The sequence below is a fragment of the Nyctibius grandis genome, chromosome 21 (genome assembly GCF_013368605.1).
Source record: "Nyctibius grandis isolate bNycGra1 chromosome 21, bNycGra1.pri, whole genome shotgun sequence".
NCBI classification, from domain to species: domain Eukaryota; kingdom Metazoa; phylum Chordata; class Aves; order Nyctibiiformes; family Nyctibiidae; genus Nyctibius; species Nyctibius grandis.
Genome location: NC_090678.1, coordinates 743,951 through 1,032,308, shown reverse-complemented (window position 1 = coordinate 1,032,308; position 288,358 = coordinate 743,951). Strand labels below are relative to the sequence as shown.

Genomic DNA, 288,358 nt, shown 5'->3' with positions numbered 1-288,358 from the left:
GGTTGCACTCTGTTCCCCTATGACCGGCATCCAGGGAGGACTCTGGCCTTTCTTCTGCCTTCGTTCTTGAATCCAGTTCCCGTCTGCTGCTGAGTCCAGTTTGGGGCTTCCCAGTGCATGCCCTGCAGCGTCAGTGGTGACATGATCATCATCGGGGGGAAGCTCAATATTGGTTTTGTGTGTAGTTCATTGTTTATTATACTGTTTTTCATTGTTATTGTTTATTAAAACTGTTTTAACTTTCCAACCCGTAAGTCTCCCTTTTCCTTTTCCTCTTTGGGAAAGGGAAGGGTTAACAGAGAACATCTGTCATCTGCTTAACAGCCCGCCCAGCCTTAAATGGTGACAATTCCCTATTTGGAAACAGTAAGCAAATGCTTAATTTGCAGCTATTCCCACTGTCTAGCTGGACAACAGCCTCTAAGTCCATCTGTGCACTCCTTAGAGCAGCTGTGAGCATGCAACACACAATCCCTTCGAAGGTTACAGATTCCAGTCTCCGCACCTAATAAAAGTATGTTCAGTGGGTTTGATATCAAAGGCCACTACTGTTTTATGCAGCCAGGTTTTCCTCTGTGTTGCTCCGCTCTCTCTCTTTCCAAATGTCGTAGTGGTTTGTTATGTATTTTTGAAGCAGAGTTACGACCTTGCAAGTACTTACGCACTGATGACACGACTATAATACACTTTTTTTGGTTCTTGCACACTAACTTCAATATGCATCTCAGCAGTATTTAACTCAGAAATATCTCAGCATATCTACTGCTACTTGTCAGTGAGTGCCATTAAAATGTGTACACCTCTAACTGCTCACTGGGACAATTGGTTTGCACACATATACACAGGGAACGTCTGTTCAAGATATGAAAATAGATTCTTTTAGGTATGTATTTACAGAAACAGTGGGGGAATGAAAGGTCACTTTAACTGTCATGTAAAATGCTATCTGCAGCTTGCGTCAGCTAGTTAAAAAAAAGGTTTTCATCAAGAATTCCATTAAATATTTATATTAACTGTAAACCTTCTAGTTTAGCATAATCCTTTGCATTTCTAATTTACATTGAATGAAATAAGAAAAGCTTATGTAGCTATTTCTAAATTACTTTTCCAAGAATGGACATGTCAAAAATTAGTTTTGCTATATAATGTAAAGTATTATATATTATTAAATATTGTAGAAGGACAAAAATTTAGAGAAAAAATGTATTTAAACATTCTGTCCATAATGGAGAAAACTTCTGAAGGACTCCCTGTAGAGGAGTTCCTCTGGGTTTCTTTCTTCCACACATTTCCATGAATCTGATACATGGCAAAATGGAGTAAAAAGGATCAAACTTCATTTTAAGAGCCTAAAGAGATAATCAGCTGAAAATTTGTGTTCTAGTGTTAGAATTCACAGTCCACAGAAAAACATGGGAGCATGGTAGTTTCAGTAATCTTAATGTGCTATTTTTTACATTTCCAGGTTCCTAGTTTATTGGTTTGTCTACGCATAAGCATCACACAGGATTCATTTCCCTAGAAGACAACTCATTCCTTCCAAATTTAGTATGTTACTTGCTTTTTCAATTGTAGTGTGTTTGCTTTTTTTGATTTAAAACATGTAACAGCAAAAACAAATGTCCTATTATGCACCACATTCAGAAGTGAGACATTAACAGCCCGTTAAAACAAGTGAGTTATATTGACATGACTTTTTTAATCCATAATATGCTTACAAGTAGTGCCAAGTCACACAAAAAATAATTCTTGTTTTTATGAGGTCTGTGCTTTCTGCTTTATCCTCTCTTTTCAAATACAGAATCATTTCAAGAAATATCAGAGAACTTTTTTTAAGACACTTGCCCTGCTTCTTTATGATACCCTTCACTGACTGCTCTAATGACTTCATAATGAACTTCTTAGACACGGAGGGCAACATGGTAAAATAGAATCATTTATTATTTTTATGAACTATTATTTCTGAGATAAGAAAAAAAATAGAATTATCAGAATAGTGTTAAAAACTTTTAATTTATGAGGAAATAAAAACAAAAACAAAACCAAAACCACAGAACTTACAAGGCAGGCAAGAGTTAAAATACCAAAGCTCCCAATACTTCACTTTTCCTCGATAAACTAAAAAGAGCAAGAGAATGATTACTACAGCAATATTGGCACCTCCTTGTTCTGTCTGTATTCTTATCACAGAAGCAAGTACAGGAGCAAAGACACTGATAATGGCAATGCTCATGTGAGAAGTGAACATATGGCAGGGGTAATATGTGCCATATATCAGTTTTTCTTTGCCTCCTTTTGTATTTAAAACAAGAGAATGAGGTAACCAGTTTTTCTCAGTTATATTACACCAACATATTGCTATCCTCCCACTCCCCAAAATTATCAGCAGTCTACAGTTTTTCAATGGTTACTGTACACAAATATACTGCAAAAAGGAGAGGATAAAGTGATCAAATCTGCTAAGCTATTCCAATTTTTGTAGTCTTTTGCGTAGTTTGTGAGACTAACACTCCACAAGAAAAGGAGTTGTATTGATGATGGGTAGGAAGGCACCAGCAAAAAAGCAAATGCCTAAGTTCTTCTGTTACCCTTTTCTACTTTTTTTCATATGTGATGATGTTACAGGATTCCTCAACTCTATGGGCTTGAGGAACTGACACGATACAGTTCCCATGACACAGAATTTATCATCTTGTAGTTTCTTTGGTCAGCATAATTAAGTCTTGGGTCACCCTTAAGTGCTTATATGACTAAAACCTATAGACAGTTGCATTCTCTTGCCCAGAATACCTGATTTAGAAAGGTCTAAAAACAGACACTGCCACCAGTGGTGCTAGTAGTTAAACTTAGGCTTAGTTAGGCTTAACTTGCTTAAAGTTAGGCAAGTCTGATTGTTTTCCTGAGTTGAGCCTGAAGATGTAGTGTTAGGAAGAGAAATCCTAGTCAGGTGTCTTATGACTCCTAGGATCCTTCTGTGAACATCACATCTCAAAATATCCTCTTCAAATCAATTTTGTGGAATTATTCTAGTTCACAGGAATAACTTCATCAATGGATTTTTTTGAGTAAGACCATATATGTATACACACATATATAAAAGCTTCTTTTAAATTATATGTCTTTTCCACTAAAGATCATGACTGTATCTGTTGGAAAATGGCTAGGACATTCAGTTTCTCAGCTGTATATACCAGCTGAATTGAAATATAACAAAACATAAACTCACTACAGTAGTAGTTGCAGGAGCTTTTGCTATACTGCAAATGAGGATGCTTGGAAGTGTTGGTTGTGATACTGTTTCTAAAGTTTTAGCTTTTATCTCCCTAGTTTATATCAAGGGATGTTTCAATGAACCGAGAATTTCTTTTTGGAAAAGTTGATGTGAGTGAATCCAGTTAGACTACTGGTCATCATCAAGTCAAATGAGACTTCACATACAATCTCAAGGGCAGCTTGAGTTCTAATGAAGGAAGAAATAAACAAAATTAATTTAATTAATTTAATAGAATTTTTCATATAGGGTATACATATTTAAAATATCTGGAACTGTTTGGCTATATGGGTAAATATTTGAAAAATAGCCTATGCTAGTAGATTAGACATATTCAGGGCAAATTTCTGGCTTTGTTTGCATTCTTGGTAGTAGAACTCTATGCTGTAAAACATGTTGAATTTGTCCTAACTGAGTAGTGATCCTTTATCTATGCTAACTCACAGTCAGTGTTCAGGACTTCTTTTGGGCTACTGCTGTGAGGCCCGTACCACATTGATAACAAGCCATTCTACCAGTGTTAACAGCATCAAGGATTGAGTTCTTATGCCCAGTCTTCTGGAACTGTTTATAATTTTTTTGGTATAAATGTAACTTATATGTCTCTATGTGATTAGCATGTCCCTACATCAAAAGTGAACGACGATGTGTTTACATGTGGCTCTGCTATCTTAAGAACTAAAGCAGAATGTCAAAGTTCTGGAAAGCACTTACAAACATAGAATCACAGAATCATAGAATCATTTAGGTTGGAAAAGACCTTTAAGATCATCAAGTCCAACTGTTAACCTAACACTGCCAAGTCCATCACTAGACCATGTCCCTAAGCACCACAGCTACATGTCTTTTAAATACCTCCAGGGATGGTGACTCCACCACTCACCACTCCCCTGGGCAGCCTGTTCCAATGCTTGACAACGCTTTCGGTGAAGAAATTTTTCCAAATATCCAATCTAAACCTCCTCTGTTGCAACTTGAGGATGTTTCCTCTCGTCCTATTGCTCATTACTTTGGAAAAGAGACCAACGCCCACCTTGCTACAACCACCTTTCAGATAGTTGTAGAGAATGATAAGGTCTCCTCTCAGTCTACTTTTCTCCAGACTAAACAACCCCAGTTCCCTCAGCTGCTCCTCGCAAGACTTGTGCTCTAAATCTTTCACCAACTTCGTTGCTCTTCTTAGGACTCTCTCCAGCACCTCAATGTCTTTCTTGTAGTGAGGGGCCCAAAACTGAACACAATATTGGAGATGTGGCCTCACCAGTGCCAAGTATAGAGGGACAATCACTTGCCTAGTCTTGCTGGCCATACTATTCCTGATACAAGCCAGGATGCTCTTGGCCTTCTTTGTCACCCGGGCACACTGCTGGCTCATATTCAGCTGGCTGTCGATCAAAACATATATAATAGCATTTAGGCAAGATCTTAAAGTAACACAATTATGAACCAGTAAATATCTCTGGTACTAGTTCCTGAAGTACAATAAGCATTAGTGTGCCAATTCTGGTAATTTTTGATTTCTAGCCTTGATCAGACAACTCATTTCAAGGACAGATCTCGACAAAATACATTTTTAGAGAAAGCATGCTTGAAAATGTTTTCTAGTTACTGCAGTTTCTGGTTAAATTTTTATTTGCAGTGACTTTCTCTTTGATATGTCTTTTTCCTACTTGTAAATTTTTTTCAGTACTTCATTGATGTGATCTTTGCTTTACTGCTGCTGTCAAGGACCATTATTTTCTCATGCATGGGTACTGATCCTTCTTTTCTTTTACATATTCTTTCTTCAGAAGGAAAAAGCTTAACAGGATTTTAGAGCTGTCTACATTTAGCCCATGTCTGGGGGCTAAACTATAGCCAGCTGTTCTATTACCCAATGAACACTTCCCAGCCAAGAAAGGGAATCGGGAAAAGGAAAGGAGACCCGGGGATTGAAATGTAAACATTTAATAAAATAACAAAACTAATATTAATACTAATGCTAATAATAAGTACACTGGGTTATACTCGGCCGAATGAATGCTGGACGTCAATCACTGCATGATGGTCACAACAAATGGGAGAGTAGGTCTCGGTAGCAGAATGACAGGCAAGACCCTCCAGGGATGTCAACTACTGGGGAGGAGGCAAGCTTAGATCAGCTGCCCTGGCTTTTTCTCCTCCTAGCTTAAGCACCTGGCTAACTCGAAACTGTTAATGGCCTTGATCACCATGGAAATCCGCATACCATGGCTTTCCACAAACTAAAACAAAGTGTCTTATCACTTTTGTTCCTGCCATATTGGGTGCTGCAGTCTTCACAAAAATGCAGCTTTTCTGAACAGAAAATTGATTCTATGATTCTATCCCAGTGAAACCAGGACAAGAGCCCTCAGGAAAACCAACACTCAGCAGCTACCAGGATGATGACTTTTTTCCCTACCCATTTCTGAACGATATTTCTGCATTTTCCTGGCTCATACAAATCACCAGCAAGGTTTAAGCAATGTATTTTATTTTTTCACTTCTTTTGAGAAAGGGATAGAATTATATCTGTCCAAGTTTTAAAAAAATTTTTTAAAAAAAAATCTTTATAAAGGGCCCTACGAGTTCACAGTGGAAATAGTTTGTTTTGCTATTGTTACCATTTGTGTAGTATTTTTGATCTTATGATTTTGTTTTTTTCATGGGTAAAAGAAAAAACACCATCCACATGGACATCTATTCCTTGTAGAGTCTAACAACTTGAAAAATTCCGGTATTTGAATACATGGGAAAAAAATAATTAGTACTTTTCTACCCTACTAGGAAAAATACATGTTTTTTATTCCATAATTTCATTATAAGCTGGTCAGTTTTACATACAGTTATAACTTCTGTATTAAGAAACCAAAATTATTTTCCTATGCATTTTCCAATCTCACCTAGAAGCTATGGAAGACAGAAATTTTGTTAAGAGTGTAATGTCCCCATCCCCAGCTTCCAGCAGAAACCCCACCCCGTCCCGTCAGCCTCAGAGGCCAATTACCCCAGAAGTCACTCCTCTCTTCCAGTCATGTGGTCAGTTGTGATTGGCTGGCAGGATCTGCCACTCCCTACCAGTTTACCCAGAAGTACATTAGGCCCTTCTCCTAGATATGCTGGGGATAGCATTTTGTTTTATCCATCATTTTATGGCAGGGAGCTGCCATTTTTTGAACATGATACAGCTGTGTGATTGGCTGATGGCCATTTCTTGACATTGTCATATCCACGTGTTCTCAGGCAGCCCTGTGATTGGCTGCCCATTTCCTTTGGACCAGGAAAGGGTAAGATATAAAAATATATACATGTATATACAATCTGTACATAGATTTTTATACATAGATAGATTTATTTATACACACAGATAGATTTATATACAATATGTGCATCTATAGAAATATATATAAAGGAGTGTACTAATAAGTATAAATATATAATATTTAACATTTAATATTAAATAGTAAACATTAAATATTGAATATATAATATACACTATTCTGTGTATGCATAGAAATGCTATTTTATAAAATATGTAAATATTTATGTGTATATAAGTGTATATTTTTATATTTATAGAGCTGTAGAAATGAAATATATATAACCATAAGAGCATAAGTATAAAATGGATAAAGCATTCTTTAATAAGAGCTAATGGAATAATTAAAGTTTAAATGTGAACAAAAAGTGATTAAACAAAGGTAAAAGACTGCATCAGGATCTCCCACTTTAGCAGATTGCAGAACCAAAAAAAGTGATGCTCCCCCTGGATTACAAGGAGAGATGAAAAGTAATTACTAGGGAAGAAATCAGATAATGGGTGTGATGATGAAGGCAAAGAATACGTGAAGATGAAGATATAAAGAATTGTATACTTTTAGACTTGCAATCCGTAATAGGCTCGGTCAAAGTAGTAGTCATAGGGCAAAACCTAGAAGGCAGATGAGGAGTTAATTGGTGAGATGAGAAAAGACCAGGACTACAGCCAGCCCTCAGTCTGTGAGAGGCAGATCTTTATCTTCCACTTGATTATGGTAATGGCAGTATGTCTCAATATTGCAGACCTGCTGATGGAGAGAAGCACATACTCTCTGGTTTTAAGTATCTTGCAAATTCTTCCCAGCTTCCCCTTGTCTCATGTGTGATATTAGAGCAGTCAGAGGGAATGAGTGAGTTTCCTGTGTCACTGCAGAGGAAGAAGAGGGTTAGTAAAGAAGACCAAAATCCTTAAAGCTTCCTTCCTCCCTACAGTAAATACACAGTTGGGACAGAGGAAATTCCATTATTCCTGTTTCATACATAGAGAACTCAAGAATGAAGGGGTTAAGTGATTTGATTCAGATAGATTATGAATATCATTATGGGGAGAGATGGTAAGTGAAATCTAGGAGTATTCCCGGTTTTGTTAGTTTTTTGATTTTTTTTCCTATCAAAGGAAAACCCTATCCAATTTTTTATTTGTTCCCTTACTGCTTCTTATTTTTTCTTCATAGCGTAAAGATCGTAGGATACAGATGATTTAAAACTTCCACACTGCTTTGCACAGCATGGCTCTGCTCTAGCAGCATCTTCTAGAAGCACGTTTCTAGATGGTGTAGAATATATCATAAATAACTAAAACAGAATAAAAATGCAATAGAGACCCTAAGTAAAGTAACAAATTGCTGTCCAACCAGCTTCTGTAAAGCTGCAAAACTTCCCACTGGGACGAATCTTCGGGTTCTAAAAAAAAGTGTTATTGCTTACAGAGTAGTGGAATCCTTCCACTGATGATGTGTGTTCAGCATTCATTTAAAAAGTAAGCCAAACTACACCATAAATTTTTCAAGGAGACAATGGAAACATGGAATTTATGATCATTGACTCTTGCTGAAGTCTGATCCTGTAGATCTGTATTTGTCATTTCAATTGCACAAAGTCATTTTTCAGTTTTTCATGCCTGGCTGAAGGGTTAGAGTGCCAATGGAAACATCACAGTGAAATAGCATATGTCAGAAATATTGCACAAGGAACTGGGAGCTGCTTTAACAGACCTTGTAAAATATTGCTCTTTCTTACACCGAACACAGGGGTGAGAGAATTTCTTATTTGCTTTTAAGACAATTGGCACTTTGTCTGAACTGGAACCATAGGGTTAGGCTGTGAGGGAATTTCAGTTTCTGTCAGCTCATGTGAATATTTTCTTTAAAGGCACTGAGTACTTGTGTTGGCTTTTGCTAAACAATAAAAAAATTATCTATTTTAAAGGTCCTTGAATAGTATAAAAGCATTGAATCACTCCTTTACCTGTTCCACTGAAAAATATTTAATTCTTGTCCTCTGTTGAATTTATCTAAAGAACGGTTATTAATTTTCTTTTCAGTTATGCTTTGCTCAGGGAATATTCTCCAATTCTTTTCTGGCTTGAGCTATGCTTCATGGTTTTGCCAGTGTTAAGTATGCCAAACAGGAGTGTAAAAAATAATTTCTTTGTCAAGTGCATCTTTGCTAGAAAATAACAGTGTGAGCAAAGAATGTGACTGAAAAAAAAAAAGTGAATTTTGATGGTTAACCAATTTTATGCAGGGAACTGGTATGAGCTATGCTAACACATAAACCCCTTTGATGATCAGGTTTGTTGGTATGGCAGTTAACAATCACGCTAATAAAACTAAGGTATCATTAACTTACAGTCCTGTTTAACATCTTTGTCGGCGACATGGACAGTGGGATTGAGTGCGCCCTCAGCAAGTTTGCCGACGATACCGAGCTGTGCGGTGTGGTCGACACGCTGGAGGGAAGGGATGCCATCCAGAGGGACCTTGACAGGCTTGAGAGCTGGGTCTGTGCAAACCACGTGAAGTTCAACAAGGCCAAGTGCAAGGTCCTGCATGTGGGTTGGGGCAATCCCAAGCACAGAGGCTGGGCAGAGAATGGATTGAGCGCAGCCCTGAGGAGAAGGACTTGGGGGTGATGGCTGATGAGAAGCTCAACATGAGCCATCAGTGTGCGCTTGCAGCCCAGAAGCCCAACCGTATCCTGGCTGCATCAAAAGAAGCGTGGCCAGCAGGTCAAGGGAGGTGACTCTGCCCTTTTACTCCACTCTTGTGAGACCTCACCTGCAGTGCTGCATCCAGCTCTGGGGCCCCCAAAAGAAGAAGGACATGGAGCTGTTGGAGCGAGTCCAGAGGAGGGCCATGGAGATGATCAGAGGGCTGGAGCATGTCTCCTATGGAGAGGCTGAGAGAGTTGGGGATGTTCAGCCTGGAAAAGAGAAGGCTCTGGGGAGACCTTATAGCAGCCTTCCAGCACCTGAAGGGGCTACAGGAAAGCTGGAGAGGGACTTTTTACAAGGGCATGTAGTGATAGGACAAGAGGTAATGGTTTTAAACTGAAAGAGGATAGATTTAGATTAGATATTAGGAAGAAATTCTTTACTGTGAGGGTGGTGAAACATTGGAACAGGTTGCCCAGAGAAGCTGTGGATGCCCCCTCCCTGGCAGTGTTCAAGGCCAGATTGGGTGGGACTTGGAGCAACCTGGTCTAGTGGAAAGGTGTCCCTGCCTGTGGCAGGGGGCTTGGAACTAGATGATCTTTAAGGTCCCTTCCAACCCAAACCATTCTATGATTCTATGATTTCTACACTTCTTAGGTCTCCTAACCACTTGCTTGCATGTTATTTTGGGGGATTTTGGCTTTGTTTGTTTTAATAAATTCAACTCGGTATTTTTTTTCATTTCAATGTGAAGCAAGAGGATTGTGTTTACAAGAGAAAGTAAGCATTTGTGATGCTCTTGGATTTCCTGGCCAGTTCCCTACATCTTCTTTGGTATTAGCTGTAGATTTGGTTTATTACTTTCCAACTGCCTGTAAAAATGAGGTATGGATTTCTGTCTGTCTCCCCTGGGCCCGAAGCACCTTGCCAAACGCCTGTTGAATCAGTTAAGATGCAGACGATACTCAGACAAAAGTAAGCAGTATGATACAGGAGGCTATATCCAAGTTCAAATACAAGCACTGGAGCTAATAGGAAGCGTGTGCATACTCCACGAGACTAGGATGACTTTCTGACTCAGGGATTGAGATACCTGAAATGGTAAAAAAAATGTTCCTTCACAGAAGTGATATGAAGCCAAAGTACAAGTGTGTTGGTGTTGAGATAGGGTAGATGGGTTGGGATGCGGTAAGACGTTGAGATACTGTGGTAGAGTCCACATGTATTTTCAAAGTCCTGAATGAAGGAGAGACTATATTAAGGCTGCAGGTTGAGACATCTGTGATGTTGATGTTAGTGATTAAAGTACATATATGCAACATCCAAAAGGAGAAAAGTTCTCTGCTGATGGAACATGGAAATGGTTCTTATTGCAGCCATCTTGGATTATTGGATCTCTTTTTTTCTTAAAAAGAGTCTAATGAAGTCAAAGACTTTCTACAGTGCTAGTATCTTAGTTATGTGTTCTGTTCAATGAAAATTTCATTGAATTTTGTTTACAGTGAGAGATCAATATTTGCCTGCTACTGCATTAGAAAAAGCAGTTGTCCATACATATTAAGTACAGTGTTACCACAGTTGAACAGTGCTCCAGGCAAGTAAATATTCCATATTTTTTTCCTGTAAGAGAAATTTGATATAGAGTTTGTTCAGTATGGATTTGGTAAAGATCCTGATTTTGAGAAAAAGCAGGCTGGTGCTACAATGAGAGAAACTGAGAAACAGAAATTACAGTACTATAAACCCAGGTAACTACAGAAGAAGTATGAAATCAGGAATGGAACTCAAATGCTTAATTTCAAAAACTTCCTGGCATTTTAAACATCTTTGTGGACCATTTTGAATAAAGTCTGTATAATCTTTTTATACAAATACTAATTTTTGTAACAGCAACCAAAACCATTATTCCTATAAAAAATAGCCATTATTCAGCTAAAAAGGGCATTAAATAGAAGCTCTGTGTTAAATGCAAAATAAGGAGAAAAGTCTAAATCAAGAAAAAAGCTTAGTTCCCTAACAGAAATAGAGCACTACTCTGAACCTGTAAGTGTCCGGACCCTCAAGGAGAATTTAGAACCTCTTAAAACTTTTCTAGTACTTGGATAGTGTTAGGACAAGTGATGTCCACTAATTTTTAATGTAGCTAACAAGACTCAAGTGGTAGCCTTGAGCATAGGAATAGCTAATTTCTGGATTTGAATTTGTCTTTAACATCGACTGTTTCCTCCTTGCCAGGAAGCAGGAAACTTTGGTCTGTAGTCTTCCCACTTTCCTTGCTGTAACCCAGTCACAGAGTGACTTGGGTTAAAATGAGACAGCACCTACTCAGTTTGCAAGGCAATCAATCCTAATGAATGTCATGGTGGTTCTACACTGCTATAGCACAAACCTTTCACAGGAGGCATAGCTGAATGAGAAAAACGTAAGAATTTGCACAGTTATAATTAGTTACTGCATCTATTATTAACTACTACTCATTACCTAAGATAACTAAAGAATATATGAAATTAAAAGGCAGTACACATGTACATGCTAAAGGCATACCTTTAGCACCTCTGAGTGCTAGGAAGCCTCAGCATGTTCATACATATTTTTGCAAAGACCTTGTAGATTCCTAGATGTCACCGTAATGCTATTGTATAAGCATTAGTGTAGGAATATTTTTTTTATTTTTTCATTTAGAATTTTATTTAAACACATTAATAGTGATTCTGTCAAATAAAGATGAATAAGACAGAATAGAACAAAATTTTAAAAGCCCTGCTTCTACTTATTAGAGGGAAAAATGATAGGTTGTGTTTTGGTTTGTTTTTTTTAATGAGAGACAGGTAAAAGAAAGCTTCGGGTTTTGTTCTTTTTTTTTCTTACTCATTTAAATGTTTATTATGCTTTCCAGTAGGGATCAAGAGGTGTAGATGGAGAAACATTTTTAAATCTTAAAATTAGTGCTGTTGCTTCTTCTCTCAGGAAATGTATTTATTCACTACACTGTCCCTTTGCATGTAGGTATTTATGACTTCTCTTGTCCATAAAATATTGTAATCAATATTTAAGGCCAACCTTAACCAGATTTTGGCAGAAAGAGTGGAGTATTAAATTCTAGCTAAAACAGAGGGCAAGACAGAAGACAGAAAATGGAAGTACTGTGTAGTACGGGGAAAACCGGGGGAGGCGCGCTCGCGGGTGCTGGGGGACGGTCCGGAATAAGCTTCACGATCTCAATGTGAGTATGGAAGCTTCTCCTTTATTAACAAAGAAAGCAGTAGTTATATAGGCTATGCATATGTTAATCGCGCGCCCCGATCGCACTTGTGATTGGTCCATAGGTTTACATATTCAGAGCCGTGACCGCCCCCTCCCCTCCCGGATGTAGTTTTGCTTCCCGCAAAGCAGGCACCATGAGGTTCTTTGTTCTGCTCCGTGCAAGGGGAGTGCAAGGTCGCTAGCTCTGGGCTTAACCCTTGCTCAAAGCCTGGGTTGCTCAGACTGCTCAGTGACTGACACAGGATCGTGCCCCTTCTCACTCAACCAAACCTCTACAATTCCCCCTTCTTGTTTGTGAGCAAGCCAGGCCTGATTCACAAGTTTCATTAACGCTTTCTGCAAACAAGAAAATAAACATGGTAACATTAACAATATAACTGCAATCACAAGAACTCCTGTAAGAACCATTTTTACCAGTTCCATCACCCATCCGATTTCTCGGGGAGGTGTGGTTTTACTGATCGGCTCAGCACCCAAAGTGGTCCCTGGTCAGTGGCCACGCACATATATCCCCGGCCACTAAGGATCACTGGCACCGGTCCTTTCCACTCCCCTGTAGCAGGTTCCCGATAAATCACCTGTAACTGAGGTATAATGGTGTTGTTATTAAATTTCAACTGCTGGTGATGTACAACAACCGGTGGTTCTTCTCGGTCCCCTGTCAAACACAGAAAATTCAAAGTAAACAACACTTTATGCAACCGCGATGTTGGATCAGTATCTACCTCCTTCTGTCTCCTTAAATATTCCTTTATGGTTCTATGGGTGCGTTCGATGATCCCTTGACCTGTCGGGGAGTGTGGTATACCAGTAACATGTTTCACTCCCCAGCGTGTTAAAAATACACGAAACTTTTGGCTGGTGTATGCTGGCCCATTATCTGTTTTGATCTGTTCTGGCACCCCCATAACGGCAAAACACGCCAACAAATGTTTACAAACCTGTTGCGCCTTTTCTCCAGACATTGCAGATGCCCAGATTAACCTCGAGAAGGTATCTACTGTGACATGTACATATTTTTGTCTCCCAAACTCTGGAATATGTGTTACATCCATCTGCCATAGCTCAAGTGCTGCCAAGCCCTTCGGGTTTACACCAATACCAATGCCTGGTCCCTGAGCCCCACACCTTGGACATGCCTGAACAACAGATTTTACCTCATTTTCTGCTATTCCAACACCCAAAAAGCTTCATCTTTATCGTGGCATTTGTAGTGGCATTGGTTGTAGCCCTGGGGGAGTTCCCCCTTTTTGTTTTGCCACTGACAAATGACACCACAAACCATATTTTCACTGTTAATTACAAGCAGAGACACAGGTAGTTCACGAATGCGTCGTGATGACCATGCAGTTTGTAATTTGGCGATGATTGACCGCAACGCGCTTTGTTGAGTCTCAGACAGCTGTATGGTGTCAGCAGGGTGTGATCGTCGCAGCAGTTCGGTGAGGGGGGCAATCTCGGTTTTCGAGATACCGACACAGTTACGGACCCACTGAATATCTCCGAGAAGTGTTTGTACATCCTTCAGGTTCTTCAAATCTGTATGTAGCTCCACCTTTTGAGGCCGGATTTGAGCATCCGAAATTGTCCATCCTAAGTATTTCCAGGGATCAGTTCGTTGAATCTTTTCTGGTGCAATCACGAGACCTTTCTCCGCCAACGTTGTTGTTAGTTTGTGGAGACTTTCTTCTGAAAAAGGATCGGCCTGACATAACAAAATATCATCCATATAATGATAGATGATAGTCTGTGGCCATAGCTGGCGCAATGGTTTCAGTGCCCATGCCACATAAAGCTGACATAACGTAGGTGAATTTTTCATGCCCTGCGGTAGAACTACCCATTCATACCTTTGAGCTGGTTCCGCTTTGTTGATAACAGGAACAGAAAAGGCAAACCTCATGGTGTCCTGAGGATGTAAAGGTATGGTGAAAAAACAGTCCTTCAAGTCTACAATCAATATATGCCATCCTGCTGGTAACATGTTAGGTGATGGAATACATGGTTGCAATGCTCCCATTGCTTGCATTTGCTCATTAATTTTCCGTAAATCATGTAATAATCTCCACTTTCCACTTTTCTTAGGGATGACAAAAATGGGTGTATTCCAAGGACTAACTGAGGGTTTGATATGTCCTGCTTTTAACTGTTCCTCTACCAGTCCCTTAGTAATCTGCAGTCGCTCTTCAGTCATAGGCCACCTCAAAGCAGTTGTAACATTAGGTTGGTAAATTTAAATACTGTGGCTCCCTGTTGGATATACACACAATCTTTACACCCAAACATTAATGCATACAAAGCAACAAGGCATTGTTGAATAAATCAGCAACAAGTTAATTACTGCAACTTAGGCCCTATAACCAATTACACATGACTAAAATTACTTCCCACATTCACATCCACTGTACTCCTCCACCATTTAACATCTCAACCAAAACCTTACACATGTAAAACATTCACTAACAGGCAAAAAAAGTACTAAACCTGTATATTTGGTATTGCTACAGCGTCTGATTTTACTCCATACTGTGTAGCTGCAGCTTTTGTTTGTTAAAGAATTTTCCAATCACGTGATTCCCATGCCGGGAATCGAACCCGGGCCGCCGGGGTGAAAACCGAGACACCTAGCGGTTAGACCACTTTCGCAACGGCGCCTGGCGATCTTGATTGACAGGGTGAAGGCGGGAGGGGCGGGTACTCCGGCGGCGCGGAGGGGAGGGGCCGGCCCCCCCTCTCCGGACGCAGGCTGAGCAGGGTGAGCGGCTAACCACCCCTCCCCCTCCTGTTTCCGCTCCCTTTGCCATGCGGTCCTAGGAGCGCCACGTGGTTCTTTGTTCGCAACCTCCTCCTCTAAATTCTTGCTGCGCCATTTCTCCCGGGAGTTCGCCGCTTCTACCGCCGTACGAACCTCAGCCACGGATGGCTTTATGTTTGCCGACATGCCCTTAACCGCCGGTAACCCGAAGAAACGAGCCAGAACCCCAGGTTTCTCTGTTTTAGCGGGGGGGTTGGGCTCCGGTGGTGCCGGCCGCATCTCAGCAGCCGCGCGGGCGACCTCTCCTTCTGCCCTCATATTTTTTAAAGTCTCTATCACGTTTTGCCAGAGTTCACGCACCTCCTTAATTTCTTCTTCCTCGGGGTCCCTCTCAACAGTCTTTTCCCACATAATGTCTCCCACTTCTTTCCATTCCTCCACAGAAAATACAAGCGCTGTGTCTTTAAAATGTCCCCAGCGCTGGCCCAACTTTATCAGCTTAATTAGCTGTTTCTCCGCTGTCTTGGTCCTTCTCTTAGAGAAGATATATGCAATCAGCACCACTGCAGCCTCTATTTCCATGGCTGCCCTTTTTCCAGGGTCTGCTCTGCCCTTTCTTGAACCTGAACATCACCTGAACTCTGGGAGCTGGGTGGCCAACCCTTCCAGTGTCTGTTCTGCCCTATTTGACCCGAACATCACCGCTCCCAGCCGTCTTTTTCCCAACACCTCCTTTTCGCCGCTTACCGCAGTCTCGGAGAGAGCACGCCGAAGGGAACCATCCTCTGCTACCAGTTGTAGTACGGGGAAAACCGGGGGAGGCGCGCTCGCGGGTGCTGGGGGACGGTCCGGAATAAGCTTCACGATCTCAATGTGAGTATGGAAGCTTCTCCTTTATTAACAAAGAAAGCAGTAGTTATATAGGCTATGCATATGTTAATCGCGCGCCCCGATCGCACTTGTGATTGGTCCATAGGTTTACATATTCAGAGCCGTGACCGCCCCCTCCCCTCCCGGATGTAGTTTTGCTTCCCGCGAAGCAGGCACCATGAGGTTCTTTGTTCTGCTCCGTGCAAAGGGAGTGCAAGGTCGCTAGCTCTGGGCTTAACCCTTGCTCAAAGCCTGGGTTGCTCAGACTGCTCAGTGACTGACACAGGATCGTGCCCCTTCTCACTCAACCAAACCTCTACAGTACTGCCTTGTTGAAGAAGACCACTGCATTAGACACCAAAGAATCCATATAAAAGAATTATATTGGGAATATTCGTCCTAATGAAGAAGCTTTACTCAAAGGTTACACCTACTGTGGATACTGAGAAACCTAATCATAAAACACAAAACCAGAGGAAACTAGAACTTTGTGCACTGTAATACGAAAGAACCAATTGTATTATAGCTGAAATTAGAATATTTGTTTTACTTAAAAAAATATATATTATTTTTAACAAAAAATCTGAAATGAAAACCACTCTTCTATATAAATGTGTCAAAAAGAATACCTACTAAACAAACATATGTGAAAATTAGAACTTTACCATTATGAATTAATAAGAACCTTAACCAAATTACACACTTTTCTTACGTTTACTTTTCCAGACTATTTTCTTTGTTCAGTTTGAATAATATATATTTTTTAATAACCTATGTTCTGTATTCTCTGTATTGATTGCTTAAAGAATTCATGTGTTAAGGAATACATATTGTCAAAATAAAATTACTAGAAAATACCTCCACAAAGATTAGTGTGACTGATCCTAAGAGTGGAGACTAGAACTGTTTCATAGAGGTTTCCACACTGGTTGAAATGAATACTAAACCTCTCAGTAACTACAGCTTTGAGTTTTGATCCCGAGTTGTGCTCCTGAAATCCCATACACACATAAAACTCCAGAAAAAATTGCTTTTCACTGTTTATTCATGTTGCTTTGTTCTCATTTCTCTGGTTTTACATGAATTTCTACACCATACTAAAATATCATTAAATGGATTTGATATATTTTGAAAAAACACTGATGTATTCATGAACTTAACCTGCATTCACGTCAAGTGTATTTCACATTGCAAATTTGATGCTCAGGGAAAAACCCAAGTATATGTTATGTAACTGATCATTTGCGTCTTTAAATTCTGAGCCTTTACAGTGAGCTGTGGTTATTACATGTGCATTTCATATTACTTTGAAAAATGACTACCCCAAGTGAGCCATTTACACCAGTGAATGGAATTCGAATTTCTTTGTTTTTCTAAAGAGACTATTGTGGTTTCTTTAGAAAGTGAAGAATGAGACAAAATATTTGAAGCATTAATTAACTGAGGCAGAAAAGTTAACTGGGAGGCAGGAGACTGTCTCAGGTGAAAGGAGAGTACTTTGAATTATTTTTTACTTTTTTCTCGGGAGAGATCTTTAAGCTACAAGAAGGAGAAAACATTTCGTCTTCTTTTCTTTACTGTTAATTTCACCATTTCTGAATGTAATGAGAGTCTCTGTATACATTGTTGGGTAATTTTTATGGTACCCCCTGAGACAAATTAAACACAAGTTTGTGTTTAACTATAAAAAACCTCAAAAAACAGGAAAAAAAAAAAGAACAATGCATTGAACAGAGTTCTACTGCCATAAGTGGTTCAAGGAGACTGCAAAGATGCATCATGAGCCGACAGCTTATATACACCTGCACCAGCACCGATACTGTCAGTGTGGTGCACCTCAGCCTGGCCTTGGGTCCATCCCCCACCCAGCTCTGCTGCCCAAAGGTGGCTCCTGAGTGGACATATTCCAGGATGGCTACAAGACAAGGCTGAAGCTATTTGTTATCTCATCACCAAGGGAGTCCTTCTGTCTCTGGCATTCCTGCTTCCAGACAGTTTAACCCCTTCTGCACTTGGGTCTTCTTACCCTCCAAGCCAGATAATTCCTTGCTCACAAATTACCACTGCTGAGCAGTTGCAATTTGAGTGTCTCCTTCAACAAAAAGGTCCAAAGAAAAGTAAAAAGAATAAAAAAAAACCCTACCTCATATTTCATACTAAAAGAACTTACATTTTCTTCTGCAATTAAACATTTTTCCGTTTGTTTCTTTTCTCAACAAAATAAATTTACACTGAGTCAGGCAAAAAATAACTATATATTATAGATAGTCTAACTTAGTGATATTAATTTTGTAAGCACATGTACTTTTTTCAATTCACAACAAACTTGTTACCTATTATGCAGCATCCATCATTCTTTCTATATCCTTATTAGCATTCTAAAACATGAAAGCCAGAGTGTGAAGTTTCCATGAAATGCTGTCTTCTTTATTTTTATACTTGCCCTTGAGTTACTCATAAGTCATAGGACATTAATTATAAAGGGAAATAGAACTTTTTCAAACTATTCACAACCTTTCCATCATAAAATCCTATGACTGAAAAACAAAAAACAAAACAAATGAAAAAAACATGAAACATGCCAGTCACGCATCAGTACAAATCCCCATGAAACCTTGAAGAATGCAAGCCCAACAGAAGAGTTAGGATACAGTCATGGAACACAGGGAAATGAACAAAAAAATACTGTGACTTTGTCTTTTCCGCACACATAACCTGAAATATAGTAAGTTAAAATTATCTAAAGTTCTAAAAAGAAACTATAAGAAAAAATGACCATATTAAATTCAAGGTCCATTGATTTTGCTCAGTGTGTGATCAAATCCCACCTAAAGTCAATGAAATTACTCCTATTGACTTCAAAGTGTTTTTAATCAGGCCTAAAGTATAATGTTTGTAAGTCTTGCTAATATAGAAGTGCGTGATTTAATGAAGTTGAAAGGTTCTCTCTTTATCAAGAAACCTAAAAATTATGAATGCATTTTTATATACTTCAGGATATGTCTAAACCAAAACATATAGTGTCAGGTCTGCAAGGCAATGATCTAAGGTATATTGAAAGCTACCATACAAAACTCACCAGCTACTGTAAGTCACTTGTGCATAGGAATGACAGAAACTTCTCAGAATGGCATTTCACTCAAATTCTGGCTGGAAACTTAATTGTTTTGGATTGGATGAAAGATTTTGCTAAAATAGCTTTTTGAAAAATTAAACTATCATGGTTAGGTAGCTATGAGTAAGTTGTGGTTTAAAATAGGGTATTTTTTTTTAGTATTCTGTAATTTAATGATTTCTTTACATTATGTGATAAAATAGTAATGGTGCATGCTACGGCTTAATGGCATAGTGTGATATAATGAGTCAAAATATATATTTTTTTAAATAGCAAAAAGCTGTTGTTGCACTGACAGGAACATATTTTGTATCAAGGTTTATCTGAAATACGCAACAGATTCAATATATCACAGTCTAATTTATTCACTCCAATACTGTTATTACATTATTCTGATATGTCATTTTTGATATCTTGTTACTTGCTGAACAATCATGAAAGAATATAAAATGTATATACGAGTTCACAATATTTTTCTAAACATTTTTCTAAACCCATTGCTTAAACCAGTTGAAAATGAAATATCAATGGTTAAAACAATATTTTCCTCCAATGACAATTTTCAGAAATTCAATGGCACATAAAAAAACCTACACCTTCCTTTCAGTTCTGCGGCAAAGTCTTATAATAGCTCTCATATATCTTTTCATCCTAGTCATCTTGGGACAGGAGAGAGATTTTTAGAAAATGTACATTCTCTTTCAAGGGCATTTTTAAAAATTTTTTTTTTAAACACAGGAAAACTTGAACAGAAATATTTTTTCAATAGACAGCCTCTCCCTCCAAAAGACAATAATTTCTTATTTCTGTTCACTAGTAACCAGGGAAGCTCCTGAATAGAACTGGTAGCCAGTCACTTTTAGGGAAGTCACAACCTGTTTTAATTTAACATTTAGTTTGACCAAATCTGATAGTGTGTTTTAGAAGGAAATAATTCAGTAAGAATTTGAACCATCAAACAGAGGTTTACATAACTGTGTAGTTACTACTTGTGGTTCTTTTACTAACCCTACTCCAACAGCTGAATTGCTTTTAGTAGTGTAGCATTGGAGACTAAGAACTTGTACTCTTTTTTTTTATATGAGCTGTTAATAGACACAATATACATGTACAGATAGAATTTGCAGGAAAAAAAAACATTATTACTGACGCTATTTTGTTGAATGCAAATGATACTGTTGGATAGCAGGAAGAACTTACCTTTGTGCTGATAACGCTCGTGCAATCCCGTGTTGATTCACAAAGGTTTTCTCTAGTTGATACAGGTAATAAGCCTAAATTGTGATTTATTCAGTCAGGACAATGCTCATGAGTATCTAAATTGTAACTGTACCTCATGTCTTTAGAAGACTTGGCAAACATGTTCACAGCTACAGCTTCTCCCCAAGGGAGACTAGAGGGTTTATAACATAAAAGATGGGATTTCTGATGTGAATAGTTTCAATCTTTTTCTCTTGAAGATATGGATAATAAACCAAAAGAATGATTTATACAATACAGTGAAGCCATTGCTGCCTAAGGTTTCCATTCATTGCGTATATAGAGAGACTAGAGTACAACTGTGAAAGGATTGCTGCTGAGACAGTGCTAGCTATGTTGCTCAGGAATAAAATCAATGCAGACTTTTAGAGCCCTCCTTGAGGAGAAATTACATTTTAAGGTAGTATCAGAGAAACTCAACTTAGAAAATAGACATGAATATTCTGGTGCATGCTATTCTTTTTTTTGCATTTATTTTTGACTACTTTACTCGCTTCTTACATCAAATGATATATATCTGTCGCAAATGAGATTTTGTTACATGGCTTTGGTTTAGCAGCAATTTAGGATTTATTAATATTTTTGAGATAGATCACAAGATTAGGTCGTATAATTTTTAACAGCACGATAGATCACAAGATTAGGTTGTATAATTTTTTACAGCACTTAATCATCAGCCAATTGAACAGCGCGATTCAAGGGAATTTCTTAGAATCAAAATATCAACTTAGTTAAAGATTCAAAAATGGCAAGGGTCACCCGAAACTTACAGCAGGGTTGCACACACAGATGGGTGTTAAATCAAATCACACATATTGACAGACAAACAGTTCTGAACCAAATTGCGCACACACACACAGGTGATACAAAAATCGGAAATCTCCAAACCCCCTTGCTTTCTAACTTTTCTCACCAAAGTGGGAAGCTAGGTGTGGCTGGGTAAAGAGTCCAAAAGAAAACTCAATAACACTGGAGTATTATTAAGCAGGCATTCTTTATTGCAGCGCTGGACAGCACTGGGGATTATCCACAATGAGTGCTCCATCGGTTTGGCAAATTTTCAGAGAATATATACCATAGAGTTATACATATTCGTAGGATTCCGGAGAACTCATTTACATAACCATAAGATTTCCTGGAACTCATTAATATATGCAAATGTCTGCTCCACATGCGCAGTCGTCTTTCCTGGTGGTCGTCAGGGGTCTTCAGATGAAGGTTTGTAGTTTTCCTCAGTGTGTCCGCTGACTGGCCTTTGCTTCTGCGCAAACTCAGTCCTGGGACCACCTAGGCCATGTCCTTCGAGGCTGTTGTTGCAACTCCCTTATCTTTATGTTTCCGTGCATCTGTTTTCCCAAGGCCCAGTTGTCTGAAGTGAAATTGTCCCGGAGCCTCCCTATCCCACAGCCATTACAGCTTTCTGAATTGCAAAGGCTTTCCTTTGTTTAGTTGAGCACTCAGGATAGTTGAGTAATTAAGGTATTTGCAACGCCCTCCTTGTTCTTGGGGCCCCAACCCTTTCACAGGCAGACAGGCAAATAGTTTTGAACCAAATTACACACATACACACAGATGTTAACCTATGATTAAAATTTTCCTTTTCATGAGTTTCATGAATCACTTTTCTGTGCCAGCATTCATCAATGGATGGTTGGTGAACCTCTCAAAATCAGGCCTTTGAGTCCTCGTCAAATGTACCCTGGGAGGCATCCCAGCTCAGGGGGAGATACTGGGCCACACAGCTTGCTGTGGTCCCAGAGAGCTCAGGTCTCACCTTGCATCACTCTTTCTAGGATCTCGAGATGATTGGCTTTGGTCAGTATTTTCCATTCTGGCCACAATTCATGTTGAGTCATTCTGGTATACAATTCAGGCAGCAGAAGGCCCAGGTGTGGCCAGGGGGTGCCTGGACACCCCAGCCCCAGGCTACTACACTTGCAACCAAGTTAACAGCACACTGGGAGGTTTTCCCAAAACATGCATGGCTTATCCTGAGATCTCAAACAATCCTGATCTACCATTCAGGCAGCAGATGGCCCACGTGTGGCCAGAGAGTGCCTGATGCCCCAGTCACTTCACTTATAACCAAGGCAACAGCACAATGGGGCTTATCCTGAGATCTCAGAGTGGCTGGGGGAGGCTATACCACCACAATATCCCATCACTAGTATTAGCCTAAAAGATGTGTCTTAGACATCCAGAAAAATTGTAATTCTTCTGAAATTGAACAAAAAATGCAATTCTTTAACATAATGCCTTTTTTTCTCTTCTATTAGACACATTTTGTAGTGTATTAGAGAAATAATTGCATAGCTAAAACAACAAAATGAGTTTTTGTTAATTTGTTGTCAGTTATACAGCACTTATAAACCAAGTAGCCAAAGTGACTGTGAGCATAGGATAACTAAAAGTGTTATGTAAATTGTTCCTACAGTCAAATGTACGCATCAGTCCTCCCTAAATAAGAATTTTGAACCACCTTTCTACTCTTTAAATGTACAGGTAGTGGCATTCTTTTAAACATTTCAAAGCTCTGACTTGCAATTTATACCCAATCACAGTCTTTCAGCTGAATCCTTCTCTTGATTTCCCAGTGTGTCACTGTACTATAGCATTCGTCTAGTTAAAAAAAAAAAGTGTCCAAATCTCAGTCTTTCCTATGAATTCCTCTATTGCTGAGGATAGGAACTCCACATTATGTCATTCTCTATGTTGCTTAACAGTAAAATCAGTTACCAAAAATTTAAAACTCCAAAATTTCTTCCTTCTTCAAATCTGTGCAAGCAGTATGGTTCAGGCTATACTTATACCAGTAATGACGAGAAATAGTTTTACTGCTCGCACCATGGTAGTGCCTAAGGAAAGTGTTGGTTCCATTTTGAGTGCCATAGTACTCTATCTTTGTTTAAGGTTGAACAATAATTTTGAGAGTGGATTCCTGGTTTTGGTGGGAGCTGAGCCTTCATGCTGCCCATAATTTGGAGAATTCAGCAGCACTAGCAGTAGTTACAAATCCATAGAGTTGCACCACACCACCTCTTTCACAACTTGAGCTAAAGAAAAGATTAAGCCTCACCTTTCCCCCACCCTTCCCTGCTATGTGACACAGCTGATGCTGACCACATGCGAAATCAAGAATTCCTAGAGAAACTGTGCTAGGAACAGTAAAATCTGAAATGCAGCTGAGAGAAAGCAAAGGTGTTAGCCTGTAGAGGGTGCAAATCCTTTGCAGGACTAGCAGAGGGGAGAAAGAGCACATTTTTAACCACTAGATAAGGAAATCTGTCTTGGGATCACTAAATATAACAAAGCACTGTATTATATCTGCACGGAAACTTTGTTTTGGCTTTTGAGAGGCCTTTTAAATGTTCATCTAACTTTACTTTGGTAATCAAACACTGGAGGTGCAAGCACAGTTTTTCACCAGGCATGTCAAGCTTCCCTTGTGTTGTTCGGAAGAATTTCTTATGAACAATTTTTAATTAGAGAAAGTTCAATAATTAATTTAGTGAGAGCTACCTAGGTTATTTCAAAGTCCTTAGAGGGACTATGAGATCATTAATTCTCTGTAACTTTCTTCTGCATATTTACCGTGGAATGAAAACAATGGTCTTTATAACAAACTTCAAAGGGAAGGGAAATTATTCACTTTTCCTGTCCATTGTGAAGAAAGCAGAAACATATGGTTTAAACCATAATCTTTTCTTGCTCAATTTGGTACTAAAAACATGTTCTGTTAGCTAATGTAAGAGTTGCAAAGCACTGGAATAAATTGTATGGGAGGGTTGTGGAGGTTCAGTTACTGAAGTTCTGTGAGAACAAAGTAGACCACCATCTGTCAGGAACCGCATTTGAATAGTTAGTGCTGCATTGCTGTAAGAAAATGGACTAAATGGTGTTCCAGGCAGCCCCATTTTCTGTGATTCTGTACGTGCTAGTCTTTTTTTGTGATATTGTACAATGCAAAAAAATGTACAAGCAAGGAGATAAATCTTTATAGACAAGATACAAGGAGCCAAAAAATAATTGTTTATCCCTTGATGCATTTCATCTGGATAGCGATATGCCCTGTTTGCAATTGCAGACTCAATGGAGGAGTTAATGCATGTTCTCTTTCTGATTTTGGATAAGCCTTACTCCTCACAAAAGATAAGTCTCAATATTTTTTTCTGGGGTGATGGAGCACATTACACTGGTTTTGATTTAATGTAGTATGAGGAACAGGGTATATTCAGAGCTTTTGAATGACTGAATGGTATTAAAGCTTTCGAACCACAAAATCTTTCTTTCTGACAGTATGATTTTGTATCCTTGGTACTTAACTGCCAATATTTTTGTTCCATCATGCGTTTGTATGTGTATGATGAGATCTGATGGGAGTTTCTGTTCCCATAAAGGGGAGACAACTTGGAAGCTTATTGGTTCTTGGAGGGTTGAAGTAACCCAAATGTTAAAGTACTGCACTGTACTGTGTTTGTGCTTCTTAATGTTTCCTTAGTTTTCATCCAGCTCTATTGAAACAGTTCATTCACTTGGATTTTAGGGCATTATTTTTGCTTTGGTTATTGTTAAAATTTATTAGTCTTCCCTCATCGAACAGTGATAATGTTGTTATTTGTGAGAGTTAGAATTTATAAGCTGTTCTGGAGGAGTCATTTATTGCCTTATGGGCTGCAGACTATAGTGGAGTTATATCATATCTGAGTTTTCTATGAGTGCTTATGGCCAGATTCTGGTATCAATGGCAACATCATGAATGTGAAGAAATGCTACTGGCCTTATGCTAATTCTGAGTGTGAAGCTGTTTTAGGGCTGAGCTGAATTCCAGCCTAGGTTGTACATACAGTTGTCACTGGGTGAGGAACAGACAGACCATTTTCTCCCTCATCTTTGGATGTTGAAACTTAATAATATGAGTTCCAGGTGCCAATTGGTTGATTTAATTTCCAAATCTTCCATGTGCTGCAGATGCTTTTCAATAAATTATTCATTAAATACTTCTATCAGTGGTATATACAAAGAGAGATAGAAAATCTCTGTCTTGTGAAGACACAGAGGGATGGTTGCTGAGTGACTATTTAACATACTGATAAATTCTAAATATATTTTTGAACACACTGTAATAAAGCTGATGTCTGCCTTCCATTGTATTTTTTTTCCTATGGATCATTTGTAGGTTTAAGATTGTGTCCCACCCTGATTAATGGCACTAGCAAAAGGAACCTATCTTCTAGACGTAGTAAAGTTGCCACTCCTAAAATTATTTTCCTATTTACATATAATTTGCCAAATTTTATTAAGAAAAATATATAAGACAATCTTAGAATTACACATACTGCTCAATCTGGGCCATAAGTAATGAGTGGTTTTTTTCTATATTTTAAATACTATTCTTTATCAATAAGCAAATATCTGAGCTTATTCCTAACCCTGCTCAGGTTTCTGTTAGAGTGAACCTGAGATAGAGCACCTAATTTACAGTGTTCATAAATGTCAGTGCCTTGAACAGAAGTTGTTAGTAATTGCACAGAGCCTTAGAAAAACATCCACTAAATTTCTACAGATTTTTTTTAAAAAAAACCAAACAAACAACCCCCCCAAAAAAGCTTTCATGAACTGTTATTTCTACAAGACTCCTGCTACTCTACAAGATCATCACCACTTAAAATACAATTACTTACTTCTGACAGAGACCCTGAGATTATCAGGTAGAAAATACGATGGCCCAGATTTTTTCCTCTAGAACTACATGGCCTTGAAAGGAAACCTTGGTATAGATTTAGTCCATAATAAAGATTTCAGACTCCATGGAAATGCTTCACACAAAATAATCCTCTTAACAAATGTCTGTGGGCATTCTGCAAGCTCCACCCATCAGTCATTAGCTTGTGGGACTTTGTGTTCTTTTCCATACAGCTTTATAAAGGAAACTAATTTTAAGTAAGAATATTCTGCCTATGTAAGTATTCTTACAGCTTCAAATGGTAAAGATTCTAGTACCTTCTTAATGCAGTTTTCATATTATATCAAATAATTTCCCCACTTTTTTCCTTTTTTTTTTAAAAAAAAACTGAGAAGGGAATAATTTTGCACTGTTTGTACTGTTTATAGGCCCCAAGTGAAGAGATACTGATAGACTCTAAGGGATGCCTGTAGCACTTAAATTCTTTGTGACTTCTCCAGAAGTACACAGGACCTCAAAGAATGAAGCTCTAAATATTTTAAGAAATGCACACTTTTCTAATGTTAACGGATAGTTTTCATTATGAATCAATAAGAAATTGCCAAGAAGTTCTTACATTTCAGATCCATTGGCCTCTCCTTTGTGACAACTTTACAATGAGTTGTATTGAATTACTGAGCTCTGACAGCCAACACAACTAAATTACACAGTGGTAATCTTAGCATGCTGCTTACAGGCAGCATACATGTATATTTTGCTATGACAAGGTGCAAAAGGTGCTGTTCTGGAACAACATGGCAGTGTTTCTGTCACTCAGCCATTCATTTGAACTCCTGCAGCTGTTTTGTTACCAAACAATGAATGAAGTAATGAGGAGCCCTCCTGCTAGTTGGCCTAGCAGGAGAGCAGAGAGACTGAAATAAGTTTAATAGTACAGAAAAAAAAGTTAATCAGATACTTTCTTGGTTGTTGGCAAGTGAGAGTTCCATATTGACAAAATCACAATCAAGCATTAGGCAAACAATCATTGCATTACTGTGTTCACAATGGAAGCAAGGGCAGAAATTACCAAGTAATAACAGCATTATCAGTAGTGCTGTTAGAAAGCTTCATCACCATTAGATACAGCCAGATTATAATAGCTTGACTATTGTAAAAGAGACCGTAGGCTGCAGACGCTGCTGTAAAAGAGAGAAAGGCAGCAGGCGCCTGTGCCCTGTGTTTGGAGAAGAGAGCACAAGTCGCTCATTCTCCCTGAAGCTAGCATAGAGCTCATGGGAACCAGACTCTTGCAATCACCATCATGAACTTGCACGTGTCCAGCAGTTTTGAGCAACATTCATTCTCTCCAATTGCTTTTGATTCTAGACGGCAACTTGAAATATTCCAGGACCACAAGAGGAGCTCAGTTGGAGAGGTCTCTCTGCAATGCCACAAATCCACTAGTCACCGGGGCCAGTGATTTCTTTTAGGCTGAATTGGCAGCAAATTTGTGTGCTCCTAGTGGTAGTACAGTGGGAACAATATTCCTCTTTGCTTTTGCTTGTTGCAAAAGAGAATAAAAAGGGACTGCACTTTTCTCTGTTTTTCCCCAGAATCAAACTGGTTCATGGTGGTGTTCCTCCTACCTAATTCCTCCTGCAGGTCTATAATCCAAATTAGAGAAGCAACATTTTTCTCATGGTATTTTAATAGTGCAAAACGGGTCTATTACGTATGCCTCTGGACTTCCTGGAAATGAAGCAGACATTAATTCAGAAAGATTAATTGAACCATTACCTCTGGCACCATTACAGGTACTTCAGCTATTTATTGATTTGAGTTTGGCATTGACACCTAGCTTTCCTTGCAGCTGATGATGTAGAGCCTGGTGAGAGAATAAGAAAGATCTTGTTACTACAAGAACAAGGAGTTACTGAGGTGAATGTACATACGACACATACACTCTCTTAAATCTTCCAATGTAAAAGAGATCTGTCAGAGTTGTTATCATTCACCGAGGCTGGTCAGGAAGATTTTCAGTAGAAAATTCCATTTAATTGAAAGCTAAATATCTCATGGAGTTGTGTTTATTTTGACAGCCTTTCTCACTGAAAGTTTTATGAGGTCCTGGTAAATCCACTGGTTGAGAAGATTAAATGAAAACCAAACCTCCCTAAGCAAAAAATAGATATTTGCAAAATTATGGTTTTTTGAAAACCTTTAAAGATTCAACATTTTCTGCAAAGTTGAATGAAAAAAGAATTTAAAACATCACAAAATCGTGTTTCTGGTCTCTGTTAACCATCTCTGTTATTCACATAGCTGCTGAATAGGATCTTCCTGCAGTACTTTGTTAACTGTTAGTTTTCAGATGTGAAAGTAAAGATTAGTACGCACTATTTCATCTCAAGCATTCAAGAAAGAAAAAAATGTCAGGAAGAAGAGAGGAGGAGAAATATGGCATTTATCTAAAGGAAGAGAAGTGAAACAGCTGCATAAGACTGAGGCAGATGCTGCACCTGAACTAAAGGCTAATGCAGTCTAATTCAAGATTTAACAATGAAGCCAGGGAAATGGAAAAGCTCTAGAGGTGTTTGGAAGTTAATGATGCAGCATTGTAGTAAAGCCCAAATTACATTCTCAGTTCTCATTGCAAAAACACATTAAAACTAAAGTACTGCAGCATAAGGCTGTCTCATACTGCGTGGTGCATTACTCCTTCTGAGTGTGGTGGGGTTTTTTTTTGTTTGCTGCCAAAGAATGACAAGATGTTGGATTTTTTCCTCCTCATACTGCTAACTGAAATTTTTCTTAGGACAAAGACAAAGGATAGAGTTCTGAGTGACTGAAAATATGAAGTAAGTGTAGAAACTCTGATGAAAACAGTGAGGAAACTTGAATATAGAAGAATGTGTAAATTATTTGCTATAACTCCCTGAAATAATGGACAGAAAAAAAACCCCAAACAAACAAAAAAACCCACAAAACAAAACCACACCATCAAAAAACTAAACAACCCACAGATTCTCAAGCTCCTGTTTTTTTCAACATTCTCTTTAACTTTCAAGATTGTGATTCTTAGAGAGTCCATTTAAGTGCTGTAGTTCTGGGCAGAAATACTTTCTTTCATTTGACCTATCTAATTTAGAGTTCCACTTAGAGTAGTTAGAAAACTCAAAGATTCATGACTATTCATTTCTGAAAGCAGTTAATTTCATAGTTTTCCCCACGAAATCCTGATCAGAAAGTACCTGAAGGATAGGATTTGTGATCTACTCATGAGAAGAGATGCTTACAGTCAACAACACTAATACTTTTCTATTGAATGTTACAAAAGTTAAATAAAGTTCTTTCTCCCTTCATGCAAGAAGTATGCATTGAAAAATGGAAATTTCCAAAAAGGATTAAAATAAAGCCTTATTACACTTCAACTGATTTGAGTAACAACAATGTATTTATAGCACCTATCACTCAAGATATCCTAAAATACAGCAAGTTTACTGCTCTCTCTCAAGTATTTTATTACATGTTCTTTAGTAAAGTAGTGTCTCAAGACAATAGTACTGACTCAAACAAATCAGAAGACAATAATAAAACTGTCTCGTACCTTCTAGGGAACCAAAAAAATGTGAAAATTAGAAATAAATGTTCTAAGTACAAAATATACTTGAGAAAACTTGAGGAAAAAACCTTACAATCGTTAATAAGATTCTTTGCATAAATAAAGTACATAATTCTTTATAATGAAACACTCATTAAAAGTTATTACATAATTACATTTGATATAATAAACTCTTACTCATTCTGTAGATACCTCGTACTTTATTTTTTGTAGAATAAAGTAAGGATGAACGTATCATAGAGAAGATACAATTTGTTTAGTGCCATACTCATTGCTGCTGTGAAAAATCTCAGCTGAAATAGTTGTGCTTATACCTTGGTTGAGTTTGTGTTATGTATTAACATTGATATAAGAATTATTCAAGTTATTTAAGTGAGTGGGCTGCAGCCACACAGATATATAAACTCAGTATTTCTCTCTTCCTTCCCCCTTTCAACAAAAAGTTAATTATGGCTAAACTTCTACCACAAAAGATTTCATATATCATATGTTTACAGGGATCCAGATCTCCCTGCATGTTGACAGTGGTCTGTGCCCAGGCTGCTCCCTGGTTATTGCAACAGCTTAATAGAATTTGCTGTCTACAGCCTCATCCTATACTGATTGCCACTGAAAGAAAAACCTTTAAAAGTCTTATAGCAGCCGTAACACTACATAGAAAATATTCTTTTCACAAACATTAAAATAATACTAGTTGTCAACCACTAGCTACTTAGTAATTTCAGGGCTTGGAAGTCCTGTTGACTAACACCCTGTATTGAGTATTAAAAAGAGCTAGCAGTGATTACCTTATTTTTTCATCTTGATTATTTATGTTATGAAGTCTTTGTTTAATTCATAATACAAGTTTTATTTTCAGCTTAACAAATATTAACCTTCAACGGGTTAATTCAATTTTATGTTCTTGAAGGCCTTTTCACTTACAGTTGAAATACGTTTTAACTTGTGGGTTTCCTTTCCTTTTTAGATGCAATCTATATTATAAATTTGATGTACTGATGTGAGAAGGTAATTAGTCTCATATAAGTATCCTTCTTTGTCCAGATTGCTTCTGACACTATGGTTGGCCTATAACTCTGATACTCTGCATCATTATTTAGTAACCTAAATATAATGACCAAAGCAGTTTGAGTCAATGGAAGTTCTGCCAGGTTTACCTTAACTGTGCAGTGTTTATGATGATCTGTAGACTGCTATAAGCTCTCCTATAACTGTGGTTGGCAGTAACGTGTTATAAATCTGATGGTATTAAATGAGTAACTTGTGATTCAAATGTTAAGAAGAAATAGAGGCCATTCCCTGAGCTTCTGTTTAGATTTCTGCTTACCTACTAAAATTAGATTAATATTGGTTTCCCATGTGGGGATGCTGTTTTACTGTGACATATACATAGCAATCAGTTTTTACCAAGCCTTGTTTAGGTTTGCTAAAAATACTGTGTTTAATTGCCGATGTTGTTGCCACTCCAACTGCCTGGACAGCCCATAAGAGTAGGTAGATACTCTGTTGTAGGCATGGAGATACCTACAGATAAGACAGGATACTGAGAGAAAGTAAATTGATCCTGGGAAGACACGATACAAGAGATCAAAGCAATGGAGAATCAAGCTCTTTTCATTAAGCAAGGCTTAAAACATACAGATTTTTTTAAAAGACAGTTAAAATCTTTCTGTTCTAGCAAACACTGAATATATCTAACAGGACTAACTGTAAATAAAACACACTACTGATCTGGAAGGCCTAGCTGAGTTTAGCTTCTGTCTTATGTATCGTCAAGGAGTTTTGATTTCAGCAGAATTACTCTTAGTTTTATGTCAGCTGAGAAGCAGTATATATCTCCTCTGAGCAGCCTAAAATTGTATATATAACTCCAGACTGGCCCCTGTTTATAGGGACAGAATTTCATTGGGAAGGAAATAAGGATGATGAATTCAGAATTGGAAAGGGGAGGGACAGGAGATTTGTTTCCATTAATTGGTCACAGAGAAAGATTGTTTTCTTGGGATTGCAAAAAAAAATCTCCATTTGACAGCAGAGCTGAAAAGGTGCTCACAAAATAAACAGTGCTGCTAACAGGTGCTGTCACCATATTTAAGGCTGATGAGTAGTAATTGATGTGGATTCTTTCAAGCAAGACTTGCAGGCTCAAATGGTGCTTAGTGATTCATAAAGGAAGAGGAAAGTGAGAGAGAGAGACTCTCACTTTGAATTTGAATTTACTCCCTGTGAAAGTCTGAAGGTGATGGTGTACAGATCTCACAGACTTCAGCAGCAATGAAGAAATGACTGTGTTTGCTCAAATTGCAGGACGCTTTAAATACAAGAGCATTCACAATTAGAGGCGAACCTGATACATTCTTACTCTCTTACACACCTTCAGAACTGAGGGTAATTTAGAATCTGATGGAAACTTTCAGTTCTCTGGCTCATTCCCCGGTATTCATAGTCCTCATATTAAGATCACTGCAGGGTTTTATGAGTTAAAAATATGTTCATCTAAGAATGAATGACTGAGAAAAAGTTGACATGGATGACAATGATAGAAAAATACTAATTTAATACCTTCTATTTACCTCAAGTGCCAGCTACCTGGAGAAATATATCTTAATAATAATAAGATATAAGGTGTAAGATGTAAGATACAGGATATGATAGATATAGATATCTTATGTATGAGGACCATATTTCTTCTGTCTCATGTAATTTGCAAATTACTTAATTCTCAAATTTTAAATGGAGGTACACTGTGCTCACTGTGTTCAAACAATCTGTCATTCTGTAGAAATGTTTATAAGCTTTGTAAGCACAATGCAAAAGACGACAAACTTCTTTATTACTGGTTATAGTGTTGCTCCTTTCAACATATGGATGCTGTAATTTATAACAACCTAGAAACCAAAAGGAAAATATGTTTTACATTACAGATGGGCTTTACAGTCTTGATACACAAATGTATGTATCATATAAGTGGTTAAAACATTGTACCACTAATGTCAAGGGAGGTAACAGCTGAGCTCTGCCCAGATTCTTATTTAGCTCTTGTCAAGCTACTGCTATTCCAAGTATAACTTCTTACCCATCCTCACAATAATTAAAACTAAAACCAATGCAAATGCACTGCTTCACCACACAGTTGAACTAGATGAAAAGTGCTCAGGCATGCCCTGCCTCTTAGCTTCTTTGAACTTTTATCAATCTGGAAAATGAAAAAACGTGTCTTATGAGGAACTTCTGAATGGGCATTATTTTACATTATTTTACATGATTCACCCTTCACTTTGCTCAGATACACGTCTCCCATCGCCAAATGCTTTCACATTGAACTGTAATGCATTACAGTAAGTAGTAGCCCTGTCTGTGCTATCTGAAGGCTGTGTATGATTTGACAGTAAAATTTAAGGAAAGGGTCTTTTCCATCCTAAATGATTCTATGATTTTACAATTCTATGACTATGATTAAGTTTTCTGGCACATGACCTACTGGTGAATTATACCTCGATTTAGTAAACACAGGTATTCCAGATCTTTGTTCTCTGTATTGAAGTCAGATCGTATATTTCCTGATCGCATATTTCCTGATTTTAAAACTCTTTGGGGAAAAGTAATTATTTATTGCCAATTAAAACCAGAGTTCTATAGTACAAAACAAAAAACAAATTAAAACAACTTCCACCCATGCCCCCCCATCCCATCTTCTTCCCAGGCTCAATTTCCCTCCTTCATTGCCAGCTTCTATACCTCCTCCCTACCGAAGTGGTGAAGGGGAAATGGGGAATGGGGGCATGGCAGTCAGTCCATAACAGCTCCCCTCTGCAGCTTTTTCCTTCTCCCACGTTTCCCCTGCTTCAGCATGAGTCCTCTCCACGGCCTGCAGTCCTTCAGGGTAAACCTGTTCTGGTGTGGGGTCCTCTGCACTGGCTGCAGGGTAGATATCTGTCCCACTGTGGTCTTTCCATTGGCTGCAGGGGAATTTCTGCTCCAGTGCCTGGAGCACCTCCTCTCCCTCCTTCTCTCACCTGGGTGTCGCAGGGCTGTTTCTCACATTTTTTTCCTCGCTCTCAGTTTATTTTCAAAACAGTAATATGGTAGAGTTGCATTAACAAATGAAATAGTTGTTCTGTGTGGTGCAGATTAGATGTTCCATTGATATAATAATTAATTCTATTTAAGGTTCTGTCCTAATTAGCACAAAGTATATATGAACTAAGACAAAAATATTGGGTATGTTGAATAAAGAGTTTACTCTTCTCCAAAAACAGTATCTTCTTCTCAAGGAGCCAAAAGCATCGTAGCATGTAAAAAATTAAAAGTTAAAGTTCAGCCAAGGATAGAAAAAGTTTTTTTATTAGTTGTGAGCTTCCAAGTAAAATTAAAACAAAACAGTAATCAGAGAGCTATATTAGCATAAATTACATATACTTAGCATAATAACAAAACCAACAAGCATTTGAACCTCAGAATCAGGCTTAAAAAGCGTGAGACTGCATTGTAAATTTGAGGACTTAGACTTGCTTAGTGTTTTGGTTTTGATTTTTCCCACCAGGGAGTTTTGGCCACAGATATCAATTGTACTCAGACCAAGTACAGTGAGAACATTTTTATCTGCCACAGAAACAGGAGACATTACATATCAGAAACTTCAATGGCTTTGGCAGCTTGGAAAACTTCAGATTTTTCTTTTAGCTTGAGCCTGGTATGGAACATGCCGTATGGAAGGCTGATCCCCAGTATATTCCAATTATATTACCAATTATTTCCAGCCAAGCTTGAGGACTAGAAACTTTTTGTGTGTGCATAGTGAAGACTGACTTAATGATATCTTTCCAAGACCTGGACTTTAAAACATAAATCAGATATCATCAGACTTACGGTAAAATCCCGAGTTGGCAAAACATCAGTACTTCCTAGATGAGTCAGTTCAGCCTAATTGCTAACAGGAAGAAAATACATTTGCTACAGGGAAATTAAAAAGAAAAAGAATAAAAAAGAAAATAGCTAATCAAAATGGTGATTTATTTTGTTTGTATTATCTGTTTGGAAAAATGTTAATTCATTCCCTTAAATAAACAGCAAGTAAAAATCAGTCTCCCTCAAGCCACAAATTAGCCAAAGCATTCATAGATCACTCTTGATCACTCTTGATAATAGGCTTTTTCAGTGGAGTCCATTTCACGCAGTGTGCAAAGTGCAGCTCCTTACTCTCAGCTTAATGCATTTAATAAAACTTAATGAAACATTTGTAAACTTAATGAAGCACTCTGGAAATGAAAACAAAGGCAACTCAATCTCCTTCTAAATGGAAACTAGGCCATAATACTAGTACCACTGGAATATCTGGTGTTGTGCTAAGCTTTTAATGTGTCCTTTGTGGTTAATAGGGTAGACCAGAGTATCATACAAAATTCTGTTACGGTAAATTTTTTTTTAACATCTCTGAAAGCTTCAGTCAGATATAGGTATTTCCATTGCACTGCGTATTTCTAGTGATTTTCTAGACAAGTAGGAAGTGTAACTCTGCAATAACCGCCTGGGTGTGTTCCTGTGTGATATGGTCTAGGTAATCCTGCTCCGGCAGGGGGATTGGACTAGATGATCTTTCGAGGTCCCTTCCAATCCCGAACATTCTGTGATTCTGTGATTCTGTGATACTGTCATTATACTGGGTCACAAACTTTTTATTGAGTTGCAAAGCCTTAGCACTGAGTCTTATCATGCTTTCTCTGAACTTTTCTTGACTTGATGGCAGTAGCTTTGATTTTACTCAGTTTAGCTGTAACAATTACTTTTTATTCCTAGCAACTAGGTGGCTATGGCTAATTTGTTTTTCTTTTGCTTATCTTTCTATGGTACAACCAGAGTTTTTACACAAATAGTATTAAGAAGTAGTTTTTTTTGTGTAGCAGAACACGACTTGAATATAATGATGTAGCATGGAGGACTACAGACTCAGTATGATAGCAGAAGCCTAATGATGTGGTGACACAGGCTGCAGTATAAAGGAGCACAGCACAGGATGATAAGAGATGGGGCACAGGCTTGGCACTGGACAATTCACCTATAGTCAATTAAAAACTGAAGACCTGGAGTTTCCAAAATTAGTGTAGAGGTAACAAAGAGAACAAAACTCAAATATCTAACCTTGCAAAATGTACCATATGTAGAGAATTCACATATAGTATGAATTTTCACACCAGTGAAGGAAGAACAAGGTATATAAGCTTGTTTGTTGGAAAACATGTGAAAATACCAAGCATGTCCCTGGGGGGTGTGGGGGGGTGGTGGAAAATCACATCCTATTCCTCCTAGCAAAGGAACTGGGATGCTGATAACTTGCTGTGCCTCCCTCCACGTACATTTGCTTGAAGCCAAATAATAACTTTAGCTATTATTGTTGCTGTTATTATTTTTTTTCTATGTAGTAGCATTCTACTCTTTACTTTGTTTTTATTCCAATAATTTGATCTGAACTATTATTAATTCTTTGATTATTCTGTTAAGGTTTTAAATACGCTGATAACAAATTCTTGGGTTTACACATAATGTGTGTTTTATTGTTGCTTATAGCAAGATTTTGAATGTTAACAGAAGTAACTAATAATTGTTATAGGCTGTTTTTCTCTTGCCGTTTCCTGTGGAGATGTCTGAGCAACTAAGTATTTCTTTGTCTGGAGAAGTCATATTTTTAGCAAGAAGTTTTTCTGGTGGGATGAGGAAGAAGACAAATTTCTGTCTTTGTGTGCATGTTTTTGTTGTCCCTTTATAATATCAGGACCTTCTAGATATATGCATAAAGATGGAGTGCTGGTTCTTCGGAAGACAGATTCAAATTGATGTGGTTTAGAGCATAAAATAGTACGGGTTTCTACCGTCTTGGATTCCTTGGGAAGGCTCCACTGACCCAAATAAGCCTATATAGAAGTTCTCTAATGTACTTCACTGGGCCAAAGGAACAGTTTTTATGGAGTTCCAGGCTTTTCATCATAAGATTTTGAAAGTCAATGCAATAGGGTTTCTGTAAAAGCAGAAAAAGTTCAAAAGTTCCTTCCAATTATGAGGCTGAATGTCTGCTGTCTTTCTAGGGGTAGGTGGGAGGGAGATCACCTATCGGTATTATAAGGAGATTTTAGCTCCATATCCTCATCCAAGCTGTAGATTGGGCAGATCTTAAAATACCAGATACAGTCAAATGAATTTGTAGCTGTTTTGATCCACTGTTGCATACATTTCTGTTGACTTCTCTGCAGTTCAGGATTGAAACTAATACTTTATATTAACAAATCGTGGATTGTGACCCTTTCCACTGGGCCCTAAATTCCTGATAAATTAATGTCTATAGCTCCTGGACTGCAGATTCATTGTTTAGTAAACAGATAGGCAGAACAGATTGATATTGTTTGAGAAAGCCATCTGATTCTTTTTTTTTTTCAATCCAAATAAGTTATGGATTTCATTGGGATACTTGCATTTCGATTTTGGTTTGGGTTTCTGGGGTCTTTGGTATTTAGGATTGTTGAAGAAGGTTTGCACATTAAGTGTCTACTTCAAAAAGGATTCAGCTTTATCTTTGTGTCCTTATGTTAAGATTTTGTGGGGGTCAGTCTTTGATTGTCCACACTTAAGCTTTCAATTAATTCTCTTCAACCAGCATATTTTGACCAAGATTTAAGGAAAGCTGTCAGTTAAATAGAGAGCAAAAGCATCATCTGAGGACTCAAATGTTGCTTGTCATGTGTGCAGTAATAATTTAACATTTTTTCAATTATTTTCTCAAGTAACAGACCACTGTACTTTTTCCCTCAGTTCTGAAATTTTCTTAGAATATGCGTATTTCCATGATGTTCATGCTTGCTCTTTCTTCTTGTCCAGAAGCAGAAAGGTCTTTACACATGGCCCTAATGAAACTGCAGACCAGGGACTGATGCCTACCTACAACAAAGGCTGAGTCCTGATTTTAGCAGCTGCCCCTGATCATGCAGGGGAAGGAGAAGAGAATTTCGTTTGTAGAATTTTGTGATTTGCCAGGAAAACATGCTTGTACACTAGGAAAAATGTATCACTGACCTATCCTTTTTCTTCACAACAAGGGCATTCTGGGGGACCGGGTCAAAGTTCCTACAGAAGTCCAGATAGATGACATCCGTAGCTCTTCCCTTGTCCACTGATGTAGTCACTCCATCATAGAAAGCCACTAAGTTGGTCAGGCAGGACTTGCCCTTGGTGAAGCCTTTCTGGCTGCTTTGAATCACCTCCCTGTCCTCCATGTGCGTAGCTTCTAGAAGGTTCCTTGATCTTCCCAGGCACAGAGGTGAGGCTGACAAGTCGGTAGTTCCCAGGGTCCTCCTTTCTATCCTTTTTAAAAATGGGTGCACTGTTTCCCTTTTTCTGATCACCAGGGACTTCACCTGACTGCCATGACTTTTCAATTATCATGGAGAGTGGCTCTGCAACTACATCAGCCAATTCCCTCTGGATTCTGTGATGCATCTCATCAGTTCCCATAAACTTATGTATGTTCAGGTTCCTCAGATGGTCACGAACCTAATCTCCTCTTACAGTGGAAGGGACTTTGCTCCCCCACTCCCTGTCTTGTGGTCCATCCACTCAACAGTTGTGGGAAGAGAGGTTGCCAGTGAAGACTGAAGCAAAAAAGTTGTTGAGTACCTCTGTCTTCTCCTCGTCCGTTGTTACCAGTTTGCCAGTTGTGTTCATCAGAGGGGGTACACTTTCTTTGACTTTCCTTTTCTGGCTGAGATACCTATAGAAGCCCTTATTATTCTTTGTGTCCCTTGGTAAGTTCAGCTCCAGCCACACATTGGCCTTCCTGACCCCATCCCTATACAACTGGGCAGAGTCCAGGACTCTTCCCAGGATACCTGTCACTGCTTCCACTGTCTGTCCATTTCCCTCTTGCACTTCAGTTTGACCAGCAGGTCTCGACTTGTCCATGCTGGTCTCTTGCCTTCCTTCCCTGATTTCTTACACTTGGGGATCGAGAGCTCTTGCATTCTATGGAAAGTGTCCTTAAAAAACTGCCAGCTCTGTTCTGCTCCTTTGTCTCTGAGGGCAGTTTCCCAGGGGGTCCTATTGACTAATTCCTTGAACAGCTGGAAGTTTGCTTTCCTAAAATTCAGGGTCTTGGCTTTAGTCTTCGCCTGTCCCATATCCCTTAGGACTGCAAGCTCCACCAGTGCATGATCACTGCAGCCCAGGCTGCCTCCAATCTCAACATCATTGATTATCATGGAATCATAGAAGGGTTTGGGTTGGAAGGGACCTTAAAGATCATCTAGTTCCAACCCCCCTGCCGCAGGCAGGGACACCTTTCCACTAGACCATGTTGCTCAAAGCCTCATCCATTCTGGCCTTGAACACTTCCAGGGAGGGGGCATCCACAGCTTCTCTAGGCAACCTGTTCCAGTGTCTCACCACCCTCACAGGAAAGAATTTCTTCCTAATATCTAATCTAAATCTACCCTCTTTCAGTTTAAAACCGTTCCCCCTCGTCCTATCCCCTCATGCCCTTGTAAAAAGTCCCTCTCCAGCTTTCTTGTAGGCCCTCCTTCAGGTACTAGAAGGCTGCTATAAGGTCTTCCCAGAGCCTTCTCTTCTCCAGGCTGAACAACCCCAACTCTCTCAGCCTCTCTTCATGGGAGATGTGCTCTAGCCCTCTGATCAACTTTGTGACCCTCTTCTGGACTTGCTCCAACAGCTCCATGTCCTTCTTATGTTGGGGGCCCCAGAGCTGAACGTAGTACTCCAGATGCGGTCTAGTTAGCTCATTTGCATTGGTGATCAGGTCCAATATCACATCCCCTCTGGCAGGGCTGTCTATTACCTGACTTAAGAAGTAATCCTCAGTGCACTTCAGGAGTCTCCTGAATTGCCTACAGCTCACCGTGCTACTTTTCCAGCAGATGTGGGGACAGCTGAAGTCCCCGAGCAGGATGAGAGCCTGCAAGCATGGTGTGTCTTGTAGCTGGAGTAAGAAGGCTTCATCAATAAGGTACAGCCTGTAGCAAACACTAGCCACAAGGTTCCCTTTGTTGCTTCAGTCTCTGATTCTTACCCATAAGATTTGAACCTGCTCCTGGCTATTCTTCAGAGACAGCTCTTCAAAATCTATCCATTTCTTGATGTAGAGGGCAACCCCTCTGCCCCTCCTTCCTCACCTGTCCCTTCTGAACAGCTTGTAGCCGTAGAAAGCCACAGTCCAGTCATGGGACTCATCCCACCAAATTTCAGTAATGGCAACTAGAAAAGGAACTAATTAATTTCTCTCCACTTTCCATTGCTAGGACCCCATGTCTCTTCTCCATCTGTTTTTTTTTTTTTCTAAATGAGGGGAGAGCAGCTATCTTGGTGCTGTGGATGCCAACCTTTGAAGGTGTCTTGTCCTAAGAATCATTGCCCTCCCCCTGCCTGAGCCTTGCTTTTGGCCATCCTGTTCTGCACCTGGAGGCCTCAGCTCTTGTTCTTTCAGCATCACTGCTAGCACCCTATTGACTTCCTGCTTATGTTCCCGTATGGAGCATAATCTACTGACCTCTTCCTGCAGTCCCTTCACCTGACAGCTCTGTGATTGAAGGCACACCTCCCACAGACAAGGTTCCTCCGCCCATCTCAGATCCTGGGAGAGCACCAGGCACTTTTTGCAGCCCGTCACCTGGATGACTAATCACATCTCCCCTCAGCAGCTCTGTCTGGGTTGATGCCTCTGATATACTAAGAACAGCCCAGGGTGTTGTTATAGGAGCAGTATCCTGTGTTGTGTCACCACCATCTGACATGATCACCAGTTTTCCTACCAGAACACCAGCACAGACCTCACTATCTCAAAGCATCTCAAGCAGCATTCTGGGACATTCCATCCCTTCACACTAAACTGGCATGCAAACTTCTATGTCTCTGTTGGCAGACCCTATTTGCAGCACTCCGGGTCACTGTGCTCCCTAAGTGCCAGTTTAATACTAATTAGGAGCCAAGCACAGGTGCGTTCCCCCACTAGCAGGTCCTTTCTTGCAAGACTATGAACCCCCCAAACGCCTCCCAGGTGAGGTTCAGTTACCTGGTGAGTGCAATTGCTGCTTTCCTAGCAAGAGGAACCTGGGCATAGATACCTTTCACTGTATCTAATTGATTGTACATGAAGTCTTGCAGAGTCATATAGTGTAGCTTTACATTGTGAATTTGTGATAATTTTTTAAGGAAAAAGAAGATCTCATTCTTACCCCAGCAATAAACTTCTTAAGCTGAAGGGGGTTCATTCATAACATTTTGCCTGTTCTCTAGTTGCCTCCTGCCTGCGCAGAGACATTGGAGAAGCTCACTTATTTAAGCATTTTCAGATTCAAATTTTGGAGTAACCTCCAAAATTATTTGAGTATAAAAGTTTTTCATTACTGTGAATATGCAATAAGCTCTTGAATAAGATCAAGTGGGGCTGTAGCAATATAGCTTGTACATGTGGACACTTCATCCCATATTTTACAAAAACAAACTTCATTTGTCAAGGCAAGGTATAAACAGTGACTATTTGCAGTTTTATCCAGGTCAAACAGGCTCATTACATGTCATCAAATTTATCCTCATGCTTCCTGGCTTGGATGCGCATCACTTGACGCAAGCCTAGTTCAGACTAGTGATTTATGAGGCAGACTAAGCTCCCTGTGTTTAATTTGATTTAGGGAAATTTCCCAGAAATTACCAGGGGAAACTCAGTTATAAATCCAAACATCATATTTCATAAGAAGATTATACATTTTCTCTTAATGTTTTAAAAATATTTCCTTAAGGTCTGATTCTGCAGTGCTCTTCACATTAAGCTACATCACACCTTACTGAATTTCAGTGCATTGACTAAGGAAGCTTCATGCATGCCAATGCAGTGGCTAAAGGTGGCTCTTAATGACTTCTTACTCCTTTTTTTTTAACATAACGGCTTTTTTTTTGTTTGATGACTGCTCTCCTCCCCCCTCCTTGGTTTCTTACTTATATTACAGATTTTCCTAGGGAACGTCCCTAGGCTCAATAGAGTTGGCATAATTAACAGCCTTGGGACATCTGCCCATTTTTGTGCATGGCTTGATTATTCACACTGTCCTACACTATACATCTAGCCTAGGTTAGGAGCCTGGGATCTTTGCATAGTTGATGGACAGGTGCAGGCTATTGAGAAGTCTGAATTTCCCTTCAGAGCTCTATTGCAAATAGAAGCAGCCTATGCTTCTATCTTAAAACCCTAATTTTAACAACTTAAAACAACTTAAGTTTTACCAGATTAATGCCTCCATGTTAGTATGGATGGCTTCAGTGATCTAACTTATATCACTGTGACGAAGAGCTTGCTTACAAAACAACTTCAGCTTCTCATGAGTTGCTCATTTCTAGAGTGCTTAGGTGGAAATGACATCTATTAACCTTAAAGTCAAATATCTGGACTTGCAGGGGAATTACTGCTCAGTGTATCTGAGCTCTTTACATAATAGCTTTTCCCAACTTTATCAAAGACACTAAAAATTACCTCTTAAAGAAAAAAATAACTAGGCAAGTTCAATGGACAAATATGTGTGTGTGTAACCCAGCTACTTTAATAAATAATCACATAAAAAACTTAAAATATATCTGGGATGAACTGAAATGACAGAATTACTCCAATTTATTCTAATAAGAGAATATGACAAGGATAACATTGCTTTTTCTGATGAAGGAAAAAATTTGACATCAATATATTCCATTTAACCTAAGACTTTTTAGAAATAACACTGATATTTTCAATCTAATTCAGTTGCATTTGTTCATTTTGTTCTCTTAAACTATTAAAGCTGAGAAATAATACATGAAAATAAATGCTTGGTAGTTTTCCATATTTATAACTAAATTCTGGTTGTCTAGAGACTTTAATGTGGCCCAGACAAAACTTTTAACTAAGATTTTCCGTTTTCTATTTTGTGTTGACAAGTCAGAATTTTAAAATGCTTAGCAGCTCAGTCCTCTTCTTAACTTTATAGGTCCAAATATAAAAAGATAGCTGTGATGCTATCATCTGATGTCCTGCTGTTAAACAAGGACTTTCACATCTAATATTATCAAACTAGCCCCCTCAAGAAATACTGATTTTGGTAGTAAAATATTAAGCATTGGACAGCAATAGAGGAACTAAATTGATAGATCGTCAGTGAAAAAAAAAGAATTAAAAAAAAAAAATTCAGATCACTGATACACTGTAGAATTACTGCCTAATCTATGGCATGTCTTTTAAAAGCACACTTATATGCATCAAAGCAATTTACATTGTTAATAAATGATGTGATAAATTTGTTACACTGTTAGAATAGAATATGAACTGCTTTCAACTTCTGCAAACAGAACTGAATGAATTAATTTTATTCATTGAGCAAATGTATAAATCATATATCACCTGTAATCTCCTGGAAATTATCTTAACTACTTTTTATTTTGGGTTTTTTTTTTTGTTTAGTGGTGAGGAAGGACTTGGAAAATCTATACTTATATGCAAGACATATAGTTATTAAAAATTATTTGGAAATCTAACTCGACAATAGTTTTCTCTTAGGTTGTGATGCCTTAATTTTGTAGGCAAAGGAGTTATGTCCTAATACATAACTGATATACTGAATAACTGAAGTGGAGGTGGGGGGGGACTCAATAAAAAGGACACATGAGAGAAGATCTATACATTTATAATATTAATTATCTTTTGTTTTTCTCTTATGCATGTTTAATGCTTAAAGTCTCTTCCTGCTGAGAGTGCGGGAAAGATGTCAGACAACACTTTGTGTGTTCAAAACTAATTATGGTCATTTTTCTTGTATCACATTCCTGCTAAGTGATTGTACCTAATCTTTGTATTTCTGGTCTTCTGTTGCATTTATCCCTATTGTATCTAAATGTTCTTAGAGTGAGTTACACACCTGTGATGAGATCCCAAAGGGACTTCAAAGATTATTTGTTCTCCCCCCTTTCCCCACAGAAGAATCATAGCTTGATACACACACACTTGGCTTTGTTTTAATCCTTTTCTTGTCTTTACCCTTTCAAGTCAGCTGAGAAATGACAAAAAGCCTTTTTTTAAAAAGAGAAAGCTCTTGTAATGTGTTCAAAAGGTGGTCACACTCTGGATTAGGCCCTCTGGGGGGAGCGTTGTTTTCAGAGCAAAATCATCTCTGCCTCCCAGGTGGTTTTACCCTCTTTTCTCTTTGCTGTATGTTGAAGAGGAGATCATAGACAGACATTCAGTAACTAGTGCGTCTGTGTCCAGAGAGCAGACAACCTTGCATCAGCTATTGTTACTAGCATCGTCATTTAGCTGTATTTCTCTTTCATATACACATATGATAGGTTAAAATGTACCATAAAATAAAGAAGAATGTGTGTGTTGACAAGAGACACTGATAATTTTAGATGCACGTTACCGTCCAAGAAATAATCTGTAGGCAAGGAAAAATATGCACAATTTCTGTGAGGTAAAATTATTGCCTTGTTTGTAATTTGCACCTTAATGTTGTTGGTTTGGGGAGGAGAGAAAGAAATTATACTTCTGCTTCTCCACGTGCACTCGCTCCCAAAGCAGCGTAGTCTGTGGTGTGGTCACTCTGCCAAATTTGTGAACCTAGAATGTCTCAGAAAGCCATACACTCTTCTGTCATGTGGATAAATTGACATTATATACACTGTGCCCCAGGGTTATAGGTTGCTTTATAAATGATATCTGTATGCAGAAGAATATTAGATTACTGTGCTACATCTAGAATAGATTTCTTGCTTAGAATATGAAGCTGAGTGAATAGACCCAAAGTCAGTCATGCAGACCCATAAACTGCCTGTGCTGTAAGCCTCAATCAACTGTGTATGGCAGTAATAATACTGTACTAGCTGTGGTGTCAAGGTCTCTCATGTCACTGACTCTCATGAAAAAGGAGCCAGGACATTTCTTGTTACCAAACTCCTACATCACCCAAGGTGATCTTGGTCTCTTGTTTTAACTACAATGGGATGCAGGGACTTTCTTTCACTTGTTTAAAGCCTAGTAAAATGAGATGCTCATTCCTTCCCACTCTCCACTTTTTCCTGGCTTCCCGCTTGCTCTCTAGCTATCTTGGCAGGAGCCTCTGTCGCACCATCTAGACCATGCTCCTGTTCATAAGGGTGACTGTGCTAGCACGAGCTATAGTTCAGATTCTGTCATCTACCTGCCAAAGAAACAATAGCTGCTGGATTGTAAAGGACTGATCCTTTCCCATATCACATTTACCTGTTTGCTGTCGCAGCTCTATTGCCATGCAGGACTCAAAGTTTAGATGGAGCTCAGTAGAGTAGTGATGTGGGTGTTGATCACTCTTCTTCCTTCGTGCTCTGCTATGGTTTGCTTTGTACCTGGAACATGTGCTGTATTTTCAAGCAAATGACCTTTTGACAACTGTAGCACCCTCCTTCATGTCGCTGTCCTCTCTCCTGTTCAAGCTGCTTGGCTGCTTACTCAGCCTGGGTAAAACTGACTTCTCTTGGCTTTTGCCTCTATTACTGTGTTGAAGTATCTGCTGAATAAGCACTTTCATAATAAATGCAGTCAGCATATGCATACTTTCAGAAACAAAGGCTGTTCCTCCAAATAGAAATTAGGGAAATGAAAGTTTATTCATCTTTATGATATTTTTAATATGATTTAATTCAGACTGTGTGTTCTGAGTTGTATCACCCAGAGGTTTAGATCACTATGGCAAACATAATTCTGGTTTCCAGGCAGAGATAATGTAGCCCATCCTTGTTCCTGCAACAGAACTTCTAGACATTAGTTTGGCTCCCAGCCTTCAGACACAATCTGAATTGTATTTGCTTGGAAAATAGTGTTATAAGGGTTTTTTATCAGATAACAGTTGCCTTCACTTGAGCAGGAAAGTTACTACGTTATAATTAATATCTACCTGGTTATTATAACTATTGTCACTAAAGTTTGTTCTGAATACTGTTTTAGGTTGTCATGGTACAGTTCCATATATTACTATAATTTCCTTGGGTTTTTTCAGTTTATAACAGCAGGTAATAACAGTATTGGTCAATGCAAGAGTCAGGATCTGACGTACAATATACACTAAGTAGGAGAAATATCTGCAATGTCCAGATGGAAATGAGTGTACTTAGATGTAGCCACAGTTCTTTCTTCTCCACAAGTGTGTTCATATCTTATTACAAAATTTTCTTATGGATGAAGTCCTTGACTGTTTTGACTTATCCAGACTCATTTTTTTTTTACAGACCCTGAAGTTCTTTTTGAGAACATAGAAAGATTTCAATTGGAAAAGTATCGAAAAGGAAATATTGTTGGATCCTGTTTGTAACTTGAGAACCAGATAAATCCTGTGACTTTTTTATCCCACTATTCATATTTTTTTCCTTTTATATCTATCTTTATGGAATCCAGTTTTGGTAAACTAGAAACCCTCACCATTCCAAGGTCCTGCAGGTTCCAAAGTCCAAAACTAGTCCATGATTAGTAGGCTAAGGAAGTTATATAATAATTTTAATTTGGCACAAAGATACAGTAATTACAGGGGTTTTCCACCAGTCCAGTCAAATACACTTAATGGGTTGTATAATAATTAAATGATGTCTGACTGAAGCCTCTTTTGGCTTCTTCTTATTTGTACATTCTATTGTGTACATATTTGGGCACAGCAAAGAACTTTGCATCTCAGCAGAGAGATATTTAAAAACAAAACAAAACAAAACAACCTCAGAAGGTTTTTTAGAAAGAAGAAATAGTCATTGAGGAACTCTTTTAGGGAGGAGCATTAAAGTGGGGGGAAAAAAATCTCAGATCATTTACCGTGACAGATTAGTATTTTTCCCTAGTGAAGGGATAACATAAGTGTTTAATTTATCATTGCCCCACATTTCTATTGGAACTTTTATTTTCTATGAACAGAAGATTATATTTTACTTTTTGTTCATTTTATAACATCATAGTCTTTTGCTTATTTGAAAAGACTACACAAGGTACTGACTAGTAAAATCAAACTATCTAATTCTACAATTTATTATAGTTGCCAAAGGCAGACCAAAGGAAAGACTTGGAGATGAAAACAGGAACAGTAAGAATCTTAACTGAGAAGGTCTTACCAATGTAAGAGCAAGTCAAAGTTTTGACACACAGAACAGGGGCTGAGATGCATATTCAACGGCAAAAGAAAGCTGTAAGTAGAAAACAAACAGGAATTTATCTAGAGGTTGATTACAAGAAAAAAACGGCTATTTTTACTTCTGTGGGGCTTCCTAGTATAGAAGGTCTGAGGAATTATCTGAACAGGTGGTGGTGAAATAGTATTCCTTATAAATATTCGGTGAAATCAGGAGAGAGAGAAATCACTAAAAAAAAAAGAAGATTCTCCTTGGCATTAGGTTTTCTGAAGTGTTTCTGGCCTTGCATTTTATTTTACTTACATATAATTATGAAGCATTACATTTCTTGTGCTGCTGTGGTCTAGCTAGAAATTAAGTGAGGAGTGTAGCTTAAATTCAGATTAGGCTACAATTCAGAACTAAATTGTACTATAACTAAATTAAAATTAATAAAATTGAATTTAATTGAAATTAATTAAGATCTAGTTGAATTAAAATTGTATATTAGTTAAATATAGGGGTTTTTCTTTCTGTGCTTGCACATAACATGGTAGTTTTATATGTAATTCTTTCCCGTATAAAAAACAAGTGGACTTTTACATCAATGTCACAGATTAAGACTGAGCATAAAGAGACTAAAAGACTTTGCATCAATTTCCTTTACTTCGCCCTATATTTACTAACAAGGACTTTTTACAGCCCAGCCGTTTGTACTATTTTCTTGCAAGAGGCAGCAAAACCTTCTTGAGAGTCCCGAGTTCTACCGTCTTAGATATCTTTTTTTCTGCTGGAATGTGTAAAATACTAAAGAACCTAATTCTGATCTGTACCAATGAAAAAAATATTCACATATGAAACTGTTGTGTTGTCAGGGAAATTTTTTAAATTCATTTGAATCTGATCAGCATGGTGGTATTTAGGTAAATAGTTCAAAAGAGGTAATTTTAGATAAATATTATAGTGTGTGTATTTGAGAGGAGGTAATGTATGCATGTGCTTGATTTTTTCTATAAATATGCAAAGCCAAGGATTAGGGAGACTTTCAGAAGGCGCTCTGGCTGGAAAAGGTTGTTTCTTTTATAGTGTGAGTAATACCAGTTGCAAAAACAGCCTCTCACCTGTCTGCTATTGAGCTAATGAAACCTTTCATTACTGCGCATCTCACCATACTAACCTCCTGTCTATCCTAAAACACTCAATATTACCACTCTGGGAGTCTGTATGTCATGTTAAACATCTTGAAAAGGGCATGTCTTAGGAAACTCTCAGGTGTAGCAAGTAAAGCATCACTACAGTTGTCACTTCAACTCATCATGAACATTTAAATCCACGTCCTAAGAATAAAATGTTCTATGGCTTTGTCTTTTCTACAGTTTCTGTTAAAATCTTGAGTCACTGTCTTCTCTTTGCCTACACCTCCTGGGTTCAACACACACAAAAGTGTATCAAGGTTACCACTTTTGTGTAAGAAAAAAGAATTCCACAGCATTTCTTTTTAATAACTGTTCAGCTACAAAATTTTATTGGTATCCTTCTATGTTCCCTCTAGAGGATGTAATGCACAAAAGCATTGCCACGGAACATATAAAATTACAAATGAAATTTATTGTAAAAAGTAGAATGTCTTCTAGACTGGTGTCAGTATTTATTTCATTCATAAACCAAAACTGCAGGTATAATATATTCATTGTCAGCAAGTTCATGTGTGTAAATTGCCATTCAACAGTATTGACTGATATAAGACAGATATTGAAAAGACAATTTAAATTTACTCTTCCAAACATAAACTGTTCCACAAAAGCACTGTAAAAACTCCTTCAAGGTTTTGTGTTGTGCTTCACATTTATGGTTAACTACATAATTTTGTTGTGTCATAATCCACTGTGTTTGGCAATTTGGCATTAAAGGCCTGCAAAGCAGATTGAATCCTCACCACTTCACTGGTAGACAGTTTGAGTCTATGACGGAGCAAGCAAGAGAAGAGGTCTAGACGACGTTGACCAGGTGGAGAGAGTTTATTTACACGATCCCGTATCTCTAACAACTGCAAAAGTGCTGAGTCCTGTGATCCCTGAGTATAGGGGTAGTCCAGCTGCAAAATCAAGTCTCGAATTGCTTCTGGGTCGAAGTGCATGCTGTAGCCAAACACTTGGATGTTATTAATTTTCATGTAGCCCAGATTTCTTGAGGGATCAATAAATTCCAGGGGTTCATAGTAGATGCTCTCGTTGCCATTTGGACCGTTTGACTTTATTCGACTCCTCAAATAGATGTGTACAGTTTCAAAAAATGTCTTCCACTTGTTGCCCAGAGTCAGCGTCCAGTTATAACACTGAAGGGGTAAGTCCAGTTTAGTCCGCTCCCAGTCTGGGAAATTATTTTCATTCACAGGCATAAACCAACTCTCAGAGTGGCTGCCCCCAAACGGGTTGACATAAACAGCAAGAACAGGCTCTAAGGTGCTGTTTTTAGTTAGGCAAATTTGGAGAGAGAGGCCCAGTATCATATGGACCAGGCTAGACTTGTACTTGTTACTCTTAAGAGTAAGGAGCATCCGCTTGCGCCAAGAAGGATCAAACCAGCTGTTGAGGCGCATGTCATTGCTGATGAAAATGGCATGGACCTCAATTCTCCGGTCTGTCTTCTGCAATAAATATTTCATTTCCAGATCCTGAAGGTCAGTCTCAAACCCAATGTAGTGCTCTGTCGATTCTGCTACTTCAGGCTTGCAAAGCCCTTGGCTCAGCATGTAGCCAGCATTGCAGCTCCCACAGCGGGTGCGATTGTCAGGAGCGCAGCTCAAGCACGCAGAGCCATCTCCAACTGTACAGGGAAGGAACCCATGGCAGGCAACCTGGTCATTAGGGCAGGTGCATGTGTGAGTCTCTTCAGAAAAGCTTCCCAGGAGGCCATTTTCGTTGCAGTAGAGAAAGGACTGGATGCGGTTGAGCCAGTAGTTGGAAGATCTGCAATGCCAAAATAACTTATTTTAACACAAAGAGACACTTAGACAGAATAAATACAACTTTGTAATTTTTTTATCAGAAGGAGAGAAATAAAGCTGGTTTTAGTAGCAGATTAAGGCATTAAAATCAGATGACATCATCTACTGTCAGATAAACACATATATAAATTGCCTTTTAACAATGCAAAATCACAAAAGAAAAGTTTCCTTGTAAACTCACAGGCACAACAGGAACATTTGGTTCATGTACTTGCTCTCTCTGTATCTCTGTCAAGGAAGCCTGACAGAGCCATTTTTTCTGTAATTGTCTTCAGATTAACATCTTGAAATCCTACTCAGTTGAGATTATTTTTCCTCATACTATTTGACCAGGGAGGTGCTTTATATGTATCTAAGTGTGTATAACCCTGTACCATCTCTCTATTTCATTATGAAGATTTTTCTAAGCTTGCAAGCTTTCTTGTTACTGGCTGGAACTGCTTTGATATATAGACAGTGAGCCAAAATGCCTTCCTGGAATAGCAAATAGGACTCTGCACCCCACTAAAATAGATTCAGTCTTAATTCTTCAGATAACTTCCAGCACAACAATATCCCTACAGGAAGCCATGCATGAGCATGCTGTGTTTACTTTTCATCTTTGGAGATGAAATTAAAAGATCACTTTAATGTTCTTCCTGTCATCTCATTTTGGTTTCACTAGAAGCAACAGTTAATGTCCTACATCACACTGGGAAAACAGATACTGAAACCAGCAGTTTAGGCTGATGAGGCACAGTCGCTAGAGGAAAGACAATGGGAACAGCAGAGTTACATGGAAACAGTCAAGAGAAAAATTATCTTCTTTCTTTGTCTGTATTTTTCAGTTGTTATTAATCCTAGCAATCCACAGTTTAAAGAACTTATTTTGGCTGCTGCAGAGTCAGATCTATTGTTGCCACATGAATGATGATGGTTATATGGTTTCTTCCCTTTTCATTGCATTGTTTCAAAGAGAAATGCAAGAGCCTCATTCACTGCTGACATTTTTTAAGTCACATCTGAATTTGTCTCAAGCACTGAATAGTTAAGAAATCTTAAATTTTTGTTGGGTTTTTTTTTTTTCTGACTATAAAATAAAATCTAAAACTAAAAATCTATGGCATCTCAAAGTCTGATTTCTTAGAAACATGAAAATAAAAATCGGTAAAATTACATCATTGTATTCTCTGATGACTGTGTTTAGACTTTTTTTTCCTTTATCTTTTTTTGGTTGACAGCGGGAGTCTTGGTTGTTTTCGGTTGTTTTTTTTAGTATACATACAGTACATTAGTATTTTCTAGAAGTATAAATAAATATAATAACATCCATGACATGAATGCCTAAACACCATTCTTTGTGTTTATTGGAAAGTCAGCATTAAGCAAAATACTTTGGCAAGTTAATTAATTTCCTGATTAAAAATCATAATGTCCATTCTATAAGCAAGGTCAAAGTCACAATACAAAAGATACTCCAAAACTGAGTAGAACATTAAAGCTATTGCTCTCCCAGGTGGAATGGGAAGTTCTTGTGTACTTTGTCCGGGTTGTTTTCACAGTAATCTGTACCTACTGAGCTTGCCCTGGCAGCTCACGGGAATTGCAGTTCAGGTGTGTTATGATCCTGTTTCCCATTATGGGATGAACTTTGCAAGCCAGGCTGTGTCTCACATGGTCTGTCTTATTGCTACCAGCCCTATGATGCATCACAGCAATCAAAACAGAGAAGATTCTTGTCCAAAGGAGTGAAACTAACCTTTCAAAGGTCTCTCGTTACAGCTTTTTCCTAAGTCTTTATGGCTCTCTGTGCTTACTTAACTGATACTGAGTTCCAAAAGCTCCTGGATATAAGATATAGAAGTCCGGTTTTTTAGCTTTCCTTTAGATCTATGGGTTATGCCATCTGCTTCATAATATCCGTCATAAAGTTGTTACCATATTTTGATTTGTTACCTTGGACAGATAGCTGGGCAGATTTCAAGAACATGTTACTTGCTTTTTAATCTCCAAGTTTTTTGGTTGTACTGTTACTACTAGTTGGTACCACATGACTACTGTATCAAGTTTAAGCGTGTTCAACAGCTGATATTGATTAGGTTTGTTCCAGAAAACCTTTGAGCATAGACCAACTCTGAGTTTACAGCTGTGGTTTTGAATTCATCTCAGTAGGGGATAAACATTTGAAGATTATCTGTGTATCACAGAGTGTCAACCATAGAGACTAAACCTGCTTGGCTCGCTCACACAAAAAGTCAACTGTGCTACATAGTTTGTAGCACCTAAGGATATGTTTGCATAATAATTCGAATCAGAAGGAAGCTAACTGTGCCTGAGCTCCAAGGCCAAAGATAGCCACGTGACTATGCTAGATTTTCAGTAGAGAGCAGTAGCCTGGATTTGGCATTGTGTTAGTATGGACAAGAAATTTCTGTATGGGTTGGAGGTTCAGCATTTATCCTGGCTTGGAGCTCAGGCACGGTTAGCTTTAAGCTACACACCAGCTATGAATTTTTGGAACCTAATTTTGCATACTTTCTGATAGATTTTGATGAGTGAATTTTTGAATATTGCTTTATTGAGTTGTACTGGATATCACTGGCAAGGCTTTGACAGTGGGGTGTGGGCACAGGAGTGCCCTCTGTGACAAGAGGCGAGGGGCTGCCCCATACCGAACACAGCTGGTTCCAGACACTTTCAGATGGTTCCAGCCAGCTGTTCTTATTTTGACCCACAAGCTTTTTTATCTAATTTCCTCCTCCTCTCTTGTTGAAGAGGGTGAGTGAGAGAGCAGCTGGGTGGGTGGGCATCTGTCAGCCAGCCTAGGTTAACCCACCACATAAAATAAGGGAGATAATTTGCAGCTTTAAGTTAATCCCTGTTATGTTTCATCTTCCCTTTCTTCCTCTTAAATCTAGTGGATAGGATTACAGGGGGTTAATAAGTCAAAGAATGTTCTGCACATTAATTTTTTCCTATAGAAGAGTTTTTGGGAAAAGAAGGGGATTACTCCTCCTGTGGATACACCTGACCAAGGTTAGATGGGACAAGTATCTGGAACGCATGCTGCTCCAGGCAAAGAAAGAAAGGAGGACTGTGGCCTTACTGCAGATTGATGAAAAGAAAGGTGTTGGGAAAGCAGAGAAGGAATTCTCTCAGTCCACCAAGATGATAAAAAGAGGGAGACCTGGTGAGGAAGATGGCACTGTTGGAAGAGGAGAATTTTCTGTTGTCGGAATAAGCCTATATAAACCAGCAAAATTAATTTACTGGCAAGGCCTGATTTGGTTTGGGTTACTCACATCTGCAGCCACACAGTCTTTAAAACATTTTTTTTCCTTATTAATGATCTGTTTCCACTATTATGAGAAGCAAAATCTTGAATGTCACTTTTTTGTCCTTTTTATTTTTAATGAGCCTACCTTCCTTCTTTTCTTTTGTTAAGGGATAGAAGAAGTGGTTTAAAATCTGCATGAAATTATGCAGCTGAACAATTAAGTAAGTTTCCTTTCTAAAACTTAGTTATCAGTTTATAATTTAGGATTTAGCTTATTAAGACAACCATATCTTTGATCATTAGCGGTTGCAAGGAGACCAAGAACTTTAGAGGGAAGGAGGTTTTCTCCTTATCTCAAATAAAGTTCAAAACAAAGACCTTCTAATACTTTTCATCTTATTTTGATTTTTTTACCTGACTTTAACCAGTGACATTTCAAGAAGTTCTACTTATACTTGTTTGTCTTTGATCAGTTTACAAACATAGATTCTTTTTTAAAAAATAAAATCAACTGCCTTACTCTACTGCTTTTTTTTAAAGTTTTCATTAAGGAATACTGTTACTCTCTGTAAATTTATTGCTTCCACTCAAGTAAATTAAGTAAATTAAGTGAAAGTACATAGAATGTCAGCAGTACCTAGTTTATTTAAACCACTCATCCTTAATTAGATAAATTCACACTGGAATGTCATTCTGAAAGCTTTCTTTTCCTCCTAGAAATAAAAGATCATTTAAAATCCTGGACTCTGCAGTCAAGGGGAAAGGCTTGGTTAGAAGCAGATGCCTCCTGCAGGTCAACACCTGACTGAACAGCTGCTGCAGTCAGATAGGCAGGGCTTAGGCTTTTGCAGCCACTGGATCTACTTTGAGGATGGATGGCAGCTGGGGAGAGAGAGAATTTAACAGAAAATAACAGGTGACATCTTAGGCAACAGACCTGCTGACCCTGTGAGGAGGGCTTCAAGCAATGTTAGCTTGGGGCTGGAGTCAAAATGGTGACTAGGGAAAAAAGCATCTGGGAAAACCACTCCCACCAGTAAGTGGTACAATTAGGGACCCATCTCAAGTGCCTAGACACAGACACAAACAGTGTAGGAAACAGGCAGAAGACATGGACACAGTTGAATGCTATGACTTCATTGGGATCACAGAGATGTGGTGGGAATAGCCTGGGGTGCTTGTGAAGGATGAATAGATTCTCTTTAGTGAGAACAGGTGGGCAGGGGGGATAGCTGCACTCCACACAAAGGAGTACTTTAAACTAAAATTTTGCTATTGAATGAGCAATGAACTGGCCAGGATCTTGAAGTCTGGAATCAGAGGAGAGTCCAGTAATAGGGAGACCGTGGTCAGAATCTGCTATAGACCAGCAGATCAAGAAAAGGAAGTGGGTGAAGCCTTCCTTAACCTACCAGAGGAAGCAAGATGACCACAGGTTCTGACCTTCATGGGGCACTTCACCAGCCAAGCAGTGGTGTTGGTGGTGAGGTAACATGACAGGACACAAACGATCTAGAAGAGTAATGAAATGCATTGAGGATGATTTTTTTAATGCAAGTGTTGAAGGAGCTGAATAGGGAAGATGCTCTGCTGGAGCTGCTACTCATAAATAGTGAAGAACTAGTTGAGGATGTGAAAACTGATGGCAGCCTTGACTGCGCTGACTGCAGGATAGTCAGATAAAAAAATCCCAAAGGAAGTGAGTGAGGCAAGTAACAGAATAGTTATTCTGGTCTTCAGGACAGCAGCCTTTATCTTGTCCAGGGACTTAGTAGGTTGGATACCAGGTGAAGATTCCCTAAAAGGTAAAACAGCCCAAGTGATGCGATTGGTCTTTAAGAATGACGTCCTTATATTACATTAGTCGATATGGATGTGCAGAAAATTGAGCAGGCACAGCAGGAGGCTGACTTGGATGCATGGGGAACTTCTGTCTGAGCTCAAATACCAAGAAGTCTACCTAAGTTGAAAGTTGGGAAAGGCTACTTGGGAGGACTACAGAAACATGGCCTGGACATACAGTGATTATATTACATGACATTTCAAAACTCAGCCTGTTTTGAAATGAGTGAGCAATGTGAGTGGTAACAAGAAGGACTTCTAAATGTACGTTTTCAGCAAGAGTCAGACCGAGGAAAATAGAGGCCTGCTGCTGAAGGAGAAAGGAGACCCGGCAACAGAAATGATTAACATATTTAGTGTCTTCTTTGCCTTGCTTTTATCTAACAAGATATGTTCTAAGATAAAGAAATGAAAAGCCTTGCACCTGGAACTAGAAAAACCTTATGCAACAGTTCAGGCTGGGTACACCCCCAAGAAAACAGCTTTATGGGAAAGCACCTTAGATCTAGCAGATATGAAGCTGAATAGCTGATCATGAGCTAGGACTACTGTCTTGTGGCAAAGAAGACCAAGTACATTAGTAAAGCCAACAGGTCAAGGGCAGCAAATATTCCCCTATGTTTGGTACTTGCAAAATGGCATCTGGGACATTGTGTCTGGATTTAAATCATCTGTAAAAGAGAGTTATCAACAGACTGGAGCAAGTCCAGTGAAAGGCCACCAAGATGTTCAGAGGATGGGAACACATAACATATGAAGAGAGCCTGAAGGAACTGGGTTTGTTCAGGATGAAGAACATAAGATTAAAGGAGGATCTAATGAGTCTGATGCCAGAAAGAAAAATGTTTATTAACTCTGTCATAGGACTTCATTGTATTTTCCCACTGTTTCGTTTTTTTTAAAAAGTTGAGTTGATATGTGAGGTCTACAGAAGTCACTGGGAAAAACTCCTGTTTACTTTGATAGGAACAGAGTTTGAATCTCTGACTTTAAGCTCCTCAAGTCTAGATTAAAGTTAATAAGAGACTTTGCTCAAAATTAAGCATACTTTTATTCTTCTCTTCAGGTCTAATAAATTCTTAGTACTTCCCTCCATTCCTTACCATGTTGTTCTGTACACATTCCCAGTATTCTTTTACCTTTAATGAGTTTTATTTAATCATTTATATTCTCATTGTGTTACTGAGGCACTAGTGACAAAGGCTGCTTATCTTGAGCAGTTGCTTCTTGTTTATAGAAGTAAATACATAAATTAAGACAATTAGCTTCTGAGGCAGGGTTGAAAGAGCTCCTCAATTATTCTTTTAATGACACTGCAAACATTATTATTTGATTTGGAAAATTATATTTGCTGGCCTGATATTTTAGTTTTCCAAACATTGAGAGATAGAACTTCTGACTTCTAAACCTAGTGAAACCCGCAAGAATCTTCATATTTACTTCAATGAGCTTCAAATCAAAATGGGATGCCTGAAATATCTGTGCTTTCAACATCATGCAAAATTATGTGATAAGCTATAATCAAAAGCTATTTTTGGTGAATCATACACTTGAAATCACAACTTTACCTTAGAAATAAAGAAATATTTAATTTAGTGAAATAAAATACTTGATAAGTATAAGATACTTCTTATCAAATTATGTAATGATTAGAGCTCCCTCGAAATTATTTAGAATTTTTTAAAGACTTCTTTTGTTTTTTTAATATTGAGTCATTGAAAACAAACTTTCAAAAGCAGCACAAATTTACAAAAGACATGCTAAGTCCAGGACAGAATTTCTACAAAAACATAAATATTATTGATTATCCTGTTAGTTGAATATCTGCTGTCTTTATAGGAAATAGATCATCAAGCCTCTGCTCTGACTTATGCAGAGCAGAACACTGAGGCAGATAACCCATACACATCACATACTCCCACTGTTTAGTTAAGACCCCTAAACTGTCTCTCCCCTATTCTGAGATTTCATTCCCATCTTTGACTGCAAAGAGTTTCTAGTCACATGACACACATCTCTTGTGTGGATGAAGATGTCTGTCCATCCCTATTTAATTAGTTTGATACATCAATATGAATATACTTAGTTCTGTGTGACAATATTCCACAAATTTTCTCAATTCTTAAAATTTACTAGGAAACAGTTTGTTAACTAATTATGCTTTAATAACATCTCCAGATCCACCTTCTTACATTCGACTCTTTTCCTACTAAACTACAAGGACATCAGGCTGCTGTTTCTGGATGATGAGACTTTTGTAGGTGAAACTCCTGTTGCATAGGATGCACTAAGCAGTTGGTTCCCATGCTTCCAGATAGATTACTTACAGGTTAAAGGAAGCCTGTCATATAAACTCACATTTACACAAGCATGATAAAAAAAAAAAAAAAAAAGGATACTCCTGTGGAAGTTAATGTATCGGTTAACATCAGCCAAGTTTCTGATGAGAATCATCTTAATGAGAAATACAAATCTTAAGTGTTTTGGTAGGTGAAATAATTCTATGTGAAGTTGCACTGCATTACCTCCTTATAAAATGCTCTCTAATTCTTAATTCTAAAGTGTATTTAAAATATTTTGCAATATTTTTTTTCTATGAAATAACTTTACTTTAAAAAAAATAATGTATTTGAACAATAGCAGTTGCAAGTTTAATCCAAACCATGTGCTTACTCTTGTTCAATACACTGTAACGTTAAATGTAAGAACGAAGCAGTATGGTCACCCTATATAATAGCTGTAGCAAGTATTTAATCATGATATGACACTTTTACCTCCTTCTCTGCCTCACTAAGTGCTTAACATCTGTTGTACATCAGATGGCTCAGTAGCAGATGATGAGTACTCAGCGAGGCAGATGCTAAGTGAAAAATTGAAGACAATTTAACAAGAAGTGTTTAGGCAGTAAAATACCTATTACCTATTTTTCCCTCCTTTGGAGGCTGAGTCTAGTATAAATCTGTAAGACAGCAACATCAACACCAAATGCACTTACAGGTATCTCTAAAATGTCCTATTCTTGATCTTGTGGGATCACCTCTTGGGAAGGACAAATAAGACTCCAACTATTTTGTTTCCGTGCTGTGATTCATAACAAGAACATTAATTGCTACTAAATTTGATGATGGTCTTTATGTGCATGCACTTTTCTTCTGGGAATCAGGGTAAAACCACCGACTGTACAGTCACCAGAAAGCCAGCGAATGATTAGAAGAATGAATGGTTTTAGTTTATTCAGCCTCACAAAATTAAAGCAGTGCTATAAAAATCACTTAAATAAACTTGCCTGAAATTATTTTGCTATGGCTCATGTTACAGGTATGTCAGTGAGACTTTCAATGACAGCTGCAAATCCTACTCAAAAAGATGATAAAGAGCAGCAGTGCAGCTGTTCTGAGTTCACTTATTACAATTTCACAGCTGGCTCCACCTGAACCAGATACTTTAAAGCTGATCTAAAGGTCTGAGCTAGCTATGTGGCCCATGGTGAAAACAAGGTAAGCATACTGTGAAATAGAAAAGGAATATGATACTTTTGTAACTCTATATTAAGGAAAGAAAAGCCTCTGCCTAGAGGGATGTCTTTGCTAATAATCCCCTGTTAGCATACACAGAAAAGATATTAATTAGCTATGAAATTTATGTGGAAATGTTGTTTCCATATACTAAAATTGCTTCCAGCGTAGAAGTGGATGGGGGAACTAAGGAAATCCAGCTTGGTGTGAGACTCTTCTATGGTGGCTATACTAGAGGAAAAGGACTGGGTGACCCAGGAGGTTGATTCTGGGATTATGTTACTGGGATTAATAACAATCTAAACTGAATCTACATTGATTTATGGAAGTAAAATACCTTGTTCTCCCCTGTTAATATTATTTAAGGAGAATCTTTGCAGATCCTCTGGCCCTTGTGCTGCCATTCTGCAGCTGTTTCCAACCCCCACTACCCTTCTTAAGGTTGGTACTCTATATTTTAAAACCAATATTGCATGTCACTTTTAAATTCCAGATAGTCTTTGTATTATGAGAAATAGAAGAATTAAGCCTCTAAATTAAATGATATAAACCTATTGCACCTCATAGAGCAAAACTGCTGTGAGTTACATGATATTGCAGACTAAACAATATTTTGACATTACGTATGAAATATTTCAGAGGTTATTTCTAGTTAGCCTGTTATGAATTTATTTACGAAGATTTGCAACTTTAACTGCGCTAATGTTGCACCCTTTTAATTCTCATAGCAAAGTCTTTCTAGTGTGAAACATTTCCAGCACACGCCCCAAAGAATGGTTATAGAAAAAAACATTTTAAGGTAACATATCCACAATTTTCTGAAACAGCTATAATCATAATGACTGTTGTGCTATATTGAAGTAGGAATCAAATTGCTTTGTAGTAACAGTGATTTAGTTAAAGAGGTTTTACTAAATAATGATGCATAGCACAGCAGGGACAAAGGAACTGTCAGTCAAATCGTGTCAAAAACAGAATGAAAGGAATGGGAGATGTTAGGAAAAATGAGTTTTCAGGTACAGGAAGAAGAAAGATGCTACACATGCACACGCACACACAAACCAACAACAAACAAAAAACTCCCCAACAAAACACAACCAAACAAAAAACCCCGAACAAACCAAGCCATGTCTACTTCTTGAAAACACTCACATATTAGGTGTCTATGTATGTGTGTGCTTGTGTTTGTAGTGTTAGATGAGTACAAAACTCATCTTGGGCCATAGATTACCTATTAACTCATTAGAACTTCAGGTGGACTTTTCCAGATGTATATTAAAGTGTCATTATAAAAAAAATTATGAAGTTATAAAAAGCTTATCTAGATGCTTCAGTGATAGATTAATATACCTCTTTAAGACATGAGAAAAATAACAACCAAGCTTACTGTAACATAATCAGCTTTCTTTGTGTGAAGGAAAACCAAGGAAGTGTCATAAAATTGGACAAACTGAATGTGTACACCCCTCCCTCTACTTCTATACAGATAGGTAAAATAAAAGCCTGATAATGCCACATACACAATTGTATGCAATCATGGAATCATAGAATGGTTGAGGTTGGAAGGGACCTTTAAATCTAGTCCAATCTCCCTGCAATAGGCAGGGACATCTTCAACTAGATCAGGTTGTTCAAAGCCCTGTCCAACCTGACCTTGAACACTTCCAGTGATGGAGCATCCCCAACTTCTCTGCGCAACCTGTTCCAGAGTCTCACCACCTTCATGATAAAAAAAATTATTCCTTATCTCCAGTCTAAATCAACCCTCTTTCAGTTTAAAACCATTGCCCTTTGTTCTGTTACTGCAGGCCTTGGTAAAAAGTCTCTCTCATTCTTTCTTATAAGCCCTCTTTATATATTGAAAGGACACAACAAGATCTCCCCAGAATGTTCCCTTCTCCAGGCTGAACAACCCCATCTCTCTCAGTCTTTCTCCATAGGAGAGGTAGTCCAGTCCTCTGACCATTTTTGTGGCCCTCCTCTAAATCTGCTCTAACAGGTCCATGTCTGTCTTACGCTGAGGACCCCAGAGCTGGATGCAGTGCTCCAGGTGGGGTCTCACAAGAGTAGAGGGGGAGAATCACCTCTCTCGACCTGCTGGCTATGCTTCTTTAGATGCAGCCCAGGATACAATCGACTTTCTGGGCTGCAAGCGCACATTGCTGGCCATGTCCAGTTTTTCATGCACCTGTACTCTCAAGTCCTTCTCCTCAGGGCTGCTCTCAAGCCATTCATCCTCCAGCCTGTACTGATATTCGGTATTGCCCTGATTGTTTCCCTGCACTATTGCTAGCCTTTCCCTCCCAGCAGTATTGATTAGTTTTGAAAGAGGTTCACATTAAAGGATTGCTTCTTCCGAGCTCAAGATCAGAGAATCCCAACAGTTAGGAAGTCAAGAAAGTGTACCAGGAGGAAGTGTGGTCTGGATGATCGGGTAGTGAGGTGGATTGTGCACTGGCTGAAGGAAAGAAACCAGAGAGTGGTGGTGAATGGGACAGAGTCCAGTTGGAGGCCTGTATCTAGTGGAGTCCCTCAACAGTCTGTACTGGGACCAGTATACTATTACAACTTCACAGCTGGCTCCACCATTTGATTTAGAAAACATTGTTGGGGCAATCTCTTTTGTCCATTTTTTAATTTTCTGCATTAGCATGTTAGCTGTTAAAGTAAATCACAGATGCTGGAGTGTAGCAGTGGGACTGTGTGCAAATGCCCTCTCCCTGAGAAGAGTGTATGAAGGGTAATCAGCTATAAATCATACCCTGAAGAAGTGACAACTCTTGTTGCAAAAAAAGAATATATTACTCCTGATACGCTATTTACCTAGATATTCAATCTCATTCTGGTGAGTTTGTATCCCCCTCGTTATTACATGTTTTTATATACTGTAATACTAAAGGGTAGAAAAAAAATCTCCCCATGCAGAACAGCTTCCTTAATACCTTGCAATTTTTATTTAAGGGAGTATAGTTTTTAAAAAAAAACAACAAAAAAAAACCCCAGAAAACACTAACCCACAGACATTTTAGTCCCTTTTAAATTCCTCCTTATTGAAACTAACATGCTGCTACTGGAAGAAATTAATTTAAGGAGCTTGTCTTTCACAAATAATTTCTAAAAGTTAACATTAATAATCAAAATATTGGAGCAGACAAGATTTCCTTGTAGAAAACAAAAAAAAAAATCTGTTAAAGATTATATTCTTCTGACGAGTGACATATAACATTTCAGAGCCTACAACAGCATATGTTTAAAGACATATTTAGCATTCTTAACGTAGTTATTTTAAATATCTTTGATTATAAGCACCGTGGGATACTAAAGACTCTGGAAGAACTCTATCCTTAACAAGGTCTCTAGTATGCTTTCTATATATATTTATGTGTGTATAGATATATAAGCACACACTTCTCCTTAATACACTAGGCACTCTCTGAAAGATTTATTTGACCCTACAGAAAGGCCAAATGCTCTCACCTGAAAAAAAAAAATCCCCTGAAAAAAAAACCTCCAAAACCCTCAGGGGCTGCAACTGAACCAAGGGAACAAGGGTCATGATGGCATTAGAGGAATGATGATGACTCTAATTAATGAAATTGAATGGTAAAGTGAAATAAATTTGAATTTTTTACTGGGGACAGAGACATGATAATAGGTTTCTCACATACAAGAAGCAGTGCAAGCCTGACTTTTAAAAAAAAAAAAAGCTATGCTGAATCATTGCAGTATAACTTGCTGGTCACAATCCAAAACTTCAGAGAAACCATGTGTACTGTATCTTATGTCTAGCTGTTAAAATGTACTTCTGTTAAATGGGATTTCTGATATAAAATTTGTATTGAAATGCAAGCAGCTTGCTTATTTCTGGAGAGTTACATGAAGGGAGACTGATGCACAAGCTGCAGAAATGTTCAGTGCTGTCCTCAGTTATTACAGAATTAAATGCCATGTACAGCAACTTGCTGTCTTTTGCTTGATGTATTTGGATGTCATATATATTCATCCTGGAGCCTATGAGTAAATAACTCATTTTTTTTACCTTGTACTTAATTGTACAACTCCTGTAGTCCAATATCTTTGCACTTTTAACTAGTTTGATCAGAAAGGATGGTTAAACTCTAAGATTATGAATCAGGTCATGAAACATGAAGAAATTCATAGTGATAGTTTTTAAATAGTTAATTACTAGGGTAACAGCACTACCAAGATGTCCCAAAAAGGATTTCAACTATTCTTCTCAATACTCTACAAATGCTATTATACTTTCTATTGTATTTATAATAGAAGTGACAACAGAAAAAGGCTGAAGACAGCATCCATATGGAAAATGCCAATCTGCCTCAAGAGTCTTTGCCTTGAAGAGTTTCCAATCTAAGTGCAAAACAGACAAAAGGAATAGAAATAAGATGTAGGATGTGCTCACAAAGGTTTTAGAGACGTAGTGAGGGGATGATGAGAACTGGAGGCAGGTAACTGAAAAGACACTAGCTAAAGTACAAGCCTGGATCCTTAATATTCAATCTGTCCTGCAGAGGATTTCCTACTGTGCACAGTGAATACCACTGAATAACAAGAAATAGCCACAAAAATGGCCTTAATGTCCTCAGGCAAATGTATCTTCCATTATTTCTCCTGTTTACCCAACACATTATCCGTCTACACGGGTTTTGGAGGTATCTTTTACATACATTTTAGTGGATAAGGTGACTTAGCGTTTATAATAAAGGAGCATTTACAGGGGCAGAGAGATTTTGGTGGGATCTTTTTCAGCCTGCTTGCTATGGCACTTTCATTCAATGCATTAATGCCTTTTCCCTCGTCTCTAGCTGCTACCATTTTGTGGTGCTTTTGATTGACAGTAAAGGCAAGTGGGCCTGTCAGTGGGAAAGTAAGCAGGGCTCCAACACAAACCCTCTCACCTTGATGAGTAATTACATTGCCTTTGCAACACAATCAGTCTCTGCTGGCAAATGGACTGAGAAGCCCAAATCCACACATAATCCAGTGTTTTTCACAAGGCTGCTTACAGCTAGAATTGACATTACCAGAAAGTTAAAGAAAAATTGACCCTGATCAAATGTTGCTTGTTTGATTTTGAAGTTAACTCTTAACAGCCACTCATTCGCAGAAAGCCAAACTGTATGTGACATAAGGAGTGCAAATTAATGTTAGCTTTATATCTGGCAGTTTTACAATCAGTGCTGCTTTATTGAAATATAGTTCTGTCAAACACTACTATTATCTGAATTCTTATTACTCTCTCAATCTATTTAATTTACCTCTATTTAGTTAATTGTTGCATAGACTACATGTCCACATATGGATACTTGAACTCTTAAATGAAATATCTATACCCTTAGCTCCAGAAATAAAGGATTTGTTGGGTACTACAAGACCATTTAATTTCCCAGGATCAAATAATTGAGGTGGGTGAGAAAACTTGAAACTTGAAGTGCCATGGCATAATCTCTAATGCATTCTGCTATATCCTGCACGTTGAGGATCATGAAAATTCCCAACTGCTATAATAGGGTAAAAGCAATCATGATGAAGAGAGGAGGAAAGGGTTATTCATCTCAGTTGCTGTGGGAGAAAGCCTTGTTTGCTTGCCAAGGGGGTTATTGCTTTTGGTACATACTGATCTGCAGTTTGATTGATTCCTTCTACTGACATTACTTAAAATTTCCTACTGAAGTTGAGCGTGGTTGTCAAGGAGGTTGTTTTATAGACCCTTTACATTTTGAACTGTTTAATATAGTTTATATTTTGGTCTTTTACAATGTGCACCATGAAAAAATGACTATGTTTTTTAGCCAACTTATATTCAGCTAATGCTGTTAAGCATGTAAGATATAAATCCACTAGAACGAGTTTAAAAGCAACTTCTTTAATGCCAAGACACAATCTCCCACCCCCAAGTCAAGGTACTTATCTTTCAGGTAATCCTAAAGTCAAGTATAGTTCTCAAGTACATGAATAGAAGGCAGAAAGCAGTAAGACTGACTGAATTCTGACAGGATGCCTTGGGTAGCTAATTCCCATGACCTTTGCTAAAGCACGAATCACGACTTAGAGTCAGGGAACTTTGGTTTAGGAACAGAGTCACCGGACTTCAGACAAAATGGAATCAAGGTGAAGAACAGATGAACAAAAAAGTAAAAGTCCTCTGCAGAAGCCTAGCTTTTGCAGTGTTGCATCAAGAAGAAAAGTCATCTTTTCTCAACTCTCATACTGTTCTGCAGAAAATTACCATATTTGTAATGTCGGAAGACATTTTTTTATTTTCATCTTGACTACTTTTAAATTTCTGTTTGCTTTTCATTTATGTGTGATTCCCTTGGAATACAGAGTTATGATATATAAACATAGTGTTAATTATGAACACCTTACACATAATAGGGATGAGGTTTTCCTCTATATCTATCTAGTATCACTAGGACATTTATTACTAATAAACAGAAGATGGTCCACAAACTTTTTTCTGGGGAAACCTGGCAAATATTGAGGAAAATATAACACTTACATTGTGCTGAGAAATACCTTATTCTAGTTCTAGACCCAGAGCAACTGGGGAATATCTTTCTTATTTAGGGGAAGGGTGGAAGCAGCGTGTTGTCCTCACATCAGATAGATGTGGATGGATAAGAGATTATTTTTTCTTATTTTGCCAATGACTAATTCAGACATTGGTCATATAGCTGCAATTCTTTTTCTCCTTGAGCAGACATCTTTCTCAGAAATGATTGATAGATAAGACTTTCTGCCCCCAAAGTATACTCTGCCAAGGACAAAGAGACCCAAAGCTACTTCTAATGGTCAAATGAGGTCACATTACATTGAACTCAGAACTATCACTGCATTACATCTTTCATCCCCTTTCCTTTCCTCATCAAATAACAGCCTTAAAACAGAACAGCAATAACCAAAAACCAAACAAGAAAATATATCATCCGAAGTTTAGAAGTGCAAACATTTGGGGTGGCTCCTAAACCCAGGATTTCCCTGCATTGTATTCATCCACTAGGAGTCATCTTTTATTTATTTGTCTTTTCCTGCAACCAGTTTTTCATTCATTTTCACTGAAAATGGCTCATGAATTTTCCATGTCTCACTCTGTTTCACAGAGAATTTCAGACCATTCTAGTCTGTGTTGAGCCATGTTGACTATATTAATCATCTGTATAATAAGTTTTTAGAACCTTTGATACAACAGTGATTGAGCTCAGCTGTAGAAATATGCAGCGTCTCTACTCAGGATCCACTACAATGTAAGTGATTTGTGATAATGTTGTTTCAGACACTGCTCATGATTCTCTTGTTTTGCTACTAGAGTCATGTAGGCTCTGAGCAGTGAATCTAATTTAGTGCATAAGCAGTATCTGTTGTGTTCAGCATGACAATAACTTGGAAATACTTTTTTAGATGAGCACGCATACTACATTTACAGGCCCAGGAAGCCCTTTCCAATTAAAAACAGATTGTCTTTAATAGAATCTAGAAATGTGAACTAGATTATCTGTTCTATTTTCTTTAGCAAGTTTTTTTTCCTTTGTAACAAGTTTACTCCAACTGTTTTCTGCTTTATTGTCCTGATAAGACAGCAAATTCCATTTCCTGCCATCTGTTGCTAAATTTGCAATTTTCCACAAGATCACTATGTATATATAGTATATTTTTTTTCTGTCTGTTACTTTAGAGGACTTATAATGATAGGCAAAATGATTGTTTGGTTTTTGACTTAGCAAACCCTATGGTGATGGTTTGATTTAAAAAAAAAAAAGACAGACTAAGATTCTGCTCCTACATTATCTACATTGTGAGGGGATTTGTTGGTCAGAAACAAAAATATTCCCAATTTCATCTGTGTCTTCAAACTTACAGTCTATTTCTTTTGATATGTTATCTAAAGCTTTTTTTTTATTCAACTTGAAAATGCTCTATTGCATTCCCGATTAACTGCTTATGTGTCTGTTTTCAATGGGCCATTCCTTTAAATATCCAAGAATCTGTAGAGACAAAAGTAATTTTGCTGCATCACTGTTATAGTTACTGTGTACCCATGTGAGGTATGTTTGCTGTTTCTGTTTTCTGTTGTTCCTAGATCTTCACATAAATATTTGTTGAACTTAAACCTCCTTGATGCTCTTTGAATGCTGAAAAAGATCATATGAAAATCTGTCCATGAGGATGATACTGATAATTAACACAGATCTCAAAGGAAAAGGAAAATGCAGTGAATAGATATTCTGCTTCATAAATAATTTAAAATCAAGGAAAGTTCAGGAAAAAAATGTGGTCATGTATGAACATAGAGAAGTTCTCAAATATCCATGCGCAAATCTAATTAGGAGATGAGATACTCATTAAGGATAAATCCTCATAATTTTGTTTCTGGTACTGGGACTTCCGATAACCTCATTGCCATTCAAGTTTTCTCATTTGAGACTCTAAAGGACCCACTCTTGTTTGTTTTGTTTTCATGTTGCATGCTTTCCCACTTGGATTCTGATGAAAACAAAGCCTATTTAGACAGTCCTATCTACCATTCCTTCATTATTTCTGCCAACAAGTTTTGGAAGTGTTCAGCTAATATCAACAAAATTTGGCAGAGGCAGAAATATCAAAAACATTGAGTTCCTCGATGTTTTATGAAAACAAAAATGTAGTCCATAAGATAGAGATCCTATTAAGTTGCAGTGTGAGCCCAAATATTCCATAAATACACATGGGAATTCAACGAGAGGATAATTTATAGGGAAAGACGACTTACTAGTTTCAGCACTTACAGATCTATTTTCTTTTTGAATCATCTTTTTTTTTAAGGCAACAACTGCTTAAAAACTACAAAGATTCCTGGAAAAAAAAAAAAAGAAAAAAGAAAAAAGGAAATGGTCTGGTAGATGCCTGATGTATTTTTAATGGCCTTATTTTAAAAGTCACAACTTTAACAGATCTTCTATGAACAATGAAGTCTGTCAAAAGACAAAACCAGTCTCTCTGAAGTCATTAAGATGTATAACCTTTCTCCTGGGTTAACATGTTTATGACAAATGAAAAATGACCCCAGGAAAACAGTACTCATTGCTAACGTCGATAGCTTGCTTGTTCTTCAATATAGCGTCACCCACATTTGGTATGTTCAGAAACCCACCAGTACTGTGCACATCTATTTATCATAGGGTGCCAAAGAAGACTGACAGTCATACTCACAACTACAGTCAATAAGCAAAGCTGAACTATTTCAAGGTGGCATACTCTTTAAGAATATTCTTGTTTTCACAGTCAAAGATGGTTCTTTAAAGCAGTGTGTCAGGGTTTGAGCAATTGGAGTGAAAACTCTTATTTAGACATATTTTTTAAAGCGTAAAGAGCAAGAGTATTTTTTAACATAGAATACAATGTGTTAATACGTGTTTACTTTATTTATCATGAAGACGGGTTTGCTAGGGTTAGTATATTTGCATTATTCCTACTTGTTGTCAGGTAAAGCGATACGTCACCTATTATTAATTTCCTTCTGACTTGCTAAAGTATTTCTTATGAAATTTAAGTTTCTCCTAGCAGGATCTATCCTTGTAAGAACTTGAGGAACATAAAAGTGACACTGCAGTAATATATCAAAAATACTAACAGCCTTCAGTGTTTAGTTGACGTACACAGTCATTACCTCACAAAGATATACAATACCAATTGCTTACAAATAAATAGCTGAATAAAGTTAATTTTCTATAGAAAATATACAGGTTTTAAATACATTTAAATTTACTCTTATTTGTTCACTGAAAGCTTAACGTAACCATGGCAAATTAAAAATGATTACAGGGAAATAGTATCTGAGCCCATGTCAATAGCTTGTTTGGTCCTTAGCATACATACTAAAGAACATAGAGTTCAGAAATGTGCATTTAATTAGTATTATTCTTCTATAAAAAAAGGAAAAAATAGAGCTAAAATCCTTCTCAGGAAAATTGTGTAAGGGAACTTCAGAAAATTTTCACTTTTTTATTGTTTATTTTTCTTTGTATTTGTATGTGTTTGATGCAAGATTGAGAACAAGTTGTTCTGTAGGTCAATACAATTGCTGCTACAGAAATCATACTGAATCCTTTTCACTATAGATACAATTAAAATTACTGGAAATAAAGTGTTAATATTTCATTAATGGTAAACATACTGTCTTACAAATAACCAAATAAAGGAATAGAAGAGAACCTAAGCAATAAGAAATTTCTCTTCTTGTGACTCAAATGGTCATAAATCACAAAATCTTTAAAAAAAGACTGATTTAAAAAAAATCAAGGAAAATTTCACTTGTTATAAAAAGTATCGTAATTTGGATAGTCATTATAAAGTATAACTCTTATTCTTATGTAGTGAGATCAGTGGGTATCTTCCAGCTGACACCAGCAGGCCATTAAATGAACTTCCTTTGTGAGTGAGATTTCACATGGCGCATAGCAGCAACTCTAATTGCATCTGAGTTGCAGCAGAATTTAGATGGCTGCAAATTTTTGTCTTGTAATTAGTGGGCAACAAGAAGCATAAGTCAAATACCTTTTTTAGTCAGAGTTGTTAATACACTATCACCTCTCTATTGCTGTTCAGGTTATTCAGGTACTTGGGTACAGGTCCCACCATGGATGCTGCTGCCAGTACCACAGACACTGGGGCATTTCTTCAGGCTCAGACATGACACTGAAAGAGTATGAGCTCCATCATTAAAAATACATAGGCACTTTCTTCACACTATAGTCTCTGGGCTTGTGGCTAATCCCTTCACCATGAAGTACAGTAACAACTATGATGCTAGGACTCAGAGCACCAGTGCCCAGCAGCCAGCTGCCCCCAGACCCAGGCATGCCCTTAACCTCTCCTCAGTCCACCTGGGCCACAGAAGTTAAGCAAATATTCTGTTCAGGTATTCCCATGCTCAGCCAAATATTTACATCTCTTCCAATATATGTATAATGACCCCAATGTCCCCTAAACACCCTTGCAGTGTTTTATATTCCTCATCCTCCTTGAAGGGTGAATTCCTCAGAGGAAGACTGAATTTCTGTGCAGTATATTTCCTGTTGTAAGAACATGGGAGCTGTTAAGACTCCAATCATCATGTAACTATTCAGAAGTGCTATGCTACAATAATCTACTTTTATGGGAGTTTGGAAGATGAATATAAAATAACATAATCCCCAGCTGTGCTGTTATGTGTAAAGCCATTCCATTAATCATGCTCAGTTTTACTTTACAGCTTAAAAGTATGCAAAGTGTTACTGCCATTCAGGTGCCTTAATACTGGCAGTTGCACACCTTAACTGCATTTTAAAAGCTATCTTCTCAAGAAATTAAGCACTCTATCTTTTCCTTTCCTCCAGTGGAAATGTTAATTCAACACCTTCTGATGTCAACAACATACACAGAACAGCCTAGAAATCTAGGCACTCAAATGAAACCTCACAAGTATACCAGCTTCCATATTTGAATACAAAGTGTTAACCACGTAAAAAAAAAAGAAAAGGTTCAATGATTCTGTTTATTTACAGATTATCTGCACTGATTTAACATCTGTATTTTTCCATGAGGGTAGTGGGCACAAATAACAGTAATTGGTTAGCGTACATCATTGCGGGGTGAGGGGATTAGATTATTTGGGATTGAAAAGACTAAATCCATGCTAGACTGATGTTGCCAATAAAGAAATGAAAATCTTAGTAAGGTCTGGGGGAGCTTACAGACATGAGTCCAAACAAGTAAATACTCGTTACTGCTCACTTCTTTCCTGGAGCTAGTAGCATTGATGTGATGTTGGATTTGAATTGTGATCAAGCAACTGAGTTCAGATCTAAAAATGAATACATAATAAGGTCAGGAAGAGAGGAAACTATTGTAACTAGTTACTACTCTTTATCTGATAGTCGGAAACTCCAGTTTTCTACTTAATCATCAAGGCAATACCTCAGATCAGAACCAAGGAAATGTTGTGAAATAGAGCCTTTTCTTCCAAAGTGTAGAAAATGCTATGACTCACGGGGATTACTCTGTGATGTACCCTCCTAAAACAAAGCTTCTCAGAGTGCAAAAGCAGAATCCACAACTCAGGACAGTTTTATAAAATTCCTGGTGGTGGATTTAAGAAACCAATTTTTTTAAGGAGACAAAGTTTTGTGAATTTTAAGTTGTGTGCACAAGAAATTTCTATTTGACAATTTTAAAGGAAAGATGTGCAGTTTTGTTGAAGAGAGAGTTCTGCAAATGTTCTCCTTAATTTTATTCATTACATTTCTGTAAATGTGTGAATAAGATTTTGTGTGCACAGTTGTATATTTTCTATCAATGATTAGGGACTATGATCGTCAAACATTGCAAGGTATTTCTATCAAAGCTAGACATTTAGACTAGGAATTGCATAAAAATTACATTAATTTCACACACACACGGAATATCGGTTCCTTTCACTATTGCCTTCATAAAAAGGGTGGAAAGGATATAGTGAATGCTCTTGAAAACTTCAAAGATGAAATAGATTAAAAGAGGTTTTTTTGTAAAATATATTTGCAAGTTTGAGTGAGATGTGCGATCCCACGTGAGACTTGCAATGTCATCGATTTCACAACTGCATGGCACCATTCATCTGAATTTGTCTATAGACCTCTATAACCAGATGACTGACTGCTATTCAGCAAAAAGAAGAAACAGGCTCTGGAATCATTATTTGCCAAGATTCACAGGTGCCTCCTGTAGAAAACTTCTTTATAAATCTTCACTCCTCTCTGTCAGAACACTAATCTCTATTCAGTACAGAGAAATTTTGCCTTTCATAGACAGAGGGTCTATTTTTATCTTTGAAGTTAATCCAACCCCAAGTTGCAGCAACACTTAGAAGCACAGATGCAGATATTCTGTATAGACTTCCTTTTAAATATTCATGGTTGGAAACCTGTTTCTCTACTTCTGTCACTCAAAGCTGAGGATTCTGGTTGTTATGAACTTTTGCTCATCTCTTAATCCGCAAGTAAAATGTTTCCTCTCCAACACAGTTGACATTATATCCAAATGTGGATATACATAGATAAGTAGTCTACATATGCAGCAGATGGTCAGCAAAAGAAATAAAAAATCACTTAATGTTGAACAACCTCATACCAGTGGCATGATTCATTAAACTGTGGACTGGACTCAGCAAGACAGAAAATGCTACTCAAGTGTTTTGCAATATATTGAGGGCTAAATTGATGAAACAGAAAGTCTGCATGCTGTCTTGGGATTTGCTACATTGGTCTCTACTCAGAGCTTATATAACTGAAGTTTTGTAGAGCAACATTAGGGACAACACAGTCAGCAGCTTAGCTATCCATTTCACAGTACCTTGCTCACATCTTGGACATATTTGCCGACTATCTCATTTATATTTATACTGTATCTTAGCCATCACTCCAGGAATTATCTAAACCAGTAGTGCTTTCTGCAGATAATACACTGATGAAGCAATCTACACAGATGGTAAGCTTTCAACTTACATTAAAAAAATCATCAGTTATTGTTCCCATTTTTTTCCAAAATTAAGGCAACTTTATCCAAAAATATGTGTAATAATATATGCACAATTTCAAGGGCACGATGCCTTTGGGGGCTTCTAAGGTCAATTGAAGAATTTTTTTAGGATTTCTTCTTAACTGTCAATGAGAAGTTTCTTAAATTTGGAAGACTGAAAAAACCACTGATGAAATTTTAAGATAATGATCCTGATTTCAGATTCTATTAAAAATTTCACTGTTTAAAATAAGGAAGGAGAGTCTTAGGAAATATAATGAACACAGTCCAAGCAATGTTGAGAGAGATGTCTAATTGTTTTTATGAAGGGTATGCATTTTGAAAAGTTAATGTCTTTTAAAATTTCTTTTTTAATATAAAGATTTATACATTAATTTTAATTGATGCCACAAATCCTGACATTTACTGCACTTTTATGTAATGAGGCCTGAATGCATATTGAAGTCATTCCTGTCACATGAATAGAACAGAAACTATTTATCTAAGAATTTTAATGATCAAAAAGCCAGATAATAAAAAGAAAATAAAAAACTTTGTTTTTCTTTTTTAACTAAAACCTGGAGAAAATAAATATGGTGGTAGATATGACAGCAGCTTCACAATGGAGAAAAAAGCTTGAATCTCTGTAGAGATGGCATTTATTTTTAACATTTCTTGAGTTTTGAACAAATTCATTTATCATTTTATCATTCAAAAGTAAGCAAAGAAAAGGTGATTCTGGGTAGAATTCAGAGAAGGTTTTAGTTGGATTTGCTTTGGTCTGGGTCATCTTCATACTTTAATATCTTGACAATTGAAATAAGTCATTAAAGATAATAAAATAAAACTATGTTAGAAAATTAGCTACTGTCACCTTCTGTCTGGAGTGCCAACAATTTTTATAACTTCTGCTACTTGCAATCCATAAATCCTTTATTTTGCACTTATCATCTGTGGTTCCATGTATGGGTTTCTAGAAATCTGATAATACTATGACTGGGATAATTTCCTGACAAATTAATCAGAATTAATGCCTTCTGCAGCTGTGCTGTATCATCTGCTACTTGAGGGATTTTTTTTAATGATCTATGGTCATCAATTTGAAACTGTTACTGATTGTGTCTCTTTAATATGCCTTAGAGTCCAAAAAAGCATGCTCTGGATGGGTAAACAGATTACATGTTCTGAATCAGCACTTGCTTCCAGCCAACTGGGATAGACCACTTAGAATCCCAGGATGTAATTTCTATGTTATTTCCTCTTATGAATTCTGACATCTTCCTGCGGAAAAAACCCTTCCTGCTGTTGCCTTCAGTGAGGTGTGGGTTGAAGCCATGGGACACAGATGTCATAGACATTGGACTTCCTCTTTCTCATTGGTTGTTATGCAGTTGTAGGATATGGAAACAACTCCAAAATACTGGTTGAACTGTGAATGTGGAGGAAGGAACTTAACAGAAAGGGGATCTTGTTTTCATTTCAGATGTTACAGAGGCCCTGATCTCCTTCACTTGTTGATGAAATAAAACACTTCTCTCAGCCTGGAGCTTTTCTGTTTCCTGCCTAACAAAAAGACTTTAAAATTGATTTTTTAAAAGAATGTTACAGATAGCACTGTGCTTTGTATTAATTCTCTGTGGTATATTTATGGCACTTTTACAAAAGAATATAAATATCTGGAAATATCTGGAAAAAAATTGCACAGATGTAGGTATACCTTTTGTACACTAACATCTTACAGAAAGTCTCAATAATAAAGAATTATTTTTTTTTTGTTTCCAGAATCATACATAACATATGACCTAAGTTTACCTGTCAATAAAGTAATGAGTTCTTCACAGACTATATAAATCCATGGCAGTTAATGATTGCATTGAAAATTAACATTTCCAATGGGCAACTTCTGTCACTTTTATATTTTCTACTCTCTTGTTTGGCAAGTAGTCTGAAAGCAAATGATCCTGTTCCAGGTACAAGCAGCTTGTTCAACCTGAGTAAGGATAGAAGAACCCACTCTTGACATTTTTCTAACTCTAATATTACCCAGAATAAGAGATTATAATCACCTGTTTATTAAATACTTGGAATATCTTTTGAGATACAAAAAAAATAACCAAGTTGTATATAGTCAGATTGGAAACAAGATTATACCTCGCTAGATATTGCCACATACCAGACATGAGCTGAACTGAAAACTCTGGAGTTAGTTTGTGTTAGTTGGGGTCTCCGAGTGCAGCCCTTGAGCTACATTTAGTTTATAAGAAATCTGTCAGGAATGTAAATGTTCTGACCACACAAAATATGAGGTGAATACCTCAACAATGAAGCTTTTCCCTGGGTGACATCTGTCCACACAGCACACGTCACCAGCACAACTGGCACCCTTGCCAATGCTCTCAGATGAGAAGCCAAGGAATAAAACACTATAGAGTTTATTATTTATCATGGACTTGCTTTCACACCCCCCAGCTATGTTCCCTCCCCAGTGAAAGCTGAGACATGTTGGCAAGAGACAGTGCAAGCCTGGGCCTGCTACCAGTCCTGTCTCTCTGGGAGAGCGTCAGAGGGTTGGATGCTCTGAGCTGTCTGCCTGGCACCTCTCTGGAGTGCTAAATTCATTCAGAAACTGGGGGAGGCAGGAAGGGAGAAAGACAAGGGGAGGGGGCAAAGACAGTTTCTAGTTCATGTCATACCATTGCTGTCGGTAGAGATGTTGAGTTTGCTACTTGGTATTCTTTGGGATAAATGAACTGTACATTGTCTTTACCAGTCTGTATATAGCTTAAGATTTCAATATTGAATTCATAATTTGAAATTTTTGATTTTTCAGAGCTTTTTTTTATGTTTCCAAAAATTATCTACTGTTGTATATATTTTTTTTGCTACTGCTTCTGTCCATCAATTACTCTATCCTTGACGGTATCCATAGCAATTATGCACAAACTGAATTCTTATCTAACAGTTCAATTTCAGAAAAATTAAATGTCTCCCTACCCTTTACTCTTCAGTATGCACCTTATTCTTTCTATTCATTTATCTTGCTCTTATCAATAGCACATAAGAAAATACAGAGAATATACTACACCAAAAATTAATGCATTTTTAGTTTATAAAAGACATAATAGACTGTAAATAAGAATGACTAACTTTGTGTGACCTGGAAGCTGATGCATTAGAGTTATTTCTTGCTTTGTGTTGCAAATGGAAGAATGACATAATATGAAACAGCCATATCAAACTTTGAATAAGTCTTTTCATGATCCTCTCTGTACATATTGGCCAGATAGGAAACTTGTTCACACAACTATGTCATTTGGAAGCACTTAAGACACAATGGGATTGGTGCATTCTGCATGTTGGAATCAAAGGATTTATTTTTTTTAAAAAAGGAACAAAAAAATAGACATGAGACAATATGTACAATTCAGATGCAGGCTTACAGTACCTTTCAAAGCATTTTTAAAAATCAAAAGCTTGAAAATCCATCATCTGCAGGACTGAAACTATCAAATCTTCAAATTTATCTAAAGGCAAAGCTATTATATATCTTTAGCTAAGATGACCTGAGGCACAACCCTGAAGGTTAAAGTCTGGCATTTGATACCTCCTTCGAGAGCTAGTATCTCGCCTTCTGAGTGAGCTAACAGAGTAAACTGCATATGACTTAATACAGGTGAAAAATATAAAAGACACTTCCTTGTATGTGTCCATTTCTATGTCAATGCATATCTCATGGTTCATTGACTTGTTTAATTGAGAAGTTTTTCTGATTCAGAGCCTGAAAACCTTGTTTTCAGAGTGCTGACAGAAACGACCTGACAAGCAGAGACCTCTTTGTCAAAGTGAGGCACCAGAGCAATGAAAGATTTTGCCTGAAATATGGATGTGCATGGCAACATCCCTCCACCCCCTGCAAGTCCAACCTTCATCTTCCCTTTTATTCTGCACTCATGTCAAATCTTTCTTGTGCTTTGCACTAATATCACCTTCCCACAGAGGAGATATATTTTTACTTTAAATGGCACAGACCAGAAAAGCATTTATATCACAGCAATTCATCCCAGCCTGAGCTGAGATTGGGGCCCCACTGTGATATGTACTGTACAAATACACAGCAAGAGACAGTCTGTATATCACTCTAAAGAAACACAATAGACAAAAGAGAGCAAGGGACGTGTGATATTGTCAGCCTATTGTCAACCTTGTTTTACTATGGTGGGCACAGACAGAGGGCCTTTGGTAACTCTGCAGAGGAAACCTGATGCTGCAGACTGAATATCAAAGATCATTCTTTCTTATTTTTTTCCTGTCTTACTTATTAACTCATAGATGATAAAAGCCATACCCTTATGGTACATTTTATACTCTTCTGGATCAGATAAAGCAATGTTCAAATACGCTCTTATTATACAAGTGAAATCTGGAAGGTACTGCAACTTTCTGGATTGGGGATAGCCTGAAGCCCAGGTGCTCCAAGATCAGATATCTCACGCTTGTGTCCTTGCCTGACCTCCAGCTGCATTTGTGGTGTACATTATCATGATCCTTGAAAGTGGGGGGTGCTATAAAGAGAGGATCATGGCCATCACGTCACATATCATGACTACAAAGACAGATGGTCATCAGGCTAGGAGCAAACAGAAGGTGCCAAGCCCAGAAATGTGTGCCAGGATCTATCCACATGTCAAGTAATTATTTTAAAGTGTAGGCTTGCAAGCCTTGTGAGTCACCACAGTGTTGGCTCTGATGTTGTTTCTACAAGTGATTCATGTGGATAGGTGATTAAGATATCTTTAAATTTGGCCTGAGGGAAGGTCCTTGACAACAGTTTGGTCATAGTAAAAACCAAAAGGCCAAAAGCAAGCCCCTCAGTATTCCAGATCTACAATGGGGATTAGATGTGCTGAATATTGTATCTTTATAGACAAAATTCTGTAGCAGCTTTTTCTTAATCTGCACTTTTTTTTTAATATCACATGTCTATAAAATCAAATGTTATTTTAAGATGCTTGTGTTTTATTGTCTTCAAATTTTCAGGCTCCAGCACTGATAGCACCAATTGCATTACAAAATCTGCCTGGGGAAAAAAAAAGAAGTTTGGACATTTGGGTTGGAAACAACAAGGGGTTTTGGTAGGTGGAAGCACAGAGGTAACTTGTAGTGGAATGAGTGTTAGCAGATCTGAAAAAAAATGTATAGTCTAGATACTGCTTCATGAGGGAGAAGGGGAAATTGAGCCCAATTTTCCATGTCTCAGAACTGGACTGTATAGAGGAAACTGGTCTTCCAAAAGAATATGGGATTTCTGTTCGTATCACCCTGTTACTCTTAGAAGAGACACACAAGAAAGTGACGGATGCTAAAGTAGTCATTCTTCTTGAATGAAATTGTTTCCTTGAGTCATCTTCTGCTGTTGCACTTCTGAATATTTTCTCCTTTGAGGTGTCGTCTGAATATTCAGCAGTATTATGTAATATATGGGCAATAAATGGAATGAAGTCACATCTCATGCCAATGTTTTGTCCTTTTAAAGTATAAACTGTTTGCCAGTGCAGCAGTACTCTAATAGTAGTTAGCGATTCAGTAATCATATTTTAGTATTGCAAGTCTCACAACAACTCTGTAATACAACTTCCTGCAATATTATATTAGTAACATATAATACTATATTGGTATAGCTCCTTTCACGTCAGATGGTTCCTGCTAAGACGATTTTCTTTTTTTACCATTTTGCATCATGTGACAAAATGTAATATGATTGCTAAAGCACTACTATTAGGGTACAGTTGCACTGGTAGGTAGTCCATACTTTAAAAGAACAAAAATTAGCATGAGAGATGTGACTTCATTCCACATATTGCATATATGGTATTTCCAGAGCACGGAAGCAGGCATACTCCTGCTCTGTGACATTAGTATAACCTGTCTACTACTTTCGCAGCACTTTCTGATATGGTAAAATTACTTCATTCTAATGTTGCTATTCATCAAAAAATCAAAAGTGGAATTGCAGAGGGGCTGGAAAAAATTTCATGTATAGCTTGTGATCAAGAACAGCCTCTATGACTATGTAATGAAGTGCTGCAACATTAGAAAACCAAATCTCCTTGAGAGAAAACGTATTACAAGGACAGATGTTTAGAGTAGTCTACCCCTATGTATACACAGCTATTAAAATATGTGTGAAAACACACATATACACAAGACTTTATCTTAGCTTGTCATTGTTATCAGACCTATTATTTGCAGGGCAGGATATCATATTTTCATGTATGTCACGTTAGTTTTAAATAACTCTAATCCCCAATCCAATTAAAGGTATCATCTCAAAGCAGATCATTTTATTTCCTTTGAGAAAAGATACAGACTTATTATTCGGTTTAGTAAAGCAACCACTGCCAAACTGACCTTCATTTTATCTCAGATACTTTCATCTTATCACCTTCCTTTTCTAGGGCATGCAGCTTTCAGATGTGCACCTGGTGTGTTAGATCAAATCAAAGTTTCCACTGCAGAGACATTCTTTTACATTGAAATATGAAAATCCATTTTTAACTCCCACATGCAATATCTTAATTGAAGAAAATAAACAAATTTTCTGATATTTTTATAATACAAAGTGATGTACAATCTAAGTACATTTTTCTTTGTTTTTTCTTGGAATGATTTTTGTTTAGAAACATCTCTATGATACATTGCACTCTATTAAAAGGAGATATTCTAAAACCAGACAGAACATTGCTTGTTTAACACCTCTTGTTTGGAAGTATCATATACATTAGACCCAGTCCAGTCAGCTGAGCTTTTGCTGTCTTACACTGTCTTTCTGTAACACAATTTTCACCTAGACATGCTGTTTACCTTCATTCTAGCAATCTGCTAAGTGATGTATAATTAGATTTTTTTTTTCCCTTACATCCAATGCCACAAATGTGCTTTGAAAAGAGAAATCTTTGTGTGATGTACTGTGAAACTTCCATGTATTGAACTCTGTGGCTTCCTTGGTGGAAGATTTTATTCCTTAGTAATTTTGTGCCCATGAATCAATTATACTTACAGCAAGCAATCTAAAGTAGCTGATAACCAACTTTGGGACGTAAGGAACTAATCCTGTGTAAGATCCTGAGGGCAAGGGATTAATCTACACTATCTTGGTTTTTTGTGTATTTCATTCTGAAGTATTCTGAAGAAAATGAGTTTCAAGGCCTCAGTATTCTGATGGACTCTCTTACAGATACTATAAAAAAGTCAGATATTTTAAATCATTTTTCTACATATGAACTCAAGAGAAGTCTAAGATACAAGTCTTTTCTCTGAAGTGTTTTTATAGTGTTCAGGCCCTGTTATGCTCTTAGGGCATGTGAGATTTTTTCTCTGTGAAATTCAAAAAGAAGAGAAAAATGAGAAAATGCAAATTCCTGGCTCTTCCTCCTTTTATAGCGGCCTGTGGTGCATTCTGAGGGAAATTCCAGAATAAATTCTGGTTTTGAAAACCAGAGTTCTTTCTGCAGCTCTTCTGTTCGATGCAGCCATTCACTGCCTCTAGCGATGAACTCCTTCTAAGTCTACATTAGCTTCAGAATAAGTTTCTTAAAAAAATCCTTTATGAATATAAGGACATGCTTCAAACATAAGGCTGCTGAAAATGGCTTTCCTTTCAGAAATAAGGATTTTTAGATGTTAATTAAAATATTTTTTAAAATTTATTAAGTAATTTTGTCTATATTTGCCTTCAGCTTCCATTATTAGAATAAGATCCTTTAAAAAACTGGCTAGACTGTTGGCATAACCAACATCTTCACTGTAAATTATATGGTAATATTAAGCATCTAGTCTTTAAAAAATTTCAAATACTGACATTTTATTCAAGATTACATGCTTTTGTATGCAGATGTTTTACCTTGGTCTTTTAAAATTAAAACTCTTATTTACTTGAGTTGCTCATAATCTTCAGTGACAGTTTGTTGCACTAGATTTTCATTTTGTTATTACGCCATAGAAGATGTAATTTTTTCCATTGGCTTATTGTTGTATTTACATTACATTTCTCCTTTTAATATTTTTGTTTATGTCTTTATTAATCACAAATTGTTCTAGTTAAATTTGGCCTCAAGTAATGCTTTTTCATTACAAAGTGATTTAAACTGCATACAAATGAGGTTCGTACATATAGCAATATACTGTACTGAGTGCATTCACTCAAATGGATAACATTAACCAAGAAACCAATTTCAATGACACAGAAAAGAACAAAATCAAGTGCTAAACCGGCACTTCTGAAGGAAGAAATGAAAGCTTTTCCTTGTCTTCAATGTCTTTAAGTAGTGTTTGGATAGTAAATCCAATAATGGGAAATCATTGCCATTCTTATTGAAAAATATTTGGGAAAGTGAAGATTCTCCTTCTCCTCCAACACAGTTTATATTTCTTTTATGCTTTTAAGCATAGATATTCCAGTTTTCTCATTTTGATTCCATAATTTGGATGGATGTAACTGCCCGCTTACTCTCAGCTCTGGTTCATGTCAGGTGTTTCACTGATCAGGTCTTCAGTTCCTGTGATTTTCAGCTTCTCAGAGTATAGTCATTGTGTTTGAAAAGACATCTTACTGTTGTGTTAATGTGTAAAACAGAAACAAAACCAGCTTTCCCCATAACACGGTGACAAATGTATAACCACAACTTTGCTTGCTGCTTTACCTCTTCCCATTGCCATATGTGAGCTACAATGTCCTATATGGAGATCCCTATTGAGTAAAATTGATATTTCTTTATTCCCTCCACTTATTTAGTCTTTGAAAAATGAGAAGATTCAATCCAAAGGCAATGTTAACATGTGATTATGTACGCACAGATCTAATCTTTCAGCGCAGGTGTGAGTCACAACACTCAGCCTAAGCTGTGAGGAAGTCTGCCCTTTGCTGCCTGTAACAGGGAAGCACTTTCTCACCTCATTTGAGAAAGATGCTGCTGCAATCAAGGGCTTGGACTAACTTAATGACTATGTCAGTCTTTTTCTCAGTCCTTTGCATATGTATCTGGTACACCACAGATACCATACGCAAACTGCTTCCAAAGATTAACAATTGTCCCTTACACCTCATGGTCTTAATACAGAAATATGCATGATGAGCTTAGGGCAGACACACGGTTTTACACCTCGTCTTGATTCCTACAAAGCAAAATGTACTGTGCTTCTAGCACTGTCTCAAGAACCTTCCTATATACGTTTTGCAACACCTACTGATTCCTGCAAAGCAAAACATATTGTGCCACTAGCGGTGTTTCAACAACCTTCCTGTATAAAAATTGCAGCAAGAGCTGGCCATCTAGTGGAATAACAATTGCTGCATGCAGTGGACTCTGGCCAAGCAAACAATGAATGAGCATATGATACTGCAAGTTTCTAAGACTGATGTGTCAGTGCAGTGAGAACATATTAGTAATAATCACTTGAGCCTTTTGAAGCAGCACAGCCTCAAATTCATGGCAGCAGTAGCTCATCTGGTAGCATTATTCCACAGAAAATCAAGTTTCCTTTTCAGAGTACATTCATTTTAATCTTGTTTTTCATTTTAGGTCTTGAAATTGAATGTTTTGTCATTCCATCCTTACATACAACACGGGAACAGATTATCCACATAGCAATTTCTGTGCTACTTGTTGGTTTTGAATTGGTATTATTCTTTGAACTCAGACAACCGGTAAATACTTCACTGATTACAGAAAGTGTATTGATTAATTCAGGTGAATTTTAAAAGTTACACTCAGCAGTACCATGATGGTTTATAATGGAAATCTACTGACTTTTGATGTATCTTGGCATGATTTGACTTTCAGGAAAAGGAACAATGGTCTGTTTCATGTTAGTGAAAGAAAGCTTAAAATCTGGGAAGAACATCTGGAACTTGAAAAGATTTGCAACGGACAGAATAAAATAAAAAAGAGTAATCTTGTTCCCATAACCAGTGTATACTGAAGTGCTGCAGTAAATAAGACATTGTTCTGATTGTTAGTGCAGCCTGAAAGAAAACTATTTATACATTATTCTAGCTGAAGAATATAAACTGTGTTTAAAAAGGAGACATGGGAATGTAGTTTCTTTAACTTGCAAGTTAATTGAGTTTTCTACTATGAATGATGACGTTAGGAGAGGATTCAACTCTATCTTGATTCAAGAATTAGAAAATTAAAATAGAATATTGTAATATAGTCTTCTGAATATTAAGTGGCTTGATTCTTCAGGAAATATGGAAAAACTTACAAGCAATTCTGTCTAACTGATTAATTAAATCTCATTTAAAAACAATAAAGCAACATTTTTTTTCATGTTCAGTAACAAAATTTTGAGGCCAGAGAAAAGAGACAGGTATTTTCAGTAATGAATTGTAACCTTGACCGTATGTAGGAACTCCTTCAGGCATGACGAAACGATTTCTGGCAGACTACGTAGATAAATGCCCATAAAACTCAGTCTCACAGAAAGTTTTTGTGAATTATATTAAACTTCTAGGACATACCTCACAGCTTCATGAAAGAGAAAACCAGCTCTCACTTTCAACATATTCCTTTAAAAAACCTTTGTATATATCTCCAATTGACTTGTGCAATACAGTGTAAAATTAAACATTAGCACAGTTGCTTTGTTTTTACTCACTGCCAGCATTATGACCTTTATTAAAAACTGAAGCATTGGCTCCTTAATCTGTATCTGAAAAGACAAGTGCCCATAAAATACAATTTAAATAGTATTTTTATCTCCATTAACTGTCCAATTTCTCTTTCCATAATAAAATTCACCCTTAACTACCAATAGCACAGCTGAAATACTAATCTGAAGGAGTTGTTTGGAAAGTCTTTGAAAAGGATTACATTTTGTTCCAATGACCCCTTCTTGTTTCTTTTGAGCCTAGAATATTATTGGCACATGAAGCTGTGATTTTTGCTTTTATTCCTGTCTTCCCTTAAACACAAAAAATTTTAGTACTTAGTTTTGGTTCTGTTATTCCACTCACTTTCTCCTGAAATGTCTCTTTTTACAGACTGAGCAGTATTTCATGTTTCTCCATTACATTACTCAGGTATTCATTCTCCACTGCATTACCCACTACTCATTTGTGTGTTTATGTGTTAGCAGTTCTGTGTGGAAAAATTCAGTACCTTATTTGGATTATGTATACTCTCATTACAAGAAGTACCTGTATACTCTTCTATCAATACCTGTGATTTCTTTCTCCTTGCTATTCATCTTTTCAGCATTGATATTCCTTTATCCATTCCTGTATCTTAGACTATCAGATTTTTTTAACCACGTTTGGAAATTAAACCAGTTTCTTCCGACCTTTCTCCCTCACTTCTCAGTTTAAAGCTCTTCTTATCAGCCATAAAAGCCTTGATGTCAGAAGGTAATTTTCCCAGATAGTCAGATGGAATCCAACCTTTGAAAATTCTTTCTTTTAGCAAATGCATCCCACTGGCTAAGTATCCCCAAACCTGCCTTTAGCACTCGTCTTTGAGCCATTTATTGATCATCATTATGTCATCGTATGTCCAATCTCCTTCTGTATTGACTGGAAAAAATTTTAGGGCAGTCACTAAAATGGGACATAGTTATCTTATAAGTTAGTTATGATATTCCTAAATTAGGGATGCATTGCAAAATCAGACTGTTATGAAAGTTTAGTACAGCTCCCTGTAAAACAGGCAAACTCATTGCTAGTAACAAATAAATCATGAACTCACAAGTTCTGTATTTGAAAAAAAATATGCTTCATATAACAAGAGAGGTGTGTTTTGATCAATATCATTTCAACTTTTATAACTCAGTTAATTTGTACTCTATCATTGCCATTACCGACAGCAACCAGAGATTGCCCCAAAACCCTGTGGTGGTTGATCTGAAAGACCTGATTATTTTAAATTTTGTTTGGGACAAAAAAAAAAAAAAAAGAAAGGTTGAATTCTGTTTCTTGTATTTTAAAAAGCTGTTGGTTTCTGCTGGAGTCTTTCGTGTTGAATCACCTCTTTGGCAGAATGCTCATTCAGGTCATGCCCAAGAAACACAGGAGATGATGTCAAAGCGCTGCAGTGAGTATATAACATTTCTTAGTGGAATGTTTTCTAATTATGAAATGACCCCATAAGTGAAAAATACATATTTTGTTTCAACTAGCAGATCACAAAGCAAAGCACAATATGTAGAAAAAGGGGAGCACGAGAGCCGTAACATCTGCATCCCTCTGAAAGTAAAAGTGGGAGGGTTAGTTACGTGCCACCGAAAGGCAAACAGGAATTGATGGACCTTAGCTTGCAATAGGAAACCTGAAAGCAGAGGAGAGTAAAGTACCCCTGGCAGTTCTGGAACACTGAACCTAAACTAGATTTCTTTAAAATTGGCAGAGATACGTGCTAAATGCAGGAGTCACTGGACCAGGCCCACGATGCTTGTGCTTAGAAGAATAAAGTCTTTAAAACCTCATTCATTTCAGATTTACTCTAGTGTCATTCCACTAATTTCAATAAAGCAATTTTCGATCAACAGTCAACTATAACCACTTTATGTTAATATAGATTTGACCAGCTGGCTTTCAGGTTCTCTCTGTTTCTAGGAAGGACTAAAACACTTCTATTTTCTTTCCTTAGGCATCCTTTCAAATCTAATTCATATCTGACAAATGAGACAAGAAATCAATAGTATGTAATATATACTGTATAATGATCTGGAAAGTTCTTAAAATAGCTGTGCTTGCTTCAGAATAGGTATTCAGTATTCAGTATACAATTATTTGACACTGTTACACTTGGCTAAGTTCCACTGAAAATATGGTTCTGTAAAACAGAGGCAAACCAAATGGGAAGAATCTGTATGCTCGTGTTATTTTTAAGTTGCCTCACATAGTACACAGTCACATACAAATCAGGTTTTATTTTGATCTTTCCCATCATATTTAGGAAAACATGAATGGAGCAATGTTGAAAGCTGGGAGTGTTCAACTTCTACAAATATAAAGATCGTATATTGCACGTATACCATATGCTGTACACATTCACACATCTATGCCCTTGAGGAGATTTTAGTGTCAAGACAGCAGTTTGAGTTCCTCAGGTTTTCATAGGCTTCCTTACCTCTGCCTTGGCATGCGGATGAGTGGCTGTTTATGGCATCTCTTACTAAGGCCAAAGAGCTTGTGAACAGTTTTCTGTGCCTTGAGGAAGAGTTGCTTCATGCTGTTTTCTAGTTGCTCATAGCGACGTTGAAAATTAGAATCCATTGTCCACAAATGCATTACAGTAGATGTGTTCAGGAAATAATTCATGGGCAGCCTTTTCATAAAGAATTTGAATTCATCTGAAAAAAAATTAATAGGCTTTAATTATGTAGTTATGGCTATTGTTGCAGCAAAAATTAACTTCTAATTTGGTTTCCTTGAACTTTTAATTTTTTGAAAGTCAACAATTGCAATTTTAGAATTGAACATTTTAACTCTTTCATAGTAGAAAAGTAACCACATTTTTTAGTGGTAATATTAGAATAAAACCAGCAAAAGTAAATACTTATATATTTATTAAACTGTTGTTAAAAGGAAGTACAGGCACTGTCATTATTTCTCAACCTAGAGAAAATAAGGATTAAACAAGAATTGTAGTTTCTTACCTTCAGATCTAGGATCTGGAAGTAAATACACATTTAAAGATCAATATATATTGACTCATTTGGAGAAGATAGGAATCCGTCTTAAAAGGAGTATATTCCAATATTTAGGAAATGCAAGTAAATGTGATTTTACAGGCCAGCTCTCTTTTAGACATTATTTCACCTGAGACAAAACATTAAAGCTCAGACTTTCAAAAGTGTTTAGAATTGAAATGGAGCCTTTTAAAGCATTTTATGGTACTTTGACACTTCAAAAATGTCTTCCATAACTTCTTTTTGACTCAAGTCCCCATCTCTAAGGTGGTAAAAAAGAGTTCTTAAATTACAGGATCACTGTTATTGTGAACACCCCATGCTTTAGTTCTGGTGACTCTGTCCACATAAGATACATAGACTGAATCTTATTAATAGAATTTTATTAATCAGTGAATCTATTTTCACAAGTAGGATAATTTACAAGTTTATTTATAAGTTCTGAACCTAAATAAACTTCCATTTAAAAGGGCTCTAATTACTGGGGAAAAAATGAGTAGCACACTTGAATGCACATGTTTATCCTTTCTCTTTCTTGTTTCCGTATATCAGTAAGTTTTCCTGTTTGCCCTCCTGCCTGCTGCTATCCTCCCACCCTTCACAATCCATTTTTTTCTTTCAACTTGCTCCTGCAGTGAAGTCACTTATCCCGCAGTTTGGCTTTCACCCTGCCAGATGCTCCTTTTGGGTAGTCTACACTTCAGCAGTCTATGTGAATGCAAGGATCCAACTGACTGAAGTAACCTTCCCCTTAAAACTAGAGTTAATCATAATGTTTAACACTGCTATAATTTTAGGTTGTTTGTGGGAGAGGTTTGGTTGGGGAAAATGTCTGTTCACGCGAAAGAATACTCCATTACCATCATTGTTTTAAGTCTTTTGGTTTTAGCTTTACCTTGGTTTAGCTTTTTTACAGCATTTTTATACAAAAAACGGAAAAGTTTTTTTCCTTTATATGAGTGGAGAAGAAAGATTTTTTTCTAAATGAGCTACAGTGACCCTCATCCACATCCTGAGGGACACAAGGCCATGATGAAATAGAACAGCCATATTTCAGCATAGTACTTGCTGTGATGAATTAAGATTCATCAGAAGACAAAAGACATTGAAAGGTCTTCTGGAAGGTAAAAAATGAAAAGCAAGGGGCAAAGATGATGATTTTATATTTAATAAAGTGGCTTTAATAGTTGGTCTGGGAGCTCCTTGGCAATGTGTTATTAATTTTCTTTTTATGCCTTCCTCTTTGGGTATTAGTTGTCCACTATTCTCCCCTTGAGGACAGCACTGCTGCCCATCTGCTGCCTCTGGGTACAAATTAAGGGACTGAGGAAAGGAACTGTTTCTTTATTTTATCAAGTATTCAGAGCCTCTTATCTTTTGCTTTTTCCCTTCCCTAATTTTGTCTAAGTTCGTTCTCATCCTCTGTCTAAAAACAATAGTTATCTGTTCCTGGGTTTGTAGCTTAATAATTGGAATTAATAAGAGTGTTTGATAAATTCTACGTTACCAGGTGAGCATCTCTGTGAGTCTTAGTGTAGTTTTGGGAAAATCAGTTCCCTGTTTTCCCTTTCCCAAGTAACAATTAGGCCTTAGTCTCCTCACACTACATTTCCCAGTCCTCGCTTCCCTTCAAGGCTTGCACAGATGCTGTGGGAGAGGGTTACATCTGACTTGTCTAAAGGAGGCGTATTCCTGCTGGTTTGGTAAAGCCTTCCAAGTCTAAAGAGTGCGTTTTCAAATGTAACAAACTGGTAGTAAACAAAAAAAACACACCCAAACCCAAATTAATAGGAAATAATGTTAACTGCACTGTTACAAAGTATGTCCTTTGGTAAAGCACAGATCTGCACTTCGTATAAATTGGCCAAGCTCTCCTGACTTCAGAGGAGTCTGCTAATACACCTAGGGAGGATCAGATCCAAGAGCAACATTTCTGACTGCCTGTTTTAATCGCTAACTTTTCATTTCCCTTCTGTTCTTCTGAGACGCTGGTATATTTACCTGAACTCAGTTTCATGAAGCCAAAAATAAACCCAAATCCCTGAGGAGAGAATATAATCAGAATATGCCTTTTCAGTTTTCATATTGCTGTAATAACTTATTTAAGAAATGTTGTCAATTTGTTGTCCTTTGCATGATGGCAATAAGCTCTACAGCTAACAACTAATCGGATGCAGTGTTTAGAAGCGATAAGGAGGGTTTACACTCCTTAACTTACAATGCAAAAGCATTTCCAATAAGAAAATGCTTCTTTTTCTCCCCGTAATGAACATCATCTTTGACTATCCCTGTGCCCTGTATGGTCATGCTAATGAGCACCACAATGCAGGTAAAAGAGAGACAGTGATAAAATGAGCATGGTTACAGTGTGTCTTCTGCAAAAAAGAGAAGAAAAGATAATGTGCTCGTATCTTAAACAGACACATTTCACGATCTATGAAACTACAACACAAACTCCTATCACTGAGAGATGATTAAACTATTACACTCTAATCAACACATTGCACCAGCCGTTCCTGAGGATTAACAGCCAATGTTACAGTGCTGGGGGCCATAGAAATTGATACTTTTAAAACATGATTCTTGATAGTACATATGATAGGATTTCAGCACTTTCCTCATTTATTTTCACATGGGTAGCATGTGCAATACTATTTTTTCATGTTGTTAACTAATTGCAAATAATGGGGAAAAACATAAAACATTATATGCAGTGGCTGATGAAACAAGTTTATTTAACTCTCATTTTATAGCTGGTCATGTCTGGTTTTCACTTCCCCCTTTCTCCAAGGTAAATTTTCCTTGTATTAGCAGTGTCTAGAGATTGAAATGGCATACCATATTTCAGTGGCAAAGAATAAATGAAAAATATCACAATGGGAGCAAACATTATTTCTGAAATGAGATGAATATCACACATGTTTGGCTGTAGGAAATACCTAGAGCTACTTAGCTTGTAACTTGGATTCTCAGCATTATTCAGTATCAGAGCAAGGCTCAATGCTGAATACAATGCTTAGCATTCTGCATATAGAGTTAGTAAAGACCAGAAAAACTCGGTTAGCCTTATCAAAGGAGTTGACGATGCTCTGCTGCAAGGAAAAAAAGGTACCTGCTCTGTGTTGGAGGAGAACAGGGCCCCTGATTGCTCTGCTATGGATATTTTGCATATCCCTGATATTTTGAATTACAAGATCTGTACAAGACTATCACACCTGCAAGACCACAGCACACTTATATTTTCATTTCAGCTGAGGCTGAGCATTTTTTGGAACTTTTCCAGGTTACCAAATGTCTTGTGTTTGATTGTTTTCTAAGGTCCCTTTTGGAGGATCTTTGGAAGCATCTTGGAAATCAATAGATTTATACAGGTTGAGAATTCAGAACACCAGGTTAATAACAGTACCACAGGCTAACATCTGACAGTAAAATGTAATATTGGCAATATTAACATGCCACATAATATCATGGCACTTCTTTCTCCTATTTTCTTTAGACTAAATGGAGCAAGTCCATGACTGAGCTTTCAAACTGTCGTTCCTAAAATTTTCTTTTAAATGATACAGCCACTGTTTCCCCGATCAATGCAACAGAGATTATTTCTAGTCTATGGGTGTTAGAATCAGAGCGATTTCCTCCTCACAGCCCAAGTCGCATTCTGTGCAAAGACAGAGAACAATCTCAGCTTCTGCAGTCAGGATAGCATGAGCAGGAGGAGAAAACAACAGCTCCTCTAAATCTACAGTTTATGTCTAGGGAGGTTTCAGTAATGTACTTTATGTAAGATCAAAGTTCCTGACTCCCCTGGTAAACAGGAAAATTCAAATTTGACATGGATTTCTAACAAAGAAAAAATACACAATGCTTTTTTTTCTTTTTTTTAGTGTTGGCTCTATGTTACGACTGAAATGAATGACAGCATACATGTACGCATGAAGAAGTTAAGTGAGGGGACAATCTACATGTGGTTTAGGAGAACGTAAAGCAAAACACAGTTTGAAAATAACCTGCATTTGGTGGTATGTTAAGAAAGAAATTATTTCACAACAAAGTAAACTAAAAAGATATTTCATCTATCTTCTCTCAGCCTCTAGAAATGACTGTTTCTGAGGAGCTGACCTTCCATCAAGTTTTATTCTGTCATTTAATTTAATGTCATATTCTGATGAGCACTTTTACCTAAAATGAAATAGTTTAATCTTATGGCATCAAAACCTTTAGTACTGGAAATTACAATATAATGTTTCAGTAAATATATAACCATGTCTAATTGGGAATTACATAGTCTAACCTAAACTTAATTTTAATTTTTTTACTAATATTCAAATGTGGAAAAAGCAATGATATTTTATGAGCAAAAGCAGCCTGACAATAACTGAAAAAGTATTTTGCCTGGCCAGTTTAACAATTCTTTATTGACTGAAACATACTATTGGCAGTAGGCTTATATGTTATGTGTTTTATCAAATGAATAAGAATTTGGACTGTAGCAGTTTTTCCATTTAATGAAGCTCAGAAAAACTATGTCTGCAGGAGAAAACCACTTTTTGCATGATATTATCATGTCAAAAACTATCATTAGACAGCAATTGAAATGGGCTGTTTAGTATTTTCCTAAATGATGCTTTGATGAATCATTTTTCTCCCTTATTTATCTAAAATAACAATAAAAAATCTTTGACAAACTTTGTAGTGAATAAAATGATGTATGTTCATTAGTTTGATTGACAGCATTGGTGACACCAGCATTGTCTGTAAAATCTATGCATCTGTAATTTGTACATCCAGCCTCTTTTTTCTATCAAGCTCCTTAACTTGCTCTAAAGGTATTAAAATTCTACCATCACAGTCTAGCAGTGTGTAATACCTCATGTAAAAATTGTTCTGCTTTGGCTCAAAGTGTTACAGTGGGCTTAAGGCAAATTGACAAAAATTGACTAGTCTTTAATACATAACGATGTGGTAGTACATGTCTGAACAATAAACGACGTAGTCTGACATGCCGGTCCAAATGAGAGCAATTCATGCAATTTTAAAATTAGCTGAAGTGAATTCATGTTCTACATTGTACTCTTTGGGAAGCCATCTCCCTTCTTAAACCATAGTGATAGGATCAGAGGTTAAATGATACTTGATGTGACCTTAGGCTCTAAGCAGGTCGTCCCTGACATCAGACCAGGCTGTTCAGGGTTTGGTCCAGTTGGGTCTTGGAAACTTCTGTGGATGGAGACAGCACAACCTCTCTGGGTAACCAAGACTCAACAGCCCTCATGAAGAAAAAGTTTCTCCTTACTTCCGGTCTAAAATTCTCTTGTTTCAGTTTATGTCTGTTGGCTCTCACCATACAGAGCCTGGCTCTGTCTCCTCAATCCCTTCCCTGTGGACAGGGTGGCTGCTTTGAATCCCCTCAATGCTTCTTTGCTTGAGGCTTACCAAGCCCTCCTCCTGTGGCCTCTCCTCCCAGGGTGGGTGCTCCAGCCTCAACGACTCTGGGGACATCACTGACCATGCTCCAGTTTGCCAATGCCTTTCCTGTGCTGTGGAGCCCAAAACTGGATGCAGTATCTGAATGTGGTCTAACAAGTACTGAGGCTAATCCTCTCCTTGATCTTCTGGTCATGCCCCTGTTCGTACTACCCAGGATGCTGCTGCCCTTGGTGCTGTCAGGCCACTATGTGCTCCCCTCCACTCACTGCCAACAGGCCCCAAGACTTTCCTGTAGAGCTGCTTCTGGCCAGGCAGGTCCAACCAGGATCACTGCTGGGGCTCTGCCTGCCCAGGGCAGGGTTTTGCACTTATCCTTGTTGAACTTTATTAGGTTCCCATTGTCCCATTCCTCCAGCCTGTCCAGGTCCCTCTGGATGACAGCCCTGTTCTTGAGCCTATCACCTTGTTCCTGTCCCCCTTCCTCAAATTGGTGTCATCTGCAAACTTGATGAGAGTGCACTTCATTGCCACCTCCGGGTCATTGCTAAAGAAGATAAACAGATCAAGTCCTGGAATAGACCCTTGATGTATTCCATTTGCCACTGATCTTCAGGTAGGATATGTGGCCCACTAACCCTACACTCTGTCTCCCACAATAGTCTGGTATCCAAGGTAAGATACAGTGGTCTGGATGGAAGGACAAATAGATGGGTGAAAATCCAGTTACATGGCCAGATTCCATGTCTAGAGTCTTGCTAAAACTGAGGTAAATGACATCCATTGGTCTCCCTTCATTCATAAATCAACATTTTTTCATAGAGAGGATGAGGTGAGTCAGACATGATTTAACCAGTCACCATCTTCTCCCTCATGTCCCTTGTGTTAGCTTAACATTAGCTGACTGCCAGATGCCCACCCAGATGCTCTCTCACTCCCCCTCCTCAACAGGACAGAGTGAGAAAATAAGATGAAAAAGCTCATGGGTTGAGATAAGGACAGGGAGATCACATACCAATTACCGACACGGGCAAAGGTGGCTCAACTCGGGGAAGATTAATTTATTGCCAAGTAAAAATAGAGTCAGATAGTGAAAAAAAAAAAAGACAAAACTAAAACCACCTTCCCCCCAGCCCTTTCTTCTTCCAAGGCTCACCTTCACTCCTTACATTCCCAACTCTTCTACATCCTCTCCTGCATGAACAGTGCAGGGGATGGGGAATGGGGGCTGAAGTTAGTTCATAACAGTTCATCTCTGCCACACCTTCCTCCTCACGCTGTTCCTTGACTCCAGTGTGGTGTCCCTTCCACAGGATACACTTTCACTAACTGCTCCAGCATGGATCCTTTCCACAGGGTACAGTCCTTCAAGAACACACTGCTCCAGCATTTGTCCCCCACAGGTCACAAGTCCTGACAGAAAACCGGCTCCTGCATGGACTCCTCTCCATGGGCTGCAGCTTCCTTCAGGGCATCTCCACTTGCTGCGGAGTGGGGTCCTCCATGGGCTTCAGTGTGGATACCTGGTCCTGTGACCCTCAAGGTCTGCAGGGGGACAATCTGCTTCACCATGGTCTTCTTCACAAGCTGAAGGTTAAACTCTGCTCCACTGCCTGAAGCACCTCCTTCCTCTCCTTCTTCACCAATCTTGGTGTCTGCAGAGATATTTCTCTCATATTTTCTCACTCCTCTCTCTCATAGCTGCTGCACAGTGGTTTTTACCCTTTCTTAAATACACTATCACAGAGGCACCATCAGTGTCATTGCTGGGCTCAGCTTTGGACAGCAGTTGGTCTGCTTTGGAGCCAGCTGGCACTGTCTCTGTCCGACATGGTGGCAGTGCCTAGTGTGTTCTCAAAAGAGGCCACCTCTGCAGCCTCCCCACTACCAAAACCTTGCCATGTAAACCCATCTCCAGAAATGTGTTCTAAGAGGACTTAATCCATGAATTTTCCAGGGACCAAAGTGAAGCTGATCCATCAGTAGTTCCCTGAATCATCCTTTCAGACTTTTTTGATGATCAGCATAATATTTGCCTTTCTCCAGTCATCAGAGATCTTGCCCAGTCTCCACCACCTTTTAAAACTAACAGACAGAGAGACCTTACAAGGATATCATCCAGTTCTCTCAAAATCCACAGATACAGCCTGTTGAATCCATGAACTCTCATGGGTCATGTTCTCTCAAATAACCCTTGATTCAACCATTACTCACTGCTGGTATCTCTTCTCCCCCTTGAAATCCCTTACTAGGCTCAGGGACCTGGGATATTTGCTGGTGAAGACCTCTGCCTTATCTGTTTATTCTGAAACAAATAAATCACTAAATTACTCAACTCAGCAGCAGGCCCACACTTTCTTTTTTAGTCTTTTAGCACTAAGGCAACTATAGAAGCTTTTCTTGTTGCTCTTGGCATCCCTTGCAAGCAGTGGTTCTAGGTTTTCCTATCACCATCCTTAAATGTATGGGCAACATTTCTGATTTTTTCCTTGGTAGCCTGTCCCTGTATGCACCTCTTGTATGCTACCTTTTTGCTTTGGAACTCTGTCATAAGTTCCCCTTTTAGCAAAGCTAGTTCCCCAGTACATCTACTTATTTTCCTGAGTGTCAGGTTGGACAGTTCTTATGTTTGGAGGATGCTGTCCTTAAAACCTGGCTAGCTTTCCAGAGCTCCTTTGTCTTCAGAGCTGCCTCAGAGGGAATCCAAGCTACTAGTTCCCAGAATTAGGTGAAGACTGCTTTTGTGAAGCCTATGTCTGCATTCTTCTGCTCTCCTTACCCACTCCTTTTCAGATCCTGAATACCGCTACTTCATGTCCTCTACAGCCAATGTTGCCACTGATGATCTCATCCCCAAACAGCATTTTCTTGTTAGGGAATAGCCACTCCAGCTCTGCACCACTCCTGGTAATCCATCCAGAACCTGTATCAAGATGTTATTCCTGTCACCCTCCAAAATCCTCCTTGACTGCTTATGTCCCACAGCGTTGTCTTTTCAGAAGATGTCAGGAAGGTTAAAGTTCCCCACAAGAATCAGGATCTGTGATCCAGACATATCTTTGAGTTGCTTAAGGAAGGCTTCATCCACTTCCTCATGTTGACCAGGTAGTCTGTAGCACTTTCTCACCACAATGTCACCCTTGCTGGTCTCTCCTGTGACCCTGAGCTACAAGCTCTCATCCCGGCAGAGCTCCATGCATCCAAGTTACTCCTTAACACAGAAGGCAACTACCCTCGTTATCGTCCCTGCCTGTCTTTCCTCATGAACTTGTACCCATCCTTCAGAGTATCGCAGTCAGGCGAGCAGTCTCACCTTGTCTCTGCTATCCTAACAATGTTGTACCTCTGTGACCTCAGGCAGCATTCTGGTTCGTTCTACCCATTTCACAGGTCACGTGCATTTGAGTAGACATATTTGAGGTGGATTTCCATTTGCCCTGTTTTTTATCATTACTCTTGTTACTGTCACCCTGAGCTATGTTTTCCTAAGAAAGAGTTTCCCTTTACTTAGTAAGACCAAGAAGACACCACATGGGCCTGAGCCATGTAGTCACTCCTGATACACTCCAGCTCTCCTCTGGCAGTATTGTTGGTGCTCACATGGATGAGCAGCAAGGGATAATAGTCTAAGATGAGCCAAATGAGCCTCAGCAGTCTCTCCTCAACATCCCAGATCAAAGCCCCCAGAAAACCTCCCAAGAGAGTAGGTCAGGTTGGCAGAGGAGGACCTCCATCTTCAAATGCCATTGCTTTTTAGCACCTGCATGTGGGTCAGGCTCGACCGGCTCTGATGGCTCCCCAGATCCATCTTTCTCCCCTTTGTCTGCTACCAGGACACTGAGCCTATTCTGCAGTCACAGATCTACAGGTGGAAAAGGAGCCACCTTCTTGTTGCCAGAAGTCACAAACGTCCTGTTCCCCTGTCTTGATGATCTGCATTTGCCGCTTGATGGAGTACAGACTCTGGCTGCCCATCATGTGTAGCTGAGGGTTCAGATGCTTGGCTCTGCAGGGTCTCTGTGAAGATCCTGTCTCACTTTTTCGTCTTCCCCAGTGCTTTGCAGAGGGAATACTATTCCCTCTCTGACGAGTGATTCATGAGATGCTATTCCAAAGGCAGGTGTCTGTAATAATGCCTTCCAGACTCCTGCCTGTCAGAGGAAAATCTACTTAAGGAACTCGAAACGTTACATTAAGTGAGAAATTTCAGCTGCAATTTTAGTTCAGTTGGGATGTGATTTTTTTCAAAATAACCTGTCTCCTTGTCTATACTAACAATTTGTCTACACCTGGCTTTAATATGACTCTGGCCTTCCTTTGGCACAACTCATTCTAATAGCAAGCCAAAATAAACAGATAGTATTGCATAAGGAAAATAAGCAACAGTCAGAGCCAACAAGAAATATTCAGACCAAAAGCTTTCACTGAAAAACTCTAAGGAAATACATCTAGTAAATCCAGCAATCTATTTACCCACAGAAAAGATGACACAGAGTAGCAAAGCAAGCCATCCAACCCTGTTCTGCCAATTTGCTTAACCTCTGTGCCCATTTCAGTGCTGACCTTATCTGCTGATGCCGTAAATAAGCCTAGTATTTAATATGAACACTAGTTTATTTTTGTTATAGGTTAGAGGCTGGAAAGAAGACTACCAATTAATTTCTCACAAAAGCTAAGGAAAGCTGCTAAAGCTATTCATTTCACAACAAAGGTGGCTCTTAAGTAGAACTGTGCAAAGCATAGAAAATCCATTTTGTGAAAAGACTTTTAGCATTCCAAAATTAGAATGCAATCTAAATCTTTTGAAATTCCCTAAAATTCTCCAAATGCTTCTGATTTTTCTGAAATCCTCTAAAAGGAACTTTGCATGGTTTTCTTGTTTTACTTTGCTTTGAACAATTCAAAATACTTCACCTTGACATTTTTTGTCAACCTTTAACTTTGCATTATAACATAAAAGTTATGAAGTAAAAATGACAAAACGAATAATCATTTCAATGAAGGTCAAAGTGCTCTACTGTATTCTGTTAAAAAAGCATCATTTTGCACTTATTGAAAGATTATTCCTTTTTTTTTTCCAAATAGCTACCTCAATATTTTATAATATTTTGTTGATAAATATTTATCTCTGCTACACTTCAACAGTCTTTTCTGTTTAGACTGCAAGTTCTGCCCTATATCTTTATAGGGCAGTTAGCACAATAGACCCCAAATTTCGTTGTTGTGATGTACTACAATTAACAATAATAAATTTACTTATGGTTCCAGGCAGCTGCATCCTCCTTGGAGTTCTCCATGGTAACTGCAATTAGTGTGAGGAGCAAGAATTCTGGTAGAAAAGATCTCATAATTCCCAAGAGTTTATCACGCTTTTTACATAACAGTGCTGTGTGTGAAAAACCTTCCTCTTTAATAATGTGACCATGGTATTATCCTTCCTTTCCCATAACAATGTTTTTAATTGTAATTAGAGCAATAAATATGACAGTAAGTCAAATAGCAGTGTCAGCTGTAAATTGAAACCTCAAACCACAAAGCTGGTAGTCTGAGAGAATAAAAAGCAATAGGACCTACATTTCAAATGGCTGGATACAGTTGCTGTTCAATAAAGTGCTGTCTCAATATTGTGTAGATATTATTAAAGAGATTTATAAAAGATACACGTTTTTTAAAATATCCCACCATGATTCAAAAGCCTGGAGAAAACAAAGTACTAAAGTGAACATATACTTGTTTTTATGTTGCAATGATTTTTAGTTGTTCATGATGCATTACTTAATTTGTCAAAAAAATAGCAGCTGTGTTCCAAGAAATATATGTTTGAAAATAATCCAATTCAAGGAAGTATAAGAGTGTAGCTTGAGATAACTTCATTTCTTCACAGAAAAGATAGTAAAGCTGAATTCCACACCCCCTGCCCCCCACATCTAGACTAAATCATTCAGCTCTCCCTATAATTAAAACATTTGCTTCTCCAAAGCAAATGAACTTTCCTTTAAACTTTCTGAAGGACAAAGAGAAGGAAGAAAATGTACATGCTCTGGAAGGTATGGACTCCATATGAAGGAAGAGAGAAGCTCAACACTTAATATTGGACAGGCTATTTGAACTCGTTCAATCTAGCTTCTTTGTAAGCCTCAGGGGAAAAGATTTTTATGATTCTTGCAGTGGAGTAGGTTTTTTGTCATTTTTCTGTTGGCTTTCTTTTTTTGAAGTGAGGAATGCTGCAGGAATATCTCTTCTAAACCCTTGGCTTTGCAAGGAGTAAAGAACAGGGTTAAGTGTTAACGCAGGTGAAGGTGGAATTGATGGGGAACAGAGATCCTCTGATCCCTCATTAATATATAGTTTCTGAGAAATATCATGCAAACTTTGCAATACAACTGATTTTACATGTATGTTACATATGTTTACATATATAGGCATGTATATATATTTATATTTTATATATATAGTTAATGCAAGTAATGTCAACCTGTTACAGGAACAGGAAACCACAGATATCCCCTCACGAGCCTTGGGACTCTCTTGGTGCTCAGATTAAGAGGAAAAATTACAGAGTGAAATTTGGTAGTAAAGATAGAATATCCTCCTGCAAATTGTGGATTAATTTTGAAGTTTTAGTAGTCAGGGGCTAATAACCTTCCCTAGACTTTGGTGCAAACTGAAAGGACTCACTTTTCCTATAATCAAGCAATGACTTATTTCTTATTCTGAATCTAAATATGACCTTGACAGCCAGTTCAGTTTTCAGAAATCAAAAAAATGCACTCCAACAGCTATCTCTGTAAATCCCAACATTTGAAGGACATTCCCTTCATCCTGTCAGTTTTTCTTTAGGGTGTGATTTTGGTTCATTACTCTTTTAAAAATGTTCATATCACTGCCCTTCAAATGGATGTCCCTTGGAATTCATTGTAAAATTTCAAGAAAAGCTTCTCAGAAATTTATCTATGGGCTATTTTGGATATTTTTGTAAACATTTTGATCATTTCAACATGTTTTACAAGTATTCCTGCAGCATGGATGTTCCAATTTCTATCTAGTGCTAGCTATTATCTTTCTATAGCACTATAAATGCACATAATGCATAGGACATAATTCTTATGCTTAGATTTAGACATAGCCTCTGTCACCCCAAAAGTTACCTTACTTGTTCTTGGTCGTGCTGGTAACTTTTGCAGTTTGAAATCTGGGTAAGGTAAATAAACATGTAATGCATCACAGAAGGATAGTTCAGGGAAGAGAATGAGTGAAACTGAAAAGTGCTTTTGGAAAACACATTGAAGTAAATAACTAGTGTTAAGCTGTTACAAGAGAAGATTTAAGCAGCTATGAATCAGAATAGACAACACTGCCCTAGAAGAAAAGAGAGGCCACAGAGTGACATCCCTCTTAATAAAGAAAGTCCAAAGCTGCCAAGGCAGATTGGAATTCCACCAAGAACGAGTTTTTTTGTCACTAGCTTCGAAAGGAATTACATTATGTCCCGTACATGGTGGACATAAGTAGAATTATTAGATCAAGCCTTCTGCTCCTCCTCATCTCACAATGTCATCATAATGTTTAAAGTGTCTGAGAATGCAATGCTATGTAAAACTTTAATAAGTCGATTTGCCAGGTGCTGCTCTAGCAGGAGTCTTATAATGCTTTTAGTTTTGGAACAGGGGCAATTATATTGACAGGACCTGATTCACTGGACCTTCATTTTTGGACGAGAAGATGAACAATTTAGACATTGACTCTCTGAAGAAATTATGCACATCCCACCTGTTCATTTTATTAGAACAGTGACACCTCCACAGGGGTGGGAGAGGTGGGAGGGGAGTATTGGTCACAGAAGGAATGACAGCTTGGTGTATCTCTTCCTGCTATTGATTAAACTTCCTGACAACCACATAGGGAAGTTAATTACTGGGAGGCAAATTAACACCCTTGCAAGATAATAGAGAAAACAATAATTATATTAAGAACTCAGGGGGCTAAGTTTTCTTGGCCTTGAGCCTGAAGTTGTGAGCACCGTTTTAAAGAAAACCACCGCTCTACTTCTCAGGGGCAAATAGTTTGAACCATATTGATTGAAGTCTTTATTCTCAGTGATTAAAAAGCACCTTCAACTGCCAGTGAGTCTGTTCAGACTTTTCACAAGGAGTCTTTCAATTAAGATTTCAAATGAGACTCACTTTGCATAGCAATCGGTCTGTTCTGGTCAACAGAGAGACAGACTGTGCTACCTGAATGACCTGTGCAATCACACCTTGTGTGTACCGTGTACACGAGCTTGCGAGGCCCCTTTGACCAGTACGTTCTCTCATTCTTCTGAATCAATGAAAACAAAGCTTACTAGAGAGCAAGGTTAAATTTGTTGATTTTATAAATTGAAGAAATCCTTCAGTATTCAGTTTCAATTCCAGATTTCATTTTTAAGCTTATGCTACATTCATTTGTATTGAAACACGGTAACTGGAAAATCACAGAATCACAGAATGTTAGGGATTGGAAGGGACCTCGAAAGATCATCTAGTCCAATCCCCCTGCCGGAGCAGGATTGCCTAGACCATATCACACAGGAACGCATCCAGGTGGGTTTTGAATGTCTCCAGAGAAGGAGACTCCACAACAGTAGTAGACTCCACAACAAAGCAGTAACATGTCACTGGACTGTGGTAAGAGAACTTCTAGTGGAAACTGTCTTCACTGCAAATAGTGTGGGATTCCAAATTTACAGTCTGTCTGTGATGCCAAGTCAAATCCGGTGATCTTGCAATGTTATTTAAGACTTGGAATCTCAACATAGAGTCTGAAAGTCAGTCTGGGCACTTTTCTTCCATTATAATTGCAAGAAGCTTCTTCCGATCAGAGTGTACGTACAGCAACATCTATGTTTAAACTGACATTTCCAAATTAAACCTGCAGTTACTTTCTGCTCTTTTACTTGCTTTTAGTAATTTGGAACAGGTGCAAATGAGACATTTTGTACATTAACTCTGTTTTAAAATGTCTATCTTAGAATGCAGATTCTCTTTTTTTCTTTTTTTTCTCCCTTATGAAGAGGATCATAGCAAATCCTACAAACACCAAGATAATTTTTAGCTAGCGATTAAAAGGCAGTCTGAAAATTTTTAAAACATCACTGTAGTTTACACAAGAGTTATTGAGGGCATTGTTTAGATCTTAGGGTTGTCATTACTGCTGGTAACGAGGGAGAAGGTCAGAACACAGGTTGATATATACACGGTGTAGTCAATCTGCAGGCTCGGCAGCTGGAAAAAATTACCTTTTTACTTGTCAGCTAGGTGACTTTGATTTGAAGATAGTCAGAGGCAATAAAAAGGAATCCCACGGTGCTCACTTTTGCTAAAGGAGTTTTTAGAAAGAATTCGTGCCAGAGGAATAGCAAAAATCTGTGACTCATTGGGATTGCAAAGTTATATTAGATTTTTCTGACTAAATAGAGGGATTGTTAAGGTTAAACATCACACACTAAATTCAGACTTGCTGTAGTTTTGCTGGAGTCATCCATCAGAAAGAACGTGACACACTATAATCACAACAATATTTTAAAATGCTTGTCTGCTGGAGAGGAGGAGAAAGAACGAACCACATGAGGGACACTGGTTGTATTCCTTAATGAACTGCTGAGAGATATTAATATAATTCATAATAAGATGATTCCAGAACTTCAGCTGACAATAGTCTTTGAAATGATGAAAAAGCTGGTATTTATCTGATGATACAAAATTGTATCCCATGTCTTTATGCTGTGATTTACATTTGATCTTGAAGGTTTGGATTTGTCATTGGCTCTCATCATAACACATTCTATCAACCAGACATCTAAGGTTTCTGTCTTCGGCACTGGACAATCTATTTAAATTTATTTACATTATTTATTTTATTATTATTTTTTATTTTAACTTTAAAATTTATCTATTTAAATCTAAGTTAAAGATTTAACTTTATATTTTGTTTAACTGACTGGTTTTGTGTCTATTTAAACATAAATTTTTTTTTAGCAACTTAAATATGTCTGATAACTCTGGCTACGTCTGCTATTTTTTATTACTCAAACTGACTGAAAGAAAAAATTCAGCAGGTGTATTACTATGTGCTCAGAGTCTCTATATGCAAGAATAATGACTGTAAAATTCTCTCAGGAATAGTAAGAGATCCATGTAGATTTTGAGATGAAGTATGATCACTTGCTATGGATACACATATTGACTGACTATATGACTGTCATACTCAGTCTCTGACTTCAGAACAATCTTAGAATTCCTCCTTTACAGCCTCAATTATCATAAAGGCAACTCTGCCCATCTGTAGCAAATTCATAAGGCTAGCAGAATTCTCCCCTGAGCATCTGCACTTCCATGTCAGTGCCAATTGTATTTTCCGGTCTTGATTTTACTGTATTTTACCATGGTTTGCAGCCTGGATGTTGGAAACCACCTTCCCTGTGAGAATAAGGATCTTCATCCTTCACAAGAAACAGTAGAACAGTTTTGAAGCCTGGAGTCAGCACACAGTGCTGTTTTATAAAGACATGTCATGTGACCACAAATGGTTGGTCAATCTTTTGAGAAGTTTGTGACTCAACTCAGATGTCTATACAGCAAGATCACCACCAATCCCAAAATGCAAAGTGTGAATTGAAACATAAACTGTCTTTTAGTAGGATTCAATAGTAAAAATATTGGCCAAGTTTGCATATAAGTTTCAATGCCTTAAGGTCTAGATTAACTTCAATGATGAGAGAACACTAATTCTTCACTTTTTCCAAGACCAGTTTTGGGCTTCTGTTGTGCTTGGTTTTAATAAAACAGATTTGCAGATCTGGAAAGTAGATATGCTTAGTGGAAAGAGCCTTTCTTGTTTCAAGGCTGACATTTTAGAGTATGCTCATATTTCTTAATGGAAAATACGAACTGAAGGAGAAGGGAGACAGTTCCGAATGTGTATCATCAAAATGTGGTGATTTTCCACTACTATAACATTTTGCAATTTTGAAGATGGAGGTATAAATTCATGACACTATTAAATGGATAATTCTCTAAATCTCACTAAAGATTATGGAATGGTGGAGATGATCTCTCCTATTACGTTCTGTAAATTTTACATAAAAGTAATTATATAAGATGCAAATGCTACCCCCCAAAAAAAGAACAGGATGTCTGAACTTCCTCATCTTCAGTATTACTGGTATTTAATTCAGTAATAAGTTTATCATCTCTTCTATTAGAACCTGCTATCTTCAACCCTTTAAATCTAATTCTTTTATACAAGAGATTTTGGGAACATCATTAACTCAATTGTTATAAAGAAATGGAAAAATATAATTGAACTGAGGAAGAAGTGCTCTAAAGTCTCAAAAGTAATCTGTGCTATGATGCAAACAAGAAAACTTTGGTAACTTTCTATGTAGTGCTATATCTTAACTGGAGATTCAGATCTAATTTTTAGGTGAACCTTTCAAAACTGTGGAATTTTTCAGATGATTTTAAGTCAGTACACGTAAAGGCTAACCAATGCTCAATAGCAAGACATGCTGGAGTTATTAAGGAATTATGAAACACATTAGACATAAAGTCCAAATCCAGTGAACCCAGGGATTTAAGAAGAAACAGCTTGCAACAACAATTCACTTTACCTGGTACTTTGCAATCAAAGCAATGATGGAAGATGGACGCACAATAAAAAATAGTTTCAATAAATATTAATGTGAAAGTTAATATCAATTTACTTTGGCTGTATTTATACCACTTTCACTTTCTGTGATACTCAAATTATCTTTTGAAATATCTCTATAAGGCAGATACAGAATCGACTAAAAAAATCAAACTCCACATTTGGAGAACAGAAGTTTGTCTTTTAAAGCTGTAGAAATATACATTTCAAAATATTTACTGGATGAATTTTGATGTTAATTACATTTGTGAAGCCAAATGTCTGGTAGCACAAACAGTTTTTGTGTTCAGTGGGCCAAGTTCTTCAAGGTCCTAGATGGCTCTGTCTCTGGTCTATTTAAGCTGATGCTGAACGTTTAAGCACACAAGTCAAATCTGTGAAGTTAATGGACTACAAATGATTAAAATAAGCACATATTTCAGTGCTTCACTGAATCATCTTTAAGCCCAACTGTGACAGTACAATTTCTGTACAGTTTGTGGTAGGCAGGCTTCCTTCCATAGTATTTTGTATTTAAACTAAATGTTTGAAAGAATAAGTTCAATTTCAAAGTTATTTTGAAAATATACCTCATAACATTCGTGTACATTTCCTTATCCCACACCTTTCAAGGAAATATTCAAAAACAGATTTTGTTGCCTTCAAGGGAAAAAAAAAATCAACTGCTCAGCACTTGGGAAATATGCAAAGACAAGGCAGCAAGCTGCCATTGCATGTAAGCTAAGTGAAAATAAATGTTTAGATGGAAGATTTTACTTTCATGTTTCCAGAAGGTCTCATAAATGTTAGTGATTAAAAAAAGAAATTATGAAAATACACTTTTGTCATCTTCTATTGTTTGAGCAACCCTATCATCCATGCCCTTATTTATTTTAATAGACTTTTTAATTTAGAAAAATGAAATTAATTTGCAACATGGAGTGCTATAAATTTCTTTTAGATGTCACTGAGCAGATCACCTTAAAAGAAAATTGCTGTCATTTAAATTGTTTAAATGAAATGGCCAGATTTCCAAAGGCACTCAGCAGCCAGACACACCAGGATTATGGTACAGATAATGTATAATCATATTATTATCCTTGCTGTCAGAATCCAGAGCCTGTGGATGTTTTAACAGGTCTTCATTACTTTCATGTGTTTTAAAGCAGTGGGTCATAATCTCTGTAAAATACTAAATTGCCAGTTAGTTGTTGACAGAGTTGCATGTTAGAATTCGCTTCTTTGTATATTAAGTCTTGCCAAGAGAGCACCAAAAACTTCCGAAATCAGTGATGTGTAACAAGACAACATATTCACAAACACCATCTTCAACACTGCTGTAACCATAAGCTGTGAAAGTCCTATATAATTCAAAAATTTGGGAATTTTTTCAAGGAATCTTTCAACGCTCTTTACTGCGTGAAACTAATTAGCACTTGAGTGCTTAAGTCAAAGATTTCCCTGAAATGGAAAGATAAATTTTACTGAGAGGACGAGGTAGGAGGAGGATCTGGACACGTACATGCTCCTATTATTAGGGACAGAAGGGGTACAGGAAAATTTGCAATATTAAAAGAACAACACATTGAAAAGTTGGGGCAGGCTACAGGCATACTAATGAAGGTTGCAGTGCCTTAGCCTAATTAATGTAGGTGGACTCCATATTCTGGATCTCAGTGAAACTTGATGGCTTGTAATAACAGCAGGTCAACTAGATTATCTAGTTATCCTTTTAGGCTACAAATTCCTATGAAAGGCTAGTTTCATGCACATAAAGAAACAGTAAATGAAACACTGCTTGATTCCATTAGAGGTGATATTTTTAGGCCACGAGTCAGATGGTAAGAACACAGCTTCTAGGAATGATGTTCTCAGAGAGAACATTACTTACACATTAATTCAGCCAAAAGCCTCAATAAACTAATGAAATTTGTTAACAAAAGTTGAACAGCTTTTGTATGGATTTTTTATAAGGAAACAGCTGCTCATTTGCCAGGGTAGTAGCTGAGTTTGAAGGCCACAAGACATGATAAAGAATAAGCAGATGGTTCAAAGTAAACAATTTAAAGTAGCTCTTGTAATTTATTCAAGAACTTAGTACATACCCTGATATTAAGAGGTTATATGAAGCTCATTGAGCTAATAATGATCAAGTATGTATTTCTGGAGGGTGGCTAGAGAGGTGAAAACCCCAGCCAAATTTACTGTGAGATAAAGAACATACTGCTCCATGTCCTCCAAAATGAGAGTCAAGTAGTTAAAAGGTGCCGGAAGAGCCTGAGTGAAATGAAATCTGCATGTAACAATGAAAGACACATTCTGAACTGAAATATGTTTGGTCATCTAATCTATAATAACCATAGTTGCTCAAAAGAGAACTGGCACTACCAGCAAACACAAATTGCAGACCAGAGTCCATCTATGTGAAAAAACAGGAAAATCCTTTGATCACAGAATAACAGAATAGTTGAGGTAGGAAAGGACGTCTCGTCCAAACCCCTGCTCGAGCATGGCCACCTAGACCCGGTTACCCAGGATGATGGCCAGTCAGCTTTTGAATAACTCCAAGGAGGGAGACTCTACTACATCTCTGGGCAACCTGTGCCAGTGCTCTCAGTGAAAATGTGTTTCCTGATGTTCAGAGGGAACCTCCTGTGTCCCAGTTTGTGCCCATTGCCTCTTGTCTCGTCACTGGGCGCCACTGAAAAGAGTCTCGCTACATTTTCTTAGCACCCTCCCTTCAGGTATTTATCTACATTGGTAAGATCCCCTTGAGCCTTCCCTTCTCCAGGCTTAACAGTCCCATCTCTCTCAGCCTTTCTACATAAGAGAGACGCTCCAGATCCTTCATCATCTTTGTGGCCCTTCATTGGGCTCTCTCCTGTCCATGTCTCTCTTGTACTGAGGAGTCCAGACCTGGATCCAGTGCTCCAGGTGTGGTCTCACCAGTGCTGAGGATAGGGGAAGGATCCCCTCCCTCGACTTGCTGGCAACATTCCTAATGTAGCCCAGGATACCGTTAGCCTTCTTTGCTGAAAGGGCACATTGCTGGCTCACGTTCAACCTGGTGTCCCCCAGGATGCACAGGTCCTTTTCTGCCAAGCTCTTTCCAGCTGCGGGGCTCCCAGCATGTCCTGGTGCCTGAGGATGTTTCTCCCTAGGTGCAGGACTTTGGCCTTCCCCTTCTTGAACTTCATGAGGTTTCTGGTGTGGTACATTGTTTTCATTTCACCCAACATTACACTCTTCTAACATGATTACTCGTTGCAGTTGGACATGTATGCATAGAGTGGTTATACTAAATTATTACATTTTTGCAGTTGTAATTGTACTGTACAGGACCTTTGACTTTTGACTTCGTACACACATTTTTTCTTTTGCATCTCATGATTTAAAAGGTAATACAATAATGTAAACTGCCTAATTTGGAAGAGAGCAGCAGGCTGTAGAGAAAGCAGTCCTATTGCTTTTTTTTCACTTTTCTTAATTTCTGGAAATTCAGATGAAGGGTTTCAAAAACACAAACTAAACTTAGATAACCGTTGATTTCAAATAGGATTTAGACACTGAAGAACTGCCACTTTTTTCTTTTTAAAAAATCTGTTCCTCAGTTGTTTTAACTTGAACAGACAGAAGGAGAGATAACACCAACAGTCAACAAACCATCTTAAACAGAATATTTACTTCTTCCTCTTTAGGCTAAATTCTGTCCACAGATAATGTGCATGACCTCAAGTGAACCTAGCAAGTTCTACAGGTCTGTTTCTAGGGACAAAATTTGTTGCTGGATTCAGAGGGCTATTTTATTACATGTAAGGCATGGAAGCGATTGAAAGGCAGAAAATTCAGAAAATTAATACAGTTGTATTTAACTTTACTTGAATCTGGAGTTCATAATGTCAAAGAATGGAATTCACTCATTCACTCCTCTGCAGTTAGTAGCAGACTATGGGCCAGTAGTTAGTGCTCTGGATTATCCTGTCCCTCATCTACTCAGACTCTAAATTACAAAATTATTTGGCCTTCTTTCACCCTACTTATCTAGCTAATTTATTTTTATTATAAATTGATTTAAAAAACCCAACATACCCTTATCTCAAACGCTGACTTCCACTGATTTAGGCAAAGCCTCAAGGATACATATCCCACATCAGTTACACAATATCTATTTAAAACGTTAGTTTTGTTTCATGAAGGGCACTTTTGTTCTCAGAACATTCTATTAAAATGTATCAGGTCATGCTGATATTTGTTAATAGTATTTTTCATAGTTTAAATATCTCACAAGCTCTAAATTTTTCAGAATATACCTCAGTAATCACTGTGGCTAGAAATGCTTCCAGACCATGTGTGATAGTACTGGAAGAGCTTTCCAGACGGTAATATATGATTTATGTAGGGAGGTTGAATGGGCAGTGACTAAGCTATCTATCAAAAGTTCACATGCTGATTTTTTTCAACAAAGTACAGACCCATACACATACAAGGTTACCTATCTCATCTTTTCATGAACATCTTTAAGCAAAACAATTTATAAGTAAAAAATAGAGATATTCTAAGCTACCTATGAGATGTGGAAATCATGCTTTGTATATTTATTAGATTAAAAATAATTTAAATAATTCAAGGGCTAAAGAGTGGGTGTGACATATGTCTTAATAATATTAATAACCTATGTTTCACACTTTTTAGTAATTACACCTACTAGCAATTACCTAATTGACAGATGTATGTAAAGTTGCCATTTTAGTGATTCACACAGCATAGCTGAAGAGTCTTTTTTAAAAGCACAGAACTTAATTCTTACCCATTTTTCCTCTGACATTCATGTCTCAGTCCTGAACATGAGACTATTCATGAACATGACAACTATTCAAACTCATAAGTGATTTGATGTCCTTATACAGCTTGCTGTAAGAATCCTCCACAGATTCAGATATGTGTGCTCTTTCAGCTTAACTAAAATTGCTGTTAAGTATGTGCCATCAAATTACATTCGTCAGTCACTGAACAGTATCACATTCCATTCAAACAGGAAAAAATATGGTAAACAAAACTGTGTTCTTCTGTAGGGTTAGGATTAATACACTTGTCTGAGTTTGGAAGGTAGTAAATGATAGCATGACTCCAGAAATGCTTAAAGGTATCAAAACAATCATTGGGAAAATGAATTTTTATGTACACAAAAGTGAAACATAAAGTCATGCTTTTATAATCAAAGAGGTTCGTGATTCTCCAAGGAGAAATATTGTAAGTTCTGGTATCCTCATGCTAAGAGTGAGAACAGGCCTAGGAAAAGGGCCTGAGATCTTCAAAACAGATTCAGATTTAGGCAAAGTTACAACAACTGAAATTTTAACTGATCTAGGGTCTTTTGAAATTCTCAACCTTGAATTGAGAAATCAGTCTTTAACAATAAAACACAAACATAAAAAATGATTATACACAATGTACTGTTCACAGTTGTGTTGTACTGATATTTCTTCTCTCCCACACTCTTCCCATGACCACTGAATAGTCTTCTTCCCCCTCTCTTCTACTAACTCGTTCTCTTTCTCCAACATGACTCATTAAAAATTGTGATTTTTGCTTTTTTCTGCTTCTTCTTTATCCCCCTCAATTCTTTTTTTTTTTTTCATCTGATTTTCCTAGGTCTGCTGAGCTCTCCTTACTTTTCACACCATCTGGCTTGACAGCTGTTACTGGTATCACTGAGTGAGTGAGTTGTGAAAACAGTTGTTCAGAAACTGACTTTACCTGCGGCTCCATTCTCTAAGGGACTGGAAGTTCTGATGATCAGGACAAGAGAAATGATGTATGAAACAAGCCTTGATGCTTTAGAGATGGATAGGTCCAGTTTAAACAGAAATCATACGAAGCAGCAAGTTGCCAACTATAATGGGATGAACTATTAACTGCTTGGTAAATCAAGGGCAGGCTGTGCTCATCATGTCAGCTTCATGGTATCTCTGGAGGGACAGGATAAAAGGGAAGTACTGGAGAAACTTTGACCCAACATTGAAAAACAGATGTGAAATGAAGCAGCTGTTTCAGCTGCATTACAGAATAAAAATGCAGAATACCCATATAAAGTGTATAACCTGACTTTGTTCCTCATTTGTTCTGCTTTCTGCCTCCTCCAGTACAATTCTTGCTCTAATAGAGACCAGGTCCTCACAGCCCTGGACTCCACAATGTATAACAGATGAATACTCAGACACAGCCTGCCTAAGTCCTAATGTACTCACACAGGCAGCTGATCATCACAAGGTGAGAACAACACTGCCTACCAGAATGTTATGATAATTAAGACTTAGATCCAGGATGCATTTAAGTATGTTTAGCTTTAGATGTACGAACCATTCTGGAGATTTCAGATGGAGTCTGTTGTATAAACACTGTGTGAGATATAGCCAAATAGACAAAAATTTATAAAACATCTCACCAGATTCTTCAAATTCACTGTTGTATGCATTCCAAGTCTCACTTATGCGGAGCAGATTTTCTTCCATGGCTTGAATGTCCATGTAGGGACAGTTGCACTCTGGGAATTTCGGACCACACTGACACCAGCAGTCATTGTCCTTGCAGATGAACTCCCCCTCTGAATTGCAAGCAATATAGCTCAGAGCCGCCTGGACAAAGGGTTCTTGCAGATACTCAGGCAGGATGACCTGAAGACCTGAAGGAAACAGAGTAAGTATTATGTTATTAAGCACAAACAAATAGTCCAGCTAAGCATCTTCCCCAACCTATGTAACAAATAAAACCAAACAAAAAAAACCAAACCATAACAAAAAAATATGAAAAAGGAAACTACATGGCTTTTTTTTTAGGACAATTTACACATCTGTCTAGCATTTGAACTGTCATATATTTCCTTTCCTAAGAATTAAATTCAGATATATTCCTTACATTTCCCTCTCAGTATGGAATACTCATTCCACTAACTAGTAACCTGTGTTCCTCAGATAGAGCATTTACTGATGTAATTTCTTTCTAGGGGGATTGTCAAAAGAAAGAAAGGATTACATCAACTTCTCTTTGCAAAGAATTACTGAATGAACAGCCCCATCAGTAAGAGCTTTGCAGAAGGGAAGCATGTAGCTGAATTATAATCTTGGTACCAGCAGCTAATGCAAATTTTGAGAGTGCTGATGAAGGGAAACCAGCCCTGAAAGACAGAGTAAAGAGACAGTGTAAGTAGAAAAAGAGGTGTGAAGGTAAACATTTCCATTCTGTATTGAACTTGTTTTATGTGTTGCCTTTGACACAACAAGGTATAACATATCTGAATAACTCTAGATATCTCTTCATGATTCTGTAGAGACAAACTAAGAAGAATGGGAAAAATTGAGCAGGAGGAAACTTTAGAAAAATAAAATTTGACTGATATTTCATTTCTTATAACATTGGTATTTAATTACTAAGGGACAGTTAATTGGATGTGGTTGGGTAGGGCTATAAAACCTTGAGAAAGAAATTTCATTCTTAAATCTACTAAGGGTTTAGCATGGAGAAAGGGTGAAAAGTCTTGCTCCCATGGTGTTTCAAAAAACTCCTGCTAAGTCAGAAATCTCTTTGCAATGTGTTTTCACACTTTACCATGACACGCAGAGGCCTTGCAAAAGCATGTCACATTGGTGTTCTGATAAGAACCACAAAACAGGTGAATCAAAAATTCAAAATATTTGTGACCAGAAATTTAGCCTTACTCATCTGAAAATTTTGACCATTGTTTACATGATCCCAATGATGGGAATAAGTATTTTATACGGAAGCATTTTAACTAACTAGCTACCAGTCACCCTAGCTACAATAATGATCAACCAATCAAAAAGCCACTGCAAGGTACATTATACATTTTTTATTTATTATTTCTTGTTATTTCTGTAGCAAAGATAATCTCTCTGACACCAGTGGAGATTATTTGTGGGCCAAGTCATTTCTCAGCATATGCATTGGTCCTTTGTGATGTAGGTTTCTTCTACACAAGCACTTGGACAATTTCATAGAGATTTATCCCTTGTTTTTAGGTACATAAAAATGATAACTGTAACAGTAATTTCATAACCCTTCCAAGTCGAAAGTCATATCACAACTGCTAAAAACAGGTCTATCTGTGCTTGCTTCTACCTCATGTCAAAATTTGTAAAAGAGTTGTTAGCTGAGCAAACATTTCAATGTACTTGTATATTTGCATAAAGCCTTGAAATTGTGAAAGAAAATCCAGATAGGCAACCTTGAGTCTTGTTGAACTCTTCCATGACAGATATGAAATAATTTACGCAGTTCTGATTGATAATATATTTCTCATAATGACAATCTAATGACATGCGTCAAACCTCTGTCTGAGGGATGCAAAGATTATTTTCCAAATTTTAACTGACAAACATCCTGCATATGCTGGAGACCATTAAAAATGGTAGATTTTTCCTAGACACATTTCATTGCATCCCAGTGAAAATGATAAGTTCGTTTTTTTAAAAAAAATACTGTCTCTGAAATAATTTTATGATTTTATGGCTTTTAACTTATTCTGGGGGGAGAGAAAGGAGAGGGAAAAAAAAGCACATAGATGTTTTAAAGAGGAAGATAATCTTTCCCTGAAACCCGTTCTTAATAATCAGCAACAACTTCACAGTATATGTCCAACTGATTTATGAACCAATATGGAAAACTTTTAAAACTGAGAATGATTGGATTGCTACCTGTAACTGCAAATTAAGAACCTCGCTTTTCGCTCCTTGTATATACACAGAGCTATACACAAGTACATAAATTAAAGAGAATTTAGTCTATTTTCATAGTAATAAGTTGTTCGTGCTAAATTTGTGTAACTGAAAAGAGCAATTATTAAGGTCCTTATACTCTAGAGGGTGACTTTTCAAAAATGTTTATGCACCTAATATGAAGGTTGGGAAATGCATCTACTGGAATTAACAAAAAATTAATTAGAAATGATGCCTCTTTTCTTCCTTTTCTTTTTCCTTTTCCTTTTCCTTTTCCTTTTCCTTTTCCTTTTCCTTTTCCTTTTCCTTTTCCTTTTCCTTTTCCTTTTCCTTTTCCTTTTCCTTTTCCTTTTCCTTTCCCTTTCCCTTTCCCTTTCCCTTTCCCTTTCCCTTTCCCTTTCCCTTTCCCTTTCCCTTTTTTTTCCTTTTCCTTTTAATTTTTTCCTTTTCCTTTTTTCCTTTTTCTTTTCATTTTCCTTTTCCTTCTTTCTCCTTCTCCTTTTCCTTCCCCTTCTCTTTTCCCTTTCCCTTTTTCTTTTTCCTTTTCCTTTCTTTCTCTCTTTCTCTTTTTTTTTTCTTTTTTAATATATGATTACTGTTATTTTTCTAATGAGTGACATGCCTAACCTTACAGGTTTTTGTAAAATTCCAAAGAGAAGCCTTTGTGGAGTCTTCGTTATTTAGAGTCTTTGAAAATCTATATCCTGCTCCTCCGGTGACTCCATTCGTTTCACTGGGACAACTGCATGAGGTATAAGCTACTACTCAGTATGTGCAAAGCAGGCTGAGCACACTAAATGTCATTCCCTGCTTGGTGGAATCTGTGGGCATTCGGGCTGTTTAAAAGGTGTGTAAGCGGTTGCTAAACAGGGCTGTAAAATGTTAACAGTATTATTCAAATAATTTTCTGATGTGTACAGAAATTGTTTCCATTTCAAAGGCAACATGAGCTACTGACATTTCCTTCATTTTGTCTAGAATGTACTGACTGCACACAAACAAAAACATTAGGAAAATGACCTTTTATGAGGTGGAAGAAGGAAAAAAAGTTGTGTGATAAATGTCATCCTGTTCCAAAACAAATTAATGAAATTGCACCTACATACCTTGCAACTGAATCTTATTTTCAGGACTCTGAACCAGAACAGAGCTGACAGAATCTAGGTTGTCATAGTTACTGCAGCCAAGAGGACCAGTCCGCGTTTCTGTTACCTGGTGGTAAGGGAATGGAAAAGCATTTGCTGTATTATTCAAAACAGACTGAGGAGTTCAGAAGCTTGTTTCATAAAGGTTCCCTTTACTCCGGCCAGCGGTACATTTCAGACCTAATTATGGTGAAATAGCTCAATATAATTACGAAAAGTATAACTGAAAATGTTTTACCAGTACCACAAACTTCAGGGAGTGCTATTTCTATTGCAGAGAATCCTTACAAATAATTCAGCTGACCAACAATCAAAAGGTGATTTATTTCTTCATAGCTATGAGAATTAGAATGAGTTTAATAAATGTGGTTCATAAAAATGAGGACTGTGGTTTTCACTGATAAAACTTGTGCACATGGCAACTCCTTGTTGTAATCATGGAAAAAACTTTTAACTTTTCCTGTGTAGCACAGCAGGATTCAGAAGTAAAAATCTTTTATGAATGAGGTGCATTTATAATGGTGGTAGCGGTGGGATATTTTTCATCAGGTAAGGACCTAAGATAAGTTTAGACATAAAACTCTAGACATCCTGTCTATTGTAATCACTGAATTCATGACCACAGAATCCAAATACAGATAAATTTATCAAAACAGATTGGTCACAAGTAGAGCTCTGACTTAACAGTTAAGAACTGTGCTTGGCAATGGGCAGTTAGTTAAATGAGCAAATACATTGAATAAAAAAAAAAAAGATGAGAAGTGATTTATATTCTTCATGGAATTTTATCGATAATTCTTAAGTGTCAACAAAATAATTATAAAGGCTAATTTATTTTTTAAATGTTTTCCTAAGCAAAAAAAATGGGTTTTAATGTAGTTTCTCAGCAATGAAGCAGTGCAGATTTTGAAGAACTGCTGTGGTGCCCAGAGGACAAGCAGGCAGCTTCACAGGAGATCAGGTAGCATTTCAGCTTTTTTTTTTTTCCTGTATAGGGAGTCAAGGAAAAAAAACAAGCCCTTAGGATAGATGGATATATCATAATCTCACATTTTTTAAACTGGACTGGATGCTGTAGAAAATTCATGGTTTTGTAGTTCCTTCTCTTTTATATCAAGACCAGGCAGAAATAAGAAAGCAAAAGTGGAATAAAAGTAATACAGAGCCACAGCAGGAAATGCTGGCCATTAGATATAGTCCCAGTCTCCTTTACTGCCAAAGTACAACCAATTCTCTATCATACCCCCTCCCAAACTGCTCGCAGTCACTATCCTGGAACTTCTTAGCTCTCTTCCTTTTACAATCTCAGAGGTCGTGGCCGTATTTACCCTTATTTGTTGATCTGACTCAGTTTTGAATACTACTACTTCTATTTTCTGTTACTTCAGGTATTGTATTCTGTTCTGTATCTCCTGGAGAATAAGCCTACATTATGGGGTCAAGGAGCTCATTTCCAAAATACAGACCCTCACTGAACAGCCAACTGACATGCAAACAGACATCTAACATTAGTTCTTACAAACAGAAGGAAGCTTGCTATTTTAACAGTCTGTATGGGAAGGAATATGAAGGTTAGCTGAAATAATCTATGAATGTTCATGTTGCTTAGGATTGCCTGGCTCTCTTACAGTCTGTGTGACCACCAGCATGTCTGGGTGGCTGCAACTGAATCATGCTATTCTTGAAACCACCGAGATTTCACATTTTCCAAGAGCTCTTGCACTTTTGCAAAGTAAATACAAAATCTTAGGCTATTCCAAGCTCTTGGCACTCTTCCGTCACTTTGAACTAGTGTTCCTGAGAGTAGAGAAGGAGACACTTTGCAATGCCAGCAGCCCATGGAGAGGACACAGAAAACTGGCTTCAGCCAAATCTGTTAGCAGATTGCCAGCTGCACAAGGAAATGAGACAGAGTCAGGATGTCTCCTCCCTGCACACATTTGGCGATCCAATATTTATGCCAGGACCAGATTTACAGTGTTTTTTGCTTAATCATCCTGAACCAGCACAAGGAGACTTGCACAGGCATCAGATTTGGCTTGTGTATGTCTGGAATGACAACTTTGATTTACTTGTGAACCTTCAGTCTCCTCCCTCTCCCAATAAGTGGTCTAAAATTCTATTCTAAAATCTCATTTTTGTGTAGTATCTCCCAGCCCATATACAGAATCCTAATCAGTTTGTACAATAACAAGGACAGTCACCTACATTAAATAAGACAAATAAACATAAGACAGTAAAAGAGGGGTGAATGTTGTTATGAGTTTTATCCTAGTTCTGAAAGATTATGCTCAGCATTTATCCGTGTAATTATTTATTTAAAGATCCATTTATTTTAGTGTTGTTTGGTTTGGTATAATATTCTTCTTCTTTTCAACCATTTCGGTATAAGGCAATGCAGCTTCATAAAGTTATATGAAACGTAGAAACTATAAAGCCAATTTTACAATCCTATCCATTCTTATTATTCTTACGCCTCCTGAAATCATAAAATAAGGAAGGTTAGGAAGTAGTTTTATAATTGTTTTGTCCCTTTTTGTTCATGCATCTTCGTTCTTCATTTGGATTATGCAAGACATAGGTAGAGACTACCACTGTTTTGATTATGGGAGTGATAGCACTTGATGTGTTTTTGTGTGCCAAGAGGCAGAATGGGGAAAAATCACCATTAAGTGGCTATTTTCACTTCTTTTTTTAGAGACTGGTTATATAAATCCACTGATTCAAAAGAAAACCATGTATATGAAAGAAACTGAGTGTAGTTTGATTTTGAGATGACTTACAGACACTCATGATTGTTATAGGTAAGCAATAAAATATTGTTCTAATAATAACAATAACAAGTAATACTCTGTAAACAGAGCAATGAATAAGGACCTTTTCCAAACATTATCTTTTCCCTCAAATCTATATATTTGTATTATTCGTTCTTTTACTTTTCCTTCCTCTGTCAACTCCTTTGCTCTGGTACTCTTAGCTTCTGCACACAAAATACATTGCATGAAGAAAACAAGAATGTTTAGTCCCAATATACAACAAAGAAAGACTAAAGCAGATAAAAATCATCCAAACACCAGCTTTCCTTGGATGACAATTCTAGTCAGAGGTCAAAGAGATGTAGCTACATATGCTTTTTTATAGTCTGTATAAATCCTACTCAACAAAGATTGTAAATCAGAATAAAATTTTGAGTAGTTGATAACTGAAAGCCTCAAATTTTTGTCAAATTTTCTGTTCAAATGCAAGGATTTAATTTTTGGGTAACTCATTTTGCCAACCAAGCAGACTACAGAGGGAAAATAAAAAAAAATCCAAATGTATTAATTCTGTTTTGATCCAAGTATTACTGAAATCACCAATGATTTTACATTTTCTGTTTCAGGAACAACAGAAACAAAACTGGAAAGGTAACAGCACTTCTTTAATTATCTTCCAAGCAGAGAAGTGTAACTATATTCAGTCCCAAGTTCACAACTGAGAAGTGTTTTGTCTGAAAGTGTACTATAAAAGATAAACCAAAAAAAGGAGAGGGAAAGGTAAAATGTAAATGCAAAGATTATGCTAAGATGCTAGCATAGCCCAGAAATGATTGCATATGAGCAAAGAGCATCATAACCACGCGCTTGTTTTGTAAGAGCTAGGCCTGCAGTCCATAAAGAACGCTAATACACAAAGGAAAATACCACAGAACAAAGTTATTTAATAACCAAAACCCCCGAAGAACGACTAACAAAATATGTGTGAAACCACCTGACATGAAGCAGGCAGGCTATTCTCAAGTGCCTTGTTTTCAAAGATTATCACAGAACAGGTTTCCCTGGGCAGCAGGGTTTTCAGTTTGCAGAAATAAACTATAACATTTGGCATTAATGAGACAAATGCCTACAGTTTTCAGTCAGTTAAATCTCATAACCATGGTGATAACGATCCGATTATAAGTACACTGAGAACATACCTCCTAGCACTTAAGCAGGGCTGAGTTCTTGTGATATCAGTGGGTAGTATTTCCCTGGGAAACAGTGTGCTTTTTTTGTCCACAATAATTAAGCCTATAGAAGGCTTTCCTAATAAAAGGGAAATATATTTCTGCAGAGATTTTGTTCCTGGTGTGTCCTTTTAAATGCACATAGCTAATATTCCTAACTACATGCCCATGCAGAGGCAGTGTGCTGTCTTGCATAAAGGACTATCCTCTTCAGAAAGACTCTTTAAAAATGTATTTGGCTTCTAAGCAAGATAAGCCAACACAAAGGAGAATGAGACAATGCTAGTCAGTTCAAAATAGGCAGCTGCATTCATATTTGTATAAACCTCTTTAATATTTTAAACATTAAAATAATGATTTAGGGCAAACTCATCATATATACATGACTACTCATGGAAGAAAGTCTCTTCTGAACAACTGGTGCAGACAGAAGAAGGAGCAAAAGTACGGAGGGAGGGGAATGTTGAAGTCTTAAGGATTCTCCTGTATGACTCTCCTATCAACCTCACCTTCAGGACTTGTCTTCCAGCCCATGTTCTCACACATTTTCATCCCTGCACATTCTGCAGTCATTGCTCATTTCACCTAAAAAAAAGGTTGATCAAATGAATAGGAACTAAATGTACTTTCTATTTAGAAGTGACTCTTCTGCCAACTTTTTTTCCCCCAGGCTCGACAGTTTTTCACAAAAGCACCTTTCTTTCAGCACTTTCCTTTACCACACAGTAGTTACTGCTCTGCTGTCCTACTTCTGTCATTGAGTGTATTAAAAGGCTCCCACTAATTAGTGTGTAATTAAAATAAATCAAATCTTCTGAATGTTCGAAACACTGACACTTGTCATGCTACCAGCTAGATGAACATTTTTGAAGGAGGTATAGACAAACCAACAGCATCCACAATGTCAGGGGCTGGATTCATTTTTTTTAGTTCTTTTTTTTTAATTGCCAGCATTCTAAAGCAATACCTTATAGGCATGTACCATCTTCAATGCATGTTCTAGCAGCAGTATTGATAGTATAGGACTGACATTTTAATTTAAAGAGCCCACTAACTCAGGAGACCTGGCATCGCTCCCATCATGTTTTTCTATCTTCTGCTGTTGTAAGATGGAAAAGAAACAGTAAACCTGACCTTTCTGCAAATGAAATAAATTGCAAAATTTCCATTAACTTCATTAGAAGTGGAATAAGGTCTTCTTTCAAGTTTTTGGGCAGGGAGGTGACTTTCAGTTTCACTGAATGCAGCAATAAATCTTCCCAAGAGATCAGTGTAATCCCTCCATTTCCTCCTCTTTGTTTCTACACTCTTAGGAATTTACTGTGAACCAGACTACTACATTACAACAACAGTGAACTTGAAATGTATTATCCCCACAGCATAAACTACCTTGGAAATAGGAGTATTCTAGGAATTGGAAATTAACTCAGACTATTTGAATTCTGCTCTGTTGTTACGTTCTTTTAAAATACTATGATTTTTTAGGGCTGTTTAGGTTCGTCTGAGAGGGAGCAATCACCTGTCTGTTCAAGTCTGTTCCCCACTGTCTCAGAGAGCAATTTATTATCTGTAAATTCCAGGAGAATCCACAAGAACATCTAAACAAGTCTTTGAATCTATGCTGTGCCACAGGAAAATTAGACAAGAGACCAAGACTGTCAGGAATGCCTCAGCTCTCAGGTAGCAGGAAACATATATAGGTTGAACTAACTTCTAAAGATACTTGAGATAGGGGTCAGGAAAGGAGAAGAAAATGATTAATCCTTATGCTGTTCTGTAACACTGACTGCAGACTGTGCAACACTCCTGAGGTTATGCAAATCGAAAGCAAGGATTTACCCCAGCTGAAATCACTGGCAGCGTTGACAGTTCTGGCATCGGAGCCACAATTTTCCCTTTTCAAGGACATTTTAAACCCACTGCATGTCAGATGCCATGTTCCCATGCCTCCTTATGTAAAGCAACAGGGAAGTTTGCAGGAAATGAGGCTGTTGGCAAACCAGTCAGGGCAGCGGTACCAGAGCCTTTATTTCCTGCACTTTCAGAAATCAAGGCTACATCAGCCTCATACAGAGAATAAGGACAGGCATTCTTTCAGAAAAAAAGAACGTTATCTCTTTTAATTAATCTTAAAGAAAAGATGAAAGTGAAGTTCTCTGATGGAGAAGTAATAGACTTAACAAAAAAGTAATAAAAGCTGAGCATTTTGTCTCAGCTTATATTTTGATACTTCTACTTGCCCACGTCTTACTTAAATGAATACTAATATTATTTTTTCACAACTTTTATTGCCTAAAGAGACAGCTGAGCAACAGACAATAAATGAAATCTGTATATTTTGTTTAAAAGATAAAATTAGAAACCAAAAGGACAGCACAGATACAAATTAAAATAACATTTCGTGTTCATAAAAATCTCAAGGTATCTGCAGAAAGCAAAAGCAAAGCAGCCTACTGAAGGAAAGCACGAGTCCTAACATTGCCCAATTCCTAACTTTCCATCCTTTGCCAAACATAATACCATTACTATAGAAAGGACAAAAAGCTCCAAAGAAATCTTGGGGCACATACTGTAAAGGGAGACCATCTACCTGCATTTAGCCCAGCTGCAAAATCCCATGCAAGGACTTCCCAAGAGTATTAGGAATAAGATTTATATCTTCATGGTTCAGTTCCAATATGCAATGCTGAGGCAACTGGGATTTTTCACCATGTCCGCATTAGTTTCAAGAAGACAGCATGATTTGGCTATTTATAAGACAGGCATATATTATTAGTCATAATAATACTGCAGTTGAATTGAAAATCATTTTTGTAGTTTGGGAAAGCGTGAATAAAAAAATATAGTCCTTCCTGAATCAGAATAAAAAGTTAAAATGTTCTTTCTCTTTGTGAAGAAACAGGAAAAAAGAAAGTCTAGGTGAATATAAAAATTATATTTGGATAACTTGGAAACATTTTACCTTTAATGTGGTCAGTTTTAAATATTATATATCTTGTATTTTAAGAGAAAAAAAAAGAATAATTTGTGCTAAAGAAAAAATAAGTGTTAAAGGTTAACATTAGGACTGAAAAATAACATAAAAAGGATTTAAAATATTTAAGTGCAAAAATCAAAGTGATAAGGGCAGGTTAATTAAGAACCAGATTTTCCATGTAGATCCTATATTTCTGTGCAATTCTAAAATTTACTTGCAATATTCTCTTTGGTAACATCTGTAAAAGTTTACTAGTTTAAGCTATTTCCAGATCTTATATTTCCTCCACTGGAATGCACGTAAACTCCTGATTTATTTTTGCTGTCCATAGAGCTACATTTCCTAACACTCTGCACCTCAATTACTATGACTTCTGCAGGAGGACATTTTGCATGTCCACTTTATTTTACCATGCTCCAGTCAAACTACCCCTTATGGGGTTGTCATTCTAACCTCTCAAAAGAAATCACATTACTGTCTATAATGTGCATGTCTGATGGATTAGTCTCTGCCTGGGTCACATATATGTTTTTAGGGATTTATTTTTAGGTTGTATCCTCATTACTTCCTGCCCATTTATTCCCTCTGGTACATGATTGTAACACATTTGCCCTTTCCATCTCATTGGTAGTGCCAACTCTCAGTTTATAGTTTTGCAAAACTCTAATTTTTATGCTAATGGTTTTTACACGTTTTCCTGCATATTTGAAGGCCTACCTACAGAGTTAACAATTACAATTAATCTATAATTTAATCATTAAATCCCTATCAGATGTTCAAACTAAAGGGAAATGCTTGGCTAAATTTGTTATAGAAAAGAAAAGAAACTTTATACTGAAACTCTAAACTCCATTTATACGGATGCTTCCTCAGTCTTACATGACTAGTTTAGGTATGTTGCTCTACAACTTTGATCAATTATGCTGTTCCTTTACTATTGTGTAGTTTCATCTGCGGTGAAAGTAAATCTTCAGCCTTTAAATCCTATAGACTTATGAAAAGACATGGAAAGAACATCTGAGACCGGAATTTGATTCCAAATTTTGCTGCAGTAAATATGTATATCATGCATAGTGCATGGCTACAGATTATATGATTCTTACTCAAATTAAGCCAATAGGATTGGCAAACTTGTACACTGTATAAATTATAACAGACTTAGGATTCAGAAATCAAACCTCTGGCACTCACCTTTTAAACTAAATGTGTATGTTGCTTGTTAAATATTACTTGGTAGGAAAAAGCATCTTCAAATATTTATCTGCAATTGCACTTGAAACTCCAATCAAGGACCAATGACAAATTAGGTAAAGAATAGTAAACACAAAGGACTTAGTGTTGAATCTATTCTGAAGCATAGATGTTTGCTGATGTTTTCTAAATCATTTAAGTGAGATAAAAGAGCAATGCTCGTAATCAAAGCTAATGTAAGCACTCAGGAACTCATTGCAAGACTCAAGAGTGCTGGGTGCTTACTTTGATAAATGAGCCTTGGCTTTTATGTCATCCAAACAATTTTGAGGACTTGACTTGCAAGATTCTGACAAGATGTAGGAAATCATAGTAGCATTTTGGCTCGCTGTCATCCAGACTACTTCTGAATTCACTGTAGTGCTGAATGTTAAGGAGACATTTCAGGGCTTGTCTACAAGTTTAAACCCCACTGGTCAGAAAAGAATAAAATTGGTCCTCATTTACCATGTTTAATCATCATATGGAAATTACTCATAGCAAAAAAAGTGTCTCAGAGTCTCCCTATATCTATTCCAGCTGCCAGTCTGAAATGCAGAACCATCAACGTTTACAGGCTGGTTTCAGACAGAAGGAGCTGAGAAAGCACCAGGGAAGAGTGACTGGGAAAGGAAGCAGTTTATTTGGGATATTGGCTTTCTATGTTAGGTTAACGTGCTGCAAGCCTGAGGTGAGGGTGAATGCACCAAACCTGAGTGTGTATTTGATTAAGATACAAGTATTCACACAGTTCTACCTAGAACTCCCTACTATGAACCAAACAATTATTTTAATAATTAATTATATGTATATAATTAAAAATTACTTTTCAGGTAGCAGTTTTTACAGAAAACTTGCTACTGTTGTAATGAGCACTATTCTGTATCTAAAAAAACTTACTGAGAAAGACAAAGCAAGAGGAAAGAAACAAATTTGCAAGTGAAGAACCATATGAAAGAAAAGTTTTTGTTTAAAAAAAACCCCATAAGCTCGGTACACTTTTCCAAAACAGAACAAATTCATCTTTTTATTACCTCTGAGACCAGTTGTATTCCAGATAATTCTATTGCCTTTCTGCTGTAGATCGGAAAGGAGGACTGAATCCAGGTTTCTCATTTCAGTCAAAATTTATTGGAAATGAGAGCTGGTAGTTGTGTTCTTGTCCTGGTTTTGGCTGGGATAGAGTTAATTTTCTCCCTAACAGCTGGTATAGTGCTGTGTTTTGAATTCAGTATGAGAAGAATGTTGATAACACACTGATATTTTAGTTGTTGCAAAGTAGTGCTTATACTAAGTCAAGGACTTTTCAGTTTCCCATGTTCTGCCAGGCGAGGAGGTGTACAAGAAACTGGGAGGGAGCATAGCCAGGACAGCTGACCCAGACTGGTCAAAGGGATATTCCATACCATTTGATGTCATGCTCAGTATATAAACTGGGGGGAGTAGGCCAGGGGCGATCGTGGCTCAGGAACTAGCTGGGCATCGCTCAGCAAGTGGTGAGCAATTGTGCTGTGCATCGCTTGTTTTTTATATTCTATTATTATTATTATCATTATCATTATCATAATCATCTTCCTTTTTGTTCTGTTAAACAGAATCTCAACCCGTGAGTTTTACTTTTGCTTTTCTGAGTCTCCTTCCCATCCCACCAGGCAGGGGGTGAGCAGCTGCATGGTGCTTAGTTGTTGGCTGGGGTTAAACCACAATAGTTCTGTATACAGTTTGATCTTTCAGACTTGTTCTATCAACGTAAATGGAAAAAAGACCATTTATTTTACACTTAAATCTCGTCAAATATGCACAAGTCGAGTAAAAAACCATGTGACATAAGGACTGAGATGGTTTTGGTTATACCCGTCCTTAAATATAGAAACTTTTAATGTCAAACTCTCAAAAGTCTGAAAATTGTAGAAACTGCCTTTAGTGAATGAGAACTGGGAAGGTGTAAGTACCAAACTGTATTTTCATTATATCTCTTAAAGTTTTAATGAACACACAAAAAGTGATAGAGAAGTAAAGAAAGAGCATCTCTCTGTCCACAATTGCACATCACATCAGGAGGTGGAAATTTCAAATCAGAGTTTAATGTTTTACTTGGAAGAACAAAAGTAAAACTGGATTCATAAGTTTGCTGAGTTTGATTAAATAAATAATCAAAATACTCATAACTGCAAATGTATCAAATGGTACTCAAGTATTTCTGGAAATTTACAGTAATAAAGACCATTACAAAACTGAAACACAAAGAATTCAAACAAAAAAACTGTTTTGAGAGGTAGGAATTACAGCTGGATGAAAATTTTCTATACAACATACCAAGATCCTGTATTTTCATCAAGAAAGACCAGATCCCTCCTCTGTGTAAATCAACACTGAATTTAGTGGAACATTGTGGATTTGCACCATGGGGGTTTCAATGTCTTTGACCTCTGACACATGGCATTAGGTATGTTTCATCAAACTCTGCTGTTAGACCTTAACTCATTCACCATCTGTAAAGACTCATGAATGAACAAATGGACTGGTCTTTGGAAAGTTTCGGCTGATAACTGAGTGATTCTTAATATTCTTATTTCATGAACTAAACAAAAAGAGAATTTTTAATGTACAGAAGACTGCTCTTAGAATTAGACTCCAGGGGAAATGTTATCCAGATAGGCTGCTGTGCCTAGCTAGAAAATCATTGAAATCATCCTGATTCATGGGAATATCAAATATCAAGGCCTGTTCATTAGGCTGTACATGAATGTGTCCTATTATGGATCTTGTATTGATACAATTTTTGCAAAAAATGTTTAGAATATAGAATCTTGTCCAAGGGCTTGTTTTATTAATTTCTTTCTGGACCTGACACAGGTGAGACAACACCTAGGGCAAAGAATGATGTATCATAAAGGCAAGTGCATTTCTTCAATGGAAAAAAAATAGAAAAAAGAGCTAGAGTTCCTGTGAGCATGAGAATCAAGGGAAAGAGGGAAGTTCAGAAGAAAAATAAGGAAACAAATTAAGAGAGAGTAGTGCTTATTATCAATACTGTGTAGTCCCACGGAAGTGGAAAGACTTTGTTCTGCTCATAATTGAAAGGAACTCTACTACCTGCAGGTTTTGATATGTTTCCATGTAGACTACCACGTAATTTAGACAATTTCTAGAGATATCTAAGTATCCAGCTCCTTTCATGATGTGGTAGGTAAAAAACCCTTTGACCTGAGTTGCTTTTTGAGTTACAGGTCTTACAAATGTAAATGTTTGCATGAAATTAACGTATGTCACTGTATATTTTTTCATGCCTTTTTACGTATTAGAACGTTTAGCTTGTGTGTAGCGCACAATTCTTTCTAAGCTATTACACTGTGATAGTAGTATATAACTCTTTATATCATACACTATAGACTTGCCAGCTTTCTATATTTTCATCAAGAAAGGATAAATCCTACCCAGTGCAAAACCAACACTAGAGTTATTGATAAACTTGATTCAATTATCTTAAGTAACTTTCCTTGTTGTCTTTTTAGCATTGTAACCTCTTGATGCTGTGGAGTTTAACAGGTGAAATGCCTTTGTCTTTTACCTCAAGAAAAAAACAGTATGATACCTCACTCTTCTGTTTGTGCAATAGGCCAACTCCTTTCTAAACAATTATTTTTAATAGATTGGTCTTTATGACCAAATGACAATTGTCAGACATAGATTAAAATCATAATGCTTCGATCCTTTTGCATATCCTAAAAAAAAAAAAAAAAGAAAAGCAGACCCACGCTTTTTATCATTATACTTTAACCAAGTATATATATTGCTATGCTTGAAGGAACATAGAGTGTTTATTTCTTACAATGATATGCATGGCTCAGTATTGCTGTGAATGTCATATTTCAAGCAAAGAAATGGAGTAAAAATAAAGTCTACTTAAATAGACTAAAATATGACAGAAAAAATATTGTAATGGTCCTCTTCAAACCATTTTCTCTATTATCTTCAATGTTTTATCATCACTTATTTTTACACAGTAAGGATTTAATGAAAAAAGGAAAAACATGGAATGATTTTTCATTTTCAAGGTTCTAGGTACTCCTGGAGAAGATACAATTATATTTCCTTATAAATCTACATACTAGGTAGGAGACTGTATACCAGTATCCTCTATTTAGTGGAATTATTGTAATTGTTGGAATGTTATGAACTGTGACACTGTAGTTCTTTTATGGTTTTTTTTTATTTTACTTTTAACAAAAATCAGAGGAAGAATACTGCAGTTACCCCAAAGACTGTGAAATGTATTAACTATTCCCTGAAAATAAGAGGGTTAATTTGGGTAATCTAGAGAGAGATAACGAATAACAGTTTGATAAATTAGGAAGATAATGGTTGAAGTTGAATGGAGAAAACCCTGATCTCAGATATCAACATGTATGCAAAGAAACTTCTTTGACTTCAGTGGAGTTTATTCGTTGTATAGGGTCAGAATCTCACCATGAATAACTAGAAACACTTTTTTTTTTGGATACATGATTCAGCAATAAAGTCTGTAGAACAACAATGAAACTACCAACCTTTCAGACACTGAAGATCTGAAAACACTATAGTTATCACCCAGTACTGGAGAAAGTCTCCTAGATGAACGACGAAACCTTTCTTAAACCCAACTTCTGCCACAGCATATAGAGGCATTATAAGTATTATCTGGTTAGAGATTACATTATAGTTTTGCTGTCAGAGATGTAAATCCTGCTGAAGTACTGCGTGAAGCCCGACAGGTAGAAATAATTGTGAGCTGCAGAAGACATCAATGATGTAACTCTCAGAACCAGTTACCTATAAAGGATTCACACACGAAGGATATTTTCAGGGGTGTTTTGTACCATTACATTAATAGATTGAAGAGGTTGATTGCAGTTTGAATCATAGTCTATAAAGGCAAAATATGTGAAAATATATTATTGGTATAAATTCTATGGGAAAAATAGCTTTCAACAGCCTTTTATTATTCTCTAAGATTATTTCTTCTGACTCTGAGTCTCTGTTACTCTGAGATATTCTTAATCTGACTTTTGTGTTCATACATGTTGTCGATACATGCTATCTCATATTTCTCAGGGTTCAGAGGTGGGGAAATGTTCTGTGAATTTTATAGTCCTTGCTTGACTTTTTCTGACCTGCTGACAGACAGTAGCTGTCAATTAGAGTGTGGAGGACACTGAGAGTGCTGAAGTAAGTTTCTCAACCCATACACAAACCACTGCACAGCCAGAATAAAGAAAAAATTAAAATCCATACACATCTGAGTGCCTCCAAATTCGTGCTGGAATGCTGTGCTCTAGCTGTATTGTTCAATATGTTCACTGTGGATCTCTCAATATTAAAAGCCTTTTCCATTTTCTGGGTTTATTTACTTCAGTTTCACTTTTTAAGGAAAAAAAAAAAAGATAATATGAAACATTTAAGGAACTGTAGTATGAATTGTTTATAGGTTTTCTGACAATGTAATGGCAAGTGTTTTGTGAGTGCTGTTAAGGTCTTTTGTTTATATATGTATATTTATAACCTGCTTAGGGTTCGGCAGTCTTTATTTTCTTGTTTTTTTTTTTTTACCTTTCTCTCTTGACTGAACTACATAATTGATATAGCAAAGTCCTTCAATTTGTTATCGTCTATCAAGTCGTATAATCTATCCTTTTTTGTTGTTTTGTGTTGTGTTTTTTTTTTTTTTAACTGAAGAATAATCTAAAATCTTTCCAAAATGCATATCCCAGCATCTCTATTATGGACTATTTTGTTCTTTTGAAAGCATTTCATGCTGTATTACCAACTAGCTGGCAATGTTATAACTTCTTGCACTCATTACTCCTCTATACACATTACTGAAAACATAATGAGACAGTGTAGTCTGTATTAAAGGCTGCTAAAACACATCCTTTTACGAGTGTCATGCTGCAGCTGCTGTGATGTATTGTGTCAATTATGTTGCTGAGTATGCATTCTGAGAGTGTTTAGTAAAGCATGTTATTGCATTAACTTGCTGGTCCTTTTTTCCCCCCCTTTTCTCTCACACTCTGAAATGGTGAGGACCAGATTCCAAAAAGAATTGTGCTGGTTTACACCAGCTGAAGAGCTGACCTCTACATTACCTTTTAGGGAAAGTTGCCCTGGAGTTTCAATTTAATTAAAACTCGACTGTCCAAATGGATTAAAGTTGTTTTTAATTTAATCACCTTAAATTCTTGAATAAGGTATGGAAATAGATTTCTAACTTTACACTTGATGTATTCTTAGAAGTAGTTAATGGTCCACACAGAGCAGTCACAAGATTTCATTATACCTATGGCAAATTTGATCCAAAGATCTCCAACAGCTCCCAGACATAAATGTATAAAACCTTATGTATTTAAATTTTATAATGAGACAAACACAAATCCTGTGCTGTGCAATAGAACATGGTACAGAGACATCTTAGCTACCTGAGATTGATTCAGCTTCAGAAAAAGAAGTGATATAGCTGTGGAAGTCCAGGGCTGCTCCTGAGCAAATAAACCCTGTTGAGAAACACGGTGTATTTGTCTGGGCACAGCATTGTGGTACAGCTTTCAGGTCATGTCCTGTGTTTCACATTTTATTGATGCTAGCACCATGTACTAGCACATGGCCTCTGTGCTGTTCTCTGTGGCATGGTTTAGCCAGGCTCAAAGACCAGTATGTGAGCATTTTGATCCCAGCTGTCTAAACTTGCCTATTCAAACCCACAGTTAAATTCAGATTACTGAAAGATCCTTAGGAGCTAGGTAATGACCAAAATGTAATGGAGACAGATGCCTAACTGCAGGTCCCAGTTCCTCTGGTAAGATTAGATAATGACCCAAATTTAAATTTAAAAATCCATACCTAGAGATATAAATAGTGAGCTGATTTTGTGAAGGTTTTAATAATGCATGAGATTTTCAAAGTAACCTGCAAAAGTATTCAGTTCTCACACAAATTTCATGGGAGTTTACCACATCAAGACAAAGATTTGGGAACACAATTTCTATGTAATATTTCCTGAAAGTCTTAATTTTTAACTCCCTCTTTGAAAAATTTCAAGCTTTGGTCTTGTATGAAGGTAGTCTGAAGGTAGTGGAGAGCTTGGAACTTCATAATGGACCTGAACAACACTTGTACTCGAAAATCTGTACTGTGGCTTTTCCTTGACAGGCTTAATTTCACCATACCTACACAATGAAGAAGCCACAAATTTTTGAAAACGGACAATAATTTATGGCTTCTAGTTCCCTAGGTTTGTTTAATCAAACTTACATTTGCTACTTAATTTCTTCAATGGAGTCACCAAATACCTGATATTACAGGTCTTTCTGGCCCAATGTTTCTAACTGTGATTTTACAACTTAAAGCTCTTGCTGGGCACAATTTTTTGAGCTTCCCAAGTTCATTTACAAGATATCTCAGCTATACGGTCTTAAATCCTGTCCACAAGCTGCATAGGGTAAGTGAGGGCAAGAAGGGTTCAAGATCTGGATTTCAAAAGATTCAAAAATTTGGCTGTTTATACAAAACGGTGAAAACTATCTACATTTAGAATTTGCCAGAAATCTGACAAAAGCACAAAGCTTTATAGTATTTCAACATTTCTACTTTTGATTACAGCAATTACTTGAATCCACAGAAAAACATACTTAAGTATGAGGTGTGAAAGAAAAAAAAAATTAAGCAAGCAAGCTTTTTCAGACAAAACAAAGAAACAAAAAAAATGGTCTGGATTCAGTCTGAGTTTTGAGTGGGAAGCTAATTTCATTACACTTAAGTTTCCTCTCTAACAGCCCACCATGAGTCATTCATGGGTTAATTGTAAATAATCAGATATATTTACCATTACAATAGAGCTCTGTTCTTATAAACTACTTGTAATCTAAAGTTTTCAGAGACAACAAAAGTGCTTGAATGTCTCATAGCAAAAAAAGTGTTTTGGGGAAAGAAAAAAGCAAATTGCACAATAAAATTTAATTGAAATTAGAGGGCACATTCTCAAGGATGTTTATTCTTTCTCACTCAGATGGAATACATGGGCTGTAATCTGGCTGTAAATAGCTGGTGGAAAATTCAATTTATGCATCTGTTCTTGTATTGCTTCCTGTTCTTTTGTTGTACTGTGGCTGTCTCACAGCTGTTTGGACCCTAAGATAACACCTACACTGTATTCACCTGCCACAACTCCCTTAAAAGAAAATGTATTCTAGAATGGAAGGCTGTCCTTCAAAAGACAAATACTGTAAACAGCCTCACTTTATTAACCAGCGATGTTATACTTGCCTAACATGACTGTGTTTATCTTTTTGCAGAATGCAGTGAGAGTATTCTATAATATTTAATTTACCATGCAACCAGTTTGTTTCTTATGTGTTCTGTAGAACTGTTTGGACTTAGTGTAGAAGTTCATTAGCGACGGTGGTGGAACTACGGCTTCTAGCAAACAGGAGTTGGGGTCATTTGAGCAGGAGTGTATTGCTGCTTTCCAACTGCATTAGACTCAGAAAGAAGAATGAAATCTGGATGTACTATGCACAGCCGTCTCCCATTTACCCACCATTGAAAAAGTCTCTTAATTAATTGTTGGGAGCATGGATGCATGGTCTCAGAGTAGTACACCAAGGTCATTCTGCCAGTGGGCAAAGACAGGACATGTTGCCAGAATCACAGTAGATGCTACACTAACTCGTGACCTTCTTGTCTTGTTTACACCATCCATCAATCAGCAAAGGAAAGAGGTCAGTCATATGGCTTAGGGTCATTGCATAGTTCCTAGGTCTCAGGTCATTTCACCTTCTCCTGGGCCTCCAGCTATGATTCGATCTTCAATAGGTGCACATTAGCATGGCTGTACAGAAGTGAGAACAATGCCAAGTTGGAAGAGCTGACAATATTGCTCATTAAAGATACCACACAGGGAAAGAAAAACATTTGCTGACTTTATTTGTATTCTGCTTCCACGACTGTACAGGATTTTATTAAACAAGAGGAGAGCATACCGCATCATCATAATAGGGATGTTAATAGGGAGAGCTAACAGCCGTCAGTGCATCTAAAGAGAAATTTTCACAGGAAAAAGCTTCTAAAATGAGCATGCAAAGGAAGTAATGTTGGATCTGTAATATTTCAAATACAACAGGATGTACATTCATATAAATGTATATGCAAATTAGATGCAGCCCTCAGGCGTTTGGTGAGTTTCCAATGAGGCCCTTGAGGCTCCAAACTGTTGATTTAGCATGTAAGCCTAACCACTTACACTAAAATGCATGCATTAAAATAATATTGAAAGAATGTATGTATCAGGGATTTTTAAATAAGTTAAATATTGATATAGGCTCTGGGTAGCTCCCATGGACATTTGACTTCCAGTTGGAAAATGTTGTGACATGGTGATTTTACCTTTTTTAATGTGGAATAAACAATGTATTGCCTATGTGACTGATGCAAAGCCTCAATCAGTTGTACTCATGTTATTTTTAAGGATAATTATGTCACAGCTAACAAACTTGATTGCAAACAAATTTGATTAACAAACTTGATTCAACATCTCTTCCACTCCTTTTCTCATGCTGCACATTAACAGATTTTGCTCTGAATGGTATTGTTTTTCACTAGAAAAATAAGAATTAAACATGAAGACTTTAATGTTAATTCTCACAACCCCCACTTAATGCTTTAATTTCTCTATGAAATAACTTATTTTTTTCATAAAAAAGCTTAATTATAAAACTTATCAAAATATTATTGCACAGGTTGCCCAGAGAAATTGTGGCTGCCCCCTCCCTGGCAGTGTTCAAGGCTAGGTTGGATCGTGCTTTGAGCAACCTGGTCTAGTGGAAAGGTGTCCCTGCCCATGGCAGGGGGGTTTGGAACTAGATGATCTTTAAGGTCCCTTCCAACCCAAACCATTCTATGTTTCTATAATTCTATGATTATTTTCCTGCATCAGTCCCACAAAATAATGTATCCAGACCTGTAAGAAAAAAATTCAACTATCACTAATCTCAATGAATTTAAATGAAGAATATAAGAATCGTTCAAGTATGGTTTTAATTACATATGGGAGAAAAATGTTTCATTATGTGTTGCTTACTAGAGATAAGTTCTTAGAATTTGGGAAAACAAATATTTATTGTTGGTGATTTTTTTTTCCAGAAGACTCATTGAGCTTGATCATTCTCATCTAATACTTGATCTATTGTTGATTTGGTTTAGTAACTCAAGAGACTTTATGGATCCTTCTCCATGTCTCATCTGTAAATACCTTAGACCTTAATCTATTAAGGAAGCACTAGAGGATGAAGCTGGAAACATTAGGAACTGAATGGCCAAACCCCGACACAACTATAGTTTGTTAATGAGTGAGTTGTTCATTGCTATCCTAGCATATTACTCAGCACTGTGATAGCTCTGTTAAATGCTTCTCCTCTTTCTGTCCTGGATAAATCCATTCTTGGTGGTGCTTTTAAGGTAGCTTCAAGACCCCCTCTACTACTGCATGCTTAGGTTTTTTCTTACTGTTTCATGTTCCTGTAGACAAGATAATATTTATTCCCATAATGTTATTATTACATTTTTGTTGCTAAATGATGATTAAACCTTATTGATGTGTTACCAATTTACAAGGCATCCAAAAAGAAAATTTCTCCCTTCTAAACCAGATAGTCTAAAAGACAGGCAAGTCAAGAGAAAAGAAAAATCACAAGGACACAATTAATATAGTAACTTGTTTAGGAGATACATCATGCTGTTTATAAGCGTTATGTTTTTCTTTTTAAGACAAAACATGTATTTTTTTACAGGTACAACTATAAAAAAAAGGTGTGAGGAGTGATCTAGTCTAACCTGAAAAGGGAGGCTTATACTGATTTTAGAACTAAAAAGGATGAAAAATTTTGACCTTATTTGTTTGTTTGTGTTTTTGAAGGAAGGAAAGTGTATTTTAAATGTCTCTTCTCAAATAATGTTTTTAGGGGTGTCACAGCCGTCAAGATGGTCATCTCAGAACACTACAAACAGCAAATACATAGATATCCAAACAGTTGTGCAAAGTTGTTTCTAAGTACTGCTGCGGTTTCAGATTGCCCATAGTCATAGGAAATGTGAAAAAAAAACAAACAAACCAACAAGCAAATATTACCAAATGAGTCCTGTTCATTTCGAAGTCCAAAACTCCAGGGACACCTTTGTGGCAGAGCTCATTTGTGCACTAAATGCTATGATTTATCTACAAATACCATGTCTTTTGATTTGTGTTTCAAGTCTTGCCTGTTCCGAACAATATATTCTTTTGTTTTATTCAGATACAGATTCCCAAAAAGATAGTTAGGTTCTTCCTAGTAAGAGTATGAGTTATATGAAACTTTATTAATACTCTCAGTTCTCTCTTCCTAAAATATAAACAACTCTGCTAGTATGGTATGGTCTAGTATATTGGATATTAAAAAGCCACTCAAAATGTAAATAAAATTGACTGATGTAAAAGGAAAGTAAAAGAAACTATTCAAAAGATAACTATCTTTTTTGTTGGGTTTTTTTTTCAATCGAATGAAGTTATACGTGCATGCAAATTGTGTTTTAAGACACAGGATTGCTATCTGAGAGTAAATAAAAAATAATAGTATGAAATAATAAATAGATTCTGAACACAGGTTTTTTTTTGTTTGACTAGTCAGTAATCAAAAAATGATTGTGTATCACTTGGAAAACTAATGTAAATACAGAATTTCAGGGATTTCTAAACCTGTTCCAATACCTTTATATTGGATTTCTTTGATGCTGGTCAGAAGGGAGTTATGGTAAACTGAGAAAGCTTTTCTTGGACTCCCTTTGCAAATCCCCAGTTCGATCTCTTGTGCAGAGGAAGGCTTTGAGCAGAGCTGTGGTGAGAGAGCTGGACACAGAATGTGCTGTGACTTAAAAAGTCACACAGTAGTTTACTAGTGTAAAAAGCACCTGGGTGCACTCTCCTCCCTGGAGCAGCCCAGGAGGGGAAGGCACAGAGCTGGCTAATGGCCACCCTTATCCTCAGGTTCCACCTGGGTGTCACTTCTCCCGAATCAGTCCTCAAGCTGATCTGCTGGAACACAGAGATCTTGCTCTGCAGTTCTACCAAAGGCCTGTGGTCTAACTCAGATGTCAGTATATATGTTTTAATACATAATCTTGAAATATGCTATTTACACAATGGACCTGGAACTTTATTTGATGGTTTTCCAATTTTAAAAAAGCAGTGTTTCAAAAATCTGTGGGGAGAGAACAAAAAAATACCATCCTTGGCTGCTTTTGTGTTCCTAGTTTTCAACAGAAACTGTTTTTTTGTTCAGTTAAGTGTTCTGACAATAGAAATTTGTAATGCAAATGCTCCCAGTCTCTCAATGAAAGCAAGCGAAAAAGGGAGGGTTTCATGTATCAGCACTGTTGCATCTGATGTGAGAACCATTTTCTAGAGAACCCTGCAGTCAATTTACCAAATCAGATTTGCTGATGGACTACAGCTTGCGTTTGTATCCTTCTCAGTGAGGGAGTGGAGAGAAAACTTAGTCATTTTGTAGTGTTTGTAAAAAACTTCGGACATGCAGAAGGTTCATTACATAAATTGTTAGCAAGCATGGTTGAATTTTGCATTATGACACAAATTTGCTTTAAAAAAAATTCAGTGAATAGAGAGGAGAAATTTCTTTCAGACACTGTTTTCTCTCTACATTTCTATGTTCTAACACTTCAGTTACCACTGGTTTCAGCCATAAATTAACATAGAAGAAAAGTTTTGCATGTGGTTTGATGGAAGGAGCCTAGTTTTAAAAGTTGCTGTACATCTGCATAATAAACAATGAGATTATGAAGATAAGTCAGATCAGAGGGATGGGTAGCATGATGGTCTGCAGCAAGACTATGCGATCCGATGGGCAGCCGCTAGATGAGATCAGACTCTGTTAGTTCTGCTGCGTTTTCAGCTGTGCTGCCTGAACAGCCAAACGCCATCCTGCACCTGTGGATGACCAGCTCTGCATGAGGGTTAGCTGCCACACCACCAGCTCACGATGGATGGGACAGGAGGAATATCCTCCATATATCAGCAGCCAAACTGAACAGGTGGTGCCGAGCCATAAATTCTGGTTGCAGAAGCGCAGAGTGCCAGGGCCTTTGCAGTTTCTGACTGTAAAGGCCCTGGCACTCCCAACGAGGTAAATTTATATTTACTTGAGTAACAGCTAAGGTAGCTGGAAACTGCAGTTGGCTTCAGATGGTCTTTAATGAAGATCTTAGTTACCATTGGAAAGATCCAATGATAGGAATGGATTCTAAATCACATTTTACCTTAAAAAGTCATAATTAATGCATATTCAACTGCAAGTTAAGGTTTTATTTGCTCTTCAATGCTGGAAATGGACTGAGAGAGGTTGTTTCAAATAAGCAACAATAGACTAGAGAGCTGCTCAAAAGAACAGTTGTTGCTTTATATAATACCTGCTGGGGCACTGATCTTAGCCAAACATCCTCCAGTGCTATGAGTGACCTGCAGCAGTCAGTAGGCAGGATGCTTTGACTGACAAGCTGTACTAAAAGAAGGTCCTAACAGAAAATAAGATGTGCATCCACAAAACTGCAGAACTAAGAGCTCCAAATTGTTTCAAAGGTCAGTAAAAAAAAAAAAAAAATGTTTCAGTCACAGGAGTAAAATAACAATCTTTGAAAAAAAGAAGAAAAAGAAAAAAGGAAAGAAGTGTGAGGGAACTGTATGCACCCATACACAGACACAAGTCTGCCTATAAATGCAGTTGCTGGGCACACATGTAAGAGAGATTGTCTCAATAACCAAACACTTCTATAAGCGCCATCTGCATCATTCAGATTATGTATCAGTCATCAAGAGTAATATCTTTAGTGCATTAGACCCTCTTCAAAACTAGAATCTTCATTATCAAATGCTTTGGTTCAGGAAAAAAAGTTTAGAACAAAAATTATTCTTTTGCTAACAAATCTTTTTGTTACTAATCAAAACACATTTCTCCTGAGCATAAGCTAGTGAATCTGGAAACATATCTGCAGGTTTGTCCCAGAGGACTTCTCCTACCTTTATGGCAGTGGAGGCAATCTGGATGTGGTGGAGTCTGCGCAGTGTGCTGTCCCTGTCAATGAAGTAGGAGGCTGCGAGCTGGTGCAGAGTCTCCAGAGTCACCGCAGAGCTGTTCGTGCTGGGATCGCTTCCTTCTGACCTCTTGCTCAGCTTCCGTTTGTCCACAAAAATTGTGAGTGACTCCTCTCCTGAGCAAGGAAACAGAAACCACAGCATTCATCAGTGGTGTCTTCTGTAAGTCCCATTTCGCCAGGAACAAGGTGGCAAGCCGGTTTTCCCTAGTCATTGTCTAACGTTTAGATATCCCTCCCTGGTGGCAGATGTATCACACATTGGAGATAAGTCTGCTATACTAGCTCGTATTCACCAACGATATAAAAATATTCTGTAGACATTCAATTTAAATCGTGTATAAAATGTGTTTATTTCCAAGGTTTCTGAGTACCTTCATTTTTAGTATTTAACGTTAGCATAAAAGAAAATGAAACCAGTGTAACACTTGAGACTTTTTCTTTGTTTCCTTCTTTTAAAACATGTATCATATCTGATTTCAGAAGATAGATACCTTATTACAACTTGTTATAGCAATCTTGTTATAAGCAATCCTGTGATTTCTAATCATTTCAGCAATGCTAAGATGCCTGAAACCTGATATAACAGGTGTCTTAAACCAAATTTATATAACTAAAAAGTATAAAAATATATAATAAGAATGTTAATCGGTTTCTTTAAAACGAGGGAAATATAAATAACACTTTCCTATCTCCCAAAGCAGAGGTACTTTTCCAAAAGCAAAGAGAAGGTCCAGCATCTTATGTTGTGGATTTCTCACTTTCTTTCTCTTAAGAGTTGTGGAAAAATACTATTGAATTTAGAAATTTTAATTGCTGTAGGGTTATTGGAAACAAACCCAAAGCAACACCTCACTTGTTCAACTGAGTAAGTACTTAAGAAGCATTCCAGATCAAACCTAATCATACCGTTAAATTTGTAAGGAATATTCGACGTTTATTGTTTATTTCATTGATATTTTTTTCCTGCATTTCAGGCTAAGCAAGAATTCATTCATTTAGCAATGTATATAGGCAAAACTCTTTACTTCAGAAAATTAATTTAAAAATTAATTTATTGACTCAGCATTTTCTTCTGCCTAACTTATGTCCAAAGTAACTACAAAAATATTTTTCTCATTTTCTGAGCCTATGTTTGGTAACTTGCATTTCTCAACATTAATCTCAAGAATCAATTAATAGCATCATTATACCTGTATTTTAGATGCTGAACAGCTCCACAGAATGCCATTTCCTTGTTCCTGGAAAGGAAGCTACCCTGATAGGGTCTGACTTGCCACTTGTGCTAGTTTCATTGCTCACCCATCTGCTAGAGTGGCATTTTGCCCATTCAGAGGATGGGATGCCAGCTTTGGATGGGTTTACATGCCAAAAAATATAGCTGTAAAGGGATAATATGTAGGATGAAAACATGACATCATCTTTAAAGGGAGATAATCTTGGTGGTGAACAATGCTAAATGAAGAACGCATGCTTCAGTACAGGAGACCACATCTGTTGACAAATTTGACACACAGGTATCTCAGCTTTCATTTGTGCTTGGAGAAAGAGGAGTGTGTTCATGTTAATCAACGTACCTTACAGTATTTCCCAATCTCTCACAAATTCAGAGGACAGTCAGGCCCTTCAGACCTTACACAGGCACAAGTGCCATTATCCAGGAGCCTTGTATCTAATTAGACTTGTCGGGCTTGTCCAGTATGTTCATTTTGTCCTGGAAGGGACAGCTGCTGCCCAGGACAGCTGGCTATTCCAGCTGGAGCCTACCACTATATTTATACCTCTCCTCCTATGGCTTTGTAATGGGTCATTTTTTTTGTGCATGTAGTCATCAAAGCAGGGATTAATTGCCTGAACTCCAAAGAACCAAGAATTAAAGCAACCTCTGTAAGTAACAGGATTTTTCCATCCACTTGCCTAATATTTCTGCTGCAATAAGTAGACATAGGTTTGTATTTTATTTAACTGCTGCTAAAACCTCCTGCAAAGCAGACTAGGGTTGCTTGGCAGGGCAGGTGTGAGCACACTGCATTAGCGCAGACTTGTGGACCACATTTTGCTATCCTACGCCGACAGGAGGTGGTGCTGGTCCTGCGGCCAGGTGGGCCATTATTCACACCGTGCTGCATCCACATCAACTGCCATGAGCAGAGAGCTGAAAAAGCACAGCAAAGTCTAATGACTTGTACTTTGAGAGTAATTTGCCATCAAAACCTGGTCTAGGTTCCAGCATTGTTGGCGTTCAACTATGCCTATGCAATAAAACCTGCCTTTTCAAAACCTGCTTTGCGACTGTAGTCAGTATGACAGATCTTTCTCAAATGAAAAGCAGTAGAATGGGGTGAGATTTGAGCCAGGGGCCATGGGCTTTGTGCAGCTGTTTGTGGAGCTATAAAGACACAGTTGTATCAGAGGAGAAAACATCAGAACTCACAAGCGTAAATACTGTATCAGTGACCAGTTCAGGCTGAGCAAATAAGGTGCAAAATTTCACTAGGAGATGTCGCTCCTTTTTTTTCCTCTTTTCCAGAGGTCTTAGCTAGTGTATTTACATTAAAGTGACTTTTGCAAGCTCAACCAGCTTTCCACATAAAATACCTTATAATGAATTGTAAGGTAAAAGGAAACAAGCCCTCAATGTTGCAGAAAATCTCTGGAAAGTAGAGAAAAAAATGTTTGAGGTTCTTTGTGTTTCATTTGCCAGTATGCCACCCCATCTTGCTCTGGTGTAAACTCTTGATTGATCTGTATTAGTTATTAGTGGAGATGGTGGGATTGCTTCTATTTCAACAGAATTCTGGTAAATTTTGTTATTAAAACAGAGTTTGTTTATTTTTCTCCCATTAAAATCGTTTGTTTGCCAGGAGGTGGAGAGGAGAACTGCAATAAAAACTCCTATTTCAAAAAAATAACATGAAAAAGGACAGTGTTGTGTGTTGCATTGTTTTGTTTTTATTAGAAAATATCAGGCAAATAACCTTCGAACCCCCTCACAGTTATCACTTCATCCTATTATCCTAGCGCTTCTTGATCCCATGCTTGCCGTGGCAGCTGCTGGTGGGTGCGTTTTGGCAGGCAGGATCCCCTAGCATCCCCAGCCCTGCAGTTTTCATCCCTGCTCCCTGACAGATATGTTTTGTTTTTCATGCTCTATAAACAGGTTGAAATGATTTTGAATGTTTATTTTGACTCAAATCACATCAGATTACATCTCCCAAGGTTGAGCAAAGACATGCAGCTGGAGTAATGAGGCCTCTGGTGTAAACGTGAAGGAAGCTCTTTCTCATCAAAAATCTCTGCACTGTGTTTGTATGGCACCTCAAACAAGGGGGCCCTAGTTCATCACTAGTATTCTCAGGCACCATGCTAATACCAGGTGCAATCAGGTACGCTTCAAAAATATTTGCTGTTCAAAAGGCATCTTACAGATTCTGAAAGATTTTCATCTGTCAGAGCTGATTTAGCACTTGCTAGAAAAAGTGGATTAAAAAAAGAGAACTCTCCCATATGTTGGTACTCAGGCATCCATGTTACTGCAGGGTTGTAACAGGGCTTCCCTTTGCACCCAGGACTCAGAGGTTTCTAAAGTAACATCACTGACTCATATTTGATTTGTAGAAGACAATATGAGTTCTAAGTTAATTTAGAAAAAATTAAACCTATGTCAAAAGACACTCTTCTGTCACATTTGAAACATGGGCAATGGGTGCAAGCTGGAACACAGGAGGTTCCACATAAATATGAGGAAAAACTTCTTTACGGTGAGGGTAACTGAACACTGGCACAGGCTGCCCAGAGAGGTTGTGGAGTCTCCTTCTCTGGAGACATTCAAAACCCGCCTGGACGCGTTCCTGTGTGATATGGTCTAGGCAATCCTGCTCCGGCAGGGGGATTGGACTAGATGATCTTTCGAGGTCCCTTCCAATCCCTAACATTCTGTGATTCTGTGTTACAGTCTGCCACCATGAAATAGGCTAAGAAAACATTCAAGCATTAACTAAAAAATAAACATGGTTTAGAAAACTATTCAAGGTTATGAATTTTAAGAACTGAAAAGGATTAATGACAGTGAATACTAAGAAAACATGGTTATTAAGCATCAGATCCACAGAGATGTGCTTTCCACAAGTTCTGAAAGCAATATTATCTCTACTTCTCCAAATTCAAGAGTCAATTAATTTCACTTTCTCAGGTTTAAAAGAAATAGCATAAAAACATGTGATCATGCTCACAAAACAATGCCACATAATCCAATGATTTGTTCAAGAAATAAGCAGAGACACTATGCTGATGCTTTATTACCATGTAGCTGCTGTCACTGACATATTCATCGGAGGGCAGGAGACTGACATTCACACTATAGACTGACCTTGGCACAATGTATACTAACGCCCTGCAAGCCCCGGGAGTTGCAAGCTTATAACTTAGCCTATATATTTAATTCTTTCTAGGTTTATATGAACATATTTTCCAAGATTTGTATTTATAAGTTAAACTCCTGAGTTGAGAAAAATATTCTACATACTGTTTTTCAAAAAATAAAAGTATTAAATAAAATAGGTACCTAGAAATTTACCTAGACTCATAACCCATCTGTGGCCATTTACATGTAAAACTCCTAAACAACAGTTTATAAATGGCATCCAGAAATTAGTAATTAATTTTTGTGTGCATCTTAAGAATATCTTCAGGAATTATTTAAATAAAAAATGCAAATCACCATCATTGACATGGTAGAATTAGAATAATGCTGTAACAACTGTAACTAAATATAACCATCTATTGAAGGAGTAAATACATTTTGTTATACATAATAATACATATTCATATGCTTTAAATACTTAGCGCTATTTTCTGCCTCAATTATTGAGAGATTATTTTCCTGTACCCACATCTTTGTAATGATAAAAGCCTTGATGCTTCATCTTTTCACCTGTAGACTGGGTAATTATAGGAAAAAGCAGTGATCCAAGCAGTTCCCACCACTTCATGTCAGAAAGTGAGGGGAAAACAAAAAAAAACAACAAAACAATAAAAGGATAACACTCAAAGGCAGATATATCTGAGCATCATCCAGAGTTACCTGCTTAGAGCTCTATCTTCATACACATATATGTATCTTACAAAGGCATAAAGGTCTTTGGCCTATGAACTCCTCAAAAGTTTCTGATGAAATAGAATACCTCAGCTACAATAGCTGTAATGTGTTATACTAAAAAGTAAAAAAAAATATGCCTTTGTTATAAAAAAATAGCTTAGCGCTAGTGGAAAATCTGTTAATGTATGGATCACAGAATGTACCGTTAGGGTTTTATCAGGTGATTTTCCCAAACTTAAGCAGATGCTGATGGAAGTGGACAGGTTCAAAAAGTATATAAATTAATACTAGGCCAGATGTGGTATCATTTCTGTGGTTCAAATGAATAACAGTGCACATTAATACCATGCATACCATCTGGTTTAGGATTTGAAATATGTCGTCACTGAGAAGATTGGGAGAGAAAAGCAAGATAAAATATTTTTGTGGGTTTTTTTCTTCCCCTTAACATCCAAAATATTAAATGCTGGAAAATATACATACCTGGGGGTGGTCATTTGCAAGTCTGACGATACATTTTCAAATTTCTTTCTCACATCAGTCATTTAAGACTGGACTGTCCCTCTCTTATTTGCCAATAGTTTGTATCTTATCTTGAAAGAAGTGTTACAGAAAACAAAGGTCATATCAGCAGTTAGTGTAAAGGATCATAATTCCTTCAGAATTCATTGGGATTCACTGCCTTACACCACCTGACAATTTCTCCCATCTCTGTATGCAGAGTAATATACTGCTCAAGAGGAATATTAATCAGGGGCAGAAAATTTGACCCTCTTTATTCAGTGTGTAGAATAGTAAAGGTGTGACTATCAAACCAAGTCTAGGGGTTACTGAGCAGCCTTTACATCTATATGTAAGAACAGCATTAAAGTGAATGCCTTTAAAGTGGGATCCACTGATATATTCAGCCTCCTACACTTACTCCTCTGTAGTGTCCTTACTCTTCACAATAACTTCCAGTTCTGAAGCTCACTGCTACACACTATTTTTTCTAAGCCATTAAAATGTACAGCAGCTAATGCTGTATGCAAGCAAAAAAAGAAAAGTAGAAATGCAGAACAAAAGGAGAAAAAGTAATACTGTGTATTGTCTCTCATTCAAAGGAGAATCTTTGCTTTTTGGAACTTCTAGTTGAAAGCTGATAAAGAATTTAGAAATACATTTCGTAGACTCAGAAAATAATTTAAGCTGGAAGGGACTTTTGGCAGTCATCCAGTCCAATCCCCTGCTCAAAGCAAGTCTAATTAAATGAGATGCTCAGGGACTTGTCCAGTAGAGTCTTCTCTCACCTTCAAGGATGGAGTTCCCTTGTATGAGTCCTCTCTTGCCTTTCCCCTAAAGCTGTTCTGGTCATTGTTGGCTGGCCTGTGTAAATTGCAGTTTTGCTATCTCAAGCAGGGTATGTGTTGCCCTAGAGGAGTGGAGGAAACCTCCTAGTGATGGCCCAGCCCAACACAGCACCCCCATTTGTGCATAAAATTTAACGAAAATAGGCAGCCACAACTCTCATTTCCCTCTAGATTTGACACTGCAGACTGTCAATGCAGAAGCAGAAGTTACTCCTGTGCACAGATATGTGAGCTCACCCGTGAACCCACTGCTCAATCCAGTTTTTGCACAGCAAACACTGGATTATGTAGGGTTCTTCTATCATGCAGCTCTAAGCTGTTCATTATGGACATTTGCCTTATGTCACAAGAAGATAAAATTTACATAAAAAATAGAAGCAGTGAGAGATGTCATTTTCCACATTATCTTGTGGCAGCAAGAAAAATGTAACTTCCCTAAGTTCTCGTTTCAGAATGCCCTTGAGGAATATATTTCTGTGTTTGTGAATAAAGACTTGGGAACATATCACAAACAACCATGTGCAAGAGTTCCCTTTATGGTCAAAAAGGGATATTCATGAAAGCCAAATGGTCACAGCGGCACACAAATCTTACCACAGTATCATTTGTTTGCCAAGCCTTCCTTTATGTCCATGAATACAGATGATTGGGGATTCATTAAATAAAAGGACTACGCACACTCAATTTAGTCTTCTGCTTTTAAGGAGCTACATAAGTGACAAAGCTTTCACAATAAAACAATTTGTAATTAAAGGGAAAGTACGAATACATTATTGAAAGAAAAAATCTAATTACATGTTAATAAAGTGTGGACAAGCATCTCTGGGAATCCCCATTCAATCTAGCCCAAAAATAAGAATTAACACATACAGGAAAATATAGGGTTATTAGCTACCTCATAAAAGCATTCTTAGAAACTATTAATTTCCTGTAATTATTTTAATTGAACCAATTTTTTGAAGTATTCAGCACCCATCCAATGATAATGGAAGGTAGCAGGTGTATCTGAAATCAAGCCTAAAGATTGAAGCTAAGGACCTAAATCAAAACCCATCAAAGTTAATACAAAAACTCCCTTTGATTCATTAAACATTGACAGAGCCCAGAAGTCAACACTGTCTCCCTGCCAGTGGATAATTTTTGCAAGCATGTGGCAACTACTGCATTTTGGGGCCTTTGTGAGGTGGTCTGAAGAGGGATGAGAAAAGGGTACCCTACCCAGTTTCCCTGAAGAACATCCTGAGGCTTTGGGGAGAATATTGAATGTTTAGGCTACAATTTTAAAACGTCTTCAAAAGAACTACCATTAAGTTTTAGTTTTTACTTAGGGTCATCCTTCCTAAAAGGTGTCAAGTCTGTGTCCCTTTTGTGATCAGTGTGATACCGGTGCTTTGTACTTTTTAAAGAGCAACTGTTCTTGGGTTAGACTGTCCCTGAGCTGTTAGGTCCAATTTCAACTTAAAAATTCATTTCATCATATAGCTGTTAGTACTGAAAGTTATGATAATTAGTAATTAGCAAATAGCTAATAATGCTAAAAAATAATTTTTGCCATTGGATAATCCTTGCATCAGGATACATGCTGCAGCTAAATCTTTATTATGCTTTATCTTTTAAGAAACATTTTCTTTCTCTTCTGCAGTTAGTTTTACTGTTCAGATGTGCTATGTGCTCTATACACAAGAAAATACATGGTCATTTATAAAAAGTGTACTTTTTGCATGGAAGAAACATACCAAGTAATTAAAAGAAATTCTGGGAATTTTATTGCAAATTGCTGGTCAACACATGTAATTTGTTCTTAAAATTCTGATGGTGATGGATTTGCTGTAGAAGCACTAGTTCCCAAAATAATAATAGGAATCAGTTCTTTATTATTTTAAAGAACTACAGTAAGACAGAAATTCACCTTGTTTCTAGAATAGTCTTTTCAAAAAGGGAGTTACTCTGAGCTATTTCAGTTGTTACAGATCTCAGATATCAGCCAAAAGAGAATAGGAAGGCTGTCATTTCTTTAATATATCGTTAGAATTCAGTTATGAAATGTATTAAAGAGAACCATTCCTCAGGTGAATAAAGGATTTTGACAAGACTGTCCTGCTGGAAGGATACTCAATCACCAGAATTATCTTTAATATAATCGCCCACCAAGGAATAAAACTGCGCTTCTAAAATGTCAGTTCATTTTGTAATGCCTAGATGGGTAATCGCAGGCACTAATTATCTTTCATTCGGAACAATTTATGCTCTCTCTTTAACATTAGGCCTCTTCACTGGATTTCTTCAATCTATTTGGTGCCTGGATCCCAATTATACATCAGGCTACCCTTTCCAAATTAGTCTGTGGGGATTTAGAGATGCAGATTCCATTAAGTTAATAGCAATCACATGGCAAAGCCTCATCACTCGATTTTGAAACTTTTAGTCCCACTGGTTAAATGGAGACTAGTTCTAAAAAAGGTAGAGTGATAATACAGGGAATTCCCAGCAAAGTAGTTTAAACGTCTCCTAGCTGCAAAGATTTGTTGGAAATAATTGTTACTGGTTTTCTTGCTTCATCTCTGCAGTACTGTAATGGACCCAGATACTTGTGTAACCTGTTATTATGTAAATTTTTATAAGGGTCTCTTACAGAAAAAATGGCACTCTCCTTGATGACCTCTTAGTGCAGAGAAACACCCCCAAAAGACCTGGAGCATGCACACCAGGAACTCAGGTAAATTACATCAGTCTTAGCAATGGGATTTCTTATCTTTTTGTCCCTAAAATTGTTTAAACAGAATCAATAAAACAAAGTTTAACATCAGCAGAAGAAGGAGCTATGAGGCTTGTAGACAAAACCTGCTCCCGTACTTTAAAGTCCAGCCCAGGGAGGGTTGCTCAGCCCAGCTGCTCTGAGAAGAAGGGAGCGTCATAGTATTACAGAGAAATCGGTTGTGACCAACAATTTTAGTTCAGTCATGCCAAACACATGCAAAGTATTTCCAAGCATTAACCCTACCTCCCAAGGTAGCTGATAGTAGAAAATGTGTCCCATATTTCTTGATAAGGTTTTCTGTGATCTGTTGAAGGGTTGGGCGGCGTCCGAGTAGCCTTATGTTACGGAAGAATTCAGGGGCAAGTGGCAGTGGGGAGCCAAGGAAATTTCTTCTTTCAACAGCAAGATTGTTTACTTTCCAGCGGCCAAACTCTCTGCAAAACAAAGCAATTCTCATTCAGAAATATGTCATTCAGACAAATGTTCTTCATTTGCAAACTACTCTGCTCTGTTGACTAGCTGGGGGCGACTAGCTGAGTATTACAACAGGCCTTGACAGTGATATTCTGTCATGTGTTATAGGCATGGGACAAGCAACAAGTGTTATTTATTAGAAATGGAAGCAGTACTCCATAACAAAATCATTGTTTGGAAAAAAATAAATTAAAAATAAGCTACTTAGGATGCTGCTGTTCCTATTGTTTATGTTTAGCCCCTGATGTGAAACCAGATGTGCTAGAAACTGAAATGAAATTAATAATTTCCCAAAATTCACACCAAATGCAACGAATGTTTTCATTAGCAATACGCAAATTTTAAAAACATTTCAAGAAATAGGCCATGTTCTTTGCTTTTTGGTGATAAGCCATTTAGGTACGTAGCTGGCTAATTTGAACAATTTAGAGAAACACTAACACACCACATTTGACCTTACTATGATATTTCCAAAATTTTCTGTGCTTTTCCCCTCCATTTTGAGGAAATACAGATAGTAGTTTCAATTCCTAAAAACAGATGACTTTTCAATTGTAGGAGGGATATAAATGAATTCAAAGACTTGTCCCCTTCCCTTCTCCAAAACAAAGCAATGATAGCAGAGAAAACAAACAAGTCAATTACACAGCAATAAACACATATTTTTTTCATTTACTTACCAATTAAGATACCAGATAGAGTTATTAGTGGAAGGACTCGTTGTCCTCAAAATCTAGCCAAGATACACAGCATTTGCAGTAACTTTGCTTTTGCAAGGTACACCATCAGCTGTTTTGGTTACAGACTCAAGTACTGTGAGAATTAAGTCCAAGGCAACCTGTGGACTGTGGTTTAGCTACCACTTTCTCAAGTCATTCATATAGCTATGTCAATTAAGATTTCCCTTAGATATGATTGTAGAAAAGCAAATAGATTAGAGAGCTTGAAAGATCCTACTGAAGGTCCCAGCTAAATATAGTACAACATTCATTTACAAAATTAACACAGAAAGCAAAAATCAAGGATGCAGCAAGCAAATAACATTTGAGGGATATCTGAAATAAAGCAGTTGCCTGTGGCTGAATGACTAGGGTGAGCTATCTAATATATAATCAACACTAATTTTTTTTAGTACTTTTAAGTCCACAGTTATTAGTAGAACCCAGATAAATACATTCTTCTACAGCCTTTCTACTTTCCAGCATCCTCCTGTTTCTCTTGTCTATCCAAACTGTCTTATTCCCAGTCTAGCTTCGATTTACATGCATAATAGGTGACCATTTGGTGCAGCTCCTATGAACTGCCTTTCCTCTCAGACATTCTTGCAGATGCCATTTTTGGTCAAAAATAAATCAGAAGAATTATGGTAGAAAGAGCTTTATGTAACTTACCTGAAATTCAATGCAATTTATCAGTCTAGAGCATGAGACTAAACAGATCCCCCCAGTTTCTTAAAGACTCTGCACATCACCACTGTGCCTAAATTAGTATTTGGAAATTGCTATTTGATAGGTGTAAATACTTTTCAACTTAGTTGTCAGTTTTTAAAGTTTTCTTGCACAAATTTACTTTTCTTTTAAGAAGCTATAAACCAAATAACCTCTTTTTTCAGCCTTTGTGGAACCACTACAAGAAACGAAGACTTCCCCTTGGTTGAGGAGGATTGGGTTAGAGATCATGTAGGCAAAGTGGACAACCACAAATCCATGGGCCCCAATGGGATGCACCCACGAGTGCTGAGGGAGCTGGCAGATGTTATTGCCAAGCCACTCTCCATCACCTTTGAAAAGTCGTGGAGAACAGGAGAGGTGCCTGAGGACTGGAGGGTAGTTAATGTCACTCCAGTCCTCAAAAAGGGCAAGAGGGAGGACCCAGAAAACTACAGACCAGTCGGCCTCACCTCCATCCCTGGAAAGGTGATGGAACAACTCATTCTGGATGTCATGTCTAAGCATGTGGAGGAATAGAATGGTATCAGGAGTAGCCAACATGGATTTGCAAAGGGGAAAGCATGCTTGACCAACCTTATGGCCTTCTATGATGACATGACTGGTTGGGTAGATGAGGGGAGAGCAGTGGATGTGGTCTACCTTGACTTCAGCAAGGCTTTTGACACTGTCTCCTGCAACATCCTCATAGGAAAGCTCAGGAAGTGTGGGTTAGCTGATCGGACAGTGAGGTGGATTGAGAACTGGCTGAATGGCAGAGCTCAGAGAGTTGTGACCAGTGGTGCTGAGTCTACTTGGAGGCCTGTAGCTAGTGGTGTTGCCCAGGGATCAGTACTGGGTCCAGTCCTGTTTAACTTATTCATCAATGTCCTGTATGAAGGGACTGAGTGTACCCTCAGCAAGTTTGCTGATGACACCAAACTGGGAGGGGTGGCCGATACACCAGAAGGCTGTGCTGCCATTCAGAGAGACCTGGACAGGCTAAAGAGTTAAGTGGAGAGAAACCTAATGAAATTCAACAAAGGCAAGTGTAGGGTCCTGCACTTAAGGAGGAATAACTCAAATGCACCAGTACAGGCTGGGGGTTGACCTGCTGGAAAGCAGCTCTGCAGAGAAGGACCTGGGAGTTTTGGTGGACAACAAGTTCACCATGAGCCAACGTGTCCTTGTGGCCAAGAAGGCCAATGGTATCCTGGGGTGCATTAGGAAGAGTGTGGCCAGCAGGTCGAGGGAGGTTATCCTCCCCCTCTACACTTCCCTAGTGAGGCCACATCTCTCATGAGGAAAGGCTGAGAGAGCTGGGTCTGTTTAGCCTGGACAAGAGAAGACTGAGAGGGGATCAATACTTACAAATACTTTAAGGGTGGGTGTCAAGAGGATGGGGCCAGACTCTTCTCAGTGGTGCCTAGTGACAGAACAAGGGGCAATGGGCACAAACTGAAACATGGGAAGTACCATCTGAATATGAGGAAAAAACTTCTTTCCTTTAAGGATGACAGAGCACTGGAACAGGAAGCCCAGGGAGGTTGTGGCATCTTCTTCTCTGGAGATATTCAAAACCCTTCTGGACACGACCCTGTGCAATGCGCTCTAGGTGAATCTGCTTTAGCAGAGGGGTTGGACTAGGTCCAGAGGTCCCTTCCAACCCCAACCATTCTGTGATTCTGTGATTCTGTGATATTAGTAGAAAGAGATGAGAAAAATTAAAGACAAACTTTTTTTTTGTCTCTAAAATGAAAAAAATATTCATTGGGCATATTGATCACATTAATGCAGGCACTAAAACCAGAGAATTACTCTGCACTGCAAATGTACTTTTCAAGTGAAAGAAAAGGAAATAAGAAAAACATTTTTTTATTTAAATGCTGTGCTTTCTAGGCATATTTGAGTGGCACTTTTTTCATTTGAATATATCAATTGTAGTTCCTGAACAGATCATCAAGACAGAATTGCTTTGACAGCAAGAAAAGAATACAAGCTTTATAATGTAAAATATTCATTTTATATCTTGATGAAATCTTTTCTTCTAAACTTGCCATCTGACTAATTGTCTATATCAAAGCTGAGGATCAAACACAAGAATAAGAAAAAAGTTGCAATTCCTATAAAAGCTAGTTTGCTGCCACCCTTCGTTTCATTTTCATTATCAAAATTTTAAGGACAGAGAGGACCACCATAATCCCCTCATCTGCCTTCTTTTTAATACAGTCAAAGGAATACCACCAAATGGCTCTTGCTGCTTCTGTCAGCAGGTTTGTGACTGAAAAAGAAACAATCTCCCAGAAAAACATCTCATCCTGACTTAAGAGCTGATGCTGAAGATTTCTCAGAATTTGCCAACAATCTGTTGTAGTATTTAACTACAGAGAGTGCATTTTATTTTCATTTTGAATATTTCCAACTTCAGTTTCCTATTTTTGGAGCTTTTAATTCATTTCAGGCAGATTAGAAGGTTTTCTAAATATTAGACACGTTTTGTGTGACTAACTACAGCTCTTTTCTGAATCTCCTCTTAACCTTGGGCTAAGCTGATTGCTTTCTTTTGTGTTTCTTTGTGAACTGTGGTTTTAGACGATACGTCTTACATCTCTTCTCCAAAAGTGGCAAATGATTTCTTGGAAGAGTAAAACTAGAAACAATGGCCTCATCCAGACCAAATTCAGTATTTCCAAGTTGAGATCCTCCTGTTCGATTACAAGTCCTTTATTTACTGAATCCAGGGACTGAGTTATACCAGCACTATGAGAAATCTGTTTGGTTTAATTAATCATACTTGAGTTCCTCCCACAATTTTTGCTATGAAAAGTTTGTTTTGCTGTCTTGTATGCCATTTCAGAGAGAGGTTTAAATTAAGTGTTTTGGAGTATGGAGAGATGAAGACCTAAACCCTCTGGGAGACACAAGAGGAATCTTAGTCTCTGAAGACAAAAGAGGGACACGAGACATCAAAAGTGAGCTGCCTGGCTGCAGGAGCAGTGATAAGTAGATGTGAGCAAGCAAGAAGTGACTAGCAGCTTCTCCAGCAGGAAACCTGAGGAAAGATTTCTGGCTTCAGAAGTAACTGGGTTTGTGAGAGCAAAGTATAGGAGCAGGGAAACCTGGGCTGGAGTTCAGGGTAGGGTGTTTGCGTTACATTATTTCCACATGTGTGAGGAGGCTTTCACAAACACTTTCTGGGTACTTGAGAGTCACTAGTAACTGCTATCCTAAAATTAGAGCTAATTTCTCTTTTCACAAGTTTCACTACAAGTAAAATCATATCCTTATGTTCCTTTCACGACATATAAATATGTATATTTATATACCTATACATTTAAGTTCCCTTTCTTCTCTTCATTTCACCTTATATACAACTTCCTCTTCTTCTCTTGATTTCACCTTGCAAGCAGCAGTATATTCACTCCTATTTCCTTCTCCACTCTCTCATCGCACAGTAAAGCTCAACCTTTATTTACCTGTTTGTCTTGCAGTCATTCTGCCTAACATAAACTCTCCAGCCTTCAATGATTTTTCTACCGAATGTGCATTATTCTCCTTTGGAAATCATGTTCCTGTCCACTGCCAAAGGCAGACTAACAGACCTGACAGAGTTAATGATCTTCTTAGTAGAGAAAATACTGCCTTCCAAAGTCATTGGAGTACCATTCATCAGAAGAACACCTCCTACAGAATAACATAGCATCAGTTCTGGCTGCTGGTCAAGAAAACCAATTATGCACTGAATACAAACACTAGAGGTATTAGAAGCTTATTCTTTCCTCCTCTTCCTCCTCTTCTACTGTGTAAGAGCCAAGAGTAGCAGCTGTCATGGTACTATCAAGAAGCTAAGATTTAATAGCAGGTGGTATCCCCTGTGCTGCCCATCTATTTCCAGTCTGAACAATATGTTAACCATTGGACAGAGTTCTTTAATGCTCAGGGCAAAGCCTGTTGTTGAGAAGGATGATGGCTTTGAGTTCCTGGGCTTGTACAAGAGAGAGGAAATAAGTCAGTCTGGCTCCTAGGATGAAGCCTATAATGGAACTGTGTTATCATTATAAGTAGTGCCAGAGGCCATGGGCAGCATTCTCTCCATCTTTCTACATATCAGAACCATGGATTTGAATGTCCTACCAAAAATCTGTTTCCTGTCTGGTTGGCTAACACACATGCAAGAGTCCTGAAGCCCAGTAGGGCCAATTCTGACCAGCTGTACTGCATGCATTGCACAGCCACTGTCTGCTGAATGGGGTCTCTTGCCATTTGTTCTCCCTAGAGAAAGTTAAGTTGAAGAATGATCAGTCAGGCAGTCAGTGTGGGATAAAAACATGCACAGTTTAAAATACAGTTTTTATTTCAACACTATTTCTTTTATTATTCCCTACTATTTCTCATTTGTGTTGCTATGCTATGACATTCAGAGTGATGTTTAATCTAAGATTAATGTTCTCACATGGAACACCCCTTAGCAGAGTATTGTACAAGTTGTGGACATGTCTTCATCTTGAAAGCAGCTTAAATTGCAAGTGGATCTGAAAGTAATTCTAGGGCAGCAGGCCAACAAGGGCTGTCAATGTGTCTTTTAAATTCCAAGCCATAGCTTTTTTTTCAAATGTGTATATAAATTACACATTTTCTTCTACCACTGCATTCATTTCAATACATTTTAAATCATATGGTATGGGGAGATATAGGGAAAGCTCTGTATAAAACATCTAGTTGAAGGAAATAAAAAAAAAAGTGCCATTATACTCTAAAATTGAAGTATGTAGAAGATTTTAAATGTGAATATAATCTCTGCTATTGCAGATGATTAAATCAGAGCCTACGGAGCAATTTACAGTGAGTCTGATGGCTGCTTCTTAACCACAACAGTCTCTCCTAAGGTCAGCCATACACAAAATGGAGCCCAGGCAAAATTAGCAATGTTAGGCCTCATTGTAAGTAACTTAGGTGTTTTATAAAACAGTATTACTACTGGCAGCATAAATGTTAATGAACAGTAGTGTGGCATAGTTTGGAAAGTACTCTTGGAAAACAAACTTCACATCATTTTTAATACTACAGAACTCTTCTGTGTTCCCTTCTCTTAATGTCTTCTAAATGAGACAGCTTCACTGCTGGATAGTGAGAAGGAGACTGCTTCAAATGGGCTGGAATGACAGTGGGATTCTGAAGCCAATGTCTCCCATGCAGCTGCAAATTAATCTGTTGGCAGAACAGCTCAGTGGGAGAATATATGGTGGTTTTTCTCCACCTACCTTCTTTAAAAGCCTGAGGATTTCTTAATACAGCCATAGATTGAATATAAGATGATATAAAATGAAACTATTACCATATTAAACTTCAAAAGAAAAAGGGCAACAAAATGTTACAATGCTCGTGATTTGCATCGTGCACTTGTCTATGACTGAGGCTCGTGTAAGCTGCCAACTGCACAGACACAAACCAAAGACAAGCTCAACCGTCTGGCTCTGATAGGGATCATAACACCATCATCAACCACATCTCCTCTGTTCTGTTCAATAGCTATAGCTGTTGGGGGAAATTGTAGAGAGGCTAATTCTTCTATAGGAGGCAGGCTCAGAGTGGATCGTACATACACTACTTGGCCCAAACTACACTACAGATTTTATAAAAGAGGGTCTCATAGCAGCAATATGCCATTACCTTGCAGCTACCTACCAGCAGTTCTACAACAGTAACACGTAGGTACGGAAAATATTTGCTAGCAGAAAAAAATGAAAAAATTGCCTTTGAAAGAGAAGATTCACCCAGATGTGGACAAAACCAGAATAAGGTAACAACCAAGGCTGTGTTATTCACAGATTGTCAGGTGAAAAAATTCTCTGTATCAGTACAGGTCATAGAACTTTAAATATTTATTAAAATCAGTTAAGTGATGGAGAATCTGCCACAATCTTTCCTAAATATGTTACAGTTTATTTTTACTGTTTAAGGCGAAGAAGAAAAGAATTAGTCATATATTGACTGAGCACCCTTCTGAAAATATCTACCTTTGTATAGAAACAATAGGGACAAATATTGCAATATGGGCAAAGTAAACATAACGGTTTCCCTTCATGGGAAGAAGCAGCGGGGCCTGACTGATAGTACAGAATACATCTTATGTATGTCTTTTAAAATCTTCAATTATCCAGATATGGTGATTAAAAAGAAAAAAATACAAGATATAATAAGCTCCTTTTAAACATATTTCCCATTGCCGAAATGTTAAGTATTACTTCATAAACCGTATCCTCATAATTATCTGGCATTTTCCCAAAGTCAAAACAGAAATGTTTGCTGCACACATATATATTTTCCATATTACCGCTTATATTTATAGTGTTTTTCACCTTATAATGAATATGTACTATCACTAGGATTTCTTTTTATTTTAATATTCTATTCCTTTGAAACATCCTAGTAATATTTTTGCCTTTCTGTGTCTTTTTCATCTTATCAGTTTCCTAGCACTTTAAATTCTACTTCCAGAACTAGAATTCATTAGTATCAGCTTCACTATATTCTTGCATTATGCATATGAAACATGTAGCAAACTATGAACAAAATTTAATAAAAATATATACATTATATACCTGGAATGTACTCAAATGTATTCTTTTGATGATACTCATAGTCAGATTATTTTCCCAGCTACTGTGACATAAATGATTTGAAACATCTCACTTGTCATAAACATCAAAGAATTTACTACACAAGAGGAAGAAAGGTGGCTTTTCTTTTGGCTGTATCTGATAGACATTTAGCCTCTGTAACATACACACCAAAAAATTCCACCTCTGATGAAATCTCAGAGGGAATTATTTCTGTATCTTGTCTTGTGGCTTTGTGCTTGCCTTTTACCTGTAGTTTGTGTCATACTTCCAAACACACTTGTGAACATTCATTCAGAGTCTCACTGTTCACATTATTTAGCTGTACCTATATTCATGCAAAGGTATTTGCAGAAAACTAAGAGCTCTTTGTGACTTAATCTTATTCACTTTCTGCCTCAGAAGCAGCTCAGTCATCCAAGAAGTATATAGTAATAGAAATGTACTTACTGGGAATATGTTGAAAATTACACAAAAGATAAACAGCAAGAACAGGTGGAGTACAAACACTTCCAAACTGAAACTTGTTTGTGTGAACTGTCCATCTAATAGTGAGGAACTGGTGAATTACCTTGTAAAGTTGCACCAGTTTGCACAGGCTTTTAGGACGAGGATTAAATTCCAAGCCAATAATTGATTAGCTCTACATATGATAATAATTAGTCACAGAGAGCAGAGAGGAAAGGGAGAATTCCTAGTAAAACCTACCTTTGCCTCCAGTACATCTGAAATGGAGAACGACTAGGATACCTGGGAGGTGTTTCTTACAGTCTGAGTAAGTAGAACATAGATTTTGCAGACTTTGTATATTTCTGGGGTTTGATTATTTAGATGTTCTCTGGCCAGTAGGTGTTCTTTCCTGTGTTAATGACAATAACAATATGGATTTACAGCCTGCTAGGTGAGATGGTGGCATTTTTGGAGTCACACCCAACTAATTACAAAAAAGTCCAGGTCACTATTCATTATAACTGTTTTATGTATCTATTCTTCCCTGCAAGAAACTCAGCACTGATTTCATGGTTTGTCACATGTCCAAGAGGCGTAAGAAGACTGTTCGTTCTCCCCTTGACAGTATCGGGAGAGTTTCTAACACCTCGTACCCGCATTGCTCAGACTAATCCAGCCCTTCTACAGACTTGGCAAGCTCAAAACATCCTTTTTCCCTTGTTCACATATGCCAATAGGAATCATTTATTGTCTAGGCAACAGGTTTTATAAAATGGTGCATTGGCTTAGACTTGCAGAAGACTAATGACATCCAAAAAATTCCTCTGAGTTGAAGATTCTTGCATTTCTTTCAATTTGTTTTCCACCATTATGAAAGCTGATATTGTCTAAAATTCAATGTGATGAAAAGGTGTGGATTTAGATTTTGTAAATCTGGTATAACCACTATTTGCTATGTTTTCCACAATGCACTGATTACTTTCACTCTTTTTACCAGAACATTTTTGGAGAAGCACGTATCCTACCTATAGCTAAAACAGTAGTTAATCTTTCAAATGGAGGTCTGCCTTGAAGAACATTTTTTTGATATGATAAAGAAAAGTTATGAGAAAGAGAAGCAGAAAAATATACTTACAGACTTTTTGTCTAACATTAGGAGTCAATAGATATCATGGTCTTGTTCCTGTACATGATTGTACATGAACAAAACCTAATGACTGGAATTTCATAAGAAAATGAAACTCAGAAGTCTCTAGAGCTCTCACTGAGGAGGGGCTTTATGTATTTGACTGTACCTGTTCCTGCTTCAAAATCAACAAGAAAATCAGATTCTTCTTCCTTCTTTTCTTGTCCTGACTAAAATAAAAAGAATGGAACCAGATTTCTTGTGGAGATAAGGAAGAGAGCTGAGTCTGTGGAATTGTTTTAGTGCACGAATCAACACAAGAAAATACAGTTTGTGAAGACTGAATCAGCATAAAGATCTGTTAGAGAAAATAAAGCATAGTAGAGGATTCATTGATTCAGTTTTGGTGGATACCCCCAGATGAATCACAGGGGAAACACAAACTGCTAAAATTCTTCATCATTATGTGCTACAGTTCATAGTCTCAAAGTCTTTGAAATGTCTTTTATTACTATTTTTACCATTGCTGTTTCAGAACTACAAAATTGATCTGTTGCAATAGAGAGACATAGAGACAAAACAAAACTGTGATAAATAATTTCAAATTTAAAGGCAGTGCTTCTTATTCACCCTATTTCTTATTTGGAAAACTGAAGCATAGTAAGGCTAAGGGTATAGAGTACTGTGAGCAGACGTGACTTCCTTTAGTCCCATACTCAGAGCAGTCGAAAAAGCTTTATGACCTGGCTAGTGTGGCAGAGAATGTGAGCTCTTAAACCCTTTGAAATCTGTTTGTTTGTTTGTTTCTGGGATGTTACTGATGCTCAGTATTGGCTTCGGCTCAATGCCACGGAGACACCAAATTCCCATCTACTCAAACCAAACGCTGATGTTGCTCCTGCCTGCCTGGAACTGGGAAAAGGTACCTTAAATGGTTTGCCTCAAACAAAATACATATTCTCAAACAAATACTGATCCAAAGCTTTATCTTCCAAGCTATATATAATGTCCAGAATTGTTCCTTTTCCAATAAGACTGCTGTATAAATTTAATCTTCTATAGTATAGATTATTTGGCTCATTTTCTATACAATTTATAAGTTTACCCTTCCAAATAAGAGACTTTCAGTCTCCCATTTACTTCTACTCCACTCTTGTGGAGTTCATGCCAGAAGTACTATTTATGGCACCGATAGATGACAGTTCCTTAACCTGCACTTGAATTTTTAAAGGCAGTAGTTTCTACCAACAGTCTGGGATGAGTCTGGCTTTACACGAGTGTAAATCTCACAGACCTAGGCCTAAATGCTGTTTGATATTGTGAATTATAACAACCACACTATTGCTGTTTTTAACAATTCAAGTTTTTGAAAGCAGTAGAACGTAAACCAAAATATTTTCTGAAAATACTTCTCTGTGCTATTTGTTTGTTTATTGCTTAGCTCTTGGGAGAACGTACTGCTGATCTTCTTTACATCTAAATGTTATCCTCGTATCTAAACGTTGTTTCATCGGTAGCAGGAAATGCTCAGATCTCTACTTGCACACAAAAAATAAAGCCAGGGACTCTCATTCAGCATATAAAAATGTTTCAATTTTATTTTCTATCACAACAAAGGGTGTTTCTGTTTCTAACACAACCGTTTGTATTATTCCAAAATAAATTTGGAGCGATGGTTTATTAAAAATGGTCCTAGTGTTTTTTTTTTTTACAGTGGCGTAAATAGCAAATATCTCTAAAGAACCAGTGGAATTACAACAGTGAACTGAACAGAGAATCAGAGCAATCAGGTGGGGGAAACGCACTTGGAAACAAAACTTTCAGGACTCTAGGACTTGTATAAAACTGGTTAGGTTGGCTTGTAATATACATAAGGTTGGCTTATAATACATATGTTGGGGACTTTGTATGTAACTGGATCTATTCTGGAGCTCAGAATACATTAAAAAATGCTGAATAAAATATATAACCCCTCTACAGAGTCCAAGTATGAGGTTTTTTTTTAAGAAACTTCAGATACAATGAAGCTCTGTTTTGAATTTTACCATTGTAAAATATATGTAATGAGAATGCATTATTATAAAATTTCTGTGCATCTGCATCCATGTCATTATTCCTCACAACACATTTGTAGAATAGGTCTGAGAGAGAAAAATAAAAGTGATCACGGAAAATTTCAAATGGGACAAAATACTTGGGAGACAAGATCTCTCCAGTGGGAGATAAAATATTATTTATATAATAATTTATATAATGATCATATACATTATAAATCTTGTTTATAATACCATGAATACTGACACTGATTGGGAAGGAGTGAGACTATGCACCCAACAGAGGCTGGAAGAAGAACTGCAGAAGAGGGACATATTTTACAAACAACGAAGAGGAGTGATACATGGCATATCCTCGGAAACGTTTAGCTATGCTCAGGGTTATCTGCCTTTATACTGACATTGCTGAGCAAAAGCCTGTCCTGTATCAGCAGTATCTGTATTAATAGTGTCATCACTGTGCTTGAGCTAACAGCATCATCATCATCAGAAATGGTGGCTTGTTAGTGTGAGTGAAGTGCCATGCAAGTGCACCTGTACTGTTGGTTCATGCCTGGCCAGCTTGCCAGAGTCAGAAGCCTTCTTTTCTCTTCTCTTCTATTTTACACACGAAACAGGAGTCAGTGTAAGCTATGCAGGCCAGTTGCAATAAAGAAGAGACATAATTATTGAATTAAAATTAACAAAAATATTATTATTTATCTTCTATGTATATTTCAATTTGAGGTTGATTAGTCACTGATTTCAGATTATTAGCCACAGCATAGCAACTGTGCTTAGGGCCCTGTTCTGGCTGCTGTTCTGCACCGAGCTTAAGATAATGAAGGCCTACATGAAAGTTACAGTATTTTCCCAGAAATATTGCTTAGAAAGAAACAGAATGCAACATGGCTCTACAGATCTAGAAACAGAGCCAAAATTAACTGTCTTTCCAAGCCATATGTCCAGCATATGGTATGTTTGTCCAACCTCTTTGTGTAAGAAGCAATGCTGGACAATCACTGAAGATTCTGTTTTGGCCACAGTAAACTTAACCTTAGCTATTAAAGTCTTGGCCAGAATGATTTCCACCCTATTGTAGAACACGCCAGCTTTGCAACGCTGTCATGAAAAATACTACTGCTCCTCCATAGTGTACACTGTTTCTCATAAATCAAGATTACGTGTTAAATATAGTCCAGTATTTTATATATAAGAAGAATATGTTACATAAAACGAAAGAGGTGTGAGGAAAAATGGAGTAATATATGTTGTAGTTATGAACAATGGCAGTGCATTACTACAAATCTGTTCAAGTAAGGGCCTGTGATGAGTTACAAAATCTTGCCCCTCTGGATTGCCAGCCTGAGTACAGTTCAATGTGGCAACAAAGCAAACATTTTTACCATCTGACAGTTGTCTAGTGGCCAGTGTGAAGGGAACTCCAACTCCATTTCCTAGGGTAAATGCGTATATCTCATAAATGTATTACAAGAGCAAGCTAATCAGCATATTCATAAATACTCTCACTGAAAACAATGCAGCAAATAGGTAATACCAGGGTTAGCTCTTCCTGTCTCAGAAAATGTAAGCAGTGGAAAAAAAGACAGGATGGTCAAAATCTTCTTTCACCAAGCTAAATGCTACCTTTATGTTGCTTGTTGGCTTAGTACAAGGCTGTTCTGTACCACATATTGCTGCATTAGTTTGGAACTCACACAGCCATCAACACATTGAACCTAGGACCAGCTGAAAGCATGTAAAAAATTACAGTTATTTAGGAGTAGAAAATGAATAAATAGCTGAACAGCACAGAAACAGAAATCTCCCTTCAGTGAGACTCCTTGCCTTACTTTTAAGAAGTTGTTCACGCAATCAAAGCTACAAAAACACAACCTCCTTATCTTCCCTGCACATCAGTTACTTCCCTGCCTGGGAGGAAGAGACAGAGGTAGACATTTCTCTTTTTATTTTCTGGCAGGAGTTCAAGCACTGTGTCATGAGATTAAAAGAAATGCTTGGACAGATAGAATAGAATTATCCTCTTGATTAGTCCTACTTTTTTGCTTATCTTAAACCTGACAGTTCTGTGTGGCTGAGATTTAATTCCCCTTATTACAGGGTTACCTGAGAGTGGTGAACAACTTTTTCTCTCCTCCAGGGGTCACAGACATCCACATCTAGGGGTGGTCTTTAGCAAAAGTGGCTTCACCCCACTGAAACTAAGCTAGAAAAAGTAGAAAAGCAGGTTTTGAAATGAAGTGCGGAGCTCCCACACGAGCACTGCTTTTCCTCAGATCTTCTCTTGGAAGTTAGAAGAGATGTGTTACATGGAGCCCATATACTGTTCCCTCTTAGGGATAATTTAGGATTGTCTTCATGAAGACTCTTCACTGAGATGTTATCTCCCTTGCTATGACTGAGCTGCAGGGAAGTACACACTTGACACAGAAACGTGGCCAGAATTCCAGTCTGCATTCATGGGTCTTTTTTTCCAAGGTAATCAAGGCACAAGGAGAATGCGTGGACATCCTGGTCTGAATTTGGGTAAGACCAAAAAATACCCTCGATATGAAGAATTATGAAGCACTCTTGTATCCAAGAACTCTGACATAGTCATGAATCCTTGCACCCTTTCAGGAGAAACTTGACCAGCAGCAGCTGCACAGAGAGGAACAAACACTTTCTTTACCTCTTTAACCTAAATAAGATCACAAAATTCACTGCCAAATGGAAACTATTTAAATGCTAATTGGGACAGCAGGTGATTTCATTTCCTCTCAGATTTTTCCTTGAAAAAGAAATAAAAAGAGTTGCAAAAATCCAAGCCTTTTTTTTTTTAATAAAATGCTTGATTTTGTTGTAACTGTTGTTCCTATGCAGTATTGCTGTGTCATATGAAAATTAACATAATTACTGAAATTGAAGGAAATGACAGGAAAATATATCCTCCACATCTTCACATCCATGTCATACTAAAGATAATTCACAGAACCAATGAAAAGTTAAAAGTATAAAAGGTGAAAGTACTTAAAGTGGTTATAAATCAAACACTTTTCATGCATGTAGTAATTTTTAATGTTTGTTCTCTCTCTTGTTAATAGTTTAGTATACTGTGGCTTCCGTGAGAAAAAATATATATCATAAAACTTAGGAAACATGTAAATTTTGGTTTTGTAGTGGAATTTTTGTAGCATTCTATATATATAAATGGCACTTTTACAACATAACTAAAGAGAAAAGATTTTTGCATAGAATAATTTAAGACCTAACTGCAGGCTTCCACAATCTTCTCCTTTGCCACGGAAACTTTGTAGCCCCAGTAATCATCATGAAGGGCAAAAAACTGTGTGCTATGCATGAGCCAGGAGTCTTTCATGCTGCAATTTGATCTATTAATATCTATCTACAGCCCTAATAAATTACGAAGTTTTTGTGTATCTTTCCATAGGAAGAGTGATTACAGTCGTTTGTCTGAATATAGGAGCTGGATCTAAATACCTTTCAAAGGGTATGTTGTTAGTGGTACATTATCAAGTTAGAAGTCTTTTATATCTAGGATCTTACAGAAATTATCTCGAACCCGATCCTTTTCAAAATTTGTATTATTGAGTATGATTATAGAAAGCATATTCATAAAATATGCAGATGATACTAAGCTGAGGGCTATGGCAAGTGCTTTTGAAGATTTAGAAACCAGAGAAGTGGGTGAAAATTGAAAAGGTGGAATGTGATAAAAAGCAAAGTACTATGCTTAAAAAAAGATTAAACAAATACAAAATAAATAATTAAGCAAGTAGAATATACGGTAAAACAGAATAGATTAAAAAAAAACCCAAACCTAAATCTGCTTGGAATTTCACTGCAAACATGGCAAATTCTTCGATAAAGAAAGAACATTTTATGTATGACGACAGAATACCTGTCACTTTCCAGAGTTCTGCTAAGATGTCAATGAGAAGAGTGCCCACAGAGAAAGATACAAAAAATAAAAATCTGTTTAAATCCTTTTGAAAACATCAAGGAAATAAAAAAGTAAAAGAAAAATCCTTATTAGGAAAGGTTGGAGATTTGCTTTTTTTCAAGAGAATACAAGCTTGTGGGGGAAACTACAACAGGCTTCCAATATGAAATGTTATTCAGAAAGAGCAGGTGAACAATTGCTCAACTAGGGAAAAAAACCTTTATTTGGGGCAAAGGCAGCTGAACAAGAGATCTGTCTCAGCCCTACATTTCTACAAAACCAGCACTGTAAATCTGAGTAAAACTATCATGCTGACTAATGTTGTCATACAACTTACTATATTCTTGTTCTGCTGACATCCGTCTACTATCTTTTATTTCCTAGCATTTACCAGCATTGCAAGCATTTTGTGGGCACCTTAAGTGTCTGTACATACTCTAGTATAGGGGAGTCTTGGTTTGTTGGCAATTCCCAGTATACGAATTAATGATAGCAGCAGTTATTGTGCTGCCCCTACACAATAGTTCCTGAAAAGAGTGTAGAAACATCATCACTAAAAGCAAATAAGGAACTGTCAGCAAAAGAACTGGGTTTAATTACATTTTATGCGGGGTAAGGATTTGCTACAAGTTGATATGAGAATATGAAATAGAAGAAATTTTAAAGTGCTAATTATAATTGTTATATTTCATAAAGGATTGATCATGTAATGGATGTTGCCGTACGCAGGGAGCACTATTCTGGAGTGCCAGAGTGGAGCTGTAGTCTAGAGCCATGTAGTCAAGAACATCGTTTTCACCGAAAATTTCAAATATGCAGTATTTACTAGCTGGTTCAGTATTTCAGTAGATTTATTATACTTAAATGAAATGGTTTGTTTCAGTGACATTAAAAATATTTCAAGATTATTTTTTAATCGACTAATACTTTTGCCAGTAATATTATTCCAAACCTGATATATTTTGACTTAGAGAAACCAATAAGATGTCATTTTAATTACACAGAAGTTGTGTAAATAAAAGTAATATAATGTAATTTTTATCCTCATGGGGTTAAAAATAAGAACAAAGCATATATATGTATAATGTTTTTATTATTAAGATTCCAGGCCTACTTTTAGATAACGGAGTTATTTTATCTCACACCCAGGAAGAGGAGAGGAAAAAAAGAAATATATACCTACAAATAGCAACTCAGAAAGAAAAATTGCCACTCGTCTCTCAAACCATGAAATTGTTTCTTTCTTGAAGTCACAGAAAGAGGAAAACTTGGTCCTATGACAGCAGGTGTACATGTTGTCCTTCACGCGTGGCCTTACCCTTACAAAGTAATCAATTATTCCTGTGTGATTTGAGGGAAACCTCACAAGAGAAAATTTAATTTGCATTGTGTTTTTCTTCTTTGGTTCTTACTTGGATTATGTTGTTCCATTCTTCTAGTATGTTTTTTAGTAGTTGTCTGAAGCATGACCATCTAAAGTACTAATTTTGTTTACATCACTGCTACAAACTAAGGTGCTGTCTTAACGAGTAATAGTGATTATACAAGTCATAAAAATTCGTACAAAAAGTGAAATTATTATAAAAACTGGTAAGGATCATTTCATGTGAATGCTCTGAGAACAGGTGATTGTTTAGAAGTGGATGTCCTCAGTGGGATGGAAAACAGAAAAAAGATGTCTCTTTCAAACTGAAGGAGAATTATTTATTAAGAAACTGTATTTCCAGACATTCTGCAGAACAGCTGTGAGTCTTTAATAAACTACAGTTGTAGCGATATCCTGCCCTTTCAGTCCCACAGTCAGTAATTCAAATGTGCCTGTAACTCAGAGATGATAGTTACCCTGACAGCTGGAGATAGGGTGACAAATAGCTTTTCCAGTTGAGACATTGACATAATTGAAATGTGCTGCCAGGGGAGAACAAAAGAGAGAGCACGGATAAACAGCAACGAAACCCACGTGAAGGGTACGGTCCTTCCATTGCTCTGCTTTTACTAGCACAGCAGTTTTAGACTGTTCAGGTCAGCTGTGATAACTGTGATCCCCTAATGGGATTGCCAACACACTGGAAACAGAGTGAATTGATCTTTCATTAAACATTTACAAAGCTTACATGCTACCCGTAGAAAAGAAATGTGAAAACATCATAGGTGTGCTGAAGTTTACAGGAACATCCTGCTTTAGATCTTTTATGACAATATCTTCAGAAAGTACAACTGATGTGTTATTTTAAGATTCTATTTATCTTAAATAATTTTGAAATTCTTTATCAAAATATTTTTCTGCTGTATTTGTTCAGCCAACAACTGGGATGCAAATGGTTTTGTACAGTGGAAAAGGCCTGGCACTGAAAACCAGATCTGTAAGAGATCTTATCTCATTTTCATGGGTGACTGAACGTATTCTTTATAGGTTTTTTTATATCCTTACACCTTCATGCAGTAGCAGAATAAATATTTTCACATTCTGGGATACAAAATACATGACTAATCAGTATGTATTTGACCTTATGATGTTTAGGAAGGGGCTTTAGGGATTTTAAGAGCAAAATGTGTTTTAACTCAGTCATCTAGCCATTGTAAATTGCACTTCTTTAAACAGAGAGAATAACCACTTTGAGCCTCAGTTTTCCCATCTGGAAAATGATAGGTATCAAGACATTTATTCCTTACACATGGAAATCATAAGAGTTCTGTTTGTAAAAGATTATTCGAAGCACAATTCTGTGCCACTCTGTAATTAGAAATGTCTACTCTGGGAATATGATTAATGCTTTTCTTCAATACGAGAAGAGCAGGATTTTGTAAGAAGCTACTCAGGAAAAACATAATCTAGTAAATGAAAACTAGGAATATTTGCAGAGGAACCTATCTGCTCACTCTTTTTTTCCTCTCTTTGTTCTCTAGAATTCAAGACAGTGAGATTTTACACCCCACTACCTTGAAGGTAAACTTGGCGTTGCCAATATTTTTCTTCTCTTTTCAGCTAGGCATAGGCGTCCTTTATTAGACTGACAAATAGTGCATGGGTAGAAATTCCATACCCTTCACCCCAATTATAATGCAAAATGCACTTTCATGTTATGGGGACGACAAAGTATAGAATGACCCAAAACCTCTGCCTAGGGACCAGCAAGAATAGAGCTAATAATTTGCTCCAATTAGAAGACAACCACAGATGCATGTAGAGCTAGTCTGTTGAGGGAAGCATGGCTGGAACTGGATGGGGGGGAATTAGGAATTTCCCCAGGACACTTAAAGTGGGATATGCTTGGGTGAAGGGCTGGTTTTAAATGGTCATGTGTTTCGGGGTGAGGGGAATAACATATAGTGGGTAGGGTGAAGTTAAAAAAAGGATGCTTAGGAAGGGATTTGAAATGCCTCTTCTAACATCAGAATCTTTCTGTAAAAATAATTTTAAATGAGGGTGTGGGATATTCTGAACGTTGTAGAATAGTTAGTGGGAAGGTTCTGTGTTTGTCCTTGTATTTTTAAGGGGCCTCATTGCACTTCCATGTGGCAATGGAGCTTCAGTAGCTCTAGGCAATCATTGCTGCCCCTAACAGCCATAGCTTGTTTGTTCTCCTTCAGACACTCAAGTTGCAATTATCTGCTTTTCTGTTCAGATGTACGAGCTTCACTCTGATAATGAGACAGGAATATAGATCTGCTAGCACATTTTTTTCCTAGCAATGTAATAACTGTGGCATCATAGGATGATCTAATTATAATTATCCAAAAACATGCCAATAGTCAAAATTGACAAGAATCGAGTATATTTAGTTTCATAGGCAAATAGGTTCTATCACTTACACAAGCCTTAAACGTTATTGGGAAGATAAAAATGAGTATGGGTGGAAGGATCAGTTGGTTTTAACATCTTTGCATCAAGCTGTCAGTCAAATTGCTGACAGCAGCAAAGGTATATTACAGAATCACAGTTGAGATTAGAGGGCATGCTTGATTTTGTTATATTTTTGCAACTGCAGCTGTATCTGTGGTAGCTAAATCACCCCAAAGAAAAATGCTTCAAATAGACTTGATGCAAGACAGACTGAATAAGGAGACAGCAATATAACTCTTTGCCTACTGAAGCCCTTTTCGTTTCCACCTACCCTTTACTGCGGCAGGTCTTTTACCTCAATATATGTCAAAGCAAACACAACTGTTTGGCACTTTGTGCTTGTTGGCCAAACACTCCTACCCAAACCTGGAACACTTCTGTGACAAGTTTATTGACAAGATAAGAAAAGATTCTTGGATATTTTAGGGGTTTCTGTGATAACTTTATTTTTCTGTTATTTTTCTATTATTTTTCACACATGCAGATACAAGTAATGGTAAAAATCAGAAACACACTGCAGAGCTGCACAAAAGATCATAAATTGACAAACTCGGTTTTACCTGAGGGGGGTTAATTTGCCCGTATCACACCTTAATCAAGATAAATCAAAGGATAGAGACATTCTATGGAAATAATCCCCTCTGGAAATCCTAAGCATTTAAAATGTGCCAAAAAATACAAAAAATGAAAGATGGAAACAGTGGATTTTGCAAAAATCTAGAATAAGTTGGCTAGTGTTAAAGGAGATAAATTTAATGACTAAATTCAAAGATAGAATAATTTTAATTTAAAGTAGAATCTGGTCCTCCAAGTTCAGCATCTGCTTCAGTAAGGAACAAACATGCTAAGTGTCTGTAATTCTCTTTTTCCTTTCCATCTCCCACCTGGTCTTTGTCTTAATTAATTAAAGACAACGAGAAACAGGTATAAAAAAATTGCAAACGCTCATCTTCCTTTTTATCTATACCTAGGCTTTTGAATATCTAACTTCTCCCTGAGGCATCTTTATAAGGGTGAACCATCAAAATACTTTCAATAGCTCAAATAAACTGGTAATCTTCTAAATACAAGTTTGGAAGCACAACTAATGAAGTAAAAAAAGCTTAGTGTGAAGCAGTTCAGAAATGGCTAGGGAATGAGAAGTGAATAACATTTGTTCTGCACCTGCTGTAGGTATGCAAATTTGCCATGAGCCACTGGAGGCCTCCTAGCACTGGGAGGTGTCCTCAATATTGAGACAGAAGTTGTTGTTTATACCAACATCAAAGAAAGACAATTTTCTGGGCTTATCCAGTGTATAATAAACATACTTCAGGACACGGATATTGTGCAAGATTATTTTGAGCCTTAGGATTCAAGACCCTCTGATACTGTTAACACATAGTTGTGACACTACATAATGATATGCAAAGGCAAAGTTATCCAACATTGTTGAAATGTCAGCAGCTGAAATGTTTTGGTATTGAATGGACATCAGTCACTAAAGAAAAGTGAATCTATAGGTGCCTATTTATTAATTTGCAGTACGTATAAATAAATGTATATCTATATTTAAGTTTTCTATAAGGTATATAAAAGATGCACACTAATCATATACTCAAAAACCTACATTAATCACAAAAAATGCCATTAGGGAGCTCTGTGGATAATCCAACTGTCTCTGTAAGTAAATTTACAATTAAAATCCATCAGAAAAGCTGACAATCCCATGAGGTTGGAGTATCTGATTTACTTTGTTTAGAGATCTTCAGAGAAGAAAGAAGTCAGTAGATGCAAAGTATTTTTCACATCAAGTCCTAAAATTATAGAAGCAAATGGTAAAATGGACGCTAAGTTTACTGATGTCTACTCTAAATCTGCTCTATAAGAGCTTAATACAAAGCCCACTGAAATAAGTGAAGAAACAGTCAGAAAATAAATCCACAAGCCACAAAGATTTTGAAATGGTATTTCTATTCTTCTGGTCTTAAAACTGATTTAAAACTGTATTTGAGTAAATTATTCACAATCAACATCTGATCAATTTAAATTCTTTTGGTTCACTGCATGTCCATTAGCAGATTATTTTTCTCAGTTTATTCAATATTTGAATGTAGTGAGGATATTTTCCTTGTATTTTGTACTGGGGATAATTCATTGTATCTACTTGACACGGTACTCAGCATGCCAGTTAACTGTGGTCTCTACATGCATCTTCTTTGATTGGATTAACATAACTGATAAGCAAGCAGATGTATAGTTGAACCGAATCACATGAGAACATGCTGATCTGTACATTTCAAATTGTTTCTGTGGTTTTGGGGAGAGAACAACTTAAACTGAAATACTTCTTTTCCAAAATTGTGCAAAGAAATGGATACTAATGCTTACCCTGTATACACACAAAATTAGGATTAATCACTCCAATCAAAAAAAAAGAAAGTTACAGCATCTGAAATACTCAAAGGAGAGGATATCTGAGCAGGTCATCCCATTACAAATTATGAATCTGAAAAGCTAGTTTATGTATTTGGTATCAAAGTGTTCTAAATGAATTGGATCAATATAAAGTTGCCAAAGCCAGTAATCCAGATGGTGTTGATTTCAGCCAACTAAATTTGGCTTCATTGGGTTTGGCTCACTTATTTATTCCTGTTGATCTATGCGAATTTATGGAGAACTGGACAACAGCCAAAGTTGTATCCCATTCATTACAGATGTGACTCCATTTTTTCCAGTTAAAGGATATTATAGTAGAAGATCTTTTTTAACCAAAGTATATAAGAAATTCGATTTTAGCCAACAGTATGATTTTCTGTGATGAAAATAGTATATCTGCTTGTTAATCAAGTTTTGGAATAGAAATATTCAATTTTTTACTTTATCAATCAAAATCTCAAATTACTTTAACAGAAAAACTAATGACCTTTTAATTCTAGTCTGAATATATCAGCCTTGAAGGTTTCATATATGATTAGTTCTCCTTTGTTATTTATTTTTTAGCAGTCTCCCAGTACCCTAAGCTACATTGTCAACAAGGGTTATTATATAAATTACATGCCACAGCAAGTGGTAACGAAAATTCATGTAGTCTTCTATTAATAGACGAATAAGTAAAAGACAAATATTTTGCTGTCTTATTTTACAAATAATGTGCCACTACCACGTAATGATACAGTATGCATCTATCATATATGTGAATGATAAGAAATTTTCTCAAAAAAAAAGCATTTTGGTGTTAAATAACTTGTCCATATCCTAAATTAATCTGAGGAGGTGTGACTGTTAATATTGCCCAGTGATTACTAGTGTACAATGCAGTTTTTAAGGCCTCTAGCAAGTAAGTTGAAAGATATATTTGAAGTACAGTGACCCTGGGTTTTAACTTGCAGATCTATATTTATTTCCAGCTGTACTGGGTCAGAATCACTCACACCTCTTCTTAAGCAGTGTCGTAAGTAGTATCATAAGTAGATAAAAGTCACAAAGGTTTTGTCAGAATGTCCTCTGGAAGCTCCCTGACAATGAGCAAGCCTGCTAGCAAGGAAAAGCAAGACAGTATCGTCTTTGACTAATTACATTTTGTATGGAACAATGAATTTTTATATACTCTAACAGAAAGCATTCACAACAATTTTGTTCTGAGGGAGGGACTTACAAATTTTTTAACTTGTTATTTCTGACTTAAAGTTAGCCGACAACTTCTGAATGGTAAAGGAGAGGCAGTTCAAAGCTTGATGTAAATGGACAAAATGTTAATGGTTTTATTTTGATGTTAAAAAGGGGAAAAATAAAACCCTTCAAATTGTCATTGAAAGTATAGATGACTAAATGCATTAGTCACAGCTATACACATTAGGCTTAAATTGCAAAGTTGATGTAACTTCTAGAAAATAGTGAACTCCACTCAGTTGTGTCCACCTCATACCACATTTATATTACCTGCATGTTCTGTGTGTACATCTATTTTATTATCCTGTAAATTCAACTTAGTGAATACAAAACACAGGATGAGCTTAATGTAGCAAAAATCCATTTGTGAAGGCAATTCTTTCAACAGACATTGCAATCTGATATGACCAATTACCTTTGTGTCTATTCTTTAAGTTAGAAATTCACTAGAAATTCATAGAAATACACTACATGTATCATAGGAGATTACACTGTAATCTAAATGCTGATGCTGAAGTGATATCCAGGTCAGGACTGTAAATGAGATGCGGTATGTCAGTAGATCTGTCTACAAAAAACTTTTGAAATTAACACAATATTTCAGACCCAGCACAGAGACTACAGAGAAGAGTGAGGAGGCAAAACGTGCACATAGCTAGGGTTGTTTGAAGCTGAAATGAGAGGGGCATTATCCATTACCTTCATTATTATTTTCTATTTGTAAGATTTTCCTCTGCGTTAGAAAGTGATTACAGATGAATGTCTAAAACTAGTGCCTCTTGTAGTTCATTCCTCTACATTTCCTGAGTGCACAGTTGACACATGGTGGCAAATATTACCCTCTGTTACACTTCAGTAGAACTTCTGTCTTTTTTCCCCAGTGCCCAATTTACAGTGGAGAAGTAACTAGTAGCAATCACCTTCCTCTAAGTGCTCTATTTATCATTTCCCTGTTTCTATGCTTGATAGCTTCCCTGTGAGGAGGCGCAAGACATTGCCATTTTCTTCCATGTATATTTTCCTGCTATTTCATTATCATCTGCTAAATAGCATTGCAGCAAATACTTAAACGCATTGTCTGGGATAACAACAACTACACAACTGAGAATGTGCTGAGATTGCTGCATATGCAGCATCTCTGTCATTGCTTCAATGTTAGCTTGTCCTCCCCCGGGTTTGTTTTGCTCTCTTCGTGTATCTTGTCACCATAGTTCTAGTTTGGCAAAGAACTTCTCTTTTAATTATTGCATTTCTGAAATATTTGTACCTTAATGAAGGCATCGAAGAGGTTCTCTCTCTCTCTCTCCATTAGGACTTGTGTGCTATTTCTTCAGTCCCCACTTGCCATCTGCATTGAGGCAATTACACACACAGCTCTGACAAAATTAACCATTATCCACAAGTAAAAGGCTTGGATTTATAAAGCAAGGAAATTCACTTTAAATCCTCATACCTTTTATCACCACACAGGCACCGGCACACAGAGTGTTCACAATAGCCAATTCTCAGTCCTTCCCAGGAGCTGCTCTCAGGGGACAGGAGGAAGGTCTCATCTCCAAAGCAATTCAACCTTTTCTATGTCAGGTGATAATCTTCCTCAGGTTTTCTTTAGCTGAAAGTCTTACTTTTCTCCATTTGCTCTCAGTCAGCTTTCATGGTGAGGAATTACTTTTCTCATTATAATCACTAGCTTTTCTTCATAAGATATTGCTCATCTCAGAAATGACTTTGAGTGTGCCCTTCCCCTGTTTTACCAATCAGTTGGCATGGTGACACAACAGATGCTACAAATCACAAGAAAGATGCTTAACGGGTACATTTAGAGAAAAGTTCATGCTGAAGAAACCACTAAATTTGCAATCAGAGCACTTGTTCTTTGTGTGACTATGCTCTTATGGCTGTAGCTAGGGAAAATATTTTGGAAGTGTTGCAACTAATGTATGAACAAGCTTGTGTTGAGAAACAAGCTATGATGTGATCTGAAGCATTTACATTCCGTGCACAAGGTAGTTCTTGGCTTCATGATCAGAGATAGAGACCACACAGGTCAGCATCACACAGATCCAGTGGCACCAAGGTGCAGTTGAAGATGCTGCCTCAGCTTTGAACTCCTTTGGATTTCCATACCATCATGAAATCTCCAACATTCAAATCTGTGAACATTTAGAGTTAAGCCATCATGTAAAACTGTAATATTCACTCTTTCTAGGGCAACTGCAGCTCTGGAAATCACTAGATGACAGTACAATGAATTAAGCTGTAATGCCTATGACAATCCTGTATGCCAGAATCAGAGCTAGGTCCCCTGTCCTCCTCCTGTCCTGCTCATGAGTAGATGGAGATGGGCCGAAATACACTTCCAATGCTTTCTACTACTACCTTTTTTTTTGATTGCTTTGAATTTAAGGACGGTAATTTTTTTGGATAGTTGCCTTATCAGACCTTGTAACGTGTCTTATCAGACCTTGTATAATTTGCAACAGTCCTATGCACACTTGCTTTGAAGATCACTTTTCATACATCCCCTGGGTCCCAATTGGAAATTCCCAGTGGCATCTTAGGATCAAAGCCAATTGTATTCATTCTTTTTACTAGATTTTTTTTTTTCCTGGTATCCTACTTTTTCAGAGCGTGTGAGGGACCAAATTGGCAAATAGATGTCTCAAAGTTTGCCTCTGCGGGTGTACTGGGACACTTGTGTGCAGGAGAACTTGTCTAGACACAACTTGTCCCTGTCACTCAAACTTGTTACACTGGAGCGAGCACTGGTCCCCATCACCTGCCCACCAACGCTCAGACCTGGGATGCATGAACACATCCATTGGATGGAGAAAGCGCGGGCACATGCCCATGGGATGGGACAGGTGCGCACACCCATCGTCACTCCCCATAAAAAGAACTGCTCAGACAGGCCTGCAGCCCCTGCTTCTCCACTGCTGCTACCTCATCTGTGTGGGTTTGACTTCTCCACTGCTTCTACGTCATCGGTGTGTGCTGTTGCCTTTACCCGGCTGCATCACTCACTGCTGGAAGAGAGAAGACGTCACTGGACCCATGGTGGTGACTATCCCTGCACATCTCTCTCTCTCGGAATGCTCGCTTATTTTCCCCCTTTATTCCTGACCTTTCCTATTGCTCAGCTTCCTACACCTTTGCCCAATAAAGCGGCTTGTTTGGCAGCATTTGGCCTCATTTGCGCTTTAATCTCACCTCTCGGGATCGTAAAGAACCCCCTCAGGTCCCAGACTCAAACCCTGGCCCTGACAGACTGTCACTCATTTCCTGATTTGTGTTGACAACATCAAACAGGTCTATTAGATCTTTTTCCCCAGGTCTCTCCCTTCCCCTGGTAACATATTTCTCTAAAACGTGGTTTATGGACCGTTTAGATTTGCAGCAAAGACTTAACAAATCTTCAAAAATTAAACTGGAAATCTTGACGCTTGTGTTTTCAAAAAGAAGCAAGCGCCTTTTTAAAATTACTAGCATTCCTTTAACTGGTGGTGTGCTCGAATTTGATCCTGGATGTTCCAGTTTTCTGCTCAGAACACACTTTTTGCAGATGAACAGCATTCCCATTAAAATGACATTTTCAATGGAAATGCTGACGTAGTGCAACACAAAAGCTAGTGCCATTGAAATTTTGCAGTATTTAATAACCAGAAAAGTAAGCAAGAACTGAAAAACTCAAAATATTCAGGTGGGATATCTTCTTTCATACAAATTATGTTCTTCTTACAATTATGACACTCTCCTTTTGCAGTGATGAGATTCTCACAGTTTTAGCTTATGTTTTTTGGAAATGTTACACTGGATACCAGGAAGTATGTTTCCAAGTTGTTACTCAGCAAATCAGTGAGTATTAAATTAGGCAACCATACTGTTCTCCAGCATAACTGGGAGTTTCAATCCTAACCTTCCTCTCACGTTCTCAAATTCTCTTTTTTTAATTGGTGAATCAATTTAGTATTTATAACAGCAATATCTCATGCTTTTCAGGGGTAGACTGGAACATGTTACAAGAAAATATTGCCTTTATAACAGGGGAGATACCAATAAGCAAAGTGACCAAGGTTATTTGGGAGACAATTGGAAGACACAGAAATGGACCCAGGTCTCCTGTATCTGTTGGTAATGCCCTCCAAGCTAGCACTTACTTTTTCTTTTAACTCATAAAAGTTAAGATGGTGAAAGTGCTAATATCAGTAGACTTTAATTTGACTTTCACTGCTGGTGTATATTCAGACATTCTTGGCATATTATATATATATATGTTCATACATATTCTTGGAAGACACACTCAACTAAATAATGCTTTCTGAAAAGGGATTTTTCTCTCTTTCTTCTTTCTTTCCTCTTCTTAAAAGCACTACATCTGGGAAGAGCATCTATTAATTCTATTGTTGTTAATGCTGATTCAATATCTAAAAATGAAAACAGAATATATGTAAAATGTGTTCCAATGTTAGAGAACACAAATATGCACTGCATGTTTGGAGAGCTGTTGTGGGGTTATTTCTCTTTTAACTGTGAGGTTTCCACAATATCTACTGGGGAAAAATTGGACTGGTGTTTTTGTGACATTGAACCTAAGCAGTGTGGCTTCACTGTGGAAACCCTGGTCAAACTATATAGCCAAATCCATCAGATCCCCATCCCACATGTATCCATTAGAGATAGGAGGTGGTTTCTAGCCTCATAAAACTCAATAGTAATTCTAACAAGGACTGCAGTTAGTATAATAATACTGAATAAGTGTTCAAAATCACACATTAAAGAAATTATATTCAGAGATGAAGTGTATCTGAAACTGAAGAGTATCTACCTCCTGAGTTGTCCTTGTCAATTCATTTTAGAGCAGTTTACAAAGGAATTGAGAAGCACTATTCCCACTTTAAAGATGCCACACATAGTTAAAATGTTCAAAATCATCCAGACAGCTATCAAGTCACCTCTTTCCCTGACTGGCCCCATAATCACTTAATTTAAGCAAAGGATAATGCAAGCTAGCCCAGTTCTTGACCTGTCTATAAGGAATGACAGGGAAGAAAAACTAGTGATGAGAAAACATGAAAAGAGCTGTAACAGTTGCTTTTGGCATTTTTCTTTTTCACTGCTTAAATATCTACAATATATCTGACAAAGTGTAAGTAAATGGTAAAATGTGACCGTTTACTTGGCATGATATTCTGCCTCCTTGTGCTGTGTCAGTAGTGCAGTGTAGGCTACCGTCCACTGGACTTGGGAACGTCTGTAACTCAGATGCATGTGTGTGCACATGTATGCACAGGTTATGTTCATCCATAACAACTGCGGAAGTTTTTATTTTATAGAAGAATGTCTACATTCAGAGTCCTTCAAAATTTTTAAATGTTTGGAATAAGAACTGAAGTCTCTGTAACTCTCCAGAGACACAGAAAGCTTTTAGATATCTTACATGATTCTTAAAATTAGTATTTTTAGTATTGTTATTGTTGTTATGTGAAGCGTATGTTTCAGACATGTTCTAGATTGTGGCCTAGTTTTATGTTTGTTGTTGATCAATCAGAGCTTGAATAGCTTCTGCTACTCTGAAAAAGCTTAAACTCTGAACTGGTGGGAGTGAGAAGGGAGAGGACGCAAACTGAAAAAGGAAGCTGCATTAACTAAGACTAAATGATGACAGGAACTCAGTGCTTGGACTGCAACGCATATTTTTCCCCAACGATTTGGTCTCTCCCTTTTCTATGCTGGCAGTTTGCACTTCCAGATAAGGTTATGTGAGAAACAGAAATAATCTCCTTAAATAAAAATGCTCATTAATGTAGAGGTAAGTGGTTTCCTAGAATTATTATTAATATAATGATATTAAATAATAACTAAACAGTTATTTTCCTCTTCAAAATCTTCTGAATGTTGTTTGCTAATTGTCCTGGTTTGGCCCAAACCAGGCCAATTAGTCTTAGAGAAACCAAGGTCACTGCTAAATTCCTCACTGCTTATGAGTGAAGAGCCGAAGGGGGCTCGCACCTGCAGGGAGGAGCAGGGAGGAGCAGTCAGGGCAGGTGACCCAAGATTGACCAACGAGGTATTCCATCCCATACATGTCATTCTCACTTTCCTATTTATCACTAACCCACTGCCTCCTGGAGGTGGGGCCCAGGAGGGAGGGGCCCTCCTGTCTCCCACTGATTGGTACCAGCTTTGCCAATTCTGCAGTTAAAAGCCTGCAGGTGTGATGGCAGGGGGAGCTACTGCATTTTCCCCTCTGCCCGTGCTGGGAGAGCAGCTCTGCCTGAGGAGGATTTCCAAGCTCTTGAACTTGGTTTTGTATATATTTGTATATATTTGATTATTTCTATTATTATTATACTCTTTTTCATTATTATAGTTTATTAAAACTGTTTTAACTTTCCAACCCATAAGTCTCTCTCCCTTTTCCCTTTCCCTTTGGGTGGGGGGGGAGGGTTAACAGAGAGCGTCTGCCACCAGGTTAATAGCCGGCCCAGCTTTAAACCGTGACACTAATCCTCATGGTATTTCAATGACTTGCTCTAGAAAGCAGAATATAATTGGTACTTCTCAGATGCTATGTGCATTTCCTCACTGCCCCTGCTTACTGCTTCATGTGCTGAAGAAGTGAAGAGTTCACCTGAAGCAGAGTTACTTTACAAGCTAACAAAGCATCCCACAGCACTCTGAAGACTATGGCAGGAGCCTCTTCTAACTTCATGCAGCTGAAGTTGTAGGGTCCATTTGCTGGGTAAAGCAGCAGTAGAGCCTGTTTAGTCCCACTTTGCTGTCCTAAGTACCAACTAGATAAGAGAAATTGAAATGAGCGCTCACTTTGTACTTCCAAGCATATTTTGATTTTGATTTCCTTGAAGGAAAGGAAGATGCTCCACGTACATGTGTAAAAGTAACCTGACTAGCAAGGACATCAATGACTGTGAACTTCCAAAACATTTAGTTACAATAATAAGATTAATACTCCAGGAATGGCCACAAACATCTATAAGATTTAGCCACAGGCCTAAATCCATCAGTCTTTCATCTCTATTCCTTGAAGCTTTGACACAGGCTTCACTGCCATTTTTAGACTTCCACACTACAGAAGGCACAGAGGTAGAGATACCTCCTTACAGAGTGTCTCAACTTCAAATTGGTAAGCCTCCTTAGAAAGAATTAAATGTTTTATGTTATGACTTCACAGTAAAAACCAAGGGGGAGGAAGTGGGTAATTTCTGCTGTGTGGCAACTATAAACCATTTTCATTGTAATCACTCAAATCACTTACTTTGCTTAGCTTCTTCAGCACTCTCTTTTTCCCAGCTGTGCTGTGCCTGAATGACAGTGTGACACTTTGGAGAATGTGACTGCCCAATTATTAATTCTGTTCAGTTTTGTGAACACTATTTGTAATTGCAATAACCACAGTGGATTAAATCACCTTTTTTCTTTGTACAAAATTGCAACACATTGTGGAGATACAGTCTGAGACACTGTGACAAAGAAATCAAATTTTATCATTACGGAATGACTCTTCCCAGCTTGCATAATGGTGCTACTGTCAGCAGGGCTTTTAATTGAAATGAATTTTAGACAGAAAACTAAACCAAGCCTGGCCTGTCCTGAGATACTCAGAGTCCTCCAAGTTCCACCTCACCCAATGACTTGGAGAATTGATTTACATCACTTGGCCAAGAAAGAATGGGAGCTTGGCCTGTTAGCCTGAAACGTGATACAGAAATACTTTGAAAAAGCAAATGCTGTACATAAGCATTAAAAATAAAATACTTTAATAGATTTCAACATGATAATACAGAAAATGCTGTAAATTACTATTAGCAGCCTTTATCAGATCTTGGGTCTGTGAAAACAAAGATTTTGAAGTAGTGGGCACCTTTTAAATAAAATATCCTGGTTATGAGAAGCAGTATAGCTGCACGGCATGAATTGCTCCACATTGAGTAAGCCAATATGCTGCCTGATTATATGTCAGCTGAGGCTCTGGAGTACTAAAAGACTAGAAACGCAGTTGTCCTCCATTTACAAAGGTGTTTATTTGCGTGCTATATTGATGTCAGACTATATGGTGTGATGAGCTGACTGAACCAGGCTATCCTACCAGAATACCTTACACCTCACGTTCAATCATCTTTAGTCACAGTAAGCCAAGACAATAAATGAAGAAAAATCATGCGTATATCAACGCAGTTCTATACATGTCTTCCTTTCAGCTCTATAATTTGTTAAAGAGTATGATGTCAGTTATAGGATAGTTTCAGGTGCTAATTACTAGTTCCAAGATATAGTCAGGCTGTCATATATTTGCTGAGTTCAGTGAGCTTTGGATTCCATCCCACATCAGCAATTTGGGTCTCTTAGTATGAAAATTAAACACATTCCAAAACCAGTGTTAAAACTAAGAGAATTTAATAGCTGTCAAAGCTGTATACAAATATGCAAATTGGCCAAAGCACAGGTAGGAAAACGGTAACCATCTGGACAGCTTTCATGTGTTAACTACATGTTCCTCATGTTAGGGATTTGGCATATAATTTTTTCTGAGTTTACAGCCAGGCACAAGGCACTTGAGCAGAACTCACATTTGGAGTTTTTCAAAGGTCAGGACCTCTTTTATATGACCTCCAGTTTCAACACCTTTTGCTTATTGAAATATTGCCAAAACTAGCCTTTGTGAGACTCGGCTCACTATTTCTGCATCAAGGTGTACCAAGGACTCCACAAAAGGATCAACATTGCTTTAGTGCTTTAGCTAAAGCTAAAGTCTTGTCTGTTCAGCTACCCAAGAGTTCATGCTTGTCGATCTGATAGCCTAAGGAAACAGGCTGCCAAGAGACCAGTATTCCAGTTTCATTAGCTTACTGGGCAAAATTCAAGACAAAAGCTGCTGTTGAATATTTCTGATGTTCACATATGATGGCACTAGGCATTTGTGAAGTTCCTGGTTATAAACGCCAGCTCATTGCAAAACTTCCTGTGATCCGTATCCATGGCATATCAGGTATATTTTAATACCAAGGAAGACTAATCTGTATCCCTTGGCAGTCTGCACCAATGCCAAGGTGAAGGTCTCTGGGATGTCTCCAGCTCAGGCTCTCTGCATGCTGGCTTGAGGTGACAGCATAGGACTGCATTAAACTCCTGGCTCAGCAACTGTCCTCAATCAGATTATAAGTATACACAGGTTTCTATGAGGTCAAAGGAACAGTATCTATAGATTGCGGGGATGACAGGGAACTTTCTGAAAGCTAATGACTCAACAACGGCAGCTGAAAGGTAAGCTGCCATAGTAAGCTCCCTAATCTAAGGCTGTCCTTGGGGGAATTCAGTGTCAAGAAGCTCAAAGCCTTTGCCCTTCTGGGCTGACCTGGGGTCTGTGTGACCAACTGTGTCCATGCTGTGTGAGTGTTCATGTGTGTGCATCTGCATCCCTGGAACAGGTGCTCAGCCAGATAGTGGGCCAGTGAGGAGGAAGGACTCCTCCCCTGCATCCTGGAGCCCACTGATTTTGGCTAACCAGAATTCCTGCTGTATTTCAATAGACTGAGATTTCATTGAAAAACATTCACAATTTTCCTTAATAAACCACTTGCATCATTTACAATGTTAATAACAAAGTTAGGAAAATAATACCTTTTGATATTTTTCTGGCGATTTTTCATAAAGAAACAGAACTTAAAATGTATGTTTTATCATATTTAAAAAAGATCATAATTTAAGGTCTCTCTCTGTTTTTTAAAGTAAAACACTGAATTCCCCTTATAACCTGAGCAGATTGCATATAAGGTCAATTTTTCTCTGATTACAACTCTGTTTCCCTAGGTGCATAAATAATTATTCTTCAACTCTTTTACAAGCTTTATTGGAGCTTAGTTGTACAAATAATTACTCAGTCACCTATGTGAAAGGTGTTACAGGTTATACAAACTGAAAAAAAAATGTAGAGACATTAAAAGCAAGCATCAAACAGAAATAGACAGAAGGAGCTTTTTATTTTGAGCTTTTTTTCCAGTTTGAGTAGTAAAGGCATTTTTTTTCTTCCATATGTATAAAGAGAAGGATATGTAAGCTTTGATTAATCTGTGTTTACAGTAGCAAAAATACCAATTTTACTACAAATGCATTATTTTAACTTTGTTTTTAAAGAGAAACAACTCCACACACCTGATTAAATCTGGTATTAAATGATAATTTAAATAATATAATTTCTCTGATCCTTCATACATATAATCACACAAGGTTTCCCCCTCTTGTTTGCTCATTTTTTCCCAAAGTTTTAGATATTTTCTGTTATAAAGATTAATTTAATTTTATGTAAAAATTGAGGATAATCTACTGAGATGTCTCTATTTTCTGGTTTGCTCTCTTGATTATGTTTTTTTATTGCATGGGGTTATTCTTATTCTCCAGATCCAGCAATAGCAATGTTAACTATTTATTACTTTGGGTGCAGACTTGGATCCAAAGTCTGAGGACTAAATGAGCAATTTTTTTGTGATACAAATAAATGTTTCCAGACTGCTAGACAACTTCCAGCACCCGCATTACATGCTTTCCAGTGTGTCACCTTGACAGACCAGACATCAGCTGCTTCTCAAAAGGAAAACAACAAGGGAAGGAGGAAGGGGGTGGAGTGTTATTTTTCATCTTTATTTATCTGAAAGCATATTTCCATTTTTCCAGCCAACTGAATGGAGGATGGCAGAATGGAGTGTCCATGACAGCAAGAAAATGAAACACAATCTGTAGGTCATACTGGGTTTTAAGATGGCTTTCCAGGGATGCATATGGCATACCTCAAAGGCAGTGCAAACTATTTTTTCAATTTGTTAGGTCTTTTTTAGGTAGCAGTTGAAAATACTATGGTCACACAGATGCCCAAAAGGCAGCACGAAACTTGGTTGCTTTCCATCAGATACATAACTACAGACACACTGCACACCAAGTAGCCCAAAGAGAAGACGGAATTGTACATAGCTGTGGGAGGGCACGCTTTGCGTGTAGCTCAGCCTGTAGATAGTGTGAACTGCAGCTGTAGGTTTCAAAATGGAAGAAGAATTTGTGGTTTGCATTAAGACTGATGATTTAAGAGACTCCAGTGTCATAACTCCTATCACTGAGATTACACTAGGAAGGAGAATAAGCACAACAAGAAAGACAGGAGTGTTAAGCAGCTGCATAATTGCACGCCTATGGAAATTTCTTTAGCTATAATTTTTGAGTATATGAAAAGGAGGAGAGGATCTTATAGAAGGATCAAATGGGAGCCTGCATGAATAAAAATGCACAGGAAGAAAATTTAATCTACAACAGGAAATAAGATCAGAAATTTATAACTCCACATACAAATAAATAGGAAGAAGAACCACATAAGTCTTTGAGGAGTAGGAGAACCTATTGCAAGCTACAAGATTATCATCAAGCCAGGCACCTGGACCAAAATTTGTTCACAACATCTTTACAGGAGCTCAAGCCTCACTTTTGCCTATATTATCTCCTCATCTAAATTGTTTGTCTTGTGCATCCAAAACGCTAACTCAAGGCTGGAGTTCGCCATTTGGGGCACTTACTGTTGGGAAGCTAAGACTGAATCCAAGTACAGCTACCAAGAGCAGTACAACTTTCTGCTGTCATTTAACCTTTTTGTCCTTTTTCTTGTAGAGACTGCTATAGAGATGGAGGGATAAAAAAAAAAAAAAAAAAAAAAAAAAGAAAAACCAAGCTCACAAAATTCTGAGTGTTGGCAATTTCCATCAGTGCAATACAGAGTGGAGAAAGCTCAGCTTCAAAGCAAGGGTTCTACACTAACATGACAGGTAATGTTTTTCCTGCCAAAATCTACAACAGAGAATGAAAAGATTTTAAGGTAAGATAAGTGGGTTTTTCCATCTTTGACTTGACAAACATTTTATTTTCAACCCTTTTTTTTTCTTCCAACACTCATCACAGTGCAAAAATTCATGTAGATTTGTCTTCTCCCAGCTGCAGTGCTAAATTAAAAAGGCTCTCAAAGTCAAGCCAAAGAGGCACAAGAAGGGCATAATATATTTTTTTTTTTCTAATTCATGACCTCACTTACATAGGCCTGGGAGACAGAAGCACAGTGGGAGATTACATGATTCCTTTAGTTCTAGCAATAAGCAAAACAAAATTTTAACATCAGAAATCTCTGATGAGTTTCTCATAATTTCTAAGGAAACACCTAACACATTTAATTTCCTAAATTCCTAGTTTACTCATTTTTGGTACTTACCATGATGTTATGGATTAAAATAAACCTTAATAACAATTAATAATAATTAATAATCCATAATAATAATTGATTTGTGGTGTAGAAAAAGTAATTTGAACTCATATTTTATAAAGAATGTATTACTTAAGTGTAATGTAATTTCTAATATGTCATTTCCTAATTGTGAAATGATATAACACAACAAGCCTTATAAAGTGTTATTATAGTTTCAATTCACAGGAAAAAAACCTACAGAAGCTTCTAAAAAAACTTACTATTTAAAAGAATAAGAAGCTTGTATTATACTACATCACTCCTCGTAAGTGTAAGGGAGTGCTCTGTTCCCTTGAATTGCTACTAGAAATAATAATCTTTTACTTACGACTTTACAAACTGGTTTTGTGGGGAGGTTTGTTAAAAGAACAATACCTACATGTGATTTAGTAAACACAAGGAACTCTTAGGAAATAAGGGCAGTATTTTCAGCTGAAAGTTATTTAAAAGGTGCATTAGAGGGTAAAAGAAAAAGTATTATAGCTGTGGAAGTGTTTCTAAATATCCACCTTTATTGTGTTCTGTGAGATATTAGCCTTCAGGAAGTTCAGCACAATAATGTCTACAGAGAATACAGTACAGAAAATACAGCAGTAAAGAAATCCTTTTGTGTATGCATCACCTATACAAATATCATCCAAGAAGCCACAAGGTCTAAAGACAAACTTGTTATTTCTCACTGTTTATGCTGTAAATAATTAGCTTTCTGTATGCTGAAATGTTTACTACTAGCGTTAAATGTCAGCATCTCCATTAACCTTGTATCTTCCTGTCAGGGTTGCATACAGTTTTGCTGCAGAGGGAATAAGGCAACTAACAGAAAATCTCTTATGAATCATTTTTTTAAAGCTATTTGTTTTCTACGAGGTCAAAATTTTCAATTTTTTAGTCAATCACATATGTGGACATGAAATTAAAGTATATATTTTAGTGACCCTGATGCTGTACTTGATCATGGCACACACAGAAAATTGAGCAAAGCACTTTAGCTATAGCAAGTTGAACTACTTATTAAATTGATAGCTCCTATCATTTTCAAGGCATAAGCTGCACGAAATTTATCTCAATCACTAAAACATATACGGAGGCTAGAAAGCATTAGACTTGCCTGCCCCAAGAAAAGGCGAATTTGTGCTCAGCCTTCTTTTAAAGAAGCTTCAAGTTCAGAATTCCTCAGGTCAAGTTAACAGTAGATGTGCTGTAGGGGATTTTGGAAATAAGAGATTCCTGGAATAGGAAATTCTTGGAAATCAGAAACTCCTGAAAATGGTCAAACTAATGGGTATGAATGCCTTTCTATCCATCTCTGTGGTTGCATATAAATTAAAAGCAAGCAACTAGGCACAAATTAAGCAAATGCAACCATTCCGGATGGTCATCATTTCACCTTTTTATTTGAGAATTGGAATAAATCTAGTATCTAAGTTTAGTCTTTTTCTTTGCACTAGTGACAAAAAAATACCTAATTTCTGATAAGATTTCCTATTTTTCAGCAATTCCCTTGATCAGTGAGTGACTGGTTCTGAAAGTGTTACTGGTTTCCAGCCATAACCCAAACAGCACAGCACAAGTCAGCAGCCAGGCATCCTCCAAGACTGCTTTTACTGTGTGACATACAATAATATTTCCCAGGTGACCTCCCTCAATCAAATGACCTGCCACTCTTCTTCCACGTCACCTCAGGAAACGACAGAAGCTTCTTTCCCATAACTGATTATAACAAATCTTTTCCTCCCTTTTACAGTTCCGTGGCATTTGTATTTCACCTAAACACTTCATCGATGCCTGTCATTATGGTATTTGCTGGTCTTTCTCTGAAATGATAATGAAGGAACAAAGTCTTATAAAAAGGTGTGGGTGGCACTTGCTTTTCACTAGTGGCACCATGGCAGCTTTAATTTTATTCTGGCATTGAGTGAGTGTTGCCAATTGTTGGCAGAGTATTGTTAATGGTTTATAAAATACTCTTTTAATTGATGAAATGCACCCAGAGGCCTCCTAGGGAAAATAAGCAAGCTTGTATTTATATGCAAGTAAGCCTAAAACTGTTGCTATTAAAAATCAGAATGTCAGCCAAAATATCCTAGTCACTTATAGCAAAGCACTTTTCAAGCACTATACTGACTCATGTGCTTCATCCCTTGAGTAGGATAAGGGACTACATAAGTGACATTAATTTTATTTTCATTCTGAGGTCTGGGGTTGACACGATTGCTCTCTAGATCAACTGCATCCTCATAGACATTTACATTTAAGCATTTTTAAGTATAAATTCCTCCAAAGGGTCATAGCCAAGAGAAGATACATTATTTTCATGAATAATTCTTGTGAGCTATGGTATCAAATGCTTTACTAAGTTCAGATATTAATCTAATGCATTCTACTGTTCTCCCCAGAATATGGAAATTAGAGTCAGTGGTTCAGAAAATTCCTCAGTGAGGCTGGAGGTCCTTGTGGCTGAAGCTATGAAATATAATATGTCTTTTGCTTCAAGGATGGATGGATCAATGAATAAAAATGGTATAAGTAGCCTACATCTTTTCAAAGTTCCTGGAGGGGTAGGAAGCCTTATTATAGTGTGTGTGTGTGAATTTGCTTGCACACATTCTGGTTAGACAACTCTGCATCAAAGCATAAGACATAACACGAATGACATACATGTTGGATTCAGACATATTATATTTGAGATGGTTGCTGAGACTGTTTCCTTTGCTCAGTATCTTCTAGTATTTAACAGTAGGGATGAACTCAGTGGAAAGACCCTGGATTTAGAGGAAAATCAACCATGAAAAATCCCTATTCTTGTACTAAACCAGACCAGATTGTGGCTGAGATTTGCATGTAAGTGTGCAAAAGTGGAAGGCCTTTTTTCTCGAACCATCAAAAGAAAGCTTTAGAATGACTGAGTAAATTTGGGTTCTCTCCTTGCAAACTTGCAAGCATTAGTTTCCCAAAATTGCAGAGAATGGATACGGATGAAGGTAAGGCTTCTGCTCTCTTACTTATGTATGGATCAAGGTATGAGAGACTGAAATATGAAGTGATTGTCTCAAAGCTTGCTTGTGTGCACTGACTTGACAAATAAGTCGGCAGAATTGTGAAACCCACAATCTTGCTGAAGCAGCTCACCACTCTTCTGCTTATCAGTTACCGACCATCATCTGGGTTGAGTGAGCAGCCCACCAAGAACATCCTGTTTATTGCAGACAATCACGCAAAGGCCGTGTGAAAGGCGAGACCTAAAGCTCGTGAACAGTGCATGGGACGTATGCGCACGCGTGAAACTGTAACTACGCCGTTGTCAAGACGACAAAAACCCACTTCCTCATCGGCATGATATAAAAGACCACCACCGAGACACAGTGCTAGCCCACCACCGGAAGACTGAAGACAGACAGAGGACCTGCAGGATGCCACTGGATCCTGGGTGGTAACTATTCTTGCTGACCTATCTTCAATCCTAGCTTATTTTTCCTTCTGTTTCTTGGTTTCCTTTCCGTGTCTTTCTCCCTCTTTCACAGAATATCGTTATCCAGTTATAGAATATCATTATCCAAGTAAACATAGCCAAGTGTGAATCAATACTGTGACTCGTTTGTGCTTTGTCTTCGTCTCAAGGATCAAAACATACTCTTTTTAAGGGGAACTCCTGCTCCCAAGTGCACCAGGAAGGGAGGGGGGCACTGCCAGAAGGCAGGTCTTTTTGGGAATTGGCGGGGCTTCTATCTGAGTGGGTGGAGCTAGCCGAGTGGGGTCCTGACCTGATCAATTGGAACTAGTGACTTTTCCCGGACAAGGGGACTAGTGGGGCTCTGACCTGAATAGGCGGAGGTAGCTTGGCAGGGTTCCAACCAGACAAATCGGGATTAGCGAATTCCCTGGACAGCGGTCGATTGGTCCTTGACACAAGGTTTGCTATTAGCATAGTGCTACTAAATTCGTTAGTGCCATTATCGGAATAATGTCTATAAACTTCACTTGTAGGACAAGACTCCCAGTCTGCCAAATGTTCTGCAAAAAGTGAACTAAAACCACCTTCTAATCCACAAGGATAGTACAGGGAACACAACTAGCTCCAAGAAAAACTTTAATTGTATTAATTGGAAACCAGACTGCAGGGTTACATCTCTTAATTTCTTGTACCACTCTCTTCCATTCAATAGCTTCCCAGAGAGTACCAAAACAATACAGCCCTCAATGACAAACTACTGTAGCTCTTTAGTTCTCTTATCTGGGATTTATTTTATGTGTCTAATTCAGAAGAAAAGCAACCACTCCATCACTCAAAACCTATTCAGCTGTTGTAAGATTCTGATTTTACTTCCAACCTGTCACCTTTTACTGCCCTTGAGACAGGACAATGTTTGTGAGAAGATCTGCTTTTTAAAAAGGTTTCTTAGGGAAATGTTTGTTCCTCATATGCTGCATTAGTGTCAAAATACATGTGCTTACTTGAATGCACATGTATTTGCATTCCTAGAAATTAATTCACATACAGTACTGAAGTGGCATTATATATCTTATAACTGAAGACCATTTAAACATGTCCAAAGAAATATTGGTTATGAATAACTTTCTCCAAGACTTTTGCAATGAAGTATCTTGTTCAGAATTCTATAATTGTGGGGAAACAAATAGACTTTTTTTTTTTAATATGCTAGAATTTAATTAAAATTTCATAACTCAAAGTTGTTTTAAATATGAAACTCTTGCTTCACTTGCAGGAAGTCTTTTCTCCCTTTTGAATTTCAGTTTAGATATAACTCTTCAAAATCAACAGGGACTCATTTTTCTTTTTCAAACAAGGATTATGTAGAACTGTAGAACTGCACCAAACATATATCTCTGGTTTTTAAAAAACTGGGATTCCAGTTTCTCTTCCTAATGAAGATCAGAAAACTCATCATATCCTGCCCCACACCCCCAGGAACATTTTCATGAATATAACCCCAAGTCTTCTGTTATTAGAAACAAAGGCAAAAGCAAAGTCCAAAGAAAGTCACAATCTATGAAGAATCACTGGAGATTAAGGCTCTGGAGATAAGACACAAAACAGATGAAAATTAGAAAGAAGAGCAGTAGAAGTAGAGGTAGCAAAATTTTGTACTGAGAAACAAAATAAGCTTAGATGTGGGAATGAGGAAGGAAGGTGGTGGAAGTAGAAATTAACAAGACCAGTAGAGGCAAAAAAGACAAAATCCATAGCAGAAATTTGACATAATAAAAATCTGCCTTTCCACTCATCTCTTATCACATTAAATTAACATGACTGTTGTTGGAGAATTTTTATGGTACCCCTTGAGGTAAATCAAACACATGTTTGTGTTTAAATATATATATATAAAAATTAATGAGCAATGCATTGGGCAGAAACCTGCTTCCCTAAGTTGTTCTACAAGGAGTCTGCAGAGATGCATCACTAGCCGATTCCTTATGTACACTGGCACCAGCAGCCATCCCATGAGCAGCACCATGGGGTGCCTCAGCCCAGATTTGGATCCATTTCTCACCCAGCTCTGCTGCCCAAAGGTGGCCTCTGAGCATTCCAGGATGGTTAAAAGACAATACTGAAGCTGTTTCTTATCACCAAGGGAAATTTCACTTCTTTGCAGGGAGTCCTTCGGTCTCTGGCATTCCTGCATTTCTGCAATATAGTTTAACCCTGCCTTGTTTACATGCATCTGGGAATTTTCTAGGAAGTAAGCAGAACTTACCCTTACTCAAAAACCCTCAAAAGCTCATATGGGTTGCTTCAGCAACTTAAAATTAAAGCACTAATACTCTCACGCATATATACTTTTTGATAGCATTTCCACAGTGCTTGCATTCCAAGAGCACTTTTAGCACTGATGTAATACCTCGTGTTTCACAGATGAACAAAACCAGCTCTGGCCAGTTATTCAAGATCAAGCTGAAAGTAAATTATCTCAGACAATAGGGGAATACTGTGAAAGTTCAGCGCAAGGGTGACTTGAATAAAACATGGTACAGAGTGATGAGGAACTGAAAGCTGTTCTTGGCTAAGCCAGGTGGACAAGTCTTTGAGCTTAAGAAATTTTCCCTTTACAGAAACACTTTCTGCTTGTATCCTAAACTACAGATTTGTAGCTCTGCACTTATACACACACACTAACCAATTTTAAATTGGCTGAAACACTTTTATACTGTCAAAAGCATCAGCTCAGTCTGCATTCATGACATTCAGATTTTGTAAGTGCGTACTCAGTAATGTTGCATTGTGCAGGAGAGAAGAAATATTTTATGGCAAGAAGTAAAAATATGTTTTTAATTTTTGATTCTAGGAAACTAATGTTTCATTACCATATTTCATTTCAATGTGGTTTTTAGTCCTATATCAAGAAGTGACCACACAGATTTGCAACAACTACCTTGAAACAGTCAAGGGCCTTTCTTATCTTTTGGAACCCCACAGTTTTGATTTGTAGCAAAATGTTTATGGTGGTAACATTTCTATAGGCCAGATTGTTCTGTAAACATTACAGGCTAGTTCTGCTCCTGCCTATGTAAGTGAAAAGAGCTTTTAAACTCAACTAGATCAGCTCTGTAACAAATAAATTGATAATTACAATGTGCATTCCAACACACTTGTAAATAATGAAAAAATATTTTGGATTTTTTTGGGGGGCGGGCGGGGTGTTGATAGAAATGGGTAGTAGGGAGGATTAGACTAAAATGAAGTTTTCTGTCTCTTTCAATGAACCATAATATTAAAATAAAGTAGAATATTTGGGATTAGCTTCATTTACATTCTATTTCAATTCCCTTAAACCATTTCAGCTGGAAGCAGAAGAAAGTCAGTTGCAAAAACTGTTTCTTAAACAGCAATACCTGGCAAGAAGCCACTGCTTGTAGCCCCTCAGTTGACTGCAGCCCCTGGGACTAGGAGTGTTGAAAAAAGAACTATGGAAGATAGTGTGGTCTGAGCCTGTTCCAAACTCACACCTCAGCATCAACTGCAGCTTGAGCCTCTCATGCCATATTTCTATGGTATGCACAAAGGAGAGTACCAACCTTTCCCTATTACAGTGGTATAGACTTTTCTTTGGGCTGCAAGGCAATAATCAATGATATAATTTCTCACGAACATGGATCACACTTCAGCCAACTTGAGTATTAAAATTGGATTCTTCCTTTTCTTGTGACCAGCCTTTATCATGGACTCAAGAATCTCAATATATAAATTGTTTTTTTTACAAAAGTAACCCTCAGCTTCAAGAGGTGAGTTGTGTGTTTTTGGAGTCAGACCAAATACTGGAATGGAAGTGCCCCAGTCAAGAAAAAGATATGACAAGGGCTGATGACTCGCTGTAGGAATTCAAGGATAACAAAATGCAGGGGAAAAAAGGCTGCTGTTGTTGTGTGTGTCATCCCCTGTGCATATCACAGGGCATCAAAACCCATAATCCTTCCTTTCTGGTTCAAAGTTCTACAAACATTTGCCTTAGCCATAGCATTCAATATTGTGTTTGCTACACATCTGTTCGAAAGAGGTTCAAAATTCAAGAGACATGACAGTACTTCTGAGAACTTTTGATAGTCTTTTAATACCATGCTGCTAATATTCAATCATAGCGTAGCATCAACAGCAAACTTGTCCATTGAAATGCCCTTTTAAAGAGAGCTTATTCTAAACTTGTGTCTGTGCTACCCTTGAGGGTCTCCTGTGAATGATGGCACTTAATTTAAGTCATTAATTGTATGTCCCCTTTTTATGTAGGCAGAAAATTTTTGTTTAGCTGGCAACTTATACAAATATATTACATAAATTGTTCTTTATTTCACTGGTTGTGCATCAGCTTTCCAAATCTGAGATGTTTCAGAAAAAGCTATGAAGCAAGTATTAAAAGAAATGGCAGAATTTTAAAATTAGTTGCCTATGTGTAGACTTCCATACACATAGTTCTTGTTGAGAATCTTGTCTTTCCTGATGGAGTTTCTCTCCTGTTTTTCGTCTCCTCTGAGTAAGCATATGATAACATACAGCCCCATATTTGAAACAGACTAATAATATAGCTTTAGAATAACATTTGTTCAGCCCAGTTTTCAGGATTTAGTGACCCAAAATGACCACCACATTTAGCCGGAAATGCCAAGATGAAAAATGTTTAGAATTTGCTCATTTTCTGTTTCCCAGAAAATTATTATTTCAGTCTTGATCTATATAATCACATGAAAAATTTATCCACCATTTTGGGCAACTGCAGAAATTTTTCAGAGCATGGCTTTGAAATTAGATTCATGACACATAAAACACAATACCTTTATTCAGGAAGAACAAATGGTATGCAAACTTCAAGGCACTGGTGATGTTACAAACACAGGTGACACTAGAAAATGTACTAACAGATTAAATCATGTGATCTCTTACCCCTGTCTAAGAAATCAAAATCCATGAGGGAGAAAAGGATCTCCCTCATTTATCAATGAATTGCTAAAACAGTGTGGGCTGATCTCAGAGGCGCATGTCAGCAACATCACCTGTTCATATGTTAGCTAGTGCTCCCAAATACTAACATAATGCTGAAGTTTCACATAACATTACATGTAATTGTATAGTGGAATAACCTCTTGATTTCATAAGAATGCGCATCATGACATTACATAATTGCACAAGACACTAAGATTAATATCATTAATAGCATTAGTAGCACAAGATTAGTACCATATACCATGTTACTGAAAAATTACACTGTCATAGGCAGCAACTTCTGTGTTTACAGCATACTATGATGGCGAAATACATAGTAAGTCTTATAAAGAATGCTTCAGTTTAACAAAGCTCAGCTAATGTTACCCTAAGTCCTTCTGAATTTGTTGTTGCAGGCTTCTTTCCTTCTGCACAAAACCTTCATGTTTTAATATCCTATGATCCTATGACTCTAACAGTGACAGGTCACTATCTGGCTTTGAGATATGGAGAAAAACAAAGAAATTGTCCCAGGACTATGTAATTAGCAAAGTTATTGGTAGTTTATGCTGACAATCTAATTTAGAAAGCAATAAGTAGTGACAACAATAGTCTACCCAAGGGGAGCTCTGTTCAGGAACATCCAACACTGTGTTGAAGCCAAAGTCCAAGGCAGCATGGCTACAGCCAGGAGCTGGACCACCGGCCAGGACTCAGGCATGTCAAGCAGTGGGAAAGAGTGTCCTCTCCCCTTGGGCTCAAGGTGACTGTTTGAACTGGACTGGAGGATCTGAAGCCTTGGCAGGCATAAGTATGAAATGTGTGAGTGTCCAAGGACAGAAATCTGAGAGCTGAAATTGCTATCCACATAATATTCCAATCCCGCTAAACAGACAAATTTTAGATTTTGTGACACTGAGTGACAAGGTTCTGTTCTTGTGGTTACCCCATGCTAATTTCCCCCATGACAGTTTGTGTCAATGTTCCTATTACAGGGTGGAAAGGAAAAAGGAATGAAAAAGTGATAGAAATCAAACTGATGCAAGTCCAAAGCTGTCAGTTCTGGCAAAGAGTTCCTGGCTATCCAAACTTCAAATAGAAATTAAAACCAAAAAAAGCGACTGATCTGTCTCCTCAAACTGTCTTGGGAACTAAGTCCTCTATATTCTTTAAGTTACCCTATGAGATGGAATTCTTTTCTCTTTTTCTTATTTTTTTTAGCTAATCTTAGCAATAAACAATTTCATTTATATCAAGTATAGTACTGCCAGCCAACCATTGCCTACCCCTTTGTAAGGCCTTCTTAATAGTACCCTATTTGCCAAAGTGGTATGAGGATAACTGCATTAAAGACTGAGAGATACTGCAGTAATGGGTACATTTGGAATTTCTATCATAAATAGACCATTTAGTTTTAAATTAATAAGAGATTTAGATAGTCATTCCTTAAGCCAGTTGGTGTAGTAGCTAGTAGCTGCAGAGGGAATGCTGGAGGGCACAAAAAGAACTTCAGGGACTAATTCTTCATTTTTATACCCCGTCACAAGGCAAAGATGTAAAAACAAGACTAACAGCTGTTAAGCTAACTCAAAAGTATTAGTGAACATGAACTCAGTCCTAAACATGACACTTCTGCTAATGAAAGAACAACCTGTTTTCCATAATAACTGAGCACTTGATTTCTGCAATGTAACAATGATAGGGTTCCCAACTATGCTGAAGCTTGGTATTTTTACAATGTACTTTTCCTTTTCTTTAAAAGAAAAAAAGGAAGACAACCTAATTCAGACAAGTAACTCTCTGAAGATGTATGCCATCTTTAGAGTTTTACCTTCAAGGTCTTAACAACCTAGATTTTGAGATCATACTGTGTATAGAAGGTTAATTCAGTGACACTAGAACAAGAATGGAAAGTGGCAAACTCAGAAATACACTTGAGATAAGGCTTGACATGGTTTAATGGAGAAAGATATGCTACTCTTGAAAACATTACTGCTTTTACAGTATTTTTTTTTTCTTTTCGAAAGAATTTGTTGTTGAAGTGCCACCTTCAGAGTCTGAACGGTAATATAAAATAGCCCCACCTATATACAGACCTGAACTAATATTTCTCCCTCTTAATAGGATAATTGTATTTGAGATGCTGAATAACAAAAGCCAAAGACAAAATTATTTGTTAAATATCACTCTCTGAAATCATCAAAATTGTAAAGGAATAAGAAAAAAACAGACGATAAAATGACTGAGGTGGTAAGTTGTGAAAATCATGTTGGATATTCTTTAGAAGTACGGCAAGATGAATTTTTTTATATATCAAGGGACATCTATTTGCAAAACGGTGAGTTCACCAAGCATGGACTTTGCTTGGTGTTGATATAGGAGCATCAGGTGAAGACACAAAAAGGGTCTAGCCAAAACATTGCATAGATCTTACAATCAAAAAAAGTAATTTGAACTGAATAGGCGCCAAATGTGAAGTATGAGAACCAGGATGAATTTAACTGTAATAACACAAAAGTATGTAATCGTATTGTTGTCTTTGGAACTAACTGTAACTTAGTGGATCAGCCTCACTAATAATCAAGCATAAAATGATTACAATAATTAACTTCTGAGATTGTAGCAGTGTAAGTTTTTACTGGATTGTCAGCAGATAAGTGTGTGTCTGAATAGAGTTCCAAAACCTACAAAAAAGCATTCAATAATTAAGCACAATCAAAAACTGAAGAGAGCCTTTAACTTTTACTTACTCTGCTTCCCAAGCTTTCATACAAGTTCTCTTTAGTAAAGAAGGCAAGAAAGAATTATTTCGTGAAAATAATCCTTGCCTATCCCATCAGCTATGTTTTTGTCTTCTTGGAGTCAATGAAATCTGCTGCCTCCAATTCATCATTTGGACATTTTTCAATCTGGAAAGGTCCATCTGGCACAAACTATATAACTGCTGATGGTATCCAACATACTGATGTACCCGACCTTATGACACCCTCATCAGCTTTGAGGATATGTCAAATTTTATCTATCAAACGTTCATTGCCTAAGTTACAGCTTGGTCAGTCACTAATCAGAAACTCATTGCCAATAATTTTCCAAAGTAGGACTAGGTGCTTCAGGTATATCAGCAATATCCATTAGTCCCTGAGGCAACAGAACATACTTGGTTGTGCCAAAAAGCTGCCAAAAAGCTACCAAAAAGTATAACATAACCAAGTGTTACTACTCTCAGTCTTAATTTGGAACATAGTTCTACTGGAATCAGGTGCATGGCTAGAAAGTAAAGTTGGAGAATGGGACAAACATATCTAGGAGGCCATTTACAAGCATCCTCTGACTGAAGAGCCGCCTTCAGCTACCTTCCTCTCACAAGTAAAATTTGCAAACAGATTATAAACACATCAGTGCAAATCATTTCTAAGAACCAAGCAGACTCCAAATATTTCAGCAGAGCACTGTTTCCTTCCCAGTCAAGGGGATGGCAGCGGCAATCAAAACTGACAATATTACTTCAGCAGTTGACCCCACTAGCTTAAGCAATGTAGGGTCATAACTACAGCAGACCAGCTTCAAATAAATATATGTGTCTCTTTGTACTGGTTTTGGCTGGGATAGAGTTAATTTTCTTCATAGTAGCTGTTATGGTGCTATGTTTTGGATTTGTGCTGAAAACAATCTTGATAACACAGGGATGTTTTAGTTACTGCTGAGCAGTGCTTACACAGAGTCAAGGCCTTTTCTGCTCCTCATATTGCCCTGCCAGCAAGTAGGCTGGGGGTGCACAAGAAGCTGGAAGGGGACACAGGTGGGACAGCTGACCCCAACTGACCAAAGGAATATTCCGTACCATATGACGTCATGCTCAGCAATAAACCCGGGGGGAAGAAGAAGGAAGGTAGGGACATTCAGAGTTATGGTGTTTTTCTTCTTAAGTAACCATTACGTCTAAGAGAGCCCTGCTTTCCTGGAGATAGATGAACACCTGTCTGCTGATAGGAAGTAGTGAACGGATTCCTTATTTTGCTTTGCTTGTGTGCACGGCTTTTGCATTACCTATTAAACTGTCTTTATCTTAATCAATCACTTCTACCCTTCTGATTCTCTCCCCATCCCATTGTGGGGGGAATGAATGAGCGGCTGGGAGAGGCTGAACTGCCTACCAGGCTTAACCCACAACCCTCTTGTAATAATATTTCCTCTTAATATGAAAGCGTGCTGTACTTCAGATTACAAGGAACTTCAGTACCTCCTCATAGAGGTACTTAGATCAATCCTCTTATGCGACAGACAGAGGACAGGCTTGAGCAAGGAGTAGGAGGGCAGATTTCAGAGGTGTAATGGACAGTCTTAATTTCACTAAACCTGTTATTCAGCTTTGTCTGTATAGTTCTATATAAAGGAAAATGTTTTTCTCTCCATTCAGCTGCCTTCAAGCATGTACATGTGGAGCCGAAGAAATTTACTTACTGTTTGCAGCAGGGCTTCTATGTTGAGGATTTGGGTGTTATTCTAATTCTGCTGCTTACTCTGTCTTGTCATGTAGACAGACGGTAGACACTACCTGGTGCTTTTTTCCACTGCTATTCAAATTTGTAACACCTATACTACGTGTTTCAGTAGAGTCTTGATTTAAATACCGTAGGTATTTGTAGGTGGGAAAGATACCCATGAAATATAAAATTATTTGTTATTAATTAACACATCAGAATTTAGCTCTAAGCAGAAAATAGAACTTGGAATTTCTAGGATGGTACACAGGAAAAAAAGGATTATGTGTGTATCATTTTGTAAGGATTTATCATAAAACATGTGAGCCCAAGAAAGCCCATCTGGAATTTTGGATCTAAATATTTTTATTTATAACAGGGGAATATATATTTATGGTATAGCACAGGTAACTTCCAAGTCATCATACCCTCTGCAAGCTCATGATTTATTCCCGAATGACTGTGTCCCTGATCACGATCTCTAACAGAAAGCTAAACTAAACCCTGGCTTTTTAAAAACTATTTTATTTAGCAATTTTTTATGGTCCAATATTAAACTAAAAGAGCTCCTGAAATGAAAACAATTATATCTATTCATTTTTGGAAGATTTCTGTGAAAATTGCAGACTTTACATGTCAATTTTGAGGGTATCATTAGTGTTTTGGAAATCAGTTGCATCAATGATTTTGTTTTAAAGATAAGTTGTGTCCTTAAGGGTTGTTTATAAATATTTTTTCCCAGATTATTTTATGAACTTGTGGATTCATGGTTTAACCTCAGCTGACAAAGCTTCGTGTCTCATTTTTTGCTTGCCGTTTCAGTTGCATCATCTGTGACTATTAGGAGAGCACGTCTATCCTTCATTATCTTTGGAAACTGACAAATCTGGTGAAACAGAAATGACACCAAAAGGAGTGATTTCTCTCGTTTATCTCTACTTTAATTGCAGATTTGTGTGAAGTCATGTCACTTTCCTATAAGTTACCGGAAGGATTTAATTGCTGATTGTGGTGTTATTTTAGCTCAGATTTTTTAAATTCGTATGGTGGCAAAAAAAATATTTTCTTAATCTCTGTGTTGGTAGTGAACCAGTTATGTGCAACTTGCAGTATCTGAATTTTATTTAACTGTCCTTACTGAGCTAAAGCTTGATCAGCATTCCTACATATACAAATTTAAATCCATTTGCTCTTATCCTATTGCTCCAAATTAACCATTTTCCCCAAACATCTGATGACAAAAAGAGTGCCTAAATATTCAAGTAGGAATTATTCTTAGCAAGCAACGATGCAAACCTGTCCTTCATATAAAACCGCTTTTATAGCTTGCAGAACCATACAGTATTTCGTAAATATAAATAGGCTGTTTATATACTCTTCAAATGAATGTATTTAAAACAGATGATTGCATGCAAGACACAGTGCACCATTTCTAACAGAAATATACATTGTGCTTGGAGATGTTTGTATGGTTCCTTACCCAGAGTATATTCATGTCACTGGTTTAAAGGTTATCATTTTCCTTATTGAATTGAGGAAAAGGAATCATATTGGTAAAGCATTAAATTTAGCATATGGCCTACAGAAATTCAGTGTTTTAGTCCCCCAGGGAGCTTTTATATGACCTTTGATAAATAACTCTGTGCTTCATTGCAGCCATCTAAGAAACAGGGGTGATAAATATGTCTTTTCCCAACTCTGTTGTTGCTGTTATCCATTCAGGTACTAAGCACTCTCAGACTGTGTTGTGCTGTAGGAAGAGCATGCCCAGAAAGAGGATATTAGGTTCTACAGTGATGCGAATACAGGTAGCTACATCATGCAAAAACTACAACAGAAAAAATATGACTTAAGTAATGCAACACAGCTGCAAAACCACGGATATGAGTCCAGTTTTATTATTAATGTCTTGCTTCAAGACAGAAAGTTTGCTTCTCACTAAGATGCAGGAGTTTTGTCTTAAGAAATGAGGAATTTCACAATTTAGAAATGGCAACAATTATGACTGGTAAGAACCTGTGATCTGTTTTCTTCCGCTGTTTCTGCATTTATTCTACTGTTGTCAACCGACATGATTTTCTTCCCCTTTTCTTCTGCCTGCCTGTATGAACTATTTCTCCTTGCCTCTATCCAAAGAATATTTTTTCTCTGAACGTACAAGATGCCTTGGTAGCCTTATCACCAGCATTTTTTGGTGTAGAACAAAAGGCTTTTTAGAAGGTTAAACTACAGGTAACATCTAACAGCAAATACGAAGAAAAAAACATAGAAATTGATTCAAGGAAAATTACCTGCTGGATTCAAATTCTCATTTTCTGCTATGTTAAAATGGTATCTTTAGGGAAACCACCCTGACCTCCCATTAGCTGTAAAGCGATGGACACCATGGGAACACTCATTTCCAGGAAACACAGCAAATTATTGAAACGCATTCTTTTAGGTACAAGTTAATACACTCTTTTGATCACTTGTTAGGATCTTGCTTCATCTGTTAAGCTCACTTATCTTACCTGGATTTATCAAACTTTTCATTATTTTTCTTCTATGCAGGCTGTCCATCAGAGCTGCATTTCCTCAAGTAACTCTGCCAATGCAGTTTGGCTAATTATCTGGTAGTACTAAAAGCTAATAAATCTTTCAGGGGGACAGGCAGCCCTGAGAATGCTCTGAATTTAAAGTCTGATTTATCTCCTTGGCTCAGCAGAAAGACCCCTCTGTAAGAACAAAAGTTTCAATATCTAAGTAGAGTTGAAAATTCTTGAAGTGGCAAAATATTACCTAAGCCTGGGCTGAATTTTAATGCTGGATAATAAATCACAGCTGGGCACTATCTGAGAACATAAACCTTAACTGGTTTGTCTTTTATTTTAAGCTTTGAAAGCTGATCTAACTGCCAATTAGATTTCTCTTCCCTGAGTAAAATAAAATTGCTGTTTGGAGTGAGATTTCATATTGGTCCAGTGCAAAAATAATTCAAATTACTGGAAAGCTAGAAATCAATAAAATAAAGTGTCAGTAAATAAAAACCCATTAAGAAAGGAGAAACCCATTTCTAAACCATTTTTTTTCCTAAAATATTTTTGGATAGTCTGATAGAAAAGTGATTGTAGTAGGTTTAGAAATATTTTGTTGTACGTGTCTTCCCTTCTTCAGGTCTGGATCATGTCTGAGCATCAAAGAAAGAATATTTATAATACCATGTGTGTGGTTTTGAAAGAAGATTCTCAAGTGTCTATTATTTCACAGACTCGTAGAGTAACTTAGATCGAGAGGAACCTCTAGGGTCATTCAGTCCAGCCCCTGCTGAAAGCAGGTCCCATTAGCTCAGGCTGCTCAGGACTTTTCCAGTTGAGTTTTGAAGACTTTGTTCAGTCAAATTTTGAATATCCTCAAGAAGGGAGATATTCATATTTTCACTTTGTGGACAACATTTCTGTCACTTAAACCACTCTCACTGTGATTTTTTTCTTCTATGCCCAATTGAAATTTCTCTTGAAGCAACTTTTGATCATTTCCTTGTGGTGTTTTGACATGCCTCTGCCTGGCTCTGTCTTCTCTATAACTACAGGTAATGTATTCTGTTATCAATGTAAGAACTGGCAACTTCAGATAGTTATGCCTCCTCATCCTGTGGCTTTTCCACTTTCATTTGAGCGTATACTATATATACCATAGCCACTGCACTTGTATACATACCTTGTGAAAGCCAACAACAGAAGGGTGAGTCAGGACCCAGCTCTACGCAGGAACAGTGACTCCAGTAATTTCTAACCACTCAGGAGGGAATTTCCCAAGTCTTACCGATTTTCTAATGATGTTTACCCTTCCATGCTGCCGATTAATGGTTTCTAGCTTCTGGATAGCAAACAATGTTTCCATAACCAGGAAAAGCTGTCAAGGGGAGGACAATAAGAATAAAAGTTGATTTTTTTTTTCTGATATTTTTTCCCTCTCAAGTATGGTTACATATGGGACTGTGACCAGTGGTAAACACTGTTGTTTTTCTTGCTTTTTGGGAGGGTTTAGAGCACAGACAGAGGTTCTGAAATTTATCACAAAGAGACTTCTACAACGTATCAAAGAGGCATGGCTCAAACAGGAAATAAAACCATTACACCAATATTATATATATTATTTTAATGTCTAAGTTGATTTAATATATTTTGTCCATATGAGGATTTCAGATATTTATGAAAGATGATTTCTTTCCATGGTAGTCTTTCTAAAGCTCAGACTTCTTGCACTTTCTGACACATAGTATCCTTTCTGTTGATGAAATATGAGGTTTATAATAAGTTATATGTCTAACATTGTTCTTTACACTTTGATGAATGTTACACTTACTCCTAAATTTATGGGAAAATGAAAAACATTTGTAGTTACAGAATAGAACACAGAAAATTGTTTTCTCATTTTAATAACTTGAATTACATTTTTCTATGTACTATAATTTAAAAAATCATGAACAGGAATAGTTACACCAGCAAGTAATAAATCAGCCTTGCCATACTTCTGTTATTACTAACAATGAGTGAATGTTATAGATTTATATTCTGGTAATTCATCACTTTCCATCCATTATCCTGTGGATAATTTGTTGTGTTTATAATAACAGATTCTCAAACTCATTATATTAAATCCTCAAATACTAGAAAGTGTATAAAATTGAAGGTAAAAAAAAGTCCTGAATATGCAATCTACTACTTTGGTACAATATGGATCCAAAGTTATAATTTTTTAATTTCAGAGGCAATAAAACAGTATTTACCCACTGCAACAGAGTGAGGGATGATGGTTAAGCATCTGTTGTGACAACTAGAAGCATATTAAGAAGCAAAGATCAGCTAAAAAACTACAAGTCCAGTCTTCTAATGGTTGCTGCTTCAGCTTTCGTTAACTTAAACACATTAGTTCTATTTGGCATCTTTTTGCTATATGAAAACAGTCAGTTTTACTGTCTAACAGCAATTTACATAAATTACACATAATGGTATGTTTCATATTTTGAAAAGGTTGCTCTTGCAAGTCTAGCTGGCAAGTCTCTAGCTAGACTTGATTACTTAAACCCTACAGTCACTTTTGTGACCAATATCACCAAAGCAGGTGATAGACAAGACTGACTTCTCAACTCATCATCAAAAGCAAAAAAGAGAGTAATAATAATTGTACGAACATTCAAGTCTAAAGAACTATTAAGTGATAGAATTTTTTCCACTTTCACATGTGGGAAACAGGGAAAATTGTGTTTCTCACTAACAGCCTTATCAACTGTTTCATGGAAGTGAACTGACTATTTTTTGGTCTTTCATGGTGGCGTGAACTTCTTCAGACAGCTACACTGAAGGCAGTGATCCAGACTGCTGCACCATATTCTTTTATTTATCTGTCTTTTATTTAATCTATCTTATTGTTTTTTATTTAATCTATCTCATAGCTTGACATATATTACATTATACATTTGGGGGGTTTTGTAAGCTTATTATTATAATATTGTTTACCTAATCCCATTAGGGCTTAAAAAATATTTTAAAAATAATTTATTTATTAATTTTCTTTAAAAAATAAACATATTGTAATTAATAAACTCTGAAATGTTTTAAATGTGAAAAGTATACTAGAATGAATACCTTAATTAAACACTTTAAAACTGTGCACAGGAGTTTTTAAACAATTTTAAGAGATTGCTTAGGACTTGGAGACTTTCTAGATCTTTCTAGATGCCTTATTTTGAACAAAGTTTTGCGAGGTATGTCTGTCCCTTTGGAAGTGAAGCAGCAAGATATGTTTGAAGTGTGTATAACTAAACCATAGTGGATTTTTAGGATATTTAGACATGATCATTGCAGGTTCATCACCCATTAGTGAGTGATCTTTGGTACTTTTTATACTTTTGTACTTAGCTAAAGTGTTTTAAATATTATCTATGAAAATGTAATCAGAATATACATTCTTCCATGTAAGCTTGATGGTATTCTAAGGCTTGTCTATTTGCTGAAGTCTTTCTTCCATAATAAAAAGCAAACAGGAGAAGCTTGAGAACATAAGTGTAATTCTGTTTGAGTCACATCCCAAACTGAGGAACTCAATATGTGACTTTTCCCAAGTTCAGGCCTTTCATACCTTAAATCCAAGTTGCACTTTTTTTCGCTAAGTGTAAATAAGTTGTAGTTTTCCTCCATTTTCCAGTTGTAGAGAAGTAGATATGTCCAAACACAAAACCAAATCAGTCTAACTAAACTAGACGTTGGGAAGCAAATCATCATCTGATAGAACTTGCTTTGTGACTCTAAATTACACTCTGGCCATGCTTTGAGCATCAAAGATGGCAGAGGTAGTTGAGAAAAAGCAATTTTTCCCAGAGATATGTCTCCTTCTGATGAAAATCCTGAAATGTCAGTATCATAGTTGCAAATGGAGATGAGAATGTGCTTCTCAAATGGTAGATTTCTTTAAAATGTCATGCAGATAAATGGCATGTATGCTTAATGATACGGAAAGATACACATTTCAAACCAAGATACAAAAGCAATTCTAACAGCAGGGCACTACATCGCTGCCAGGTGCTCAGACCCTTAACACCCACTCATGATACGGGGGTGTTTCTCAGACAGCCTGAGAAACACGTCACTCAGAATCCCAGATGGAAAAGGATATGTCCAAAATATTAAGCATAAAATACAAGAAGCAATTTTAAAAAACAATTCTATTAATGCAAAAAAAAATAAGTAATTGATAACCACAGTACAAAACTTCTAAGTCTTGTAAAGCAAAAGCTATTTTATACTTTAATTCTGAATCCTACCTTCAAATGATCAGTTGTGGGAAGACAGGCTGTGAAGGAAGAAATCCTGACTAGCTTACCAAGCTTCAGAGACTACCTGAGACTACCCTGTCCAAGAGGCTGGGACACTTCAAGACATCTCCTGAAGACAAAACCTCTAAACAAACACAAGTTCAGTACAAGGCAACACTGCCTTTACGGTGATATTTGCAGTCAATTTTTTTTATTTTTGCAGTCAAGTCAGTTTTAATTTATCTGTATAATATACATTTTTCCAAAGGGAGTATTTTGCACAATTTTGAATATGAAGAACTAAAGGGAGGTCAGCAACAAACTACGCATCTGTTAACATATTTGTCACAAAAGCTTAGTGTAAAATTCATTACAGATACGTGAATCAGAGAGGTTTCCCTCCTTCTATACAGGTGTGACTAGCACTGTGGGTAATCCATGAATGAAAGACTGAAGAAAAGATCTGGGAAAATTAAGACCTTGATTTGAAGTCTACAAAAACTGGAAAAAATAAGTATATTCCTACCAAAAAAAAAAAGATAAAAAATGAGTAATAGCAAATAAATGTGAAAATATTCAGAGTTCTCTCTGAAAACTAACAGAAAGTGTTAAACTCTTGCTAAGCATTTATGATTTTTTTTCTAATAAGATAGTGTATATATAAAAAAAAAAACAAACAACTTTTTTTTATGAACAGATACTGATTGCATCAGTAGGATCACAGGCTGGAAGGGACCTCAGGACATCTCTAGTCCAAACTCCTGCCCAAAGCAGGGGCAACTCTGAGGTCAGACTACACTACTCAGAGTTTTATCCTGTTGAGTGGTGAAAAACATCAAGGATGGAGACAACAGTTTTATCTGCTTTTATCTCCTGAATTATTGTGAGGCTATGAAGAAAAGCAATTTTTCCAGACAAATTTCCAGTCACAGGATGAATCAAAAGAATACAATGGGTCATGCCTGAGGCAAGGTCCTACTCACTGTGTTTCAGAGTATCAAATTTGTCTCTCAAGGAGAGTCAGAGACATTATCTTAATAATTGAAATTATATCCAGCAAAAAATGTGTAGAAAGTAAGAAATTCTTTCCCAATGTGTCCATGAAAAAGAGTAATTATTTACAGTGAAGAGTGGTCAGCAAAACTCTTGGAAGTGTTTGTGAAACCTATGAGCTGAAGTTATAAAAATGAAAAGTATGTTGTAAAAGCTGACCAGCTGCTGTAAAAAAATAAATTCTTAGGGGAAACAAATGATCTAGAGAGCTTCAACTCTGCTAAAGATATTTACAGTTCATGCAGGCAGAAAGTAAAAAGATAGGAATGTCCTCTAAAGATTATTTAATGGTAATAAATGTCCACAGATCTTGTATTACTGAAAATAATTAAAACTTTTAAAGATAAACACTGGAAAGTACCACTGTGCAATCACAGACACAGAAAAGGGGAGAGACTGCTTTCTAAGCTGCAGTTATCTGCAATACCTCCCTCAAACAGATGAAAATTAGCTACTGAGGGGTCAGTGTGTATTAATTTATCAAAAAACAAATGAGCTTAAAAAAGTAATAAGAAGCTAATATAGGGCCTGATGTTGAAATAAAATCTTATTGCCATCAATGCATCTTGTGAAAAACTGCTTTGTTATATGGAGTCCAGGAGAAGTACATGCAGAAAAAGATAATTAATTTAAATAACATGAGACTAATGTCAGCTCATTGAAAAATCCTCCTTTTTATTGTTTTATGACACAAGTAGATTGGGTGCTGCTTTAAAATCTTGGAAGTAGTTAAATTGTGCTTATCTATCTTCCGACTGCATTTCCTTCAGGATGACTTTGCATTGATTATTATTTTAACATTAAGAATACCATGTCAGTCCAGTCTACACAAGTGCTCACTGTGATATTGTTCAAATTCAAAAAGAAATATTAGCTACACTTGCCAACAAAATAGAATCTTTGCAATGTTTTGAATTCATCCTGAAACATAATGATATCTTTCAGCAGGAGATTAAGCAGTTGCTTGAGCCCAAATCTGCCTTCAGAGTCAAGCCAGCCCTCAAGAGTGGGCATTAGCTGAGTGTGATGAGACCCCCAAGCTGAACAGAGCTTTGAAGTTGATCTGCATTGACCTCTCCTTTATATGAACTACCCCAAAAGACCGAAAGTCCTGCTCCTAATACCGAGATAAAGATTTAAGAAATTAAGAAATAAAATTAACCCCTCCAACTTTTAGAATATAAAAAACTCAAAGCAACTGGATAATGAAAGATAGAAATTAAAAATTAATTTATGCATTGCTTTCTATCTGTCTGCTCCTGGCTTCAATTTTACCAGTTCAACAGGTATGCGCTGAAGCATTGAACCTTATCCCCTCAGAAATTTCCAAGGACCTTCAAAGGATTTCCCTCACCTCCACAGTCTGACTGTCTCCTTTATGCTTTTAGTTGCACACTGTAACTCTCTGGTTTGCTCCTCCTGAAAGCAACTCTGTCTAAGATTTCTCAGTCTCTTCCTCACCCCTAAGGGTTAACTCATCTTTTTCTTTTGTAAAAGCATAACACAAAGAGGAGGGCAGGATAAAACAAAAGAAAATTCATCATCATCATTAGGATCCATTAAACAGAACTTGGTCTTGGCTACCTTTTATAAAGAGACCAAATGTCATTCTACTTACAATTGCAATAGTATGAAACACAGTATTCCGATATAGAAAAAGTCTCCTAATTTAAAAAAAAAAAAAAAAAAAGTAAGTTTGAAACTTCCCTAATAATATTCATTCTAGAAATAACACCGATTTTCATTTTTTTGACCAGAATCACCATTGTGACTTTAAGGACTCTGGACTTTAAAATTAAACATGGTAGACTCTGGTAAAGGCAAGCATTGAAATAGATCTCAAAGAATAATAAAAAAAAAATCTTTAGAAATAATCTTCACAATAAAACATCCAAAATGTGATTAACGTATCATTGGAAATCTAAAGGCAGACCAAACAAATTTGTAATCAACAATTAAAGCAGAGAAGTATATGAAGAAGTCTTCTATTTCCGAATATAAAAACATTAATCAAAAATATTGGAGCTTAATAGTTCCAACCATGAAGTATAGAAATAAAGTCTTGGCAGTTTAGATGGGATGGTAAGTACTGTGGCTCATGGAAAATTTAATATGCATTCAAGAAGGACTTCTGTATTAATGAGAACCCTACTAAGGTTTGTGTTTTCACTTGAGTGAACAAAAATGGGGCTGGTGGTGATGAGCTGCACAGGAAGAAATCTCAGTGCCAGCACTGGTCTCTGATTACAGTGCTGGAGGGTTCAGATAGCAGTCCAAAAGCAGAAGGAAAGAAAACCCTTCAAAATTAATCAAGCAGTTCTCCCTAACCAAAGCCTAGCATTTCAGGAGAAGAGAGTATTTGTTACCAAAGGTTTTACTGATGAGAGCATTTCTGACTTCATTCTATTCCCTGCAAAATCCTGTATAATTCACTCAAGCAAAATGCTTGTACTGTGAGGCATTCAGCTGCTTCTACAGTGCAGGTTCTAGAAGTTGAATTCAGTCCTAATGAGCTCATCGAACATCACTGTAATGCATAGTGCTATAACACTATATAATAGCATGTGACAGGAGAGATTGCTGCTACAGAGAACTACTATGGGTTTTTTGTACCTTTCTACCACAGAGAACCAAATATGATTCAGGAATTCATTAGCAAAGACAAAGTAGTATTCAGACTTCTGGGACCAGAGAACTTGATGTGTCACCACTTCCAGCCCTTCTCTCCCTGAAGCCCCAATGCATTTCCAAATCTATTTGCATTTTTACTGTATTCTACTATGCCTTAACTCCCATGAATAGCAGAATACAATGTCATACAAAATGTACTGGAACTGCAGAGAGGAAAAAGATGTCTTTGTTACTTTAAATCAAAACCAGGAAGGAAAATACATCTGCTGGTCAATAACATTAGGTTTAATACTTGGACACTGAAATTAATTTTTCTCTGAATTGAACGAAGAGGGGAAAGTTTTTCTAATTATATGTGTGTGGTGTATATTAGGTTGACATATCAACAAAGCTCTTATTTTGATAAGATTGAATGAATCTAAATATTGAATAAAAATGTACAACAGTGTCCTTTATTTTAATAAAATTGTACAGTTTTTGTAAGTTCAGTCTTCTCAAGTTTGTTTTTTCAAGTAAATAATGCACATTTCTCCTGCCTATAGTTGCACTGCACTGGTAGTGGTTGTTATAGAAAGATGATACCAGGAGGAACAAACTTACCAACATTAACAAGTATTGAAAATATTATTGTCTTGATGTCAACACAAAATGTGCTAATAAAGAATTTCGGAAGTGCCAGACTGAATTTCCTTTTAGAAAAAGGAAAATAACCAGCGGTTTGAAAGTATAGCCAGTAAGCCAAAGTTACTCATTTGCCTAAAGATAAATCCCAAGTTATCTGAAATACTACTTCATCACATAAAATACTCCTGAGAATATCCTTGAGTAAGTGACTGAAAAATAGATGTTCCAAAACATTCTTGTAAATTCCCTGATCCCAGGCATTGAAACTGGTATCTACAGATGGCTGAACATATACTGTCATGTGGTGTCACTGTAAATATCTGAAGTAACTAAGGGTTCACTTCAGAAACTGTTGAATGTATTACCCAGGAAGCCAGACCAAATGTTCATAGACTCTTTTTTCCTACTTGATAAATGTAAACATTTTATTTGTTTTCATTGCAGGAAGATCTAGAAATCTTCACTAAACTGTGTTGCAGTAACTTAGGCTAGTTAAACCTGGGTTGCTACGGGAAAGGAAGGAAGAGATGCCTTGTCTTCTCTTGCCTGGTCAGACTGACTGTGACATTGCAGAAGTGTTTGGATCATGCAGGGCAAGCAGCAGAAACACAACTGCAGAGCAGAAAGGTAGGGTGAAACATTTTTCTCAGCAGGTTAAACAGCATCCTCATCAACATTGTTGGCACAGCCAGCGTGGAGCCTAGTATCTCACTTCTGCAGCTCAGCATGCCATTTACCAGGGCACCAAGAGTCAGAGCACTCACCTATTTCCCTTCTTTTTCACTGTTCTTCCTCTGGGATTAATTTTATTTCATTAGCTTGGCTAAGTGACAAATCCAATCTGTTCACTGATAGAATAATGTATATTTGAATAATAACAATAAGAAGTGTTTTAATTCTTTGCTGTTAATGAATGCTTTGATCTCTAAGGTGGGCTTAGCATGGGGTGTGAAGTGGTCCACAGGAGCTTCATTAGTCACCTTGGATTGCTGCTGAGATACTCAGATGAAGATAGAGCCAGCCCACGTCCTCCACGTTCTGTCACACTCATTTGATATGAACTGATACAGTCCTTGTTTCAGAGAAGACTACTAGTTGCCATGCATTCGTTTCTTGGTTTATGTGGTCGTCTTTAACCTGAGTAATGAGATATGCTACACATGCTACAAGATATATTTCATGTGCTATAACAACATAATAACACCCAAGATACTACATTTTCTCCTGCGTCAGCATTAAAAGGAAAAGGGAAAGGAAAAGGAGAAAAAGTCTCCAGTCTAGTACCTAAAAAAAAAAAAAAAGGAAAAACACATCTTTCTCTGCTTTTTTACTTTGAGATATCGAGTTTCTTTTTTTCCCTTCTACACTAGCAACAATTTAAGTTTATAACCCTCTTATGTGTTACTATTTTAGTTAATCTATACTATAAACTAAAATGATTATCATTTTTATTTTTTAACACAAGCAGCAATTTTCTCCCCCTAATATTCTGGTTACTAGGAAGGAGGCGGAACCATCCTTTACTGATTGCCTGGTTTTGACTAAAGCTAATTTAATGATACAGGCAGTGATGATGCTATTACAGGATGGTACATTGAAATGTGAAGAAAAGAGACAAAAAGAAAAAAAGAAAACACCTTGACACAGCCACCGCTTTTTTGGCTAAGAAAGGACACTATTAAAAGGTTTCACTGTTTGACTTCGTATTTTCCTCCACTGATGATAAAGCAACTCAAGTAAGTAAACGTTCTGACTTTGATTAATATGGAATAACAATTTTCATTTATGTAGTGCCTTTTTAACTCCAAAATAGCATTAAGCCCTTAGACAAACTTTAACATATATACAGGTTCTACAGATGAATCACTTCACCCACTACTGGAGTGGAACTAGTGCTGATGTGAAATATGAGAGGCCTTTAACCATTCATGGCAGCACAGTCAGGCACAGGCAAGGAACTGAAGAATAGCTTCTCCACCTGAAGCTGAAAGGAAAACAAACCTCATGAATGGAAAGTGATCCAGGCTTTGGGGCTCACTTCCCTTTCCTTTAGCACTTCATGGCCTTTTGGCCAAGACTCAGACAGGTTATGGGTCACATGTCTCCCAGTCAAGTATGATTATTTCTATAGATGGATTTTTTCAACTATATAAACACTTTTTCTCTATATCTATAATAAGAAATAACTGAAGTGTTCCCAACTATTATTAGTTCAGTACTATTGATTTTTATCAAATATGCTGCTGTAATTTGGCTTATGGGTAACTTTACTCACCAGCCCACAATGAGTGAGGTGCTGCATTGTACTGCTTTGTTACAAATATCTGGTGTCTCAGATACCAGTTCTCTTCAGAGCATCTAGCCCACTAGAGAACTACATTTTCTCACCAAGAAAAACAATGACTCCTCTGCCTTTCAGGGAGCTGGTCCTCTCTCCTGGCATGTGGAAGCAACGGGCTGTACAGGCTGTACACTCTTCCCAGGAGTGGCAGCTGTGACTGCCTTTTTCCCAGGCAGTCACATGCTTCCTTCGTCTCTTCCATTTCAGATGCTTCCTGAGACGTGTCTCAGCAGGTACACAGGGGCCTTTTGCGCCTGAGTCCAATGTGTCAGCTTCTATTCTTTTGTCTGAACACAGAGGGAAGTTATTAAAACACATTTTGTTTAACTTCTTAAGTGTGCTTGAGTGGCAGTAGTTTAAAGACATGGCAGCTGCATGGCCCCAGGACTTTTTTCATATGCCCTGCCACTGTAATGCAAATAGCATAAGTGCCTAAAAAGACATGGCCCAGCTGGGCATGTTAAGAGGCATGACACTCAGTGGTTTAATAAAGACACAGTTCTGTTACTGGCACCAAAGGCGAGGTCAATTCAGGAAACGCTCTGTCTCTGATTCACAACCTACTTCTTGCTCCTTGTTTTAATGAGAAAACACAGTATGGCTTAAACTGAAAGTGAGACCTTGCACTGCATTTCGCATTCTATTTTCCAACGGTATATATTTATATGGTTCCTGGCTATAGTTGAAGAAAATGGCTTTGATTTCTTATTATGTCCACTGTTCATTACCTATTTTGTAAATACACACCTACTTTTACATCTGGAAACTAAATAAATGTTTTAAAAAGTCTGATATTATATATTTATATCCTGCAGTCTACCACAGCTAGCATTTCTAGCCTCACAAAGGCAGAGAGAAATGCATAAAAAATTCTGAAAGACACAAAATCCAAGTGGCTTGGAAGATACTTCCAAAGCAGAGTATTTAATGAAGAACGCCCTGCTTTGAACTGTCAGAATGTCCTGAAGTATGTGAGGTTTTACACAGAAAAACAGCAACGAAAACTATAACTGCCTAGAAAGCGTAGAGTGACACTATAGAATTGTTGAGACTTTTGAGCAGTTAACGTAGAAAAAGGCTGGTTGAAATCTTTTTCCAGGGAATAGGAGGGTGACCTAGATGCAGAAGAGTCATAGTCAGCTGAATTGTACATCTCATACAAAAAAAGCTGTTACTGTGGTTATATGTCTATCTAGTTATATATTTGCTGCATTTCATTTCCTTGCTTTACGTCTTGGTGATAATCATGCCTTCAAAGTGATGGCACTAAGGTTCTCTGAAATTGTTAGTAACAAAGGTGATACAGCTAACTGTCATATGACTGATTTACAGCCTGCCACTGTCAAGTGTAAGAAGACGACTGAAAAGGAAAGTCACAAAAACAGCCTTTGCATAAGACACTTGAAATCTCTAAGTATTCCAGCTAAAGCAATTTGAGTAACAAAAGGCAAAAATAAATTTTATTTGCAGTGTACTAACTTTGGGATGAAAGGAAGGGATGTGCTTCAACGGGCAAAGCTCTTAAATGTTGTCGACTTCGATAATCTCCCAGAGAACTGCAAAGTGAGTGACTTTATGTGAGCCCGTCAGGTTCTTTAAGTTGGATGTGCCTAGCTAACCCCAGAGGTATTCACGGTATTATGGAAAAGGCAGTATGGTGCAGAAGATTCACAGAATCAGGGATTCAGGCAACTGCTGCTGCTTGCAAGTGAAGCAAACACTTCTGCCACAATACCGAGCTTCATTATTCCCTGCACAATAGAGAGCACTTGAAAATAAAGTGAAAATAAAAAACAAGCTAATGAAAACTTACTGTAGCAAGAGTCATTAACTGCTTAAATAAATGCAGTTTCTAAGATTATTACATTAGAATAAGGACAGCTTTTACTGACTTGAAAATGTGTGGAGCTGCTGCAAACTACTGCTGCATAAAAGATAAAGGGAGAGGGATTTTGTAGGTTCACAATTACGTTTACCAGAGGTTAGAAAAAGGAAAATGTGCCGGTCAGATAAAAAATTATGGATGCACGTTTGAGGTAAGGAAAAGGAATCATCTGATATGAAGATAAGAAATAGCCTGTTCAAAATCCTCCACTGCAAATGTCCTTATTCATCAGTTCCTTTCTTTCCATTTTTTATGGGAGGATACTGATAATTACCCAAAGTCTCTCTGGCCTGTCAAAAAGACAGAGGTGCTTGTTTCCACTTATGAGACCAATTTTTTGTGGAATGAGGTGATACACCACTTTTCTTCCTTTCACACCGTGGGGTCAATTCTGCAAGATAAGAGATCTTTACTCTAGTCCAAAAATACTTGTATATCAAATGAATGAGAGTGTTTAGTTATGGCTGTGCTCAGTGTGTCTTGCCAGAGTGCTAAGGGTCTGCATTTCACCTTTCTCTACTGTGTCTCACCGGTAAAACTTCTAGATATGTTTACCTCCTACTGTCTTGCAAAAAGCCTGGATCAGACCTCTTAGGTAGAAAAGGTAGAGCAACAACTTTACTCGATACCTGATAAGCGTTCAACAAACGGGCACATCTATATTGCGTAACTCTCGGTGCAATAAATGGAATGGAAAAATAATGGAAAAAGAATGAAGTTATTTAGGGTGGTGATGAGCTGCAAGCATGAGAGAGATTAAAAAACGTAACTTATTACACCATTACTCAATTTCTATTGAAAAAAAAAAGGGAAACATCATATGAATTTCTTTGCTTGACTGGGGAGAATTATTACTGAGCTGTGACAGCACTCCGTGAAAGTCAATTTGAATATGCTTTTAATCATGACCTCATTGCCAGGTGCAAACCTACTTTAAATGGAGGTGAGATGTCCAAGGCAAATGGTGTTTTATGTTTTCCGTGATCTTCGTCGCTTTATGCAGCACAGCTTGGAAACCAAAGGAAGTCTAAAGCCTGTAAACAGCTTTTCTTCTGATTTAAAATCTGTATATATTCCTCTTACCACACAAATAAAATATTAAACTGGGCTAGAGGGGGACAGATATCAAATTCTAAAGCATCAGAGGAAAACAGAGTGTGAAAGGAGAGATTACCACATGGAAAAAAATTAAAGCTGGTTTCTGCAGAAAGTAGCTCTTTTAACATATCTGCAGCTGTGTCAGAAGGCAGTCTGAATGAAGTTCAATACTCTTAAAAGGCTGGCAGCTGATGATGATTCAAAATCAAAATATTTTATCTGTGAAATATACTCCTGAAAACTGGTGGCTGATATTCACTTTATTTGCCTTTTTTCTGGCAGAGCTAGTACTGTAAGGTGAGCCTCACCTCACTTAAAGTGCAATTTTAAAACCAACACTAGTTGACTAAGAAATAAAATAATTTCTGTTTTCTGACTCTTCAACTCCAGTTTTTCAGTAAGAACCCTGAATTATCTCTGGTTGGAATTCTTATAGGGACAAAAAGCCTTTTCTGAATTGAGGATGACTTTATAATCTTCCCTTGTACTCTCTTCTCTTGTCCCCCAAAGTGCCTCTCATCAGTGCCATTGAAGCACAGCAACAGGACCCAGAGGAGGTCTATATGTGTGCCTGAGCTTATTTTTTTAATATAAAGAGAGGGATTTTGTAAGTAGAGTCTGTCACTTTCAAAAGTTCCAAATGAGCTGAATAAAATAAATAAGTAGACAGTAAATTTATCACATTAATATTAGGAGAAAAAAAATAATAGCAATAAATGACAGGTGTTAGAACTCCCTTAAATATCTATCCCTGTCCAGAAGGTTCCTTTGGAGAAATGGGGTCATAACTCAGTTATGTGTGATTTTGAGGCTGCCTCTATGATGAATTTATAACTCTCCTCCCACTTTGTTTACACTTTCCTATTCGTAACCTCTTTGTCTCCTGCTACACATTTCAGTGCAAGTATACAGAGATGAGCGTGGTTTAACAGGCTATTGCTCCAATGTTTTCTGTATTTCACCTCCAGCTGTGGTAGAGTGGATGGTTCACAGATGGGTGGATTAACATCCACAAAGCATCTGGCAGGGAATACAAGCCTGTGAGGTATTCAGCTTCACTGGAAGCTGAAGGCATTCAGCACTCAACCTATAAGCCTTAATTGTGTGATACTTTACCATGGAAGCAAATTTCTTCATTGCCCTGTTGGTTACCAGTTTAAAAATCAAAATACAAACACTAGCAACCTTGACAATTTCATGTTAGAAAATCTACAGCTGTCGATGCTATTCATAGAAATTTCCACGCCTTTTTGTAATCTAGATAAAATATTTCTCCTTCTAGTATCTTGTGACAGCATATTCCACAGATTCAGTTTTATGTTATCACTTGCACTTTTCAAATATCCTGCCTTCTTTGTCTCACTGAAGGACTTACTTACACGTCCACTGTATAAACATGTGGAGTGGCCCACTGAATTTTGCAACATATCCCCATTGACGTGAGAGGGGCAGAATGGCTGATTGACTGATGGAGCTGCACCTTTATGTGCATGGGAAGTACATGCAGCATTTTCCATGCTCAGCAAACCAGCCAGTACTGTTCCTGTCTTTCTTTTGATTTTTGTCTTCTATCCTATGCCTCAGAGATGTGCGGACATGTTATTGTAGATAATGGTTTCATCAGTTTTGGCAAGCAGGGAAAATAGAGAACAGAGAATATCACAAGGTCACTCCCCAGTGGAGACATTACATTCTTCAGTTTGGGGGAACATTTCTGGTTTTCAGATGAAGTATTAACTCCCTAAGAAATTGCTGGGTCATATTTTCTTTACCTTTCCCCTATCTTGTATCCTGACTTCATGAAATCTTACGTACATGACTAACTTGATGCTACAAGTATCCCCTTGAAGACAGCAAAAGGCATGAGGTCTCAGCTTGTGCAAAACTGCAGCTTTCATTTATAAATCCGGGAGATGGAATATGTTCATATTCAGTGAGATCATTGTGTATCATATGAATAATAATCTGACTGATGGCAACATACAAAATAATAACCAACTGACATTTTGATAACACAAGCAAGTGCTTTGCTTTGGAGAAAACATATGATTTCCCAAAGATAAATTAGGCATTAAAATTGAGGTTTAGTTGACTCATTTTTAAAAGACGGTTTCAAAATCTATGGCACAGAAATATGGTAATAATTCATTCTTTATAAACAGTCTGTAAAAACTGTCACAATACATTTTTTTCACAATGTTGTGTAAATTCCATATACTAGCTTTTAACCAGAATCAAAGGGCACATGAAAATATAACAATGTTTTAAAATATACCTTCTTGTACTTGTTCAGTGTAGTTTCTTCATATTATACAAGACTATTTGCAGGAAATTTCCTGCAGAAGGAAGATATACCTTCTAAGTAAGATTTTTTATTTCTTTCTCTATTCACTGTTGGTACCACTGTTGTCTCATGGTATTGCAAGGGTCAAGTGGATTTCTCTGCACCATAAATGAGACTGGAAAGGTACTGAGACCTGTTTTACTATACATCTGCTACTAAACCTACAGGCAATCTGCTTGCCTACTGAGTAAAACTAGAAATTCAATTTTCACTCTTCATTTACTACTTAAATCTTATACAACTACAAATTACGTGAGAAGGATGTGATCACAGGGGATTGTAAAGACACATGTTTACCTAGCACTGACGCCTCAGTTTGGTTCAGGATCTAGACCCAGGAATTTGAATTGTGCTGGTTCGGCTGATAAAGGTTTATTACTACTTAGGTTGTAAGCCATGATGAAAGGTGCTGGGCAAATAGGAATAGGGTCTGATCAACAGCAGCAGGGAATATTATGTGGATACAAGATGGTAGAATGTCTCTGGTGAGACACAAATATTTGCTATGCCTGTGGCAGGATTTGTCCCAGGGTACCACTGAGTATGGAAAGAAGAATGGGCAGGCTTTGATGATTTTGCAGTAGTAACGACACTAGCTGTACATGGTCCCATTAGAGCTCTTCTGGAAGGGATTACCAGAGGGAGAGTGTTCTTTCCCCTGTCCAAACAGAAACAGCTTCACTTTAATCTTAGCGCATTCAGCTTTCCAAAGGCATTAGAGAAGTTTCCTGGGCAAAATCTCATAAAGAAGCCATGGTGCAATGGGACAAAAGAGAAGGTCCTCTAGTGGGTTAATAACTTGCTAAAATACAGGAAACAAAAATAGGGGAAAAAAAAATATAGGTTGTGCACAAGGGAGAAGATTATAATTGTGTCCCACATGGAACTGTATTGTTCAACATATTCCTCAGCCATCTGGAAAATGGGATGAGTAATGAAGTGAAAAAGTCAAAATTCAACATTTAAAAAATGTAAAAAATATCTTCATCTGACTGAGTAATTCCTCTTTGGATTGTTGGTTCATGAACACTTTTTTTATATTTAAACTGTTCAGTCCAGCATGTGAAACCTATTTTTAACGTGGGAGAATATTTTCTTACCCAGCTCCGTTTCTGCACACCTACTAGGTTTGCTGAAGAAATAGTCAAATTATAATGGCAATTACAACACTCACCTAAGGTACTATCTTACATCTCATGCACGTTCTAAGTCAGAGGCATAGTAACTCTTCATGCTTGCAACTTTTTTTTTCCAAAAAGCAACACCTTTTCTCGAATCTATGTTGCAAGTAATTTAATACTTGTAAATGCAAGAAAACAGATAAATAAAGGATTTTTTTTTCTCTTTCACTGCCTGTCTCCAAAGTTGGCAAGTCCCTGTGCTGCAAAATATTGATCTTTGTTGCCCAGGTAAATCAATGAGAGAAACTTTGGTAACACCCCAAAGCTATGCCTGTTGCACCTCTGTCCAGTGAATAATGAATGAAATCAATATTGCTTTTGCACTTCTTCTTCTGTGATGTACAGGAACACTTTTTAACCTCTGAACATGCCTCAAAGTCAGCTTGCAGCTTCAGCATTTGCAAAGGAAGATATCTGAATCCTAGAATGACTTTATTATTGTTATCATCACCTTGGCTGAGTGTAACAAGCAGATATTCAAAAGGTGAACACAGTGAAAGCACTGGATGTGAATTGTTAAAATTTGTCTTGGCTATAGTGCTTTATACATATTTGTTGATTCCCATATTTTAACACACCATAATAAAAGCACCTGAGGGCAGCTCCCAGTTGTCTTGAACTGTCTCCAATGATTCAGAGGAAAAAAGCGGGCATCAGATAATCTCTATCTGGTGCTCAAGTACTTCTAGTGATGAATGAATTGTAAATACTGGAGGGAATGTAAGTGCAATGTATTGTATAAAAAGATATGGAAGGTGAAACAAATGCTGTCATTGTGTGGACTGTCCCCTCATTTCTAGTGGCATGGTGATGAGCTATGGGCAAGACGCATCCTTATTTCAGAGATTCATATATTCATGTGTTTTAAGGGCAGAAGAGACTTCTGAGTTCATCTGTTCTGACCTACTACAGTGCAGGGCAGTGAATTCTGCCTCATAATTTGTCCATTAGAGAGAAAGATTCCTCCTTCCTGCATAACTGAATTATATTACCCCAGGAACTGTGGCTGAACAGCAGTCTCTCTCTTAAGTACATCCAATCATTAATTAAACATTCTGGACCTAATTCTTACTTGCAGTGCTAACAGGTATGGAAGACAGTGACAAAGTCCTATAAATGCCTACAAATTCTTAAATGTATTATGTGACCATGTTACATTGGAAACTAATGCTTATTGGATAATCCACAGTAATCCTTTGTTCTTTTCATCTTCCAGCTTCTAGGATAAACCTTCCTTCTTCCCCCTGTTAGTCCAAGGAAAACTCTAATCAGATTTTTTTGATATTTGTGTTTCCTCTGTGACCCTGTACTTCATCATCTTCAGCTGCAAGAAATTTATCAAGGGACCTGTGTGGAGCTGTGTTTGAACTACAAGTTGTCTGCAGCTCACATCTCACCATCACTCCTTCACAAAGCCATTGCATGGAAGCCAGATCCTACTTCTTCGTTGGTGAAAGGACTGGAAAATTTGTCCTGAAATCTTCCATCCATTACTTTGTTTTTCCTTCTATAAGCAGCGAACAACACCTTGAAGTAGAAATCAAACCTACAATACACATTATAACATACCTACTGAACACTGAAAAATGGAATAGTGCTATAATACCAATAACCACACCATGCAACATGTTATGATTGAAAAAGTTAAATTCCTCCCTCTGTGCTAGAAGAAGTGAAACTTGTTAATCACAAACTGAATATATAATCACTATTACTACCTCCTACTATGTTTTTCATTTCTAGATTCAGCTGAGGAGATACACATAAACACACAGAGGAAGCAATCCCCTTATATCTATATAAAGATTACAGAGGAAGGCGTGCCCCTTGTTAGCTCAATGAGCATGTGCTCAATATTTGAGAAAATATTACGGACATTGTCATCATTAAACAGATAATTAATAATAAGAAGAATTCTTTTGGTTACAGTTATATATTATTACCTAGAGAGCTCAGCTTAGAAAGACACATTGTGGTCTAAATTGGAAAGGTCAGGCAAGTTCAGATTCAACAAAAGTGGTATTCAGTTAATCTCCATGCCCCCTACCCTTGTCATAGTACCTGGACACATTTACATGCATTCATTCTGACAGATTCCTGTGAGGCAGGAAAGTGGTTTTATCTCTTGGAAAAGCAGACTAAAGGATTTGTACATGGTTACATAGTGAATCTATAATGAAAACAGGGATTTGGGCATAAGTTTTCTATGTTGCAGAAAGACCCTAAGCCCTAGACTCTTAATCTATTTCAAACAAAAGCATATAAGATTAGTCATCCATATTTTCTCAGGTAACGGTCAGTTCTGAGTCCCTTAATGAGATGTATAAATCAGCACTTTTCTAGAACTTAATGAGGAAGGACCAGAGTCTACTCTTCTAAACCCACAGGGCTAAATCCCCCATAATACATTCACATACCAATGCCTGTTTTTTAAAGCTCATAAAGCATATTTGAGCTATATGTAAGGAAAACACAATGGAATATTCTTTCTATGCAAGAAATGAACAGTGAAGCTGGATGAGGGGTTTTCTGCATTTAAATACTTTTTAATGGGAAAATGCTCTTGATTAGTTAGAAGTATAGAGAGAGTATGTGTCTTCCTCATAGAGTTGCACTTTTCCTTTTTTTCATGAAAAACTGTCTTCAAACAGCGAGGAGTAGTGTTCTTCGGATTTTTGGGAGGGTGAGGAGAAGTTCCTCCATGTTCAGGCAAAACTTAAAATGCTCTCACCTGAAAACAGTGTAATGGAACTTCATGAAAGATTCAGTCTATTCATGTCATTCTCTATTTCCTTTGATAATGAATACATGACCTCTCCCATGATGCAGCTGCAGCCATAGCACTGCACTGAACTGATCATCAAACATGTCTCTGCAACATTTTATAGGCAGCACAGCTGATAAGCAATCTCAATCCAAAGAGGAAAAAGGAGACAAAAGACACCGTACCTATTACTATCCCAAAGCACCATTTTGTCCTCTTGTTGCTTTTGTTTTCATTCTTACTAAAAAGTCAACATTTGATGAAAAATATTCTCTGAATACTTCTAGTAGTAGTCAGTACATTCTCAATAGCTCACCAATATTATAAGGGTCATAGAGACATAGGCTCAAGGGCTGCAAGGGACCTCAGGAGGTCTCTAGTCAAACCTCCTATTCAAAGCAGGATCAGCCCTGAAGTCAGACAAGGATGGAGACTGCACAGTCTCTCTAGGTAACCTCTTCAATTCTTAACTGTCCTCATGGAGAAAAAGCTTCTCCTTATATCCAGTCTGCACCATTCTTGTTTCAATTTATGTCTGTCTCTTGCACTCTTATCGTGCATTTGTTTCTGTTTAACTTCATTGGGTTCTTCTATGCCTGCTCCTTCAGCCTCTCCAGATCGTTCTGGATGGTGGCCTTCAAGCTGTCAAATGGTTCCACTTTCTTCCAGTTTCGTGTCATCTGCAAATCTGACAAGACTGAACTCTGTCTCATCCTCCATGTCATTGATAAAGACTTTAAACAAGGCAGGTCCCATGGTAGACCCCTGTTATATTCTGCTTCTTAATGGACTCCAGGTGGAGTAAGACCAATTAACAATCACATCCTGAGACCAATCATTCAGCCTGTGTTTGTTACCCATCTTATTGTCCTCCCATCTAGATTGTGATATCAAAAGTTGTATTCAAGCATATTGTGGGAGACTACGACAAAAGCGTTACTAAAGCTGAGGTAAGTGATATCCAATGTTCTCCCCCTTTACTCATCCAGTCACTTCCCTACAAGGTAATCACATGGGTCAGACATGATTTATACTTGGTCAGTCCATGCTGTTCCCAGCCACTTTCTTCTCCCTCATGCCTCCATAAATGTGCTCCTAAAGGTCTCACTTCATGGTTTTCCCATGGACCATAGCAAAGTTGATCGGTTTCTCAGATCATTCTTTTGGCCTTTTTTGAAGATGGGTATAACATTTGCTTCTCCAGTCATCGTGTATCTTCCCCAGTCTCCATGACCTTTCAAAGACAGGGGAAAGAGGCCTTACAAGGACATCATCCATCCCCCTCACCACGACTGGAAGCCTGTTAGGTCCCATGGGCTTACATGGGTCAAGTTCTCTTGTGTAATCCCCGAGTCAACCCTTATTCTCTACTGGTAGCTCTTCTCTCCCTTGAACTTCTTCAGTCAGTTTAGGGGCTGTCTTCATTTAGCTTGCACCCAGGGCTAAACAATAAACAGTTTTTCTCTCACCCAATGCCCCTTCCATGACTGAGGAATGGAATTGGGAAAAGGAGGGAGACTCATGGGTTTGAAGTTAAACAGATTTAATAAAATAAATAAATCAGTATCAAGAACAACACAAAACACACAAAAATATACTTAGCTACAAAGCACTGGCAAGTTGCTCCAGTAATAACAATCATTGAGAATGAGGAAGAAAAAAGAGCCTCACCTTTCCCCAGCAAGCCCTCCCTTTTATAGTGAAGGTGATGTTAATGATATAGAATACACCTGTGGGCCAGCCTGGGTCAGCTGCCCTGCATTTAACTGCTGAGGGCCTTGATCACCATGGCTGGCCACAAACTGAAACAAAATCCCAATGAAACCAGGACAGGGGAACAGGAAACCTTGTTGGTAAAAAGAGGCAAAGAAAGCATTGGATACCTCTGCCTTACTGTGCCTCTGTCTCTAAATCACCTGTCCCATTCAGCAATGGGCCCAAATTTTTCTTGTTTGGCGTTTTGTTGCTTACATAGCTGCATGAGCTCTTTTTGTTGCCCTTGTCCCTTGCAAGTCTCAACTCCAGTTAAGCTTTAGTTTTCCTTACAACACTCACGCATTTTCAAGAAAGTTTCTAAGTTTCTCCCTGGTAGCCTGTCCCTGGTTCCACCTCCTGTCTAATGCCTGTTTGCTTTGAAGTTCTGTCATGAGTTCCCTGCTTAGCCAAGCTGGTCCCCTGATACATCTACTTATTTTCACGAGTGTGCTTGGAGGATGCTTAGAGGATGCTATTCTTGCAGCCTTGCCAGGTTTCCAGAGCTCCTTTGCCTTCAAAGGAGATTTCCAGTTCCCTGAACAACACGAAGTCTCTTCTCCTAAAGCACAAAGTCTGTTCTCTGGTATTCTCAATCCTCATTCCCCTCCAGATCCTGAATATCACTATTTCATGATCACTACAGTCACAAATTCTCAGTCATACAGAACTTTCTTATTAGTTAACAACAGATCTGTCAGATCCAGTACCTGTATCAAGAAGTTATCCCCAACAACCTCCAAAAGCCTCCCTGACTGCTTGTGTCCTACCATGTTGGCAGATGTCAGGAAGGTTAACGTACCTTATGAGAACCAGGGTCTGTGATCCAGACATGTCCTTGAGTTGCTTAAGGACTGTTTCAACCACTTCCTCACCCTGCCCAGGAAGTCTGTAACACTGCCACTGCAGTTGCTTGCCTCTCCTCTGACACTGAACCACAAGGTTTTACCCAGCTCTTGTCCATCCCATAGCAGCGCTCTGACATCTGAGCTACTCCTTAACATAGAGGCAAATCATAGAATCATAGAATCATTTAGGTTGGAAAAGACCTTTAAGATCATCAAGTCCAACCATTAATGTAACACTGCCAAGTCTACCACTAAACCATGTCCCTAAGCATCACATCAACACGTCTTTTAAATACCTCCAGAGATGGTGACTCACTGAGTTCCCTGGTCAGCCTGTTCCAATGCTTGACAATCTTTTCAGTGAAGAAATTTTTCCTAATATCCAATCTAAACCTCCCCTGGCACAACTTGAGGCCATTTCTTCTTGTCCTATCACTTGTTACTTGAGAAAAATGACCTCCTTGTTGTCCCTGCCTATCTTTCCTAATGAGCTTCTGTGTGGGGTGTTGGTGGCAAGGTGTCGATAGTGAAGGGCTACAGGGTGGCCTCTGTAGAGGAGCTTGGGGCTGACCCGTACCAGACACATCTGATTCCAGCTGGTTCTAGCCACCTTCAACAGACCCACTTCAGGACACAGCTGAGCCCATCAATCAAATGAGTGAAAATACAGGTAAGAAAGGGAAAAAAAAGCTGGACAGGTCAGGGAGTAAGGGGGGAAAAAAAAGGGAGAAACAAGCCTGTGAACACCTGTGAACCACCTTCTGTGAAAGTCACAGAAGGAGAGGGAGGAGTGCTCCAGGTGTCGGAGCAGAGATTTCCCTGCAGCCTATGGTGAAGACAGTAGTGAAGACCACAGTGAAGCAGTTTGTCCTTCTGCAGCCCGTGGAGGACCACATGGAGTAGATATCCAACTGAAACCCATGGAGGACTCCATGCTGGAACAGGTGGATGTGCCCTGACGGAAGCTGTGGTCCACAGAGAGCCCACGCTGGAGAAGCAAAAAAGTTTGAGGAGGAAGGAGCAGCAGAGAGGAACTGTTCTGGACTGACCATAACTCCCCATTACCTATCTCCCTGCACTGCTCGGGGAAGGAGGTAGAAAAGTTGGGAGTGAAGGAGTGACTGTGAGCCTGGGAAAAGAAGGAGAGAGGGGCCAGGGGGAAGGTGTTTTTTTAATTTTTTATTTTTTTTTTCTCAGTACCCGAATCTATTTTAGTTGGTAATAAATTCATTTTCCCTCAGTTGAGTCTCTTTTGCCCGTGGCAGTAACTGGTAAGTGATCTCCCTGTCTTTATCTCAACTCCAGGCTTTTTCCATCCTGTTTTTTCCCCCTGTCCTATTGAGATGGGGGAGTGAGAGAACAGCTGGCTGGGCATCTGGTCCTTAGCCAAGGTTAACCCACCACAGCTTGAATCTATCCATCACAGCACCGCAGTTGTATGAGCTGTCCCACCCTGTCTCCATTATTCCAATAATGATGTAGCTCTGTGACTGCTCTTAGAGCTTCAGTTCATCCTATTCATTTCCCAGGCCACATGTTTTTGTGTGCACGTCCTTGAGGCAAGTGCCTGTTTACTCTTGTGCCTACCATATTGCACTCTTCTGTCTCCAACTCAGTCCTGCACTTCCGCATTTGATTTTGATTCATTATATCCCTCCCCTGCTGTTCACAGTTGCAAGCTCTCCTCAATGCTTTGTCCAGTTTGTTGGAAAAGGTGCTTTCATCCCACCTCAACAAGTGGATTCTCTCTCTCTCTCTCTAGCACTCCTCAATCTGCAAAGAAGGTCCCATGGTCAACAATAAACCCCTGTTATCAGTACAGGTGTTGACCTGCAGGATCCTGCAATCATCCCCCAGCCTTTCCCCTTGACTAGGGGGACTGAGAGAAACACCATCTGAGCCTCCATTCCCTTGAGCCTCCAGAGACTTTCAGGCACTATAGATATACCTAAGAGCTCCTCTAGCAGTAACATTGGTGCCCACATGGATGAGCAGAAAGAGTCAGTAGTTTGAGGGCTAGACAAGCCTCAGCAGTCTCTTCACAACATCCACATCTGAGACCTCATCAAGCAGTAAAACTCCCTAGGTAACAAGTCAGATCAGCAGATAGGAGCCTCATTCCCCAAGGAGGGAGAGGCTAGGAACATTGAAATGACTACGTGATATACTACAGACATAAGGACTGAGGACAAATAAATTATGGAAGTCATAGCAGCATGTTATGGAGAAGTAACACATAACAAAATGCTGTCTTCTCAATAGCAGTAGTTATCCCATAGGGGAAGCCACATAGACAAATACTATTTTGCACCCTTTGTTAAGCTATGGAAATATAAACAAAGATGTTCTGGCTAGAAGTACGCCTTAGCCATAATTTGGAACCTTTACAATACCACTGCACGCATGATTTCTTCTGAAGAGCAAAAAATCCCAAAGACCTCCCTAACAGAGATTAACATATTCCTTTTCCAGGTTGTTCAGCATACTATTCGGGTTTCAACAGGATACAAAATAATCAGAAATACATTTGTTTCTGCCAAGCCTTCGATTGCATGTGTTAGCTAAAGTGATAGCACGGAATCTCATTTTAGAGAGTGCCAGTTTCTTTAAGATTCATTTGACCACGAGCCAGCAGTGTGCCCTTGTGGCCAAGAAGGCCAATGGCATCCTGGGGTGTGTTAGAAGGGGTGTGGTTAGCAGGTCAAGAGAGGTTCTCCTCCCCCTCTACTCTGCCCTGGTGAGGCTGCATCTGGAATATTGTGTCCACTTCTGGGCCTCTCAGTTCAAGAAGGACAGGGAACTGCTAGAGAGAGTCCAGCACAGAGCTACGAAGATGATTAAGGGGGTGGAACATCTCCCTTATGAGGAGAGGCTGAGGGAGCTGGGTCTCTTTAGCTTGGAAAAGAGGAGACTGAGGGGTGACCTTATTCATGTTTATAAATATGTAAAGGGCAAGTGTCATGAGGATGGAGCCAGGCTCTTCTCAGTGACATCCCTTGACAGGACAAAGGGCAATGGGTGCAAGCTGGAACACAGGAGGTTCCACATAAATATGAGGCAAAACTTCTTTACAGTGAGGGTAACTGAACACTGGAACAGGCTGCCCAGAGAGGTTGTGGAGTCTCCTTCTCTGGAGACATTCAAAACCCGCCTGGATGCGTTCCTGTGTGACATGATCTAGGTAATCCTGCTCCGGCAGGGGGATTGGACTAGATGATCTTTCAAGGTCCCTTCCAATCCCTAACATTCTGTGATTCTGTGACTGCAGACACATCGAAAATGTAGTGCTATAATAAAGTAAAAATGGTATTATAACAGCTATTGCACAGGATAACATAACAGTAGCACATGCAAGACTGCTGCCCTACAAACATGCACACAAAAAAGGCGAATCATTTGGCAACATTATTTACCTAAGTTGAAGAATCCTTTCTATGACCTTAAGGAACTGCAGTAGTTAAGAATCATTTCCCAGACAGTGACTTTTGGTCCCAAACGTTGTTAATTTGTGGCTTTATTTATTGTGACTTTATTACCTTTATTGAAAGGTAAATGTTTGAAACGAAAATGGCTGCAATAAAACTTTCATCTGTAATAGTGTCCATTTTAGTGGGTAGCCTTTATACTTTGCATTCTTGAAGAGACAGGAAACCCTAAAACCAGCAAGATTTTCTTTCCAATCTTCAAGAACTTTGGTTTTCTTTTTAAATTTATATATATACTGCTTCATCTGTTTGGATTTGTTTGATTATTGTTTTCGAGATTTTGTGGGGTTTGAAGGGTTTTTTTTATTATTTTTATTTGGTTTATTTTTAATAATAATGTGACAAAAGACCTTTGTTCTACACTTAACTCCTATTGTTTCCCCCTTTTTTTTTTTTCCCACCTCTCCACCTTCTTCTTTGCTTCTGATCAGACTGGGGGGAAAAGAGAACATAAGAGTAGAAGAACATGATGAAACAGCAATTTTGCAAAGTGGTATCGGGGGTTCAATCAACACATAAAAAGCCCAACATGGTTCTGGAATATATAAACTTTTTTGTACTTTTTGTACAAGAAAGAAAAAAGATTATTTTAGTTTTATAGAATCATAGAACGGCTTGGGTTAGAAAGATTATTTAAAGAAGAACCCTCCTGCCATGGGCAGGGACGTTCCACTTTGAAATAGAAACAACACAATGAAATTGAAATGCAGTTTTTCATTATGAAAAAGACGGACTGCAGAATTTTTTCATATTTTAGTGTATGACATAGTTTGCCAGACACTATTCTAATTTGAATACAGTCTACTTCCCCAAAATAACATTTAAAATATATGTTTAAAGGGAGGGAGGGACGGAGGAAGGGAGGGAAGAAGGGAAGTCTAGCTTTATCTAGCAACTTAGGTAGACTAGACTAGACTGGACTAGACTAGAGCAGCTCAGTTAGAAGGGACTTACAATGATCATCTAGTCCAACTGCTTGACCACTGCAGGGCAGACCAAAAGTTAAAGCATCTTATCAAGGGCATTATCCAAATGTCTCTTAAACACTAACAGATATGGGGCACCAACCACTTACCTAGGAAGCCTGTTCCAGTGTTTGACCACCCTCTTGGTAAGGAAATGTTTCCTAATGTCTAGTCTGAACCTTCTGACACAGCTTTGACCCATTCCCATGCATCCTGTCAGTGGATACCAGGGAGAAGAAATAAGCGTCTCTCTATCCACTTCCCCTCTTCAGGAAGCTGTAGAGAGAAAGGAGGTTGCCCTGCAGGTAAACCATTATTCTAGATTCTGGCTATATTCAAAGGATGATTTACTTTATTTAAGCTTAACTATACCAATTTGAAAATGAGATTTTTCAACAGCATGAAATTTATCACTGCTCCCAGAACTGAGACCTTGCATGAGTGACTGGATTACAGCGAATGCCTCTACCTCAAGAATTGTGTCAAACAAAAGACTTGATCAGAGACTCAGATGAGAAGCAGTCAGAAAGCACTAACTCTAATATGTCATACTGATGTCATACTGATAATGAAGAAATAATGGAAAAATGAGTGTGCAGATCATACCAAATCATCATTTTTGCAGTATTTGTGTTTTTTTCTTCCCAAATATCACCATAATTACCTCATTCCCAGTAACAAGGAAGATTATAGCATTGAGTAGTGCTTATACTGACCTGTGCAATAACAGTCAGAGAGTGTGTTAATATTTCAATATTACAAAGAATTAATTGCAAAATGCTTTCTTAAAATGAAGGAAACTTTCATCATTTAAGACTTCAAATCACTTTCATATTGCATTGATATAGAACTTTAGAAAGAAAAAGGAAGAGCTTGAATATTATTTTTTCCTTTTCTATCTAGATATTAACACAAGGGGTTATTGGTTTGGTGTGATTTTTTATTCTTAAATAAATCAAACTGTAGGAGTTTTACGAAATGAAAAACTGAACTAAAACAAACAGGTGGATGATCGTTCTCTCCAGAGAGTAGCTGAAACTAGGCTTTTAATTACTTTTTCGTCAGAATTGTGACTACTTCCCACAATCTAAATCTCTACAGAATCACAAAACATCTTTTATATACCTGTTAACTTTTGCAAGTCATTACACCATATTAAGTTCACACATTCTGATGTTTTCATAATGAAGCAGATAATTCCAGAAACTACCGTGAAGAGCCATGGAAAAAATATTTAGGAGAGATTTATGTTTAGATTGTGCAGAAGTATTTAGTCCTCAACAACTCACTGATTTAAATAGGTGCCTAAATGAAATTCAAATGCCAAAAATAACTTTCAGATAATTTTTAAGTGCTTTCAAAATTAAATCTTGTGAACATTAAATGATACTGAACTTCTGTGTTTCAGATGATGAACTGTTATTTATCTGCACAATCAGGATCATTAATAATAGTGCTTAAAAACTGTGGTATATCTTCTTTGTGGTTACTGCTGAATCAGAACCGCTGGTTTTTGACAAGGCATGAGACCAGCAAAACTTGCATTGCTATTGCCAGAGCTATAACTGTTTTTGAGAATATAATCAAAAAAACATCATTTCTACAGGCTGTTCGTCCGACTCATTCTACAAGCACTAATCTAACTTTCAAGAGAGGTAAACATATTGAAATTAAAAACACCAGTAAATGCTACACAGCTGTGGACAGCACAAGTTGTGGTGTTGGGAAGTGGCATGTTTTGTCTGATCAAGCCCTAAGAGACACACTGTAGGCTGTAGGAGACTATTAAATCTCATCTATCAGTTCAGCTTTCCCCACTCAAAGCAGGTTTAAGGCTGCAAGAGGCTTTCAGTGAACTGTATCATGCATGACAGGAAGGTGAGTGGCTGCATCTGTATGTGTTTTTTTTCCAGCCAGCAAAACAGTTGTTGAGAAATGTAATGATTTAATAATGCTAGGTGAGGTCCTTACAAGAGGAGTGTCCGTTCCGAAAAACTGTTGGATTAGCTCTCTGCTAAAAGCCAGTTTTTGTAAGGAAACTGAAGTGATAAGAAGCAGACAGGAATAAAGGTTGTTCCAGCAAGGAGGATAGATGGAAAACCAAAGGCTGTCTAGGGTCTAACCTGGCCTTTCACCTGTTGTTGCTAAGAGGTTTGTGAGATCTGAAGCATATGTGACTGGGAAAGGCCAGATGGGTAAGCAAATCTATAAGCTGTGCTCAAAGGAGTCCCTCCGCTCAAGTACTCTATTTTCATTTAAGGTTTGCGATTTGAAAGAGACGCTCACTAATTGGAGTAATAGCCTGAACAGCTTTTTAATTACATATACCAACACACCAGAATTTTTGAAGAATTATTTTTTCCCCTCCAAGGATACCTTGTGACCGCTCCAAAACTGTCAAATATAGATATAAATACCAGAATACTAGTAGGTGAGAAAGGAGCCCCAAAACACTGAAGAAATCCTGCACATATCTCATAGACGTGCTAGTAACTTCCTGACAACTTGGCTTCAACTTTAATTTTCTTTCTCCCAGCGCCAAGTACCATATGCTAACTGTTAGAGTGAAATGACACTTATCCCACAAGTCTGCAACGGAGATGCTATATTTAAATTCAACTGTTAGGTGAAAGTATGTTTTATAAAAACTCTAGGAAGCTGTGTACAGATGGTTACAGAGAAGAATCTATATCTAGGGATTTTGGGGAGGATAACAGGTTACAGCAGTATCACTTCTGAATTTGGGGTTACCTAGTGGCCATTCTCTTTCCTTCAAGGTAGAACTAAAAACATTGCATAATGCAGAGTTCAGCACACACATCTTGACTATTTGGCAGAAACAAATTTTTAATAAACTTGGTTTCTTTGGGATTTTCCGTAACTATTTCTGCCTCCATATTATAAATCTCAATGTCTTACTTGAAATTAACCTAATGAACTAAAGAGAAATGCTAATCCATTTATTTTAGCTTTTTGTCATTATAACTTTACTTTTAAATGGCAGAAAGACACCGGGGGAAAGATCTTTAACTGTTGGAATTATCAGCATTGAATATTTGACATTCTGAATTAGATCGTTTCCAGCATCAGAGTCTGTTCTATAAAGGGAGAGATAGCAGTCAGGGAGTTGATTACCTTTTTCAGATTTCCAAAGGAAATGTCAGTCCTGACAGTACCTAAAGTGGTTCAGCAAAGCTGCAACATTGACACATAGTATATGTCTTCAGTTTTTGGATCAAACGCTTTAGAGTAGCTGAGGGTGTTTATGAATTAGTGTTGAAGAGTTCATTAGTCTGGCTAATGACTGACTATACCTTGCAAAATAGTTTCGGAGATTGGAGAACAGCCCACCAGAAAAAAATTTGCAATTTGATAGTTCACTCTTCAGATTAGGGAGACTGCTGAACTCCAGCCTTATGCTACTGATGTGACATCATGTAGTGTCCTTCTACAAGTCTGTTTTAAAACAAAGAGATGAAACAGATGTGAATCAGCACTCTTTTCTGAAATACTTCCGGAGCTGTAACTTCTCAAAGTAAGCTCACATTTCTGTTGGTTTTGTTTAACAATGCTGTTGATGTTATCATACTGATTGCATGAAGCTATTTTACACATCTGTGCACACGAATAAGTGATTTGAACATATGCATACATGCTTAGTACAAAGGTATTTCATGAATATCAGCTCATTTTAGAAAAGTCTAGAGCTTTTTTACATTTACATAGTGGCACTGTAACAGTTAATATGCAGGCAGGATGTTCTCAAAGCCCACATAAAGCATCCTACAAAGCAAGGATGATGAAAAATTGCATTATGCAGGTACACACACGTGTACACTCAAATTAAAGCAGCAAATGAATTCAGAACAAGTACATCATAAAATATTCTGATTGGGATATTGTCAGTATGATTCTCAATTAAAATCGTGAAAGGCTGTCAATGCACAGTGAAGCAACACTATCTCAAAAAAATAGTTAAACTTCTAAAGCTTGATAGAATTGACCAACATTATTATTTGATCTGGTTACTCTCCAGCACAGCACCAAAGTCACACCAATCTAAAAACAAAGCTACTGTTTTTCCCCACATTTTTTTAGTAAAAGTTTGGCAGGTCTCAGTTCTGCTTTCCCTGAAAGGGTCTGATCTGCAAAATTCAGTTTAAGAAAGCTCAAGATAAATCTTTTAAGGTTTGTTGAACAGACTTGTTCATTCAGGCTCATGGGTTTCTGCCCTGAATCCAGGTAAGCATGTAGGCTTGGTGTTTCGAGAGAAATGAAGGTGCATACTGTGACTTGTGTCAGTGCCTGGGTTCCTGCCTTGGTCCAGGGCTGAGGTTATCATCTGCACCCACCCATCTCTTGTCACTGGCTGTTTTCCTGATCTGCATCAGTTGAGGGTTCCTGTTGTTACACTCATGCATAAAGCAGAATAAGAGTGGGTTGGGATGTACAAACTGCACAGGGTCAATGTCACTTACTTGCTGCCAACTAAGGCTTCTCTGCTGATTTTTCTCAGTTAATGAGCCATAGCAGGTTGGCAGAGCACTTTTTATTAACCACATTGGACTTAGGAGACACATCCTGTGCAGACCACACAGGTTTCCTTGTGTCTGCTTATGCTGCAGTGTCAGGCAATCCACAAATTTGCCGTTAATGTTTCCAGTTATTTATCTATTCTATGGATTCAGCCCTAATCTAATTTACAAATGAGTATCCACGAAAGGAATAGCCCAATTCACTATCTCTCAGTATAGGAACAGAGATTTACTTTTTAATGACAATTACACCCAATTGGTGGTTTCAGCAGTAGAAAAATGTACTATATGGAGAAATTTTACTGTGGGACCTCCAATAAGGCTACAGGGAAGAGAGACATTACCATCCACAGTCCCATCTATTACTAACTCAGCTGAATCTAACTCTAGACAACATTCACCAGAAACTAAAAGCTTAAACAATCCCCATCTGAACACATATTCACCAACATATAAAGAAAAAATTGTTATGCTGTCTTTTAGCTGTCATTATTCTTGGTTTTTTAATCCCTCTTTCCCATGTGGCAATTTCTTCTAGAGAACGGAGCAAGATGTTCATGACTTTCTCCTGTCTCTATGCTCCTGCACTGCTAGTGAATAATGCTCGCTATCACCTTGATACAGGGTGCATTGAGAGACCACTACCCCTAATATATATATGAGGGAAATAAAATACACAGATTTGGTAAGTAGATAACAGTAAAATTTCGGCCAAAATGTTTCTCTCCTCTCAGAAATAGTTCTTGATGTGTTCTGAACATTTGACAAGTAAACTAGTCCCTAAAAGAAAGGAAGCAACCAAACAACACATCACACAGCTTGTTAAGTGTTTTGGTTCTTTTTATGACTTAAAATATGAACAAACCATAATAATCACAGCAGACAAGTTGACTGAACTGTTCACAACCATTCAGTAATTTTTCCTTTATCCTGGAGAAAAGTTTTCAACAGATTGCTCTGTGTTCTACTGGCAGAGACATGCTCACCTATGCTTTGCGATAGCATTAACTTCTTCACAAAAGGCCAGTAGGAAAAGCAAACAGGCAATGAACATACAATCCACACAGCCACATAATTTCTTGGTTAATGCAGTGGTATCAGCTGGCATGTATAGGTACTTTACAGTGCCAAGCTGCTTTCTTTTGATTTTGATTTTACCTTTTATGTTACCAAAATTTGTTTTGTAATTACTTAGGTAGACCATCGTAAACTATGAGTTCACACCTTTCAAGAGCAATTAATTTATAATTCTAGCTGTTCAAATGGGGGGTATGCCATTAGGAACCAGGATAAATAGGAATCCTCCTACTTTCTTTCACATTTGACATTGGGTCAAGATACCTCTTTGCAAGTAAACCAAGTAGGTCACTGGCAGTGCCATTGTCAGAAGCCAATGCCAATGGTTCAGAGTCCTAGGAAAGGTGGAGGGAAATGTTATCTCCTAATTCCATAACAGAAGGTGGCTACTGGCAACACAGAAAGTAACATTAGAAACCCATAAAAGAAAATTTATTGGTCTTAGCTGAGTGATACAACGTCATTCAGTGACACAACAGGTGGCAAAAATTACTCACGGCAAGGTGACATAAGATATAAAATGGTGATGCACCAATACACTTCATACTATTCAAAAATATACACTAAAAATAATTTTCAGTTCAATGATAGCTTTCTTATCTGAGCTTGCCACCTGTAAATTTTTCCCCAGTTCTGTTTGAAGACCTCTTAATTTCATTATTCTTTATAAATGCTGTTGTTCCGAAACCCTTTCACGCTCCCTATTCTTCAAATCCACAGTACTAGGTCACCTCCTGTAAGCAATTCATAGCCAAAACTCCCCTACCTGACAAAACCATTAATGTTTAGACTGAACTTTTAAATTTTGTTTTTGTAGCCTCACATCATTATTTATTTTGTTCCTCTATCATTCTCTGTCCCAAACTTTTTGCAATCAGGATCTGAATCTACTAATCCAAACTACTAGGCATAATCTTGTTAGAGACATCAATTATTTACACCAATTTAATGTAAAACTGTTCGACTACTAATGACAGTGGAACTACCCTAGTTACTAATTTGAAAACTGGTGAACCATTTTCTTCAGTACAGCTCTTACCCTTCTTAGGTACCTAAACAAACAAATGTCACATCAAGGACTAAAGTCTTCTGAAAATATGAGGCTCTTTTGAGAATCCAGTTCTGAATGCTAATGCTAAGCTGTATAGAAAATGTCAAAAAAGATTGACTAGTGAGAAAAAAATACTACTTAAACAGCACATTTAATTGATATGGCATTAGCTTCAGTGATATTTAGAGAACATCAAAGACAGAATACATCTGTATCATAAGGAATGAAGTAAAACTGGAACTTCAGCAGAATGATTAAATTTAATTCAATGAGCAGCAATGGTTAGGATAACAAAACATTCTATGCAGCAAGTTTACTCATCCTCTTAACTTTATTTGTGTAGCCTGAAATTGGATTCCATAGAAATGCAAAGTTTTTCAGATTGCTGAGATCTGAACCTTTATCTTTCCCTGCAGGCTATTTGTATTAATCCACTTTTCTTTGAAGCACAGAGCTGTTAAACTGTTAAAGCTCATTTAAAATGTGGCTATATGTCTATCAATGAGCCCAGATATTTGAATTCTAGTTTTTAATTATGTTTTTTTATACTTTGGAGATGCTTACTTAGAAATATGTATAACAAAAATATGCAATTAAAGAGCCTTTATTGCTGCTGATCAGTGAATTGTGTCTATATTGACAGCAAGAGATGGCTTAGTATTTAGAAGAATTTACATGGGCCACTTAGTGATTAATATGAAACTCAGAGTCAGATTTGTTTTCCTACCTTTTTTAGTACTTTTTCATGAAATCAAAGCAGAGCAAACGATCTAAAAATGTGAACCGTCCTATGGTTTAAGAGTGAGATACGAGAATATTTCATATTTGAGTAGCAGCCATCCTACAAAATCAGTTAAGTACATAACGGGAAAATTAGAATTTATGCTTACAATTTTATCTGATACACATCTGACATGTCTGGCTAACTTTTCCAGTTTCGTAAAACCAGAGTAAGACAGTTACCATCATTCAATAATTCAATCATTTTTCCCAATGAAACAGAGCATGAATAAAAGCCCCGTCACCAGCTGAAGGTGCTGCAGCTATAGTCAAGTCAAGCTATTGCATGGCGTCAAGACTGTGAATCTCTAAACAGAAAAGGTAATGCCAATTATAGCTGGTAGAGGGAACCTACTTCTGCAGTCCATTGCGTGCTGCAGCTATGGGATGTCTATAGCTCTGGGGAAAAAAAAAATTAAAAAAATGTAGGAACAAGCATTGCAGTAAAATGGTAAAGGTGAAGTCCATTTGCTTTTCAGGATATTATTGGATAGCAAGGATGAGAGCGTTACTCTATACTTTGCCAGATTTTGCATAAAAAATCATCTTGTACCATCGAATACCCCTGGTAATAGAGGGGAAAGAGATACAGAATAAAGCTAATCCTTTCACAAATACCACCAACTTGAAAAGATTTACACAGCAGAAATGACATAAGCACATTAGAGAAGACCAGGATATAGGAGGTGTTTATAATAGGTAGTTGTGTTCTTTCCTGAAATTGCTAGTTTTAGCTTAACAGCATAAAAAAATTCATTAAAAACAGAAATTAGTACAAACTACTTTGGAGGAAACACAGTGTGTGTGTCTAACATCTTATCTGCCTCAAAATGCGTTACAAAATCTGCACACACATACTCACAAATATATAAAAGGAATTAAAATGCATTTTATTTCAAGTAAAAAGTGAATTATATAACTGACTTCAGTGAAACTGGTGGTTCAGAATATTATTTGGTATGAAAAAGGTGTTCAAACAACCTGGAAATATCTTAGAGAAATATAACAAAGCAGAAGGAATTTAACTGCTTAGTTGCATGTATTAGAGTGCAGAATTTTGCAGCATTTGTACCTGCTCCATACTATGTCATTATCATTTCACTCTATGTTTGAATCAAGATAATTGGGACTAAACTTCCCCTCTGATACACAAATCATCTTCCAATGTTTGTTTCTTATGTAGAGTATTTCAGTTTCCAGCACACTGTGGAGAGTCCATAGAGCAACAGGATGAGAACAGCAACCAAAATTAAAAAGCATTGGGCATTTTTTTCCCTCTATATTCAAGTTTACTTTGGGAGTGGCATTAGGACTCTCAGTTATTGGTATTTAGAATTGTTCCTAGGAAAAAAACACCCTAAAATAATCAGATGTCAGAGGCAGTAGGGGTGGTGGTTGGGGTTGAGAAGAAAATTCTTGACAGTCTCTGATATCTTAGATGTAGAAATAAATTCTTGTTCGCTTTCAAGTTTGAGTTTAAGTTTTCAAAGAATCTTTAAAAATATGAAATTTTCATTTAATTGGCCATTGTCTTGCCATTAAGAAAGTATTTTCATGGAAAATTATTGATGACTCAGTGACTAGTGGAGTAGTTATTTATGTACTTTACTCATTAGTAGATGAAGGTCTCACAAAAAGTAAGTAATGTATAATCCTTGAACACATTAGTTGTGAAGGTCACCTTCTGCTTCTACCTGTGAGGAGTGTGACCATTCCTCATTTCACAGCATGAGAATTAAATCTCCATACCACTGTTCCAAATTCCATTATTTCTTATCAGTGATAAAAACATCTTTATGTCGGAAAGCAGTTAAATAAATTTAAAATCCTAATCCTGAATTCAAAATCCTAATCCTTTTGTTGGATTAGTCTCATCATCAAGTCCACAGTGGACACGTTTATACTTCTATATATTTTCCTCTGTGCGTGCCTGTCTATTTATAATGAAGATCAACACACCATTTCATGTTAGTCATAACCCAGAAATTTCTGTAGTCAGTTCAGACCCTTTGCTTTAGCTACAAATGGATTACTTCATCTGAAATAGTGACCTTACTGTCCCAGAAGACTAATTGACAGGTAACTCCTTGCCACTTTTTCATAACATTATAGTTATGGAGATAGTGTGGTCCCTGGATTTCAGGACCTAGTAACAGCCAAAGGGTATAACTAGAGGGGCTTTGCTGAGGGTGTCTGTAACGTGAGGTCTTTCATTTTGCTCCATTATTGCATTTCAGCATTGATTAAAAAGTATTACCTACCCCTGTGGCAAGAGAATAATGGGGTTTTTTTTCAGTGAAGCAGAAAAAATAGCTACTGTATTTGATTCTGAGTTATCTGCTGTGAGTCACCTTCCACTGAACATTTTGCTAAGACCCAACAGTTAGATGAGACGCTCAGTGACATATCTCAGGAAATCATAAACTAATGAGAATTATATTGATTAATAGTGTTAAGGTGCAGAGGAAAAGTGTTCACGTTTTCTGATTGCCTGAATGGTGAAAGCCACACAGCTTCTCACATTCATTTGTAGAATCATAGAAGCATAAAATCATAGAATGGCTTGGGTTGGAAGGGATCTTTAAAGACCATCTAGTCCAAGCCACCTGTCATGGACAGGACCATCTTCCCCTAGATCAGGTTGCTCAAAGCCCATCCAACCAACACTGCTGATGATGGAGGCATCCAGAACTTCTCTGGGCAACCTATTCCAGTGTCTCACCACCTTCATCACAAAAAAATTCTTCCATATATCTAATACAAATCTACCCTCTTTTACCTTAAAACCATTGCTCCTTGTCCTGTCACTACAGGCCTTGGTAAAAAGTATTTTACTATCTTTCTTGTAAGTCCCCTTTATACATTGAAAGGCCACAATAAGATCTCCCCAGAACCTTCTCTTCTCCAGGCTGAACAATCCCAACTCCCTCCGCCTTTCTTCACAGCAGAGGTGTTCCAGCTCTCTGATCATTTTTGTGGCCCTCCTCTGAACCGGCTGTAACAGGTCCATGTATTTCTTGTACTGGAGGCCCCAGAGCTGGATGGAGTACTCCAGGTGGGGTCTCACAAGAGCAGAGTAGAGGGGGAGAATCATCTCCTTGCTTTGATCTGGTAAGAACAAATAATTCAGTTAATGTAATATACCCCAGCAGCAACAGTGGGTGTAATAGTGACAGCCTTCCATAAGAAAATAGTGAAATAGAATATGGATTTTGGATGTAATATATAAGGCCCAAAACCTAAAAAAAAACTTTTATCAAACATAAAGCTGTTCTTGTTATATTGTCTCTGTCTACACCTTATGTACTTCGTGGTCTACTTCTATGAACTGTTTATAGTGCTGTTAGAAACCTCCATGTACCATACGTCATTAGAAAATCCCTAGAACAAAAATGATGAGCAAGCATTAAATCCGTGGTTCATTTCTCTAATTAGAAACAAATGTATCTGGGGGGAGGAAATTGAGAACTGTGTATTTAAAGAAATTAAGTTCAGACTATGTTGACAAGACATTACCTGTCAAGAATACAAATGTCCCAGTTCCTTAAAAATTAAACGCCTACCACCTGCCATGGAGTTGATCCTTCCCTACTACAAAACAAGACCACATATAACCTGTGGAGCAAATATACTTTGCAATGTGCCCTGCTGTTCTCAACCTTCAGTTGTCTAAGTGTCCTTCATAAGAGCAGAGAGTCAATGGGACTGTGGAGATGTGACATGGTCCTGTTATAAATTTCCTGTTATAAATCTGGCCATGAGGAGCCAATCTGCATCAACTTCTAGGTGTCAGTTGAGGCCTAAGCTCCTGTTCTACTAGCTCAAAATCTCACCTCAGTAAATTGGTGCATTTTCAAGTCAGTGGTGTTAGTGATTCTTATCAGTCAAGAATGCAACCTTTCTTATCTAGGCGGAGTCTGGATTTGATTTAGCCTGGTTTCTTAAAAGCTGGATGCTATGTGACTGCATTGTGGTAGTAAATATAGGTGGGTGTTACAGACATACAGCTATATCTCTTCCAAATAATTTTTGACCTCCCTGTCCAACTTCAAGAAAATTTCACTGATTTCTAGACATGTTAAACCATAAATCACTTTAAAACTATTTTCACATTTTATTACCATAAGTGGGCAAAATAATGTGATCACAAAAGCACCCCTGAAAATGACCCCACAGGGCTGAATGTGAGTGCAAAAGAATGACCCTCATAAACGCCTTGACTACAAGATAAGCTCCAGTCAGACCCAGCCATCAGCCAGAAGACAAAAAGCTGTAAGAAAACAATCTGTATTCATTATGGCACTCAAAGAACAGCTGGTTCCTTGTAATGACCCTGTGGGTATTAAGATCAAGCTACTTTCCTCTTGCCCTGCACTCAGCAGATAGTGTTAGCAGGCAATCGCTCCAGTAGCCTTTCCACACCTGAGATTGTTACCATCATTTTCCTTTGTTTTCTGGCTTTAAGGGATGTTACTTGCCAGACTAGCACCTTCTGAAATTACTGTTTTGTTAGCACATTTCAGGATGATCTCACATCAAAACAGGGAAGAAAAGCTCAGGCATTTTTCACCACAGGACAGAAATGCAGATTTCGCAAGGATAAAATCACCTCATATCAGGTACATACTGTCTTCAGACACAACTATGGGCCACAAATCTATTCAATAACTGGTATCTGGACCTATCTCTGTTCCCCCTCACCTGCCCTCTCAAACGTTCTGTTCCCTGGCTGAATTCTGAGATATAGCTACCAAGTTTACTTAACTAAAATTGACATTTTCCTACTGTTTTTTTCCAATTACTGTGACAGAACCAGTACTTCTCAGGGAGACACGAATATTGACTCATACATATCAGCCATACATGGGAATTTCCAGAGATTCAAACTGAATTAGAAACTGGAGTCATGTGACCTCAGTTTTTGTTTTCCAGAAACTTGCCAAATCTCACTTTATATTAGCATAAATACCAAATGAAGACTGCTTTATTGCTGTCAACAATGATATGAAGTGTTGCAAACCCACTCGTGGTTTGGAACTCTCATATTTTAACTGTGAAGACAAGAGAAATAGAGTGAAATAAGTGTGACTGTTATATACAAAATTTTGCCTCCCAATAAATATAAAATAGGTACACAGAGACATTTTTTAAAAGCAGAAGCACACTTAGTTTTGTTTCATTTTACTGTCCTAGTTCACAGACCTTTTAAGTTTAAATATTAATGTTAATTGTCTTTAAATTCCAATAAATTACCATGGTTAAAATTCCTTTTTAAGTTATTCATATTCTATCCATCTCATTGTCTGGGAAAATGACTATCAGACTCAAAAATTTTTTTGAACTCTTTGTTTGTTTATTTTGTTTGTTTGTTTGTTTTGTCTCTCATAACAGAAAGGGTGAGTGTCAGGGGACTTAATAGATTTTACCAATATCTAACATTCTTTGATGGTTTTGGTACCAAGGACACTCGTACCGAAGTCACACAAAGCTCCAACGTCAGAACCAGGAAACAAGCACACATTTGCTTGTGCTCATCCAGGCCAAGGAGACAGCAGTAAAAATAGACATAACTATTACTTCTTCAGGCAAAATTCTAAATAAACAGATGGCCCTTCAAAGTCAACCATAGGAGAAATAGTTTTACTGAAAGGAAAAGCAAATTTCAGAAGCAACTAAAATAAAAATATCTTTCAGATACTATTCATCCCTGACACCAAAAAAAAGTGAAAAGACAAAGGTGTCCAAGCAAGAAAACAGTCCTTGAGGAAATTAGCAGTGAAACAGAGGTTAGTGAGCCTTTTAAGAGGCATATGAAAGAACTGATCAGAATCCAGTTTTTGTGTTGTACTCACACACTGTTAGTCATAACTTGGGCACACAGCTTGGTCACTGAACTCAGCATGAACTTCTTTCAGATTCCTTGAAAGTTAGGAATTATGCACAACTTGTAAAGTTTTTCAAAAAGATATATTAACGCGTCTTATCAGAGAGTTCACTGTCCAAGCATGAGCACATATTGGATCCACAAGTGCAGATACAGGTGGGAAATCTACGGCATATGGATTTCACATGACATTCTCACACAAGGAGTTAAATATAGAGCTTCTGTAGAAACCACATGCATATATATTTTTTCTGTACACACATGGAAATATTATATCTTGCCAAGGCTAATTTCATTAACTATATCCAGAATCATATGGAAGAGAGAGAAAAAACCTGAAGCAAAGTCATAATAGCCCCTGTATGAAACAGAAGGTTCATGTTAATGTGTTTCAGTTACAGATTCTCAGGTGTCTTTTATTGTAGCCACAGCTAAAGTTCAAGGTAAGTGGCATAATCTAGAGCTGATGAAAAGCATGGGAAATTGAAGCAAGATCTGACAGAATGCTTCTGGCAGAGGCATTTTAATACAAGGATCTAATGAGGAAAGATCTTTTGGCGTTCTGGACCTCTGATTCATCAGGAAGTGTCCATAGTAAACTTCCTTCATGTATCGGTCAAAGACTTTTATTCAGACATCTGACTGTAGAAGATACAAGTTTTTCTTTCTAATAAACAGTATTCTTCTCACTACAAAAGTGAGAGTAAATGAGTGAAGTAGTAAACTCACTTATTTTCACTCATCCATATCTGTCTATATATTCGTATGTATATGTACACACTCATATATATGCATAGACGCACACATACACACACATACATACACATGTGTACACATATATACATATAAATGTACATAAACACACATGCATTCGTATTCACACCAATTTACTCTCAGAGTAATCACAAATATTTGAGTTCTAGAAATTAGCAAATGAACAAGCACCATAGACTACATGTTTTCCATTTATTCTAATTTATTGAGTCTCATGGTTTGCTACCAAAATCATCATTAGATATTTTAAAAAAAGAAAATGGCACTGAACAGTTCTTTGTAACAAGAGACCTCACTACACGTCGTTCATTTTTAATTGGTTGAAATTATTATTTTTAAATCTATTTTGTATGGTTAAATATGTGAAACATAGACAAAAGACTTTATTCTGTTTGTTAATACAGGTTATCAGATTGGTTATGCTGTGTAATGTTTAGTTTTATTATTATAACCTATAGTCAGTATTTTATGTAAATGGCTAAAGACATGATTTAAATAAAATGCAGTTAGATGTAAATGGATAAAAATGTGTTGCCTCTGTTTACTTTCTATTAATAGATCATATTTATCAGTAGGCAAAGATGATATTATATTTGAGTTCCTAGTAAACCATCCAGCTCTACTATGAGCAGTCAGGGTATAAGTTAAAAATCCCTATTTGTTAGATTTCAAGAACTGTGAGAATATAGTTCAGAATTAATTAAAATACAAATATTTATTTTAAATTAATCAATTATATATTCTCACATCTCAGATTCTGCTGATCTTTCAGAATATTTGGTAGAATATATATTATGTTTTTGATTTTAAACTATGTTACTCATATAAGTCAAAACCTGTATATGTGTTTTTCCCTTGAGAAATTAGTATTCATTACTTAAAGCCAGATGCTATCTCTTGTATGCATGTGAGACCAGCATACACAACTTCTAAATTGCTAGTGGGCTTTGTGTGTGCAGTTTTCAGAGCTCTCTATATATCACATTGTCTGGTCAGTAAAAATATCTTCTCTTCCCAAGCTGCATAAATAAAGTAGAAATTGAGAATATCAAAAGATGGATTGAGATATGGAGCCATTAATGACCTTAAGAACACTGTTATCCATAACAGTCATATTGGGATTCTAGGGAGAATCGAGCAACAAGACATTATTTTGAAGTATTGCTTTTCTTCACAAGGGTCTCTGTTGGAATGAATCTGGAGCTACACAGTAAAAATTCGCAACCAGCATAATGACTACTAAAACCTGTAGGATCAATCAATCAGAGCTAGAAGACAACTAAGATTTGAATGCTGGGATATTGACCATGACCTTAAGTCAATGACAGCAGAAGAAAACGACATAAGTTCTTGAGTGAGCACATTTGATGTCAGTTGTTCTTTTTCTGTATTGAAAAGGCACAAATACACTTCTATACAAAGTATCATACGTTCTAATCAATACTACTGTCTTTCTATACAGAAAAGGTTTCTGTGCTATTCAGTTCTCTATGTAAGATATATCATGCCACCCACACAGACTTAACATATGGACAAAAAGAAAAACCTGAAAGCCATTCTGTTTGGAGACAACTAGGGACCTCACAGCAGTAAGGAAAAATAACAATACAGGAGTTAAAATGAAATCAGAGAGAATTTGATTCAAGTAATTAAAAAACATTTTTTTTCAGTAACCAAAAGAAATCTTTCCCCTTTACGAAAGTCATCAGCATTTGAAATCCTCTATTTGAATACCAGTGATAGTACTAGCAGGGATATTTAAACAAAAATTAAAAGGAAGGGCAAATGAGAACAAAGACTCAACTAACCAAAAATCTTCAAAGAATGAATGAAAATTACCAGATTTCATACCCAAGATACTGGCAGACTATACTGCTGACTGAAAAATGAATCTATTATTAGTGTTAAACAGCTTTTATACTACCTCAGTGATTGCACAAAACCATTAAGTTACAGTGTCTATTATCCTATTTTTTTTATGGCAACTTACTGACTGATTTATGAACTTAGTAACTGAAACGATGACACACCATGTTCTCTAAATAAATGTTCTTTGTTCTAGGGAAACACATAAGTAGGAGGTTTAATCTAACAATTATCCTTAAAATATTAGATTTTGAAAGTGGGTATATTCTGAAAATGGATTATGGTAACGTTTACAAAAAATAAGATTTACTCTTCTCCTTGCCATTTGAGTTTCCTTAGGATCTTTGATTAAATACACCAAACAAATAAGAAGAAATACAAAGAGATTGTCAAAACATAGACTTCTGCATGTATTATAAAAAAAAAATACAGAAGGCAATCTTGGCATCAATACTCTCTTTTGTTGCCAAGCTGAAAAACACTTGTGTTCTTGTCAAACAAACTGTCTCCTGAGAACACTCCTAATCCTGCTGGCATAGCCAGCACTGTTCCCTAGTACCCTTCCCAGCACTAGCAGTTGTTTATCTCACTGAGAGAAACTCTACCCTTGATTTGAAATCCAGTAGTTTAATACTGAGCCAACAAAATGGTGTAAGGGGATATGGGGCAGGTCTGACCCTGGTCAGTGGCAAAACAATTTAGAGGCTTTTTAATGTTGTGGGATTAAGCTCACTGATGAATTTTTTGTTGCTCACTGAGATTTCTGCAAGATTCAGTAGGAAGTCAGAATCTCTTAAAAATATACTATTTCATCAGGGTCTAGTCATGCTTTTGCCAAGGCCTTCAAAGATAGACTGAGGGCTAATGTTGTGAATCAGTGTCAAAAGTGAGCTTGATTTCTCCTATGCTCTTGAGTGATAAGTGCTAGTCCTTTACCTAGAGCTGATGACTTCTCTGCTGTGCTGTCTCACATGTGTAACAGAGCTGGAAAGGGAGGAACATTTTGGGTATCAGAATTCTCTACCTCTCTTTGGTCCTTCCAGCCCGCCTCTGACTCCCTCATGTCTGTCTGTCCTTCTTCCTGGGTCACAAGTGTCTGCGAGTGCTCAGACTCCTTTATCATTGCATTTTGAGATATCATTTATCATTGCCTGTGGAGATATTCCTACCTAGGGCAGACCTGCATAACTGGGATTGTGGAGACAGACCTAAAGAGGTGTCCAGTCCTTATTTCCTGCACCTCTGGTATCTCTGGTATCTGTCTGAGGTGCCCCTTAGGCTCCTAGTACCATTAAAGGTAGCCCATACATGGTAGCCATAGGAACATCAGTGAAAGATTCCTTCACCTTTGTGAACATCCATTCTATGTACTTGTCAACCCATTGAGATTACTGGTAAACAAAACTGGGCTCTGGTTATAATTAATCTGAAAACATTTTTTAAAGTTTTCTGTTATGTATACGTAGCTTCTCAGTTTAAATTACCTGTTCCTTTTTTTCCACCTTTTCACAAGTATGTGCCTTCCAGAGAATCCCCTGGATAAATAGATCAAGAAACTAATATAATTTTTGTAATAGGAATTGCTAATTGTAAAGCACCATTACCTGATATGTGCTTAGGCCCTAAAAATAAAACAAAAATGCCTTCCTGTGGAGGAGATTTGCATTTGAAACAAAGGGCTGGAAGTTAGATAATTTTGGAGAACATTGTCCAGGTATTGCTAGACCTGGAAATACAGTCATTTAAAGCTTTATTTTGCTCAAGCATGTAATTATTCAAGTAGTTTCACCAAAGCCAGTTATTTAACTTATGTCACGTCTTTGTTATGCCCAGCTAAGAGATGTTGGTAATGTATATCATAATCAGTAATGTAACTCATTGATATTTTTCAGATCCAGAAATTCTTAAAAAAGTCTTACTCTTTTTTTTTTTTTTACTTTAATTAAAGTATTATTCCACTGTAGAAAATTATTGCTGTTTGATTCCACAGGATCAAATTCAGCATCTTTTTGTTCTGTGTACCTATACTGCCTGTAATAATGAAGCTACAGTACTGGACAACAAATACTATATTGAGCTGCGCTTCTCTGTTCCCAGCCTATGATCCACTGGATTTAAAAAGATGACTTTATGCATTCAGTAGTCTAGCCTTTTGTAAACATTCTGAGAATGATGATCCATCCGAATACTGTACCTTTTATCCACCAAGTTGAATGGAAAATTCCCAAAAGCAAGCTGACCAATTACAATGCAGGCCAGAAGCAATTTACTGATACTGTGACTTTCTGGAAAAGGCAGACAGAACTGTTCCTGCTGTTTGTTCCCTATTGATGTGGCAGCTGTGGAAGGTAAACTTGTTTGCTCTTCACTGCATTTATAATCCCAGTTCTCAGCTGCCCAGCAGTGACACTGTGCATGCAATTCGATGGCCAAGGAAGGAAAGGCTCTGAAGAGTTTAAGGCAATGGTTGACCAGTTTGCTAAGCTACCTCTTGAAAGCTACATCACTGTCACCTGTTAGAGTTACAGGTTGCTGACTATAGCCCATTCCTTTCCTCAGATTCTACAGTACTAATTTGTGTCATTTCTTTCTTTGATATATCCTGTTCCACTCCTCTGTCACTACCTCCCTCACTTTTTGTGGGTTTTGAATGTGATGTTTTGTCTTAAGGAAACTGAGGTCCATGGCTGAGAATGAGCTCCTGTCTTAGTTGCCAAAGAAACCGTCCTATTTTAAAAAGACAACAGCTCTGATGCTTCCAGTACCGAATGGGCCCTTCCAAAAAATTGTCAGTGATGATGGCTTCTAGAGTGTGATCAAATGTATAGGAAATAACAGCACCAAGAAATGCCATACCATCGTTTCCTTAGACTTCTGAAAGGGATGATGGCAGACATCTCTCTTCAGCCCTCCATTTTACTGAACATTTGTATTGGAATAAATTGTTGAAGATATTTTATTAATTCTTAATGCCTTAAAATTCCTAAATTATCAGTTCAAAGCAACCTCGGGAAGAGAACAAGGAAATGTCATTCCAGACGGTACACTGGAGTGAAAATTGCAAATCAGGGCATGTTGATGTGTACACCCACAACAGAACCCCCCAGGTTTTTTATTAACACTGTCTGTCAGGAGTATACATGTGTGAAGAAGTCTAGTGATAGCCGTGGGCTAAAATATGTTGATAGGGAATAAAAAATACAACTGACTTTAATGTTGGCTCTACTTAACTTCACACACAAGTGTTAAAACATATTAGTGAGTGTTCTACTATAGTCTTCAGTCTTGCTCTGTTTAGTTACCAGAGAATTCAGAACATACGAGAAGAACCCAGTATGTCCTAATACAAAATAATCTTTAATTTGATAGCATTATTTTCTAAACCTTTTATTTTTTCAGTTGTTCTTGAACAAACACAATCCCTTTAAAAACAACCTCTAAAGGAACACTTAAGCCACATGAATACCGTGCTGCAAAATGCTACTCAGTTCTTTAGATTCTTTTTTTCGGACTAGTGTTCTACACTTGTTAGAGATACTTACCTCGAAGGGCTTTCAATGATTACTAAAACTTAGTCTACTATCTTATAACCCTTTCCCCCTATTCATGGAATTGGTGAGGTTTTGTAACTTAATATGTCGCAGAACTATTTTCCCCTAATGATTAGAAACCTTTTTTAAATAGCCAGCTTAAATTTATTCATAGACAATTTATACCAATTTGGTTTTATAACAGTGATGGCTTTTAGTTTGAATAGTTCATGTCACTTTATGGTACGTATATTGACAGGAATTGTATCCTCTTTCAGCTCCCTTTTTTTGTTGTTGTTGCTTAAATGTGCCAAACATTTCCGCCTTAGAAGAAAAAGCTAGGCTCTTCCTTTTGATTTTTCACATCTGTTTCAGATTTTAAATCATTTTGCTTGAACAAAACTACACAATATCCCTGAGAAGATTTCCTCAGGACTTTATTTGATAGCATGAATACTTCCCTATCTCTGTAGAAATTACCTCTTCTGATATAATGTGGGTCCTTTGCATAATTTCACAATCACTCTTTCCATCCTGGTAACCTCTCATCTCATTCTGTTTGAATTTAAATTCCTTTGTCTGGGTAGCTGATTTACGTAAGAGGCACAGTACTCCCATTGTGTGTTAAATAACAAATTATAAACTCGGTTTTCCTTGCCAAAGTGTTTACAGATATTAACTACAGGAGCCATCTTCCATAAAATATTGACACAACATTCCCACTAATTTGAGGTTTTCAGCAGCCATCCAGGTGTTTTCCTGGCATTTCTCTTCATAGATCAGTGGCAATGAATGCCACCAAAAACTGTGGCAATTATTAGATTTCCTGCAGGAGGATATTTCCTTCAAAGAATTATATGGAATACCATACTGCCACATAATCAGCCCACCACTCCCAACTTATACCTACGTTGGTAACATCAGTTGCAATTATTTAGTGTTCTGCAATACCTGATTAAAACATTATTACATATGTATTTGTCTGTTTCAGCTCTATCCTGTAATGGTGAAAGCTCCTCTCCTTGGGGAGTTAAGCACACAACAGAATCAGCTTGTTTGCCCATGGACATAACTGATCTTTAATGTATAGTTTAAAATATAGGTGACAGTAGATTTTTCTACTGCTACCCTCCCATAATTTATGCATCAGTTGTTTTTATCACATGGTTGTTTTATGCTCTGAAGGCTAGATAAGGCAAAGTGTAAATTTTATCTTTAGAAAACATATTATGCTTAAATTAAGACCCGTCATAAGAAATTGAGCTCAGTTAATAAGTGTGCTCCTCAGTGCTGACCTTTGGCTCCATCTTTACAATTTATAACAGGTTCATGGTCAGAGGGACACTTGTTTATATTGACCAGGGAGTGTGGATATAACTTTTTGCCTCATTGGAATACAAACAGGGGGAAAATAGAAATGCTAACACAAAGTCCATATAATGATATTTTTTCTTAAGTGTTTTAATCTAAAAGTTGGACTCCACCTATTTTAAATGCAAACGGTTTGCGTAATTTAGGAATTGAAAAAAATATGGCTCCTGGACATTATGGAAAGCAATTGCCATATATGTTTAGGTGAAACTAAACTTTAAAATCAGTCTGTCTCCTGCCATATAAATGACAGGAATAAATCAACATTGTTTTACTCAATAGCTGAGAAATAATGGCAATGTTTCCATCAAGTTTCAAGTAATCTTCATTTTAACATTCTCTGGTTTTCCTTTTAATATGTGCTTTTCCAGTTCTCTGTCCTATTATCTTCATTTTAATCATGCTATATCTTTCATGGTCCTGTAGTATGTGACCTTGATCCCAGTCAAATCAGTGTCAAACAATGGTGCAGGATAAAGGCCTTCATCTCTGGCACTTTGGTATTTACATAAATATGCATTATCCAATTTAACCAAATGCAGCATAACATGCATTCTCTGTTTTTTAATATGATCTTGATTATAATAGGGAATGCTATTTGGAAATTTAAAAAAATTTGGGAAGTTAATGATTTAATTGAGATTTTTTTTTTTCCTACGTCATTACTGCCTCTCCTCAGACTACCAAAGGAGGGGAAAAAATAGTGGGAATTAAAATATCATTATAGTTGATGCATAATTGTTCCATTTTTGGAAAACAAAAGTCATACAGCAGTCTCCGACTGAAATCTCCTCCAACACATTTTAAAGTACTGCATGCAGTATGTCCAACTCACTGCTGGTTTTATGTTATTTTTATTGAGACCATCTAATTCCTGTTAATTGTAAATACCTAGTCCCAGTGTTAGGTTGGTCATCCTGAGCTAGTTCCCATGGGCAGCAGTACTTCTTAGGTTTTGGCAGAGAGATACAGTGGATCATCTTCTGTCTATGACTTGGACACCATTTGTATGGAGACATGGAAAGAGAGCTGCTACTTGTCACAGTCTTATCAGTTCTTTTGGAACCAACTCCATCCTCAAAAGAGAGGCACACCTTTAGGTAGTCTATAGCTACTTCCCACATTAGTGCCATTAAAAAAAAAAAAAGAAGAAGAAAAAAGAAAAAAGTCTTCAGGCATTTTCTGTCCGACCTCACTGTGCTACAAACATCCTACCAGAAAGGACTCAAAACGGGACAAAAGCTGCTGGAGTCTCTCACCCTATACATTTCACTCTTCTTCAGCCCCATGGATTTTGACCTGGCTTGGATGTTAAAATGAAGTAAAATGACTTTCCTTCCCCTTTATTCTTAAAATGTCAGGTCTCAGCTATGGACTTTAAGGGCTGAAGTGAAAAGCAAAGGGAAAGGAGACCCTTCTGTTAGCACTGTTTGGAGTGGCACCTTTCTTTCCTGTTAATATGATTCAGCAGAGTCAATGCAGCCCTGTGTTTTCCCCTTCCTTACCTCTCCATTCAAATCAGGATTGTGTCCCTGAGGGATCATTTTCATTAGGTGAGGTGAATGAACAGATAGGTGAGGGAACAAACAGACCAATTAGACTGCAGATCCTTTAGCCTGGGCAAACTCATAGAAAAACAACAGGGATTAAATTTACAGTGTGTGGTTCGTAACAAGGTCACCATGTTCTGCACTGCTTGCTAATGGGACCATATTTTACAAGGAAATTTTGCAGTAAGGTTTGTATTTGGGGGACTAAATAAAAAAATGCAGCTTTCCTTTTGATTCAGGTAGCTTGTGCCTCTTTTGACTTCCTGGCTCATTTCTTGAAGGGAATAAGTAGAGGATAGAAATAAACACAAGAAAAACTTTCTGTGGGGTTGTGTAAATTAAAGTCAATTGAAACCTATGCACAAACCCAAATATTAGAGATATGATTACAGATCTATAAAACTTAATAATGCTTCTGTAATGATGGATGAGAGAAAAAAATTCTCAAAGACCCAATTGAAAGAGCTGAAATGAAATACAATTCTATCTTTCATGTTTTTAGAGAGATAATTTTGGTTCAGTGTTGACTAATACAGAATAATAGGAATAAAATATGCTGCCTCAGTCTCTGCATTATTGGCTTTACATTATTGGTCCTGACAGCTGGCTTTTAAAATGCAGTAAATATTGGGCAATGCTGTTCTGTTAAGACAGGCCACTTCATCAAGCATATTTCCAAATCACACTTTATTTTGAAAATGTGTTTAATTTCTCTACATATGGCAAAGCAGTGCACTGCAAAATTGACCTGCAACAGAGTGCCCTCTACTGCATGTATTTATTTAGGAAAGGAAAATAAAGCAAGTTCCTTAAAAATAGCATCTTTACAGACTGAGACCAGCAGTTTTATCACAGGCCGCTGGACATTGAACTAAAGGATGGCACATTCATATAGGCATATATCACTCTTACTTTCTTGTAAAGAGCTGGATACTGCTAGGGAATAATAGATTAAAATAGGTATGAAATTTGCGCAAACTGTTTCATGGTTTTAAATGAAATCAGTGTGTGTCTTTCTGTACCAAAATGGTCTGTGTTTATAGGTTGGAGAGATATTAGGGAAGTTAAAATTCTGTCCTGTATTGCCCTGCTGCCACCCCTTTCTCTTTGCTGCCAGGAGGGATCTATAAAAATATGAAATTAAAAAGTCTTTCTGCTTATAGATATTTTTCTTCAGTCCTTAATCTCTCATGTTCCCTCATTTCTCCCTTCCTTTCTATTTGCCATTAGGTCACTACCATTAAACTGAACTCTCCTTTTCATTCCTATGTCCTTGATACACCTATTCGGTGTTACGGAGTTATACCTCTTGCAAATGGTTAAGAAGGTATTTCACCAGTGCTGTCTCAAAAGAGTGGAAACAGACAGGTTACAAATGTATCATGAAAGCAACTCTACAACAAGGCACAAATTCTCAAGCAGACCTATACTTTTGAAGTCTTCCCCTGTTTTTTTCTTTTTTCCCCCATTCAGTCTGAATTGGGCCAGCCTAACGCTGAATTTTCTGATGGACCAACCACCTGCAACTTCTGTTAAAACTCACAGTGGCTCTTATTGCTCAGTCCCACAGGGATGAGAAAACTGCTTCTTAAAACGCTGGTATAAACTAACATGAAACTTTTTGAGTCACTTCTGAAATGTCCCTGTTTGTACAATGAAGTCCATGCTTTGCCAGAAGCATCTGTGGAGCCACAAGTTTATTCTTAGAGTCTCATCTTATGTCTTGATGAGTCACACTGAAATCAATTGAACTGGATCTTGCTGCACAATAAAGGGTGTTCCGTGTTAGCCCTCTGCAATCAAAGATGGTGTTTGAATACCTTAGGACATTTTTGAGTATGTCACTAGGGCAGAGCAGTGGCAGGTAATAAACAACAATGTTTTCCAAAGCAACATAATCAGTTACCAAAAGTTCTTTAAACAAAATAGAAACAACACAAGCAGGTATTTCCATAGTTCACAGTGCATATATGGCCTTAAATATATTTCAGCAATGAATTTTGTGTCTATGGATTTGTTCCCACATCTGAAACTTTCCCTTAAGGAAACCCTTGTTGATAATTTACAATTTCTAAGGATGATATCTCTGTAATTGCTTTCCCTTTGCTTCATACCTGTAAATCTTGTATCTTGTGCTAAATCCCTGTCGACTTCTGTCCACAAAATCTGTGTATTCCTGTGAGCGATGGAAGGGTCCCTTATCAGAGAGGAGCCAGTCGAAGGGGCTTGTGGCATGCTGATCCGAAACAGCAGCAACTGCTAAAACCCAGCAATGAAGACTCAGTGTTATCCACTCCCATAGAGCCATCAGAGAGAACAATTCAGCACCAGCACTGCATCGCCATATCATGCTTCCACTGGGGATTTAGAGCCTTCATTCTCTTAGCTTTCCCTCAACACCTAGACAAAATACACAGTCAATTAGATAAGCACACACTAGGCATCCCTTGGAAGTAGAAACAAGTTTCCTTTCTTTCAGCTTAAAGAGATAGTGGCCTCTACTTTATTACATTTTACATTAGCATAAACCCCACTAGGCTAGTTAACAGTGGAGTGTTCCAGTACTTCAAATGCTGTGAAAATAATGTCTTCATTAACATCATCAGTGATAATATTTACTGTTGAAGGGAAACCTTCACAAATTGTCAGGGGAGGGATTGTTGGGTTTTTTTCTAATAATGCTAGTCATTAATGAAAAATACGCAACACGAATTATTGCCTGTTAGCATCAGTACAAAATCATTCAGCAATGTCTATGCATAAGGTCGCAGTTCAGATATTGGACAGAAAACGGATGAGATTCAGAAGACCCAGACTGCTGCTTTTTTTTGCCAGTGGAAAAGTTACTTAATGGCTTGTCTTCACTACAAATGTAGCTAATGGACTCACGTTATTCTGTTCAAACTAGCATAAGTGGACAAAGAGTGACTGTGTTGATCAGTAGCACCGGAGCTACCCACAGTGATGAGTTCAATGAGTTATCCAAGCTCCAGATGCTGCATTTTTGAGTATCCCTAACAGCAGCACTTGACTTGCAGTCCAATTCACTCCAACCCAATGGATCAGCCCAGAAACAATATTTAAATTGAGCCTAAGCAATCGTTTGGGTGCCCAATCAAAATTCCATTATTAACCGTAGCCTTGTGTAGGAACTCAGTGAAGACAAGTCACAGTTTCTCTCTATACCTCAGTCCCATAACTGTAAAATGGGATAATGATTCTATATCCTGGTCAGATTTTGTGAAAACAACTGTGAAAGAGCATGAAGTTCTCAAAAATACTGAAATAACAAAAGTCATGTAGATTCTTAAGTATATAGAAACAATCAGTTTGTTACACCCTTTCAGTGTAAGGTAAAACAGCACAGAATTAATTAAAATATATTAATATGAGAGCTTTCATTTTTCTAGCTGATGAATTTACAGGGAAAAGCATTTTTTAATTCACATTCACTCAAAACAGCACTCATTATGACATTTTTACGGTGCCTTTTGCTATGATTTTTTTTTACTTGATGAGAAATTTTTCTTTTTATTCTCAGTAATTTAACTTGTAAGTGTACCCTAAATGAAGGATGCTTCCAATGAACAGTTCTGCAACTGCACACTCAGTACCACCCGTCCATTATAATGGAAATGGTGGAACTGAATAAATATGCTCTGTGCATATATTCTAGACATTAATATTCTGAAGTGTCTTTTGCATAGATTATAAACATATCAGCTTCAGGAAGTTAACTGCCTCCAGAAGAGCACGGAAGTTCATATGAACCAATTTTTCAGTCTGAGAATTCACAGTCAGAGAATATAATAATCTGTCTATACAACCAGAGAAACAGTCAAGGTTTATTGTCTTCTTAGGGACAAATGTAATGGTTTGTAACATGATTTGGACCTGATCCTGCAAACAATAAATGTGTAAGTAATCTCACTGAAAAAAAAGACTCTATTCATACATTTCATGCTGAGCATATGCCAAAGCACTGTGTTGTAACTATAAATGATTACAACCACGCAGTGGTTTGTGATCGTAAAACACAGATTGCATTAATTTTATAAATCCTTTCAAAATGAGATTCCAGGAGTCTACAGCAAGGAGCTCTGTAACATTTATTTATACTCTCAAGCAATCACTTGCGGCGGGCGGAAAAGAAGGCACGGACTCTGAGATCGAGGATGCGAGGGCCTGAAGCCGAAAGGCCTACTTTTCTTTTATTGTTATTCTACTACCCTATTTAACTGCTACAATGCAGGAGCCCGACTACGCAGTTCAAGATAACATCAACATTCACACGCTAAACACTCATCACCCATTCTGGGAAGAGCCACAGTGTCCTGGGCTCAAAACATCAACAACCATTCCCTGTTCTCAGCTCTGTGTTCAGAACTGACCTTCAACACATGGTTACTTCTTTCATGCCTCAAAAGGCCCTGTGAACTGGTCTCGGCTCCTTTATCTTAGAAGCAAGCAAAAACTATTCTCAATGCAGCGTTCCCAAGCAAATCTTCTGCTCCCCAAGTAAAGCACAGCTGTTTGCAGGCCGAGGGCCTTCCACAATCACTTACATTCAAAAAGCCTGCAGATCTGTGTATACTGTATGAAGTTTCAATATTTTCTCCCAAGACCTATGCTTTTTGTCTTTCATAGGTTGAAGTTCATTTATGTGAGGTTACACCGTTGTGTAACCTTCATGACATAATATGAAAAAGCATGCAGAGATCTGAAGCCAAACTGAAAAGGAACAGATTGCTCTCCTGGCCCATCAAAGTCATGACGATCATTTGGTTGCCATTTCCTGTTAAAAGTTAGATCAGTATGAATGAAGATGACATGTCAGTCACTTCCAGACAGGCCAGACCTGCTTTTGCATCACAACTGAGTGAAAATCCAGAAATACTTATGTCCCTCTTCTTCACACCAATCAGCGAAAATATATTGCACAGCATTCTCATTCCCCTCCATCATCCTTTTCATAAACTAGGAAGACCTTGGGCATAATTTCCTTACATTGTGTGAAGCTACAAAGGTCATAATGAGAACTTTAATTTTCATACCTACTGCTGTTATAAAATTGCTAGCTAAGACATAAGGTTCTGTTTCCTAAATTATCTTTTTTATTGAAAAAAATCATGTAATGTTTTAAATTACAAGAGGTAGGAGTTTACTTTTTTCGGGTAGTTATTAACACTAAAGTGTTTCAGGCCGTTAAACTATAATGATGACTAATTGAGTCCCTTTTGAATTTAAAATGATGATATTAGGATTGGAAAATTAATTACTTTATATATGTAGTGTCTTCCTAAAAATAGGGCCAACCCGGATGTACGGAGAGAAAAAGCAAATAATGTTTAAATCTTTCCTAAAATGGAAACAGTATAAAATCTTCTCAAGGGAAAAAAGCAGAAATGTGTGGTAACCTCACTGCATGCAAACTTTGTGTTTTTTTCTAAGAGGCGAGAGTCATGTATAAAACAGACGAGGTAGTATGCAGTAGAGATATAGCTACTAAGTAGATTACTGCCTACTAGTTGACCAGTGGAGTAACGTTTTATATGAGTCAATAAAATTGATAGGCATCATCAGTAGCTTTTTTGGGCCACATCTACACCTGCTGTTCTCAAGAATCAAAATAAAATAACTGTACACTAATGGTACAGATATTTTTAATAAGATCGGGGCTTTTCTTTCAACATTTCTCTCTATTATACAAGTCTGGGAGGTGCTGTGGCCTTGTTCTGAAATGCCCTCTCCTCTGTTACACATGGAACAATGCCCTTGCAATCTCTGTCAGCATCGCAGAAATGAGCACAGCCTTGCCTCTGTCATTCCCTCTTTCTCTTTGCTTCTCACAGAGATCTCCTTCTGACAGTGGAAATGCAGAAGACCAGGATCTCTGTGAAGCCCTTTGGGGTTTATGCTCACTAGAATTCTGTGAAAATGCTGAAATGTCCCAGCTCTGCACGGAAAGATGAGAATCTTCTATGCTGAAGTGGGATTCTCCTGGCTGTAACTTCCCATAATGATGAAATAAAAATTTAAGACTATTATTCTCAGATACGTCCTTTCAAAGAAAAGTAATAAGTAACTTATCAGAAAACACTATGTTCATCTCTCGACAAGTGTTAGGAACCTTAATGTCTCTAATATGGTGCATTTTTATGCAAAACATAAACTCTAGTTTTCTTTGAACTAATCAAAATAATAAGTATATATCCCTTTAAAAACAAACAAACAAACTAGGAAAAAATTCTAGAACAGATGGGAGGAATACAACCAAGTCTGTTTGTAGCTAGTTAGATTTCAGTAAGATCATAATTTTATCATTTATGAGGTTTTTGGTACTCCATCCTTCCATTCACTTGTAAGCCTTAAGGATTTCAAAGTTACTACTTTTGAAGAAGGACAATACTAGGTGTAGCAGGGTACACTTGATATTTCTTTTAGATTGCACATCATGGAAAACAGGAATGAAGTAAGTTCTTTATTTTCTATTACACAGAATTCTCAGGAATGCTGCCAGTGACTTCAACTTTGACTCAATGGCAAGAAACAATATTGTATTCACTGCAGTAGGATGGAAAGCAGAGAAGCTCATAGAAGGCAAGATAAGTCAGGACCACTTTTTTCGAAAGTACTTTGACACTGAAAAATGGAAGGAAATTTTACATAAAGAATAAAGCAATAGTCTGAGTCTCAGAGATTACTCTTATCTGCTGAAAGACCCTGCATTTATCACTTTATGTCTCTTTGCTTTCACCTCCTCATCTGAAGTGTGATGATCATGCTGTACACCTTTGTAAAGCACTACAGGACCTACTCATAAGAACTCTGTGTTATAATCAGTGATCTTTTTTTTTCAAAAAGCAATTTTTCGCATGTTAACAACTTTAAATGAATGAGACCTAGGGAAGCACCTGTCCTTGAGATTATCACACAGTCCAGTGTAAATGAAACAGCCATGAAGCTGATGACATGTTGTGGAAGAAAAGAGCAGAAAGTACTGCAATCAGTATCAGCTACAGAGGAAGAGGGTAGAGCAGAGAGCAAAGGAGCATCTCACTTGTGCTCTGCTCTGCTCTCAGCCACCACATGGATTTCTGTTCTTCAAAGGAAGATACCCAAATCCACAGAACAAACTCTCCCAAGCTGAAGTTCCGGAAGGGTAGCAAAAGGACTCATGATCTGAGGTGGACTATTCTGTCATGTGCTCATAGGCAGCTATTTGACAGTGGTTAGCTTTCATGCATTTTAAGGACTGGTGCAGTAACAAGAAAGCCGGCAGGTACATTTAGTAGAACAAAGAAACAGAACAAGGGTTTTGGGGAGTTAAAGAATGGAGAGCTCTCCCTACCACCAGATCCAATACACACAAGCTGCGGGGTACAGCTTATGCCAATATACAAGAAGTAGAAGACATCTGGATAGACAAAATATATTTGTCAACAGATGATTTTCTGTGAGGGAGGTTGAATCAGCTTGTTCTCTGTTATTCACTGTGAACTACAATAAGTCCTGACCTAGGAACTGTCCTCAGCAGAGACTCAAAACCAGGTATGTTGGCAAATTTGAACGGAGAAAATAATCCAACGTCTAATATCCTTAAATGAGTGTTACATTCCAGGCTTAAAAATAAATGGGGGTCCTCAAATCAGGTCCTGGTATCTGCTCTGACTACATGTACCCTAAAGCAACACTTCTCTTTGTTTAAACAGAGCTTCATCCACTGCCGGATTTCAACTTTCTTCTCTCCTCTCTATGTGAGACAAGGACAAGACCCCTGTAACTATGTCCCCAAAAGCTGAAACAGAGAACAAACAGGATGTCTGGTTGTTTTTTTTTAAAAAAAGCAATCCTGCTATTTTTTCCTCGTCCCAGACTTCAGAGAAGAGCAGCAAAAATAAAATGCACCCACAGAAAGAGAGAGCATATGTCAGCCCGACCTCTGCAGCCATCATCAGATCTGTCTGAAACGTGAGAGTTGATTGCCACAGGTTACAGCTATTGCCCAAGAAACCTAGATTTCTATTGCCTAGATGTTTGCTCTGTGGCTGCAGAATTTCACTCCTGCAAGTGTCTGTGAGTCTTTAATTGGATGTACCCACGTGCTTTCTATTGCTTCCCAGTACATCTAGTGCCGGACTCCTTAGCGCTTGGAGTATGCACTGGCTGTCAGGTGTACTGAGGTAATTGGTTTAATGCCTGATATTTGTAAAAGACCTAATTTTTCCCTTTGCAGCCCAAACCATGATGTATAAATTCCCTCAGGCGCTTTTTCAATCTGTTAATCTAAGTTCATCCTCCTGTGCAAACGGATCCTTATGTGTTTTAGCTGATGACATAGGGCAGTGTCCCCAAATTGCAATTTTAGTCTTTCTGCCATAACGAGTGAATCTATTCCTGCAGAGAGCACACTGAGGGGAAGAAATTAGCTGCCAGGGCCCTGAGTGCACAAACAGCCCTCAATGGCCCTGGCTGGCCTCACCTGGGGCTTCCACCCATCCCTGGGGCCTGCCCAGGGGGCTCCTGGACCTTCAGTCCCTGGTCTGGGTGGTGCTGGTATGACTGCCCTGGCCCCTGCATTGGCACTCGGGCTCCCTGGCTGCTCCTTGGGCCTGGCTACACCCCTTCTTGCCTGGAGGTCACTGTGCCACAGCTAAAATTAAGTTAATTTCTGGAACGGCTAAGCAGGACCCTGACCAAGTGCTGGGTTTGAGTTCATTAGCATCCAGGATGCCACGAAGCCACAGTAAAACCTGCTGCTTTGAGAATTTTAAACCTGCTCCAGGTTGGATCACTGTACTTCAGCAATCACAAAAGTCCATAGGAGATTAAATCTTTATCTTTCCAAGTCCATCAGTGCACATGAGCTGTCCCACATGCAAAAAATCTTTGCATGTGGAACTGTGAGTGACATTTCAGTCTTAAGTCACTCTTCCATTGCACAAGTTACACTAAGCATTCTCCCATATTATTCAAAAATTTTCAGCTAAAACATCTGATGGTACAAAAAGAGTTACAACAGAAACAGAACAAGCTGTCTTTGAATAAGTTTGGGATCTGTGCTACAGGAAAATAAAAAGAACAACATAGGGAGAGTTTCTGGTCCAGTATTTCCTCAGGCACAGGCTGACATGTATCACTGTGACATAAAATTTTGCATACCGGAGCATTCCAGTTTGTGGAAAATCCTAGTGGGAGACAGATATTTAGAAACTTGCATTCCAGTTTACTGGAATTTTTTAAAACAACACAATTTAAAAATGTTCAATATTCTTTGCCATGATAATTTCATTGAGTGTGTTTTGATGGCAATTAGGTAAGTCTTTAGGATTTGCAAAGAGTATACCCTAAAATTAAATATTAAACTGTCACTGGAAAGTCATGAAGTACTAATTCCAGTAGTAGAACTCCTTTTCACCCATAACTGTTAGTCCCCAGACAGTTTTCTGGCCCAATATATCAGCCTAGTATCAATTGACTAAGAAAAGAATGTACATACTAAGACACATATAAGTTAGCTATATCCAATGAATCACATCAGAGTAACAAACAATTTCATCCTGCTGCTAGTTTTAAAACTCAGGGCTATTTCAGTTGTTGCCATCTAGAATGGGAGGAAGCAGCTATTTACAGGTTGCACACTAAGGCTTTAGTTCTAGGTTTTCAAGTCTGAGGATCAATCCAGATATAACTGATTAATCTCTAATGCAGAAGGACTCATATCAGGCCAAAATGAGATGGGATGAGAAGAAACTTTGCTCACCAACAGAGTGTTGGGCTGAAGAAATTTCAGTTTATAGAGGAAGGAGAGTACTCGGAGCAGAGTTTCGTTGAAGTATAGCTATGATTTTACTTTTAAGTGACTTGATTTGACAAGTACCTTAACCTTCTTTAATTAAAGTATCTGCTCATAAGATCAGGAAAGAAGGGTATTGTGAAGCCTGAACAATTAATGCCTATAGAGTATTTTCAAATCATGGGATGGCAAAAATGTCATAAAATAAAAAGGAAGATGTTCATTCTACTAACAGACTGGCTGACTATTTTGTTGCTACTTAAAATTTCTGTTCCGCATCAAATGTTCAGAAAAGGATGGCGAGGAAAGGAACTGCCAGTCTCAGACAAAAATAGAAGTTTCTTTGAAGCTGTTGAAGTGTTAATATTTTTTCTACAATAATGAAGAGAAGAAATAATGGTGGGTAGCTGTTCTCTGGTCTTAGGAAGAAGGCCAAAGAAGAGATGAACTCTACTGACTGCAATGAGGACATGTTTACAAAATCCAGCTTTCAGCCTAGTTTCATGTACTCCCATCCCCTCAGATATTACCTAACCTAATCCATAATCCTGTTCATGTTTTGAAATGTTATCACAAAAATAGTGTGGGTTTTTTATTTCTAAGAATTAATTTCTCAGTTTAGGAGCTCTGACTCAGGCATGGGATATAGCCCTGTAATTTTAGCTAAGTAATACCTGATCAAGGATTCACACTCTTCTTGATTTTATTTTACATGTGAAAATGAGTGGATACAGTTTAGACCAGTAGTTAGAAATAATCTCCATAAAGATCTAATAGCACGACTTTTTTCTTTCACTGCACTTTTCTGGATGCATTGCAATAAGAGTGGATGATTTTATATATTTTATTTCTTAACCTTGATATCTAATAGAATGGTAATGTTTTTGTTTTGCTCTTCTACTACGTCTTTCAGACAAAAGTGCTCCAGAGCTCATAGTGTACTTTACAGCTGATTTTACAGATGGTGCAGCTGTTTTTCAGCTGGTATAAATGGATAGCTAAAACTCCTTTCAGGTTCCCGATCTTCAACCTATATGCTAGCAGAAAAAAAAAAATAAACTTATACCACCACTGTCCTCCTGTCAGAAACAACTTGTAACCTGTTGTGCAACCTCCCTAGACAGGACTCATAGAGAATTCAAGAGACCATGGTTCTACATCTGATCCTACTGTAAACTGTTGCATGACTTTTCATAAATCCCTTTGCTGCAACACTGTAAGCTTGTAACTAGTATATGGGCAGTAGCCAGATCCTCTTAAATGTTCATGTTATAGCTATTAATTTTTTATAGTGAGAGTAGGGACTTTATGGCTGACTGAGCAAAGATTCGAGCTTCAGCAAGCCAGACTGGACCTAATTGCATCTCAGGATGGATAATACACAGAGCTTAATTGTACAAGTAATAATTATGTCATGTGTACTCAGCAGCCTGCTATCTCATATAAATATAGCACCAAAGCTTCCTTGTAAGTCTTGATTTTTGACAAAATTAGAAGAAATTACAAAATTAGAGAGAAAAAAATTCCATCTGCTCAAAGGTGTCTTTCTTGTGAACATCGTGTAACAAGGAGAGAAAGCCTGGGCTTTATAGTCTCAGCACAAATTATAATCTCCCAATTGTTCTAATTTAGTCTGAAACCACATTAGTACAAAATTATTACTATTTCTTGTTGCAGCTCATAGAAAAACACATTCTGATTTAGTAGAAAGGTGCTAAACTAATGCTGAAAAGCTTTAAACTTTCAGCTAGTATATCTTCAGTTCAGAGTAAGAAACACAGTGTGTTTATTAGAGATTATAGATCACTGCACTCTCTAAGTGTGAGGAGCATAGGTTTTCTTTATTATAGCCTTTTTTTTTTCTCCAGAAAGACTGAGAAAAAGAAAATGTTCTAGATTTTGCTTAGCCAAGACAAACCAGTAAGAAGAAACTAAGTTGATTTATAAATAAGAGTACTTTCCAAAAAAAGTCTCTACTGCCTCTTCAACTAATGCGAATCAGCCTGGAGAAGAGAAGGCTCCAGGGAGACCTTCTAACAGCCTTCCATTACCTGAAGGGGCTACAGGAAAGCTGGAGAGGGGCTTTTGACAAGGGCATGGAGTGATAGAACAAGGGGTAACGTTTTTAAACTGAAAGAGCGTAGACTTAGATTAGATATTAGGAAAAAATTCTTTCCTGTGAGGGTGGTGAGACCCTGGCCCAGGTTGCCGAGAGAAGTTGTGGATGCCCCCTCCCTGGCAGTGTTCAAGGCCAGGCTGGATGGGGCTTGAAGCAACCCGGTCTAGTGGAAGGTGTCCCTGCCCGTGGCAGGGGGGTTGGAACTAGATGATGTTTAAGGTCCCTTCCAACCCAAACCACTCTATGATTCTATAATCTAACAAACGTACACTAAGAGCTTAAAGGGTACTTAGTAAGTTAGTAAAGCTTTTACTTTTTAAGCCAATAAATCAGATTCATACCCCATAGGAGCAGTGATTAAAAAAGAGAACATCACCAACTAATGACCATCACCAACTAAATGGCTCTACGTAAAATAAATTCATAGTCTCCAGAGGCTTGCAGCAGGATGAGTTTCCACTTGCATAAACATTGCTGCTTTACATAAACAAGTATCTTCATTAGAAATGTTGGTACAAAACTAACGAATAAGGTGATTAATCCAAGAAATGCTGAGCATCTATATGTTCTCAAGGAAAAAAGGTGGGTATCAGCTCTGCCCTGTAGATCAGCCAGCAGTTCAGGGTGGAAGAATGAAAGGTTGCATGCTGACATTCTGCTTGCACTGTTTTAAATCTTTCCTATAAGTAGACAAGTGCTTATATGACCACTCTCAAGATGCTAAAGTACACGTATGTCTGTAAACCACATGTATGTAAAACCATGTTCAAAATTCAGTAATTCTAGCCTTTAGGGCTGCACATTAAATACAAAACAAATAACATTATTTGAGATAAAATTTGTTGTAATAAATATTTCTTCTGTCTGTCTTGCACACTGCTAATGAGTAGGGATCAATAATGTTTTAGGTGAAAAATAGCTAATTAAAAATATACTCTTGGGCTGCCACCTCAATCCACAATACCATTTTTCAGCATGCAGCGGTATTTTCCACCAGTGATGTTAAGCCTCCTTAGAAATAGAGATTTCAAATAGAGAAAAAAAGAAAAATAAAAAAGAAGAAATGTACTTATAACGGATTTTAATAATCCCATTTTACTTTGGACTGGTCATCCATGTTTAGTTAACCAGGTGTTTTTGTTATTTCCAATAGATTTATAAGTGCTGAAGGAGGTAAATCAGCTCTACAGAGCTCTCGGTAGTCACGAATAATATGGGATTAAAGGTATAGAGTAGTGCTCTAATTCCCTAGATTTAAGTCCTTTACTTGGCAAAGTATAATAAATACCTTAGAAACCACTTTTCTCATTAATCAAGTGCTGGTAGATGTGGCACTGAAGGTGTTACTGCAAATTAGCAGAATTTTCTAATCACTATTAGTGTGACTGCTACAGCAAAGGTATCTGACTGACGAGCCTTAGGATCTCACCTCATTATAAGAGAAACCACTGCAGTTTAATAGTCTTAATTTAGCTAACAGTATATATTGCCTGGTCAATCTTCTTTTGAAGGTGGAACAAAATCTGTGGCCTTTGAGAGAGGCTCATTAGTTAAACATGAAAAGCTTTGACATGGCAGAGAGTGTCCTCCTTTCCTTTTGTGAGCCCGTTATTTTGTGGCACACAGAGCAAGTGGAGACTTTGAATGGGAGACGGGAAAAAGACTGTTAAATAACCTATCACATGGTATGAGTCAGGGCAAAAGAGTAGCTATACATATCATGCATGTGGAGGGATGAATGGGGGGATATGTGTAGTGTATATCATACGTATTTATTTATGTATATGCATATACAAACTGTGTTTATGTATGCACACTTACTGTGGTACATATAGATGATTAATTTCAGAGCTAGGAGACCAAATTATTCACATTACAGTGTTCAGCAGTATGATAACTTGAGTCGCAAGGCACTGAACGCCTGCAGCTCGGTAGGGCACTTCAGAAAATGGAGCTCTCTCAATGTTCCTCAACTTCATACAGAAAAATGCTGATTTTTCAATGAGGATAGAGTACTGAGACCTAAACCAACATAAGATCAGGGCAAAAATCCTTCAGTTCTTTAGTATTTTAATGCTATTTGTCTCAAGATATGCAAAGCCTTACACTGCTCAGTATGCAGCATGTAACTTCATGATGTTCACTTTTTTTTCTACATCTGAAGTTCATTTTGGTTCTAAATTATTATTTTCGAAAATAATCTTGCTTTCACTGAAGTTAATAGCAATGCTCTGATCTCCTTCAATTGTACAAGATCAAGCCCTCGCTGAACAGCAGACATATTGAACAACAAGAAAACAATGCTACGAAGAGAATGTTGTTGCAATTTTATTTTTAAAGAATGCACTCTCTTATGAGGGTATGCGATGATATCAAGAAGAGTAAGATACCTTCCCCACAAAATGACTAGCTCTAAGCTACTAACTGCAGCATCTAACAGGATGGTTTTCTTCAATGCGACCTTTCTGAAGAGTAATTTGGCTCTATTTGTCAAAATGTTTTTCTGATTATTTTGTTCCCATATGAGCTTAGTAGTATTTCAGGACAGAAAAAAAACCCATCAATTATTTCATTTTGAGGAGAGACGAAGCTTTGGGAGGAATAAGAAAGGGCTACACTAGGCATATATGACAGCTAGAAAACACTTAATGTTTCCAGAAAGTATCATCCAATGCTTCCCACCACTCCGTTTTTCTTCTAAGCAAAAACTTAGGTAACTTGATTGATCTTCCAATTTTCCATTTAGATTTTCAAAAATTGCTGAAGAAGGAAGCTTGCTGGTAAAAAGAGCTTTCTTTTGTTTTCAATAGGTGTTGCATCTCAAGCCAGAAATTTCTTAAACTGTTCACAGTCGGATAGGATTACTCAATTTCAAATTAATCCAAATGAAGTAAAAATATTTTAGTTCCATAAATTATTGTCTCTACCTGGAATTGAGAGGAGTGAAAAGTCACTGCAACCTATGTGACTAAAGAAATAACTTTTCAGACACTCATTAGGGTAAACAATGAGTTGACTTCTGTAATTAACTCTTCACAATAGCATTCAGACAGTAGTAGAAAAAAAAAAAGGGAAAGGATGAAATGAGGTGATTACATCACTCGAAGATCCTCAAGTTGTTTTTGTTGGCTTGTTGTACAAACGCTGCCTTCTGCAGCGAGATCTGTAAAACATTCAGCTGCTTGTTTTCATGTTTCCCAGTTAACGTTTTCACTCACAGTGTTTCAGCATTTCATGAACAGGCACCCCAAACAGCAACTCTGGTGAACTCAGCATCTGTTGGGGAGGTTAGCTCTCACTGGAGGTGGATCAGCTTACCGAAAATATAACAGATTTTTTTTTTTCTCCCCCGCTTAGATTATATACATGATTTAGAGAGAAAAATGGTTGAAGACAAGAATCTGTAGGTAGTTGCTTTATGGAACTCTGATAATTAGACAGCACTGCAACAGCATCTAAGACTACGGTTCTGTTGCTATGCTTAGAAACAGACAGCAAGAGATATAAGTCGAATGTTTCTATTCTCAAAGCTAGGTCTTACGGTGGAGCTGACAGAGCACCTATTTAAAATGACTAACTCCTTGTACAGTTGGAGTTGAGCATTGACAGCACTCTGTAAAGTCTGATATCTAAATGGATTGCTCCTCCTTAGTTATTTCTTCTATCTTGTAAATGTTAAGTAGGGCCACTATAGCTTTATCTCTATATACTTAAGGTGTCAGAGTCACTCACCTTTGAAAATACAGACTCTATAAGGTTTTGACTTCACTTCTTTTTATAGCATTCTTTCGTGATGCCATATTTAAATGAAGTTAGACGTGAGCTTTTCTAGGAAAGAAGTTATTTTTGTTTCTTCTGTCAGACTTGCTTGTCAGATACGTCTCTGAATTACTCTATGCATGTTTTTTTCAAAAGCAGGTCTGTCTCACGTTGGCCTTCATTTCATATGGATCTGCGACTGATTTTGATGCTACAACAGAACATCCTCCACTTATCGCATACATTACATTTTTCTGCCAGTCATGAATTTACTTTACTTCACATGCATACACTTGCTTACTCTCTAAAAGAAGTCTTTACAACTTGAAACTGATGTAGTCTTTCAAAAAAGATTCCCAAACAGTAAATCATACCATATGCCACTTTCTTCCCACTGTCTGCGCTATGCAATTTAACACTTAATGAACGGTACACAGAAAATGCACTTAAATTCGAAAGTGAGCCACAATACAGGTTGCTGGTAACAAAGCCCTTACCTTTTTACATGCATGATGGTCTCTAAGTAGCACAGAAATCGTAGCCCAAAAAAGAAGGTCTCCTGTCTTCCAGTACACTGTGACAGTTTACACCCTATTTTCTTTACCTCCCTTTTTACACTATGCTACATATAGTTCATGCATCTGTTGCCTAGGATTGGCTAGTGCATCTATGAGGTGCACACAGGACTCATGCTTGGAGCACCCTGCAACCCTTGATTAACTCTTTACGGTCAAGCCTCTCTCCCTCCCCGCTGCGGGCAGCCCGCACAGACGGGCGGCTGATGGGCTGGAGCGGAGCAGACACCGGCTCCCTTGGAGGTTTGACTTCTCGGTCCCCTGCAAAGTGGCAGGCGAGGCGGTGGAAGCAGCGAGCTACCCTCTCCTGCTCAGGCTGGTGAGAGGCTGGGGGTCCCCGGGGCAGCCCGCGGCCGGGACCTGCTCTGCCGCCCGACTGCAGGAGCTCGCTCCGCCCGGGGCCCCTCCTGCTGCTGCGGGCAGCGGCGCGGCCCCCCCTCCCCTCGCCGCTCCCCTTCCCCCCGCTTCCCCGCGGTACCTCGCCCCGGGGACACGCACGACTCGAAGGAAGGGAGTAGGGTTAAGTCCGGGAGGGATGACCAGGCAAGCTGGACGTTGACATGCATCTTTAAAGGTGTTGCCTCTGCCAGAGCCCCCTCCCTGGGTGTCATCCTGCCACTGCCAATACTCGGAATTAGGAAATTAGCTCCCGGCCAAAAGGGTGTCCCAAAGCCACACAGCTCCAGGGGAGATGAAGGAAGCAGGGGAGGTGGAGGTATTCCTTGACAGTGAAGTCAGACACAGACAAACAGGGAGGCTGGACACCTAAATGAAGGGAATAGGGCCGTTTGGGACCATTCCCCCCGCCCCGGAATGGGCCGCAGGGCTTGGGAGGTATTTACACACTACCAGTCTTTTGTACAAAAAGCAAAAGAACCAACCAAAGTAAAAAACCACCAGGATGCTGCCTGGCATTCCTATTTTTTTTCTGAGTCATCCAACCCAACGTAAGGAAAGGGTATACTCCCGTTCGGGAGTGCTGAACGCTGGAAATGAACCATCAAGGCTAATGGGAATCTTCTCTACGAAGCATACCTCACGCTCGCTTGATGCAATCGCCCGTTAAGCCTACATTAATTGCATTGATTTATTTGATGTTTGTATGTAAGGGGTTTGGTGTGTCCCCTCCCTCGCCTTCTGCTGAGTATAGAAACGCCACCTGGTCCAACCTGTGTCAGTTTTACTGCCCAGACACTGTTTTACTGCCATGCATCACAGTGACTGTGATCTAAACAACTCCGCTGCCCTCATCCTGTGTCCTACCATCTCCCACCCCCGTCGGCACAGAGGGAATATAGTGCTCTTAAACCCGGGAAATATTCTGCTGATGGGCGCATAAATCTCCTCTGCAGAGCACTATCATTTAACTAGCACGGCGAGGTGATGCTCACCGGGTGAGCGATTTCTACAGCGAGTTAATCCCTCAGGACTTCCTGTTCCCCCCCACACCCCCCAAGGTTTAGGAAAAAAAATAAAGGATTAAAAATCAGGTAGAGCTTCTGAAACACACTTACGTAGGTAATCCTCTATACCTAGGAAGGGAAAGGGGGCATGACTGCACGGAAACTTTCCTGAGCAGCCTAGTGCGGGAGGATCCCAGAAGCAGTAGCGTCAAAGGCTGGTAATTCAGGAGACATGGCTGAGATTTGGATAATTGCCCCAGTCTTGGGAGAAGGGGCCGGGGGCAGGAGGAAGGGTGTGTGGCGGAGAGGGGCAGAGAAGGCAGGCAGGCAGTGAGGGTAATGGGAAGATCTCCGGGAGAGGGATGCTTAGCTGTAAGGAGAGAAGTAGACATGGGGGTTTCGAGCTACTGGGAGAAGAGCTGGAGGAAGGATGAATTTTGGATCCCACACTTGAAGGGCTTTTTCATTCCATCAACCGGCAATTTGGAGGTGGGGAGGGAAGAGGGAAGGCCGGGGAGGGGGGAGCACTCTCGGGAGCACGTCCTCTGCTTGCCACCAGGCAATAAATTCTGATCTCGTGTATTTCTCACTGGCATCTCTACCTGCCTGCAAGCCTTTAGCACGTTGCTTGTGATCTCTGCATGTACTGCTTTGGAGAGGGGACTACACACACACACTCTCTCTCTCTCTCACCTTGCACACCAAATGACAGAGTTAAATGAAGCCTAGTCAATACCTCCCCGTGAGAAGAAACGTGTTCCCTCCCTACCTTCTGCTATTGAACGTGGGTGGATCTCTGCCGTTAGAGACACAGAAATACTGGAAGTATTAGCCACAAATAGCACTCTGAAGGCACTTGTCCTCTTTTAACAAAAAGTGTTTATTTCCCTTGGTCCTCCTCTCTATTTTTCTTTCAAGGTAAAGATGTCCCTGCTTGCTTCAAAAGATATTCTACGCTTCAAAACGCCCCAGGTAGATATACATGTGAGCGTACATTTTGTGAAGACGACGCCTCGCTCCTATACTGCGCTCCTCAGGTCAGCAAAAATATAGGTATTCCCGAAAACAGTAACAACTAACATCAGGAGATGCGACAGGATTCAGAGATGCGGGAAGGGCGGGGGGGAGGCAGCGGGCGGGCAGGAGCCGCTGCAGCCGCACAGGGCTCCCCCCGCGCCGGCCGCAGCCCGCGCAGCCTCCGCTGCCCGCGCACCCCGGCGCGCTGTCACCTTCCAGCACAGGCGACCGAACAGATTTAATTAGGTCTGGAAATCCTTTCCTATCCCTTCTGGAGAATAATTCCCCACCTCCCAATCCAATCCAAGCTTTTTCAGGGGATCACAGAGAGTAGTGAACTTTTCCACCTTATCTCCCCACGCAGACTTCCAGACACTCCTTTAGACACGCTCACGACTCCCTTCACCACCAGCGATTTCTGTCCATCCTCCTACACGGGAAGAAATACTGAGCCCTTCCAGCATCCATGCGAGCAGCTGTATCTGCAAGGGTTAAACTAGAGAATGTAGCAGGTACAGTGCCTGATGAAAACATTAATAAAATGTGATGCAGGAGCAGCGGAATGGTAAAGGCTGCGAGCGAGACTGCTGTGCGGTTGCGACTTGGTGCCGAAAGCGGGGACTAACGTACGGAGTGGCTGTGGGCAAATCAGGGTTGGTTCTGCGTAATTTCTTCGAGTTCAGAAAGTGGAGCCAGCCAGGCTACTGAAAGGTTCAGAAGCAAGGCGAAGCAATTCAGACGCTGTGTTTCTTTTCTTTTTCTTTTTTTTTTTTTATTTCTTGGTGTCCTTTTTTTTTTTGTTGTTGAAAACGAGCAATCTGAACGTGAAATAAAACCTACTCACCGGGTGAAATTGCAGGAAGCGAAGCGGCTGTGAACAAAACGCATCTCGACTCCAAGCATATAGTCCATGATCTTCGGTTTGAAGCTAGAGGAGGGCTTTCATGGTGGTGGGACTTTGGAAACCATCAGCAGTTCTGGGTGGCACAGCAGCAAGAATAACAAACCATGCACACCGTGCGTGCTCTGTGTGTGTGTGTGTAGGGGAGAGAGAGGCTCAAGACCCAAAGGAATGAAGGGGGGGGTCGGAGAGGGGAGGAGGAGAGAGGGAAGGAAATCTGAATAGCAGGAGTAGTTGCGGGGAGGGACAGGATTTGCTGGGGCTGGGGTGGGTTTTTTGGTGGTGATGGTAGTGATCCTCAAGGAAAGAATAACAAATTGCGGGATCTCAACAGCGGACAGGAGGGGAGGCGTTTTGCCCAGCCAGGTGGAGCAAAGACAGAACTACACCGAGCAGTGGGAGGGCGAGAGAGGCTCTCATCGCGCCAGCTGCGGCGGGGGGGCCGGGACGGGGCGCCGGGGAGGGGACACCGGCTGCACGCTCCGCAGAGCTCCGCGCACCGGGCTCAGCGTGTGCAGGACTCCGCCAGTCTCCCTCGGGGAGCGAGGAGGGGGCGGGCTGCTCGGCGGGGCGCGGGCAGCCGCGGAGCGGGGGGCGGACGGGGCCAGCTCCGCCGCTTCGCCGCGGTGGGGGGGAGCCACACAGCCGGGGTGAGGGGCCGAGGGCAGCCCGCGGGGCCGGCGGCACGGCCGGGGAGCACGGCACGGCACGGCACGGCCGGGGGGTGGGGGTCCGGCGCGGCGGGAGGCAGCCCGCGGGCCGACTGCTGGGTGGAGCGGCACCCGCTCCTCCTTCGCCTCCTTCAGCCGCAGTCCAGCGAGCCACAGCGGCCGGATCGACAGGGTAAGAGGACCCCTGCTCCCAGCCTCTCCCCCTACCCTCGGCCAAGCCTTTGTTTCAATATTTTTTTTTTTTTTTTTTTTTTTTTTGCGCAGACAGGTGCCCCCGGCGCTGGCTCTCCCTGCCGGCCGCTGCCCGGCTGCGGCCGCCCCATCCATCCTCCCCGCCCCGGTCGGGGCTCGCTCCCTCCATCGCCGGCAGGGAAAGGCGGCGGTGGAGGCGCTTGCGTGGGGAACCGGCTGCTCGGAGCGATGCGGGGAGGGGGACATCGCGGCGAGAAACATTTGCGGGGTGGGGGGAGAGGGATGGGCGGAAATGTTCCTGCTAATCATCCGTGTCCCCCTCCCTCCCTGGGTAAGCGAAGCATCCCCCCCCTCCTTCATCCCCCCCTTATTCCCCCCTTCCCGGCGCTTCTAGTCTGTATGGAAATCACGAGCTGGCTCGGAGGAAAAAATCTCCCCTTTTCCTCGCATAGTGGTTCCAGAGTGTGTGCTGAATTTCAAGGTGTGTGTGAGAGGGGGAGGCAGCGCCAGCATTTATGGAGCTTGGTCCTCTCCCCACCCCCTCCCTCGGTCCCGCTCCTACACATACGCTGTAAGCAGACACGCGCGTTTATGGCTAATAAAAACGTATTTCCCTATGTATAGTTCGGTTGAGAGCCTGCTGCTAGTAAACTGAAAGCCAGTCCGTGTCAGGGAACAGACTGCAGATCAACAAAAAGCGTTGGCATCCCTGCATGCGAGTAAGGGAGCCTGGCTGTGGTCACACCGTGCTTCCTAGGATCAGTAAGCACAGTGACCACGTAGACTATGTGATGTGTACGTTGGACAATATGGAGTGACCACCACTATTGCATCAGCACTTGTCCATTGTGCTACGTGTGGTCTTCAAAGGAGACTGTAATTTCTGTTGAGCTTTTTGTTCAAGAAGGTTTTTGTCTTCTCTCAATTATCTCTCTAAGCACTAGTGTGAAGTGTTTACGTACCTTTGCCAATCTGGCAGTTTTATGTTTCCAGAATATTTTGTGAGAGGTTCAGCAACTGCAGAAACCCAAGATTCTTCTGGCATCACACTGGTTTGTTCCTGTCAGCATGTTTAATCATTTTTGTACTAAAGAATGTGTGGAGTGATCTGATCTTAGCAATGATTTAGCTTGCTTTGGTTTTGATTGTCTCTTTCTTCAGGGAGGAGGGAAGAAAAGGAGTGAAGGAGGATGTTACGGCCAGTGAAGAAAAAAAATGCAGTGTCCATTTCAAGTGTAGTAGCTGTTAAATATGTAAGCATATGCATGATTCATTATGCAGTTGTAAAAACGAAAGGCATACCATCTTGCCTCTTTGCCTCAGAATACACTTTCTCTTACAGCAACAAGTAGCACAGGCTCTCCCCCTCTTCTCTCCCTCTCCCACCTTCAGCCAGTCCTAACAAAATGCCAGTTACAAAGGTCAGCCTGTTTATGTAAAGATCACTGTGTTTCTTAACAAAGACTGCTGCACATCAAGCCTGCAATGATTATCAAATAGACTTTTGGATTCAAGGCACTCAGTAAGAGTACTGTCCATTTTCTAGAACTGATAAAAATCCCAGAGAAAACAAAAGACACAGTGTGTGTGAATGGGATAGATCAACAGTGCCAGGGTGTGCATGGACAGCAATATCTTCATAACAGGGTTTGTTACTGCAAATGCTAGCAAGATCCAATGGACCATCATATATATATATATATATACACACACATATGTGTGTGTGTAAATATATAAAAAGAGACTTGTTGATATACTAATGTTTTCTGCTCTTCTCTTTAGGTTTCTTGCTAGCCCTGATGATGTCCTAGGCTGAACTTGTTCTGCAGCCACTTCACACCAAAGGTAGCTTAAATCATCCAAGGAGAATTTTGAGTCTGACCAACCCCAACTTCGCAATAAGAGGTTGACTTCACTAGACTTTGACTCAGACCCTTCACAGTTAGGTTCAGTTTTCTTTTCATAGCATCCAGAGGTGCAGTGGACGTGGTTTGACCTTTATTTCGCTGTTCTCCCTTTCCCTCCCTGCCAGCTTGTTTAATCTAGAGAGCAGTACAACTTTGTTTCCTCAACTAGTATCGCCTCTTCTGATCCGTTCCCACTTTAACTCTAATAAGCATAGTCTGATATTATTTGCTTGTGTACACATGTCCAATACCTAAAGGTTAAAAAAAAGTTGCCTTGGCATAACAACACAGATCTTCCACTGTGGTCAATTCCAAGACCTAATTGCTACCACAGTTCCATTTTAGCCTGAAGTCCTGAAGCAGAGTTAAAGTGTTGTAAAGGACTATGATGCCTTTCGTTCAATGCTGTTAATAATCTATGGCCTTATAATACAATATTACAAAATCTCATCATAGGGCAGAATACTGAAATTGCAGACAATGGAGCAAACTGTACTTGAACGAGGCAGGAACTTACACCATCCACTGAAAATGCTAAATCCAGACTTGGGATCCAGTCTTAACCGAGGAGCTGCACAGCATCATGTGAGAGGGAAGAGACACATCAAATCCTCCTGTCCTAAAAGCCTTGTGGCCCTGAATTACACGTCATTAGATTCCTTTGTCCTTAAATCTGCATTAAATAGCGGTGTATATCTGTGATGGTAAATGCACTTTTTTAACAGTGTATCCCACAACATTTCATTTTTTTTTACTCGATACAATCAGCCTTTTGACCCTCTCTTCCAGAACCTGCTGCATGCTTATCTTTAGCTACTGAAAAATGTATGTAATTTACTAAACCAGTTCAGCATTTACCCTTAGTTTGCAACAGGCAAACCTATTATGCAAACAGTACTGTCACCTTCTTAAAGTGCCTTCCTTCTCCTAGCTATAATGAATTCTCTGCATGCTACTCTGCTGTAAATTCTACATCTAAAAATTCCATCCACTGCATGTTTTGTCAGGGGAAACTGTACTTGACTTTTGAAAAAGTTGGGAGGAGCAAAAGTGCCTTGCCCTTAACTGAAATTATGATGAAGTAATTAAAGTTAGAGCAAAAAAGCTTAAACTTTGGACTGCTTATGTTCTTAGTGGTTTTGCTTGGGTGAGTTTTTTTTAGAAATATGATTTGAATGTCAAATTTGCATACTCAGCTAGAAAATATAGAGAACGCTTAATTGCCTATGTCCAGTGTTCATATTTTGCTTTGAAAACAATGTGTCACATATTCCTGGGTTTAATTTCTAGTTACTATTTGCATTCATAAATTGAACTGCATGTAAGTCCTGTATTTGCTCATTATAGAAACAAATAGGCTGTATTTAGAATTTTGCTTTGTACACATATCAGAGAAACATGGAATCACAGAACAGCTCAGGTTGGAACGGACCTCAGAAGATCATTTGGTCTGACCTTTCGTGGGAAAGGAAGCCTAGATTAGATTATCTAGCACCCTGTCCAATCACATCTTGAAAACCTCCAGCGATGGGGAACTCTACCATGTCCCTGGTGAGGTTGTTCCAGAGAATGATTGTTCTTACTGTAAAAAAAAAAAAGTCTTTCTTATGTAGAGATGAAACGTCTCCCAGTGCAACTTGTATCCATTGCCCCTTGTCTTCTCCATGTAGTTCCTTGTGAAGAAAGAGCCTCCATACTCTTTGTAGCCACCCTCAGAAGTACTGGGACACTATGATGAGATCCCCGCTTCTCTTCTCCAGGGAGGAAAGACCGAACTCCTTCAGTACTTCCTCGCAGGGCAGGTTCTCCAGCCCTTTGATCATCTTCATGGCTCTCCTTTGGACCCTCTCCAGTCTGTCTGTGTCTTTTGAATTATGGGGACCAGAACTCCAGGTGCGGCATGACAAGTGCTGAGCAATGTGGGATGACCACATCTCTATCTCTGCTAGTACTGTCCCTGCAGATGCAGCCCAGGATGTGATTTGCCTTTACTGCTGCAGCAGCACACTGCTGACTCATGTTCAGCTTGTTGTCCAACAGCAACATGTTTTGACCTATACATTTTTGCTTTAACGGAGATATGATTCACTTGAATAAAATTATGTCTACTGACTTTTTCGTTTCTTGCAGAGGAGATTATTTTTAGGATTTCCCAGTGATTCTATTTCACTTACAGGGAATGAATTGGTACTGTAGAATTTCTCTAATTTCTCCCAAAAAAATAGATCAAAGAAATATAGCTTTAACAGTGACTGCATACTCACTTGTCCTGTCCTTTGGCAGCAGAGAACACACTTAAAGGATTTTTTTTCAGGCTCTTGCTATCATTAAAACGCCAGTCTTCTGAGATAGGATAGCCTCTTTGAAGAGACCAGTGGTACTTCTCTACTGCTTTCAGAAGATATTAATTGCAAGACCTATAAGCTCACTTGGGCTCACTAGACACAGCTAGACATACATATCTAGAAGGATACAATAGCACTTGAAATGTGGAGGCATTAACTTCTCTAGGGGTTGGCAATCTACTGCCCCCTCTTCTTGGAAGATTTGATCTATGCTGTAGAATCTTCACAGCAGTTATTATCTGTGCTAGGCAGGGTGCTACAAGGTTGTCTCCTTGTACTGCAAATACACACGGCAGCCTGAACCACAAACTATGTCTTTGTGGAGTGACTACTGGGGGCAACTTATCGAAACTAATTATCAGAGGCACACTTATTGAGAATAAATAAGTAAAGTTATATCCACATCCTATAGAAAGCATCTAGGATGGAACGTTGTTGGCATGTAAGGAATCTGCTCTGTGGTGGTTCCCCAGGCAACCTGGCCTGCATTCTCAGATATTCAGCACCATGGGATCTTGGTGTGCTAACTCTGACAGAATGGAGGGTGGAACGGTGTGGAGATAACCGGGGCCAGGTTCTGTACTAACGAGGCAGGTACGGGAACTCGATGGTACCTCGTAGCAGATAAATTACATAGCTACTGTCAAATGAGAGATAATACCCTGTTCCACCCAGAACGTTGGTCACTGAGCCAGCGATTGTGGTGAAACCGTGTCCTGTGGATAAACTTTGCTCATTCTAATCTCATTATAATACCAAAACACACCTCCATCCCAAAAGCTACCTGCTTCCCTCTGCCCCTGAGCATGCTCTCTGAATTTTTCTTAGCCCATACCTTTAAAATCGAAGCGAGAGAATTTTGCACCCATCAATAATAAAGGTATGTATGACTAGAGTCACTCAAGCTCCACCTAAACATAGGAAAATAGTATAAAAAATCCTTAAGAAAGAGGCAAGGTGGGGAAGATACCATCACTGAGAAGTCACAGAGACATCACTACGGACTTCTGGGAGCAGTCAACATGCTGAACCTCTCTTCCCCACCCATAGGGACGCCTTTGGGTAAGATTCATACACTTGGTTATACCAGGTGCTTCCGCGGGAAACTTAGTAATCAAGCTTGTATTTGTAATCGTATTAATAGCGCGATATAGTCATCCTGCAACATATATATATGTTCATAGGTACCAAAGCGTGCTTTGCAGACAGCGTATTCATCACCAGCAATCTAAAAGAATCTGTATCTGTAGCTCGAATAAATCACCTTAACTGTGGAACTGGTCGCGAGGATTTTATTTCGGTGGGTGTGCCCAGATTTACGGAATAATCTGGAACCGTGTTAGTTCATCGACTGTGACTGGGCCCTGCACTATGAGTGCATCCGGACCTGTGTTAGTTCAACATACTCGCTGTTGAACACAGACGGACTGATAGTGCCGATTTTGGCTTATTTCAGCCAAAATTTAAGGTGTCACATTGGGCATCACTCAGAGGCTAAGCTCACCCACCCCCAGCCCCTCTAATATGTGAGGACAAGCTGGAATGCAAGGGGGTTTAGCTTCTGCCAAATTAGCGCTCCTACACACAACACACCTTGAACGCAACAGACTTTGAATGAACAGAGGGATTTAATGGCTCTGCTGTGATAGACATTGTTTATAATTATAAACTCTCCTTAGCACATAAAGCAAATGATGACTGCTATCACACAGCTTGATAGGTAAAATTTTTTTAGTGTTCCCAACCTTGACATTAGAACTGAAGTGGGCAACAGAAAACAAGTAATTGTCTCCAAATCCATGGGACAATGACAATAAAATGTGCTACTATACTATTACTGACTTTTTTTTTTTCTGTTTTATTAAGTTAAGGCATATTTTGGCCATGTTTCCATGGCCAATGGCCATGCAGGCAAAAATAGGGGCTTGGCATTTTTAAAGTAACCTCTAATGTAGTCAAGTATTTACTTTTTCTTGCTAGCTGGACTTTCAAAAATCACCAAAAACTCTGTTACTTTCAAGAAGATTAAATTGTAGAGAAAAAAGTAAAGGAGGAGATCCATTTTAAATCACATGAAGCATTGCAGTGGAGAGTTGTATGCATCAAATGCCTGGTTTTCTTAGGGAAAATTTCTTCTCAGTGGCTTATGGTACTTCAGTACCAGAAGGAATGTCCCATGAACATAGTGCAATATGTACTTCCAGTAGTTGGTATGATGGAAAAGGAATGGAGTCCTCCATCCCACAAGCACTGACTTTACAAGCAGTGTGAGAAGCACTGGCCTAAGACTTCAGCAGATTTGCAGAGGAATGGAGGTGTATTTTTAGTGTGTTTTTGTTTAAATACAGAAGCCATGCATCTTCTATCGAGCTCCTATCCCCACCTGATTTTAGTGTTGTCACACAGACTTGAATAAAATCTAGCTGTTAGTGTTGTGTTACTTCTGTGTGGTCAGAATTGAGTCCCTTCCAGACCAGGCAAGGTATTAACATAAAAAACTCTATCCCAGAGAGGTCAGAGCCTGAAATGCATTTGAACTGACAATGGAGGACAGAAGAAGTGTTGAAATGAATAGAAGACTCCTCAATGCATTTTCTGTGGTGCATGTAAAAGAACAAGACCCACTGTCAGACAAGACAAGTTTTTGGAAGGGTGATGGAGTCAAATGAAGTTCTGTTATATCTGATGCCTGGTACAAAAGACAGACATACTATAAGTTATAGCAAAAGCAATTCTGTATTCAAGGTGTAAGAGATCCTGATTAGAATCTATGTACTTTCCCTTTATGAATGTTTGCAGAAGTAAAATATATGTTTGCCAGAGTATATAAAAGAAATTTGTCATGGACCGCAAAGGGAACAACAGACAGGTACCAGTGAAATTCTCAGTTGATGCTTTGCAGTGTCAAGGAATTACACACTAGAAAGGCAGAGTTTTTACAGGGTAGTTATGCTGCAAAGAAAAGGGCATGTAGAGAAAGCAATTTGCATTTGGAAAATAGATTATTTTACAGATATTGGTTCAAATTGATAGTCATTCCCTGAATAACATCTGTTGCATTATCTCAATAGATGTGGTTATCTCCCATAGAAATGAGATGAGCAAAAGATCTGTAGTAAGATTTGAAAATAACCTTTGTTATTATATGTCATTACCTCATAAGAATCAAAATACATGGGCCACTAATGACAATGAACAAGAACAATACTGTTTCTTGAACAGTCTGTTCAATGCATTTCCAGTCTCTAGCATGCACTTAAAGTACAGCAATATTACAAGCATTTATCATTTGTCTGGGTCATGGAGCTAATGAGATAGAAAAAGCATGAAGAATTTGGATGGATGAACTCCATTTACCTAATTTCCAACTCAAACATAATGATATGAAAAATAAGTAATACATATACAAAGCCTTTTTTTGTTTGTTTTTACAGTTCATGTTGTGCAACAGCTTGGGTTGGGTCATTATGGCACACAACAGGTATGTGTTCTTGTCAGGCAGCAGCCATCACCCTTGTAACATTTCTACTTCTTCCTGACTTGTGGGGGACTGATACTAGGAAGATGTCAGGTTTTCTTCTCAGTCACAAAGGAAAGGAGGCAGTAAAAAAGATCTCTTATATCGTTCATTTGATTACGTTCTCCATTTGTCAAAGCAGCGAAGCACAAAGCCCAAGTGCTTTTTGTGAAGCGCTCTGGAATCTGCTTGGCTTTAAGCACACACTTAAAAACTTCAGCAAACAAGGATGGCTTTATGTCTTTGATTGCTCTCTAGCATATGTTTTGCTGAGTCACATGGCAGCATTAATTTATACATTTAAGGTGGTGCAAATGTCTTTACCAGAAGCCATGTTTTCAGTTGCAGTTCTTGAAATGCCATTGGAGGGAAAGTAAATAAAATTTTAGGACCTGATTGAAAAAACATGTGCATCTCGTTTTGGGTTAGCTGTCTTGATTTTGCTCAACCTTAAAAATAATTTTAACTTTTTGCCAGAAATCTCTGACACAGCAGAACACTAAGTTGTGGTCTTATTTTGAATATTAGGAGATCAGACATCTGTTTCTGTGTTTTTTTGAGATAAAGACATGAAAAGCAACACTGACCAAACATACTAACATAGGATAATCTCTGTGTCCCTATTAGTTGTACACTTTACATAGCTAGGTTAAAAAAAACCCTGCAACGTAACAACAAAACAACTCTAAGGTAACGTTCTCATTGAGCACTGTTTGGACTGTCTAGATGCAATAGAAGGTCTTCTCAATCAGCTACTGGAATTTATTGGACAATTCATTGGCAGTATATAAAGGAATTGACAGTTGCTTTTTTGAGACAATTAAGCACTGTTAGAGTCTGAATAAATTTTGTAGCTAAAAGCTGTCGTGTGTACTAATCCAAATACGGTTGGTACGGAGTTAATCCATACATTACAACTGTACCTTGCAGTTAATGTTCCACTCATTGTCTACTCTTAAGAAATAACCATAGCATGAGTAGTTTTTTAAAATTCAGTAGTCAGCACTATTGTCTTTCTAGTGCAAAGAATTGCATAAATAGCAAAAAAAATGCAGTTATGAGTACATGAAGAAAACATTTACAGTTTCTCTGATTTCTGAATGAGTAAAATAATTTTCTCTGTATAACTATAAAATGAGAAAGCAAGGACAAGGATATTTAACAACTTCTACTCTCAAAAATAAAAAGAATTCTTGAACATGAATTTTCCTTTCACAATTGGAGAAAAAAAAGATCAATGAAGTATAACAAAAAATCTCTACTACCACACCTTCAAAACAAGTTACTGACTAAAAAAGTGGACCTCACCACCAAATATTGTGATTGGAAAAATATACTGACTCAGCATGTAGTTTAGTTTGTTACAGAATAGCCAAATCTGTTCTTTAAGAATATTTTGTTTTCTGTAGGCCTTTGTACCAGGTCTGGCTGCGATGGAGTTAATATTCTCCACTGCAGCTTGTGTGGTGCTGTGTTTTAGATTTGTGGCTAAAACAATGTTGATGGCACACTGAAGTTTTTGTGACTGCTGAGTAATGCTCACACAGCATCAAGGCTGTCTCTCCACACACACTGCCACCCCAAAGGTCAGGAGGCTGAGGGTGGGCAAGATTTTGGAAGGGGACACACCCAGGCCAGCTGACCTCAACTGACCAAAGGGATGTTCCATACCATATGATGTCATGCTCAGTAATAAAACCAGGGGATGATTTTTTCTAAAGTAGCCATTGCTCAGAGACTGGCTAGGCGTCAGTCTCCTGGTGGGAGGTGGTGAGTGATTGCCTTGGCATCAATTAGGTTTTTTGGTGGGTGGGTTTTTTTTTTTGTTACTGTTTTTTGTTTTGTTTTGTTTTTTTTACACTTATTAAAATGGCTTTATCTCAACCCATGAGTTTTTCTCACTTTCACCCATCCTGTTCTTCTCCCCCATCCTGCTGCAGGGGATCGAGTGAGTGAACAAGCGATTGGGTGGATGCTTAGCTGCCTACCCAGTTAGTTAATCCGCCATAGCCTTCAAGGTCAGTTTGGGAAATGGAGAAGTTGTTCTGCCTCAACAGTTGTGGAGTTTTTGAAACAGAGAATGGTCTTGCCTGCCAAATACTATAGCTCCATCCAGCTTTCCTGTTTCACTAATCTCAGATTCTGTTAAATAAATACTTATCTGTGATCCTAAGAAATGTAGGAAAGCACAGAAAATAAGAACAAAAACTTAAGAAGGCAGGAGTACATTCTCATACAAATAGTACTGATATTATTAAGCTGGCTTTTGCTGCAATGTTTCATTCCCTAGGTAGCTGTCAATCACTGTCATGTTTCTCTGCTAGGTGAGGTTTTTTTGTTTGTGTTTGTCCTTTCATTTAGTCATTTATTTCCTTGAGAACTGAACACAGTTTGTACTTTTCCTGCTACTCTACTTGTGGCTGAACACACAAAAAAAATAAGATATTCACAAAAACATGGAGGCTCTGATGGCCTCATTTTGCTCTGTGATTTTGCTGTAAAGTATGTACGGGATCAGTGAACCCAGTAGGGGTTAGGTAGAGTCCCTGCTGGAGGTGGATAATAATTTTTATTGGTATTTGACATCTTAAGTGAAACTAAAGTCTTACATAATGCAGGTGGAGATTTATCTGGGAACCTAAAAGGCTTTAGCACCTGTTAGTAAGAGCCTGTGGGACCCCATGCACATGTCATGCGATGTGATTGTGTAGGATCCAGCTTGCTTTGGTTGTAGGTAGGCTGTGGCTTCATCATCCACTTACGCACACAACAGATAAGTATAACTGAAGGATCTTATCATCTTCTTTAATCCTCCATCTGCATTGACTGCTATTATCTCTTATGCTTACTTGTTATGTTTTGGTCTGAGTGAGGTTGGAAAATTTTTGGTTAAAGAATTCTGGCTTATTGTAAGTTTGCACCCATGGCCTCTGCAGGGCTCCAATACTGCCTTGTAGTATTGTGATAGCATGGCAGAAGGAGAGGAGATGGTGCTAACCTGTGAAATCCTATCACATAAAGATCAATTATACCTGTAAGGTCAACTGTTCATAACTTGGAAATTATTTTATGTGTTTTGTATATAAAGAATTATTAAAACATGTGGAAAACCAAACTGGTATGGAAACACATATTTTTCATAATGTCAGCAAAATAAGATTGTAAAATTGTTTCTGATTTGCTTGCAAATTAGAAGTAATCCAAAACATATAAGGTTTTAATTAGAACAATTTCTGTGGCAAAAGTAGCTAATAGATCAGACACTAGATCAGTTCAGTTGTCAATGGATATTTGGGTTACTGAATACTTTTTCTGAACCATGTGGGGCAGACACTTCTTCCTGGATCAGATCCTCTGTATCCTGCCATGCAGATTGCTGGCTAACTGAAGTAAGCCTGCTAGCTAAAAATTTTACTCTAAATCTGAGAAAATTTGCTCTGTTTCATCGTCACTTTCTATAGGTCAATTTCTGACAAAATGGACCAGTCATTTCACTGACAACCTGCAAGCACCTTCAATTGTAAATATATTTTAAGGACCGCATTTTAACTGCATATAGTATAAACCTGCCATTAAACTAAAGAAAACCCGCCGTAGTCTCAAATCTTCCAGTTCTTCTAAAATGTCTTATTCTTAGAATAAGAAGCCTCTTTCATTTTTTGAAGCCTATGAAGAAAAGAACTCAGCAACATTTACTGATGGTCACTAGATCTTAGTTTTTTTTTTTCAAATGTTAAATGTTTTTCATAGAAATTCAAAATAAATGTATTTCAAATATTTTTTTAACATCCCATTCTTTCAGCACTGCATTTCATTCATCTCATGTGTTTGCATGTAAACGATCTTATTCTGCAAGGTATCACATGCAACCATTGATAAAAAGGTGCCTAATAAATAAAGTAATATTTTATGCTTGTCACAGGTAATCGTGGTGCTCTTTACAGTGGTTTAAACAATTTATTTTCCTGTAGGGCCGTAAAGTTGGCAAGCAGCAAAGAACAACTCTTCTGCAAACTTTGCCAATGTATCCACTGTTTGTAATAGTACTGGGAGTATTTTCTGTTCTCAAATCAGCAATTGGAACAATGAAGTCATTTTAGGTTATGCTGTTTCTTAATGTGCTCATTGCACAGTAATTACTGTATCATCACCTGCAACGTCTTGCAGTACTGGAAGATTAAAACCATTATCCTAACAAGTTTTCTATAGGATTTTTCATTCAATTCAGCTAAAGGACATGCAGAGTAATCCTACTAGCTTCTTCATGAAAACCTGCTTCTACACCCAAAGTTATTCTCATCCTACTCAGACACTCTAAAGTATTACTTAAAGAATACTCTCCCAAAACACGTCACTACAATGACTGATGTCTCTGGCCAGTCTTAAATACAGTCTTATTTTGGTCATAGAAAATCTTTCCTGGAGGTAAGTATATAAGCTCTCCCTCTCCTCAACAATCACAAATATTTAAACTTCAGTCTCCAAGTAGCTTGCGAAAAGTTTCTTTAAAACTTCTTTTGATAATTTATCATCATTAACGTAAAATTTCTAAGTACATTCACAATGACCTAACTCTTAACCATGGAAGCTGGTGGAAATTGTACATGAACCATGCAGAAAGTATTCCATATACCTCATGTGATAGAAATGATTTATACTTGTGGTAGGTTGACCTTGGCTGGCTGCCAGATGCCCACCCACCCCCTTTCTCACTCTCCCCCCACCCCCTGGCCAAAAGGACAGGCAGACAAAAGAAGATGAAAAAGCTTGTGGACTGGGATAAGAACAGGGAGATCACTTACCCATTACTGTCATGGGCCAAACATACTTAACTTGGGGAAAATTAATTTAATTTATTGCCTGTTAAAATAGAGTTGGGAAATCAGAAACAAAGACAGAAAATTAAAATAGCATCTTCTCCCCCTGCTTTTCCCCAGACACACATTCATTCCTTCATTCCCAGCTTCTCTACCTCCTCCCCAACACCTGAGTAGCATGGGAGGATGGGCAACAGCGGTTGTGGTCAGTCCATAACAGCTCCTCTCTGACACTCCTTCCTCCTCACACTTTTCCCCTGCTCTACCATAGCCTTCTGCACGGGCTTCAAGTGAATCCCTGCTCTGGAGTCTGGAACACCTTCTCCCCTTCCTTCTTCACTGACTTCGGTGTCTGCAGGGCTGTTTCTCACACTTTTTTTACCCTCACTCCTCCTCCTTTCCAGCATTTTTGCCCACTCTTAAATACATTTTCACAGAGGTGCCACCAGCATCACTGACAGGCAGCTTTGTCAATGTGTTTTCATTGAAGAAAGAGGGAAGAGGAAAACAGAAGGGGAATCGACTTTCCAGATGAACCTATAGCTAGATGAAGAGAGGCCTTTGTTCAGTTCAGATTTTGAGCTTACCTAACGTTTCTCATAACACTTACCTGTGTGTTTATCTTTGCTCAGGTGTTTATATATGCTGTCTTGAAGAGAAATGGATCAAAAAATATGCCTGAGTGCTTTCCTGAGCCATGGCCAAAATCTATACATAAATGAAAGAGAGTCTGTTCTAGTTTATTTTAAAGATACTATTAGGGTAAAAAAATTGGCAAGCACATTCTATAAGTTGTCAAAGCAGGCAATGAACTAAATACAAAGTCAAGAGAAGAGGTCGTCTTCTTTGTATGCCAGCTTCTTCAGCAATCACTGTAGGAGGCACAATAGAATTTTCCCTAGGACTTTATGAAGTTTGTTAATTTGCCTCTTTTCTGAAATCGTCATGAAAGAAAGATCAGCATAAGAGTACAAGATAATTTCTGTCCAGTGCCAAAGCACAGTGAAACTACAAGGAAATAACAAGGAAATTATTATAGGGATAAAGGACCAAATACTCAGAGGGTAAATACAGTAAAAGTGTACAAATGTATTGCAGCATGGTATACTGAAAAACATACAAAGCAGTCTTGAGTTTCTTTCCCAGCCTACTTTAGAGAGAGGGAGGTGCACCAGAGAGTATGTGATGTGAAAATCTAGTATTTTCCCTTTATTTGCAAATCACAGCTGTTTGGGTAGTTTGGGCATCTGGGGGAGGTGGTAGTTAAGATTGTTTTAATTTCAGACTGGAGAGTAACTTCCACTCCCTGATTAAAAAAAAACAAACGCTACCAATAAATAAAGATTTCAAAAGAGAGGAGAAAAATACAGACAATTGTACCCATACAGTGGACTGTCTGTTTTCCTCTACAGTAAGGGGAATGTCTTTGAAGGGTTTAGAACCACATTAATAGTGCCTATATTAATTCACATTTTTCACATTTCATGTAAACAGGATATCAAATGGTATCTAAGACAACTGTTCTCAAATTATATTTGTGGCTGGATTCATAACACCATTTGCAGTCACACTTCCAGAAGCATGATTTCTAGTTTGGGAACTGTTGGTCCAAGGGAAAGACCAGATGGTCTCGGTCTTGACACAGATTTTAGACTCAGAAGAGCACACAGTTTGTTTGGTGTGCCGGTTCTCAAACTGCATGTGATGCTGCCTCTCTCCATTTGCGAGGCCGGAGAGGTAAGTCTCTGTGTCAATCTGGACCTGAACAGAACCACAAAACGGCAAATGCTTCTGAGCTTCAAGTGCAGGCTCGAGATTTAGAGGTACAATGCATACTGCTTTCAGTTATATAGAGCAAAATGATGCTGGTGACTGACAGATTGTATCCAGCAAAGACATTAAACCTGTCTTCCAACGTCCCTTGAGCAGACACTATTGGACTCGCGGTTTGGAGACATCTGAATCTCAAACTAATGTTCCATTTAGGGTTGGAAGGTCCTATACCTATATTACCAAAAGGTGTGGTGCAACCAGGGAGGACCTGTAGAATGAGTTAGTGTTAAGGACCTGAAAGCCTCACCGTGTGTGTTTCAGGAAGAGGGGTAAGGTTGCTTCAGACAAGCTAGAACTGTGGACCGCCTGTCCATTAACATTTACAATGAGTCACTTGGTTTAATTTTATTAATAAAGATTCCAGTTTGGGAGGTCCAAGGTTGCTCCATGGTGAAAACTAAGTGCAGTAAGTGACGACAACAACCAGATTTGTTTTAAGAGCACAGTCCCATTTTGAATTCAAATGCTAATCCTTTATTTAGTTAAAGCACAAAAAAACAGTTAGGACACCTATTTATTGAATCTAGATGTCAGCAAAAATGGCATGAACTGAGAGCACCAGAAATTCCAGTCTGGGAGGCACAGTAAGCACAGATTGATCAGAGAAACCTAAACTTTGAATTCCTGACAAGTTCATAAAATAAGTGCCACCAACCAACCACAAATCTCTTTCAATATTTTATCCCAAATCTTTCGTTTCCTATGCTTCTGCTACTTTTTTTTTTTTTTCCCTCTCTAGGGATAATAATGCATGTTCATCAGAATAGCTTTATGGGTACATTATTCTTTATAAAATATTTTCCCAATGCACTGTATATGTAAGAATCCTATATTGACAAACAAATCCCAGGGTTTGCTGTCAGTCTTGTCTGTGCTTGATTTACTTCTGGCTTTTTGACAATCAATCATAATGTCCTTATCACCTTTCTGTGTTGTATAGCAGCTGGCATTCAGTCTTCCCATGTCTGGTTTTGGATTATGCGAAGCAATTATCTTAGGACTAGCAGTATACCATACAGAAATTGTAATGGAGGGGTGCAGACCCTTAGGGGCTTTATAGGGGTTGTTCAGAGATATACTGACCTGCTTTCTATAAAGAAACATAAAACTAGGCCTGTTTCATTAAGAGGTCTAGTAATACTGATGGACATCTAATGGTTGGAAACCATCTGATGCTCTGAGAACACTGCCATTCACAGAAAGGGTTCCTACATGTTCATCTACTTTGTGCTTTCCAGTGTTATACTGAGTATATATAGTATGCAATATGTATTAAAATCTTTAGAGAGAAAAACCTGTGAGTGAAATGGTCATAATTTTTGTTCTTTACTCTGCTTTTTGTTGGTTTTGCACTGGATTGGACCAAACATGATCCAGAAAGCAGCCCCTCTCTGGAACAAGTTTTGGTCTTTCAGAATCTCCGTTTCAATGATATTCCAGATAATGATATCACTGGAGACTAATATCATGTCTTGTTTACCTTTGTCCCTCATTTGCACTGCCAAAAATTTGACCTCTTATAATTCCATGGTCCATAACTTTTATCTAGAGTTTCCTTGAAGTCCCAGCTTTGGTTATAATGTGCTATCATTTTGAGGTTTCCCATTTCAGAGTACCTGATACTGTAAGAGGCCAATGTAAGAATGACATTGAATAACACGACACTCAGTAGGTATGTGAGTTAATTGAATGTGGCATGAAGACATGTACATAGTCATCGTGACAGTGTTTGTGGTGGTATCCTGGACCGTGGGAAACAATGTTGATACAGTTCACACTTACTTGACTCCAGCCTGGGTCGATTATATCCAGGTTTCTCCTGGTAGGATTTAGCAAAAGAATTATCTCTGCAAGGCAGCAGGCAATGAACAGCAGGCAAGCAGCATTGACAGTCAGGAGACTGGGACTCTGGGAAAAAAAAACAAGGAAAGAACTAAAATGACAGGAGTTACCATGACACTCATCATTTTAATTTCACACTCTGTATTTTTTAAATAGATATGTTCTCTGAAACATTTTGTTTTAAAACAGCAATATCATCTTTCTAGTCACAGAGATATTTTCTGGAAGTTGTGGAAATATTTTCACCACTTCACTCCTCATCTCCATCCAGAAAGGATTTGATTCTTATGTAGAAGTGTATAAGCAAGTTGTTCCCCATTTTCTTCAGTCTTTTGGTTTTGCTGTAGACAGTTTCTTAGTCTAGAGTTTAGAACATGTAACGGAGCTTGTACATTACACTGAACTCAATAAGGTTAAAGCCACAGTGCTGTTTGTAACATAAATATATTTTTCAAACTAGTTGGTTGGATCAATTTCAACATGACACTTATTGTTTCTCCTCATTATTGATATAACTTGACATTTAATACCCTCCAGTAATCTTGTAGTATTCCCTTTGCTGCACTTTAAGAACCACCTGCCCATCCTGAATAAGCTTAAAATAATTTTTCCCAAGTTTCTCATCCAATGAGAAACCTACTTCTGCCATAAGTAGGTTGTTCATTAGGATTAGTTACTTTGGGGAAAACAGGACAGCAGAATAGAAACTGAGGCTTCTTGTGGGGAGCCAGTTGTATAAGAAATACTTATTATAAAAGAAAAGAAGTAAAAGTGTCACAAACAATATAGCTTCTTTGCAACAGGTGTCTTGTCTCCATCTTCAGCAAAAGTGTAACTACTCAGATTTCTCTTCTGATCTGAAATATTTGTGCTGCTTTTCTAAACCAAGTACCATCATAGACCTGTTAGTATCCATATTAACAGAGTAAGAAAGCGACAATTTAATTCATAGTTTATCAAAGGAAGTATTAGAAAGATAAGATAGACGAATCCTTTGTTCCAGGCACAATTATACCTTTGAGTCATACAACTGTGTATTTACTTGACTTTTCTTTCATGGTAGTCGCTTTAGAATCAATGAGACCTCTTTATGGTATCAAGGCTAAAATGTGTTTTTGTTGCAATCTTCTACTGGAGAAAAAGACTTCAGCTGCTACCAGGAAGACACTTTTGCCAAGTACAATGGACAAAGTCATCTAAGCTCTTATCTCTGCTATCAACAGTTCCACATAGAAAGCAGCTGTTTATTTAAAAAAAAATCCAATTTATTTGTAAACTAATAGAGTGCAAATTGTCAATTAAAATGAAGAATTTTGGAAGGAGCCTAGGTAAACAGATTCTCTGGTAGATGCCAACATTAGGGTCATTCAATAATCATTAAAGGGTATGAAAATTAATATATAGGACATATATGCTATAGGAACTGTAGAAAAAGAAATCAGAATGGGAAAAGCATAATAATCAAACTGACTAAATCTGTAATTTGTGTACTTACATGCATTATTTTATACATTCAGCTATCTCAAGAAATTAACAGAGGTTGAGTTAGAAATTTGTCTTTTCAGCTGACAGATCCAGCAGCTCATAAAATTCAGCCATGAAGAGGGAATAAGAAAGACACAGCTAAAAATAGAAAGCCTTTGAAATGAATGTCTTATCTCCATCCTCAGCAAAAATAGTCAAGGTTTTTTCCTGAACACAGGTTGATAAAAGTGTAGTGGATACAATCCTGCGCTGGTATTATATCAGATTAATTGACTTTGACAGAAGTACATGGAATAAACCAACTAAGCATCTGACCTACTTGAGGTACCGAAATTAAAATCTTGAAAAACATACGAACTTAAATTCACTAAAACATTTAGATTAGCACAGGATCAGTGTGCTGAACAGTATGGCAAAAGCTTAGCTTTTCATAGAAGCGTTATTAGTTGAAGCCAGATAGTTAAACTTATTCACAAGTTTGTAACCCAGTAGATATGATTTTTACCATTACTAGTTAAAAAAAAACCCAACCAAACAAACAAAAAAACAAAACAAACCCCACTACTATTAAAAGCCTCAAGCAGACACTAAGACTGAGGAGAATGAAACTTTCAGTATAAGCATCCTAATCTTCCCAGAAAATGCTCAGGGTGATAATCGCACATGGTAAACCTTCCCTTCCCAAACCCTTGAGGAAGACCAGCGCTGCCAACCTTGGGTTGCAGAGGAACATTGGAAGGCTGGGCACAACACTAAAGCAAAGCAGTAGGTACTAGGAACATCTTTTTCTGTATAATAATTTTCAGTGTATGAAAATGAGGTTTTTTCTGCAACAAGTAATTTTTCTGCAACCCCCCCTAATTTGGGCTATTAGGCACTCAAAAGATTGGTATGACTAAAACTGAATGTCTTCATTTAGCCCACACCTGGGGCTAAACAATAACAGTTTTTCTCTCACCCAGTGTCCCTTCTCCAACCAAGGAAGGAAATTGAGAAAAAGAGGGAGACTCATGGGTTAAAATTGAACAGATTCAATAAAATAAAGAAATCAGTATCAACAATAACACAAAACACACATAAGTATACTGAGCTACAGAGTTGGAGCAGATTGCTCCAGGAATACCGGTCCTTAGCAATAAGAAAAAATGGAACCTATAAAAGAGAAGAGCAAAACCAGCCCCCCCTCTCCCCAGCAAGCCCTCCCTTTTATAGTGACCTTGATGTTAATGATATAGAATACACCTGTGGGCCAGCCTGGGTCAGCTGCCCTGCATTTAACTACTAAGGGCCTTGATCACCATGGCTGGCCACAAACTGAAACAAAATCCTAATGAAACCAGGACACCAAAACTTAGTGTCAGCTATGCAGTTTTTCCTTATGCGTACAACAATATTTTGATTGTTAAGGTTTCATCAGCGGTCTGAGCTTCAAGATGTGAACACAGTTCCTAGGCCTGCTCTTGGAAAGAAAGGTCTCTTAGAGGTCTGTATTCCAAGGAAAGAAGTACAGACCACTGCCCAGCCAATGTGCATTTTTCCTGTCCTGTTAGGTAATTCAACCAGCTAAGCAACAGGACCTGCTGTGATTAGGCTCGTCATGCAAAAGTAACACCATGCTAGAAGGGACAATAGACATCCTGATTTGAGGGTAACAGGGTCCAGGTTAGACTGTTATTCTCCATGACTACATTATTGCAGAGAGGAATCTATAACCATGGAGTCTTCTTGATGTTGGACATATTTCTAGAACCTTTGAGTGGGTGAGTTGAGTACATGGCACTCTTGTTTTGCACTTTGCATAGCCATTAAACAATTGAACCACTGTTACGAAACTAATGAGCTTGGCACTTTGGAAGGTTGTGTGGTTTATTGTTACAGTGTTTTAAATCAGTGACACAATGCTTAATGCACTAGCTACTTGCTTTTAGGTGAAATACCTTCTAATTATGTTTTTAGCCATCTTCCCAGACTTATGACAATGTTTCATATTCTTAAGTGCCACAGCTTTTCAGCGTGGTCCATGATAACTACATGATTGTATGGCAAAATAAATAAGAACCAGCTTCTCACCATTTGTATTAAAAGAGTATTTTCACAGCAGTGGCTCAAAACACTACATCTTGCAGTAGCACTTCTTAATGCTCTAGGCCACTACTGCAGAGCAGTCTTATTTTTATAAGCTTGATGGAAAGATTAGGTGTCAAATTTAATAAACCCTTTGGCTCTTTCTCTATTATTCTATACCATGGGTCACCTCTGCTTTGAAGCAGAATATTTTTTCATTTGATGGTGGCAATAATCCAAATATATAAACCACCATATATCATTTGATATAATTTGCATTGATTGGCAGGTTTAAAGCTAACCTATATTAATGAATTTCTGCATATGTAATATAAGTGATTCAGACAGACTAGGGTAAAAATCTTATTAGTAAAGTATAGGCAAAGCCGTATTTGGATGAACAAAAATTTCATTTCTTCTGCTCTGAATGTAAAAACTGGGTATGACTCCAAGTTTAAGGAAAACAATCCAAATATTTTTGTTAATAATCGAAAGTACTCAGTAAACTGACTAACCAATGCCTGCACATCTTCTCTGAGAGCAGTCTCTTTCCCTCACTTACACAAGCCCTTCGGATGTGATTACGTTCAAGTTGAGCTGCATAGGAACCCTTTGTCAGTATGGTGATTCTGGCTTCTATAAAATGTTTATTTATCCAAGACTGAAAGGTCTCAGTGGGAATGTACTGTCTCTGACTAAACTTGCACAATGAAAGATCTTTGAGGGAGTCCCTCTATGACTTCATGATCAGAGAATAATTAATGACTTGGTAGCCAGATAGTCATCAGGATTATATGAAATTATATTTTTAAGCCTGTAGTCTTAACCAAGTAGAACAGAGACATGGGTCTCATTTGCAGTCTCTGTGACCAGATTACTAGGCTGTTAATTATTTACTTTTCCCTTTACCCACCAAGAGATCTTGGTTTCATCTAAGTGCTGAATAAAGTCAGGAAATCTCCATTTTTTCAGGGTACAGTTTTTCATGCATAGCTTGGAGGGTTATATGGGGTAATTGTTCAAAGGGAATGAATGACCTTGACATGGGATATGAAACTGAAATTGGTTCTGACGGTTTAAGTGGAATACGAAAATATCAAATGACTTTTCTTGAAAATGTTAAAGAAAAGATGATAATGCATTGAAAAACTCTGTAGAAAAAGTAATGCTTAAGATTTGCAGTATGTAGGTGCTGCTCTGAACCCTTAGAGACTGTCATGACTGACTTTGTTTTCATGAAAATAGCATGACTTATTTGTAAACAGGCATGAATGAGTAGGAGTAAAACACTGCAACAAGCAAGACCTAGTAAAAGGACAAACTTCCTAAGGGTAAGAAACAAGTGGAAAGTTGAAAGACAAGAATATTCTCCAGGTAGTACATTAAAACTATCCTTTGGCATTAGGTAGCTGATTGGAAGAAAAGCTGGTTGGAAAACACAGAACCAGAGGTCAGGGCATAATGAAAATGCTTTCAGTCTCTCACAACAGTGTCTTAAGCATCTCATCCCTGGAAACATTCAAGGTCAGGTTGGATGGGACTCTGAGTAACCTGATCTAGTTGAAGATGTCCCTGCTCACTGCAGGAGGTTTGGACTAGATGACCTTTAAAGGTTCCTTCCACCCCAAACTAACTATTCTATGATTCTGCAAGTGTTTGGAAAATGAGGTGGGATGAGAGGAAAGCTGATGATTTTTCTTAATTATCTATTTGTTGAAAATCAAAATATCAAGCTTCCATATTTCAAAATTTCTAGGATAACAATAACTTGCTCAAAGAAGGAGTCACATTTGCCTCTTGGGGTTCCTGTCTTTATCTTCAGTGCTCGTGTTCACTGTCCTTTATTTTATTTAAGGAATAAGAGGAAAAGAATCAGTTTCTTATGAAACAGCACAGAGAAAGTATTTTTGTTTTCTGGCAAAAACTTGAATAATACATTGCACTTATAAAAGTCTTTATAGCTTGACAGCTGAGCAAGGTCAGAAGACACTTAGAGAGCAAATGTACTTCCTACCCTGTTACTTATAATGATGCAGTATTTTACGTACAGCTTTTTTACACTCAATTACATGTTTCATCCACCAAGCTAAACTTTAAATTAAACTTGCCTATCCAACACTGTTGCCTACAGTTTCATAGACTTCATTGTAGATAAGGTGAAATTTTTCTACACTTAAAAAAAAAAAAAAGGAAAAAAAAGAAAAGAAAAGAAAAAAAAGCTGTTATAATTGAGTGCAGGTGGAGCTCATTTGGAGTAATGAGGTTCTGAATGGATGTTTTGGAAACAGAACACTTTTTGTGAGCTTACAGCTCAGCCAATTCACATGCTGTTCCTAAATGGTTTGTTTTGTTCCTTCTGAACTCAAGTGGAAATCAAGATTTCTTCTGGTGATGTTGGTGCTTCAGAAAGGGAAGTACATATTAACAGGCTTAAACAGGAAGATTCACTTTTCTCCCTTTTTGTGCTTGAGCTGCTCTTGCTTCCTGCCTACCCGCTCAGTCAGAGGGAATGAAACCGCACTGACAAGCAACTGAATTTGGGAACTAGAATTTTGGAATTATTTTAGGCACACAAGTAACAAACAGTCACTCAATCCTGTCATGGCCACCGTGGCTACATAGATGTTCATGGGGCTCTTTAACACAGTGTTCAGGGAGCTCAAATTCAGAGTTCAGCTTGTACAGAGTATTACTTAAATCCATGGTTGATATCCTTCTATGCAAGAAAATATGTTGTGAGGAGGGGAACAAAGATGTTGTGATAGCTCCTGTGTATAGAAATTTAATATTAAACCACACAGGACACAGAATGCTATACTGAGCACAAAAACAGGCACTCCAGCA

At 37.9% G+C, this 288,358-nt stretch overlaps 1 protein-coding gene across 2 annotated transcripts; it reads right to left on the bottom strand.

Moving 5' to 3' along the window:
• Positions 1-48,781: 48,781 nt before the first annotated feature.
• BRINP3 (BMP/retinoic acid inducible neural specific 3) lies at positions 48,782-247,621 on the bottom strand. 2 transcript variants are annotated; one of them, XM_068416956.1, is made up of 7 exons: positions 247,386-247,621; positions 144,543-144,733; positions 135,021-135,211; positions 112,695-112,800; positions 109,302-109,538; positions 85,204-85,426; positions 48,782-49,898 (listed from the first exon to the last, which is right to left on the bottom strand). In XM_068416956.1, exons 1-7 carry the CDS (start codon positions 247,619-247,621, stop codon positions 48,782-48,784), a joined length of 2,301 nt encoding a protein of 766 aa, XP_068273057.1. The 2 variants fall into 2 exon arrangements, with proteins under 2 accessions (XP_068273057.1, XP_068273058.1); XM_068416957.1 differs by lacking the exon at positions 144,543-144,733 and having other exon boundaries at positions 247,386-247,506.
• Between the last annotated feature and the right edge of the window lie 40,737 nt (positions 247,622-288,358).

What these genes read in the sequence shown, in the direction of transcription:
- BRINP3 (XM_068416956.1), bottom strand. Translation starts at nt 247,621, where the DNA reads ATGATATGGCGATGCAGTGCTGGTGCTGAATTGTTCTCTCTGATGGCT. An exon ending in TTGCCTCCACTGCCATAAAG is followed by an intron (nt 112,801 to 135,020) that starts GTAGGAGAAGTC and finishes CCTTACCACCAG; the next exon opens with GTAACAGAAACGCGGACTGG. An exon ending in AAATAAGATTCAGTTGCAAG is followed by an intron (nt 109,539 to 112,694) that starts GTATGTAGGTGC and finishes TGTTTCCTTCAG; the next exon opens with GTCTTCAGGTCATCCTGCCT.